At 38.6% G+C, this 288,358-nt stretch overlaps 12 protein-coding genes, 3 long non-coding RNA genes, 1 other non-coding gene and 1 pseudogene across 23 annotated transcripts in view; 8 read left to right on the top strand and 9 right to left on the bottom strand.

Annotated features, from left to right (window-relative positions):
* LOC110173578 (uncharacterized) overlaps positions 1-556 on the bottom strand; it is a 2,154-nt gene extending 1,598 nt beyond the window's left edge. The window contains exon 1 of the long non-coding RNA XR_008631743.1: positions 500-556. This is a non-coding gene — a long non-coding RNA (uncharacterized LOC110173578). The remainder of the gene's footprint in view (positions 1-499) is intronic.
* The window catches only part of LOC110173573 (glutamate dehydrogenase, mitochondrial-like), a 34,799-nt gene extending 9,547 nt beyond the window's left edge, over positions 1-25,252 (top strand). The window contains exons 5-8 of one of the 2 annotated variants that reach the window (XR_008631742.1): positions 1,053-1,144; positions 1,311-1,363; positions 1,682-1,833; positions 2,035-2,631. Coding sequence is in view for 1 of the 2 variants with exons in the window: in XM_055150215.1 (XP_055006190.1) it covers positions 20,129-20,220; positions 20,367-20,429; positions 24,509-24,646 (293 nt within the window). In the remaining variant the exon portion in view is untranslated. Of the gene's footprint in view, positions 1-1,052; positions 1,145-1,310; positions 1,364-1,681; positions 1,834-2,034; positions 2,632-20,128; positions 20,221-20,366; positions 20,430-24,508 lie in introns of those variants that run through there. The other variant, XM_055150215.1, reaches the window with a different exon arrangement.
* Positions 25,253-32,539: 7,287 nt separating this feature from the next.
* On the bottom strand, positions 32,540-58,007 carry sncgb (synuclein, gamma b (breast cancer-specific protein 1)). Its single transcript, XM_055150386.1, has 6 exons — positions 57,783-58,007; positions 46,178-46,219; positions 43,902-44,029; positions 42,060-42,077; positions 35,511-35,552; positions 32,540-32,671 (listed from the first exon to the last, which is right to left on the bottom strand). Exons 1-6 carry the CDS (start codon positions 57,901-57,903, stop codon positions 32,663-32,665), a joined length of 360 nt encoding a protein of 119 aa, XP_055006361.1. The 5' UTR covers positions 57,904-58,007; the 3' UTR covers positions 32,540-32,662.
* LOC110164407 (uncharacterized) lies at positions 33,484-33,889 on the bottom strand. Its single transcript, XR_002318900.2, has 3 exons — positions 33,744-33,889; positions 33,610-33,676; positions 33,484-33,534 (listed from the first exon to the last, which is right to left on the bottom strand). It is a non-coding gene; the product is annotated as an uncharacterized LOC110164407 (long non-coding RNA).
* A 14,430-nt stretch (positions 58,008-72,437) lies between the features above and the next one.
* On the top strand, positions 72,438-85,179 carry LOC110164418 (catechol O-methyltransferase domain-containing protein 1-like). Of its 2 annotated transcripts, none has more exons than XM_020929453.2 (7): positions 72,438-72,596; positions 74,873-74,994; positions 77,742-77,847; positions 79,153-79,271; positions 80,542-80,596; positions 81,301-81,434; positions 83,334-85,179. In XM_020929453.2, the coding sequence occupies exons 2-7, from the start codon at positions 74,890-74,892 to the stop codon at positions 83,478-83,480; spliced, it is 666 nt and encodes a 221-aa protein (XP_020785112.1). In that variant the 5' UTR covers positions 72,438-72,596; positions 74,873-74,889; the 3' UTR covers positions 83,481-85,179. The 2 variants fall into 2 exon arrangements, with proteins under 2 accessions (XP_020785112.1, XP_020785108.1); XM_020929449.2 differs by lacking the exon at positions 72,438-72,596 and adding an exon at positions 72,909-73,064.
* Positions 85,180-86,054: 875 nt separating this feature from the next.
* Positions 86,055-99,233, bottom strand: LOC110164408 (voltage-dependent anion-selective channel protein 2-like). The gene is made up of 9 exons (XM_020929439.2): positions 99,108-99,233; positions 97,474-97,545; positions 97,146-97,195; positions 96,194-96,346; positions 95,911-95,963; positions 94,562-94,789; positions 90,405-90,555; positions 89,495-89,552; positions 86,055-88,345 (listed from the first exon to the last, which is right to left on the bottom strand). Exons 2-9 carry the CDS (start codon positions 97,538-97,540, stop codon positions 88,254-88,256), a joined length of 852 nt encoding a protein of 283 aa, XP_020785098.1. The 5' UTR covers positions 97,541-97,545; positions 99,108-99,233; the 3' UTR covers positions 86,055-88,253.
* Positions 92,018-92,154, bottom strand: LOC129407956 (small nucleolar RNA SNORA8). The gene has a single exon (XR_008631791.1). It is a non-coding gene; the product is annotated as a small nucleolar RNA SNORA8 (small nucleolar RNA).
* A 1,384-nt stretch (positions 99,234-100,617) lies between the features above and the next one.
* LOC110164416 (sphingomyelin synthase-related protein 1) lies at positions 100,618-117,645 on the bottom strand. 3 transcript variants are annotated; one of them, XR_008631753.1, is made up of 8 exons: positions 116,783-117,402; positions 114,922-115,211; positions 113,368-113,644; positions 112,185-112,280; positions 110,679-110,796; positions 106,396-106,546; positions 104,835-105,098; positions 103,936-104,066 (listed from the first exon to the last, which is right to left on the bottom strand). XR_008631753.1 is itself a non-coding variant. In XM_055150352.1 (7 exons), the coding sequence occupies exons 2-7, from the start codon at positions 115,199-115,201 to the stop codon at positions 103,762-103,764; spliced, it is 1,227 nt and encodes a 408-aa protein (XP_055006327.1). In that variant the 5' UTR covers positions 115,202-115,211; positions 117,471-117,645; the 3' UTR covers positions 100,618-103,761. The 3 variants fall into 3 exon arrangements, 2 of the variants coding, with proteins under 2 accessions (XP_055006327.1, XP_020785106.2); XM_055150352.1 differs by lacking the exons at positions 104,835-105,098; positions 116,783-117,402 and adding an exon at positions 117,471-117,645 and having other exon boundaries at positions 100,618-104,066; XM_020929447.2 differs by lacking the exon at positions 104,835-105,098 and having other exon boundaries at positions 100,618-104,066; positions 116,783-117,385.
* A 1,757-nt stretch (positions 117,646-119,402) lies between these two features.
* LOC110164413 (dual specificity protein phosphatase 13-like) lies at positions 119,403-121,012 on the top strand. Its single transcript, XM_020929443.2, has 3 exons — positions 119,403-119,535; positions 119,958-120,175; positions 120,779-121,012. Exons 1-3 carry the CDS (start codon positions 119,411-119,413, stop codon positions 120,970-120,972), a joined length of 537 nt encoding a protein of 178 aa, XP_020785102.2. The 5' UTR covers positions 119,403-119,410; the 3' UTR covers positions 120,973-121,012.
* A 2,026-nt stretch (positions 121,013-123,038) lies between these two features.
* On the top strand, positions 123,039-128,537 carry LOC110164419 (dual specificity protein phosphatase 13-like). Its single transcript, XM_020929454.2, has 3 exons — positions 123,039-123,205; positions 125,716-125,933; positions 128,067-128,537. Exons 1-3 carry the CDS (start codon positions 123,081-123,083, stop codon positions 128,285-128,287), a joined length of 564 nt encoding a protein of 187 aa, XP_020785113.1. The 5' UTR covers positions 123,039-123,080; the 3' UTR covers positions 128,288-128,537.
* Positions 127,492-127,609, bottom strand: LOC129407947 (5S ribosomal RNA; annotated as a pseudogene).
* A 3,690-nt stretch (positions 128,538-132,227) lies between the features above and the next one.
* Positions 132,228-137,305, top strand: LOC110164411 (dual specificity protein phosphatase 13-like). Its single transcript, XM_020929442.2, has 4 exons — positions 132,228-132,292; positions 133,532-133,721; positions 134,847-135,067; positions 136,794-137,305. Exons 2-4 carry the CDS (start codon positions 133,561-133,563, stop codon positions 137,009-137,011), a joined length of 600 nt encoding a protein of 199 aa, XP_020785101.1. The 5' UTR covers positions 132,228-132,292; positions 133,532-133,560; the 3' UTR covers positions 137,012-137,305.
* A 597-nt stretch (positions 137,306-137,902) lies between these two features.
* On the top strand, positions 137,903-141,925 carry LOC110164410 (dual specificity phosphatase 29-like). The gene is made up of 3 exons (XM_020929441.2): positions 137,903-138,184; positions 139,600-139,817; positions 141,717-141,925. The coding sequence occupies exons 1-3, from the start codon at positions 138,057-138,059 to the stop codon at positions 141,923-141,925; spliced, it is 555 nt and encodes a 184-aa protein (XP_020785100.2). The 5' UTR covers positions 137,903-138,056.
* Positions 141,926-148,554: 6,629 nt separating this feature from the next.
* LOC110164409 (dual specificity phosphatase 29-like) lies at positions 148,555-151,996 on the top strand. Its single transcript, XM_055150582.1, has 3 exons — positions 148,555-148,718; positions 150,040-150,263; positions 151,711-151,996. Exons 1-3 carry the CDS (start codon positions 148,555-148,557, stop codon positions 151,923-151,925), a joined length of 603 nt encoding a protein of 200 aa, XP_055006557.1. The 3' UTR covers positions 151,926-151,996.
* A 1,239-nt stretch (positions 151,997-153,235) lies between these two features.
* kat6b (K(lysine) acetyltransferase 6B) lies at positions 153,236-249,144 on the bottom strand. Of its 3 annotated transcripts, none has more exons than XM_055150580.1 (17): positions 248,830-249,144; positions 245,165-246,015; positions 206,343-206,451; positions 201,324-201,439; positions 196,679-196,760; positions 193,532-193,661; positions 190,984-191,894; positions 180,723-180,838; positions 179,427-179,536; positions 178,491-178,632; positions 176,437-176,598; positions 174,912-175,005; positions 168,883-169,114; positions 166,930-167,101; positions 164,529-164,798; positions 160,562-160,862; positions 153,236-159,477 (listed from the first exon to the last, which is right to left on the bottom strand). In XM_055150580.1, exons 2-17 carry the CDS (start codon positions 245,798-245,800, stop codon positions 156,602-156,604), a joined length of 6,459 nt encoding a protein of 2,152 aa, XP_055006555.1. In that variant the 5' UTR covers positions 245,801-246,015; positions 248,830-249,144; the 3' UTR covers positions 153,236-156,601. The 3 variants fall into 3 exon arrangements, with proteins under 3 accessions (XP_055006555.1, XP_055006556.1, XP_020785097.2); XM_055150581.1 differs by lacking the exon at positions 248,830-249,144 and adding an exon at positions 247,823-247,870; XM_020929438.2 differs by lacking the exon at positions 248,830-249,144 and adding an exon at positions 247,646-247,793.
* On the top strand, positions 247,184-268,060 carry LOC129407928 (uncharacterized). The gene is made up of 4 exons (XR_008631781.1): positions 247,184-247,319; positions 267,591-267,652; positions 267,777-267,827; positions 267,960-268,060. It is a non-coding gene; the product is annotated as an uncharacterized LOC129407928 (long non-coding RNA).
* A 7,944-nt stretch (positions 268,061-276,004) lies between these two features.
* LOC110160421 (adenosine kinase-like) overlaps positions 276,005-288,358 on the bottom strand; it is a 416,586-nt gene continuing 404,232 nt past the window's right edge. For both annotated transcript variants that reach the window (XM_055150301.1, XM_055150302.1), the window contains exons 10-11: positions 280,037-280,123; positions 276,005-278,921 (exon numbers count right to left, since the gene is read on the bottom strand). In XM_055150301.1, the coding sequence (XP_055006276.1) occupies positions 278,797-278,921; positions 280,037-280,123 (212 nt within the window). In that variant the 3' untranslated portion in view covers positions 276,005-278,796. The remainder of the gene's footprint in view (positions 278,922-280,036; positions 280,124-288,358) is intronic.

Genomic DNA, 288,358 nt, shown 5'->3' with positions numbered 1-288,358 from the left:
CCCAACCTGTTCTAAGCTGTTCTTCTAAACTCCTTTATTTCCTAAAATATTGATTTTACTGTTGTGCTTTTTGAGTATAATTTCTTAAAAAAATACATTGGTATCCTTCAATTAATCCTGAACACAGCAGCAAGAGACTTGAACACAACTATCACTCCAGTATTTGCCACCCAACCTACCAATGCATTACTGTTTTTAGATTTTAAAATTTCTTAAACCTACAAAGTACTGTCCTATCCTCACTGTCCCCAAAACCCATCTGGCAACATTCTCAGTCTGTCTCAGTTATTCAATCATTCATATTTGGTGGTTGTAAGATACAATCCCTCCAACCACCACATCATGGGAAATGTGTTTATTACAATTATTACTTATTATTCATTATTATTATTGCTATTTTGGTTTAGTTCAAATATGCACTGTAAATAAGAAATCCTCCTTTGAAATAATGCAGCCCCACTGACTGGAGACATAGTTGATAGTGCAGACTCATACTCACAGGTTGTGGCAGGTGCAGTGATGATCTTGTTCTGAGGAGGTTGAGCTGTAGAAGTTTGTGGCTGAATCAAACTCTCCTTCTTTTATATCGTGACTGAGCTGCAGCAGCATAATCGAAATCCAATCACAAACTGCCCTCATCATGAAATATGAGCTGCATCTTTTTTTTTGGCACTATGGTAACATTTTAAGGTGTGACTGATGTAGATGATGGTCTTTCTGTCTGGCAAAATAGTTTGTAATTCATCTGTATGAACTGTGTCTAATATTTGACTCTTAAAACTCACACAGTTTTAGCCCCTCCCAAAAAGGGTCTATGTGAAAATGTATGTGAAAATGATAAAATGTAGATCTCTGACTTGTATTAAATAATGTATATTTATGTAAAAAAAAAAAAAAATCTAATTTCTTTACCCATTTTATTTATTTGGTCATTATAATTTGTGTAATTTAAGTGGCTGGTTGCTTTGCTATTTTGAAATTTAAAAAAAGATGAAACAAACTCGTCATCTGCACAGTTTAATATCATTTACTGTGTCTTTTCTTCTGTCCAGTGTCTGTGCAGGAGAGTTTAGAGCAGAAGTTTGGGAAACAAGGAGGACCCATCCCCATCGTGCCCACCGCTGACTTCCAGGCTCGAGTCGCTGTAAGTGCACAAAGTTCAATCACACTTTTATAAGTTCAACTGAAGGAACTGGAAAGTAAGTGCATCAATATGAATGTGCAGGAAAGAACTGGTTAAGAGACAAAGCTGTTTAATTGATCAGGCTTGTTTCAATAATTGATCTTTCCTTGTTTTTTTTTTTCGTCAGAGAAGGACATTGTTCACTCAGGCTTGGCCTACACAATGGAGAGATCTGCTCGGGTTAGTATTTTATAATAATAGTTTCACTAATTAATATATCAACACATTTCAGTGCAAACATTTGAAGTTGTTGGGGAAGTACACAAACAAACACAATATTCAAATTCACAAATGTTAAATGAGTTAATGTGTCTCTTTTTTTAATTTTAATCTTCATGATTATTTATGTTTTCATTTGTTTTATTATGATTTTAATGTATTTCTTATTCTGTAAAGCACTTTGAATTACTTTGTGTACGAATTGTGCTATACAAATAAACTTGCCTTGCCTTATTTCCATGTTTTTACATTTGCGTCATTTGTTTTTCTTCTGTCCAGTGTCTGTGCAGGAGAGTTTAGAGCGGAAGTTTGGGAAACAAGGAGGACCCAACAAATTCCACAAATGGAATTAAAGTGTAACTGCCTAAAGTGAATCCTCCACCTGCTTGTGCTGTGGCAGAACTCTCCATCAGGAAAAATGCCTTTTAAATGTAAATGTATTTCATTTACATTTAAATATAATTCATTTAGTCTCGTCTTGTCTGGGGCCAGGACTCCTTTTGAAATAAGAATCCAAATCTCTGTGGAACTTGATTAAATAAAGAACAAATAAAATGTAACAGTTGAGTGAAAATGGTCGCTTCTTTGACTCGATCTGGAGACATGACTGTTTTCCTTTTTATCCTTTTTAGCAAATCATGCGCACGGCCAGTAAGTACAACCTGGGCCTGGACCTGAGGACGGCTGCCTACGTCAACGCCATCGAGAAGGTCTTTAAAGTGTACAACGAGGCTGGACTCACCTTCACATAGACCTGATCCGTCAGAACACGCCGTTTACCGCCACATCGTTCTGCTCATATCCTGTTGAAGTTTAGTCTCGGGCTGCGTCTCTTCAGTGTCCTCGGTCATAGTTGATTTTGAACATGCGTCCTGTTTCCTGTACACATGTGTCCACTGTTCTACAGATGCCTTATATCAGGACTGCTCTGACAGGGAGACAGACACTTTAACTACATTTCATTAAAGGGATTTATTAGATTTATTAGAAAACAAATTGTAATGATTAAAATAATTGTTGTTCTGTCCGTAGCAAAGGTCCAGATTTAGTTCAGTTCAGACTTGAGCTGTTTGATTCATTTATGTGACAGATCCTCCACTGAGACGAGATGGTTCTGCAGCAGGTTTTTCTTTGTAACCGTCCATTTCCTTCACAAAGTTGTTTATCAATAAATGACTGTATTTTTATTTTCATTGTTTTTCAAAACCAATAAAATATTAATAATATCACTTAGAGTCAGTGGTCACTGTTAACAGACAAGTGGACATTTTAAAGTTTTAAATCTGAACATGCTACTATCATTTTTCCATAATGTAAAACATATTATAGACTATTTACTATTTAACTAAGCCAGAGTTGAGTAAAAGTGTAAACGTGTTTTTTTTTTTTTTTTTCAGAAATGATCTCGGTGTGTGTGATTACTCTTACATAATAGTATTACGATCTATGAAGTAACTATGTTGAGGAAAAATCTTTTCACTTTTTAAACTTCTTTTTGTAAATGCAATACGTAGCTTCACTAAGGAATGTTATTGAGAATACTTTTAAACCACCTGTCATTGCAAATCATTGTTCCTATGCAGGTTACTATGTAAAATGTAACACAGCTCTGTGTTTGAATGAGCCCAAACAAAACATACCTACAAAGATATAATCTGATAACCTTATAATAAGCATTGTACTACTGTCAAACTTTCCAACTTACTAAACCAGCCTTAGCCTCTCTACAAACATAAGCTACAGGTCAGTCGAGTTGACTGAACTTCAAACACTATTAAACCACAGTTTCGTCCATTTAAATTTTAAGTTATTTTATTGGCTGCTATAGTTTTAGGTGATTATATATTTATTGCATAGATATTTAGGCTCCTTCCTGATATTGTGATATTGTGATATAGTTTGTTTAAGAATGTCCAAATTAAGGCCCTGGTTTATTTGTCTGTCCTCGTTCTTCTTTCAGATTGAGGTGAAACTGAAGTAAGTAGTAGGTCTATAGGTCACATTACTTACAATAAAAGAACTAATTTGGCAGCCGTGGATTAAAACTGGTTTGAACTCCTGTGTGTGGGGTTGGGGTTTTTAGTGTTTGTTAGAGAGATGGTTAATTATCAAACAAACAAACAAACAAAAAAAGAAACAAAACTAAAGTAAAAATACAGCTAATTAGGCCTACACATTTTATTTCAGTTACAAGAAGATTATCTTTATATCATTCGTATACTTCATATATGCATGTTAAGCTGCAATATATAAAGTTTTATGCATTTTGTTTTTGACCAGGATCATAAATATTACTGTTGGGCCTTTGTCAGTTAAGCCTTTGTTAGCTCCTCATAGACAAATCATGATAAATACAAACACTAGTTAAATTTGATTAAGATGCACAGTCCCCCTTTTAAAAGTGATGTAAACACAGAAGATTTGATCTGATTTTCAGAAATGATCTGGGTGCGTGTGATTAACCCTGAACAAGTCATTGTTCATAAGTATTCATGAACAGGTCTGTTTGTCTTGGTCAAAAGTCCAGCTCTCATCTGTGGAGCATATTTGTGTGATTTAAATCCACTCACCTTTAGTTGGAATGCACATATTAATGTGAAGGCAATGAGGTACAAATGGATATAGATGGACTATAATGAATTTAACTTTGGGAAAAATAAAGTATTATCTGTCTATCTTGCTTTAATCAGCCAGGTTATGGAATTATTAAAGGGGCCAATAAGACAAAATGTCTTCAGGTTAAGTTGATATGTTTTACTTTGACTTAACGTGATTATTTTAGTCTGATTATACTTTGAATTATTATCTCTTGAGTAGTTTATCATTTTCAGTTGTTTCTCTGGCCACCCGTGTCCACTTATTCATTTTGTACAAAAAGTCGAAACCTTGGTAGATTTGAACAAAACTATTTATTTTGTCGGCACAGTTTATAAAATCAGGGAATCTGCTTTGAACTTAAATGTGTGTTTTTGTTCTGTATTTTGGATGTGCCTGATTCAAAGTCATCCTGCTCTTTTATGTTGTTATCAGACTGGGTGGATTTATCAAACTCCAACCAGTTCTCATCAAGACATAGAATTTGACATGATCCTTTTTTGGTGACAGTGAAGTAAGGTGTGACTATTATATCTACCAACTGTCTAGACCACAGGTGTCAAACATATGGCCCGGGGGCCAGATCCGGCCCTCCAAGACCTTTAATGTGGCCCTTAATTATATTGTCTTATAAAATATTGGTAATTTTCTGCAGTGCTGAGCATAACAGCGTCTCCAGTGTCTCTGTACGTGGCCCCTACCACCAGAGCAGCACAAATGAAGACTTGTCTCTTTCCAAACGCTCTTAAAGGACGATCGTTTTGACGGTTGACCGTGACACCCTCATCAGCAAAATGTCCAAAAAGTGGAGCCGAGTGCAGGATTTGGCCCCCAGACCAAAATGAGTTTGACACCCCTGGTCTAGACACTTAAAACATAAAAAACATGTTAAAACATGTCTTAAAAATGGTTTGTAAAACACAAGTCCACACAGTATATTTACTGTATTGGGTTTCCAATGGGCATTGGATTGAAAACTTTTATGAGCTCAAAGGGATGATATACTATGAATGAAAACTCTTATGGTTAGCATGAATTTTGTTTTGTTTGTTTTGTAGGAGAAATACATCAGACATTCAGTCTGATTCTGATGGTTATTTTTCAGAAATGACCTTGGTGCGTGCGATTAACCCTGAACAAATATGTATTCACACATCTGTGGGACATATGTTCTTGTAATTTAAGTCTATTCTCCTTTGATTGGAAAGCACATTGAAAAGTGTAAGCTGGGGTGAAGGAATGAGGTAAAACCAGTGTGTCCATTGACTGGAAAAGGTTCTGCTTTAAACTTTCCATTTCAGTGTGATGTGGACTTTATTATAACATGTGACAGGCTTACATTAAAACATCATTCACTAGCTAGGACCACACCAACAATGACATAGTGCGAAGAAGTTTATTGATAATGTACGAAGCGAGGCAGAGATGGCTGGGTTGAGACTATGGGTGGGGGCTCCGTCTCAATCTACAATTGGCCCAGCCGGAACGGGACCCCCAAAAGGTTAAAAGAAAGCAAGATTGGATGGGCTGGACAGAGAACGTTGAGGTCATAACGAACGTAGATGAGACAGGCGCTGGAGGCCCGGTGACCGAGGATCTGAGTTTTGGTTGAATGTGCCCACGCTGACGCGGAAAGAGTGGATGGAAAATGAATGCGGAGATATGCCGGAGAGCATGGAACTTATTGGAAATGTCACTGAACCAGAACCTGGGACCATCTGCCCGTATCTGTGAGGACGAGCGGATCGATGGAAGAGGAATCGGGGGCGTGACTTGAGCGAGATATTTTACGAAAGGTTCGCAGGGACGTATCGGTGAGTTAAGGCGAAGAGGTGGATAGGGAAGGCGTTTCTCAACTGGTCTGTTATACTCCTGCGGAGAGTGATGAGCGAAGACCATAGAATGTAAGGCCAGATCGGAAGCCTGGGGTGGACGAACGGGTCAAAAAGGATTGACGATAAGAGTGAATTCGGAACGGGAATCAGAAGGCCGAAGGAGGCCTCCTTCTTACGCCAGAAACAGGTTTGTTTACAGCCGGTGCGCTGCACATGACTTGTAAACAACTAACTACAGTGTTGGTTAGGCAAGGCGGAGAAGTGAGGAGCGGAGGGAGGGGGTGCGCAGACATTCCGTGCCCGGAGAAGTGAGAAGCAGGGAGAAGAGCGGAACGGGCAACGGGGACAGGAGCAGGAAAGGGTGCAGAGAAGAGTGCGCGGAGATTCCGTGCGAATGAACTAGCTACAACACGCAGCAGCAAGCGGGCTCTTTCTTTGCCTTGAAAATTACGTTTTCAGATATAGGATATCACATTCGTGTCCTGAAAAATGTTTGTCTAGCTCTTGGAACGTTTCATAAGTACGTTTTCATAATAAGCAGAAGTGACCTGTCCAGGAGTAATTTGGCGACCAGTGCGTCAGTCTTTAGACCCTGCGTCTGCTTCAGTCGCGCCATCGCTGGAATGAATCTACAAGAATCACCTTAGTTTGCTTTTCCCCTTGTCTTCTTCTTTCAGCGACCTCTAAAACGGACTTTCTTTTGCGGTTAACTGCTCCTGGATTCTTGTCGCCATTGCAACAAACTTTGTGCTAACTGCGAGGAAGATATAGGACAAAAAAGCTGCTAAGAACTGTTGTGTTGGTGGAGTAAAGCGTCTGTGCGTCTTGCGTCTGTGCGTCTTGCGTCTGTGCGTCTTGCGTCTGTGGACTGCGTGACAGGCGTACGTAAACCACGTAATGGCAGCGCGCAGGCAAGTCAGTTACACTAGAAACGTAGGGAGATTGATTGACAGCCTGTCAGCTAACAGATAACGAGGCAGTGTCGTTATCTATTAGCAAATGTTTAGCCCCACCATGTCCAGAGTTGATGAATTTTTAGTCTCTTTTTTTGGTCATCATAATTACAAGGCTACTGCAATGGAGTTTAAGTAACCTGGAATATGAGCAGCGGCTGACAAACTGATTTTGAGCAGATACTAGGTGAGCTTTGGAGGAACTGAGAGATCACGGAGGAGCGAGACCTTCCCCCGTTAATGATGTGGGCTGCGGTGTCGCTGTCGGAATGGATAAGAATGCACCTACTAGACCACTCGTAACCCCAAAAGAATGGCTGTGATAACAATGGAGTATGATTTGAACAAGGTGTAAGAGCTGTCGGCTGGTCTGAGACAGTGGAGCTTGGAGGGGACATGGAAGCGTACCGCTTTCCGGATAAAACCCTCTGAAACCAACTAAAGGAGCTGCGACGGTGAAAAGCTGGATATCTTCGGAAAAGATGCGAAATCAAGATTTCATTCAAGGAGTCTAGGCAATGCTTCCGTAGGCAATGCTTCATAGGCGTCTCCTCTGCCTGAAATGACGCGCTGTACAACTCCAGCGCAGTAACAGATTGTTGTCCAGATGCAGCTGCGATTCAGTTTCGAATTATTTTACCAACAATGGCCAATACTGAGAACGTAATACACGAAGATCAGAGCAAGGACCAATGTGCGAACGTGTGGCTCCAGAGTGAGTAAAAATTGGGGGTGCTTACCCTGTTTCAGCTTGTTCTGTCTCCAAATGACTCTACAAACTGGACGGTTGAGCATTACCCCTGCTCACGGGGAACTTTTATTCAACAGTTACCTTGTCAACACAGTACGCACCTTTCTCACAGTGTGCAACACTTTTAATCAGTCCCGGTGGGAACTAAAGAAAATATAAGCAATTCCTATTGCTACATCCCTTTTCTTTTAAATAATGAAAACATTCTTTGTAAATAGTTCAACAAAATAAATGTGTTCTTCACCTTGTATTGCATATCTCAATGTAGTTTATTTTTTCTGAACTGTTTATGTAAATTATAGTGCTAAACAGACATTCAATTAAAGTTCTCAGTGCATTAACTTTTTTTTTTTCTTCAATATTGCACATTTTGTTACTGAACAGTGTAACCAATATGGCTTTAGCTTATTCTTTAACACAAGTTATTTTTACAACTTAGTATTCCATTCACCTTTTTCTTTTCTTTTTTTTTTTTCTAATGTTAAGTACACACAAAGTCATTTAGGTGTTTTGGACGCTGTTCCACATGTCCCGATCTGGTCGTAGTTTGTGGGCTCTCAGCGTTTTGGGACACTGGGTCGAGCCTGATCTCAGTTTGGGATTGTTCTGGCATGTCCGATTTCATGTCCAAAGCCTTTCTCAGATGGCGGCGATTCCTTCTGAGAATACTGCCTGTGTCAAGATCGACAGCATATGATCTATTACCAAGTGGAGTGCTCACTGTAGCCTTTCTCCATAAGGTGTTCAGTTCAAAAGGCTGCACCCGCACAACATCACCGGATTTCAACGAGTCCATGTCTTTGGCTGTTTGGTTGTAGTATTTTGATTGTCTCTGTTGGTTCTTTATGAGTCCTGACCTGTTGTCAGTCACCTTTGGGTCCAGTAGGCTGTCTCTGATGGGTAGAAGTGTTCGTGTCCTCCTGCTTAAGAGTCTTTGTGCAGGGCTAGTGTCCAAACCTTGTGTTGGTGTGTTACGATGATCCAGAATGGCTAGATACAGGTCCTGTCCAGACAGTTTTGTCTTCCTCATCAGTCATTTGGCAGTTTTTACAGCTGATTCTGCCTTGCCATTACTTTGTGGATAGCCAGGTGAGGAAGTTTTGTGCTTGAATTCCCATTTATGACTGAAATTTGCAAACTCCTCTGAGCTGAATTGCGGTCCGTTGTCTGAGAAGACGACGTCTGGAATCCCTTGACGAGAAAAGTGAGCTTTCAGTTTTCTGATGACTGTATTTGACTTTGTATCTGCCAAGTAATCCACCTCCCAAAAATTAGAGTAGTAATCTACTGTCAGAAGGTACTCTTTGTTGTCAAATGTGAACAAGTCTGTTCCGACTTTAGCCCACGGTCTGGCAGTGATCTCATGTGGCTGTGGTGTCTCTTTTTGTTGTTTTGTGTCCACAGATCAACATGTGTCACATTTAGCAACATGTTTCTTGATATGGTCATTCATACCGTGCCAATAAACGCAGTCTCTAGCCCTCCTGAGGCATCCCTCTGTCCCCAGGTGAGAAGAGTGAATCCGCTGCGTGATGTCCTTTTGGAGTCTGGGATCACAACTCTGTCACCCCTGAAAACCAGTCCATTTTGGGTGCTCAGCTCGTACTGCAGAGAATAAAAGTTTGTTATTTCAACAGGTACATCTTTTTATCCTTTGGCCACCCATGTTGTATAGTTTTGATAAAAATTTGCAGCTTTGGGTTTGACCCTGTAGCTGTGTGTATATTGTCCATTCTTTCAGTTGAGATTGGCACATAATCGACCATGTTGACACACTCGGTCTCCAACTCAGTCTGACTTTTGTTGGCATTTTGCAGGTAAGATCTACTCAAAGTATCGGCGAGTAGCATGTCACGTCCAGGGACATACGTAATGTTCAAATCATATTTTTGTAATCTCAGTAGCATGCGTTGTAGTCTCTTAGGAGCATTTATCAGAGGCTTTTTGATGATAGTCTCTAGAGGCTTGTGGTCTGACTGAACTCTGACAGGTCTGCCGTAGGTGTACTGGTGAAATTTCTCCATGCTGAAAACTATAGCCAGACATTCTTTTTCAATTTGTGCAAAGCCTCTCTCTGTTGTAGTCAAAGCACGACTTGCATATGCCACTGGTTTGCCTCCTTGTGTTAGTGCTGCTCCTAGTCCTGTTTCACTTGCATCGCACTGTAATGTCAACTCTTGTTCTGGGCTGTAGTATTTCAATTGTGGCACTTGTGTTATTTTGTGTTTGATTCTTTGAAATGCTTTTCCTTGTACATCTGTCCATTCCCAGAGGCTCTCTTTGTGTGTGAGTTGCCTTAGTATCTCACAATCATCTGACAGGTGCTCGTAAAACTTGGACAAATAGTTCACTAGTCCCACCAGTCTCTGAACACCTTTCACATTTGTGGGTGCCGGCATTTCAGTGACAGCGCGCACTTTCTCTGGGTCAACCTTGAGTCCCTCTGCTGTGAGCAAATGACCAATGTATGGTACTTCCTGTTTCCTGAGTCTGAGTTTGTCTGCATTAAGCTTAATGTTTCTCTTTCTGCATCTTTCGAGAAAAAGTCTCAAGTTTTTGTCATGATCTCTGATTGCATCCTGTTTTGTGTCACCTTCTCCTGTGATCAGGATGTCATCTGCAATGATGTAGGTGCCTGGCAAGTTCTCTAGTGCCTGAGTTAGCTTCCTTTGAAAAACCTCCGGTGCTGGGCTGATGCCCATTGGCATTCTTAGCCACCGAAATCGACCAAAGGGAGTTGCGAAAGTTGTCAGATAGGTTGACTTTTCATCTAGCTTCACATGCCAGAAGCCATGCTTCACATCACATACCGTGAAAACTTGAGCCATTTCCAGATCAGGTAGAATGTCGTCTATTGTCGGAAGTGGAAAGTGGCTTCTCTTTAAAGCTTTGTTGAGTGGTCTTCGGTCGTCCATTGGGTTTCTGTACCAACACCATGCCACTGATTCATTCGGTGCTTTTTTCCACAGGTGCTATTATCTTTCTGCCCACAAGACTTTTGAGTTCCTCTTTAAGTGGTTTCATCATTGACACTGGCACTCTGCGCTTTGGAAGTTTGACGGGCTGCACAGTATTGTCAATTTCCAGCTTATGTTCCCCTTGCAAGCAGCCGTCTCCTTTAAACACGTCCTGAAACTCCGTCTTTATTTCTTCCAACTGCCAGGTGTCTCCATTGACAATGTCTTCTGTCACAATACTGTCTAGTGCATAAATGTTGTATTGGACCTCAGTGAGTTTCATTGCTTCACTTGCGCTGCGCCCTAGAAGTGGCGTTTTACAGTCTTCTCCAACAACTTGGAACTCAACTCTGTACTTTTTCTGATTTCTTGGATTTGTCATCTTAACTTTGCACTTGCCTAATGGACACATTTTTGACTTGTTGTACATTACCAGTACCTTGTCTGTGTGCTCCAATTTCACATCCGGATTGAGCAGGTTGATGGGTATGATGTTGCAGGTAGCACCACAGTCAATCTGGAAGTTCACAATATTTTCATTGATCATCATCCCAGCAAACAGTCGTTCAGTTTTACCTTTTTGTTTCTCGTCAATCTGGTTCACTTCTGCTGCTGATGAAGTTACTGCTGTGACTGTCATTATGTCCTCACATGAATCTGAATCAGTCTCTGTTATGGTGTGAACTAGGGATGGGCATGATTAATCGATTAATCGATAATTGATCATTATGAATTTCATCGATTACGTTAATTTTAATCGACAAACCGAATGCAGGTTGCTGTGCGTAGCGTGACCAAACAGGGGTCCGTACATGTAGCTCTCTGCACTCAGAAGGAGCGAGACACAAACAGTCGGTCAGTCTGTAGCGTACCGAAGCACAAATGCGTATTGAACGATGATTTGTACAAGAAATTCCACGCTTTCCGTTGCGTTCGGGACAAGTGTGAGTCCATGTGCACAGTGTACAAAGCAGCACATATGTTTCGGTGTCCAGTGGGAAAAAGCTTTACCAGGTGAGAGCTGCGCAATGTCAATGACGAGTCCCAACCTCCCTCCCCCCGTACGGTGTCCTGGTTTTGACAAACGCAAATATGGTCACACTAACCTGTATTCCACTGAATAATGTCTTTTAATCCAACAGACGTTGACCGCATCAGCGACACAAGAGCTGTAGTTTTATCTTCGCTTAGTTTATGCAAATTAGTGATGCGGTTTTAAATTTAGTTTCTGTGAGAGTTGCGCAAAACTGCATTAAACACATTATAATGTCAAACGGGCTGATGTGGCTCTAGAGTCGTTACTGTTTATATGTCATAAAGTTGAATTTATTTATGCAGATTAGTAGTGCAGATAGTAATAATAATGATGATCATTTTAATATAAAAACTTGAATGATTAATCGATAATCGATCGTTAATTCTTCCGACGATCGATTAAGAAAATTTCATCGAATGCCCATCCCTAAATTCGACCAACGGAAATTATCAAAAAAGGGGAGGGGGCGAGGGGGGAAAACATGTGCAGAGGACAGTACATGCTGCCTCTGTCCTGTTCAGTACAGGGAATTTCCAATTTGTTTAAAAAGGAAATAAAGAGATCAACAATCACACAGTACAACAAGTGCAGGAGCTGCTTCCTCTGAGCAGTGTTTTGTTTAGTTGTAAATTAAGTCACATTGCAATTTTCAGGTGTATGAAATGATCTGTTATGTGGTAGGAAGGACTGCATGTCAGTAACAGCTCTCCAGTCATGGCATTAATTTAATATTTGTTATTAACCCAGAACGATCTCTCTTTGTGTTTCTTATACAGATTAATATCAGCCTGGTCCCCACGGCCTCTGTTGCATCTCAAGACCCGCCAAATATGATTGTGCAATTACATTTGCTTTTGTTTTCAGTGATGCATGTGAACCAAAGGAGCTCATTGGTCACCTAAGATTTACAAATAAAGTCTAATTTGGTTTAGTTTAGTGCTTTGCTTATTGATTCTGCAGAAATTCACAATGCAGATGTTTTTCAGTCCTCTGTGATATTTTTTTTCTTTTATTTTTTTCCAATACAGAGTGACCATGTGTGTCCCTGATTGGCCCAATTGAAAACAGGGAGATTCAGTGGTGGCCAGACTCACATTTTTGTGAAGTATTACAAGTAAGTAAGTGTGTATTCTGGATCCCAGGAAAGATATTACTTGGGTTTTGATTGTCTATTGTTACTTGATACCGATGTTCAAACAAAATGGTTCCAGTAGTCTGTACTAAAAATTTGTTTTTTATTAGTAACAACAGGAGCTGTAAAAACTATAGCTAGCCAGTACTAATACCACTACTTATACTAATAGTGATCAGTAAATTACATTTTTATTCATAATTCCAATTGGACCATTTTCCAAAACACAGGTATCAATATCAGTGTTGTTACCTGGGTACGCATATACCTACACGTCTCACTGTTGTAGTATTAGATAAGATAATCCACTCTCAGCACAAGAGTGAAGTTAAAGTGGTCATTTACACTGGGTGCTGCCTCAACAAACAAAAGCTCTATTCTCCTCTTATCTTGATGTACCTGAACACACCTCAGCGTCGTGACAGGTAGAAGTTTAACCTAGTCATTAAGCTTATATATAGGCCTCTATACGCTATGGGTTTTACTGGGAAAATAGTTTAGCCTACATATTTTAGCAGCATAAACCAGCGCAACATACCATAACATTTACTGCCTCATGTGCAACGCCCTGCAATAAATGAGGCCTACTGCAAACACACAGCCCATTAAGTATTATTGTTAATACTGTAATGGCAACATCATCAAAGCACCAAATGATTCACAACTTATGGAGTTTACACTTGAGACATTAGGATTAGAAACATAAGGGATAAATAATGGTGAAATTAAATTAAACAAAACTTGTGTGATTGATTTGAAGGGTAATGTGTTGTTACCATAACCACATGAGACACCAGAGTCTTGTAACTCATAAATAAACCTCTCATTTTGTTTTATTTTTCCAACATATTTTGTTTAATAATTGCACAATATTGCAGGGTGGGCAATAGTCAAAAGTATCAAAAATCAGATACTAATTGATACTAACTTGTATAGAAACTAGATACTCATTGAGCAGGTATCGATAAAAAGGAAAAAAGTCTAAAAAAGGACTGAAATGTACCTTTTTTTGAACAGCTTTAGAATGAACTTGAGCCATATCAGAACAAGTATAGGACAACATAGACTGGTATACATCCATAGACCACTAGGGAACCTACTTGGACAGCTGAGGAATTACACAGATATAACACCACATGGTAATATAAAAGAAAGTACTATTATTCAAACCTGAAAAATTACATTCTATTATTTAAAGAAAGAGTGTTTTTTTTTTTATTATTATTGTGGTATCAGAATCAGTATTAAGTCTTGTGTCTATTCCTTAGTATCGAAATCAAGGTTGAAATTTTAGTATTGGGACAACACTGGGCAATGTGGATGAAATGTCCAAACATAAGTAAGGCTTAAAAATACTACACTAGCTATGGTAACATTATATCACTGTTAAACTACTATTGTGATTGCTATAATAATGACTGCAGCCAATCCTGTTATCCATAAACCTAGGTCTTGAACAATAATTTGGATTATTTGAGCTCTAATCCACTGCTGACACCTGTGCACATTTTACAGATTGCATTGGCCCTCATCTGTGATCACATTACACAGGAGCCCGGCCGATGGACCACAACTGCCCCTCGGCCCCTGCCTCTCTGTGGGAAGCTATGTGTGCATCTCTGACCCGGGATTTCCCATAAGGCCGTGCATGTGTTCAACGGGTAAGCATCCCGGGGTGGGGAAAACAGTTGTTGAGATTCATTGGATTTAAATTTGTAACATATGGTGACAGAAATTGAATCGCTTTAGCATCAAAGTTGGGTAGATACAAAATACAATAAAGAATGTATAGCCTACTCTTTGAGCATGTAGTGCAGTGGTTGTTACACTTTTGGTATCAAGTAACCTCGCTTTAAAGGTCTTATATTATCTAAAACTGACTCTTGTGAGCTTTAAGGCATGTTCGAATGTTGTTGCCTTAAAAACATAACTGGTTTTGTGTTTTGTTTCATTCACACATGTTTGAAGAATCCTGCAATAATAGTCTGTCTCCAAAACTCTAAATGCTCTGTTCCACCCTGTGGTTGTCATGAAGCAGTAGTTTTCAAGTTAACAGCTACCTTTCACCTTTACTTCCATAGAGAGGGGCAATTCCAGGGCTGAAATTATCAAAATTATTCTAGAGAAGGTGTGTGGAGTTTTAAAATACAGTGGAGTACTTCCTGTGTTACTCCATGATATCAAAAAGTGAAATAGAGCTTTTTCAATTTGAGAGAAGAACTGTAGGGTTTATATATTTATTTAAACATATGTGAATGAAACAAACCACAACTCCAGGTATGTTTTGGTCAAGAAAACCACATTATGGGCCCTTTAAGCTTCATTTCACACTTTGAGTACGCCCTAACTCTGGTCATATATAGGAAAATACATTTGGTAACTTGGAAATGATTACTACTCTCTACAATTATCATTTCTTGTTGTAATGATATGGAAATATCATGGATATGAAAATGGATATGAAAATCAGACTGATGTAGCCTTTGTGGTAAATAAACAAACCACTGATGCAAAACATAACAGTTATGGAAAAGTATTTGAATTATTTCTTTCTGTACCTGTTACAGCCTGCAAATGTCAAGATAAAAATAGATTTCTATAGTAAACAGCTTGCACAACAAAATAGTTTTCGTCAAATAGTAAAATGGGTTTAAATATAACTGACCGGATAGATAACCTATATTGAATTCCAGGTTTAATAGAATTTGCTGTATCACTTATCCATCCAATATCTGGGTTTATTTCCTCCTCCAGGTTGCTAGCTGCCAAATGTCTGCCTTTTTGCTTTCAACTCCTCCCTGGAAGATTCCCCTTCACAAAAAAAAAAACAAATGCTACTCTGGTTATGTGAAATCACCTCAAGGTTGCAGTAGGTGTGAGAGTGAGGTATGGTTTAACAAATGTTAGCTCATCAAAGAGAAAAATACCATCCATCCATTTTCGTCCGCTTATCCGGGGCCGGGTCGCGGGGGCAGCAGCCTAAGCAGGGACTCCCAGACTTCCTTCACCCCAGACACGTCCTCCAGCTCCTCCGGGGGGACCCCGAGGTGTTCCCAGGCCAGCAGAGAGACATAGTCCCTCCAGCGTGTCCTGGGTCTTCCCCGGGGCCTCCTCCCGGCGGGACATGCCCGGAACACCTCCCGAGGGAGGCGCCCAGGAGGCATCCGGAACAGATGCCCGAGCCACCTCAACTGGCTCCTCACCCTACTCTAAGGGAGCGCCCAGCCACCCTGCGGAGGAAACTCATTTCGAGCGCTTGTATCCGCAATCTCGTCCTTTCGGTCACTACCCAGAGCTCATGACTATAGGTGAGAGTAGGAACGAAGACTAACCGGTAAATCGAGAGCTTCGCCTTTCGACTCAGCTCCCTCTTCACCACAACGGTCCGATACAGCGACCGCATCACTGCCGAAGCTGCACCGATCCGCTTGTCAATCTCACGTTCCGTCCTTCCCTCACTCGTGAACAAGACCCCGAGATACTTGAACTCCTCCACTTGAGGCAAAGACTCCCCACCCACCCGGAGAGGGCAAGCCACCTTTTTCCGGTCGAGAACCATGGCCTCAGACTTAGAAGAGCTGATCTTCATCCCAGCCGCTTCACACTCGGCTGCAAACCGCCCCAGTGCACATTGTAGGTCCTGGTTCGATGAAGCCAACAGAACAACATCGTCCGCAAACAGCAGAGATGAAATCCTGTGGTCCCCAAACCGGACCCCCTCCGGCCCCTGACTGCGCCTAGAAATTCTGTCCATAAATACAATGAACAGAACCGGTGACAAAGGGCAGCCCTGGCGGAGTCCAACATGCACCGGGAACAGGTCTGACTTACTGCCGGCAATGCGAACACAGCTCCTGCTCTGGTCATACAGGGACCGGACAGCCCTTAGCAAAGGGCCCCGGACCCCATACTCCTAGAGCACCCCCCACAGGACACCACGAGGGACACGGTCAAATGCCTTTTCCAGATCCAAAAAGCACATGTGGACTGGTTGGGCAAACTCCCATGAACCCTCGAGCACCCGATGGAGAGTGTAGAACTGGTCCAGTGTTCCACGGCCAGGACGAAAACCACACTGCTCTTCCTGGATCTGAGGTTCGACTATCGGCCGAATTCTCCTCTCCAGTACCCTGGCATAGACCTTACCGGGGAGGCTGAGGAGTGTGATCCCCCTATAGTTGGAACACACCCTCCGGTCCCCCTTCTTATACAGAGGGACCACCACCCCGGTTTGCCAGTCCAGAGGTACTGTCCCCGACTGCCACGCGATGTTGAAGAGGCGTGTCAGCCAAGACAGCCCCACAACATCCAGAGACTTAAGGTACTCAGGACGGATCTCATCCAACCCCGGAGCCTTGCCACCAAGGAGCTTGCCAACCACCTCAGTGACTTCAGCCAGGGTGATGGATGAGTCCGCCTCCGAGTCCCCAGCCTCGGCCTCCTCCTCGGAAGATGTGACGGTGGGATTGAGGAGATCATCAAAGTATTCCTTCCACCGCCGGACAACGTCCCCAGTCGAGGTCAGCAGCTCTCCCCCCGCACTGTAAACAGTGTTGGTGAAGAACTGCTTTCCCCTCCTGAGGCGCCGGACGGTTTGCCAGAATCTCTTTGAGGTCGTCCGATAGTCCTTCTCCATGGCCTCCCCGAACTCCTCCCAGCTCCGAGTTTTTGCCTCCGCGACCGCACGGGCTGCTGCACGCTTGGCCCGCCGGTACCCGTCAGCTGCCTCAGGAGTCCCCCGAGCCAGCAAGGCCCGATAGGACTCCTTCTTCAGCTTGACAGCATCCCTTACTTCCGGTGTCCACCACCGGGTTCTGGGGTTGCCGCCGCGACAGGCACCACAGACCTTACGCCCACAGCTCCGAGCAGCTGCATCGACAATAAAGGCCGAGAATGAAGCCCACTCGGACTCCATATCTCCGGCTTCCCCCGGAATCCGGGAGGACTTCTCCCGGATTCCGGGGGAGGCCGGAGATATGGTATGATATGGATAAGGTGCGAGTTGAAAGTCCCTCTGACAGAGGGCTCCGCCAGACGTTCCCAACAGACCCTCACTACACGCTTGGGTCTGCCAGGTCTTTCCGGCTATTGTACATCTCATTATTATTATCAAATTCTCACACATGCTGTTGTCTAGGTAACCAGGTTATATCACAGACGGCATTGTTGTAAAATTAAAAAGATTTTGTCATTTTAATAAAAAACAAAACAAAAAAAACCAAAAACTTTGTAGTCATGTCATCTGACCTCCGGCCGCGTGTCTTGGACACTCGGGTGAAGAGAGGGGCTGAGCTGTCAACTGATCACCACCTGGTTGTGAGTTGGGTTCTTGTATTCAAGTACACCTCCAGACTCCAGTTAACCCTTATATTGTGTTAGGGTCAAAATTGAACCGTTTTCAAGTTTAGGTATGTAAAAACTGCCATTTGCTTTTTTGTACCGGAATGAGGCTTCATCTAATCCTCAGACACAACTATTTTAACGCAACAAAATCAATTTTCACCATTTTAGTAAATTGTAAAGTAAAAAAAAAAAAAAAAAGTGACATCTGTGGTGTTACGGGTCAAAAATGACCCGGCAGAGAATAGTGGCTGTTTTATGCATCACTTACAAGCTGTAGGCTGCTCTGTGGATCAAATATGGCTCAGTGTGTCCCACAACACACACACACACACACACACACACACAAAGGTCGTCTTCACCCACGTGAACTCTTCTCTTTCTTGCAGCACATTGATACATTTTGAATCTAAAATAAACATTGTCATATATAAACAGGGTTTTAGTGAGATATTATCAGCTGTATTCTGTTGCAGCATCAGTTAACATGAGCAGGTTCACTGTTTATGAGGCGCTGGATCAGATTTTTGGTCATGACAGTGATTCTGAAGACAGAGAGGAAAGTGAAGCTGAGGAAGATGTATCTGAGGATGAGGATGAGGGCACAGACTGAATAAAAGAAGTGGACTAAGTGAGTGTGACGTCACCCACAGCGTTTGGCGCTGCTCAAATGAAGCTCACGGTTACAGGAGCGAATCTAGAGCCAGGTTATATGTTATGAATAGGATTTTTTGGACGGATAAAACAGCCAAAAAAAAAAAAATCAGGATCATGTGTCGCAGGTTAATACGTATATTTTAAGACCAAAATGACGAGGTTCACAGCAGCAGGTACAGAGAGAAGGACGACAAGATCCTAACATAAGTCAATTGGAGCCAGAGTCAGAAGGAGCCGGAAGAGCCTCCTGGAGAACTTTCTATTTGGAACGCGGTGGCTACTACAGCGTTAGTAGTTATGTCCATTCATATATACGTCTGTGGATGAGGATGAGGTTCAGTATGACTCTGAACAAGAGCACACATGTGGTGAGGAGAACCCAGATGTCACAAAGACTGAAAGAGACGTCTTCAAGTCAAGAAAAAGTGACAGTTCATGGTCACCAAGCCTCTTGACACCCAATATAATTATACTTATATAAATTTGATTTATATTATATGTATTATATATAAAATTATTATGATTATAGTATAATTATATAATATAATTACAAATTTTATCACTATAGGAAATATAATTAGTGAATTTAAGCAGTTTTTGTAATAAAAAACGAGTGGTATATTTTAAGATAAAAGGTCTGTGCAGCCAAAAATAAATAAATAAATAAAAATGTTTCCATGGACATGAACACATACTAAGTTAGTTATGAGGGGAAAAACAATATTGGATGATATGCAGTGTTTTTAAGTATTTTCAGGCTGAGTTAAATCACGGGTAGCTTTCTAACACAATACAAGGGTTAACATGTTTTTGTTTTAAATAGTTTTTTTGTTTTTTTTTAATCCCAAAGGCACTACAGAAATGGACTAATCAACAAATAATCACTGATGATTACTAAAAATAATATGCAGTTACAGCCCTAATCTAACAGAATATTTTGTCTAATCTTGATTTGCTTTTAATTTTAATCTTTTATCAAGTGCAAGATACTCACCAAGAGTGGAGTTGTGGCTGTGCTGTGCAAGTAGCTGAGAAGTCAAAAGTTGGTGTCTGAGTTGAAGTTGCTCCTCTATTTATTTAGTTTCTGCACATCTGCTCCATGAAACGCACCAATCACAGGCAGTTTGAAATGATGACACAAATACAGTGTGAGCTGCTCCTTTCTTAGGAATGTGGTGCCATCTATACAGGTATTTTCTGCTACTCTTTGGTCATTTATGTGTGATTTTTTTCTCAAACTCTATTTAAACAGATGCTAAATTACACATGAAAAGGAGAATACATATTTTTATTTTATTACATTATTACATTATTTTATGGTATTTTATATTTTATATGGGTTTACTTAACATTAGGGATGGGACTAGATCTCGTGCCAGGAGAGGATGGGGCTCACATGTTGAAAATGATCTCATGACATTTTTATTTCCATGTTTTTACATTTGTGTCATTCGTTTTTCTTCTGTCCAGTGTCTGTGCAGGAGAGTTTAGAGCGGAAGTTTGGGAAACAAGGAGGACCCATCCCCATCGTGCCCACCGCTGACTTCCAGGCTCGAGTCGCTGTAAGTGCACAAAGTTCAATCACACTTTTATAAGTTACACTGAAGGAACTGGAAAGTAAGTGCATCAATATGAATGTGCAGGAAAGAACTGATCAAGAGACAAAGCTGTTTAATTGATCTTTACTTGTTTTTTTTTTTTTTTTTAGGGTGCGTCAGAGAAGGACATTGTTCACTCAGGCTTGGCCTACACAATGGAGAGATCTGCTCGGGTTAGTATTTTATAATAATAGTTTCACTAATTAATATATCAACACATTTCAGTGCAAACATTTGAAGTTGTTGGGGAAGTACACAAACAAACACAATATTCAAATTCCACAAATGGACAGAAAAAATGTACAGTGCCCCTTTTAAAAGTGATACAAACGCAGCAGTTTGGCAGGTTTGATGATTTCACATTTAAATATAATTTATATCGTCTTGTCTTGTCTTGTCTTGAAATAAGAATCCAGATCTCTGTGGATCTTCATTAAATAAAGAACAAATAAAATGTAAATTTATGGTTTCAAATATTTGGACTTAGGCAGGCAGGTTAATTATTTGTTTTTTAGATATTTTTGTGCATGTTTAAGTTATGAAAAAGTAAAAATCTCCATGCTTGCTAAACTTTGACTAGAACCTGGTGAAAGTGAAGGAATGCAGTTAAATAATAAAAATATAAAACAATAAGAGTTGAATAATTAAACCATACAGAAGCAGTTAAACGTATTGGTGACATGTCCATAATGTCCACATGAGGGCGCCAGAGCATTTTGTTTCCATCCGTATATATACATATATAGATATATTAATATATACATATATATACCACAGACTGTATAAATTAAGTGGATTAAAGTGAGTGTGACGTCACCCACAGAGTTCAGTGTCGCTCAAATGAGGCTCGTGATGCTCATGGTTACAGGAGTGAAACTGGAGACAGGCTCTATATTATGAATGAGATTTTTTTGAAAGACAAAATTGTGAAAAAAAACCCACCAGGATCATATAGAGCGAGTTAGTATGAACATTTTAAGACTAAAATGGGAGCCACGATCAGCAGGAGCTGTAAGTATGAACTTCTTATTTGGAACGTGGAGGCTGTTTACATATAGATAGAGAGATAGATACACACACACACACACATATAAACAATTCACTAGCAAGGATCACCCCACAACAGTGGAATACGATAACGATATTTATTGACTGTGGATGATGTGGTGGCTGTGGGGAGATTCAGGGTGGGGGTATAATCTCCAATCCAAAATAGTCACCCATCTGAATCAGAACCCCCCTCCTTGAAGATGCCGTCTTTGGACTGAGGATGGACGAAAAACGCCGGTGGGAAAGAGGGGGTCGAGGGAGCTGGCACGGTGTTGTCGGGATGACTGTATAAATGGGGCTTCTGGATAATTGAAGGTGTGTTTGAGATAACATGTGTTTGGCTGGAGAGGAGATTGAGGCGTGCACACACACACACACACACACACACACACACACACACACACACACACACACACACACACCCCTACACACACAGACACACACACACACACACACACACACCCCTACACACACACACACACACACACACACACACACACACACACACACACACACACACACACACACACACACACACACACACACACACACACACCTACACACACACACACACACACACACACACACACACACACACACACACACACACACACACACACACACACACACACACACACACACACACACACACCACTGCCCTGTCCATATTTGTATAGATGTCCAACAGATTTTTTTCACATTGAGATCTGATGTGTTTTTAAAGTGTTCCTTTAATTTTTTTTATATATATAGATATATATAAATAAAAATTTAATGACTACTTAGACCACAACAAACACGGTTACAACAGACTTTATTTTAATAAAAATCTATTGTTATAGTTTTTGTTTTGACAGAAGTTGAGAATCACTGGTCATTTGTCTTCTTTCTCCTTCTTTTCTTCTTCCTTCTTCTCCTTTTCTTTCACCTCCTCCTCATTTTTTGCCTCCTCCTTCTCCTTGTCATCTGTAACTTTCATTTTCTGAAGTTTCTTCTCAACATCTTTCTGAGTTGCAGCTGATTTCATTTTCTCAAATTTGTCAGAAAACGATTTTAGGAAGCTTGATCCCAGAATCAAAAACTTCCCACTGGGGAACACCATGATGGTTCCATTGTCATGCCCAATGATTATTTTTTGCTGACCCAGTGGGCCGTTTTCTTCTTCCAATTGAGCCTCGGGGTAATTCTCCAGTATTGTATCTATCCAGGCCTCAGGCATTTCTGTATAAAAACCCATTCTCGGGTGTTTATTACTTTTTGTTTCATATTCAAAAAGGCAGTCTGGATTCTCCATCAGCTGTCTATCTTTGGCTTTCTCATAAGAGTAGTCAGATGCGACTTTTGAAAAATCAAACTATAAAAAGGGAGAAAAATTAGTGGTTGCTATTTTTTGTATTGTAGAATTATGAAGTTTATGCCTTACCTTCCTTGGATGTGGTGGAGGTGGTGGTGGAGGTGCTTGGGCCATGGCACTACATAAAATAAATGTAATTTATATGTTATATGTTAATATGTAAATTTATACTCTACATGCTCATCTGTAGTAACTTTGGAACTATTAATAGTGTCAATAGATTCTAACATATGCTGGTGTCTCGATAACCAGGTTATATCACAAAGATGTCCAAGTGAATGATGTATATTGTCATTTGAATTTAAAAGAAAGAAAGAAAGAAATTAAAAAACCTCCTGTATTCAAGTACGCCTCCAGACTCCAGTTGACATGTTTTTTTTTGTTTGTTTTTTAAATCCCTAAGGCACTACGGAAATAATCAACTAATCAAAGAAATGATCGCTGACAGTTACTAAAATAAGTAACTGGAGTTACAGCCCTAATCTAACAGAATATTTTGTCTAATCTTGATTTGCTTTTAATTTTAATCTTTTATCAAGTGCAAGATACTCACCAAGAGTGAAGCTGTGGCTGTGCTGTGCAAGTAGCTGAGAAGTCAAAAGTTGGTGTCTGAGTTGAAGTTGCTCCTCTATTTATTTAGTTTCTGAACATCTGCTCCATGAAACGCACCAATCACAGGCAGTTTGAAATGATGAAACACATGCAGTGTGAGCTGTTCCTTTCTTAGGAATGTGGTGCCATCTATACAGGTATTTTCTGTTACTCTTCAGTCATTTATGTGATTGAAACTGGTGTGAAGTTTTCTCAAACTCTATTTATACTGATGCTAAAATTACACATGAAAAAGAGAAAATTGCATCATTCATGTCCTGAATTTCCATTTCCATGTTTTTACATTTGTGGAAATTGTATCTTGTGCCGTCCTTACTAAGTAAATGTTTACAGTCAGTTGTAATTGTTTTCCTTCCTTTTTGAATGACCTCACATTTTAGATAAAAGAGAACGGAATAAAATAATGTGATTATGTTCAGAGCAACTTGACAACCTACATACTGAAAACAAATATAAAAATAAGAATTAACTTTAAATAATTCGTTTTTCTTCTGTTCAGTGTCTGTGCAGGAGAGTTTAGAGCGGAAGTTTAGGAAACAAGGAGGACCCATCCCCATCGTGCCCACCGCTGACTTCCAGGCTCGAGTCGCTGTACGTGCACAAAGTTCAATCACACTTTTATAAGTTCAACTGAAGGAACTAAAAAGTAAGTGCATCAATATGAATGTGCAGGAAAGAACTGGTTTCAATAATTGATTTTTCCTTGTTTTGTTTTTTTTTGTCAGAGAAGGACATTGTTCACTCAGGCTTGGCCTACACAATGGAGAGATCTGCTCGGGTTAGTATTTTATAATAATAGTTTCACTAATTAATATATCAACACATTTCAGTGCAAACATTTGAAGTTGTTGGGGAAGTACACAAACAAACACAATATTCAAATTCCACAAATGCAATTAAAGTGTAACATCCTAAAGTGTAACACGTGACTACTCGTTGGGGGATTCCTCCACCTGCTTGTGCTGTGGCAGAACCCTCCATCAGAAAAAATGTAGAGTGCCCCTTTTAAAAGATTATATAAAAACAGCAGTTTAGCAGGTTTGGTGATTTCACATTTAAATGTAATTCATTAAGTCTCGTCTTGTCTGGGGCCAGGACTCCTTTTGAAATAAGAATCCAAATCTCTGTGGAACTTTATTAAATAAAGAACAAATAAAATGTAACAGTTGAGTGAAAATGGTTCGCTTCTTTGACTCGATCTGGAGACATGACTGTTTTCCTTTTTATTCCTTTTAGCAAATCATGCGCACGGCCAGTAAGTACAACCTGGGCCTGGACCTGAGGACGGCTGCCTACGTCAACGCCATCGAGAAGGTCTTTAAAGGAAGTATTTTGTTGAAATTGGAAACTGTGTCTCAGATCACATGGCCCTGACCTGTGGGGTGCCTCAGGGGTCAATCCTGGGCCCCCTGTTGTTCAATCTCTACATGCTGCCATTAGGCCAGTTAATAAGCAGCAATAATGTGTCCTACCACAATTATGCAGATGACACTCAGATCTACGTCTCTCTGGCAGCAGGAGACTATGGACCAGTGGACTCACTTGGTCACTGCATCCAACAGATCAGTGTGTGGATGCAAAACAACTTTCTCCAGCTAAACTCTGACAAGACTGAAGTCATAGTGTTTGGTCCACAGAAACAAAGGGACAGTGTCAGCAGTCACCTCCAGTCTCTCTCTCTAAAACCTTCAAATCAGGCAAGAAATTTAGGGGTAATAATGGACTCAGACTTGAACTTTAACAGCCACATCAAATCAATAACATCTGCAGCCTTTTACCATCTAAAAAACATAGCAAAAATCAAAGGTTTACTGTCTAAAGCAGACTTGGAGAAACTTATCCATGCGTTTGTCTCCAGTAGGTTAGATACTGTAATGTTCTGCTCACTGGTCTCTCCAAACGAGCTGTGAGACGCTGCAGAACATCCAGAACGCTGCAGCTCGGGTCCTTACTCGAACTAGGAAGTACGAGCACATAAGTCCTGTGCTCAGGTCTCTGCACTGGCTTCCTGTGCCTCAGAGAATAGACTTTAAAACAGCTCTGCTTGAGTACAAGTCTCTCCATGGCCGAGCACCAAAGTACATCTGTGACATGTTAGTGTCATATGAACCATCTCGCACTCTGAGGACCTCAGGGACCGGCCTCCTGCTGGTGCCCAGAGTCACGACTAAACAAGGGGAGTCAGAGTTTCAGGTTCAATGCAGCTAAAACCTGGAACAGTCTTCCTGAACATGTGAGACAGACTCTTCTGTGACGCTGTTTAAATCCAGACTCAAAACATTTCTGTTTAACTGTGCATATAACTGAAAGGTTTTCATTCCGCACTCTTCTCTCCAATTTATGTCTCTCTTTTTTAATTTTAATCTTCATGATTATTTATGTTTTGATTTGTTTTTTATTATGATTTTAATGTATTTCTTATTCTGTAAAGCACTTTGAATTACTTTGTGTACGAATTGTGCTATACAAATAAACTTGCCTTGCCTTGCCTAAAGTGTACAATGAGGCTGCACTCACCTTCACATAGACCTGATCTGTCAGAACACGCCATTTGTAACCGTCCATTTCCTTCACAAAGTTGTTTATCAATAAATGACTGTATTTTTATTTTCATTGTTTTTCAAAACCAATAAAATATTAATATCTCTTTGAGTCAGTGGTCACTGTTATCAGACAAGTGGAAATTTTAAAGTTTTATATCTGAACATGCTCCTATCATTTTTCCATAATGTAAAACATATTAGACTATTACTATTTAACTAAGCCAGAGTTGAGTAAAACTGTAAAAGAGTTTTTCTGATTTTCAGAAATGACCTCAGTGCGTGTGATTAACCCTGAACAAGTCTTTGTTCATATGTATTCATGAACAGGTCTGTTTGTCTTTCCAAGAGTCCAATCTCATATTTTCTTAATTTAAGTCCACTCCCTTTTGATAGGAAAGCACATTGAAAGATGTAAGATTTTATGATGGGGTGTAGGCTTAAAGTGTTCATTGACTGGAAAAGGTCCTGCTATTTGAGTGTTATATGGGCTATACAACATTTGATAGACCTAATTTTACAATCCTCTTTAAAATTTCATTTAAAATTCATTTGCACTTCTATATCTACTCTTACATAATAGTATCACGATCTATGAAGTAACTATGTTCAGGAAAAATCTTTTCACTGTTTAAACTTCTTTTTGTAAATGCAATACGTAGCTTCACTAAGGAATGTTATTGAGAATACTTTTAAACCACCTGTCATTAGGCAATACAAACATTTATAGTCTACAGAGCTTATGCAATTTTCTTACTCCTTAATACAGTCCTTTGTTGAATGAGCCCAAACAAAACATACCTACAAAGATATAACCTCAAAACAAGCATTGTACTACTGTCAAACTTTCTATCTTACTAAACCAGCCTTAGCCTCTCTACAAACATAAGCTACAGGTCAGTCAAGGTGAGTGAACTTCAAACACTATTAAATCACAATTTTGTCCATTTAAGTTTTAAGATATTTTATTGGTTATTATAGTTTTATGTGATTACATATTTATTGCATAGATATTTAAACTCCTTCCTGATATTGTGATATAGTTTGAGAATGTCCAAATTAGGGCCTTGGACTCAAATGTTTCCCCTCTGGAACTTTTATTTATCTGTCCTCATTCTTCATTCAGGGTCACATTACTTGAACTAAAATAACAAATTTGGCAGCAATGGATTAAAACTGGTTTGAACTACTGTGTGCGGGGTTGGGGTTAGCATACGTTAGCGTGTCTGTTTTATATATATATCTATATATATATAGATAGATATATATAGATAGATAGATAGATAGATAGATAGATAGATAGATAGATAGATAGATAGATAGATAGATAGATAGATAGATAGATAGATAAATAAAAAAAATATGTGTTTCTCACCTTCCACAGTGGTTGGTCTCTCTCACCCTCATTCAGCTCGGGTCCTCTACCAGAGGCCTGGGAGCTTGAGAGTTCTGCGCAGTATCTTTGCTGTCCCCAGTACTGCACTTTTCTGAACTGAGATGTCCATTGCTCTTTCCAGTATCTGTTGTAGCCACTCTTCCAGTTTGGGCGTTACAGCCCCAAGTGCTCCGATCCGGCACCACTGATGCCTTTACTTTCCAGACTCTCTCCAGCTCCTCCTAAAGCCCCTGGTATTTCTCTAGTGTCTCGTGTTCCTTGTCCTTGATGTACTCAAGGAGCTTGGATGTTTCATCCTGGACAGTGGTTCGCACACTCAATAGTCCTCGGCCTCCTTCCTTCCGGCTTGCATACAGTCTCAGGATGCTGGATTTGGGATGGAACCCTCCATGCATGGTCAGGAGCTTTCATGTATTAACATCTGTGGTCTGTATCTCCTCCTTTGCCCAGCTTACAATTCCTGCAGGGTATCTGATCACTGGCAGGGTGTAGCTGTTGATTGCCTGCACCTTGTTCTTGCCATTGAACTGGCTTCTTAGGACTTGTCTCACTCTTTGCAGGTATTTGGCCGTAGCTGCTTTCCTTGTTGCCTCTTCGAGGTTGCCATTTGCTTGTGGGACACCAAGGTACTTGTAACTGTCCTCAACATCTGCTATTGTTCCTTCTGGGAGTGTGACCCCTTCTGCATGGACTACCTTCCCTCTCTTTGTCACCATCCTGCTACATTTCTCAAGCCCGAATGACATCCCAATGTGTGTGTCCCATCACACACACACGCACGTACACACACGCCTACACACTTTATTTTAGTTACAAAAAGATTATCCTTATATCATTCATATACTTCATATATGCATGTTAATCTGCAATATAGATTGCATTTTGTTTTTGACCAGGATCATAAATATTACTGTTGGGCCTTTGTCTGTTAAGCCTTTGTTAGCTCCTCATAGACAAATCATGCTAAATACAAACACTAGTTAAATTTGATTAAGCTGCACAGTCCCCCTTTTAAAAGTGATGTAAACACAGAAGTTTTGATCTGATTTTCAGAAATGATCTGGGTGCGTGTGATTAACCCTGAACAAGTCATTGTTCATATGTATTCATGAACAGGTCTGTTTGTCTTGGCCAACAGCCCAGTCTCATCTGTGGGACATATTTAATTTCACTCCCCTTTAAATGAAACGCACATTGAAAGGTGTAAGATTTTATGATGTGGTGTAGGGTATAACCAGTGTGTCCATTTACTGGAAAAGGTCCTGCTCATATTGTGACTGGTGGGACAGAACATTGTCCACCTCATTATTAAAACGCTGAGGTAACCTGGCTGCTATAGGGACATATCTGAAAATAAAAATACATATGTCAACTATCTCAGTGAGAAAAGTAAAAAGATCATGTATCTTTACATTCAGTTGCTCAAAAATCTTTTACAGCACCTTTAATTCACAATACAAGGTATTATCCCACTGGTCACAACTGTTACTGTTATCACTTTTGCCTATTATAACCTGTTACTATTTAACTATGAGCAAAAGTTAAGAAAAGTGTGAAAGAGTTTCTATCTGAACAAATATGTGTTAATACACATATTTAATACACACATCTTGGTCAAAAGTCCAGCTCTCATCTGTGGAGCATATTTGTGTGATTTAAAGGTTGTATGGAGGATTTTTTTTTTGTTTCAAGTTGTCAATGATAGCATTATAGAGATGCAGTAGCCTTGTAATTATGATGACCAAAAAAAAGAGAATAAAAATTCATCAACTCTGGACGTGGTGGGGCTAAACATTTGCCAATAGATAACGACACTGCCTCGTTATCTGTTAGCTGACAGGCTGTCAATCAATCTCCCTACGTTTCTAGCGTAACTGACTTGCCTGCGCGCCGCCGGTACGTGGTTTACGTACGCCTGTCACGCAGTCCACAGACACAAGACGCACAGACGCCGTTTACTCCACCAACGCAACAGTTCTTAGCGGCTTCTTTTGACCTATATCTTCCTCGCAGTTCGCACAAAGTTTGTTGCAGTGGCAGACAAGAATCCAGGAGCAGTTAGCCGCAAAAGAAAGTAGTTTTTGAGGTCGCTGAAAGAAGAAGACAAGGGGAAAAGCAGCAAAGCCAAACTAAGGTGATTCTTATAGATTCATTCCAGCGATGGCGCAACTGAAGCAGACGCAGGGTCTAAAGACTGACGCATTGGTCGCCAAATTACTCCTGGACAGGTCACTTCTGCTTATTATGAAAACGTACTTTATTTCCAAGAGCTAGTCAAACGTTTTTCAGGACACGAAAGCGATATCCTATGTCTGAAAACGTAATTTTCAAGGCAAAGAAAGAGTCCGCTTGCTGCTGCGTGTTGTAGCTAGTTCATTCGCACTGAATCTCCGCGCACCTTCTCTGCACCCCTTTCCTGCTCCTGTCCCCGCTGCCCGTTCCGCTCTTCCCCCTGCTCCTCACTTCTCCGGGCACGGAATCTCCGCGCACCGCTCCCCTCTCCTCTCTCCTCTCCTCTCTCCCTGCTCCACTCTTCTCCCTGCTCCTCACTTCTCGTCCGCGAACGAAATGTCCGCGCACCCGCTCCCCCCGCTCCTCACTTCTCCGCCTTGCCTAACCAACACTGTAGTTAGTTGTTTACAAGTCATGTGCAGCGCACCGGCTGTAGACAAACCTGTTTCTGGCGTAAAGAGGAGGCGGGAGGAGGGGTTTCTACGTAGGAGCTGTAGGGGAGGGGGGGTGGTTTCACGCATGCGCAACATTTGAAAAAGGACAAACAGTCGCTGGATTTCTCGTTCCTTGGAAAATCCTCTATACAACCTTTAAGTCCCGTCGCCTTTGGTTGGAATGCACATATTAATGTGAAGGCAATGAGGTACAAATGGATATAGATGGACTATAATGAATTTCATTCAGGAAAAAATAAAGTATTATCTGTCTATCTTGCTTTAATCAGCCAGGTTATGGAATTATTAAAGGGGCCAATAAGACAAAATGTCTTCAGGTTCTTTTACTTTGACTTTGATTATTTTAGTCTGATTATACTTTGAATTATTATCTCTTGAGTAGTTTATCATTTTCAGTTGTTTCTCTGGCCACCCGTGTCCACTTATTCATTTTGTACAAAAAGTCGAAACCTTGGTGGATTTGAACAAAACAATTTATTTTGTCCGGCACAGTTTATAAAATCAGGGAATCTGCTTTGAACTTAAATGTGTGTTTTTGTTCTGTATTTTGGGTGTGCGGTGTGTTTTTGTGTTAGAATAAGTTAAGTGTAGTGTGTACGTGATAAGGCAACATGCAGGCTTTACTTTCCATTGGCTTCAAAGTAAAACTGAGATGCTTCACAAGCTAACATCACCGTAAATATTAGGCCTATCTCCACTTGTCTAGACTAAATCAAGAATTGAATGGATTTGACCATTTTTCTTTCTCAATCATCCAAAATGATTTGCATTTGCACTTCTATATCTACTCTTACATAATAGTATTACGATCTATGAAGAAACTATGTTGAGGAAAAATCTTTTCACTTCTTTTTGTAAATGCAATACGTAGGTTCTCTAAGGAATGTTATTGAGAATACTTTTAAACCACCTGCCATTAGGCAAATCATTGTTCCTATGCAGGTTGCTATGTAACATGTAACACAGCTCTGTGTTTGAATGAGCCCAAACAAAACATACCTACAAAGATATAATCTGATAACCTTATAATAAGCATTGTACTACTGTCAAAACATTCCAACTTACTAAACCAGCCTTAGCCTCTCTACAAACATAAGCTACAGGTCAGTCGAGTTGACTGAACTTCAACCACTATTAAACCACAGTTTCGTCCATTAAGTTTAAAGTTATTTTATTGGCTGTTATAGTTTTAGGTGATTATATATTTATTGCATAGATATTTAGGCTCCTTCCTGATATTGTGATATGTGATATAGTTTGTTTAAGAATGTCCAAATTAAGGCCCTGAACCCAAATGCTCTGGAACTTTTTTTATTTGTCTGTCTTCTTTCAAAGTGAGGTGAAACTGAAGTACGTCGTAGGTCTATAGGTCACATTACTTGAATTAAAATAACTAATTTGGCAGCTGTGGAGTAAAACTGGTTTGAACTCCTGTGTGTGAGGTTGGGGTTTTTAGTGTTTGTTACAAGAAGCTAGTCAACATTTATAAAATCTGCACCATTCTGGTTTTACTCGATGGATATCACTTAGACTATTGGACAGAGATGGTTAATTATCAAAAAAAAAAAAAAAAAAAAAAAAAAAAAAAAAGTAAACTAAAAATACAGCTAACTAGGCCTACACATTTTATTTCAGTTACAAGATTATCTTTATATCATTCATATACTTCAAATATGCATGTTAATCTTTAATATATATAGTTTAATGCATTTTGTTTTTGGCAAGGATCATAAATATTACTGTTGGGCCTTTGTCAGTTAAGCCTTTGTTAGCTCCTCATAGACAAATCATGCTAAATACAAACACTAGTTAAATTTGATTAAGATGTTAGCATGTTAGCATATAGGCTAATCGTACATTGCTTTTAATATAGTTAGCTTTGTTATTCTGAATTAATATTTTTATTCAGAGGCATTAATATGAATTTTAGTCGCTTGATTATAAAAAGCATACAGAATTATCCTTCCCTTTAGCAGGGGGTTAGAGCTAGTAAATGCTACGCTAACGAGGCTATAGTCTGTGATGCTAACTGTACTATGTGGCTACTAATGCTATAAGATTTACTACTTACTTTACTACACATGCAGTTATCAGATATAATTCCTGTAGGCCTTAACATTCTTGCGATAAGTTTCTTTATGTCTACTTTAAGTTATAGGCTACATGCTTGCTAAACATTACTGGGCCCATATAATTAGTAGCGTAATTTTCTTCGCAAGTTATCATTAATTAGGCTAATTTGTGTTTTTCTGAATACAGTATCATTCTTAGTAGTTTTGTATAGTATTTTTATCACGCTCATTTAAATTAGATGTGAAATGTTTGCCTTAAGCCCTCAAATTTCCATCGAAGGGCCTGATTACGGGTATACAATTTTTGGTACAGAGATAAAGCTTCACAATACTTAACAATTGGCCTATTCTCAATCAAATTCCTTGTTATGGTAGCAAGTGAAGCATCTCAAAAGGTTCAGCGTGGTGGCGAATTACAACGGGATTACAACACAGTGACACGGGGAGAAAGCTACAAGCAAGAAAACTCGAGGACGTTTAAAGGCAAGAAAAATACATTGCTGCTAGTTGCGGCTGCTTCTGCTGGGCTTGTGACGATGTAATGTGGAGGTATTTAGAGGCAGAGGAGCGACCAAGAAAAGTCTGTTTTTTTGGAGATTTGGTTCCATAAAGTCACAAAAAATATGCTGAACATCTGGAGTCTGGTACAGCAAGGCAAGGGCACGGGCGAGGAGGGGGGTCCTGAGGTGGGTGGGCTAATATCCCTGTGGAGAAGAGCAGAGTGGCAATGGAATAAGTTAGCAAGGTTTCTAAAGATAAGTAGAAGAAACAAGTAAACATAAAAAAATATTCCTACTGACCATGTTTTCGCCATTTGAGTGATACCAACTCACCTTTATAAAGATCACCCTTTGTCCTGTCAATCATTATTTAAACTGTTTCTCCTTATGACCTCTTGTATAATCACGAATTTTGGACTTCCGGTCATCGCGCAATGCATACTGGGAAGGATTTTCCGAAAAAGTGAGCATCAAATCGCCATGTTTGATTTCCCAGTGGGATGCGTCTAATGACAAAGCCGATCTTTTCAAGTCTTTCGAACCATATCACTTTTGTTTCTGGTTCTGATATTGTCGTATTTTAGGTTTGGGATTCGGACATTGTAATAGTGTGATTGTTGGATCCTAACAGTGGAAAACAGCTCGAGAAATGGGCTTTGGATGTTTGTGTAGCAGAGCAGCATATTTGTACATGTACTTCAAGGTAGTTAAGTTGCCAACAACGCCACCTGGTAATGCCAGGACACAGTGTTTTTCCCCACCCACTATAGACACACAGGTTTGTTGACTGAATATGGCGTGAGACTTGAATATACTTTACATTGAATTTATTATCCATTTTTGCAAAGGGTTAATAACAAATATCCTCCACCAGTCCTGTGCGTTCATTGGGTCGCATGGCCTCGTTGCTTGGAGTTACCTTAGGACCATTATCACAGTCAATATTGCGCCTCGCAGTAGCTCTTCCCCCAAGACGAAGACTTCAGAGAGCGAGTCCTTTCACCAAGGGCCACGACCACGGAGAAAGAAAAGAGAAAGAAAAGGGGAGGCTTCCCGCCAGCAGGAGCCTAAATATAACATGTTACATTTAACGTACAATACACACGACAAAGAGGAACACAAAATAAACCATAGCAACATACCGTGTAGAATTCACCGCGGCACGCCACCCAAACACGCAGAGGACCGCCCAGCGCCGAGACACAAAAGCTAAAAACACAACCTGCGTTAACCTCACACGGCGTTACTGAGCCAGCAAGACGATTTCCCCACTTACCCCCACGATGCCCGCACACTCTCCGCAATTACTGCGCTGAACACCTTGCAACAGTAAACTTAGTGCGCCTAAACGTGGTCCACTCGGGGCCTCGCGTCTTGCGGCCATGACAGCTTGGCTCCGCCAGCGTGCAACGTCAGCGGTCGGCGTTCAGGATGGAGGGGCGAGCGTAGCGCATAGTGCCCCTTTTATAGGCGGGTTTGTGACCCATAAACCCGATACTATCACATTTGCAAACACCATAACTGCAAAAATTATTCAGATCTGTGTGACTACAAACCTCCATTCAAACTGTTTCCCTTCCCAACGGAATTGAAAAATAGTGAAAGGTGAAGGCGATGGGCAGTTCTGATCCAAAGGAAGGACAAAAAAGGAAACCTTTGGCTGCTTAAGAAATCATCCCGAGTTTGCAGCGAACATTTTGGATGTGGAGAGCCATGAATGTGCGATCCCGTTTGTTAAACAAGAGGTACAGAAGACAAACAGGCTGAGCTGGCACTTTCTTGTTCAACTGGATTTACAGCAACATGGTGCTTTTCGCTTTGGCGATGACTTTTTATATTTGTAACCAAGGTTGAGTGAGGGATCAGAATTTTGCTTTGAGGGCACTCCACATACAAAATGTTCGCTGCAAACTCAGGATGATTTCTTAGGCAGCCAAAGGGTTCCTTTTTTGTCCTTCCTGTGGATCAGTACTGCCCATCGCCTTCGCCTTTCACTATTCTTCAATTCCACTGGGGAGGGAAACAGTTTGAACAGAGGTTTGCAGTCACACACATCTGATTCCCTTTTGCAATGGAGTTTGCAAACTTCTGAAGCCCATTTCTCGAGCCGTTTTCCGCTGTTGGGACATCCAACAACCACACTATTACAATGTTTGAATCCCATAACTAAAATATGACAATATCAGAACCAGAAACAAAAGTGATATGGTTCAAAAGACTTGAAAAGATCGGCTTTGACAATAGACAAATCCCACTGGGAACTCAAACATGGAGGTTTGATGCTCACTTTTTCAGAAAATCCTTCCCAGTATTCATTGCGTGATGACCGGAAGTCTGAAATTCGTGATGCATGTATTGCTGAGATATTTTTGTATTGCTATATTTCTATGTTTTATTTTTACTTATATAATTATACTTTATTTGACACCAGTCTCTTACTATTTTTGCTACTTATTCTGAATTTGTTATTATAATTTATATTTTTGCTCTTTCTTATTATAATATATTGTGACTTTGGCTCAAAACAAATCCAGAAAGACACCTCTCTGTATTTTTTGTGTATTTTTTATACAGTGGGATATCAGTCAGGTCACCACATTCAGATTTGTTTATTTCCTTGACTTATGTGAAACAAAGGAGCTCATTGGTCGCTGATCATTTTGAACAAAATCAAATTAATCTCACCTCAGATTAACAGACTTTTCAGTCTTTTCTTTGGTACTGGTCAATCGGGGGATAGGTTAATGCTTAAAGTATCGACATCGGTATTGGAAATGAAATCATGCATCTATAGTATTGTGTATTCTGGATTCGAGGCAGCTCTTTATTCTAGGTTTGGAAGTGATAGAATGTTTTATAGCAATTGCCTTTTTCAGGTGGTATCGCTCAAAATCATTCTTCAAATAACCTAATACATACAGACAATTAAAACAATAAAAATACAAAACTTATATCCATTTATATCATTGCAGTCGCACCATGTTTGTCCAAGTATAATACTGACGGTTGCAATTAAATGTGTATGTATTTTTTGTCGTCTTACCTCTCCTCCTTGACCTCCCTGTTCCATTCCACCATATTCTCCCTGTAAAATAGACAAAAACAATATATGGTAAAACACAGATTACACAGACCATTTGTGCTTAAATTGGTTAATACTGTCAAATGCTGTTATAGGCTTCAGGCACCAAACATCATGCAGAGGGGGGAGAGTAGCGAAAAGGTTATTTCTAGTTATTTATTTATTAAACAGTAAATACAGACAAATTAATGAAAGTAACTTGTTATAGAGAAAATCATCTCCATTTGGGGTCTTGACACTGTTAATGGTAAAGTGGAGATGGCGAGGCTGAGGAGGTGGTTGTTTCTGCTGCTGCGGTGGAGATGAGAGGAGTTGGGGCTCTTTGCTGTAATGGCTGGATGAAGGAGGGGAGAGAGAATGCATCGATATGAACAACTTGAAAGCTGATGGGTTGAGAGGCAACGGTGTCTTCGTGTTTAAATGTCCACACACTATTGGTACTTTGTAGACTTGCAGCTGAAGCCCTGGGGGTGATGCTAACTGTAGGCTCTGCTCTGTCTGAGGCTTTATTAGACTTTAATCTGATCTTGAGCGCGGCACGGGACACATTTTGAAAGCTCATTGCGGGCGCGGGTGGTAGCGGGTCTGCACAATGCCGGAGTGGACAGGTGAGATGATAAACTGCAGCAAACTAAATATGAGTGTAAATCAAAATGTACAAATGATTAATGTTTGCCTATTATACGTAATTTGTGCTGGATATTGTACTTGGCATTAATAAAAACATTTTAAGCAGCGTAAACTTGTGGATATGGTCTAATCTCGCGCACATTTTAGACAATTCCTTCCACTTCTCTGAGGTTTGATAGAGCTCAAGAAAGCAAACGTCCCCATCTTGTGGGATTTGCAGGCAGGAGTGGAACAAAATATCACAAATCGCATCAGCCGGTTTCACTTTGTAGAAACATCTCACCTTGCAGCATTCGTTCGCTCGATGGTAGGTGGGTACTTTTTTTATTTAACCAATCCCTGCTATTTGGTTGTGACATATGTAACGGGCCTAACTGGTATATTAATCTTTTCCCAAATCCCGTAGGAAGAAGGGCAATAACGTCTTTCCCCTTGATAAAATTCACTAAACATTCTCTTTATTCCGGCTTTAAATCCTTGATCTCGGGAATGGTTGACAACACAAAATGTATGTCTCTTCGCTGATTAGCAGGTGCCTGGACTCGCACTTCCAGGTTTTTTGCGAAATAGTTTTTTGTGTATAGGTGAGTTTCATTGTCGACAAAAGCGCGCGTTGCATGCTGGGAATTATTTTGGTCGGCGGCAAGAAACACTAATTCAACATGATGGACGGAGCAAGAAAGCACATAAAGGGTATTGATCCCGGTTATTTATCCACTCTAACGGCAGAGGACCGAAGACAATTTGACCAGAAATTGGTCATAAGCATCGATGGAGCCAAATCACCCTTTTCAACCCCTACAAAAGGTGAACGAAACCAAATTTCTGGTCGGAATCACCAACTACCTGGCTAAATATTCACTTCGGCGATATCCACAATGACTTGGTGGAAACTCCTGGGCCATTCACAGCAGAAAAGATGAAAACCTCCAAGAGTCTCGATGCGTTGTTGAACTTGTTGGAGTCCACGGTTTGCTAGGATCTTCTACGTTTGCTCTGCAGATGTTTGAAAGCCGTTTAATTCGCCGTTAGCGGTTCTTTTCACTCAGAATACGAAAAAGACATCTTCCTTCTTCCGTGCTTCTATTTGTGCATCCGATAATGCTGCAGGAATTTACCATTATCGGGGATAAATATGCGAGGTTACGCACTGTGTTTGACCGCTATCGTGTTTCTTGCCTCCTACCAAAATATTTCCCAGCATGCAACGCGGGCTTTTAATAACAATGACGTCAGCTGAAACTCGCCTATTCTGATTCTTGACCTAGTCGCTGGAGAGAAATTAAATTAAGAGGAGGCACTAGTCACAAACTAGCATTAGCTAAAAGGTTTTAATTTTTGGCTGAAAATCAAACACTGCTCAACACAGACAGGATGACCATGAACACTCGTATTGATCATAGGCTCTAGAAAAGGTGTTGTTTGAATCAATTTTGTATTTTTTCTTGAGTTTTCAGAGAATCCCAAGTTTGTGTTTGTTAATGCGCGTACTGTGTTTCCGTGGTAACTGATGAACATTTCGGCATATACATACAAGTAGAACACCCCCAGCATGATGTCGCTGCAAAGTATCAATATTGTGACAGCCCACTATTTAATTGTGAGACTTTTGACGATACGATATCACAGTATTCTGATTATTGTCCCTTATAGACACTACCTAGCTAATAAAAGGTGCACTATGTAACTTTTCTGGGTACAGCTTTTCCTTAAATATTTCACAGATTGGCATTAAATGTATCCATATTGCATTTATTCAATTACAGGTATTTTAAATGCTCAAAATACCTTGAAAAACATGCATTCTTACTGTGAGCAGGGACGCTTCTCCAGAGACCTGACCTGTAACCTGATGGTGTCAGATTAGAAGTTTAATGCCATACTGTGGAACGTACCAAGCAAAGCACTAACATCTCCTCAGAGACAAACAGGCAGCAGACCACTTCTTGAAAAGTTACATAATGCACCTTCAAGTGTTGTTTCATGTTTCTGGCAATATGATTTATTTAGAAAAGAGTTATGTCTTCAGTACGATCGATTATTCCCATATATATAATATTTTATTGTGAAAGGCCCAATCTAAATGTGTTCTAGTGCACTGTTCTTAAAAGACCTTTTTCACAATGGTCGAAAGTGCGACGTCACTCCTGGTTAATGCTTTTCTATGGCAAAATATCTGTGGAAATGTCTCGTGTATTTTCCACCAGCTTCATAAATCTGCTAGCCTGATTCATCAGCCAGTTTCACTTTGTGGAAACCGTCTGACCTCGCAGCATTAGGATTTGTTCACTCGATGGTAGGCCAGTACTTTTTTTATTTAACCAATCACTGCTTTTTGGTCATGACCTATGTCATGTGCTGCTAACGGGACTAACTGGTATATTAAGATTTTCCCAAATCCTGTAGGAAGAACGGCAATAACGTCTTTCCCCTTGATAAAATTCACCAAACATTCTCTTTGTTCCAGATATAAAATCCTCGATCTCGGGAATCATTGACAACACAGAATCTATAGCTCTGCCCGAACTCGCACTTCCGGGGTTCTTGCAAACCGTCTCGTGCAGACATGTCAAACTGAGGTCCAGGGACCAAATTTTGCCTGCGATATAATTATATTTATTTATATGTATTAAAGCTGCCCGCCAGCTACAAACAGGCTATAGAGACATTATTTATTTAAAATGTTGTTTTTATTTTATATTCTGCTTGTTCTGGATTCAATGTTTAAGCAAAACTATTATTAAACATTTATTTTAATAAGAAGAAGATTTAACATTACATATCTTAAAAGAAGAGAAAACATGGAGACGTTGTTGACATTTTTCAATAAATATTTAGTTTGGCCCACAACTTAGTACCAGTTTTTAATTTTGGCCTCTGTGAATTTGAGTTTGACACCCCTGGTTTAGTGTATTCTGATTCCTGACCTAGTCGCTGGAGAGAAATTAAATTGAGCAGAGGCAGTAGGTGACGCCAGCCTGGCTACAAATCTGCCCCATCACCAAATCTTCATCCAACAAGGTCGATAAAGAACATATTCTGCCCATGAAGAATTTATGCACAACTATCAAGGTAAGAAAGACGAAAACGTAAAGGCAAACAACGACGCATTAGTGAACTACTCCTGAGAAACACTAACATTATGGTCATGAATAAAACATAAGTAATAAGTAATTCATTAATTAAGTGACTTGTTAACTCAAACTGATGATAGAAAACAAGTTAAAAATCAATTTCATGATGTAAATATTAGATTTGTGCAGTTCGAACACTACAGATGTTCACAGATTACATGTCGAGCATTTAAACTGCACAAATCTCTCTGTCTATGCGAATATCTACATCATGAAATCAATTTTTTTATTTTAATTGTAGAATCAGTCTGAGTTAACAAGTTACTTATGTTTTATTCATGACCATAATGTTTTGCTCAGGAGTAGTTCACTAATGCGTCGTCGTTGTTTGCCTTTACGTTTTGGTCTTTCTTCCCTTATATTTGTGGATAAATTCTTCATGTTTTTCCTTTGTGGACCTTGTTGGAAGATGATTTGTTGATGGGGCAGATTTATGAAGCTGGTGGAAAATAGACGAGACATTTCCACAGATATTTTGCCATAGAAAAGCATTAACCGGAAGTGACGTTTACCCTACATCGCGACACTTACGGCTATTGTGAAAAAGCTCTAATAACTTACCTGATTAAATAAAAATGAACGCAGTGGTGTATTTCAAAATGAATTCAGATCATGCTGTCAGTTTGGCTACGGCAGTACCAGCTCTTACAGATTAGTCGCGTCGTTCACTGGAGCTTCACGGCATCAAACATTTAGATAGCGTGTTAGCGTGTTAGCATGTTTATTGTGCATTGGCCTACTTTAGCTTTAGCATCGTTAGCTTTAGCCCTCAAGACATATGTTCACTGGCACATGCTGTGAGTAACCTACTACATGTTCAACCTTAAAGCAAATATTAAACTTCTGTATCATTATTTTAAAATGTTAGTAGTTTTAGTAAAATGTGATTCACTTTAAATTTGAATAAAACTTTTGTGGTTAAACCTATGACTAATAATTTTTTTTTTTCTTATAAATGTATAACTCTGGACATATTTACATGTTACAAAACATATATTGTATTACTTTTTAAAATCAAGTCAGTGGTTCTCAACTCGGGGGTGGTGAGATCATTTCAGGGGTTGATCATGTGGGGAATTAAACTGAAAACTAGGCTCAGTAACTTTCTGAAGATGGCTCACCTACCGTATTTCCCGGGCTATTAGGCGCTCTGGATTATGTCGTTAAAGGGTCTATCTGCGAACTTTTTTCACAAATAAACCGCACTGGACTTTAAACGGAACACAACAGGTGGATGGGTCAGTGGGACTTTGTTTGTGGCGTTCACGGTGACTCTGGGCTTTGTTCAGTTGTGGCGTGTAGGGAGGGTGCTGTCTGGGACCGCTGGATTGTCGGCGTGTCCGCAGTGACTCAGTTGTTCAGTTGTGTCTAGAAGTGGCACATTGCGCTCGCTTTTTCGGTGATGATGTGCATGTTAACGCACTCAATTACATCTCCAGGGAGCCAGGGAGGGAAGCTGAAAACTCTCCACCAGAAAATGTACATAGTGCGCCTTTACACTGTCATTATAATTTACCTTTTAGGACATTTTAACTCTACTACAGTCCTGTACAGTGTAATTTAATGTATTTTTTTCTTTGCAGGTATGAAGCTTGTGCTGTCAGCTTTGGTCAATGGCAAAAACATCAACAATTTTCGGTTCGTTCCTCCGTTCCGTTCCTCGTCAGTGTGGAGTGATGAGTGTGTCTGTGGGTGTTTTTCGCTGTGCGGTCACTGTCTGCTCCGTGTGTGTTTGCGTGCGCTGTGGGTGGTGCAGCTTTGTAGTTTACTGAAGTCATGCTGGGACACCTGAGTGGATTCGTGCATAGGACGCTCTGGATTGCAGGGTGCGCGGTCATTTTTGGATGGGGTTAGAGGCTTAAGAGTGCGTCTAATAGCCCGGAAAATATGGTACATGACTCCATCAAAATAGAAAGTTAAAACCATACATTTGTACCTGTAATCTGTACATTTTCCATTGAGAAAAATATGTTTTTTTGCTACACGGTGAGAGATTTTAGCCAAATTAACAACATTCCCATGTAAACAATCAGGAAAAGGCCCTCCTCCAGGCCAAATAAGAGTCAGGTTTGTGGAGATGCGAGCCCTCTCAGAGCAATAAACAATCAAAATGAAAAAAACATGCTTTCTTCGCTAAAAATCACATCTTTAAATAAGGCATTTGACACACCTAAAATGCCACTTAAAGGTAGCTGCTTCTTCTTCTCTCAAACTGTGTTCCACCTTGTGATGTCATGTGGTAATTCAGGAAGTGCTCCACTGAGTTTTTAAACTCCATACACCTTCACTAGAATCATTTGGTTGATTTCAGACCTGTAATTGTCAATATTTACTGAAGAAAAGGTAAAAGCCGCTGTTAACTTGGAAACTACCACTGCATGACATCACAAGGTGGAACAGAGCATTTTGAGCTTTGAAGATGTACAGACTAATAATATAGGATTACTCAAACATGTGTGAATGAAACAAAACACAACTCCAGGTGTGTATTTGACAAGATAACAACATTATAGCATGGTTTAAATGTAATATCTTTAATCTACATTATTATTTTGTGTGTGTTTGTGTGTGTTTGGGAGTCACTATTGGAAAAGGTTGAGAACCACTGATGTAAAATACGAATAAACCTTTCTAAAAGTCTACACTTATCACATGCAGGCTAACCAAGTGTCATCCAAACTTTACAAAATAGAATGATGCTTTATAATCTTATTGTCTAAAGCCCATGCAAAACTCCCACAGACACCTCGTATACTGGCTCCTCCTATCAGGACAAAATGAGACACAAGAAAATGAAAAAGATGAGATTCACAACAGGAAACGATCTGCAAAACATATAAATTCAATTCATAATATTGTACACTGTGTTGAGTTTTGTTGTTATTGATTCATTGATCCATTTTTTACTTTTATAGATGTTAGATTATAGATTATTATTGTGCTGAATTTTGTTGTTTCACATCTTTAAAAAAAACCTTTATAGATGTTAGTTAGATTATTATTAGGAAATGGTCTGGAGAACAAATAATTTCACTTAATAATATTAGTTTTAATAGATTCATAGATGTTAGATTATAGATTATAGATTAAAATTAGGAAATGATCTGCAAAACATATCATTTCAATTCATAATATTGTACGTTTTGTTGAATTTTGTTGTTGTTTCATGTCTTTTTTACTTTTATAGGTGTTAGAGTATAGTTTATTATGAAGAAATGATCTGCAAAACAAATAATTTCACTTAATAATATTTGTTTAATAGATTAATAGATGTTATATTATAGATTATATCTTATTCTTAAGAAATGGTCTGCAAAACAAATAATTTCAATTCTTAATACTGTATGTTGTGTTGAGTTTTGTTGTTGTTTCATGTCTTTTATTTTTTGCTTTTATAGATATTAGATTATAGATTATTATTAGGAAATGGTCTGCAAAACATGTTTCCGTGCATAGTATTGTACGTTTTGTTGAGTTTTGTTGTTGTTGATTCATGTTTTTTTTTTTTTTTTTTACTTTTATAGATGTTAGATTATAGATTATTATGAGGAAATGGTCTGCAAAACAAATCATTTCAATTCATAGTATGGTAATTTTTGGTATGTTTTTGTTGTTGTTTTACTGTCTTTTCTAACAAATTTCTTTAATTAAGATAAGTTAGATCTACAAATTAAAAAACTAGTGAACACAACTCTCAAGTCAGTATAGTAATTTCAGTTTATTTATCTAATTTTGTACAAATTAAGAGAAAATTTCAGACCAACTGGAAATACTTAATATTTATATCATCATTATATCTAATTAATAAGTAATGTAGCTGGATTTTCAATAGACTAAACTGGCTTTTACAGTTTGAGTTACAGAGCTTGAGAACGAACGTCAAAGACTTTAAAGGTGCACTGAGAAACCTTTCTGGTGGATGGTCCGCTACTTGTCTCCATGGAGATGTTATTGCTTTGCCTGGAATGTTCCACAGTATGACATTAAACATTTCCATCTAACATTTATTCCATTGCGCAAAAAAAAAATTAAAATACAATTCCTTCTGTGAACAGGGGCGCCTCTCCACAGATCTGAACGGTGGAAGATTCTAGACAAAGCATTGACATTTCCGTGGAGACATCAGGCGGCGGACCCTCCACTAGAAATGTTACACAGTGCACCTTTAAATGACAGGCCAGAAATGACTTTAGAGATGAATTGACCAAAAAAAGCTGCTGGGTTGTTAATTTATTCACGACATTACTTATGAGTTTTGAGTATTTTTGAGTTTTGAGGACTGTTGACGACTGATATTTTGTATTAAATTGCTAATTGCTATGGTAACGGTCCTAACTTTTCATCATTCTGAAACCCATGGGTAGTGTCAGTATGGAAAACTTCTGAATGTACGCTAAGTTTAGTATTTTAACATTTCTCTATAGCTATATTATGAGTTTAAATCCTGAGTCACAGCCGTCCCGGGGCAGACTGACAGGACTGTGGCTGCCGTTCTGCAATATTTGTTGACTGATTTACCGAATACAGTAAATTATCGGCTCATTAGCAGTTTGATTGATGAATACATGATTTAAAGTGGTACCCGAACCTGGTTGATGAATCCGGCTGACGCGGCGACGTTCTCGACTCCCTCCACCGTTGCCTGGGAAACCTCGTTGGCCCCGGCAACCGTTGTGTCTGCGACGATGTTGGCCTGGTCCACAGTCTTGTTAGCCACTGCACCCCAAGATCAGACGAGAGTAGTGGATTAAAATGATGTTAAAAGGTCATAAATTATCTATCGTTTAGGCTTTAAAGGTCTTATATTATGCAAATTAGGCCAAACTGTTCCAGAAAGTGCACCTCCATGTTTTTACAGACGTTCACTAAACTCATTTTTAACAGATAATCCTGCGTCCTGTCAATCATCTCATCATTCCTGCTGAGATTTTATATTTTATTACTTATTTTTCTATTTTATTTTGACTTGTACATTTATATTTATATAATAATGTCTTATTTGACACCTGTCTCTTGCTTGTCTTTTTTGCTACTTATTTAGAATTTATCATTACCATTTATATGATGAGCTACTGCAGTGTTTCCCAAAAAAAAATTTCTGGGGACCCATATTTTAAAAGTCACAAAGAGGATATTTTATTGATGACTGAGTGATCGTGTCTCTCTGAACAATCAGTATTACTCAAGTTTTAAACAATGAAAAACAGTCACTGAAACAGCAATAAAAAGGATCCAAAAGTCGACGATTTGGACTTTAAATGTAGCTCATTTCTTTTTCTTTTCAGCATCAATTGAATCAGCAATACTGGAACAAAATTAAACTTATAACACAACGGACTCCAGGCACTCCAAAGAAGTAAAAATCGCATGAGGAAAAATATAGTTAAAAGGCCTTTATTTAAATGGACAAACCCAACATGTTTCAGCCAAACTGGTCTTCATCAGGGCTCAGTTTGGTCAAAACATGCTGGATTTGACCATCTAAATAAAGGCCTTTTAACTATATTTTTTCCTTGTGTGATTTTTACTTCTTTCAAGTGCCTGGAGTCCGTTGTGTTTTAAGTTTTGATCCTTTTTCCAAGAGCACCCTCTACCTGCTCCCACTGACTGGAACACCTGCAGCATACAAACACATTTTTGTTTTTTCAGTAAAAATTAAACTTACATTACTACATTAAACTTACAGACCTACATGCAGATCGTGACACGGGGACCCTAAAAAAATCTCTTACGACCCACCTGAGAGTCATGATGAAGTCTTTGGGAAACAGTGAGCTACTGTGTCCAAATAATTTCCCTTGTGGATCAATAAAGTTTGTCTAAGTCTAATTTGCTTAAAGTGAAACTAAACACTGAATCAACTTTGTTTGCTACTAAACGGTGTATGTGCTCCCTCTAGTCGCCACTGCAATTTCAAGTGCTACATGACATCACACAGCACTGCCATGAATACAGTCAGGTGTTTCTGATTTTAAACACCTGGATGAAGGGGCGGAGTTTAAAGTGTGGATACCTGTTTCGACCAATCACACTGTTCCTTATACCCCCCTCTCCTTTCAGCTCCCCTTTAAAGGGCCCATCTCATGCAAAATCAACTTTTCAGAGCTTTCTACCTTCTAAGAGTGATGTGTGGGCCTTGCATATGTCGCCGAAGTGTTTTTTAGATTGATTAAGTGTTTTTTTAACAAATTGCAGCATATTTCTGCCACCTTCCCACGTAACAACGAACTAAAGCTGCTACAACGATGACACGGCAGCTACACCTATGACGTGTTTGCCCACCAGTGTACACGATATAATAAGTTTATCTAATAGTGTTTATTAATACTTTACCAATCAGTAATGTTCAGCTGATGTCAACACTGTGCTTGTGCTTCGTGCACCTCAAAGTCCTCGTCCGATTCCGAGTCCAACACATGCGGCTGAACGCGCTGTATCACCATGATGAATAAAAGTTTATTCCTACCACTATCAGGGTGCACGTCTGTCTCCCCCTCCCTCCCTGAGATGGCGGAGGAAGGGTGGCTCACTCAGAGCCTACGTCACGTTTGAACGGCGGAGCCTGTGCTTTCTCAGGACGGGCGGGGGGATGAGCGATAGTCATTCATTCATAGTTCCTGGTCTGTGACTGTCTCCAAGAAATCTGTAAAATTTCATAACTATTGTGTAATGGATGTTCCAAAACCCAAATTGTGCTTGTTTATGTGCAGAAGATACCATGTGAAAAGAGTTATTTTGCATGAGATGGGCCCTTCGATCCTCCACATACTGTCCTAAAGTTTTTATTATAGCTTCAGGATAAGTTTTTATATTTATTAGCCATATTTAGCCAATATAAAAAGTGTAGTTATTGTATATTTTTACCTGTGTTTACTGATGCAGTCACTCCCTCCTTTGTCTTGTTGCCTGTGAGACAGAAAGCACAATTGTGAAAAATAAAATATACATACATATATATATACATGCTTAAAGATGCACTGTGTAACTTTTCTGATAAAGGGTATGTGTTTGTCTTCATAGAAGTTTTATATCTTTATTGCATTTTGGAGACAGGTGGACATCAGAAAAGTTACACAGTGCACCTTTAATATTGGCTTACAGACTTTAGAGAAGTTTGGGGACATTGCACTTTCAATCAATTATGCAGTTAATTCAGTAAAAAAAAAAAAAACTGTTTTAGTATAATAAACCAGTGCCAGCATTTCTATTTCAGAGCTATTTCTTTATTATTTAATGATGATTTTCTTTAATTACAGATGCAATTTTATTTCCGCTTCAGATCCTCATTGAATTAAGACTTGCCCCATTTTAGACCTGCTTTAGTCCGGTTTTGATCTCAGTCTGGTACTTGGAAAAGCTAAATATTAACAATGGGACAAGATCTCACAAGACAAAATTGACACAAGACGATGGAAAATGATCTGGTGAGATTTTTTCCTCATATTTTTACATTTGCTTTGGATAAAAAGGGGGTTAACTTTGCAGAGTAAGTCTTGAGAAGCTGTAATTCCAAAAAAAAAAAAAACAATGACACCAAACTTATAAAATAAAACAAACCAAACATCGTGAAGTCAAAATTGTGAATTAAAAATGACAGAATCTTGTCTTGTCTCGTTCTCGTGAGCCGAATCTTGTGTCATGTCTCGTCTTGTAGAAACTGTGTCTCGTCTCACTACGATTTGGTGTGAAAAGTTTCAGGACTGTTGCATTATGAGTGATTATTATGTAATACGGTGAAAGTGGTTTAGAGCAGATTTCTGATGATGCCTGAGTTATATAAGTGCAAAAGTGGGGCAGCTCCAGGATCTCAAATAATCACAACTTGTTTTCCTCCTTTCCACCAGCAGGGGGTGCAGTCTGTCAAAATATCAGTGTGGCTATCAGGGTCTGAGAGAGGTTGAGATGTCACAAAAGAACCGGAACATTACACCCACATATACCTGCCTCATCAGTACAATAACCGACAGAAAATACAACAATTACTTCATTAGAAAAGTTCTAACAGAAGAAATGTTCCCTGGTTTGCAAAATAAAAATGATATACATTATACATTTGATAAAAAAGCCATAACAAAACTGAGAACAAGGTACTTGGCCTTTTCTGTCGCTCCTAAAGTAAAGGAAACACATTACAAAATCATGAATAACATATACCCATCCAAAGAATTACTTCAATTGTGCTTTAAAATTCAAGAGAACATTTGTATATTTTTGTGAAAAGGAGATTGAAAGCACCGATCATCTTTTTGTTGATCATGTTATAATTTTTGGTCTACTACTACAAAATAAAAAAGAAGAACTCTGTGTAAACTTAATATTATGTCTTGCCAAATTTTACATCCACAAATGTAAAATTCAGAAATGTCTCCCTAACTTTACTTGTTTTAAAAAATGAACTCAAATTATATATAAATCTCTGAAATATATGAATGGACCTAAACCTCAAAAAGTGTACTCCTATGTTTGTGAAATTCCCCTGGACTTTATGAACTCAGGCTGAATGAACTCTATTCCCCTTATTATTATCCTTTTCTCTTCCTAAATGCACTTTTTTTTTTTTAAATATTGTTTTATTACTATTGTGTTGTATTGTTACTGTATAATATGTTGTGTTTATGTTACCTCATCCCAACATGTAACTGCTGACGACCAGTGTTGCCATAGTTACTTTGAAATAGTACGAATACTTCTTTAAAAAGTAAGTTAGTTAAGTTACTGACTACTTGCTTTTAAAAGTAACTAAGTTAGATTACAAGTTACTTTATTGGTTACTATGAGCAGCTAATAAAGTAACCCCACCCCCTTCTTGAATACACTTTGTCGCCAACACAGAGTGAACAACGAACCTTTATGTTGCCATCCTCAGCTGAAATAAAATCGAAATAATGTTTGTATTTCCAGCTGCAAAAGTCGTACCTCTCTCCCTCCATTGTTTACATCTGACTCATGATGGAGCGGAGACGACGTAACATCATGGGAAATGTGTCACCAGAGACGATTTATACGATCTTTGGAGTCACATAACCCACGTCGCCAAAAAATTAAAATAAATAAATTACCTACGTCGCCCTGAAACGCAAAAATACTGTAGTAACGCAAAGTGTATTAGACAAGTAACTTAAATCTGACTACTGGTTTGGGAAAAGCACTGCGTTAGACGACTCGTTACTGGAAAAAGTTAGTCAGACTCACAAAAGACCCAACAATATCTATTTTGACAAGCTAAAGTTCCAAACTGAATGCACGTCTTTGCTAAATACGAGGAGAAGTTACAGGTAAGATCTGTGGAGAGGCAACTCTGCTTGGCAACAACAAAATTTAATTGAATAAAAGAAGGACAGAGTAGAGCACCTTCACGTTACATTTACACACATTTAGGTACATTTATTTATTTATTATTATATTTTCTAGGTTATTTTAGTTTTATTTTATTTTATTTTTTATTTTTCACAGCGTAGTCCCCCTTCCCCCTCTAGTCTACGATGCATGAAACGTCCACTACGAACAAAATGTAACTAGAAAGTAAGGATCATTTCAGGCAATCACTTTCAAGGGCTACGGAACATTAACTTCAGCAACACCGCAGGATAACAATAAGGACACCATTATTATATGTGCCTGGAGGTGGTAGCGTCATAAAAAAAATAGAATATATGCTGTTCTAGAGATATGTAAAAGTAAAATATTGATTGTTTTGTATGAGTCGAGTTGAGTGAAAATACAAAGAACAGAAATGTAGAGAGTAATCTTTCAAACAATGGTGCAAAGTCTTATTTCTACATGTTTTTTCATTATTTATTCATGTTTTCTGCAATAACGGGACGTGGTTAAGTCCTGAGTTAGTCCGGGGTTAGTCCTGGATTAGTCTGGAGTTAGTCCTGGTATAGTCCTGGTTTTGTCTGAGGTTAGTCCTGGTTTAAGCCTGGTTTAGTCCTGATATAGTCCTGGTTTTGTCTGGGGTTAGTCCTGGTTTAGTTTGGAGTTAGTCCTGAGAAAGTCCTGGTTTACTTCGGGGTTAGTCCTGGTTTAGTTCTGGGTTTGTTCTGAGAAAGTCCTGATTTACTCCGGGGTTAGTCCTGGTTGATTTGCCCTGGTCTATTTGGTTTAGTTTAAATTTTGTCCTAGTTTAGTCCTGGTTTAGTCCTACTTTAGTCCTGGTTAAGTTCAAATTTAGCCCTGATATTGTCCAGAATTAGTTCTGGTTGATTTGCCCTGTTCTACTTAGTCCTGGTTTTGTTCAAATTTGTCCTGGTTTATACCTGGTTTAGACTTGGTTTGGACCCATTTTAGACCCAGTTTAGTCCTAGTTAATGTCAAATTTAGTCCTGGTTTAGTCCTGAGTTAGTCCCGAGATAGTCCTGAGATAGTCCTGATTTAGTCCAGGGTTAGTCCTGGTTGATTTGCCCTGGTCTATTTAGACCTGGTTTACTCCTGAGTTAGTCCTGAATTAGTCCTGGTTTAGTCCAGGTTTAGTCCAAAGTTAGAGCTGATTTAGACCTAGTTTAGTTCTGATTTGCACTGGTATCATTTTGTCCCCTGTTCTGGAGGTAAAATTATTAAGTTTAGGCTCTATAATTAAAACTATTATTTATAAATACTGTATAAAATGAGCAGAAACTGAAATTTATGTCAAGTTTTAAAAGAAGCATTCTGTCTTCAGAGTTTGTATTGCAAACAACTCCAGGAATGTCAACATTTGAGAGAAGACTGAAACATGAACTGAAAAACTAATACAAGAATCCAGTGTATTTACCATGTGTTTAGTGTAATCCTCCAAACATGGGTGTAGTGATCGTTCTATACTTTTAGGGTTAATTTTATGTTCCATTCATGTTTTGTGCTATACTTAAACTTCAACCAAGACATTTATAATTACATTTTGGTACATTCCTGCATTGTTAAAGGTCCTATATTGCACACAATTATAAGCTTTAAATCGTATTATAATGTTGTTACCTCCTCAAAAACAGACCTGGAGTTGTGTTTTGTTTCATTCACACATGTTTAAGTAATCCTTCATTATTAGCATCTACCTTTTACCTTTAGATTGGCAATTCCAGGTCTGAAATGATAAAAATGATTCTATAAGCAGAGGCGGCGCTACCGTTAGGCAACAGTAGGCAGTAGTGTAGGGCCCCCGAACCTGGAGGGGCCCCCAAACAATTGCCCTCAGGCCGAGACCTCAGAGCAATTTGACTTTTTCTCATTATGACTTTAAATGAGAGTAGTTTACTTTTAAACAAGAAAACAGCTCAAGAACACACATCAAAATAGTATCCGGCTGTCAAATCTGTTTTAACTGTCAAAGCATCCTCTCTTTCACATTAGAATGGACTCGTCAGCTTGACCTTGATTTTAACATAATCATAGTATAATCAAAATCATATGTAATGGATCTAAACATAAATGTAATTGTGCTAGCAAAAAAATAAAACTACTTTCAGCTCTGGTTTTCTAGTGGACGACCAGACTAATAAGACGAGTTTCCAGTCCACCATAATTCAAATAAAGATGTGTGTGCCTCATAAACAATGGGAAAAATCAGACAATAAATGTATATATATATATATATTAAAAAAAAGTAGTATAGTGAGAGCCCCAAACTCAAGTTCACCTAGGGCCCCCAAATTCCTAACACCGCCACTGTTCTATAGTGAAGGTGTATTGAGTTTAAAAACACAGTGGAGCTCTTCCTGTATTACCGCGTGACATCACAAGGTGGAGCAGAGTTAGTTTTTTTTTTAGTTTGACAGAAGAACTCAGTATGCAGGGTTTGTGTGTGAGAAATGTGTGTGAACAAAACAAAACACGACTCCCGGTGTGTTTTTGACGAGGAAATATTATGACATAAATCAGAAAATATCGTAATATAGACCCTTTGAAATCGTCGCTGTAAATTGACATACATACTAATTTTTGTCAGTATTGCTTAGGTCTATATAGACTTATTGCAACGCCACGGGGGGAAAATACCTGCTTAAAAGCTCCTGTAGCAGATGGAGCTGTTCTGGCGCAGCTTGTCCCACTAAAGACATTAGTGAAATTAATGTAGGCAACTGCGCAAGACTGCAGTGTAGTCATTTTCAGTCCAGGGTCATTCATGCTCATCTTACAGGATGAAAATAAGTGAAAATACAACCACGCTTCGCCTTTCGGACAATTTAATATTTAATGTTGCGTGAATTATCCAAAACACGCTAGCCTAGTTGTACTATTTTTATCCTCGGTGCTCTCCCCGGCCCCCGCCCCACATGTGTCCTGCACCAGTCTGCAGCATTATCATGGAAATGTCCCGAGCGTGAAGAAAAACCCGTTTAAATCCACAGTTATTTGATCACTTACGCACACAAAAACGTTACACTCTTAAAATTGTAACGACTGATCATCAAATCTTAATGTTTAAAGACGCACTGTGTGACTTTTCTGATCGAGACATGGAATTAAACGTGTCTATCTTAGGTGTTATATTGAAAAACACATATTCTCTCCTCAGATCTGACCCGTAACTTGCCCTTTTTGGCATGTCCTGCTTGTTGCCATGGAGATAGGGAAGGTTAATGCCATACTGTCGAACGTTCCGGGCAAATCAATAGCATCTCCATGGAGACAGGAAGCAGAAAAGTTACATATTGCACCTTTTTAAATATGTAATAGTGTTACACAAAACTACAAAAAATTAAATAAATATAAAAAAATAAAATGAATAATAAAATTAATATAAAATAATAATAATAATAATAATAATAATAATAATAATAATATAATAATAATAATAATAATAATAATACAACTATTAAAAAACTTTTTTTTTTTTTTTTTTTTTTTTTTTAAGCATGTATATTATAATAATTACATTAAACCTTTGTTGGGATGGGGCAATTTTTATTTATTTATTTTTTTTTTTTATTTGTTTCATCAAAGTCAAATAAAATAAAATAAAATCAAGTCAGGCATAAATACGTTACACACTAAAGCTATTTCTATTTTTTATTTTTTTTTCCTAATCCTTAACATTTGCACAGCGCCATCTAGAGGCACCAACCTGTCTTATTGCTTTGTCTGGAATGTTTCACAGTATGGCATTAAACCTTTTTATCTTAACAGAGACCAAACCAGACCAAATTACATGTCAGATCTGCGGAGAGGCGAATGTCTCAGAATGTCTGTTTTTCTAGGTATTTTTGAGCTATAAAACCAGCTGTAATTTAATAAATGTAAGGTGGAGCTGTTTAATGTCACACTGTGGAACATTCCAGACAGAGCAATGACATCTCCATAGAAACAGGTGATGGACCCCCAATCGAAAAGTTACACAGTGCACCTTTAAGCACCGATCTTGCACCCATTGCCTGTAAACTGTAAACCAAACCAGCGCGCTCCTAAATCTAAAATCTATATTGTAAAATGGAAGTTTGTCGATTTAAAAACAGTAAATTATTTTACTTTATACTTCCCAAGCAATTAAATATTATACATAATTAATTATACATTGTCAACGTGCACCATCATCCTTGAACCGTCCTAAACCCAGATACTGACGAATCCGAGAGCAGGACTCATATTTCTAAACGGGACAATTCTTTTCAGTGTGTTTATGATTTTTTATTTTATTTTCTATAATAAAGAGTAAAGTTTTTATTTTAATTGGTTCTTTTAGTATAAAGTTTATGGCCTGCACCTGTTTTGCACCATCACTGTACAACTGTCCCAGACCAGGATGCACCCGACAGTCGGACAGCACCGGGTTTTGATAGACAAGCAATGTTTTTAGTCCTGGTTTAGGTTTATGTTAGTCCTGGTTTAGTCCCGGTTTAGTCCTGGTTTAGTCCTAATTTAGCCCTGGTTAAATCCTGGTTTAGTCTGGAGTTGGTCCTGGTTCAGTCCTGGTTTAGTCCTGGTTTAATTTGGGTTTAATCCTGGTTTAGTCCTGGTTTGGTTCTGCTTTAGTTTTAGTCCTGGTTTAGACCTGATTTAGTGCTGGTTTAGTCCTGGTTTAGACCTGGTTCAGTTCTGGTTTAGTCCTGGGTTAGTCCTGGTTCAGTTCTGGTTTAGTCCTGGTTTATTCCTGGTTTAGACCTGGATTAGTCCTGGTTTAGTTCCTAGTTCAGTCCTGGTTCAGTTCTGGTTTAGTTCTGGTTTAGTCCTGGGTTAGTCCTGGTTTAGTCCTGGTTTAGACCTGGTTTAGTGCTGGTTTAGTCTTGGGTTAGTCGTGATTTAGTTCTGCCTTAGTTTTAGTCCTAGTTTAGTCCTGGTTTACTCTCGTTTAGTCTGGAGTTAGTCCTGGTTTAGTCCCGGGTAAATCCTAGTTTAACTTTAGTTTAGTCCTAATTTGCATTGGTCTGTTTAGTCCTGGTTTAGTCAAGATTTAGTCCTGGTTTCATTCTGGTTTAGTCCTGATTTGCCCTGGTATAATACTTTCCTGGTTTAGGTTTATTTTAGTCGTAGTTTAGTCCTGGTTTAGTCCTGGTTTAGTCCTTAGTCTGTAGATTTGGTTTTAGTCCGTAGTCAGTTCTTATTTAGTCCTGATTTGCTCTTTATAATTGTATCCCTGTTTAGTCCTGGTTTAGTCCTACATTTTAGTTCTTTTCATCCTGGTTTAGTCCTGTTTTGACCTGATTTAGTCCCAGTTTAGACCCTGTGCCAGAAATTTCGAAATGCACCAATAGTCCAGCCTGCACCAGATACGCTTCACTGCCCCAACTGCCCCGAACCAGGATACACCCAAATCCCATTCCAGCCTCGCGCCGCATCCACAAACGGGACTTTTCTCTTTCCTCTACAGCTATTTATGGATTCTGCTTTTCAATAATAAATCAGTCTGAAATGCGCCAATGTCTGCACCAGCTTTGCACCACACAACTGCCCCAATGCACAACTGCCCCGACGAACAACTGCCCCAACGTCAAATGAGGCAACGGAGATGTCATTATGGATTTTTTCAGGTTATATAATCAGAAAATATTTAAAATTATTCCTCAACTTTCAAATGTTTATCCCAAATTTTGCATCATCATCCTCCATAAACCAAATCGAAAGTTGTATTTTAAAATGTCTACTTATAGTTTTCACTTCAGATTTGCTTAATATTAAACAATTTTCGATATTTGTTCATAATTTTGGATCAAATTTGTCCAAAAATTTTAAATACATATTCGAAAATGGGTCTAAAAGGAGACAATTTGTTAAGATTTTTGTTTTTCCTCAAGTTACTAATGGTAAAATATTAGAAATTATTCCCAAATTTACGAATGTTTATCCCAAATTTTGCATCATCATCCTCCATAAAATGTCCCAAACGAGGATACACCCAAATCGAATGTTATATTTTAAAATGTCTACTTATAGTTTTCACTTCAAATTTGCTTAATATTAAACAATTTTTGATCTATCTATTTAAACTGTCACATTTAAAAATACATATCCAAAAATGGGTCTAAAAGGAGAAAATTTGTTAAAATTTTAATTTTTCCTCAAGTTACTAAAGGTAAAATATTAGAAATTATTCCAAAACTTCCAAATGTTTATCCCAAATTTTGCATCATCATCCTCAATAGACTGTCCCAAACAAGGATACACCCAAGTCAAATGTAATACGTCAAAATATCTGCCTATACTTTTTACTTCAAATTTGCTTAAAATTGATCAATTTTCAAAATGTTTTCATAATTTTGGATCAAATTTGCAAAAAAATTAAACATACATATTCGAAAATGGGACTAAAAGGAGAAAATTTGTTAAGATTTTTGTTTTTCCTCAAATTACTAATGGTAAAATATTAGAAATTATTCCAAAACTATCAAATATTTATCCCAAATTCTGCATCATCATCCTCCATAAACTGTCCCAAACGACGATACACCCAAATCAAATGTTATATAGTCAAATTTTTATCTATTTCAAAATGTCTGTCTATGTCAAATTTGCTTAATATCGTAACACTGTTGCCAAGAAGAGTTTTGGATCAAATTTACATTATTTGAATACCCAAAACTGGGTCTAATTTGTTAAGATTTTCATTTTTCCTCAAGTTACTAATGGTAAAATGTTAGAAATTATTCCAAAACTAGCAAATGTTTATCCCAAATTTTCGGAATGATTGATTTTTTTGTTATTTTAATTTTAATTTTTTTTTTGGAGATTCTAGTTGCGATGAACAATGTAAAATAATTGCCTTTATTTATCTGTTGAATACTGCATAATAAAGCATAAAAGCAATTGACTACATGATAATGCAATTTATCATTTACGGAAAACATCCAAATAAACTTATCATCATTTCATTTCACAAATTTTGCACCATCATCATCATCCTCCTCCATCAACTGTCCCAAACTAGGATACACCCAAATGTAATGTTTGATAGTAAAATTTTTATCTATTTCAAAATATCTGTCTTGATTTGCTCAATATTAAACAATTTTCAATATTTATTCATAATTTTGGATCAAATTTGAAAAATAAATAAATAAATAAAAATACATATCCAAAAATGGAACTAAAGGGGGAACATTTTTTTAAATTTTCATTTTTTCTCAAGTTACTAATGGTAAAATATTAGAAATTATATCAAAACAAGCAAATGTTTATCTCAAATTTTGCTTCATCATCCTCCATAAACTGTCCCAAACTAAGATACAACCAAGTCAAATGTAATATTTCAAAATATCTGCCAATAGATTTTACTTCAAACTTGCTTAAAATTAATAAACTTTCAATATTTGTTCATAACACTATTGCTAAGAAGAGTCTTAGATCAAATTTGCTCTATTTGAACTGTCACATAAAAAAAAAAAAAAAAAACATTATCCGAAAATGGAACTAAAAGGAGATAATTTGTTAAGATTTTCATTTTTTCTCAAGTTACAAATGGTAAAATATTAGAAATTATTCCTAAACTTCCGAATGTTTATCTCAAATTTTGCATCATCATCCTCCATAAACTGTTACAAACTAATACACCCAAATATAACTGAACTTCCTCTTATTTCTATATGACGTAAGTCTTTTAATTGTCTTTGTGTACAACTACTTTAAAATTATCAAAGCGATTATCCATTTTAGATGATTATTTGTACAGATATAAGACAAGAAAAGGGCTGCACCAAACTGCATGATGTGAATTGTCCCGTCACGATTTACATAAACTTACTTCACTGTGTCTGTGACGACTACAGGAAAATTAAACAAACAAATATTAATGTTTTTAATGATTTATATGAGATTTATTTTCTTATTACAATTACAAATTTTGGCAATTTTGAGTTTTGAGACCTACCTACAAAATTAGCCCTGGTTTGGACCTGGTTTAGTCCTGGTTTATTCCTGGTTTGGACTTGGTTTAGATCAGGTTTAGACCACTTTTAGAGCTGGTTTGGGCCTGATTTAGATCTAGTTTAGTGCTGGTTTAGATCAGGTTTAGACCTGGGTAGTCCTTGTTTAGAGCGGGGTAGTCCTGACATAGATCGGGTTTAGACCGGATTTAGTCCTGGTTTATATCTCGTTTAGACCTGGTTCAGTCTTTGGTAGATCAGGAGTAGACCCAGTTTAGATTGAGTTTAGACCTAACTGGTTTAGTCCTGCTTTAGACCCTATTTAGTCCTGCTTTAGACCTGGTTTAGTCCTGTTTTAGTCCTGCTTTAGACCTGGTTTAATCCTACTTTTGTCCTGCTTTAGTCTTGTTTTAGACTTGATTTAGTCCTGCTTTAGACCCTATTTAGTCCTGCTTTAGTCCTGCTTTGGTCCCGATTTAGTCCTCGATTTAGTCCTGCATTAGTCCTGCTTTAGTCCTGCCTTAGTTCTGGTTTAGTCCTGCATTAGTCCTGCTTTAGTCCTGCTTTAGACCTGATTTAGTCCTGCATTAGTTCTGGTTTAGTCCTGCATTAGTCCTGCTTTAGACCCGATTTAGTCCCGATTTAGTCCTGCTTTAGTCCTGCCTTAGTTCCGGTTTAGTCCTGCTTTAGTCCTGCTTTAGACTTGATTTAGTCCTGCATTAGTACTGCATCAGTCCTGCATTAGTCCTGCTCTAGTCCTACTGTAGTCCTGCTCTAGTCCTACTTTAGTCCTGCTTTAGTCCTGCCTTAGTTCTGGTTTAGTCCTGCATTAGTCCTGCTTTGGACCTGATTTAGTCCTGCATTAGTACTGCATTTCTAGTCCTGCTTTAGTCCTGCTTTAGACCTGATTGACACCTGCTTTACTCCTAATTTAGACCTGATTTAGCTCTAGTTTAATCCTGGTTTAGTCCTGGTTTAGACTTATTTCACACAGGCTTGTATTAGTCCTGGTTTAGATCTGGTTTGGTTCCACTTTAGTCCTGTTTTAGTCCTGGTTTAGCTCTAGTTTAACCATTTTATCCCTGGTTTAGACTTATTTCCCACACAGACTTGTATTCGTCCTGGTCCAGATGTGGTTTAGTTCCACTTTAGACCGGTTTTAGTCCTGGTCCAGACCTGGTTTGAGTTTTCAGACCTACCTACATACATGACTCCCTCTTTAGTTTTAGCTGCAGCCTCCTCCATCCCTGCTTTGGTCTTCTCCGCAGCAGCTACCACTCCCTCCTTGGCCATCGAAAAACCCTTCATGAACACGTCCATCGTCGGAGAGCGAGAAAAAAGTCAAATCTGAAATCTGAAAAACTCAGAATTTGTTTGTCAATTTGAGTTTTTGAGTTTTTTTTTGGTTTTTTTGCTTGTGGTGTTCTGCGTCCTGCTGCGAGCTCAGATGTGATGCGCTGAACGGAGAGGAGGAAATACAGAGCGCACGGAGGAGGGAGGGATGAGAGAGAGAGAAGAGAAGAGAAGAGGAGGAGGGGGGGATGAAATGAAGCAGAGGGAGGGAGAGAGGATAGAGGGAAGAGGAGGGAGAGAGAGGATACAGAGAAGAGGAGGGAGAGAGAGGATAGAGGGAAGAGGAGGGAGAGAGAGGATACAGAGAAGAGGAGAGGAGAGAGAGGGAGAGAAGAGGAGGGAGAAAGAGAGAAGGGGGTTTGAAGCATAGGGAGAGAGAGAGGATAGAGAGAAGAGGAGGAGAGAGAGGATACAGAGAAGAGGAGGGAGAGAGAGAGAAGGGGGTTTGAAGCAGAGGGAGAGAGAGAGGATAGACAGAAGAGGAGGAAGGAAGGAGAGAGGAGAGAGAAGAGAGAGAAGAGGTGGAAGGAGAGAGGAGAGAGAGAAGAAGAGGAAAGAGAGAGAGGAGAGAGAGAGAAAAGGAGAGAGAGAGGAGGGAGAAGAGGAGGATAAGAGGAGAGAGAGGGAGAGAAGCAGAGGAGGGGTGAAGTGGAGGGAGGGCGAGAGGATAGAGAGAAGACAGAGAGAAGAGGAGGAAGGAGAGAGAAGAGTTGAAATAGAGGATAGAGAGAAGAGGAAAGAGAGGATAGAGAGAAGAGGAGGAGAGAGAGAGAAGAGGAGAGAGACAGAGGAGAGAAGAGAAGAGGAGGAAGGAGAGAGGATAGAGAGAAGAGGAGGAGGGAGGGAGGATAGAGAGAAGAGGAGAGAGAGAGGATAGAAAGAAGAGGAGGAAGGAGAAAGGATAGAGAGAAGAGGATAGAGAGAGGAGAGAGAGAAGCAGAGAGATAGAGGAGAGAAGAGAAGGAAGGAGAGAGGATAGAGAGAAGAGGAGGAGGGAGGATAGAGAGAAGAGGAGGATGAGAAAGAGGATAGAGAGGAGGAGAGATAGAGAAGAGGAGAGAGAAGAGGAGAGAGAGAGAAGAGAGAGAGAAGAGGAGGAAGGAGAGAGGAGAGAGAGAAGAGGAGGAAGGAGAGAGAGAGGAGAGAGAGAAGAAGAGAGAGAAGAGGAGAGAGAGAGAGGATAGAGAGAAGAAGAGGAGAGAGGACGAGAGAAGAGGTGGAGAGAGAAAGGACAGAGAGAAGAAGTGGAAAGAGAGAGGAGAGAGAGAAGAGGAGGAGAAGGAGAGAGAGAAGAGGAGGGGGTTTGAAACAGAGGGAGAGAGAGAGAAGACAGGGAAAGAGAGAATATAAACAGAACTTGAAGGAGAGAGAGAAAAGGGAAGAGAAGAGAGGGAAAGGACGGGGATAGACAGAAGAGGGGGGATAGTGAGAGATAAAAAAGAGAGAGAAGGGCATAGAAGAGAAGATAAGAGAGGGAAAGAGAGAGAGGATGGACAGAAAAAGAGGGAGAGAGAGAGAAAGAAGAGACCAAAGAGGGGAGGGAGAGAGAGATAGAGGATAGACAGAAGAGGAGGGGGAGAGAGTGAAAGAAGGAAAGAGAGAAAGGATGGACAGAAGATGAGGAAGCAAGGAAGGAGGGGCGAGAAAGATGAGAGAGAACGAGAAAGAGAGAGAGAGGAGGAAGCGAAAAAAGAAGAGAGGGAAGAAAAGAGGGGAGAGAGGCATGACGAAAGATGAACAGAGAGAAGGGAAAGAAGAAAGAGAGAGAAAGTGATAGAGGCTTTGAAGCAGAGAGAGAGAGAAAGAAAGGACGAAGAGGAGAGTGAGGGAGAGAGGAAGGACAGATGAGACAGAGGAGGGGTGGAAGGAAAGAGGGATAAACAGAGCAGGTGAAAGGAGAGAGAGAAAGAAGGGGAGAAGAGGAGAGAGAGAGTGGAATAGAAAAAGGAGAGAGAGAGAAAAATGAGGGAGGGGGAAGTGGAGAGAAAGAGAGGGATGAGGAGAGATGGAGAATGAAAGGGGGATGAGAGGAAGAGGAGAGGAGAGAGGGATGGAGGGAGGAGGGGTGGAGCAGGACGGGGGGAGGGACTGACGCTGCAGCACTTTTGCGAGTCATACTGCTGCAGCCTCCTCCTCCTCCTCCTCCGTCAGAGCCCAGACCTGGACTAGATCCGGTTTAGACCTGGTCCAGACCTGTTTAATCCTGATTCAGAACTGGTTTAGTCCCGATTTGATCTTAGTCCTGCTCAGTCCTGGTTTAGTCCATATTTAGACTTGATTTAGTCCTGGTAAAGTCCCGATTCTGTCCTGATTTTGTGATTTTGATCTAGTTTAGACCTGGTTTAGACCTGGTTTAGTCCTGGTTTAGTCCTGGTTTAGTCCTGGTTTAGTCCTGGTTTAGATCTGGTTTAGTCCTGATTTAGACCTTTTCTAATCCTGGTTTGGACATACACATGGTTTAGTCCTGTTAAATCCTGGTTTAGTCCTGGTTTAGTCCTGATTTACACCCTTTTTCATATATCTGGTTTAGTTCTGATTTAGGCCTGTTTGGTCCTGGTTTAGTCCTGGTTTAGTCCTGAATTAAATCTGCTGGACAAAGACCAGGTTTAGACTTGTATTTGTCCTGGTTAGACTGGGTTTAGACTGGGTTTAGTCCTGGTTTAGTCCAGCTTTGGTCCAATCTAGACCTGGGATATTTTTTAATTATATCCTTTTAACACTGGTTTGACCTTGCTAGACCTGGTTTAGTCCTGGTTTAGATCAGGTTTGTTCCTGGTTTAGTCCTGATTTAGACCTTTTCTAATCCTGGTTTGGACATATACCTGATTTAGTTCTGATTTAGTCCTAGTTTAGTCCTGGTTTAGTCCTGGTTTAGTTCTTCTGGATAAAGACCAGGTTTAGACTTGTATTTGTCCTGGTCAGATTGGGTTTAGTCCTGGTTTAGTCCAGTTTAGTTCTGGGATATTCTTGAATTATACACTTTAAACACTGGTTTGACCTTGCTAGACCTGGTTTAGTCCTGGTTTAGTCCTTATTTAGACCTTTTCTAATCCTGGTTTGGACATATACATGGTTTAGTTCTGATTTAGTTCTGATTTAGTCCTGGTTAGACTCGGTTTAGCCCTGGTGTAGTCCTACTTCAGTCCTGGTTTAGTCATATTTAGTGTTTAGTCTTGATTTAGATCTAAAGACCAGGTTTAGACTTGTATTTGTATTTGTCCTGGTCAGACTGGCTTTAGTCCTGGTTTAGTCCAGCTTTGGTCCAGTTTAGTTCTGGGATATTCTTGAATTATACTCTTTTAACGCTGGTTTGACCTTGCTAGACCTGGTTTAGTCCTGGTTTAAATCAGGTTTGCTCCTGGTTTAGTCCTGATTTAGACCTTTCTAATCCCGGTTTGGACATACACCTGCTTTAGTTCTGATTTAGTCCTAGTTTAGTCCTGGTTTAGTCCTGCTTGGTCCTAGTTTAATGTTGATTTAGATCTAAAGACCAGGTTTAGAATTGTATTTGTATTTGTCCTGGTCAGACTGGCTTTAGTTCTGGTTTAGTCCAGGTTAAATTCAATCTAGACCTGGGATATTTCTGAATTATACTCTTTTAACTTGGTTTGGCCTTGCTAGATCTGGTTTAGTCCTGGTTTAGATCGGGTTTAGTCCTGATTTAGACATTTTATAATCTGGGTTTGGACATATACCTGGTTTAGTTCTAATTTAGTCCTGGTTTAGTCCTGTTTGGTCCTGGTTTAGTCATGATTTAGACCTTTTTAATCCTGATTTGGACATATACCTGGTTTAGTTCTGATTTAGTCAAAGTTTAGTCCTGATTTAGTTCTGATTTAGTCCTGGTTTAGTTCTGGTTTAGTCCTGGTTTAGTCCTAGTTTAGACCCTTTCTAATCCTGGTTTTTCATGTCATGTTGCTGGGTTTTCTTATAATTCTCCGTTAAAACATTAGAAAATTAATTATTGTGAATTCTACTTTCGCTCCTGGCCCTTGTATATATAAAAACGATTCACTGCAGTCCGGGTTTAGTCCAGGTTTAGTCCGGGTTTAGTCCTTAATTCCACTTGGATCCTCGGGCTGTTATTGAATTTTAATCTGTCCATCACCTCTGCCGACTCAGCAGACTCAGCTTCTGTTTTACCACCGTTTGGACAAATCACAACAGCACAAAAGCCATTTAATCACTGCAAACTCACAAAGATACACTCATTTTCATTTCAAATATTTCCAGTTTTCTGCAAAAAGATTCAAGATATTTCTAATTGAAATCAAACCAGGAGAGAGGGAAGGGCGTCTGGAGTAAAAATAATTAAATAAAAATAAAATAATTACTAGTATATGTCAGTGTTTCTTAAAATGTGGCGACAATACTGCAGTTCGTCAGCTAAAAGTCTCTGTTTAGACCTGCTTTAGAGCTCACTTAGTCCTGGTTTAGTCTTGGCTGGTTTAGTCCTGGTTTAGAACTGTAAACATTCTTAATTAGACCTGGTTTAGTCCTCATTTAATCCTACTTTAGACCTACTTCAGACCTGGTTTAGTCTTGGTCTGATTTAGAACTGCATACATTCTTCATTAGTCCTATGTTAGTCCTACTTTAGACCTGGTTTAGTCCTAGTTTAGTCCTACATTAGATCTACTTTAGACCTGGTCCAGTCCTAGTTTAGTCCCACGTTAGTCCTACTTTGGACCTGGTTTAGTCTTGGTCTGGTTTAGAACTGTATACATTCTTAACTAGACCTGGTTTAGTCCTAGTTTAGTCCTAGTTTAGACCTGGTTTAGTCCTATTTTAGTCCTAGTTTAGACCTGGTTCAGTCCTAGTTTAGTCCTAGTTTAGTCCTATGTTAGTCCTACTATAGACCTGGTTTAGTCTTGGTCTGGTTTAGAACTGCATACATTCTTAATTAGACCTGGTTTAGTCCTAGTTTAGTCTTACATTAGACCTGCTTTAGTCCTGGTTTAGTCTTGGTCTGGTTTAAAAATGCGTACATTATTAATTAGACCTGGTTTAGTTCTAGTTTTTTAGTTCCTACGTTAGACCTACTTTAGACCTGGTTTAAGTCCTAGTTTAGACCTATTTTCGTCCTTGTTTAGTCTTGGTCTGGTTTAGTCCAGGTTTAGAACTGCATATATTCTTAATTAGACCTGGTTTAGTCCTACTTTAGACCTGGTTTAGTCTTGATCAAGTTCTTGTTTTGCCCTGGTTTAAATCCAAAGTTGATCATTTTGTTTGTTTGTTTTGTTGTTGTTTTTGTTTGGTTTAGTCCTGGTTTAGTTCTAGTCTAGACCTGATTTAGAACAGTGACCTAATGTAGTTTAAAGTGTTTTTATCTGAAATTTGAAACGGTAAAACTCAAATGAATCTGAAGCGCATTCGTGTAATTGAATCTCTTTTATAAAGCAGAGTAGACGGGACGTACTGAGGTGTTCCCGGTTGCCACGGAAACGGTGATGTTACGTAATAATCTCCTGTTTTTATGAGATTTGGAGAGATTTTGCATTGGTGTCTTTAATCTGTAATCCCACGCACGTCGCTGCAGAGAGAGGCTTTTCACCGAGATAAGACACAACGTGAATAAATGAATGTTTTTATTTTAAACAAGTAAAAAAACAATCTATGAAATGAGAGAATTTAGGACTAGAATCTTTAGGACTAAACCAGAACTAAACCAGGACCAAACACAGACCTACACATGGACTAAACCAAGACTCAACCAGGATTTACCTACGACTACAGGACCAAAAACCAGGACTAAACCCAGATCTCGGACTAAACTCGGGTGTTTTATTGCTTGAAAATGCCTTACTCTGAGTCTGTATCTTGGTCTTTATGTTTCCATGGAGACAGATCATTTTAATGCTCACTGTGGAACATTTTAGGCACAGCAATGCATCCCCACGGAGACGAGCGCAGATAAAAAAAAGTTATAATAATGCAGTTACAAGCGAGAGGGAGATAATAATAAAAGAGAGAGGAAGAGAAGAGAAGAGAGACAGAGAGAGAGAGAGAGAGGCGAGAGAGAGAGAGAGAGAGAGAGAGAGAGAGAGAGAGAGAGAGAGAGAGAGAGAGAGTAGAGAGAGAGAGAGAGAGAGAGAGAGAGAGAGAGAGAGAGAGAGAGAGAGAGACAGAGAGAAGAGAGAGAGAGAGACAGAGAGAGAGAGAGAGAGAGAGAGAGAGAGAGAGAGCAAGCGAGAGAGAGAGAGAGACAGAGAGAGAGAGTCGAGAGAGAAGAGAGAGAAAAGAGAGAGCGAGAGAGACAGATGGAGACAGAGAAAAGAGAGAGAGAAAGAGAGAGAGAAGAGAGAGAGCGAGAGAGAGAAGAGAGAGAGTGAGAGAGCGAGAGAGAGACAGAGAGAGGGAGAGAGAGAGAGAAGAGAGAGAGAGAAGAGAGAGCGCAAAAGAAAGCGAGAGAGAGACAGAGAGAAGAGACAGAGCAAGAGAGAGAGAGAGAGAGAGAAGAGAAAGAGAGAGACAGAAGAGAGAGACAGAGACAGAGAGAGAAGAGAGAGAGAGAGACAGAGAGAAGAGAGAGAGAGAGAGAGAGAGGGACAGAGAGAAGACAAAGAGAGAGACAGAGAGAGAGAGAGCAAGCGAGAGAGTCAGAGAGAAGAGAGAGAGAGAGAGAGAGAGACAGAGAGAGAGAGAGAGAGAGAGAGAGAGAGAGAGAGAGACAGAGAGAAAGTGAGAGAGAGAGACAGATGGAGACAGAGAAAAGAGAGAGAGAGAGAGAGAGAGAGAGAGAGAGAGAGAGAGAGAGAGAGAGAGAGAGAGAGAGAGAGCGAGAGAGACAGAGAGAGACGGAGAGAAGAGAGAGAGAGACGGAGAGAAGAGAGAGAGCGAGAGAGAGACAGAGAGAAAGTGAGAGAGACAGATGGAGACAGAGAAAAGAGAGAGAGAGAGAGAGAGAGAAGAGAGAGAAGTGAGAGAGCGAGAGAGACAGAGAGAAGAGAGAAAGAGACAGAAGAGGGAGAGAGGGGGGAGAGCGAGATAAGAGACTGACGAGGAGGAGAGAGAGGAGAGACAGAGAGAAGAGAGAGAGAGGATAGACAGAAGAGGAGGGAGAAAGAGAGAGAGAGGGAAAGGATGGGAGAGAAGAGATCAAAGGAGGAGGAGAGAGAGAGAGAAAGGATGGCTAGAAGAGGAGGAAAGAAGGCTGGATGAATGGAAGGAAGAGGGGGAGAGAAAGAAGAGAGAGAAAAGAGAAAGAGAGAGTGGAGGAAGACAAAAAAGAAGAAAGAGAGAGACAAGACTAGAGGCTTGGAGAAAGAGGAACAGAGAGAAGGAAAGAGGAGAGAGAAAGTTACAGATAGAGGGTTTGAAACAGAGAGAGAGAAAGAGAAAGGAAAGGAGGGAGAGAGAGAGAGTGAAAGAAAGGATGAGGAGTGAGAGTGAGAGGCAGAGACACAAACACAATTATAATCAGTTCATTCATTAATATAATTTTATCAGCGTATTCGTCGTATTCGTCGCTTGACAAAATCCTGAGGTTTAACACGGACATTAAACCCTCCTCACCCCCCACGCCTTTCCCTTTAAGACTTTTCGGCCATCATTTCTGTCGGCGCAAGTGCTTCGTCATCCCACCCCCTCCCCTTTAACAGCGGCACATGCAGCATCAGCACCAGCACCTGCATCTGCGTGACAATGAGACGCCCACCGCTGCGTACACGACATCCGACCCCCGGCGACAAAAATAAACGCGTCAGTCCGGGCGTATGTCGTTTCCATATTGACAAAAGCGGCGGTTTGCGTTTGTGCAAGGCTCAGAAATACATTATAATACGATCCTGCCGCAAAATAGTGGGGTTTTTCTATTGCGTAACACCGCCCTCTTCTGGTGAGGACGGGAATAGCAGCATGACGCAGCACAATGATTTTGAAACAGTGGAAGAAGCTGCCAATTTTTACCTAATAAATTCACAATTGCCACTTGAAAAACTAATAATTATTTGTTTGTTGGTTACGATGAAATAAAAATAAAACTGAGGCTGTATGAAATAGTGTTGTCATGATATTAAAACTTCAGACTTTTCTAAACTACATACAGATTCTGGCTCAATCCTCAATAAAGATTGGTTTAGTCCTAGTTTAGTCCTACTTTAGACCTGGTTTAGTCCTAGATTACTCCTACTTTAGTCCTGGTTTAGTCTTGGTCTGGTTTAGTCCTGGTTTAGAACTATGTACATTCTTAATTAGACCTGGTTTAGTTTGGTCTGGTTTAGTCCTGGTTTAGAACTATGTACATTCTTAATTAGACCTGGTTTAGTTTTGGTCTGGTTTAGTCCTGGTTTAGAACTGCATACATTCTTAATTAGACCTGGTTTAGTCCTAGATTACCCCTACTTTAGTCCTGGTTTAGTCTTGGTCTGGTTTAGTCCTGGTTTAGAACTGCGTACCTTCTTAATTAGATCTGGTTTAGTCCTAGTTTAGTTCTACGTTAGACCTACTTTAGACCTGGTTTAGTCTTTTTTTAGAACTGTGTACATTCTTAATTAGACCTGGCTTAGTCCTACTTTAGTCCTACTTTAGGCCTGGTTTAGTCTTGGTCTGGTTTAGTCCTGGTTTAGAATTTTTAATTAGACCTGGTTTAGTCCTAGTTCAGTCCTACTTTAGACCTGGTTTAGTCTTGGTTTGGTTTAGTTCTGGTTTAGAACTGTGTACATTCTTAATAGACCTGGTTTAGTCCTAGTTTAGTCCAACTTTAGACCTGCTTTAGTCCTATTTTAGTCCTACTTTAGACCAGATTTAGTCTTGATCAAATTCTTGTTTTGACCTGGTTTAAATCCAAAATTGATAATTCTGTTAAGTCCTGGTTTAGTCCTGGTTTAGTTCTAGTTTAGTCTTGGTTTAGACCTGCTTTAGAACAATGGCCTAATGTAGTTTAAAATGTTTTTACCTGAAATTGAAACGGTAAAACACAAATTAATCTGGAGCACATTCATGTAATCTGTTTTATAAAACAGAGTAGACGGGACGTATTGAGGTGTTCCCGGTTGCCACGGAAACGGTGATGTTACGTAATAATCTCCTGTTTTTATTTAACAGAATTTAATTGTATACAGAAAATATCAATAATTACGTGATGTTATACTAGTTTGATGAAGCTATAATTTAAAGGTCCAGTATTGCACAAAATGGATTCTTGTGAGCTTTAAGTCAGGTCAGATCTGTGGAGAGGCGACCCCGCTCACAATCAGAATGTCTGTTTTTCTCTGTATTTTTGTGCTATAAAACCACTTGTGATCGAATAAATGTAAAGCAGAGCTGGTTTGTTTGGTAAACAGTAGTGACCCAGCAGTTATTGAGTTGTTCCGCAGCTCTTTTACTTTTTTACATTGTTCTTCTTGTTAATCTCTGGATGTTTTGTAGGTCTGATCACAAACCATCTAGATTTTGAGTATGTTATAGTTTCAGATACACACCAGGGGTCTATAATCACTGTTTTGGCAAGAAATTTCCAAAGTCATGATCCACAAATATTGAACTTTATCATTATTTGTTTGGGATTAGCTCCAAAAACTTTCCATATTCATCTTCTGGTTTTATTTTCAAACCAAAAACCTACTTGAATAATGAGACCTACCACAGGAATCTGAAGCTATTGTGAAAACGTAATATCCGCTTTTGTTTATTTGAGCGTACATGGTGACACAAGACGCTGAACTCTGACCTTTTTTTTTTTTTTTTTTTACAAAGGCTCAGTAGTTAAAAGGTACTAACCATAAACTCGTCTAACCAAATCTGCAATCTCACACTTAAACAGCAAATTCTACCATAGAATTCTACCATACCATCTGTCCTCCAGCTCAGTGTAAATTGTTTTGGTGCTCATGTAATTCTATTTATAATAAAGAATTACTAGCTTTTCTTCTCCCATTTTTGTTCTTTGTGCAAGTTTATTTCAATTTGCACGGCTCTGTCAAGTCTGTTGAATTATAACCATGAGGTGTTTCTCTTTATCTTACAGGTTATGTAACAGAACATTTTCATAGTGTGTATTTAAGTCACTAATTATTTAGCCTATGTGTTTCAATTGTCAAAGAAAAAGACAACTCACGGCCAGTGTTGGGAAGGTTACTTTTAAAATGTAATCCCCTATAGATTACAGATCCCAAAATGTAGTTTGTAATGTAATCCATTAAATTACTTAGAGTAATGGAATCTGAATACTTTGGATTACTTGATATTGTCATGCTTTTAAAAACTACATGAACCACATCCTCCAAATTCATGTTTGTTTGCTTCAAATTATCTGTTGAGCCCAAGTTCTCCATGAATAGGTTTGCTGTAGAGAAGCAAAGACGAGGAAATCTTCACATAAGAAGTTTTGTCAGATAAAAGACAATAAAAAACCCAGTGTTTCCTTAACCATATTAAAAATATTATTGATAGAGAAATTATTTCTAAATGAGATCACTGCTGCTTTAAATTATGTCCACCCTACTGTTAGTGTCATATTGTTTATTAAAAAAATCACTGTCAGTACAAACATAAAGGCGCTAGCCCAGTAAAAATCTGTAATATTTGATGTTTTTTACTCAAAATGATGCAGAATCAGATTATTAACAACGATTATTAACGACCTCGTCCACTGTGTGACTGACGCCACCAACATTAACAAGACGTTTATGTAACTCTTATTGTGTTCGCTCTGTGTGGGTTTCCGTCAATGAGTGGAATTACCGTAATAAAATAATTTTTAAAAATGTGATATAGCCCAAAATGTGAAAACAGGAAAATACCACCATGTAATCCATTTATTTCAACAAAGTAACTGTAATCCAATTACCACTCACTGAAACAGTAACTGTAACTGAATACAGTTACTCATAATTTGTACTCTGATTATGTAACGCCGGTACTTGTAATCTGTTACTCCCCAACACTGCTCACGGCCAGTTGCACAAGAGGAGATGCAGACTCCACTGAAAAGAAAAGGTTAACCACTCTGCCACAGTCCAACATAAATCAGTCTTTGTGCTGATCTCCATTTCACCTGTAAAGACAGCACATTCAACAGGATTCTGAGTCTATAGATAAATACATTTGCCAGCCAAAATTTGAACACACTTTGTTTTTCTTTATTTTTCAGGATGATTTATATGTAGATTCTTACTGAAGGCATCAAAACTGTGAATGAACATTGGCCCAGACCTGCTACTACATATTTCAAGTGCTCTGATGACACCGCTGTTCTTGTGACAATAACTCCATAACTGCTTTCCACCAATCTGCAGACGTGGGACCGAGTCATCGTTTTGCAAGTAAGTCTCAAGTAAATCTCAAGATTTGACCTCAAGCCCGAGTCAAGTCCCAAGTCAAATACAAACAAATCCAAGTCGAGTCTCGGATCACTGGCCCATAAGTCCAAGTCAAGTCCAAGTCGTCTGTTTTGAGCTTCATTTCAAGTTTTTAAACCAAAGTACCAAATACATCTTAGATTTTTGCAGTTTATATGAATTTTAAGATAAATTGTAATTATAAAGTCATAGTATATTTACATGTGAGTATTTACAGAGTATATTAGAGTTGTAGAAATTTAATTTTTTTTGTTTTTAAATGTCTTGACAAGATCTTGTGAGTGAATCATTAGTCAGAACAGAAAGAATTCAGATTTAAAAGTGTTTCTCAAGTCTTCTCAAGTCACAGGCCTCAAGTCCGAGTCAAGTGTCAAATCACTGACCTTCAAGTCTAAGTCGAGTCCCAAGTCTTAGTCCATTTTATCGAGTCAAGCATTAGTTTAGAACTGTCACTTGTTTTTTTTGTTTTGTTTTTCTTTGTTAAATTTGTGGTGTTACCTGCCTAGGGACTACAGATGGAAATGATAATTCTTGCTATAATCTGTCATATTTACACTACAGTGTTGTAGATGTTCATTAATATGCACTGTCCCTATTAAATAAATAAATAAATACATACATACATACATACATAAATAAGTCTCCAGTCCTAAAAGTAGTGACTCAAGTCTGACTCGAGTCCAAGTCATGACTTGCAAATCCCCACCTCTGCCAGTCTGTCACCCAGTTCACCAAGTGCTGCTTCAGAAACTGGAGCAGAACATTCTCCTCCTCACTCACACATCCCAGACCTGACAACGACCATCAGTCACAACAAACAAGAAAGTTTCAATCACTTCAAATATCTTCGGACTCACACTAGACAATAAACTTGCCTCATGTCAGTGACGTCCATAAACATCCACATCCCTCTCTGTTCCCCCACACCTTCTGTTATTTTTGTACACCAGTATCCTCCAGCCCATCCTTCTCTACTGCTCCTTGTTACTTCAATATCCTCTCTGTCACCAACAGGAACAAACTCACAAAATTATCACTTTGCCCGTCACTGACCTCTCCTGCCTCAACAACAGAGCCGTCACACGCATGGCCCAGACAGTCAGCAGGCCGTCAGACCACCCACTCTGCTGCCCTCAGGCTGCAGATACAGAACTGTGAGGTGGAAACTGGCACGCTGCAGTAAAAGCTTTGTCCCTTATGCCTCACTGCCCTTAATAGCAAAGAGTAATTTGGAGACTGACCAGCAGGTGTGTGTTCCTGTCCTGAGTCCATTTTTCTTTATTGTATTTATATTTGACAGTGTCTGTGAAAAAGAATTTCCCCCCAGAGACAATAAAGGTCTATCTATCTATACTCAAAACAGCCACCCTTTGCTTTGATCACTGCATTGCACTTTTGGCATTTCTTGACCCCAACAGAGTACAGATGTAAAGTGAAAACCATTTCAGGAGACTTCATCACAAACGCCACTGAGAGAAGACCAAACACCTGCACTGATGACAAAATAAAGTCATTGTTGGAGTTAGCAATTTGGGGGCCTTAGGTGAACTTAGCCCTTTTTTTTTTTTTTTAAATATATATAATTATTGTCTGTTTTTCCCCATTATGGTTCCCAATTATGGTGGATTGGAAACTTGTCTTATTAGTTTGGTCACCTAAAACCAGAGCTGAAAGTAGTTTTATTTTTTTGCTAGTTCAATTAAATTTTTTACATCTATTACTTATGATTATTATTACTTTTCTTATGATTATTGCTTAAATGTAAACTACTCTTATTTATTGTCATATTGAGAGAAAATCAAATTGCTCTGAGGTCGTTAGTGTCACTGAGGGCAATTGGTTGGGGGCCCCTCCAGGTTTGGGGGCCCTAGCCAGTCGTCTACTTTTCAATTCAATTCAAGTTTATTTATATAGCACATTTAAAACAACTTCAGTTGACCAAAGTGCTTCACATACAAGTCAACAGCAACAGCATAGAAGAAACAGTTACATATACATATATACAGAAAACATGTTAAAACTACAATAAAAAACACCAAGATAACCTGACTAGCTCGTACTAAATGCCAGGGAGAAGAGGTGAGTTTTCAGTCTCGTCTTAAACTGCGCTACAGACTGAGAGGATCTGACAGAAAGAGTAGAGCAATTCCATAGTCTGGGCGCTGCCACAGAAAAAGCTCTATCACCTCTTGTCTTGAGCCGAGTTTTGGGCACGACCAACAGGAGCTGGTCGGCTGATCTCAGGGCTCTGGGCGGAGTACAGGGCTGCAGTAACTCCCTCAAGTAGACTGGACCCATGGAGTGCAAACATTTGAAAACAATAACATTTTAAATTGCACCCGATATAAGACAGGGAGCCAGTGCAGGTCACACAGAAGAGGTGTGATGTGTCACATTTTTTTGTATTTGTCAGCAGACGAGCTGCAGCGTTCTGGACGTGTTGCATGCGTTGCAGGGAGCCCTGGTCTAACCCTACATATAAAGAATTACAATAGTCCAGGCGTGATGTCATGAAAGCATGGATCGCTTTTTCGAACTCTGCCCGTGGGAAGTAGGGCTTTACTTTAGCGAGGAGCCTTAACTGAAAGAAGCTGGACTTAATCACAGCGCTAATATGCTTGTCCAGTTTGAACATGGAGTCCACAATCACTCCAAGATTCTTCACTGCAGGAAGACAATAGGAGGACAAGGGACCAATCACACTGTCCTGCCCAAGCAGTGGATTAATTTGCCCAAACACCACAATCTCTGTTTTTTTATGATTTAGATTCAGGAAGTTTGCGCTCAGCCAGGTTTGTACGTCCCTGAGACAGAGCTGCAGAGCTTTAATAGTGCTTTGGCTGTCAGTTGCAGTCACTGGCAGATAAATTTGAATATCATCTGCAAAGCATTAAAAAGTGACATTGTGCTTTCTAAAAACATCACCCAGGGGGAGCATATACACTATATACACTTTTGCCAAATGGTAGCACGCCGCCTTTGAATAAAGAGTAGATATTTTGAGAAGTCTGAATATAAATTATAAAAACACTATTTAGTTGAGTTATTTAACTTTTAATTGCATACATCTTGCATCATCTATTTCATCTCTGCAGTGTGTATCTAAAATTGTTGAAAGTGAAGAGATAAAGAAACTGGTCCGCAATAGTGACTCAGCAACTTTGGCGTTTTTGTTCAGTGTAAAAGCTTATTTAATTCTGCAGGGCTCTGTCATGTGTTTCTGGACGTATCATGGGCTGTGTATGAAGTCACGTGACCAACATATCTGCGCATATTAAAGCTGATGTTGCTATCTCCTGCCTCCAGTCTCCCAGATTCCTTCAAAATCCCCTCAAATTTTCACTTCGCATCTTTAAGCAGGTAAACTTTACCATTTTTTTCATACCAATACCCGACTTTTCATTCAGATAACCGCGGCGGCATCACGCTTCTTCTGCTTTTGTTGTTGTTACCAGCCATTTTTAGCCTGCTTTATTTTGCTACATCTACACGTTGAATTAGCTTCAAACATCGTACGCATATTCTTTGAACACACACAAAGCGATTTCACGTGTTTTACCTGCATTTTGCCAAGGTTATAAACTAGTGAGCCCCGTTAAGGTTTATTACACTGTTAGAAAAGGCGGAAAAGGCGCTGCACGTGATTAGCGGCATTACGGTAAAAACCCGGAAGCGCAACAAAAACCCGGCTCAAGTAGCGCGTTGTACACTTTTTTTTTTCTTATAAAACTACTTTTCCGTTCGTGATGGCGCTTCAGGCTATTTCCAGAGAAGCTGTCGCGGGTTGTGTTTCGTTAGGAGTCGTGTTTGTGGCCGGGTATTATTTGGGTAAGTAAAATTGAGGTGTTTTAAGTCGGCAGGTGAAGTCTCGTGATAAGCTTCTAATGCCAAGGTGACCAGGATTATAAGATTAGTTTAAAATTAAAATATAGTTTGAAATATAAAAAAATTAATTAAAAAATACACAGGCAAAAAATATACCCGGGTCAAAAAGAATAATTGTTGTTTGATAAAATTTAGAAAATATTTATCATACAGTTATCATGTAATAGAAAGTGGTTACGCAAATAAAAGGCCTACATTATGATTGTAGTATTGATTCATTCATAAACATAAAAGTACCTATATTTAATCAGTGTTTTTTGAGGCAATAAGTGACTATTGTTCACCCAGAAAATTGTACTAAATAAAATAATTCAGTATAAACCTATGCCTATACACGTACATAAAAATAACATTATTATTTACATTATTTGTAATAGAGACTAGCACGTGCTACTGTAATACAGTTTTAAAGCTTTTAGTCAAAGGTTTTAGTTTGGATTTGTGTTTAAAACTAGAGCAAACCCCCCCATTATATACCCTATAGAGAGGATGGTTGACCTACTTTGACTAATCCTGTTTCCCATGTGGAGATTTGTAGACGTTTAATGGATATTGTCATAATTATGTCAAGTTTAATGTCATAATTATGTTTCATTTATGTCTCAGAGCAACTCAAAACTTCAGACGCATTTTTTCTTAAAGTCTGTTGTGTCAAATTGTCTAACTAGTGTCTGTACTAATAATTAACCAAAGACCATATTTCTTACACAAAAGTCCTGTCTAGGTCCTCTCTATGGTCTCGATGTAGATATTTTGTCCAACGTATTTACTCTTTTTACTGTTGACTTACCTGTTACTTATCGCATTAGTGCAAAGTTAAAGTTTGCTGTGAGGATCTAATCAGGTTTTCTGACTTTCTAAATAATCCCAGGCAATGGAAACCGTTCTTCAATCTTTGCCTTTCCATATACGTCATTAATTACTTAAGTTAATAATTACTACCTTTATGACAATACAAGGAGCGAAAGTGTAATTTATATTTAACTAATTTATTGTCCAGCTTCATTGTAGACTTTGGTTAGAAAGAAATTAATTAGTGTGAATTCTAGTTTTACACCTAACCACAAAACGCCCAGCTGTGTCCTGATAATGAAACAAATGGATTATATTTTTACAATCCATCTGAAATTTACTAGAAAAATGCTTAATAAATGTCTTGATTGAGATTCAGGTGTCACAGAAAATGAAAAGTTTTGGAAAACCATACTGCATGTTAATTTAAAGATTCTATATTACTGAAAATTTACTCTTGTGAGCTTTAAGTCGTGTTATTATGTCGTTACGTCATCAAAAACAAACCTGGAGTTGTGTTTTGTTTCATTCACACATGTTTAAGTAATCATTTATTATTAGTCTGTCTACATCTCCAAAGCTCAAAATGCTCTGCTCCACTTTGTGATGTCATGTAGTGGTAGTTTTCAAGTTAACAGCTCCTTTTACATTTTGTTCAGTAGAGATTGGATATCAGCATCAGCCCTGGAATAGTGGAGCACGTCATGTATCACCACATGACATCACAAGGTGGAACAGAGTGTTTTCCGTTTGACAGAAGAGCTCAGCTTAAATATGCAGGATTTGTGTGTTTGAACATGTGTGAATGAAACAAAACACAACTCCAACAACATTATAACGTAGATCAGAAATTAGCGTAATATTGGAGCTTTAAATGCAGCTATTTCAATATTCTCTTGTTGACGGTATATTCCCCACTTCTCACTAAAAATAATAAAAATGACTTCACTGTTTTTTAGGCAGAAGAAAGCCGACCATGAGTATCTCCAAAAGTCACTGTGGAGGTCAGACTGATCCTCTGATGCAGTATTTACTCAAACACTCACTGAGGGAACACCCGGTCCTGAAGAAACTACGAGAGGTGAGTGCACTAAGCCAGGACTAAACCAGGTCTAAACCAGTATGAAATGAGGACTGAAACAAGAACAGGACTGAAACAGGACTAAACCAGAATGAAACCAGGACTGAACCAGGAGTCAAACAGGACTCAAACGAGACTGAAACAAGACTAAACCAAGTCTAAACCAGGACTGAACCAGGACTAAACCAGGCCTAAACCAGGACTCAAACAAGACTGAACCAGGACTAAACTAGGGCTGAACCATTAATAACCTAGGACTTAATCATGATTCAGGACTGAACCAGGACTGAACCAGGACTGAACCAGGACTGAAACAGGACTGAACCATTAATAACCTTGGACTTAATCATGATTCAACCAGGACTAAACCAGGACTAAACTAGGACTGAAACAGGACTAAACCAGGCCTAAACCAGGACTCAAACAAGACTGAACCAGGACTAAACTAGGGCTGAACCATTAATAACCTAGGACTTAATCATGATTCAACTAGAACTAAACCAGGACTGAAACAGGATTAAACCAGGACTAAACCAGAACTGAACCATTAATAACCTAGGGTTTTATTATAATTCAGGACTAAACCAGGACTAACCTTGGAGTTAACCATGATTCAACCAAGACTAAACCAGGATTGAACGAAAACTTGACCAGAATTTAACAAGGACTAAACCAGGACTCAAGCTAGACTAAACTGGGACTGAACCAGCTCTAAACCAGGAACCAGGACTAAGTCAGACTAATTTAGGACTAAACTGGAACTACAAAAAGAGAGAGACAAGGATAGAACAAATGCAAACCCAGGACTAAAGCAGAATGAATGTAGGACTGAAGCAGGACTAAAGCAGGACTAAAACAGGACTAAAACAGCAAGACTCTCTAAGGGAGCGTTAAATGGTGAAACCAGGTCCCATGAGGTCATACTAAATGCATTATTTTTCATTATAAATAGTTTAAAGAAATGGGCTAAATTTAATGAAAAGCACTTTACATCATTGAACTGACTGAAAACTTTCTCTAAACTCATTTAAGACCATGTAAAATTTCTGAGAACAAAACCAGATCAATCATGTATCAAATCCAAACCAGGAACAAATGAGGACTGGACCAAGACTAGACCAGGACTGTGCTTTAGTGATCTCACTGTTTTAAACTATAAGGTTCTAATTAAAGAAATTCTTGATATTTGAAGAACAAACATGTATAAATTCAAGATGTTCTGTTGTTGTCTGTGTAAATCCTTTATAATCAGACTAATTCAAATGCAGCTTAACTTGCCTTCACACATTGTCAGGACTAAACCAGGACCAAACCAAGTCTGCATCTGGTCTAAACTGCTCTCAAGACTTGGACCAAACAGGAGCCTGAATGCATTTTAAAACACAATCTACCATAAAATTGACTTATTTTGGTAAAGGCCTTCAGCACTTGTAAACTGTTAACAGTGGACAAAACCAGGACCAAACCAGGACTAAACCAGGACTAAAACCAGGACTGAACCATTAATAACCTCGGACTTAATCATCATTCAACCAGGACTGAACCAGGCCTAAACCAGGTCTGAACCAGGACTAAACCAGGACTAAATCAGGACTAAACCAGGTCTGAAACAGGACTAAACCAGAACTAACCCAGGACTAAACCAGGCCTAAACCAGGTCTGAAACAGGACTAAATCAGAACTAAACCAGGACTAAACCAGGCCAAAACCAGGCCTAAACCAGGTCTGAAACAGGACTAAACCAGAACTAAACCAGGACTAAACCAGGCCAAAACCAGGTCTGAAACAGGACTAAACCAGAACTAAACCAGGACTAAACCAGGCCTAAACCAGGTCTGAAACAGGACTAAACCAGAACTAAACCAAGACTAAACCAGGCCAAAACCAGGCCTAAACCAGGTCTGAAACAGGACTAAACCAGAACTAAACCAGGACTAAACCAGGCCAAAACCAGGCCAAAACCAGGCCTAAACCAGGTCTGAAACAGGACTAAACCAGAACTAAACCAGAACTAAACCAGAACTAAACCAGGCCAAAACCAGGTCTGAAACAGGACTAAACCAGAACTAAACCAGGACTAAACCAGGCCTAAACCAGGTCTGAAACAGGACTAAACCAGAACTAAACCAGGACTAAACCAGGCCAAAACCAGGCCTAAACCAGGTCTGAAACAGGACTAAACCAGAACTAAACCAGGACTAAACCAGGCCAAAACCAGGCCAAAACCAGGCCTAAACCAGGTCTGAAACAGGACTAAACCAGAACTAAACCAGAACTAAACCAGGACTGAATCATTAATAACCTTGGACTCAATCATGATTCAACCAGGACCAAACCAAAACTTAACCAGAATTTAACAAGGACTAAGCTAGACTAAACTGGGACTGAACCACACTTCACACATTGTCAGGACTAAACCAGGACCAAAACAAGTCTACATCTGGTCTAAACTGCACTCAAACTCGGACCAAACATGATCTTAAAACAAAATCTCCCCAAAAAACTAACTTATTGGGTAATGGTCTTCAGCACTTGTAAACTTTTCTCAGTGGACAAAACCAGGACTAAAACCAGGACTTAACCAGGATTTAACCAAGTCTAAACCAGGACTAAAATTTTGATTTCAGATTTGAGCTGAACAAAATCCAAACTGAACAGGGACTAAAATGGGACTAGACCAGGACTGAACTGGGACCAAGGGTAAAACCAAGATTAAGCCGTTACTTTGCGTTTTGTTTGTTTTTCAGAGGACGATGGAGCACAGTTTGAACGTCATGATGGTGGCTTGTGAACAGTCCCAGTTTATGGTGAATCTGGCCAAACTCATCAAAGCAAAGAAAGTGGTAGAAGTCGGTGAGAAGAAGCACTCTTTAGTACAGATGGTTAGAATAGTTTGGGATTGGGAGATGTCAGGTATTTAGTTTAATTTAAAGGTCCTATATTACGCAAAAACTTGACTCTCGTGAGCTTTAAACCGTGTTATAATATTGTTACTTTGTCAAAAACATACCTGGAGGTGTGTTTTGTTTCATTCACACATTCACACAACTCTTTTTATGCTCTGTTCCACCTTGTGATGTCATGTTTTCAAGGTAATACCTACCTTAATTACTCTTAATTCTGTAGAGATTGGCAATCTAGGGCTGAAATTATCCAAATAATGAGGATGTATTGAGTTTAAAAACACACCAGAGCACTTTCCGTATTATTTTTTTTTACCACGACATCATGAAGTGGAACAGTGTGTTTTCTGTTTGAGAGAAGAACTCAGTCTAAATATGCAGGGTTTGTGTGTTAAACATGTGAGAATTAAACAAAACACAACTCCAGGTCTGTTTGTGATGAAGAAACAACATTTTAACATAGATAACAGAAAATGGTGTAATATGGGCTCTTTAAAATGATTTGGGAGATTTTATATTTGATGGTGCTGAAAACAAGCCAGGCTGGCGCCACCTAGTGCCTCCGCTCAATTTTATTTCTCTCCAGCGACTAGGTCAGGAATCAAAATACACTAGACGGTCTGCAAGGACCCTGAAAGCGTGAGTCCAGGCACCTGCCAATCAGCGAAGAGCCATACATTCTGTGTTGGCAACGATTCCCGAGATCAAGAATTTAAAGCCGGAACAAAGAGAATGTTTGGTGAATTTTTTCAAGGGGAAAGACGTTATTGCCCTTCTTCCTACAGGATTTGGAAAAACGACCAAATAGCAGCGAATGGATAAATAAAAAAGTACCTGCCTACTGTCGAGTGAACGAATCCTAATGCTGCGAGGTCAGACGGTTTCTATGAAGTGAAATTGGCTGATGAATCAGGCTAGCTGGAAAACAGGACTTGGAAAATATTGTTTACTTCAGATTTGAACAAGATATTTCACTTAATATTTTTTTATTTATTTAAATTCTAATTGCAAGTCATTTTTATATATATATATAGAGAGAGAGATCCATATCTAATCCTTTGTCAGTTAAAGCATGAGGTTTGGAGCTGAGTTTAGACTGTGGAGTGTGAAATTTAACTTTTATGTCCTTCTATTGTACTTCTTGCTAATCTTGTCTAACCTCCAGCACTCCCTGAATATCTTGCAGAAAAAAATAGAGTATTATCGGCTCTTTACCCAGGACAGATGAATGGACTGTTCTCATGTGTTTGTTTAGGAGTGTACACAGGATATAACACTTTGAACATGGCGCTGGCGTTACCGGACGACGGAGTGATCGTGGCCTGTGACATCAGTGAAGAATACACCAACGTTGGAAAACCTTTCTGGAAAGAGGTACCACTTTTTTAATACATTTTTTTATAATATGCTCGAGACATGATTTAGATATGGTTTTGACCTCGTACATTCACACTTGTCCTGGTTTAGGTTTAGGTTGGTGCACGGTTTTGTGGGTTATTTAAAGGCTCATATTACGCTATTTTCTGATCTAGGTTATAATGTTGTTTCCTGATCAAAAACATGCCTGGAGTTGTGTTTTGTTTCATTCACACTCATTTAACACACAAATCCTGCATGTTTAGGTTGAATTCTTTTGTTAAACTGAAAAAACCTCTGCTCCACCTTGTGATGTCATGTGGTAATACAGGAAGTTCTCCAGTGTGTTTTTAAACTCCATATACCTTCACTAGAATCCATCCATCCATTTTCTTCCGCTTTTCCGGGGCTGGGTCTAAGCAGGGACTCCCAGACTTCTTTCACCTCAGACGTGTCCTGGGTTTTCCTTCCTTTTCCTTCCGGTGGGACATGCCCAGAAATCCTCTTTACGTGGAGGAGCAGCGCCTCTACTCCGAGCTCGTCCCGTGTGACTGAGCTCCTCACCCTGTCTCTAAGGGAGCATTTCAAGCGCTTGTATCCGCAGTCTCGTCCTTTCGGTCATTACCCAGAGCTCATGACCATAGGTGAGGATAAGAACGAAGATTGACCGGTAAATCGAGAGCTTTGTCTTTCGGCTCAGCTCCCTCTTCACCACAACGGTCCGATACAGCGACCGCATCACTGCCGACACTTCACCCATCCAAATGTCAATCTCACACTCCGTCCTCCCCTCACCCGTGAACAAGACCCAGGGACTCCTCACTCACCCGGACAGACCAAGCCACCTTTTTCCGATCGAGAACCATGGCCTCAGACTTAGAAGAGCTGATCCTCATCCCAGCCGCTTCACTAGAATCATTTGGATAATTTCAGCCCTGGAATTGCCAAACTCTTCAGAATCAAAGGTAAAAGGTAGCTATAAATTTCAAGGTCGAACAGAGAATATTGATCTTTGGAGATGTAGACTGACTAATGATAAAGCATTAGTCAAACGTGTGAATGAAACAAAACACAACTCCAGGTTTGTTTTTGAGGAGGTAACAACATTATAACATGACTTAAACGTCACAGGAGTTAATTTTGTGTAATATAGGACCTGGTAAGGTTTTGTAGTTTGTAATTGAAAAATATTCAAATGTGCCAAAGTTTCAGAAATACAACTCTGTATATCACTGGTTTATACTTTTTATTAATAATGTATTTTGATTAATTGATTAATTTTTTACAGGCTGGAGTTGAACAGAAGATTGACCTGCGCTTACAGCCTGCTCTGAAGACTTTAGGTACCGTAATATATAAATTTAATCCTAATTTTATTCTGCTTTGGAACTGATTTAGGTCTAATTACATCCTGGTTCATGTGTGGCTTTTTTGTCCATAATCAGTTCTTAGTTGGTCCTGTTCTAGTCCTGGTTTAGTCCTCATCTAGTCCCAGTTTATACGATTTTTATATGTCCTTGTTTGGACTGGGTCTGATCTTGGTTTAGTCCCAGTTTAGTCTTGTTTTATTCTTTGTTTTAGTCTTTATTTTAGTCTTAGTCTAATCCCAGCCTAGTCTTGATGTAGTCCTGGTTTAGTCCCGGTTTAGTCTTTGTTTTAGTCTTAGTCTAGCCCTGGTCAAGTCTTTGTTTTAGTCTTTGCTTTAGTCTTAGTCTAGCCCTGGTCAACTCTTGGTTTAGTCTTGGTTTAGTCTCGGTTTAGTCTCGGTTTAGTCTCGGTTTAGTCTTGGTTTAGTCTTGGTTTAGTCTTGGTTTAGTCTTGGTTTAGTCATGGTTTAGTCATGGTTTAGTCTTTGTTTAGCCCTGGTCATGTCTTGGTTTAGTCTTAGTTTTAGTCTTAGTCTAGCCCTGGTCTAATCTTTTTCTCCTGCTGCAATTCTAAACTAAATATTATATCTTTTCAGTGGTACTCAAAACGGCGCCTACAAACAGCTCATTTATTATTTTGTTGGTCTTGTCTAACTGCATTGTTTACTCCGTATTTCCAGACGATCTTCTCGCTGCTGGAGAGGGTGAGACTTTTGACTTTATTTTCATCGACGCAGATAAAACCGGCTACGACAACTACTACGAGCGATCTCTGCAGCTGCTCAGGAAAGGAGGGGTCATCGCCATTGACAACGTGAGTTTACTGAAATAAAAAAACATTGTACTAAAACTAAAATCTAACTGATTTACAGGTCCTGTATTACGCTAAATTGATTCTTGTGAGCGTGAAGCCATAATGTTACCTCCGCAGAAACAGACCTGGAGTTGTGTTTTGTTTCATTCACACATGTTTGAGTGAACCTTTATTATTAGTCTGTCTACATCTCCAAAGCTGATGTCATGTAGTGGTAGTTACGGAAGCCGAGAGGGGTCACAACAAACGCAAACGCCGCAACAAATACAAATGCGACAACACAAACGCAAATGCCGCAACACATTAAAAAGCCACAACACATTAAAAAGCCACAACGGAAGTGACCGCGGGACTATTTTCCGACGCACCGATCAAGCGGCAAGTGAAGAAGAAGAAGAAGAACTACAACGTGAAACCAATAATGATAAAACAATAAATTACTTTTACTTACGTTTCCAACTTCTCCGTTCCTTTACTTTTTACGTTGTAGTTCTTCTTCTTCACTTGCAGCTTGATCGGTCCGTCGGAAAATAGAGTCCCGCGGTCACTTCCGTTGTGGCTTTTTGATGTGTTGCAGCTTTTTAATGTGTTGCAGCATTTGCGTTTGTGTTGTGGTGTTTGTATTTGTTGCGGCGTTTGCATTAAAATCGAGTCCCGCGGTCATTTCCGTTGTGGCTTTTTTTGGTGCGTTGTGGCTTTTTGATGTGTTGTGGCATTTGCGTTTGTGTTGTGGCGTTTGCATTAAAATAGAGTCCCGCGGTCATTTCCGTTGTGGCTTTTTGTTGCGGCGTTTGCGTTTGTTGTGACCCCTCGTGGCTTCCGTAGGTAGTTTTCAAGTTAACAGCTACCTTTTATCTGCAAAACTTTAGGGGGCAGGGGTGCTACTTGGGTGTACAGAGATTGTGCAGAATTGTCCTTTTGGTGCTCTTCAGTGTAGGGACCAGTCTCAAATACAAAGATGAAAAAACTGAGGCACTCAAAAAGTACAGAATAATTAAAAGCCTTTAAAACCACAGGGAAGATAAAGTTGAAATCACGCCAACACGTTTTGGCCCTTCAGCCTTCATCAGGACAAACTTGAGATGGATATCACAGTGCAGATTTAAAGTAATAAGATGTATGTCACATGTTCACAGTCCCCTGGTGCATGATGGGACATGTAGGCTGAACAGATTTTAGTTACAAGCTATTTAAGATAAGATATAATACAAGATACAAGATATAAATAGTACAATTCCCAACAACCAGTACATAGAAAAATATATAGCATAAAAATATACATAGATATATATATTTTTGATGAGGAAACAACATTTTAACAGAGTAGAAAATAGAGTAATTTGAGCCCTTTAATGTAATTTAGCCATCTTGAATCTGAAAATAACAGGACAAAGAGGACACACAATAGGAGACATCAATTGTACTAGTTGTCCTATTCTTAGACCCAACTAGACCTGGTTTAGTCTCAGTAAAGACCTGGTAAAATATATAATCAAGATTCAGTTCACAATGCACATTCTGAACACGTCCAAGAGACAAACATTTGCGGCAAGACTGAAATATGAGCTGCTAAACTAATACAAGAATCCTATGAATTTCAAAACATAGCAAAAGGGATATTTTATTCACCAAGGACTTTCACCTTTTCACTGAGCTGGGAAAATCTGCCTTTTCCTACACAGCACCATGGTCTTGGTATAATCTTAAATCAGAATCTGTGGAGTCAGTTATTGTAATAAGTTTAAGAAAATTGTAAAAATGCAAGCCAAATGGTTTTATAATGTGACAATTTGTCATTTCTGCTACTTTGTTGGCTGCTACCTTTGCCAGGTCTCTCTCAATCTGAGCTCCTGGTTGAATAAATAAAATTAAAATCTTCTTATTCGTCTTGCATTTCAGGTTTTGTGGGGAGGAAGCGTCTTGAATCCCAAAGATGACGACACCATAGCCATCGACAAACTCAACAAGAAGCTTTTACGTGACACCAGGATCAGCCTGAGCATGCTGCCAGTGGGAGATGGAGTAACGCTGGCTATAAAACTATAACAACTTAGGAAAAGTAATATTACAACCATCTACACTCATAGGCCTGTCACAATAACAAATATTCAAGCGCAGACTATAGACCCTTTAAAATCCTGTGGCATCACAATGTTCAAAATTCTGAAATGGAGGCAACACTTGTGAATTTTCAAGGTAATTCCTTACTTACTTTGCTTTTCTGTTAAGAAGGATGGAAAAATACAACTCCCTAACCTCAAAATTGTATTCGAGCTTCACAAAAAGTATAATTTATAATAATGAAATGTGTAATTTATCTGTAGATGAAACTGTAGTGAGCTCAACTTTTCTTTAAGGATTTGTTCAGTGAAACTTAAAACCAAAGAATCTGGACTTTTCCTTGATAAAAAAAAAATACTTTGAGTCTATCATAATCTCTTCTTAAATAAATAATATAAAACACAACTGTACATGTTTTAAAAATAGGCTCTGATGTCTCTCACATGTATCCGAGTGGTTTTCGTTTGCCAAATTTCCCTTAAGTTTTTCATATTTTGTGATTTTCGGAAGTTAATCCCAGTTTTCCCATTGAAATCCCATTATGTTCCAATTTCAACTTTTGCCTCCAGCTGCCTCCATTTAGGAATTTAGACTTTTTTTTTTGAAGGATCTGTAGAATATATCACCAAAAAAATATCAGAAAATATCACTATAAGCAATAAAACTGAAACTAGTGAAAGATACTGGGTGCATTTACATGGCCAGTAAAAATCCAGGATCAGTAATGAGTCATAAATTCAATTTTTTTTTCCACGTATTTGAGCATAATTATAATGGTGTTATGATCAGGAAGTGCGTATTAGCATGCTAGTCACCGTTAGCATTACCAGGATGGCAAAACTCTGCTCTGGTCTGGTCTACAAATTGTGAAAAGCGCTTTAAAAAAATCACGTAAAAGAAAAAGTTTCCCTTATCAGTACAGTAATTATCGTGACAGGCCTAAATTCAATACATTTTTAGGATTTAATTAATTGCTTTATTTCATTTTTTTTATATTTTTCTAATCACAGACTTGCATATACGGCATTAATGGAACTCAACAGTGCCCCCTGGTTCCAGAAGTAAATTTCTGATTCATTTTTCTGATAGACTTTCTGAAAAAAAATGTAAAGTTTGAAAGCTTGCTCAGGGCTGATCAGCTGAGCAGTGGTAATCAATAACCAAAAGAAATATGCTTTTATTTAAAATCTGTTTCTAAAATTTTATAAGCAGCTAATTTATTAAAACATTTCACTGAATTTTGCTTTTTGGACTTAAAACAGTGTTATGGAGATGAGCCTCTGCAAAGCCTTTGTACTCTTAATGTAATAAATTAGTTTTTTCATTATTATTTTTTTACTTATTTGAAATTTTTGAAAATCTACAGGAAAAATTATGGAAAATTTACTTCCCATATTGGAGCAGGAGGTCACTGTTGAGCTCTGTTTTTGCCAAAGAAACTACTAAAATAATCATTAGTAATTGTGTATTTTCCATATTTTTACATAGCATTTTCCACTTCTGAAAATAGTGAAATTGTGTTAAGATAAATTTAAATGTTAATTGTTTTTAGTGTCATTTCAAAATTCTTCACTGCCTGTATTACTCCAATAACGGAGTTTGTTAAATTAATTTGACATTGTAATGAATAACTTGTCAAACAAAACAAAAAATAAACAATGCATTTTGCAATAACTTTATACAAGTAATGGCTTCCATTTTCTTACAGTATAAAACTTTGTTTTCCAAAGACTGGGTCCAGATTTTTATTTTTATTTTTTTGGGTCGCCTTGTCACGATCTGGATGTAGGTTGAAATGTTAAGACATGTTTTGTATCATTTCTTATTTTATTGACTATTTTGTGCCAATATTGCTGGTTCAATTGAATGTTGAAAAGAAAAAGAAAAGGGCAACATTTAAAGTCTAAATAGGCGACTTATGGATCCTTTCATTGCTGGTTTAATGACTGTTTTTCATTGTTTAAAACTTGAGTAATTCTAATTGTTCAGAGAGACACGATCATTCAGTCAACAATAAAATATCGTCATTAAAGTTCAATAATGGTTAAATCCACCTTTATTTTGCGATTTAGGAATAATGTCCATTGACTTGGGTCGTGAAGGTTAGTGACTTTTAAAATATGGGTCCCCAGAAAAAAAGTTTGGGAAACACTGGTATAAAACACTGGTCCAATGGCATGTTATTTTGTATTACGATATAGATTTTTGTCATTGTAAAAAGTTCAGTTGAAGAGACAAAAAGAAACTTAACTTTGTCTTATTAAATATCAAACAATATTAGATAATTCCTTTTAAGAATTACCATAGTTCCAAACAATTTTACATTATTTAAAATATTTAGAAAGAGAATCAAAGAATCAGATTTCAGAAAATGTTTGTACAGATCTAAACTACAGGGTTAATAGTTTGTTTTTTCTTTGTAAAGGAAATTGAATTACAGCCTTTGCCATTTACTAATTTGATTCAGTGGCGATTAATCTCGTTGCCCTGCTTCCTGTGATAATTAGCGGTCCACGATCAATTACGAATCGAATAAAAGGTAATGAGCTTTTCTACAGGTTTGTGGTGAAATTCAAATGTTTATTGCAAAGTTAGCACACACTCAAATCAGATGTAGTTTTGTCCAGATTCACAGTCCTCATAATCGTGATTGTTCATGAAGATTAGCACAAAAAAAAGAAAGAAAAAAACAGCAGTTGAAGGTGTAAATAGCTGGAATAAGTCACAAAAATGGTCAAAAATAAACTCATCTACAGTAAATATCAGGGGACGAACACTGGGACAATAAGTCGATCTTATAGGAGCACTGTGTAACTTTTTGGTTGGGAGTCCGTCACCTGCTCGTTTCTATGGATACGTCACTGCTCTGTCTGAAATGTTCCACAGTATGACATTAAAACAGCTCTACCTAGTTTTATAGCTCCAAAAATACCTAGAAAAACAGGGATTCTGACTGTGAGCGCCGTCCACAGATCTGACCTGTAACTGCGGTCTGCAAGAAGATAGAAAGGCTTAATGCCATACTGCGAAACATTCCAGACAAAGCAACAACATCTCCACAGAGAAAAGCAAAGTTAAGTTACAGAACGCAGCTTTAAATGTGCACTGTGTAACTTTTCTGGTAGAGATGTTATTGCTTTATCTCCAGTGTTCCAAAGAATGGCATTAAACTTTTCAATCTTCATAAAAAACGAGGAGGAGACGCCACCAGGTCGGTTTACGGGTGAGATCTGTGAAGAGGTGACCCCACTTACAGTTAAGCCGGGTGTAAACTGTGGGATTTTTGAGCCGATATTTCACTCGTGCAACAGTTGTCTTAATCGTGTGTTGTGCTTCGTGTCGTAAAAATGGAGTAACGAGAACCGATTAACACCTCACGACCAGCTTCCGATCGGCATTCGTAGGTCACAAAAATATCAAACCCGAAATCCAGTCGCCTCTCGTGAGGGTTTTCGAGAACATGAACTTTTAAACCCTGTGATTTGGTCGTACAGTTTGAGCTGGGGCCGAGTGAAACCATCGAAAATATCGCGCTGTGTATGTCCAGGACAAGAATGCACGTTTTTAAAAGGTATTTTCAAGCAATAAAAACACCCAATATTGAATAAATGCATCTTATACAAGTTTAATATCATATTGTGGAACATTACAGGTGCAGCATCTCCATGGTAGCAGCACCTCCAACCTGAAACTGTACGCAGTGTACCTTTAAACTCATGCTTTCTGAAATTGTTAGTTTGAAACATTCACACTGAGAAGATAAGACTAGATTATGAGATATATTTGGTTAAAAATTGTAATCCCTTTAAACGTGACAAAGCAATAGATCAGTTATAACATTTCATTATAAGAGTTTACCTTATCCAGGTAGGGCATCTGATTTAAAACGCATTTATAATCATTATTTAGTCTCCACCCCTGATGTTTACGGTTACAGTGAGTTTTCCGTTTACACAATATAATCGCCTCATCTCTGTGGGAGCATTTTTAACACGCGTTTTTTACAATTTATTCATTGATTTGGGATAAAAATGTGCAAAGAAAGTAAAAGATTAAGTAATTTCTAGATGTGCAAAAAGGTGGGTTACATTCTAGGTCATCACGCAGTCAGCAACTCAAGTAACTCTGGTTTAAATAAGCCTGGGTTAAATAAAAGAAGAGGATAGATAAAGATACATAAACTGACTTAAGATGGAAAAGTCAGTGACCGCAAGTGCTTGAGAACTGGGCATGTAGTTTAATAATCATACTTGTTTTAATTTAAACAGCTAAGGAAATGATAGAGAAAACTACAAAATGTCTAAATACATATGTTTTGTTTTGGTTTTTTGGTTGAAAATATGAAAATCTCCACAAATGTCCAATACAACTAGTGTTAATTACAATGTATGAAATTCAGTTATTCCCTTTTATTCAAAACACATTCTTTTGTTAAAATTATTTAGTGAACTTTGAGAAATCTGAAAAACTAGGATATCATTTGATAAAATTACTACATTTTGATAATAATTTGGAGCTCAAGTGTACGATAGACTTGCATACTTTGTTAAAACGTATTTTAAATAGCAGCTCTGTTCTTAAATTATCTCGAATCTATTTGGAAATCTCCTCAAATTGGTCAAATAAGCCCGTCTCACACGCAAATAAGTCTAGAAATATTTTAAATGCAGATAACTTCAGTCATTAGGTGAGAGTTTGATAAATTGTAGTTCTCTCTGTACATTTCCGTAGCTGTGGATAATTTGTTTTGAATCTTCCTCATGCCTCCAGTTCTAGACCCAGGCCGAGTTTGTGACCTCCAGCGTTGATGTTTTTGCCATCGACCAGAGCTGAAAGCACCAGCTTCATACCTGCAAATAAAAAAACACATTAAATCACATTGTACAGGACAGGAAAATGTCCTAAAAGGTAAATTATGACTGTGTAAAGGCGCACTATGTAACTTTTCTGGTGGACAGGTTTCTGCTTCACTCCATGGAGATGTAATTCATGGGTGATAACGCAGTTGCCATAGCAATAAACAACTGACAAAACAAAATATTATATCTTTTGAAATGAAAAAAAGCTGAAAATGGTACTGACAACAGGAAGCTGAAATACATGAATTGCAATACTTAGATCACGGGTGTCAAACATAGGGCCCAGGGGCTCCGAGACCTACTAAAATATTTAAATTATACTTTCTATTAAAATATTGGTAATTTTCTGTGCCGCTTAGCATAGCAGCGTCTCCAGCGCTTCTGTGCGTAGCCGCCTCCCAGTCATAAATGAAGACTCTCTTTCCAAAAGCTCTTAAAGGACGATTATTTTGACTGTTGACCGTGACACCCTCATCAGCAAAATGTCCAAAATAAGAAAAGTGGAGCCGAGTGCAGGATTTTCCAAAAAAAATACCTATTATATTATACCTATTTGCATACAAGTTCATGTTAAAACATTGTGTTAAAATTGCATTTTTCTTAAAGTTTCAGGTTGTTCATAATATTATAATAAGAAAGAGTTCATCAATTAAAAAAGATTTCTGTAATAGATTTACATTTCTCTGCACAAATATTTGAACTTATTGCTGTTTTTGGGGTATATATGCCATGAGTTTTTTGATTCAGCCCCTTTGGGATAAAAGTAGGTTGGATACTGCCCACCAGACCAAAATGAGTTTGACACCCCTGACCTAGATTGTTCTACCATATGGCAAAAAGTGAAGGTGAATTTAAAAAAATAAAAAAATAAATAAAAAAAGACTTTATTTAAATGTAAAAATACCACCTAGTAACATCATGCAGTGGGACAAAACATTTGAACTCAGAATCACTTTTGTGAATAAAATCAAACACAAACTTCTATCTTTGAAAGTGCATATAGGGCCTTAAACAGAGGAGGGCTGAGTGAAAATATTTTAGTGTGTGTTGAATCATGTAATAAAATGACTTCGCCATTAATAAAGATTTTAACATTCAACATTGGGTGTAATTCATATAAAAAAAAATCCTGAAACTCACCAGGCCTCAGATTCTGGCTGTAGCCGATTCCTACCAGACTGGCATTGTTCACTTTGGCCTAAAAAAAGCAAAAAAATTAGGAGAGGAAATCAGTATTACATTTTAAAACCAACCCCACATGCAAAATAGAAAAATGTGAATTTGCATCATGTATTATTTGCAAGATATCTTCAAACAACACATTTGATAGTAAGAAAAAACACTGATGAAAAAAAACAAAAGAAACTTGCAGTGTAATCTCCTAAATGTAGGCCAAATGTAGGGTATCATTAAGAAGTTTACGATACAATGCATAGGCCCCGATACGATAAGTTTTTCAATTCAATAGGATTTGATGATATATTTCAAACTGATTTGATACGGTTTAGTGTAAAATAAAAGGCTAAATCAAGGCTGTGATTCTACAAGTTTGTGCAAAGTTAATATGAAAAACACCCACTTTACTCATCAAAACATGGAAAATGCCAACACGACTGTATCTCTTACACAAAATAATTTAGTAAAATATCCCTAAAAATACTCTTGGCAATATATCAATACAGTAACAATATCGTGGGCTGCTGTATCATCAAATTAAACGAGACAATATACCGATATTTCAATATTTTTACGCATCTCCTAGTCAAATGTGAAATTTACTTAAAAAATGATCTGATCTGAATAACTCCAACAGGGCATGCCGTGTGTTCTTGTGGCTTTAACTGGTTTTGAGCGTGCTTTGCGATATTTTAAAGCATTTTACATTATGTCTACATGTGGAAAACATGCTTTGGAAACTACAACAGTCAATTTTTGCTTGATGCCCTCAAACCGACAGCAGAGGACGCTCTTTTGTCACCACTGTCCACGTCAGCTGTAAAAACACCGTAGCTTTTATAGTTTGTACAGATAACACAGGGGCGGGTCTCACAGATATAGATGCGTCTGGGTCGAGTTGGTATTTGGCTGCGATTCCGAAGCAGGTCCCGTTGCTCCCGGCGCTCCAGGCCAAGTCCACCGCCGTCTCCAGCTTATCGTTCACCTTTTGGTAAATGGATCCACCAAACTCGCTGCCGTCTTTACTGTAAAATATGTGTTTAACAAGGATGAGTCAAAAGTATTACCAAAATGTTCCACAGTGACCACGTCAGTTTCAGTTTCAGCCACTTTCAGTCTCTTTAATACAGAAACCTAAAGGTGGGCCACCCATTGTCTAAAATAACCTGGACTATACAATGAAATAACTCTGACTTTTATGATAATACAACGACAACTACTTATTTTACATAGTTTATTATCTTGAAATTATACAGAAATATCTTCAAATTGATCAAATAAACCCGTCTCATATGCAAATAAGTCCAGAATTGTTTTAAATCTACATTATTTCTGTAGGTGTGGAAATTTGTTTTGTTTTCAATCTTCCTCATGCCTCCAGTTTTAGACTAAGGCTGTGTTTGTGACGTCCATTTTATAAAAACAGGCAGTCACTAACATTTATACTAGGGTTGGGCGTTATCCAAATTTTGATACCGTTAAACCTTCTCAGGATTTTACCGCGGTATACCGTATTACCAACATGTTTTAATATGACTTTGGTAAGATACAAAGCCGAACTGCTGTACAGTCTGTGCATATGACCTGCAGATTTATAATCAGTGAAAAGTTTCACATGAACCGTCTCCAACACGATACACACACACAACAGACTCACCATCAGCAGCACATTCTCTGTCACAGAAAGAACACTCATATTCCACTGAGTCGTGTCCTTTAGTCTGACAGAAGCTGAACCACATCAGCGCACAAGGAAAGAGCTGTTTTTATCGATGCTTTCAGTTTATGCAAATTAGCCACGCAGTTTTAAGTTTTGTTTCTGTAAATCGTAAAGAAATATGGCCTGAAGCCAAAATGCTGCCAAATTGCAGAAGTACTAGAATTTTTTGGGTACCAGCTCTCTTGTCGGTCTCCCTTATGAGCGTCATGTGACAATGAAACAAAACTAATCGAACGTCATCTCCCCACGCAGTTAAAAGAAACATTATAAACACTATTAGTTTTAATGATAGTATTAAACTGAAAATACAACCACACATTCATTTGTGCTGAGCAAACAAATGTAGGTAGCAATTATAATATTAAATGAGGTCCTTATGTGCTGCAGATTTTTTAAATGACGGTAATGAAATTATACTTTTTGATAACGCAGGATACTGTAACACTGTATTACCGCCCAACCCTAACTTATTCTCCATAAACTGAATGAACTGATATTATTCAAATAAAAATACCACCATTATTTTAACAAAATCAATGGAAAACACTGCAGAACCCAAATTAATTTGCACAAAATCATGAGGGAGTAAGGGAATATGGTAAGCTTAAATTTCGTACACTGTAACAAGCAGCAGCAGTTGCATTTGAAAGAAATATTTATATATGTATGAAACTAAAAAATTTTGTAGACCCAAACTCGCTGCCATCTTCACTGAAAAATATATTGCAAGAACTTGAGAAAATTGAAATCTATTTAAATGCAATGGAAACTGTCTGAACACATTAACCAGGACTCCACACACCACAGCACAGAGACCAACGATGCCTAATGTTCAATTTCTTTAGCACTGACTTTTGAACAAACCAGCAGATGGCGCTGTTGGCTGCAGATACCACACAGTGCTTTTGATCCAATCTTTAAAACATGATGTGTATTTATGATTATGTATTTATTTCATATAGTATAAAAAGACATCAACAGTGTCACAAGATCAAACATACAAGAAATTAATGAAAAGAAGCAGAAAGAAGAGTAATCTTACGTTATCTGCCCCCTTTTCCCTTTTCCAGACAAAACATTAACACAGATTGTTACTAATTATGATCATCTTGTCATAAATTGATCCACCAAACTCAATGACAACTTTAACGCAAAATTGTAAAAAATAAACCAGATCAGTGGAGCCGATTAGTAAGTAGGCAGCACCCTGCATATTTAAGCTGACTTCTCTCTCACACAGAAAACACCCTGTTCCTGTTGTGATGTCATGTGGTACAGGAAGTGCTCCACTGTGTTTTTAAACTTCATAAACCTTTGCTATAATCATATGGATGATTTCAGCCCTGGAAATGCCAATCTCTACTGAACTAAAAGGTAAAATGTAGCTCTTAACTTGAAAAACACACCTTCATGACATCACAGGGTGGAACAGAGCATTTTGACCTTTGAGATGTAGATAAACTAATAATAAAGGGTTACTTGAACATGTGTGAATGAAGCGAAACAAGATTAAAAGCTCACAATAGTCAATTTTGTGTAATATAGGACCTTTAGTCAAATTGAGAAGGTCTACATTCATACCTGAGTCAGTAAAAACGTGATTTAGGGCAGAGCTCAGATTTGTTCACATCATCTAAAACTGTAGCAGAGTTTAACCATTATTGTTACATGTTCATATTGTTATTTTATAGTAAGACTGGAATAAATGGCCCTCAGCACTAATATAAATAGAATACAGGATTTGTAGACAATCTCAGAACATAGTATAGTGGGCAAAAATAAGAACAGGGACATTTTTAGGCTCGTACACAGCTTTAAAACTGCTTTTTTTGCATCGGTGTGAAAGCACAGTCAATAATAATGCTGCTAAAAGCTCTTGCTCCTGGGTTTACGGATCAATAAAATACTTTATTATTAGATACAGACAGCGCACAGGACTCTGATTTTGCAACAATAGTTTTTTACAATACAGACGGGGAGGAATTACATGCATTTATTAACAAGAATTAATTTGTTGAGTGGCCCAGTTTTAACATAAAAGTATTGAATCATTATATAACCATCTCTGTATAGTAAGATTATCATAGGTTTAATTACAATTTGATTTAAAAAACGGGGGAAAATTAAGTGACAAATTTTAAGATCATATCCTGTACAGGGGTATGATTTTGAAGAATAAATAAATAAATAGTAACTTTTCTGACAAATACAGTGCAATTGTGTCTAGATTTGCAGTTTATATTTAAAAAGTAGGATTCTGTTTCAGGGTGAACATTGAAAACACCTGAAGGAGCATTAAGACCTGACTGAAATCTGAACTGAAAAACTAATACGAGAATCCCATGCATTTCAGAACATGTTTGTAGAGGCTTAAACTACAGATACAAGATATTTAAATACAAAGTTTGGATATTTTGCTCTTTGCGTAGGTCAGTATTATCTAAATAAATCCAGCCTTTACAATTTGCTAATTTTGTCAACTTAAATTTAGATTTTGATTTGACTGCAATGTATTTTGTAGCCCCAATATACTGTTTTAGATTTTTTATTTTATTTTTTTTGAGTGAAAAGGGGAGAGATATATGGTTATAAATCCGTGTATCATTCCTTCATTCGTTCTTCAAAATAAAACCAAAAATAAGAAAACGAAACAACAATTTTTCTCATTATTTGTCTCCAAAACCAAAATGAAAAAACAGATGATTTCTTTTTTCAGTTTTCGATTTTGTGGTTAAATGAATAATGAAAAAAAACAGATAACGGCCGTTTCCCATTTCCGTGACTTAAACTGCGATGCTGCTCTAAAACAGGACAGAACCAGGTCTAAAACAGGACAGAACCAGGACAGAACCAGGACAGAACCAGGACAGAACCAGGACAGAACCAGGACTGAACCAGGACTGAACCAGGACTGAACCAGGACTGAACCAGGACAGAACCAGGACAGAACCAGGACTGAACCAGGACTGAACCAGGACTGAACCAGGACTGAACCAGGACTGGCCCGGAGGTGCACAAATGTAGACTGTCGGGTGATCAGGACTGAGACCGGGACCAGACCGGGATTTTGGTTTGGGAGACAAATAATGAAGAAAATAGTAGTTTTTTTGTTTTCTTATTTTTGTTTTTATTTTGAAAATCAAATGAACGAATAATACGCCGATTATTATACTTAACTATAATACTTACTATGACTGCTCCTTTTCATTCACTTTGACGTATGAAACATTATTATTCTATATCCATCTTAAATTAATGAAACAAAACTTTAATGAGAAAATAAATAAATAGAAATATAATATGAAACTTACACGTTGGTATGGAGCTGGAAGTCCCCGGTCCTGTATCCCACGGCGATGTTGCTGTGGGTCACTTTGGATTTGGCCGAGTCGATGGTCATCTGGTACCCGGCGAGCCAGCCCTCGTACCCGGCCACGCCCCCTCCCTGGATGGTGGGTCCCGCGAAGTCCAGGTCCACGTCAATACCCACGTTTAGGAACTCACGCTTGTACGCTCCCCGCACCTTACCACTCTTCTTACTGCAGATTCAGAAACACCAGTTACATCAGTACTGTTTAAAAGGTGCACTGTGTAACTGAGTAACCCTCCACCAGAAAAGTTACACAATGTACCTTTAACTCCTGTTATCACCAATATTACTACACCAGCTCAAGGAGAACTATTACTCCTACTTAAACCAGTAATCCGAATGAATATACAGTTAGTAAAGTAAAATAAACTGTCAATGATCGAGAGGTCTACAGCCATAGTCATAAAGCGTGTGGTTTGAAGCTCTTTTCAGGCTTTTTGGGTCTAAAGGTGGGTCTAAAGGTGGGTCTAAAGGTGGGTCTAAAGGTGGGTCTAAAGGTGGGTCTAAAGGTGGGTCTAAAGGTGTGTCTATGTTAGACCTATGTTAGACCTATGTTAGACCTATGTTAGACCTATGTTAGACCTATGTTAGACCTATGTTAGACCCATCTAAGACCCATCTAAGACCCATCTAAGACCCATCTAAGACCCATCTAAGACCCATCTAAGTCCCATCTAAGTCCCATCTAAGACCTATCTTAGCTCTTTTCAGGCTTTGTGGGTCTAAGATAGATCTAAGATAGGTCTAAGATAGGTCTAAGCTGGGTCTGAGCTGGGTCTGAGCTGGGTCTGAGTCTGAGCTGAGTCTAAGGTGGGTCTAAGATAGACCTATCGTGGGTCTAAGATAAGGTCTAAGATAAAGTCTGAGCTGAGTCTAAGGTGGGTCCAAGATAGACCTATCGTGGGTCTAAGATAAGGTCTAAGATAAGGTCTAAGATAAGGTCTAAGATAAGGTCTAAGATAAGGTCTAAGATAAGGTCTAAGATAAGGTCTAAGATAAGGTCTAAGATAAGGTCTAAGATAAGGTCTGAGCTGAGTCTAAGGTGGGTCTATGGTTGGTGTAAGGTGGGTTTAAAATGGGTCTAAGCTAGGTCTAAGATGGGTCTAAGGTGGGTCTAAATTGGAACTTGTCTTTATTTAAAATCATACATTTGATATTGGAAGCCATTTTTATTTCTTTTAATAAGAAAAAATAAGATTTGGTGAAAATTGTGATAAATTAATCCAATGGGGAAAAACAAGACACTTTTTGTACAAATAAAGCAGATTATAATAAAAAGCGTACACATACCCAGTGTTTGGACAAAAAGTAGTTTCAAAGTTGAGTTTCAGGCCTTTAGTAATCTGGAATGAAGAACATGTCATGGTTACATCTCAAGAAAAGTCCTCAAAATGGCACCTATAAACAGGAAGCTAAAGACATTACTACAAAATCTGCAAAGTGCATTAAATAGTAACGGTAAATCAGATACAAATCATAATTTCTGAGTTTGAACATGATCTCTAAAAATAAAAATTTAACTTAACGAAAACATTAGAAAAATATGAAATCATTTTGTGATTTGTGTGTGTACCTTGTCTTCGATGCAGACTTCAGTCCCCAGTGTGTTTTCTGTGGTCCATTTCTCAGTAAAAGTCAAACCGTATTCCGACCATTTGTACTTTGTCTCCAGAGCTCCAGTCACTTTACTGGTGTCGGTGTTGGACGATCCAGTGGTTTTGAACTCCTACAGGAAGATAATTTAAATATTTGAAGCATGAAAGATGATAAAGTATTGAGAAGAAAGGCTGAATCATTAGAAAGGAAGGGACGAGATACAATTTCTATAAGACAAGACTGGATCTATGAAAACGAGACAAGACATGATTTTGACATTTTTTTCTATAAATGAATTGTGCAATCAAGTTTTTAATTTTCTTCTCACAATTTTTTTTTAAATCTTACTTTATTTAATATTTTTGCTGTAGTGCTGCTTTTTGTGAGTACAGCTTCTCAAAAAATGTATATCGTCAAAGGAAAAAAATCTCACAAGATTTTTTCAGTATGTGCACAATCTTGTGGCAATTTTGTTTTGCAAGATCTTATGGTTTGAGATCTTGTCACTTCCCAAATCATTAAAGAAATATATTTTGTTTCCAATAGATAGTGCAGTTTACAATCAGCTTTGTAATTTCCCATTTCAAACAGTTTAAACAAGTTTTACATGATAGACCAGGTACACATACCTGAATAATTGCAATCATTGAACTAATAATTTGATTTGATTGCATTTAACCATACTCCCACATTGAGAAGCCACATATCAGTAATAAAAGTATTTTGCTTTTTCACTCAGACTATCACTGTAACAACGCAAACTGGTACAAATAAATAATCCTCCTTAATTTTTTAAAGATTTTAATTAACTAGTGTTGTGACTAAAGCAGGAATATGAAGGCCAAAGCACTGCAGTGGTTTCACACAAAGCTTTACCAAGTCAAGGAATAGGTACAAATAAATCTTTAATTCTTGATGACGTAACTTACCACACCATTTGTAGATTTTGTTTTCACGTCAAGTTTGATCAGACCAAATCCTACAGACATAAAACGACTGATTAAAACAAGCTACAGAAACAACAAATTACAAAACACAATGACCACTGACAGTTAATGTGACTTTAAAAAGACAAAAATTAATATTTCTATTGTATTTAACCGAACTATTTTTAAAGGTCCAATAATGTCAACGGAAATCAGTGGGAAAAGTACCACCTCCTCTACAGACTCTACATTAGCGACACTGTTTTGAATACAGAACTGAAGTGTTTATAGTTAATATAGTCACATATGTCATTGGAAAATCGGCAGTTACCGTATCCTTTGTTGAAAATGTCTTTAGCGGATTTTCCCAGATCTGCGAAGGCGGGAGGAATTGCCATGACGCCTGTAGATGAAAATAATAATGTTAAAAGGTTTGGTTGAGGGTCTGTCACCTGCTTGTTTCTATGGATACATCATTGCTCTGCTTGGAATGTTCCGCAGTGTGACATTAACTAGCTCTACTTCACATTTAACCAGTTACAGGTGGTTTTATAGCTCAAAAATACCCAAAAGACCAACTTGTTCTACGGATATATGTCATTGCTTTGCCTGGAATGTTTTACAGTATGACATTAAGCAAATATACCTTACTTTTATTCAATTACAGCTCAAATATACCTAGAAAAACAGGCATTCTGACTGTGAGCTGGGTCGCCTCTCCATAGATCTGACCTGTAACTTGGTCTGATTTGGTCTCGATGAAGATAGAAAGGTTTAATGCCATACTGTGAAACATTTCAGAGTAGGCAATAACAACAGAAAAGTTATACAATTATACAAATCACCTTTAATTAGAGTTCAAAATAAAAAAAACAAACAGGAAAACACTCATTTAAATATAAAGCTCCTTCTGATTGGAACAATCTTTCTTCATCGATTTGTACATTAACTTCAGTCCCTTCATTTAAAAATGCTCTTGTTCAGTATTTACAGAACCCATGTAATTGTTTGTGATCATTTTGTTGAATTTTTGTTGTTCATCTTGTTGTGATTATCTTTGAACTCTGGTTTTGTTTTTTCTTCAAACTTGTTTTATTATATGTAAAACTGTCAAGTGTGTGTGAGTGTGTGTGTGTGTGTGTGAGTGTGAGTGAGTGTGTGAGTGAGTGTGTGAGTGAGTGAGTGAGTGAGTGTGAGTGAGTGAGTGAGTGAGTGAGTGAGTGAGTGAGTGAGTGAGTGAGTGAGTGTGAGTGAGTTGTGCTGATTTTGTTGTTTTCATGCTTTTTTTTTTTTTTTTTTTTATGTATTTATCCTACTGTCTGCCCTACTGTATCTGTTTTTTGTTGTTGTGAGGACTTCCACGAAAACGAGATGGCAAGACATCTCAAGAGGCTTATCCTCCAAATAAATAAATAAATAAATAAATTCTAAATTGAAATAACATCAAAATGACAAAAATAAACCACACATTTTTACATCTTGGAAGATAAATCGCAACTTTTAATTAATTATTTTGAAAGTGAAACTGTTACTAAGCTATTACAAAGTCAAAACGTGATCATTATAATTGAATTCTTTAAGTTATTGTGTTTCAAAGTGGCTTTAGTTTGTTATCACCTTGGCCAGATTCTGACAAACGAGGCAAAGGTGCGTGACCAGGCGACAATAATCCTTTATAAGTTGGTTAATCCTGCAATTATAATGAAACTGCTAACAAACAAATAACAGAACCAGCTCTCTAAATCAAAATGAGTGACTAAACTGTTTAAATTTTTGGAGAAATGTCATAAAAAAGGTACATTTACGTAACTCGTGCGGTATAGTAAAGTGAACCTGACCGTAGAGGGGGCGTATATGTCACGCACACAGAAGCTAGCTTTGTCTTTTAGCATCTCACCTTCAAAAATCAAACCCAAAAAGCAAAATGATCTGAAACTACCTGATTGGAAATGTTGGTTCACTTACCGTTTATAGTCGTAAATGTGTCTAAAAACGCTAAATTAAACAAAGAGAGAGTAAATTGTGCAAGCCGGTGTAGGACGATATGAAGGAGAGCTGACCTCGCACCGCAGGACCCCAGATACAGCTGTCCCACACGCGCCTGTCTAAAATGGCTGCCAAGGAATGCAAAAGCAAAATAAAAGTTGTTTTCTACATTTAACATATTGCATACCTATTCTAAACATATTATCTTTAGACATTTAAAGTCTATAATTATTCATTTGCGTACTGTTAAAAGCTTGAAGCAAAGTATTTGCTAATTAATATAACATTATAGAATAAAATAATAAAAAACACCCAAATTACACCAAACTTGAATCACAAACCACAGCTTTTTTTTTTTTTTTCATTCATACTATTTAGAGCAGTGTTTCGCCAGTGTTTTTCTGGGGACCCATATTTTAAAAGTCCGAAACCTTCACGACCCAAGTCAATAGACATTATTCATAAATCACAAAATAAAAATAGAACTGGCCATTATTGATGAGGATATTTTATTGTTGATTGAGTGATTGTGTCTCTCTGAACAATTAGTATTACTCAAGTTTTAAATAATGAAAAACAGTCATTGAAGCAGCAATAAAAGGATCCATAAGTCGCCTATTTGGACATAAAATGTAGAAAGTTTCTTTTTCTTTTCAGCATTCAATTGAACCAGCAATATTGGAACAAAATAGTCGATGAGATAATTAAAAAAAAATTGAAATTATACAAAATGTGTCTTAATATTTCAACATGTGTCAGAACTGTATATTGCAGACCTACATGCAGATCATGACAAGGCGAAACACTGATTTAGAGTACAGGAAAAAAAAAAAAATCCTTACATTCTTTATTCTCATTTTGCTTATTTTGACACGATCATAAACGATAAACTTCTGTGACTTCTTTATCATTACTATTAGTTTGTACGACCATAATACAGTACAATACAAAAAAGAAAAGGCTACAATTATATTTAGTATGCATAGTTTGTAATTTATTTTGCTATATGTAAATATTTGTAAAGTTTTGTCATCAATGTACATAAGCAACCACACATTTTTTTTTATTTTTGAAACTATGTAACGAACAGGGAGAGGTTAATTTTTTTATTTTATTTCTTCCCAATTCTTTTCGAGAAATGTGCTTTTCTGTTGTTTACAATGTACATGTTGTATGTGTATGATTATGGTTTCTCTCTTGGCACAAATTTTAAATAAAAACCAACAAATTCAAAATTAAATTAAATTTAAAAGCATAAATAAATAAATAAATAAAATAAAAATGAGCAATTTAGAAAATCATGACAAAATTATCATCTTCATTAACCACTATAACAAACATATAATTGTATTTGTTAAATTAAAATCGCTATTTAAACACGCTCCTTAAAGTGCCAGTACGTTTTGCAGATGGCTAGATTTTCAATGTCTGGCAAGTTCTGATAGTAAAGGTATGTGGCCATTCAAGAAGGAGTGAGGCAATAAACAAATACAAGCGATTTCAGTTTTTTATTGAATTTTCGAAATGGGAAAATGACATGAAATGAGCACTACTGCACTGCACCAGTCAAAGTATAATACAGTTCGAAAGCTATGAAAACAATTATAATTTCACTTATTTGAAATCTCAAATGAAAATTATGAAAACAAATTTATCACCCAGAGCAACTGTAAACATTATTTTTTTCATGTGCATGTTGCTTAAACTTGGCAATATATATAAAAACTATCAATGCTTACAAAAAAAGAATAAATTAATACAAACATACATAGAAATTTAAGGAACTTGGCCACTACTCATGTTTTTAATGATATTTACACTGCCTCGTAGCATATAAAACACTAGACATCTACCAAAAAACTGAAATAGTTTAGACACAAACGCAATAATTACACTCAAAGAATTATTGGCAAGTTTTCATGTATGAGACAAATATTTACATAATTTGGCTCACAACTTTTGAAATGCTATGGTTACCATGACAACAATTCACAGTTTTAAACAAGGAAATCATTACTATTTCTTCACATGAATCAAATATAACATCATGACCAATCTGATATTACACCAGGACTTAACCAGTACTAAACCAGGTCCAAACCAGGTCTAAACCAGGTCTAAACCAGGTCAAAAACTAGGACTACAGTTTGACCAGTCAGTTTTGTCAAAGCGCGTGGTTCTGGCTGGTCAGATAAGGTCTAAACCGGGACTAAACCAGCTCAAAAACCAGGACTAAATCAAGTTTAAACCAGATCGAAAAATAGGACTAAACCAGAGTTAAACCAGTTTGAAATCAGGTATAAACCAGGTCAAAAGTACATCTGACAGATCGGGAACATCCGAAAAGAGCTGCTCTAAACCAGGTCGAAATCAGGTCGAAAACTAGGACTACACCAGGTCTAAACAAGGTCTAAAGAAGGTCTAAACCAGATCCAAACTTGCTTGACCAGCCAGTTTTGTCAAAGCGTGTAGTTCTGGCTGGTCAGATAAGGTCTAAACCAGGACTAGACCAGCTCGAAAACCAGGACTAAATCAAGTTTAAACCAGATCAAAAAACAGGACTAAACCAGAGTTACACCAGTTCGAAATCAGGTCTAAACCAGGTCTAAAGCACATCTGATAAATCTGGAACATCTGAAAAGAGCTGTTCTAAACCAGGTAGAAACCAGGTCCAAACCCGGTCCAAACCAGGATTAAATCAGGTCTAAAACACATCTGAACACCCCAAAAGAGCTGTACTAAACTAAATCAGGTCTAAACTAGGTCTAAACTAGGTGTAAACCAGGTCCAAACCAGGACTACATCACATCATAATGTTATGGTTGATTGGTGTATTATCTGTGGGATGAAAAAGGGTGCATTATGGCTATTTCTGTTTTGTCAAATCAAAACAAAAGGCAGTATACACTATAATTGGTCACTTTTTAAGAAGTTTTGTACATCAGTGGGCTAAAACAGAGATTAAAGATGAACTCTGTAACTTTAATAGTGGTGCCGTGTCACTTGCTCGTCACCATGGAGATGTTATTGTTTGCCTGGAATATTACACAGTACTTTTATAGCTCAAAACCACCTCAAAAAACATCTAAAGCAAGTTCATCTCTCCACAGATCTGACCCGTAACTCGGCCTAGTGGCGTCACCTGCTGCTAGTTATGTTGATTTAACGCTAGCGATAAATCTCCATGGTGACAAGCAGGTCCGCCAGAAAAGTTACGTAATGCACCTTTAACATAAACCTTTAATAATACATTTTTCTACATGTTTTTCATATTATGTTTTCCATTCACATTGAAGAACTTGTCCCAGAAAGGCTACCGTAGGCGATTAAAGGACTTACGTGGATATACTCATTGTAATCTTACTACAAAATGTTAACAAACAACATTTTTAAATAATTGCTTCCTCTATATTTTTTTGACAAGGCTAGCAATAATAAGTCTAGGTCTATAGAAGTATCAGTCTGGGCACCATTTTATTGTCATTGCGGGATAGGACTAATGCCTTGGCGGTGGTCTACTCACTTCGTTATTGTCTCTTAAAGTGATTTATGAAGTCCTGCAGTTATTTTAATGCACATAAAATATAATAATAGTAATAGTTGTTTGCAGACGGCGTAAATGTTATGGCTCTAGATCTGGGATTGCTTCGTATTCCCATGGCAACTTGAGAGAAATCGGTATTGACAAATGAACGGCTTAGAATATTTAAGAGGTTTAAAATGGTCTTTATAAACTGAAATAAATAAATAAAAACATGCAAAAAAATGTCAGGAATACTCAAATTAAAGTGTTCATAGTACAAAAACATATCTAAACGTAGGGGGTCTGTCACAGTTGAGACATCTCTCATCTACATTATATTAAACAAAGTCAGTTTAAACCTCTTACATATTCCTAGTGCTTAAGATTTTAAGATGCGCTGCAAAAAAGACCATCTTAAATAAGCAAATAGCATGAATTAAGAGTATTTACCTGTATTGATTTGAGTCAAATTTTTTTACGAAACTAAAATTATCAATGGTTCAATGTCTATTTTGATTAAAAAAAGAAAATAATCGTATTTTTACTTCAAAAGCGAAATAAATCAATCTTACTCCACTTTATCAGTAAAAAGGGAGTGATTACTTTATACTAAATAAGTAAAAATAACTTAAACTTAACTTAAATTAGTAAGTAAAAAAAAAAGGATTCATAATTCTTAATTCAAGCCATTTAGCTCATTTAAAGGTGCACGGTGTAACTTATTGCTTTGCTTTGAATGTTCCACAGTATGGCATTAAACTTTTCCACCTATCTCTATCTCCATGGAGACAAGCTGGTGGCAAAGTTACAAGTCAAAACCGTGGAGTGGCGAGCAAGGTCACAGTAAGAAATGCTTTTTTTTTTTTTTTTTTTTGTGATTTAAACAGCTGTAATTGAATAAATACGAGCTAGATTCAGTTAATGCCATACTGAGGAACATTCCAGGTAAAGCTTTGACATCTCCATGGAGGCTCGTCACCAGAAAAGTTACACAGCACACCTTTAAGACAGTCGTTTTCCCAGTGTAACAGTAATGACCAGTGCACATGTAAATTCAGTCAGTATTTTCAGTCCATTACACTTAGTGCCTGTAATAAAACCCCCGTCGTTTTACCCGATGAGCCTGCGCATTGCGGTGGGTCTGGAGAAGGGCCAGCAGTACTCGTTTGGCACCGGCCCGTTGACGTTGCACTCGAAAAAGGAGAACATGGGGAACCAGATGCGGGCGCGGCGGCTCTGCTGGTACGCCCGAGTGTTGGCGAGCGTGTGGTAGTACAGGAAGAGTCTGGTGGTGATGTAGAACGCGATGAAGACGTCGATGGAGTAGTGCTCGTGAGCCGCCAAAATGAAGAAGATCCCGAACAGGTTCAGGACCCAGGACAGAGTGTGCAGGAAGTGCCAGTTTCGAGGGGTGTCTGAAAGAGAATTAGAAAGTAAAAAGTGATTTGCTCATTTTACTATGTACCCGACTCACAACAAATCAAACGTGACGCGCAGAGAAGCCGAAATTCTGGTGGTCATGTGATTTAAACTTGTGTCAAAAACAACCAAAAGCGTGTGAGTCCAGCTTATCAAGACAACATGGAGAAAGCTTTGTTTTTTTTTTTTTGTTTTTTTTTTAAGTCCCTAAACGAGCCATTCCCATACTTGAAGATCACACAGGTCAACTCTAATAATATTTTACACTACATGTTAAAGTATATGGAATGTTTTAGATTAAATTTAGGTGTTAAAACAGTACATCCCCATGGGTTTAATACCAATCTAAAGAAAGATAAACTATCTAACTAACTAATGATAACAATACACATTATTTATTTATGTAGTGCTTTTCTAAAAACTCAAAGACGCTGTACAAAGAGAAAAATTTAAAAAGTACACATTTTAAAACGAGGTAATGGGACAAAACAGAATAGAATTGTCTCATAATTGCAGCTACTACAAGTTACTAATTAAAGCTATTCAAATTGCAAACTTGAGGTAGCTTGCACAATAGGGATGCAACAATATCCAAAACTCTAGATGCAATATTTTCACGATATACATCTCATGGTAGGGGTGGGCGATATATCGATATTTTAAATATATCGAGATAGTTTTTAAACTCGATATGAATTCTGACATATCGTATATATCGATATAATGCTTATATTCAATTTGATTTTGCCGCTTCGCTTGTTTACCTTCTCTGTCGTCGCCTCCGCCTCCCTGACTTTGTTCGCTCGTGTCTCCTTCACTCGTCACTATCGCCCTGAACGCCGAAAGTTGGTGCCAGTGAAAAGCTTCAAGCACCACGAACCTTTTCCACCATTTACAGACAAGACCACCAGCAGCACATCCTCGTATTCCACCGAGTCGCGTCCTTTAGCCCGAAAGAAGCTAAACGAGCTGAGCTGCACGAGAAGTGCGCTGTTTATGCAAATGAGCCATGCGCTTAAGTTTCGTTTCTGTAAAATATAAACACACGTGCGCAAAACTGCATTAAACACATTATTATCGCAAACGGGCTGATGTGGCTCTAGAGTCGTTATGTTTTATATATTGTAAAGTTTAGCAATGTAAAGTTTATTTATGCAGAATATTTTAATTAATAATTTGCTGCATTGTCACTTGTACAATAGTGTTTGGAAACGTTGGATTTGATCTGCAGTGGATTGTGGGATTAAACCTCATAGCTCCTCACTGCTGGATAATAACATGGATCTATTGAAATAAGGAACATCCTGAGCTTTTTCTGCTAAATGAGCTCATGGTTCTGGTTCTGGTTTGGATAACAGAGTTAATGCAAAGATGAGCTTGTGTTGAGTTGTTTTGTTTATGAATGAAAAGAAGGAAATATGTATTATTTCTTTTATTTTACAGTTAAATTATTATTTTTTGTAATCCTAAATGTTCCTATATGAACTGCCTACCTCTTACACTTCAATAAAAATAAAAAAAGACCTTGTGGAATTGGCAGATTTGTTTTTGCAGTTTTAGGGGGTTATTTTTTCTTGAACATATATCGAGATATATATCGTATATCGAGATATAGCAAAATATATCGAGATATATTTTTTGACCCATATCGCCCAGCCATATCTCATGGTACAGTATTTATTGTGATATTTTGTGGAGGCTAACAAAATTGTGCTACATTTCTCTTTTAAAATGCCTTGACAGTCATAATCCAAATAATTAAGATTTAAAAGTGCTAATAACAGTTATTCATCATGTTAAGGTGGCGTTTAGACCGAGTATGTAGTTCCCTCTGCAGTGATTGGTGCGTCATAACTCTTGGGATGGGACAGGATCTCTTGCAAGAGAAAACCTTTGGCTTGGACAAAAGAGTTATGAGCTGGTGAGTTAGGCAATTTGAGAAGCTGTAGTTTCAGAAAGCAGTACTACAATGATCACAGAAGTATTACATAAAATAAATGAAGCCAACATTGTGAAATAGATTGCACTACTACTACTTTATTACAAATGACACCAAAATCTCATCTTGTCTCGTTCCTGTAGACCCAATGTCATGGCGTGTCTCGTCTTGTGGAAACTGTCTCGTCACACCACTAAAAACTATCAATTTAATAAACTATAATTATAATTTAACTATAATTTAATTAATTTTGATATATTATGATGGCCCATGATATTATTGCAAGACTTTTGACGAAACAATATCACGATATTTCGGTTATTGCTCCATCCCTATTGGAAATATTCTTATTGTCTTAAATATCCTCCACTTGCTCCTTGACTTACACTCAGTGACAAAGAAGTTTAACATGGTGATGACCACAGTGTGTCCGCTGAACATGTAGTCTCCACAGGTGTGTACTCCCGTCAGCGTCATCCCAAAGCCGCTCCAGATCGCCACCGCCCTCTGCAGCTTCGCCCACATGTCCCCGTACATCTGAACACAACAGGAAGGGACAGCTCAGAAGAGGGGAGGCACAAAACAAATGTGTTTCCTGTTGCCTCTTAAAGCTGCATTGTGTAACTTTTCCGGCGAAGGGTTCGTCAGATGCTTCTCTTCGTGGAAATGTTACTTTTCTGTCTGAAATGTTTCACAGTTTGATATTAAACTTTCTATCATCATGAAGAACAAACCAAACCAAGTTACAGGTCAGATCTGTGGAGAGACGACCCTGCTCACAGTCAGAATGCCTGTTTTTCTAGGTATTTTTGAGCTATAAAAACACCTGAAATTTAATAAAAGTTTGTATGTCTGTGTTTTTGAGTGCACTAGTGAGAGAGTTAAGTGTATGTGTGCTCTTATTGTCATGTTTATAAATTATGTGCCTGGGGAAGAAAAAAAAAATGCCTTTAAAATTATGTGCAATGTGTCAATGAAAGGGGGCCTAGCGTTGTGTTTATGTTGCACTACCATACTACTTTTGTTTAATTTAGCCAAATTTGTGTTAGTGTGTGTGGTCGGGGGGAAATGGGGGCCCTTTTTTTTTTGTTGTTGTTGTTGTTGTTGTTTTGTTTTGTTTTGTATTTGTTGTGGGTGTTGCTTTATGTTTTTGTCTTTTGTTTTATGCTGATTATTGTAATTGTTAAATGTAGATCGTTGTATTTTTTAAATGTTATATTCTGTTCTCCTTAAAAAAATATATATATAATTAAATGATGTGCCTTATGTGACTTTGGCTGAGCAGGGGGCTAAAGATGGAAATTATTACAATTTATTATAATTAAATTATTATATTTACAAGTACATGTTTTTTTTTTCTTTTGCATTATCTTGACTTTTAATATGCATCGTTCCTTTAATAAATAATCACTAATCTAATAACAATAATTTAATAATAATAAACATTTCCCTTATGGATCAATTAATTTTGTCTAAGTCTAATTCTAAGTAAATACAAAAGCAGAAAATACAAATTCTTGGTCGACTAGTCCAGATTAGACGACTAAAAAAAGGGGGCATGGCAAAAGATCTCAAAACTATAACTATAACTCTGTCTGTGTATCTGACCCAAACTGCACTAACAAGATCACACCAGCAGGGGGAGTTTATACAAAACAACTATTTATGCAGAAAAAAACGAACTAAGAAATTACGTGTTTATATAAAGACATCTGAAACTTGTGAATCATGAGTTTAATCTGACATATACATATAAATATAAAAAAATACTTCAGCTAACTCACTCACTTCTGCTTTCTTTGTAGTCTTATATAAATCCTCATTATCTAAATAAAATGAATAGTCCAGTGGTCAATCAATTAAACAAATAAAGCTCTGTGTGAGTCAGTTAGAGTTTTTAAAAGTTTGTGTTGTGTTGTTGTGTTGCTCATATGTGGGAGAAGGAAGCACGAGGTAGGAACTATTTCACTATCCAGCCTTTAATTAAGTACAACAGGCTTTCATTAACGTCCAGTAGAGAAGTTAACGTTACAAGACTCAGACTGGGGCACTGTGGGCTGGCTGGCTGTCTTAAAGGTGCACTGTGCAACTTTTCTAATGGAGGTTCAGTCCTGGAGATGTCATTGCTTTGTCCAGAATATTCCACAGTATAACATTAAACAGCTCTACCTTACATTTATTAAATTACAGGTGGTTTTATAGCTCAAAAATACCTAGAAAAACAGGTATTCTGACTGTGAACGAGGTTGCCTCTCCACAAATGTGACCTAGGTGTGCAAAAATATTGAAATATCGATATATCGTATCGTTTAATGTGATGATACAGGAACGATATCGTGGGCTGCTGGATCGATATATCGCCATGAGTATATTTTGGTATATTTAACTCAGTTATTTTGTTACAGTGGTACAGTTTTGTTGCTTGTTTAGTGGAAGGAAACTCGACACACTTGACTTTATCAGTGTTTTGATGATTAAAATGTTTGTGTTTGATATGAACTTTGCACAAGAAGTGGTTTAACAAAGACTTTTAGTATCACAGCCATGATTTAGCCTTTATTTTTATTGAACTGTAACGATTTGAAATATATCGTATTGAAAGTGCACTGTATCGAGGTATGTATCGTATCGTGGCCTATGTATCGAGGTATGTATCATATTGCCAAATTCTTAATGATATTCTACCTGTAACTTGGTCTGGTTTGGTCTCCATGAAGGTAGAAAGGTTTAATGCCATACTGTGGAACATTCCAAAGTGATAACAGCTCAATGGAGAACAGTATTTGATAGATCCACTGCCAGAAAAGTTACACAATGCACCTTTAAACATTTCAATTTAGCAGTTATTCATAGCTATGGTTCTATTGTTCAAAAATACAATAATTCCTTCTGTGAATAGGGGCGCCTCTCCACAGATCTGAACTGTAAAGTCGCGTAGTGCTGTAACCTGCTTATCTAGGTTTAAATCATACTGTGGAACATTCTAGACAAAGCAATAACATTACCATGGAGACAAGCAACTGGCAGACCTTCCACTAGAAATGTTTAAGTAGTGCACCTTTAAAGTAACTAATAAACACCCAAGAAGATTATACCAGTGTGGACGTCTTAAAACAGTTAAACATGTTTCACTGTTTTATCAGGATTATGCTTCTGAAAGGAAAGGCTTGTGTTGAGAGAAATACAAGATTCTGTGATTAAACTCCTTCTCTCCGCCGACCTATATCCAAGAGCGTTAATTAAGTAACTGGCCAATATCCTTTTGGGTGCGGTCTGCCGGAAATAGTTAGAAGTCGTCTTAATGAAAAAAGAAAAAGTCTATTCCACCTTCAAAAATAACTGATCTTGCTTCGTTTCAGAAGCTAAGCAGACTTGGGCCTTGTTAATACTGGGATGGGAGACTGCAAAGAATACCGTGATTAAATTGTACAGAATCCAGTCAGGATTCAAAGAGAAAAATGTAAAAGGGACAGTCTGGAATTTTGGACGTAGGACCTCATTTCCTAGTGAGCCAGAGTGTTGGAGACGTGTGGAGACACTTTTTTAAAACTAAAAACAGTCTGTACCACTCCACAAAGCACCCAAAAGCAAATCTATTATTCCGAATAATTTTAGAAGTAAAACTAACCTTGCATTTGAAGGATTTATGTCTGAGCAGCAGCAGTGAGTTGTACTTCTTGATAGAAAGCTTGGCAGTGGCGAACTGATATGTGAGAAAATAGTCCCTCAACATGCGACAATTCATGCAATGCAAGGTTAGTTTTATTTCAAACATTCTATCGACACAGACATTTACATCGACAGTCTGGTGTAATAATAGATTTGCTTCAGGTGTTTTGCGGAGTGGGTAAGACTGTTTTTAGTGGCAGGATAACTATGGTCATTGACATGCACTAGCCTAGCACCAGCGACCTCTGCAAATACAAGGACTGGATGGAATATTTAAAAAAGTGTCTCCACACGTCTCCAACACTCTGGCTCACTAGGAAATGAGGTTCTATGTCCAAAACTCTAGACCGTCCCTTTAACTCCACATAGACCTTCTTACTGTGGAGTGACAATGGAAGAGAAAACTATACCTTTAAATTGTGAACAGATAAAAAAGTAATCCATTGTCTGCATCAGGGTTGTCAAAGGATCAAAAGTCAGATACTAATCCATACTACAAATAATATCGAAACTAGATATTCATTTGAGCAGGTATTGATACTAAAAAAGTCACATTCACAGGACAGAAATGAACCTTTCCTGAATAGTTTTAGAAAAATATTGAGCATTTATAAGAGCACATAGACTAGAATACGCCCATGAACCACTATGAAACCTACCTGGACCACTGAGGGATTACACAGATATAAGACCATATGGTGATTTAAAAGAAAATACTAATGATTTAAAGTCAAAAATCACATTATATTGTCTAAAGAAAGAGCGTTTTTTTTATTATCATTGTGGTATTGAGAACGAAGTCTATTTCTCAGTATCGAAATTGAGCTTGAAATTTTATGACAACACTAGTCTAGAATGCATTAACAAAGCTCATATTTTTCCAGCTTTACTGTTTACACTGCGTATTAGTTCATTTGCCCAGTGAGCATAAAGGCGACATGGTCAGATGGAGGCCGGTCATTTGATGTGTGAAGTTTTCCGTAATACTAGACGGCGTTACCTTGCTGGAGCACTGCAGGTGTTGTCCGGGGACGGAGAGGGACGTGACAAACATGGTGACACAGCGCAGCATAAAGACGGTCCCCATCAGACTGCACAGGCGACGCAGCAAAATGGACCTGAGGCAACAACAACAACAAATGTGTAACCGTGGGCAATGCTGGGAAAAGTTAAAGGTCATATATTATGCAAAATTGACTCTTGTGAGCTTGAAGCCATGTTATAATGTTGTTACTGCACCACAAACAGACCTGGAGTTGTGTTTCGTTTCATTCACACATGTTTAATAGTTTATTACTCTGCTTATTTTTAGTCTGTTACATCTCCAATGGTCAAAATCCTCTGTGTAGCTCTTCCTGCAGGGTTGTATGTTAAACATGTGTGAATGAAACAAACTCCAGGTCTGTTTGTGATGACATACCAATATTAAAATCGCATAATATGGGCCCTTGAATGTAATAATTATGGTAAGATTTTCAACTGTTTAAATTAAGTGGTTATTTACGAGTTTAATCAACAGTGAATTTGAACGTATTTTATATATAGAGTTCGACTGATATGGATTTTTTGCGGCCGATATGATACCGATAAAGCAGGAGTTGGAGCTGCCGATAGCCAATATAAAAGCCGATATATTAAGTGATGTAAAAATTCACTATAAATCTTCAAATGATTATAAAGCCTAGGTCTGGCACTACTGGATTTTAAAATGGGTTTATTTAGGCGACATTTATTGTTATTCTGCCTCTTTACTGTCACATTTAAAGACAGTAGGTCGGCCTAATGCTATTTTTGCATCACATTCTAGCCTATAAACAAAGTAAATAAACTACCACTATCAGCCTTTAGCAGTTAATGCATGTGTGCTGTGGTAATTAATTATATGCGTAAATACTGGTCATTCACACCTCTATTCACACCTCATTTACATATCAATGCAGGTCCAAAAACATGTATATAGCCACTACTACAGCTTCAAAAATCTTCACAAATAAGTGTCCTTTCAATCCTGACTCAAAAAGATTGTAGCAGCTGTGTGTGTAAACAAGCACACGAGTGACGTGACTCTGGAGGTGAGTTCAGGGGCAGCACAGCGTCAAAGACACAGACAAATTACTCCGCAGGTAAATATTAATGTGGCGCTACGAATTAGAACATTTATCTGTCTGTAAATTGGATTAAATGTACATAACATAGAGAGTCTAAGCTTTATAACGAGGTATAACATGCTCACGTGGACTATCGGCGCAGATCAACAAGATTTAGGCCGATAGTCGATATGTCTCCAAGTGCCCATATAGGCTGATAATATCGGCCAACTGATATATCAGTCGGGTCACATTTTATATAACACATTTTAACATTTTAAACTAATTATGTTCAATATTTTGTTGTATCCTTTTAAAAATGGTAACTCGTAAACAAAACTCTATGCCATGCCAAATACCTCAGCAAAGTGTTTTTGTCTTGCATGTGTCAATAACAAGAAATGTTCAGTATTTCTCACCTGTGTTTGTGAAGCAGTAGCACCAGCACCCAGATGTTACAGAGAATGACCCCACAGGCTTCAGCCATCGCAAAGGCCCATGGGATACGAGGCACACTGAAGACAGAAAACAACACACACATTTACACAATTCCTCTAATTAAAAAGCCTTAAGATGGTCACAATTTTATTATCAGTTACAAAACAGCCAAACTACAAATTAGGTCTTAAACGAATCGATTAGAGCGATTATTCCTTCAATTAATCACTTAGTTGTTTAGATAGAGAAAGGCCTGTGAATGAGATTTTCCTAAACTGTACCAAGATAATGAAGTTGCTTTTCAGATGTCCTGGTGGAAAATATTTACAAAGTTTTCATTATCAAAACAACATTTACATATTTCCCGTGTCATTTGTTTATAATCCCTGCTCTGTCATAAAAGTCATCTTCTCTTCTCTCGACCCATGATATATTTTGTAACAGTTATTGGATGACTGGAAGAGTTGACAACTATTTCAATGACCAATTAGTTGCAATTAATCACCTCATCAAATATTGTTTTTAAATTTACATCAAACTATTTTAATTAAGGGAAGTCTTACAAATTAAGTATATGTGTCAATAAAAAAATGTGATCACAAAATATATATTCTTGCCTTTTTTGATTTAATTACGGCATTGTGATGTCTTTTGTGAACCTGTTTTCCTAGCAAATGGCATCTGTAATGGTCTTTTTAATAATAAAATCAATAATAATGATCAAATAATTATTATTAATACCAAATGATTATAGTTAAGTAGTGACAATGATTCAGATTGCACACAGGGCTGTCATGACAACTACATCACTTCATTGTTCAATATATGAAAGCTGGAATAATATACATTTTGGGGCTCAGTATTTATCATGGTTACAATTTCTTGCCATTTTTATGTTATAAAGTAAGATTTTAGCTGTAGAGGGTACATAAATTAACTAAAATAACTTCTATGGCTAATTATTGCTTCATTTTACCATTTATAGGTTGCAGCTCAGGCCTTTTAATGATACTGTATATTTAAAATTTACTGGGATTGTCCTGCTTTGTGTCCCTGGCATGAAGAAGTTTCAATATTATCGTTTTATTTCTCTGTAGCTATATATCGTGCTTAAAAAATCCTCATCATGACAGGCCTAAGTGCACAGCCCGAGCAGAAACGCACCTATCGAGGAAGATGTCTGGCAGTGGGGGGTAGGTGCGCATGTCAGGGACCCTCTCGTGAACGATCACCATGACGAAGGAGGTGAAGCCGAACACAAACACCACGTAGATGGAGCTGAGCGCGGTCTTCCAGCACTCCGGGTCCAGCCTGCGGGGGGCGCTCTTGTACTTCCCGTTGGTGTATTGATTCGTGTTGTACTCCTCTCCGACCGGCGCCGTGTCCGTGCTGTCACAGTCCCTCACCCCGTCTCCGTTACACAGCCACTCCAAACCAGGACCTGTGGACAAAGGGGCATTCATTATGATCACTGTATCCATTTATATTGGACTTCTGTCATGTTTAAGTGAAAATTATGAAGTGATGCTTCTGTGGGATTGGATGAAAATTAGAAGATATGAAAACCACACTTCACAAATTAAAGGGAGCTGTATGGAGTATGAAAGCTTTCAGAAATATTCATATGCAGAGGATAGAAATCTGTGCATATTTGGCTGTAGTTGAGTTAAATATTCGTAAACTCTCGAATGAATCCAGTTGTACATAAAATGTCTTGTGTGTATTTTTTCCCTCAGAATACAAATTGAAAAGTTACAGCAAGAATTACAGTCATTAAATGGAAATTTACGATTACGCTTTCTTCAGTAATCAGGACTAAAACAAGACTAAACCAGGTCTAAACCAGGATTAAATCAGGACTAAACCAGTACTGAGTGTTTGAATGGGCCCTGGAGGTGCGGTGATCAGGACTGAGACCGGGACCAGACCAGGACTGAGACCGGGACCAGACCAGGACTGAGACCGGGACCAGACCAGGACTGAGACCGGGACCAGACCAGGACTGAGACCGGTTTAGTCCACTTTTAATCCTGGTTCAGTCCTGGTTCAGTCTGTATGCGGTACAAAAGTCTGGCATCACAGTTTAAGTCACGGAAACAGGAAACGGCCATTATCCGTTTTTTTCATTATTCATTTCAACATAAAATCAAAAACTGAAAAAACTAATTGTTATCCTTTTTTTTTTTCATTTTGGCTTTGGAGACAATTAATGAAGAAAATTGTTGTTTTTTTCGTTTTCTTATTTTTGGGTTTATATTGAAAAATGAATGAACAAATGATACACGGATTGAGGGTCACGTCCAACTTTTCTTCCCAAAAACGAGACTCAAAAGCTGTGGTGACCCTGGGGTGACCCTGGGGTGACCCTGGGATGCCCGGGCCTTTTCTGTGGTTGGCCCCAAACTTTGGAACACTCTCCTCCCTGACATTAAGAGTTCCCCTTCAGTCGATTCTTTTAAGTCTCATTTAAAAACACACTTTTACTCACTGGCTTTTAACACGGTGTAAAAATTGTGTGATCCTCTGTCTTTTATTGATTTAATTTGCTGTTTTTCTATTTTTTTTATGTTTTTTATTGGCTTGCTTATTTATTTTATGCTTTATTTTATTTAATGTGTTAATTTATATTGTGCCTACTCTGTGCAGCACTTTGGAGACTTTGTGTTAATAAAATGTGCTATACAAATAAAGTTGTATTGGATGTTTAAAGTGCCGTACCTGTGGGAGAGTGTCCGTCAAAGGGCAGCCCCAGCTCCTCTAGAACATCCAGGTTTTGCTTCTGTAGTTTTCGGATGGAGACCATGAGGCGTTTAATGTCGCCCAGAACTTTGAGCTCCAGCGGGGGGGAGCGCAGGTCATACTCGCTCAGGGCCAAGAGGCTGGTCCCGTCCAGTCTGTGCCGGTTACACAGGAGGTCCACGTAGTCGCAGAAGCCTTCGTCCTTCAGCCATTTGGCCACGTGTTTGGTGGTCCAGCGCCGCACACTCAGCTGCGTCATAGTATCACGCCTAAAACACAGAGATACACAATGAAATATAATAAATAAATGCATATAACAACAGTTTTAAAAAGGCACATATTACACTGTTTTCTGATCTGTTATAATGTTGTTTCCTCGTCAAAAACATACCTGCAGTTTTGTTTTATTTCATTCACTCACTTTTTCTCTCAAACAGAAAACATTAGTCACATAGTTCCACCTTGTGACGTCATATGATAAGACAGGAAACATTTCCTGTGTCATTTCTTTGTAATTCCTGCTCTGTTCGTGTCATGAAACCTTGACATGCTTTGTAATCTATGTATAAACCAGTTAACGATTATTCGATTACTGGAATTACTGGACTATTTATAGATTGGATGAGTTAATCTACAAAATCATTAAAACAGAATTAGATTTATTGTATGGTACGGATGTAACGATATCCAAATCTCACGGTACAATATTTATTGCAATATTTTGGAGAGGCTGATATAATTGTAGATAGAACAGTTTTTACCTCCGCCAAGGAGGTTATGTTTTTGCCGGCGTTTGTCTGTTTGTCTGTTAGCAACATAACTCAAAAAGTTATGGACCGATTTTGATGAAATTTTCAGGATTTGTTGGAAATGTGAAAAGGAAGAACTGATTTCATTTTGGGGGTGATCCGGAAGAAATCCTGGATTCTGGATCACTTTGAAATTTTTGTTAACATTGTGGTAAATGGGGCCAAAAATTTTGTTTCTCAATATCTCGGTTAATTATTGACCAAACCCCATGAAATTTGACTCAGGGATGGACAATGGGATCCTCTTTCATATTCCAAAGGCTGATCCGGATCTGATCCAGAAGACTGATTTTATCGCAATTTATAAAAAATGGGGGTAGTCCTTGGCGGAGGTCTGCGCTCTCTGAGTGCTTTTCTAGTTTGCTTTTAAAATACCTTGACAAGATTTTGGTGTGAATTATTTCCATCATAATCCCAAGAATTCAAGTGAAAAACATATTTCTTCATGTTGTCTGCACTGAAATTAATCACGGGATATGGAGTTCCAGATGTTTATAAGCTGTTACTACTATAAAGCCATGTATTTAAACAAAGAAACTTGTAATTCAATATAATGTGACAGCCCACGATATTATTGTGAGACTTTTGACGATACGATATCACAACATTTCAGTTATTTTTACATCCCTATTGTATGGTTGTCTCTTTAAATATCATTTTGTTTTAAATTAATTGAAAAATAATTGTTTTCACCACAAATATAAGTTATAGCACAGCTCAAACAAACAGAAACAGCAACAAAGAGGATTAAACAAGACATAAGAACAAGGCAAAACTTTGGCAATTTAATATAACCACTCTATTCTAAGCGAAGGCTATTTTGGTTGCCTCTTTTGGTTATGTCCCATGCCCTGACTCCTCTAGAACACACCCAACCCATTAGATTAATAGAAATTCAAGTATACAGTACACAATCCAAACTGACAACAAAACAAATGTACAGTACAAAATCTGTGTATTCATATCAATCGATTATACCATTATTTCTATATGACATACATGTAAAGTTAACATATGAGTAAACCTGTTACCTTCTGCTTCTTCTTGTAGCTTTCATAGGGCAAATTTCTCCCTCTCTCTGTTCTGTACTTACAAAAACCATAGGACCTTAAGGAGAAGTGAACACTGACATTTCCAAACTTGCACTACATCAGCAAACACAAAAACGCCTCTCTTGCAAAACAAATGACCATTCCCCCTTTGTTCTTTCTTCAAACACATCTGAAACTCTCTGTTGTGTCCGATATAGCACGCAGATGTAAATAATGAGGCAAGAAGCACTGACTAGATTTGCAAATATTAAAATCCACCACTCCCCAGTGAATTATATGACGACTTTCACATGTCCTACACAACTGCACTTCACATGTGGGTCAAAATGAAATGAAAATTGTCACTCAAAGGTTAACAAAAAAGATGTAATTTTGAGAATCTCTGAAATAAGAAACTGCAGGTGGATTTGTGTATTAGATGGATCTCTGCACCTGAAAAAACATTTATGTGAGACAAATTAAGGCATGATGCTGAGACAATATTGTTCTGACTTCTATAGCTACATCTAACAAATAATTTTAGCAAACAATCGCAAATAAAAACAATTTTAAAAAGCTACAAACATTTCCAAAACAAGAGGCTTTTTGACAAGGCTTCACTCACTCTGTTAGCATTAGCCACTAGCTAGCTTTTCTACCATCAAGTTTGATAAAAACAAACACGTACCAGGATTGAAATGAAGCACGGAGAGATAAGAAATGGGGTGATAAGTTAGCTAGCTTCGTGGCATGACGGGACAGTGTGTGGTGATTGCGTTTGGTGTAAAAATAGCGGCTCCTCGTATGAAATCATTTCGCTCAGGCTGCAGGCTAGTTAGCATTAGCATCTCTGCTGTCACCAAACACAGTGCGGTAATGTCTGGACAACAGGCGCACCGAAAAATGTAGCGGGGGAACAGGGACCTCTAGCGGTGGGGTCCTGTTCTACAAGAAGTTTATTTCCCTCAAAAAATCACTTTCCTTTTCATTTTAATACACGCATAGAACAAACAAATAAATAAAATGATAAAATATTATTGTAAAAGATTATAGGCTGAGTTGTCACTTTAACATTTTGAATATGAGACACAAAAGTCACAACATAATCTGTGAACAGTGTTCTCTAGTGGTGGGATGCAGTACTACAAAAAGCCTAAGAAAAAATATTAACTTTTGCTCTTTACAAAAGTAAAGAATAAACAAACAAATTTATTTAAAAAGTACAAAAATTACTTATAGGCTCTTGTCATGCTAAAAGTTTGAATATGAGCAATTTGACCCTAAACTGATGAAAGTTAGTTTACTGTGGTGTCATAAAATGTTGTTGCAAATATTCATTCTTAATAATCACAATAATTTTGACCTAAATCTTTGGTTCAAATGACTATCAATCAATCAATCAAATTTTTATAAAGCGCTTTTCATACAAAAATGTAACACAAAGTGCTTTACAGTGATTAAAAACAATTCCACATTTCCTTCCACCCACCCACCAACCCAACCCCATAGTTGCCCGATTCCACACAACCAAACAACCCAGACACACACACACACACTCACACACACACTAACATGCTAAAATACATAAAACTACCTACAGTAAAATGTGAGGCTGAATACAGGCAAACCAGTTGAGAAAGCACCATCAGAGGAGCCGTCTACACCAGGAGCAGAGAGACGTCCACCGCCACCAGGAACCGTCACAGGGTCCAGGGGAGAGACGAAGCCCAGGCACATGAGGCCCAAGCACCAACCCTCCACCAGGAGCCCACATGACAGACCCAGCAGCCACAGCCGACATCTGCTCCTGATGCAGAGGGCTCCAACAGAGGAAACACTGGAAATCCTAAAAATATGCCTAAAATGAATAAATATAATAAAATGTGTCCAATAGAAACAAGTAAAAGTATAAGATTTCATTCAAAAGCTAAGCTAAAAGGGAGCTTCTTGAGCCTGCTCTTAAAAACATGAACATTCTCTGCAACCCTGAGCTCCTCCGGCAGGCAGCTCCATAGACTAGGCCTATATTTACTGTTTATGTGATGAGTGAGGGTGCGTTGGCCAGGGAGGCATGAAGAATGTCAGCTGCTGGACAACCTTGGCCTTGTTCACATACACACCAAAAAATCTGAGCATAATCAGATTTCTGGACTTTTAAGAAGCATAAGTGACATTCAAACTGCAAACAACTGTAGTGTGAGTGATCAGAGGGATCATAAGTAGAAAGAAATTAAATGGTTTTGCTGTTTACATGTCACTTTAATAATCTTAAAACTCAGAAAATATGATATTAATCAGATTTTGAGTGCGTGTGTAACATGTGAGTACAGAAGAGTAGCTTATTATCACTAAAGGGAATGAAGTTGTCCAATTTTAAGATAATTCTAATAGGGCTGCGTGATATAACAAAATATATATAGACAATGGAAGTGACTTTCCATTTTAATTATTTGATATAATACTACAGGTTTGGGCTCGGGCAATGACTAAAAATATATCTATATTGTTTTGTCCTTTTAATTTGGAAGGCAGTTGTCGGTAATTTTAGAGCAGTGTATTCTTGTCAGTACCACCATGTAGGTAGTAAAGGCTCACCCAAAGCCACAGGTCCACACTCACAGTTGGCACATGGAAAACAGCAGAGCTCGCCCCGACACTCCCTCTGTTAAAGAGCTCGTGAAGATTCTGTACGGAGGGAAACGATGTGGGAGCCATGTGAATGAAGTCTGGCCCAATCTGTTCCTTAGTGACCTGTAAGTCTGGTGTCATTTGTAACATCATTTTTATGTATTGAAGCTGCACTATGTAACTTTTCTGGAGGGTCTGCTGCTACCTGCTTGTCAAGATGGTATTGCTTTGCCTGGAATGTTCCACACTTTGGCATTAAACTTATCTATCTCCATGGACACATAGAGGAAGAGCTACCAGGCCAAGTTACAAGTCAGATTTATGGAGAAACAATAAAAAAGCATGGTATTCTAGATATTTTTGTAGCAATAAAACACACTGACATGAGTAAAGAAGTAAAAGTTTAATGCCATACTGAGGAAAAGTTACAAAGTGCACCTTTAATGAGACAATTTATATTTTAATGGCCATTCTAAAAGGATGACTAAAGCAGTACTAAAGCCCATTTTTGTGTCTGAACCACTAAATCAGTAATTTTTTTATATAGGACGTTTGCCAATGACCGCTACAGCGTTTGGAAGTTGGGAATTACGCATGTTTTGAACGCAGCACACGGACGGGCCCATAGTGAGGGCGGTCCGGACTTCTACGGCCCCTCGGTGGTGTATTATGGAATCCCCGCTGACGACTCGCCGACCTTTAACCTCTCCAAATACTTCAGCGCTTCAGACAAGTTTATTCACAATGCGCTGGAAGTAGAGGAAGGTGAGTAAAGTAAAACTGCATCATTCAGCGAGCACAGTTTAAAGCAGTGTTTCCCAAAGACTAGATCACAACCCTCAGGGGGGTCGCAAGAGATTTTTTTTTTTTTTTGGGTCGCCTTGTCAGGATCTGTAGGGTAACTGTAACCCTCTTTAACATGTTTTTACTAAGCCTCTAATGCAGAAAATAATTAGTTTTTCTTTTTTCTGTTTTTTTTTTCTTTTTTTTGAGGAATCTGTGTAAATGTTGCAAAATTGTAACAACAGGCTTTAGTGGTTACAAATATTACAACTTCACATCTAATAAAAGCCAACTTTGTATTAGTTATTACTCACTGAATAAATTGAAAACATGTTTTAAAATGAATTAATTTAATTGGAAAAAAAAATGTATTTGCTAAATCATGACTAAATCATGACTACATCATGACTAAACTAGGACTAAACCAGGAATAAATCATGACTAAACCATTGTAAAACCAGGACTAAATCATGACTAAACCAGGACTAAACCAGGACTAAACCAGGACTAAACCAGGACTAAACCAGGACTAAGCCAGGACTAAACCAGAACTGAACCAGGACTAACCCTCTCCTCTCTCCTGAGGTCGTGTGTTGGTGCACTGTGCTGTTGGCGTGAGCAGATCGGCCACACTCGTCCTGTCTTTCCTCATGCAGCACCACCGGCTCCCCCTGGTGGACGCTATTCTCAAAGTGAAGGAGCACAGGTGGATTTTCCCAAACACGGGCTTCCTGAAACAGCTCCGAGCTCTGGACATCAAACTACACACTCAGACATGATAGACTTTTTTACCAATAATTTTATAAATACTTAACTTGATTATTTTATTGTTGGTATCATTGTTGTTGTTTTTTTTTTTTGATAGAAAACTTTTATCAAGCACTTCTGATACATTGGGTTTGACAAATAAACACAGAAGTAGTACTGACTCCAGAGGAGGTAGAGGCATAAATGATTAGTTTGAGCGGGTTGTTTACTAGTGTGAGATATAAAGCCAGAACAAAGAGAATGTTTGGTGAATTTTATCAAGGGGAAAGACGTTATTGCCCTTCTTTCTACAGGATTTGGGGAAAGCTTAATATACCAGTTAGCCCGGTTAGCGGTGCATTACATACATCATGACCAAATAGCAGTGATTGGTTAAATGATAAAAAGTACCTGCCTACCACTGAGCAACCAAATTCTAATGCTGCGAGGTCAGACGGTTTCCACAAAGTGAAACCTGCTGATGAATCAGGCTAACGCAACACTGCTAAATCCACCAATTAAGGGGCCCATCTCATGCAAAATAACTCTTTTCACATTGTATCTTCTGCACATAAACAAGCACAATTTGGGTTTTGGAACATCCATTGCACAATAGTTCTGAAATCTTACTGATTTTTTGGAGACAGTCACAGACCAGGAACTATGAAAGACCGACTATTGCTCATCCCCCCGCCCGCCCTGAGAAAGCACAGGCTCCGCCCTCCAAACGTGACGTAGGCTCTGAGTGAGCCACCCTTCCTCCACCCATCTCAGGGAGGGAGGGGGAGACAGACGTGCACCCTGATAGTGGTAGGAATAAACTTTTATTCATCATGGTGATACAGCGCGTTCAGCTGCATGTGTTGGATCTGGAATTGGACAAGAACTTTGAGGTGCACGAAGCTCAAGCACAGTGTCGACATCAGCTGAACATTACTGATTGGTAAAGTATTAATAAACACTAGTAGATAAACTTATTATATTGTGTACACTGGTGGAGGCGGGGTGGAGGTGGTGGAGCGGGGAGAGAGTGGCGGGTGTGAAGTGTTTTCTGCTACGTCAAACGCGTCATAGGTGTAGCTGCCGTGTCATCGTTGTAGCAGTTTTAGTTCGTTGTCACGTGGAAGGGTGGCACAAATACGCTGCAATTTGTTAAAAAAACAACAAATCAATCTAAAAACCACTTTGTGATGTATGCATCACTCTTAGAAGGTAGAAAACTCTGAAAAGTTGATTTAGCATGAGATGGGCCCTTTAAGAAAGTAAAATTGGAGAACTACGCAAGTACAGAGCGACGTCTCTACTGTACACAGGATAAGAAGTGGATCACTAAAAGGTGCACTCTGTAACTTTTTAGATGGGAGTCTGCTTGTTTCTGTGGATATATCATTGCTCTGCCTGGAATGTTCCACAGTATGACATTAAACTTCTGTCTTCTGTATATGTGTGTGTGTTTTTTAGTTTAGTATAGTTGTCAGTATCTGTTTGTGTTCTTATTGCCTTTTAATTGAACTGTTACTCACAATTTTCTGTATAATTCTTATTGTTGTAGTTTTAGGGTGACCATGTTTACCATTTGTCCAGGGACTACAGATGAAAAATATCCTCTCTGGCTCTAGCTAATTCTGGTATATTTACAGAAATGCTGATTAATGCACACTGCCCCTGATAAATAATCCAAAAAAAAAAAATAAACAGTTCTACTTAATAGTTATTCAGTTACAGGTGGTTTTATAGCTCAAAAATACAGACAAAAACAGACATTCTGACTGTGAATGGGGTCGCCTGTCCTCAGATCTGATTCGTAACTTGGCCTGGTTTGGTCTCCATGAAGATAGAAAGGTTTAATACCATAGTGTGAAACATTCTAGACAAAGCCATAACATCTCCACGGACCCTCCACCAGGAAAGTTACACAATGCCCCTTTAAACGTACTTAATATTCCATACATTTGAAGCGTCTCCTGTAAGCAGCGTAGTGTTTTTGTAAGACTAACCCTAATGTCCCGGTCTAAATCTGGGCTCGTGCCTTGTGTCAGTGGACCACCTGTTCACAGACATCACCCCACCTCAGACAGACTCGGTCGGACTCGCTTGGACCTGAACTCTGTCCAAATACTGGAGCTCACCGCCGTCCAAAATGTCCCACAGAAGAAAGAGGAAAGAATATCTGACTGTGAAAGACCTGCAGAAAATGCTGGACTCCTGCAAACTACATCTGGGGCAAATCGACGAAGTTTGGCCCAATATCTACATAGGAAATCTGTAAGTACTGAAGTTTATGAAGAAACGCAAAGAAAGCAAGCGCAGTTTTCAGTATTTGGTGAATATATTTTGGAAGATTTAAATTGTAAAAAAGCAAAAGATGTATTGTTGTCAAATTGTGGAGCTGTTACTTACAAGTATTTAGTCCTACTTACTGTTACTAATAATGATGTTAATGAAGAGATAAAAGTTATAATGTTTGGTTCAGTATTTAGAACAACATTATCCAAGATTTAGTCTTATTTTAGACCTGGTTTAGTCCTTATTTAGGCCTGACCAGTCCAGGTTTAGATCCGGTGGTACCACGATCTGAGTGTGAGAAGTCTGAGAACCGCTGAGCTTTATATACCGCTGTTACTACGGCATCTGCTTCGTTCATTCATTCATTCATTCATAAATCGATCACATAGAAAGAAGTACAGGTGTATTAAATCACAAAGCTGGTCTATCAACTTTACTTTTGTTTAGAGTAATTAAATTCTTTCTCGTGTCCCTGCTTCAGTGAGGTGAAAAGGTTTGCGTGTTGATGATGTAAATGGAGGGATTCCCGTTAAGAATTCCTACTTTCCTGTATCTTCCAGCTTTTCTTAACCAATTTGTCCATATTGTCCACATACACTACTGGTCAAAAGTTTTAGAACACCATAATTTTTCCAGTTATTTATTGCAATTCAAGTCGTGCAAGTCCAATGAAGAGTTTGAAATGGTACAAAGGTAAGAACTGAACAGACAGAGGTTTAAAAAAAAAGATAAAAGATACAAAACACAAGTCCAAGCTCTGCCTAAAACTACCTCAGGAGAAAAGAACAAGATGGTAAAACTTGAAAACATGGAGTGTCCAGCACAGTGTCCAGACTTAAATTCCATCAAGCTGGTTTTGGATGAACTGGACAGAAGAGTGAAAGTCAAGAAATCTACAAGAGCCACACATTTATGGGAACTTCTGCAACAGACTTGGGAAGAACTTTCTGAAGAATATTTGATTTCTATTGTAAAAAGAACGAGCCACGAGTGTGTTCAGCTGTTATATCTGCCAAAGGTGGACACTTTCATGAATCAAAAGTTTAAAATACATTTTGGTCAACAGTAAACAGTAAAAAAATGGAAAAAATGTGGTCTAAAACTTTTGACCAGTCATGTATTACACCAAACCTGGCACAGGCACTTGAACCCATAACACCACTCCACCACGACTATTATGTTTCTAATTTAAAAATGACTGAATAAACTAATAATTTCACTCAAATATGGTTAAATTACATTTTACCATAACCACATATTGAAATATATTTGAAGCAAGACCAGTGTCAAGATAGAGTCAATAAGATTAATGCATTTTCACAGCTCTTACTGAACAACTGTACATTTAAAAAGGTTTGGAACACCAATTTTAAGTATAATTACTTATATTTTCAGTACAAAATACTGCCTATCATCATTTGGGCCACTTCAGCAGGATGCCTGCGGGCCAAGAAAAACATTTACAAAACACAACACTACTCAGCTGCTACTTTTAAGTTTTATAGTCATTATTTCGGCTTCTTGTTCATAGGTGTAACTTTGAGGACTTTTCCCAGAGGTGGAACTTGCAAGTCGTGACTTGGGTCACTATTTTTAGGACTTGAGACTTGACTTGATAAAATGGACTAAGACTTGGGACTCAACTTGGACTTGAAGGTCAATGGCTTGGAACCTGACTCAGACTTGAGGCCTGTGACTTAAGAAGACACGATGCTTCTCCTAAAAAATTATATGTTTTTAGAAAATACTTTTCTTTTTATGGTTGACATGTGTAGTGCTTATATGTCTTATATGTTACATGTTCTAATTTGTTCCTTTACAGGAACAAACTAGAACATGTCCCTCCCACTTCTCTGTTTGTTTCTTTGGATGTAACTGAAGTACTGTGATGTGGTATCCTCAAAAGTACTACAGTAATATACAGTACAATACAGTAAAAAGGGAACTACATAGAGCATGATCCTTCAATTTCAGTGCAGACTCACAAAATAACTTTTTTTTAAGCACTTTTAAATCTTAATTCTTTCTATTCTGGCCGTAATGATTCACACTAAGATCTTGTCAAGACATTTAAAAAGGAAAATTTTGCATTTCTTAACTCTATAAATACTCATATATAAATATACCATGACTTTTTAAGTACAATTTAGTTTAAAATTCATATAAAGTGCAAAAATCTAAGATATATTTGGTGCTTTGGTTTAAAGACTTGAAATGACTTGAAGCTCAAAGCAGACGACTTGGACTTGACTTGGACTTTTGGGTCAGTGACTCGAGACTTGACTTGGACTTGCCTGAATTTGACTTGGGACTTGGCTCGGACAAAGACTTGAGACTTGCAAAACAACGGCTTGGTCCCACCTCTGACTTTACCCCATTCAAACGACGAGATCTTTTGTTTTGTATTGTTAGTAACTATGGCAACAGGGTTCGTTTAATTTAATATGTAACTGTAATATTCTAACGTGAGGGTCGTGTTGTGTTGCCAGCGCAGTAGCTCAGAATAAGACGGCTCTGGTGCGGTTGGGCATCACTCACGTCCTGAACGCCGCTCACTCGAAGCAGGGCAGCATCGGCGACCAGCGTTTCTACGGCAACGACTTTGTTTACCTCGGGATTCCGGCGGAGGACTCCACCTACTTCGACCTGGACCAGTACTTCAGACCTGCAGCAGACTTCATCCACAGAGCCATCAAGTCTCCAGATGGTGAGATGAACTAGGACTGAACCAGGACTGAACCAGGAATAAACCAGAACTCAAACCAGGAATAATCCAGGACTAAAACAAAACTAAACCAGAACTAAATCAGGAGTAAAACAGGACTAAAGTAGGACTAAACCAAGACTGAACCAGGACTAAACCAGGACTAAACCAGAACTAAACAAGCAATAATCCAGGACTAAACCAGGAATAAACCAAAATTTTACCCAGGTTTAACCAGGACTATACCAGAACTAAACCAGGAATAATCCGGAACTAAACCAGAACTCAACCAGGACTAAACCAGGACTAAAGTGTGTGTGTGTGTTACATAAGGATGAGTTGTTATACAGTTGTAGGGAGTATTATCTGTTACATAAGGGTGAGTTGTAGGGAGTATTATCTGTTAGATAAGGGTGAGTTGTAGGGAGTATTATCTGTTACATAAGGGTGAGTTGTAGGGAGTATTATCTGTTACATAAGGGTGAGTTGTAGGGAGTATTATCTGTTACATAAGGGTGAGTTGTAGGGAGTATTATCTGTTACATAAGGGTGAGTTGTAGGGAGTATTATCTGTTACATAAGGGTGAGTTGTAGGGAGTATTATCTGTTACATAAGGGTGAGTTGTAGGGAGTATTATCTGTTACATAAGGGTGAGTTGTAGGGAGTATTATCTGTTACATAAGGGTATTATCTGAGTTGTAGGGAGTATTATCTGTTACATAATGGTGAGTTGTAGGGAGTATTATCTGTTACATAAGGGTGAGTTGTAGGGAGTATTATCTGAGTTGTAGGGAGTATGGTCTGAATGTCGTCCTGTATCTTCTGTTCTGAAATGTACAGCGAGCAGAGCGCAGAAGAATTATGGGAACTATTTTTAGCCTGGAGTCAGTCAAGTATGATATTAAAAAGACTAATCCTCTGCAGAGATGGCCCTGGTGAACTGCATTGTGGGAATCCAGGCTTTTGTAACTCAGAGTGAGCTGAAATAGACGATCACTTTCCCGGTTTGGTCGTAGATAATTTTGAAAACAATGTTGGTACAAACAACTACAGTAAAGGTAAAACATTAGAGATGTAACAATATCCAAATGTCATGGTAAGATATTTATTGCTATACTTTGTGGAGACTTCTTCCTCTTAAAATGATTGGACAAGACTTAATTCAAAGAACTAAGATTTAAAAGTGCTTAGAACTGTTGTTTCTTCATGCAATTTGCACCAAAATTGAGCAAAGGATCATGGTTGATGTAGTTCCCTCTGTTTTTTTTTGCTATTACTGCACAATAACAATGTATTTAAGCAAATAAACTTGTGATTCGATATATTGTGATGGTCCATGATATTACTGAGAGACTTTTGATGATACAGTATCATGATATTTTAGTTATTGTTACATCCCTATAAAACATAATTTCAAAAGTGTAAGTAAGTATTTTATTTATGTAGCGCGTGTCACAAAGACGCTTATTCATTCACTTCATACTCGGTGAAGGCAAGATACTATTGTACTAGGCACTATGGGTGAAGTGTCTTGCCTAAGGACACAACGGCAATTTTGTGACACTGTGGCACCTGATTTTCCAAGTGGTCTCCCATCCAAGTTCTAATCAGGTCCGGCCTTGCTTAGCTTCTGAGATCTGACGGGATCAGGCTTTAACAAGTCGGTATGGCCACAGGTGTATTGAATAGGCTTTACTGGTGGAGGTGAAGAGGAGGATGGAGACAATGAGGAGGCTAAAGGTTTGGCTGCTGCAGTAAATCACAGAATGAAGGAGGGAGAGAGAGTGTATTTATGTGATTGGTTGAGAGGCAAAGGAAACAGGTTCTGATTGGTTGACAGTTATAGACAAGGTACAAAATTATTAAGGAGGGTGTCAACTTTTTAACATTGCTCCCTCACCCAAAACATTTAAATATGTTGTTTTTCTGGAATTTTCAAAACAATAAAAAGTAAGGTCATGATCTAAATATGATGTGTTAGTAATTAATACCCTATAGAAGTCTAAAATACCTTCTCTTTAAATTAGAAAACACATTTTACCATGGATATTTTCTTCCGTATAATTCATAGTTTATATTAGGTAAGAAGTCATAAATGTACTGAATCACAAATAGTTGTTTTTCTTATTTTTCAGGGAAGATTTTGGTACATTGCATAATGGGAATGAGCCGCTCCTCCTCTCTGGTCTTGGCCTACCTCATGATCTACGAGCACATGTCGCTGAAACAGGCACTGCACTGCGTCGTCCAGAAGAGGGCGATCTACCCCAACAGAAACTTCCTGGCTCTGCTCCTGGACCTGGACCTGCAGCTCATGAAGAAGAGGAAAAAGAGGAGGATGTGTGCCATTCTTTGACCAACTGGGATCAAACCAGGGCGGCGTCCCATTTCTGTTCAGTAAATGTTGTCTCCTTGAATCCTTGTTTCCTCAGTTCATCACACTTGGAATTAGTCAGTATCACTTCTCTCTGGATTTTTCTTCTGCTGTGGGGGGATTTACAATTTAAAAAGGAACTGAGTCAAGCATGAAGTGAACAGAAATGGGATGCAGCCTAGAAGGGGTGCATCAAACTTTTCAAAACCTTAACTCCTTGATTTCTGTTTTTAGCCACTTACAATAGACCTTTTTTGCAATGTCCGGAAGAGACGCGATGTAGGGTAAACATCACTTACGTTAATGCTTTTCTACGACAAAATATCTCTGGAAATGCCTTGTGAATTTTCCAACAGCTTCATTAATCTGCCCCCAGCACCAAATTTTCATCCAACATTCATCCAAGAGGAATTTATTCAAAACTATCAAGGTAACAAAGACGAAAACTTAAAGGCGAACAAAGACAAGAATTAGTGAACTACTCCTGAGCAAAACTAACATTATGGTCATGAATAAAACATAAGTAACTTGTTAACTCAGACTGATTCTACAATTAAAATTAAAAATCGATTTCATGATGTAGATCAGGCATGTCCAAACTATGGCTCGTGGGCCAAATGCGGCCCTGAGACAAATTTTTCTTGGCGCTCAGGCTTCCAGATGAATTGGCCCAAATTACCTTGCCAATTAAAAATTAACTTTCTACTGCAAGTTTTTTTTTTTTTGAAAATCTACCTTGATAAAGCAAATATTTAATATTTATTGTGTGGTTTTAAGAATTTTAGCATGAATAAAGACTGATGGCTCATTCTAACGTGTTAAACATGCACATATTTCAATTATTCACTGTATTGAGCACCAGTCTACAGCGCTGGATCGGCCCTCTACTTCATCTGTGTTTAGATATGTGGCCCTTAATTAAAAAAAAGTTTGGACACTCCTGATGTAGATATTAGTGTAGTCAGAGAGATTTGTGCAGTTTAAATGCGAGACATGTAATCTGTGAACATCTGTAGCGTTCGAACTGCACAAATCTCTCTGTCTATGTGAATATCTACATCATGAAATCGATTTTTGATTTTAATTGTAGAATCAGTCTGAGTTAACAAGTTACTTATGTTTTATTCATGACCATAATGTTTTGCTCAGGAGTAGTTCACTAATGCGTCGTCGTTGTTTGCTTTAAGTTTTCGTCTTTCTTACCTTGATAGTTTTGGATAAATTCTTCATGGATGAATGTTTATCCTTTGTCGACCTTGTTGGATGAAGATTTGTTGATGGGGCAGATTTATGAAGCTGGTGGAAAATACTCGAGACATTTCCACAGATATTTTGTCATAGAAAACGTAAGTGACGTTTACCCAACATCACGGCACTTCCGGCTGTTGTGAAAAAGGTCTATAGACAGAATGATACCTGTAAGAATTACCATCTCTCTCTCTCTGTCTCCATGGAGATTTCATTATTTTGCCTGGAATGTTCCACAATATGACATTAAAACATCTCTATTTTCAATTACACAAGCAGGAGTTCCCACAAAGGCCAAGCTGCATTTCAGATCTGTGGAGAGGCGAAAGTTTTATTCAACACCTGTAACTGAATGAATACAAGATAGATAAGTTTAATGCCATACTGTGGAACATTGCAGGCAAAGCAATAACATCTCCATGGAAACAAGCAGGTGGCATAAACATATATAGTGCACCTTTAAGGAGACAAGTTTTGACACTGATGAAGCACCCCTTTAAAAGCTTGACAAGTTTCTCTAACGGGCCGATCACGATCACACCAAATGTGTATTGCCCAAGGACACAACAACAGAGCTGGAATTTAACCTCCAACCTTCCACTTAGATATCAGTGTCCTTGGGCAAGACACTTCAAGTACTACTACAATCAGATTTTATTATTGTGTTGTATTTTTTGTATTTATGTACAGTTCATAACGTCTCACTTTACTCAACAAATCTATGGACCAAATGTAATCTTTATTTATAACAGATTTAGCATCATAAAGAAAAAAAAATCTTATTTATTCAATTTTGATTTAAAATGATTTTGTCCACCGTTGTTTTATGTACTGTAAATAAACTCACTTACACAGCAGGTTTTTTTTGTATTCTCTGATTATAAAAATTGAACCTAAACCTATAGTGTTAAGTACTGAACTGGATTATTTGCAAACTGTTAAATCATAATTATACTGGTGTATCCTTATTTCAATTTGCAGATTTCAGGAATCCACTCTTATTATTATTGTTATTTCTCCAGTCCTTTGTTTTTCTGGCATGTAATTGCTTTAATTGACTTCATTCATCAGTTTGCTGCAGGGATTCTTAGCTTCTTACAAAATATTTCACCTCTTAATGAACCAGTAGATACAGGACTAGTGCCCTCTGCTGGTGTGCATGAGAACTAAGGCTTTGAGGTATTTCCTAGACACACTCATTACTCCTGGCGCCACCTAATGTTTCCGCTCAATTTCATTTCTCTCCAGCGACTTTGTCAGGAATCGGAATAAACTAGACAGTTTGCAAAAATCCCGGAAGTGCGAGTTCGGGCACCAGCCAATCAGCAAAGTGTTATACATTCTGTGTTGGCAACGATTCCCGAGATCGAGGATTTAAAGACAGAACAAAGAAAATGTTATTAAGACGTTATTACCCTTCTTCCTACGGGAATTGGGAAAATCTTAATATATCCATTAGCCCTGTTAGCGGCGCATTACGTACGTCACGACCAAACAGCAGCGATTGGTTAAATTTTAAAAAGTACTACTGTCGAGGGAATGAATTCTAATGCTGCGAAGTCAGATGGTTTCCACGAAGTTAAACCGGCTGACGAATCAGGCTAGGGATTCTTAGCTTCTTACAAAATACTTCACCTCTTAATAACCAGGAGATATAGGAATAGCTCCCTCTGCTGGTGTGCATGAGAACTAAGGCTTTGAGGTATTTCCTAGACACACTCATTCCTAAGATAAGATGGTAGAAGTAGTTAAAAACAAACAAACAAACAAACAGAAAAATACAATACAGGCCAATCTTATATAATTGTGTTTGTACATAGAGTTGTGTCACACGATGATATAATAACAAAGAGCAAAAAAAGGTTATTAAAAATGTAAATAATTTAAATAGCAAAAGCACATGTTGAATAATGCACAAATATGCAGATTTGTATAGGTACAAATAAAATAAAATATAAAGTATATGCTATACACAAGAGACGGTGGGGTAAAAACAAACTGAATATAGAGAGTTATGAAAGAGTTAATTAGTGCATTTAGGTGGAACTTTTCTGGTTGAGGGTCCGTCAAATGCTTGTTTCCATGGAGGTGTTATTGCCTTGTCTGGGATGTTTCACAGTATGGTGCTAAACGCTACTTTACAAGTCAGATCCGTGGAGAGGCGCCCATATTCACAGATGGAATTATTGTTTTTTTTGAGCAATAGAAACACCTGTAATGAATAAATGATAGATGAAAGTGTTTAAAGGCGCATTGTGTAACTTTTCTGGAGGAGGCTCTACCAAATGGAGACCAACCCAGACCAAGTTACAGGTCAGATCTGTGGAGAGGCGACCCCACTCACAGTCAGAATGCTGTTTTGTAGGTATTTTTGAGCTATAAATCCAGTTGTAATTGAATAAATGTAAAGAAGAGCTGTTTAATGTCATACTGTGGAACATTCCCGACAAAGCAACGACATATCCATAGAAAAAGGCAGGTGACGAACCCCCAAACGAAAACTTACACAAACAGGGTTATCTTATGTGAGTATTAAACCCGATTCATTAGTTCATTTGTGCTCTCTTGCTCTTCTTCTGTGTCACCTCTGAGCGGTGACAAACTCAGATGATGATGTCAGCTGCGGTATGTTCAGGCTCAATTTCAAAAGTTAAAAAAAGCGTTTGTGGAGTGAATCTCGAAGAGCACACGGACAGCGGCCTACGAGATCTACAGGACAGACCACTTTCTACCGCCAATGTAAGCTTTTTTATATGTCCGTAAAAAACAAATGTGTATTCTGTGTGTAAGAAACTATAGCTGGTTTTCACGGTATCAACATTAAACCGGCAATGTTATTCAGGGTTTTTTTTTTTCAATGGATAGGTCAACGCTTGTGGGACAGCGTAGCTTTAAACTAATCTTATATTTATTCAGCTGTTGGTGTTTCTCCGCTAAAAGAAAGGCCTTGAAAAACATGCATTCTTACCGTGAGTGGGCTCGCCTCTCCACTGATCTGACCTCTAACTTGACTCGTAGCGTCACTGCCTTGTTTCTGTGTACAAGGATAAGTGTGGAACATCAAGCAAAGCCACAACATCTCCGCGGAAACAAGCAGGCGATAAACAGACAGACGTTCCTCCAGAAAAGCTACAGAGTGCAGCTTTAACACAACAGAAATAGCAAAAATGTTAAAAGAAGTAAACTGGACAAAATGACAATAAAGTCTACCTTAAAAGAAGAAAAATTTTTGCGTGTTTACAAATAGGAGTGTGCAAAAATATCGAAATATTGTATTTATATTTATTTATTATTGTATTTATTGCATTTACTAAATTATTTTGTTACAGCGCTACAGTTTTTGTTGCTTGTTTAGTGGAAGGAAATTTGACATTTTCACAGTTTTGATGATAAAAATGTTTGTGTTTCATATGAACTTTGCACAAGAAGTGGTTTAACAAAGACTTTTAATATCACAGACATGATTTAGCCTTTACTTTTTATTGAACCGCATCGAATCGATTTGAAATATATCGTATCGAACAAAACACGCACTGTACCAAAAGAGGTATCATATCGTGACCTATGTATCGAGATATGTATCGTATCATAGCCTATGTATCAAGATATGTATCGTATCAAACCAAAAGTGCACTGTATCGGATATGTATCGTATTGTGGCCTATGTATTGAGATATGTATCGTATCTTAGCCTATTTATCGAAGTATGTATTGTATCGTGGCCTATGTATCGAGGTATGTATCGTATCGTAGCCTATGTATCAAGATATGTATCGTATCGTAGCCTATGTATCGAAGTATGTATCGTATTGTGGCCTATGTATCAAGATATGTATCGTATCGTAGCCTATTTATCGAAGTATGTATCGTATCGTGGCCTATGTTTCGAGGTATGAAGCGTATCAGCAACTTCTTAATGACACCCGACCCTATTTACAAATTAACCACATTATAATATTGTTTTCTATATTGTTACAGATTTCGATAAGTGAACAGAGGACAGAGACATGCCTCGTGGTCTGGGCAGTGGGAGCTCCTGTGATGGGACCAGCGGGGGGCGCTATGAGACCCCCTCCGCCTCAGAACTACAGAGGCTCATGTGGACCAAAAAGGGCGGCAGCAACAACCACATGGACGAAGTGTACCCCAGGATTTACATCGGAGATATGTGAGAGAAAATTATAATTGTTAAGACCAAAGCAAGCAGCAGTTTCATAATAATATAATAAAGTATTTTTAGGTCAATATAAAATTATGAAAAAAATAAGTGAAAGGAATCAAGAAAAGATTACAACAACAACAACAATTAAACAACAATTAACGGTGCTGTAGCTGAACTTCTTGAACAGTTTTTCCTCACTTAAATTATACATTTAGAGCTAGGAGTGTGCAAAAATATTAAAATATCAATATATATCGTATTGTTTGATGTGATGATACAGTATCGATATCGTGGATTGCTGTATTGATATATCGCCAAGAGTATTTTTTGGTATATTTTACTCAATTATTTTGTTACAGCTACAGTTTCGTTGTTTGTTTAGTGGAAGGAAACTTGTTTATGCGACACATTTGGCTTTTTTACTGTTTTGAGGGTTAAAATTGGTGAGTTTCATATTCACTTTGCACAAGAAGTGGTTTAAGAAAGACTTTTAGTATCACAGCCATGATTTAGCCTTTATTTTTTATTAAACCATTTTGAATCACTTTTAAATACATCGTATTGAATCCTATCAAATCGTAAGCTCACTGTATCGTATCTGCAACTTCTGAATGATTCTGAATGAACTTATTCACCGCAATTTTTAAGTTTTTAAGGACTTTTCACAACTTTCAGAGACCAGAGTAGAGTTTTCCTGTCACAGTGAAGCTAACAACAACTAGCTTGTTAATTGCGCACTTCCTGCTTGTCCAACAATACATTGTTTTTCTAATTATGACAGTTTTGCCATGGAGGTAAACCCATAAATCTATATCCATGGGTAAAACTAACATCAACTAGCGTGCTAACGTGTACTTCCTGATTATCCGACAATTTATTTATTTATTTATTTTAGATGACAGGCTTATTTTGACCTTAAGAACCGCTGTCAAAAACTGATACTAGGCCTTTAAAACCATTAATAATTACAGCTGCCACTGAACATCTTGGTTATAAAATGTGAAATTGCCCGCAAAATGTTACATATACATCTTTAAATTATTGCAGTCTTTGTAATTTACAACAGCAACCAATTTTTTTATACAATTTTGCAGCCTTAACTTGAACTTTAACCTTCTTGTTTGTATCCAGGTACGCAGCTAAGGACAAGAAAGGGCTGCAGTCTCACCTCATCACTCACGTCCTGAACGCGGCGGATGGTAAATACAACGTAAACACAGGAGCCAGTTTCTACAGAGACACACGGATCACGTATTTCGGAGTGGAGGCTTTTGACATGGCCAGCTTCGACATCAGCCCCTTCTTCTACCCGGCCGCCAACTTCATCAAGAACGCTCTCAGCTCCCCCACAGGTCTGTCTGCTTTTAGTCATGGGTTTTAACTTCATGTTTATAGGAGACATTTTGAGGACTTTTCAGACTTTTTACAAACTGTTTAAAGGATATCTCTAAGGTCTTGTGAGCTTTAAGCCAAGTTATACTGTTGTTAGCTCATCAAAAACAGACCTGGAGTTGTGTTTTGTTTCATTCACGCATGTTTGAGTAACCTCTTATTATCAGTTTGTCTACATCTCCAGAGCTCAAAATGTTCTGTTGCACCTTGTGATGTCATGAAGCGGTAGTTTTCAAGTTAACAGCTAGAATTTACTTTAAGTTCAGTAAAGATTGGCAATTCCAGGGCTGAAATTATCCAAATGATCCTAGTGAAGGTGTATGGAGTTTAAAAACACAGTCGAGCACTTCCTGTATTACCACATGACATCACAAGGTGGACCAGTGTGTTTTCTGCTTGAGAGAATAACTAATTTTAAATATACAGGATTTTTGTGTTAAATGTGTAAATAAAACAAAACACAACAGGGTGTTTGTGATGAAGAAACAACATTATAACATAGATCAGAAAATAGTGTAATATGAGCCATTTAAATTGGAAAACGCTATGGCGATGGCTGTAATTTGTCCCATACAGACCGGGTAAATACAGTACAAATATTTTAAGACCAAAATGATGACAGTTTTTCGATGTAAAGTCAACTGGAGTCAATGGGGCCAGACCCACCGCCATGCTCACTTCCTATTGCGGCAAGCGGGTTCACTATGTCCACTTATATATACAGTCTATGGTCTGATTGAAGGAAAGAAGGCGACCATCTCAGTAGTTTCTGTGTTAGTTATTATGCCTCTGTGTGTAATGCTACATGGGACTTGCCCTGCTTCATTTGACAGTGTGATATGTTAAACAGGGCCAGTGCAAGCAGCAGTAATCCCATACGGAAATACAGGCAATTATTCAACCTCCTCTCCTACAAACCAGGCCAAGATAAGAAAAACACGGATTACAGCGTCAGAAATATTATGCTGAACTTCACAGACACTCAGAAGTCATGCAGGTTTAATCCCCGAACAAGCAACAAATGAGACGTTTTTAGGAGAAATGTTAAAACTGTGTAAAATGAACCTTTGGGGGTAAATGATGCTTTGAAAGGATTTTAAAGAAAGTGACCTGGCATGAGGAATAAAGGCACACAAAATAATGGGTACTTGAGTAACTATTATGCTATACTACAAACACTACGAGTGCTACTTCTGCTTTTATCAGCTCCAGCTCCTTATTTAAAGGAGGGAGGTCTGCTGCCACGGAGAGGCTTGAATGTTCCTCTGTCTGGTTTTAAACATATAAGATGTATTTGATTACAGGTGTTTACATTGGTCAAAATGGCACTTTGTAACTTTTGGTGAGGATTTCTGCTATAAATTACAAAGTTTTAAGTTAACCTTTTGCAGCGAGATGGATTCCGGTGATATTTGTGAGTTTACAAACTCACAAGAATTCACTGTATGGTTAGTCGGGCAGTTGGATCAATCACGTCGCAGCTTTGAGTTTTATGCAGAAGCCAAAGGCAAAGTGCCCAAATGAACCAGAACAATGTTCCAGATTGATCATATGTAGAATTAAATTCAGAGTGACACACAAATTAATCTGGGGTGATCATGTTACCTTTAAGCATTTTCCATTGAAGACAAATGTCCCTCTGAGCTCTGTGTCCACGGTCCATCCCTGTGCTTCCTGTATTTGCAGGTAAAGTGCTGGTGCACTGTGCGATGGGCCTGAGCCGCTCCTCCTCTCTGGTTCTGGGGTATCTGATGATCCACGAGGGCCTGACTCTGGTGCAGGCGCTGAAGGCCGTCAGTGAAAACAGAAACGTCTCTCCCAACAACGGCTTCCTGGAGCAGCTCCGAGCGCTGGACTCCAAACTGAACTGTGGAGGAGTGCCCAGGCAGAACGGTCACAGCTGAAGTTACTGCTGCTGGAGACATTTCAGGAGAAATGATACGTTTGAGCTTTTGAACATATGTGATGACATTGTTCAAAAACATACCTGGAGTTTCATTTTGCTTGATTCCTGTTTACACTCTGTGAAGAGTGAGCAAAGAATTAGCTTTACCATTCCAATGTAAATGAACATTGACACTGGTCAGAATATTGTAAAATTAGTATTCATTTGCATTTTTTGCTAAATCTCTTTCTGGAAACTTGTAAATGTAAATGTTTTTGTTTTTGAATGCATTTATCAGATTGCTACATTTACATGCCACCATTAAAATGTCAAATTAAACTGCTTTTGTAATTGTTTTGCTGCCCTCTACTGGTGTCCACACTTTATTCATTTTTTGCATTGTTGATGACCAAAAAAGAAAAAGGTAAATACATTAAAAATAAAGTCTCTTTCTCATTGACATTCCAATCATTTAAGGTCAGACACTGCAGGTCAATAATGTTTTCATATTAAAATATAAGTATGTGCAAAAATATCCAAAGATACAAGTATTGCCAGTATGTAAATCTGAATATTGGTAGCACCAGGTAAGTAAGTAACTTCTCTTACACTGATACACACAGTTCAGAGGACAAAAGCTTGGTGGAGGGATAATATTAGCTGAGCAGATCAGTCTTAGAGCCTGGCTTCTGTCACTGAGAATAAAAATGTCTTGGTCACATGATCCGCTCTGGCATCTTCAGCTGTTTCTCTGCTGCATGAGAAACAAAATGGCCACCGCATGCTTGGACAGCCAACACAAGTGCAGGAAGATTTGATTTAATTTGACACACTTAAAGACTCTTTTTTTATTTATGGTTATTACATTATTTTTTGTTGGTCATAGATTTTTAAACAGGTGAAACTCTTATCCATTTATTCTGCACTTTGGACCAGCATTGGAGATTTTTTATTTTCTTTTTTATAACAAGCTTCATCCTTGCAATTCCAGCTAGATTTGAAACTGTGAAACTATATTTTTGTCCGGCAAGTTAGTCCAAAAGCTACTAAGGCATTTTTTGGGTATGGGAGGAGAGGGGGAGGAGCCATATGAAGCCCCGCCCCTCAGCGCTCTCCTGGACGTCCTACTGAAGAACAGACACAACACTGGACCCGTGAACCTGGTCTGGCCCGGACTCTACCTCAGCAACGCGTAAGAGAAGACCGATTTACAGCTTTATCATTGGCCAAACTTTAAAGGCACACTATGTAACTTTTATAGAGGGTCCACCACCTGCTTGTCTCCATGGAGATGTGTCATGTTATTACTTTGAATTACTATATCCTGCATAAAATGGCATTCTTACTGTTGCAACGATCTGACTTGAAACTTGGCAAAGTGGCATCACCTGCTTGTCACCATAAAGAACAAGTTTAATGCCATATTGTGGAACATTCCAGGCAAAGAAATTACATCTCTAGTATAATAGTTACATAGTACACTGCAAAGAAGAGAAAAAGAAAAGTTGAGATGACTTGATTTCAATATTTTTTAGATTATTTTCAAATTTTTCTTCTTTATATGCCAATATTACATTAGTGTTTTAGTCCAGAGTGCACTAATCGAGACCAAGACCAGTCCAAGACCAGGACAAGACCAGGACAAGACCAGGACAAGACCAGGACAAGACCAGGACAAGACCAGGACAAGACCAGTCCAAGACCAGGACAAGACCAGGACAAGACCAAGACAAGACCAAGACAAGACCAAGACAAGACCAGGACAAGACCAGGACAAGACCAGGACAAGACCAAGACAAGACCAGGACAAGACCAAGACCAGACAAGACCAAGACAAGACCAAGACAAGACCAAGACAAGACCAAGACAAGACAAGACCAAGACCTCTGTGATTCAAGACCAAGACAAGACCAAGTCTTTTAAAGGTCGAGACCAAGACAAGACCAAGACCACAGCCCATCGAGACCAAATGAAGACCATCTTTGACATTATTCTGGCAGATATATATAAATATTTTTTTTAATAAATCTACCTCCATTTAATCTGATTAATGTTCATTTAAGATTAATATAGGCCAAGCAAACTATACTGCATTTAAACACTTCGTGGAGTTTGTGCCTCTTCACATTTACCGGCTGTAGTGGAATATGATTGCACTTGTCGAGTGTTAGACCTCGAGTCCGAGACAAGACCAAGACCAAGCACCATCAACACCGAAACAAGACCAAGTCCAAACAAGCTCAAGTCCGAGATGAGACCAAGGCTGTAAAAAAGCCCAGTCTTGAGTAATACAACACCATATTAAATATTGTAGAACAAATAAGATCCTTGTCAGTAAACTGAACTAGTTCAAACTATGAAGATTCAACATTTCCATCCAAAAGATATTCACTTTTTACAGAAGTTGTGAACATAAGTCTTATAAGTTGACAATTTTTCAAAAGGCTGCACCTTATGGAACTGAGATAAAATGCAGATAATTGCACATTTGCAGAGATGAAACTGGAATTAAACTGGATGTAAATGAAGCATCAATATTTCTTTTCAAAACAGTAGAAAAGAACTGTAGTATTTTGGTATAACTCCACTGTACCTGTGTGTTTGTAGGTCTGCGGCTCAAGACAAAGTTCTCCTCCAGGATTTGGGAGTGACCCACATCGTGAACGCTGCACACGGCACGCAGCGCATCGACACTGGGCCTGGTTACTACGGCGACACAGGTGTGGCGTACCTGGGCGTGGAGGCGGACGACAGCAAAGACTGCGACATCAGCATATTTTTCTGCGAGACGGCGGAATTCATTGACTCTGCACTAACACAAAATGGTGAGAAAGATACAGGGACAGTATGATCAGAGTGAACATTGTGAAGGCGTATGAACTTTAAAAACACAAAAGAGACAGGATTTTCACCTGACAACATCCCGCAGTTGGACCATAGGTGGAGTTTGTGATGGTCAGGGGTGGCACTGCCCCACCTAGTGGCTGAAATATGTCACAACATTGAGTCTATAATATGGCCAATACAAATATTTAGTTTTAAAAAATGTATTAATATTTTAAATATGTCAATAAAACTAAAAGATTGTATGAAATAAATATGAATCCTAGTCTGAACCAGGACTAAACCAGGACTAAACCAGGACTAAAACAGGACTAAAACAGGACTAAAACAGGACTAAACCAACCAGGACTAAAACAGGACTGAACCAGCCAGGTCTAAACCAGGTCTAAACCAGGACTAAAAACAGGACTGAACCAGGTCTAAACCAGGTCTAAACTAGGACTAAAACAGGACTGAACCAGGTCTAAACCAGGACTAAAACAGGATTGAACCAGTCAGGTCTAAACCAGGCCTAAACCGGGTCTAAACCAGGACTAAAACAGGACTAAAACAGGCCTGAACCAGGTCTAAACCAGGTCTAAACCAGAATTAAATGAGGACTAAACCAGGACTAATCTTGTACTTGAGAGAGAGAGGGAGAACCTTGATCCCGTGGAGCAGGGTGTTTGCAAAGCGCGATGGGCGACGGCTGCGCTGAGCCCCGTGGGTCACGGAACTCTGCACCGGTCCTTTCTCTCACACTCCCCCGACGGTTTAAGCGGGGCGCACCTCCGAGCCCGTCCTGACACTCAGTCCTGATTCAGTTCTGGTTTAGTCCTGTTTTAGTCCTGGTTCAGTCCTGGTTCAGTCCCGGTGGTGTACCCCAGCGTACCACACCCACTACACCCTGATCATGTGTGATGTGCTGTGTAGTTTGGCTTTACATGATGTGCCATTTATTTATGAGCTTTTATGTGTAATCACATTATAACTATTCTGTGTAATGTCACAGAATAATTATAATGTACAGCAGTGTGGACAGTAAAGTGATCACTTCATTGTACAGGGCAAGGCGTTTCCTTACTGTGCACATGACAATACACACTTTAAATCTTGAATCTAGTGTGTATGTTAAAATGTTTGCCCCCCATAGCACAAAAGTCAAACTCCACCTAACGTAAAAGTAGATTGTTTGGATCAGAGTTCAGACTGATGGGGGAAAAAAATGTGTTAATTAAATTCCACTGACTAAAAGTGCCATTGATATAATTAACAATGAGGTTTCATGCACTCTCAAAATCTGATTCACAGATTTTTGGGGTTATAAAACTATTTTAAATGAAACATAAACAGCTTGTAGATTGCAGCTTGTATGAAGAAATATGTTTTTTACTTGAATTCTTGGGATTATGACGGAACTAATTCACACCAAAATCTTATCAAGGTTTTTTAAAGCAAAAAAAGTGTCCTATCTACAATTATATTCTTCTCTTCTTCAAAATATCACAATAAATATCATACCATGAGATGCATATTGTGATAATATCATACCGAGATTTGGATATTTGTTCCATACCTACTGTTTATTTTTTGGCCAGCCTAGTTTTGGATGTGAAAACATTCAAATAATTAATAATAATGAGTAAAAAAGAAACAGCTTAGCCCAAGGACTGTATGACACTTATGAAAAACGATGAAGCTGTATTTTTATTTCAGTTCAGCATCTCTTGGTTTGGTTTTGAGGTGATGTTTTTTTCTGTTAATGACTTGCTTTGCCCACAAACATTTTTAAGTGTGTTTTACCGTCTCATCGGGGGGAAGAGGTGGGCCCAGGTTTCGCGTGGTGTCGTGTTCGGAGGTGTGCGTTGTAAAGATCAGATGTCCCCTGTTGTATGTCACAGGTGTGGTCCTGGTTCACTGTGCGCGTGGGGTCAGTCGCTCCGCTGCTCTGGTCCTGTCCTTCCTCATGATCAAACGTGGACTCTCTCTGATGGAGGCGCTGCACACGGTCCGAAAACACAGGAACATCCTCCCAAACGCGGGGTTTCTCAACCAGCTACGCCAACTGGACACTTCACTGCACCAACACAGGACTGAAGGATCAGAATAACACAATTTAAAAACTCAGAAGGAGTGAGAGCATCAGACAAAAAAAACAAAAAACAAACAGCACATGTTTATAAGAAAGGTTAAAATGGGATAAGAAGCTGCGTATAAGTTTTATGAATTATTTACAAAAAAAAAAAACACAGAGTCTGGGCAGGTCCAAAATAAGTGAGAGGTGGTTTTTTCATTTTTCAGTTCATAAAATGTACAGTTTGTGTCCATTGCCCTTCTGAGATGATTCTTTAGTGCACAGGTGTCAAACATGCGGCCCGGGGGCCAGATCCGGCCCTCCAAGACCTTTAATCTGGCCCTTGGCTGATTTTCTACTAAAATATTTTAATTCTATTTTGTATTAAAATCTTGTTAATTTTCTGTGGTGTTTATCACAGCAGCGTCTCCAGCGTCCCTGTACGTGGCCCCTCCCACCAGAGCAGCACAAATGAAGACTTGTCTCTTTCCAAACGCTCTTAAAGGACGATCGTTTTGACTGTTGACCGTGACACCCTCATCAGAAAAATGTCCAACATGAGAAAAGTGGAGCTGAGTGCAGGATTTTACAACAAAAATGTACTTATTCCTATTTCTACAAGTTAATTTTAAACAAGTTCATGTTCAAACTTTGTGTTGAAATTGTATTTTTCTTAAAGTTTCAGGTTGTTCATAATATTATAATATGTTGTAAAAGAAAGAGTTCATCAATTAAAAAAGATTTCTGTAGTAGATTTGTGTTTCTCTGCACAAATATTTGAACTTATTGTTATTTTTGGGGTTTATATGACATGAGTTTTCTGATCCGGCCCCTTTGGGATTAAAGTGGGTTGGATACGGCCCCCGGACCAAAATGAGTTTGACACCTCTGCTTTAGTGGATAACAGTGATGTGGAAGTTTGTAGCAGATTTCCCTTTGCTTATTGATTGATGAGATATATGTCCAAACATTTTTCCATGGAATATTGTCAATAGTCCGGCTGCTGACAGTGCACGAGTAGGGCTCTGTTTGGGAGGTGCACTTGTGGTGATAGTCGCTCTTTTTCTGCGGCGATTCATTATAGGGCAAGTTTAATTAAAGATGAAGCCAAGTAAGTTCCTTTTGATGTGTTTTTCAAAGTTTGCTGCACAGCGTTTTCACTCACGCTGCTCAAGCCGACATCTTCGGGTGCTGTAACTGTTCTGCCGCTTCCCCAGTTTAGACTCCTGATTCCACTAATGACATCACTCTGTTGCAGCCAATGAAACAGCGGCAGGAGTAACCCTGTCGTCATATCACTGAATACATCTCAGAACGTCTAAGAAACAAACTGTGAATTAAAACACGTTTAATTAATACTATTGAGTCTGGAAATATATTGAAATAAATTAATATTTTTGCTTATTAAAATAAAATGTCAAATATTGGTAGGGATTATTTTGTCTTCCCCATATATTGGTTGTGACATGTCCCCACTGTCCCTAAGCAAACTTATGCCCTTGATCTAAAGCCAACAAATAGTGAAGATGACCTTGCTTATAGTCAGTGTTGGGGAGTAACAGATTACAAGTACTGGAGTTATGTAATCAGAGTACAAATTATGAGTAACTGTATTCAGTTACAGTTACTGTTTCAGTGAGTTTGTTGAAATAAATGGATTACACAGTGGTATTTTCCTGTTTTCATATTTTGGGCTAAACCAGGACTAAACCAGGACTAAACCAGGACTAAACCAGGATAAACCAGGACTAAACCCAGGACTAAACCAGGACTAAACCCAGGATTAAACCAGGATTAAACCAGGATAAACCAGGACTAAACCAGGACTAAACCCAGGACTAAACCAAACTAAACCCAGGATTAAACCAGGACTAAACCAGGACTAAACCCAGGACTAAACCAGAACTAAACCCAGGACTAAACCAGGACTAAAACCAGGATTAAACCAGGACTAAACCAGGATTAAAACCAGGAGTAAAACCAGGACTAAAACCAGGTCTAAAACCAGGACTAAAACCAGGACTAAACCGGGACTAAACCAGGACAAAACCAGTACTAAAACCAGGATTAAACCAGGACTAAACCAGGATTAAAGTCAGGTCTAAAACCAGGACTAAAATCAGGACTAAACCAGGACTAAAACCAGAAGTAAACCAGGACTAAACCAAGACAAAAAAACAGGACTAAACCAAGAACCAGGATTAAACCAGGACTAAACCAGGATTAAAACCAGAACTAAAACCAGGACTAAACCAGGATTAAAATCAGGATTAAAATCAGGACTAAACCAAGAACCAGGATTAAACCAGGACTAAACCAGGATTAAAACCAGGACTAAAACCAGGACTAAACCAGGATTAAACCAGGACTAAACCAGGATTAAAACCAGGACTAAAACCAGGACTAAACCAGGATTAAACCAGGACTAAACCAGGATTAAAACCAGGACTAAAACCAGGACTAAAACCAGGTCTAAAACCAGGACTAAAACCAGGATTAAACCAGGACTAAACCAGGATTAAAGTCAGGTCTAAAACCAGGACTAAAACCAGAAGTAAACCAGGACTAAACCAAGACAAAAAAACAGGACTAAACCAAGACTAAACCAGGACTAAATCCAGGACTAAAACCAGGACAATATCAAGTAATCCAAAGTATTCAGATTACGTTACTCACTTTAAGTCATTTAATGGATTCTGTTACAAACTACATTTTGGTGTATGTAATCTGTAATCTGTAGGGGAATACATTTTTAAAGTAAACCTTCCCAACACTGACTATAGTATAAAAACTTGATTGTGACAGAATAAAAAAGCTGTCAAAAAAGTCTGAGGCTCTTTGTTGGAAATATTATAAAAGTCCTTTATTGGTTAAAATGGAACATCAATTTTAACTTGTGTAATATTGTTTTGTTTTCTTGTTTACTTGCTCAAATACACAGGACAGACTTTCTTACTGGGACAATAGCTTCAGCTCTGTTTGTGATGAGGGAACAACATTGTAACATGAGAAATAGCGTAATACGGGCCATTTAAACATGCATTTTTTTTTAGATGTCAAAGAGCTCAAAGCACGATTTAAAAAAAAAAAAAGAGGACAAAATAGGACATTATGATTATTAAATACAAATTCAATTCCCACTTGACACAGGCAGCCGCAGCTTTAAATAAAGATGTATAGGATGTCACGTATGTGTTTCTTATCTGTCTGAGTGATGGAGATGAGATGAGAGACAGACAGGGAGAGGAACGGGGGGTTTTGAGGATGTGAAAATGCAGTGTGAGCAGTTTCCTCATATACACTCGATTACAGCTCCCAGCAGCAGCAGCAGCAGCAGCCTCCAGCGCACACCCGAGCCATGTGTGAAAACCTGTCTGACAGATACGTTTTACCTGTGAAGCTGCAGAGGATGTGACAAAAATAGGTCGCAAAAGGCGCTGTCGAAATAATCCCGTGTTATTTCTTCGCCTAGAATGTTCCACAGTATGGCATTAAACTTAGCACATCTGTCTAATGCGTGTTTTTCAAGGGATTTTTGAGCGATAAATACAACGGTGATGAAGTTTAAAGGTCCTATATTACGCAAAATTGACTCTTGTGAGCTTTAAGATGTGTTATGATGTTCTTTGCTCATCAAAAAAAAAAAAAAAAACAGACCTGGAGTAAATGGTGTAATGCAGGAAGTTTAATGCCGTAATGTCGAACATTTCAGGCAGAGCAATAATTTCTCCATGGAGTCAAAAGGAGAATGTTTAAATCTTCATGTTCTACAGTTTACCCGAGTTTGACTTTTAGAGGAGACAGGAGAGAGAGAGAGAGAGAGAGAGAGAGAGAGAGGAAAGAGGGGAGGGGAGAGGGAAGAGAGGAGAGAGAAAGAGGGAGAGGAGAAGGGGAGGGAGGAAGAAGGGAGGGGGAGAAGAAGAGAGAGGAGAGAGAGAGGGAATGAGAGGGGAAAAAGAAGAGAAGGAGAGAGAAAGAGAGAGAGGAGAGAGAAGAGATGAGAGAGGAGAGAGAAAGAGGGAGAGGAGAGAGATGAAAGAGGGGGAAGAGGGAAGAGAGAGGAGAGAGAAAGAGGGAGAGGAGAGAGGGAAGGGAGAGAGAAAGGGAGGGGGGAGAGGAGAGGGAGAGGAGAGGGAGGGAGAGAAAGGGAAAAGAGAGGAGAAAGAGAGAGAGGGAAGAGAGAAGAGAAAAAAGAGACAAGATGGGGGAGAGGATAGAGAGGAGAGGGGGAGAGAGAGAGAAGAGATGGAGTGGAGAGAGAGTGAGGAGAGAGAGGAGAGTGAAAGAGGGAGAGAAGAGAGAGTGAGGAGAGAGAGGAGAGAGAAAGAGGGAAAGGGGAGAGAGGGCGAGATAAAGGAGAGAGAGGAGAGAGGGGAAGAGGGGGAGAGAGAGAGAGAGAGAAGAGAAAGAGGAGAGAGAGAGAGAGAGAGAGAGAGAGAGAGAGAGGGAGAGGGAGAGAGAGGAGAGAGAGGAGAGAGAGAGAGTAGAGAGAGGGATGAGGGAAGACAGAGGTGAAAAGACGGAGAGAGAGAGAGAAAGAGGAGAGGGGGAGAGAGAGAAGAGATGGAAAGGAGACAGCGCAAGGACAGAAGCGGAGAGGGAAGAGAGAGAAGAGAAAGAGGAGAAGAGAGAAGAGAAAAAGAGAGATAGGAGAGGGGGACAGGAGAGAGAAGAGAGGGAGAGAAAGAGGGAGAGAGCAGAGAGGGAGAGGAGAGAGAGAGAGGGGGGGAGTGGAGCGAGGACAGAGGAGGGGGGAGAGGGTAACCTAAAAATATCTCCTGCTTTTCACGTCTCACACGAGCTCTGCGATATTCCAGCCCCGGATACGACCACAACAGCTACAGGCCGTGTCCTGAAATCAAAAATCCTCCTCCACCGCAAAAACAAACCTTCAACTGAAAATGAAGAGACGTGATCCGAGGGTGAGTCCCGCATCTGACAACACAACAAATCATTAAAAACTACTGAATAAAATAAACCAAAAGTGAGATACGAATACAGATCAAGCTCATTCTAACTCTTCAATAACTATAAAACTACCGAGGAAATGTCTAAATGTGCCTCAGTTTCTCTACCCTCACCAGCACTTGATATTGAAGGGTATTTTTTGAGGTATTTTTTGTCTTTTTGTGTCCAATTTGTGTATTATCTTTAGTATTACCTGCTCAAATTACTACCTATTTAATTTGTAGAGTTAGTTTGGATTAATGTCTGCATAATTCAAACAGCAGATACCACAGAACTTTATGTGAAAATAGAAACTACACAGATATAATATGTGATAAAGATGTATTATTACCGGATTTGAATCATAGGATGTGTTAAAGGTGCACTGTGGGTCCGCCATTTGTTTGTCTTTATGGAGATAGATAAGTTTAATTACCCAGACTGGTGCCACTTAGTGCCTCCGCTCAATTTCATTTCTCTTCAGCAACTAGGTCAGGAATCAGAATACTCTAGATGGTTTACAAAAACCCCGGAAGTTGTAGACCAAGGACTGGCCAATCAGTGAAGAGCTGTGAAGTCATGACGTCAAACTCAAGTGTCTGTCTGGGTCCATTTTGTGGATCAGCACAACAGTAAATAAAGCGGTCGAGATGGATGTAGACGAAGACAGACATTCTGTGTTGGCAACGATTCCCGAGATCGAGGATTTAAACCCGGAACAAAGAGAATATTTGGTGAATTTTATCAAGGGGAAAGACGTTATTGCCCTTCTTCCTACGGAATTACATTACATTATATACGTCACGACCAAATAGCAGCAATTTAAATTAAAAAAGTACCCTGCCTACCGTCAAGCAAACGAATCCTAATGCTGTGAGATCAGACGGTTTCCACAAAGATGAATGATGAATCAGGATAAAATTTAATGCCATATTGTGAAACATCTTGATGAAGACAAATACTATATGTGACACCTCCAGGCCAATTTACAGGTCAGATCTGTGGAGAGGCAAGCTCACTCAGAGCAGAAACGCATGCTTTTCAAAGGTATTTATAGATCAAATCAAACTTGGAGCGAAAACTGAGACTAAACCAGGACTAGATCAGAACCGAACCGAAGTTTACATCATAGTTAAACTGGACTAGTGTGAATGAAATCCTTTAGAGATCTGTGGAGAGGCAAGCTCACTCTCAGCACAAACACATGCTTTTCAAGGTATTTTGGGCGGCAGTAGCTCAGTTGTCGTTGTTCGTCCACTGATCTGAAGGTTGACGAATCCCACTCTCGACATCAACATCAAGGGTTGAGCGGTTACAATCCAGATGAATGCTGTTGTTGTGTCCTTGGGCAAGACACTTAACCCACCTCGCCCCAGGGTCTGCATACACTGGTGTGTGAATGTGTGACTGGTTCATTGTTGTAAAGCACTCTGAGTGACTTTAAGGTGGAAAAGTGCTATTAAAAAAATGACCATTTACCGTCTGTGAACAATCAAAACACCTGTAATTGAGTTAACGTAGGAGATAGATGACTTTAATGCCATACTGTGGAACATTCTTGGCAAAGCTGTAACATCATGAGACAAATAGCTGGCGACCCTACACCAGAAAAGTTACACATTGCAACTTTAACAGCAGTAAGGTGTCTGAACTTGCACGTTTATTTGGGGTTTTTTCTCTTTCAGGTAACACTTTCACTGTAGCGTTGTGGTGATAAAATGTCTTGTAAAAAGTCAAAGTTTGGTTTGAAGTCGCCCCCAGTGGAGGAAGAGGAGGAATATGTCACTCCAGGAGGATACGAGCTGGAGAAGATCTTAAACCGCGGCTCTGTGGCCTACACCCACGTCAATGAAGTTTGGGACAATGTTTATATAGGAGACGAGTGAGTACGCAGGCAAATATAGAGACGAATATTACAAGAAAATAATACAAATCTATAATACAAAAATATCTTAAAAGGTGCATTGGTCCCTCACTTGCATGTCTTCTGGGAAATGTTATTGCCTTGTCTAGAAGGTTCCACTGTAAAGATTAAACCATCTATTTAAAGGAGACAACTATGGGCTACATTATAGGTCAGATCTGTGGAGAGTTATCCCTATTTACAGAGAGAATTATTGTATTCTGAGCAATAGAAACACCTGTAATGGATAAATGCTACAAAATGGATGTGTTTAAAGTTTTGGAGACGTGTGGAGACACTTTTTTAAATATTCCATCCAGTCCTTGTATTTGCAGAGGTCGCTGGTGCTAGGCTAGTGCATCTCAATGGCCATAGTTAGCCTGCCATTAAAAACAGTCTTACCCACTCCACAAAACACTCGAAGCAAATCTATTATTACACCAGACTGTCAATGTAAATGTCTGTGTTGATAGAATCATGTTTGAAATAAAACTAACCTTGCATTTGAAGGATTTAATGTCTGAGCTTGGCAGTGGCGGACTGATATGTGAGAAAATAGTCCCTCAACATGTGACGATTCATGCGATGCAAGTCAAGTTTTATTTCAAACATTATTCTATCAACACAGACATTTACATTGACAGTCTGGTGTAATAATAGATTTGTTTCAGGTGTTTTGTGGAGTGGGTAAGACTGTTTTTAGTGTCAGAATAACTATGACCATTGACATGCACTAGTCTAGCACTAGTGACGTCTGCAAATACAAGGACTGGATGGAATATTTTAAAAAGTGTCTCCACACGTCTCCAACACTCTGACTCACTAGAAAATGATGCCTTATGTCCAAAATTCCGAACTGTCTCTTTAATGTTCTACCATGAATCATTCCAGACAAAGTAATAACATCTCCATGGAGACAAACAGGTGACAGTCGCTTCGCCAGAAAAGTTGTACCTTTAAATTATTGAGTGAAACTATTTCTAAAATGTTTTAAAATAGCAAAATAATGGTGGTTGCTAAGAAGTTGTAGATTATAAAAGTGTATTTTTCATTTAAAACATACAATAAATAAAGAAAAAATTATTATAAGCAAATAATTTCCATGGAAGTTTATTTATAAAACTGATTTAATTGCTGAATATTATAAAATTTGCACATGTTCAATAGGTAAATGGTTCAGTTCCCACTACAAATGCATGCTGTCATTGTGCCCTTGAGCAGGACACTATTGCCTTACAGAAAAACATTGTAATATGCTATAAAACTATTAGTAATTCATCACAGATACTTGTATTTTCAGGGAGACTGCGAGGGACAAGTACAAGCTGAAGGAGCTCGGGATCACTCACATTCTGAACGCGGCCGAGGGGACGTGGAACAACGTGGACACGGGAGCCGGTTACTATAGCGACATGGACATTGTTTATTATGGTGTGGTCGCCGAGGACACCACGACCTTTGACCTGAGCCAGTACTTCCACTCGGCGGCCAGCTTCATCGACAAAACTCTGAGCGATCCGCAAAGTAAGAAGACGCACGATCTCATAGACCGAATCAAACTTGGGATGAAACTGAGACTAAACCAGGACTAGACCAGAACCGAACCAAGTTTACATCAGAATTAAACTGGACTAAAGTGTGACTGAAGCTCTTTAGAGTTGAATCATCTACTCATATTATTGTATTTATTTATTTTCAACATCAGTATGTATATGGCCATCAGATGTTTGATTTTAATTTTGTTTTTTAAATTATATTTATTCATTTATTTATTTATGAGACAGTGACAGTGCACAATATACATTAACCTTAACAGGAGAGATGCATTTTCAAATGTGTACATTCAGGTAAGGCAGATTTTAAATGTGAGAAAGAATGTTTATTTGTTTGATAGGCTTTTTTAAAATTGTACTTATCTAAAACATTAAATACATTTGTTATTTTATTGTTACAACACTGTAATTTTCTCAATTATAACTCCAGAATGAACTGACTTAGGGTTACGTTGGAGATCTGTAGACCTCGGGATTTTTGTCCAATAAGGGAACAACAAAGAGCCTCCCATTTATCTTATTTATCTTATTTCTTTTTGTGAAAAATTCCTCAGGTGTTCAGGTAGAATTCATGGCAAAAGAGAAATTCAATTTGTCAACTGGAGAAATGTTTTGCCGTTCATCCAAGCTGCTCCTTCAGTTCTGGTCAGACGCTGGTGGACACTTCCTTATATCTGTCTGCAGGGAGGAGCTAACTACACTGAAACTACTCTGGAACTAACACATCTACTTGTTTACAGTTTCTGTTTGTTAGCTTGGCCTGTTGAACTTGCACAGAGTGTAGGGTCATATTAACAAAACCATTCAGAGCCATAATGGAGCTTTCACACCTCTGGACCTGACGTGACCACAGCTATTGTTCTCTTCTTTGTTTTGATTTAGGTTTGAGGAGATAGATGATGTCTGAGGCCTCCATTTCTGTTTAGAGAAGGATTATTTCTTAACAAAGACAGCTTCTTAAACTCCCCATTCAAACAAATTCTTTTCTCTGGCTCAGATTTGTACCTCACTGTCCTCAAAAGAGTGGCCCGTGGCTTTTAGGTGGAGATGTACAACAGACTGAGGTCCACACAGACGAGAGAGCTGCAGTGGACCTCAGAGTAGTTATTTAACTCCTCCCTTCAGACAAATATAAGGAAGTGTCCACCAGTGTTTGACCAGAACTGAAGAAGCAGCGTGGATGAGCGGCGAAACATCTTCAACCAATAAACTTTCCTCCAGTTGACAAATTGAACTTCTCTTTTGCCACGCGTCTTTTTCTCTTTACATAGTTTATTTAGATATTTGATAAATGATGAATTCCACTATGTTCAAACAAGAATCAATAGATGCTGTACCTGAAGGCAATTATTTTGAATTTCCAATCATGAATATTATCTTCAAATCCGTAATTCCCATGATCTCATTTTTATGTCCAGATAAGCTGCTGGTGCACTGTGTGATGGGCAGGAGCAGATCGGCCACTCTCTTTCTGGCTTACCTCATGATCTGCAGACACATGACGGTGGTGGACGCCATAGAGACGGTGAAAAAACGCAGACGCATCATTCCCAACTGGGGCTTCCTCAAACAGCTGAGAGAACTGGACATGCAGCTACAGGAGACGAGGCTGGAGCAAAGTGAAAAACCATGACAAACCACTGAACAAGGGACTGAATGTTAGTGTGTGTAATATAGTAGAGGTACAATTAGGGTTAAGCGATTTGCAAGAAACTTAAACGTTGAGCCGGATCGCAATTTCAACTATGTAAACTTAGTAAACCATCTTGAAGAGGTAACAAAAGTAATCTGCTTCTTCCTTGGTTAAATTCCACCTGTCACTTAAAATATTGCTGAGATCGATGGGAAAAAGTGACTTTGTTTGAGGATGCTGATATTTCTAGTGTGTTATTACTTTGCCTGGAATGTTGTACAGTGTGGCATTAAACTTAATCTCCACAGAGACAAGCAGGGCCAAATTACAGGTCAGATCTGTGGAGAGTAGACCCCAATCATGTGGGTTTCTCAAGGTATTTTTGAGCAATAAAACACCTGTAATTGAATGAAAGAAATTGAATGTCTGATTTTGTAGCATTAGGATTCATTTGCTCGATGGTAGGCGGGTACTTTTTTTTATTTAACCCATCACTGCTATTTGGTCGTGATGTATGTAATGCGCCGCTAACGGGACTAACTGGTATATTAAGCTTTTCCCAAATCCCGTAGGAAGAAGGACAATAACGTCTTTCCCCTTGATAAAATTCACCAAACTTTCTATTTGTTCTGGCTTTAAATCCTCGATCTTGAAAATTGTTGCCAACACAGAATGCACGGCTCTTCGCTGATTGGCTGGTGGTCGAACTCTCACTTCCGGGGTTTTTGCAAACCGTCTAGTCCAGACATGTCAAACTCAGGCCCGGGGTCCAAATTTGGCCCATGATATAATTATATTTGGCCCGCGAGATCATATCAAACTTGTATAAGAGCTGAGATAGGCTATAGAAACATTATTTATTTAAAATTTGTATTATACTTGTTCTGGATTCAATGTTTAAGTAAAACTATTATTAAACATTTATTTTAATAAGAAAATGTTTAACATTACATATCTCAAAAGAAGAGAAAATATGCAGATGTTGTTGAAATGTTTTAATAAATATTTAGTTTGACCCACGACTTAGTCCAAGTTTTTAATTTTGACCCTGTGTGAATTTGAGTTTGACACCCCTGGTCTAGTGTATTCTGATTCCTGACCTATTCGCTGGAGAGAAATGAAATTGAGCGGAGGAGTGGAACATTTCCAGGCAAAATCATAACATCTTCATGGAGACAAGCGCCGTAAAGTTTTGAGAAATGACAGTCTGGCGTAAACATTTTGAATTCTTCTGCGGTCTATTTGTGTCTCGTGTCGGATTTGTGCATGTTCGACTCTCAACACTGTATTCAAAGAAGAGGAATCAGGTACATGGTCAATCATAATTTATTCTTATGCTAAAATGTACAGCATTTATGTGACTGACAAAAGGAGAAAAGTCATAAATACAAGTCCATTCTGCGTGTGCACAAACCCAGGTTGTTCCGGCCTCCTGTCCTCCGCTCTCTGTACAGTACAAAGGCTACAAAAGAGCAGGATTCTTATTAGAAACAGAAACACAGGGACAAGCTGCGTTTTACATGCAAATCCGTTAGCTTAATTTGGTCTATTCACAGGCCTCTACTCTTCGGTAAAATATAAACATTTTATAAAGATAGAAAACAAATCTACAGATGGAATGAAAACGTAGCTTTGAAGGCATTATGTAAAATATCGACTTTGGGCTAAATATTATATACTTTTAAATTCTGCCACACGTTTTTAAGAGTACAAACACTGCGATATGCTTTTGACATATTTATTTAACAGGAAGCTGCCTCTGTTACAAAAAGACTTCAGTTTTATACACATAGCGATAAAACTTCTCCAACTGAACAAAACAGGACTAAGTTTACATTTTATACATTATTAGAATTAACAAAATATAGTTTAATCTTTCATCCCCGTGATAGGGAAAACCTAATAAAGGCCAGATACTCTTTAAAATGGCTTGCTATTAGCACAACACTTGTACAGTACTACTCAATGCACTGCCACTAACATAGACCGAAGCATGCTAGTCGTCACTTTACAAAATAGGTACAATAATTTAAATATACAAAGGCAATGAGTATAGTACAAACTGTCAGACAGAGGACACGGGGCACACAGCCATTGGACCAGGCACATTTCATGGCTTCTTCATAGGCTGCTACTGAACCCCCTATGGCTATGTCCACACTAATGAACTTTAACATTTACAAAAATAAACTTTTCTTCTTTTTTTTTTTTTCATTTTGATTTGAAAAATTCTGGGTTTTCATATTGCACTTTGATCACATGATTGCAGATTAAAGTGATTGATAAAGCTCACTACTGTGACGATGTGTATATGTGTGAGTGTGTGTGTGTGTGTTGGCAATTTCCACCCGACGTTGGATGAATGAAAAAGAAACAATGAGAATACTTAATTTCAGACTACACTTCATTCATTAGTAATTACTATGCAATAACGAGCTTAAGCAACTGTAATAACGTGAATTATTACGAAGGGAGATTTGAGTAGGCCTATTTAATGATGATTTTTAGGGACAGGTGCAATAGAAAAACAGTTTGGGTGAATGAAAAAGAATTAAAAAAAAAACTTAATTTCATACTACACTTCATACGTTGTTGTGTTCAGTGTAATTACTATGCAATAACCAACTGTAATAACGTGAATTATTACAAAGGGAGATTTGTGTAGGCTTATTTAATAATTTGAAGTGAAATAAAAAATAAAAATAAAACTTGGGGATGAATGAAAAAGAAACAAAGAGAATACTTAATTTCATACTACACTTCATTCACTAGTAATTACTATGCAATAACGAGCTTAACCAACTGTAATAACATGTGAATTATTACAAAGTGGGATTTGTGTAGGCCTATTTAATAATTTCAAGTGAAAAAAAAAAAAAACAAAAAACTTGAGGATGAATGAAAAGAATCAAAAAGAATACTTGATTTCATTCTACACTTCATACATTACTGTTTTCACTGTAATTACTATGTAATAACAAGCTTAACCGACTGTAATAACATGTGAATTATTACGAAGGGAGATTTGTGTAGGCCTATTTAATGATGATTTCTAGGGTCACGTGCAATAGAAGAACAGTTTGGGTGAACGAAAAAGAATAAAAAAATATTTAATTTGATACTACACTTCATACATTGTTGTGTTCGGTGTAATTACTATTTAACAACCAACTGTAATAACATGAATTATTGTTTAGTGGAATCTGTGTCGGCCTATTTAATGATTTTAAGTGAAATACATTTTTTTTTTTTTTTAAACTTGGGGATGAATGAAAATAATCAAAAAGAATACTTAATTTCATTCTACACTTGATACATTGTTGTTTTCAATGTAATTACTATGTTATAACTATATTAACCAACTGTAATAACATGTGTAGGCCAACTTAATGATGATTTCTGGAGACAGGTGAATCAGAAAAAATCTAAGAGAATACATATTTTGATACTACACTTTCACTGTTGTGTAATTAATATGTAACGACCTAATTAACCAATTGCAGTAACACACTTATTAATAATAAATATTGAATTTAATTGAATTATTACACAGTGGGACTTGTATAGGCCTACTTAGTGATGATTTAGAGAGGCAGGTGCAATAGAAAAACATATTGGATGAATGAAAAAGAATAAAAGAATACTTAATTTCATTCTATACTTCATACATTGTTGTGTTCAATGTAACTACTATGTAACAACCATCTTAACTAACTGTAATAACAAGTGCATTATTATTACAAAGTGGGATTTGTTTACTGCGGTTTCTAGGGACAAGTATAAAAGAAAAACTACATATTGGATGAAAAGAATCTAAAAATACTTCAATTCATACTTCATGTTATGGTCAATATAACTACTATGTAACAACAACCAATTGTAATAATATTTTTGAAGTTTTAATCGCTATTGTAATAATATTTTTGAAGTTTTAATCACTATTGTAAGAATATTTTTTGTCAGATTTGTGTACTGCATGATGACTTCCGCATACATGTATAATAAGGGGCTGTCACAGAGTAGTTAAATTAAATAAACATCTTATTTTAATGTGTAAAGCGATTGTAAAAATAGAAATTGATACAAATCCCTCACTTCCTAATGTGGCGCCTATGAGCAAGACGCCATTTTTGTGAGAGTTTTGCCATAAAATGTGCATCTCCACGTGGGGAAAGGGCAATTTTTAAATAAAAAAAAATATGTATGAATCAATACAGTCTCTCAGTACAAAGATATGTTTTCCTTCATTCTTTGATTAAGAACGATTAGCATGGGCTGCCTAATGTGGTGGTTAGGCAAAAACTACAACACTGCAGACATAACCGCGATAGTTACAATATAAAGCTATGGTCTAACTAACACTATTGGTTACATTCCTTTAATTTCCTTTAACCATCAGAATTGTACATCAGGATTGTAGAATAGTAATAAACAACATTAGTGTGGACATACCCTAAAACACTAACGCTATTTAAATAGATTCTCGTCGTAATGAAGTAAGGCTTCCCATCTGCGCAACAAAAATATCTTCAATATTAGATTCAAAGTTTAACTCTGATGAACATTTTTGCATCTTTCCAAGTGCTGCTGGTTTTAGGTAACAAAAAGACACAGAGAAAGAAACAAGGCCAAATTAGTGCATTTCATAAAGTCATCGGACCTCCACGCGCCCAATGTTACCGCCGCATAAACCCCGCCCCTTTCAACTGCGGCTTGGACATCCCGGTGTTCACGTACGTGTGTCCCGCGGGGGAGTACACGATGTTGCCGTGGGGCGGGGCTTGCATGGGTTGCTGGGCGTACGGTTGAGTTCCCATCATGCCCATCTGCATAGAGTACTGGGGCGACTGGTTCATGTATCCGTGGTTACCGTGATAACCGCTGTTCATGGTGGGGTGGCTCATGCCGTAGCCGTTTAGCGAGGGCATGTTCATGGAGTTGTAGGCGGGCGCGGTGGGCATCAGACTGACCCTCGGCACGGTGCGTGGGGCGTACATCTGCTGCTGGTGGGCGTGGAGAGACTTGGAGCGTGACGCCGTGTGGTTCTTGGAGGCCATCTGTGATTGGACGCGCTGCGATTGGAGGTTCCGCTGGAGCATCATGTGGGAGGGGGCGGCGAGGGAGGGGGGAGGAGGCGTCATGGCGGTCTGCGGGGCGGGGACTCGGTGCGGCGTCTGGGGTAGGTTCGGCGTGTTGGCGTAGGACGTGATGGGGTGCGAGGGGGTGTGGCTAAAAGGGTCCATGAACGAGTTGGTGAACTGCTGGAGCTTTGCCAGGCTTAGTCCCGATGGTTGGGTATAGTGCGGCCCGTATTCACCCTGCGGGTTTAAGCGTTCATACAGGAAGTTGGGGCTTGATTCTGGCAGTTCGGGCAACGGGACGCCCGGGTTGAAGCTGGGGGCCAGGGTACATTGGGGTACTCCGTGCTGTTGCCCGTGGAGACCGTGCTGGGGCAGTTGATTGTGGTGCAGGCTGTGATTGTGGCTCATTTGGTTGTGATTGTGGGCGGAGTTATGCGTGTGGGAGGAGCTATGGATATGAGGCTGGCTGTGGGCGGGGTTATGTTGACTGTGGGCGGAGTTATGTTGCGAGTGGGCGGAGTTGTGTTGTGAGTGGGTGGAGTTGTGACGCCCGTGTGACGTATGGTGCGGAGTGTGGTTATGGGACAAGGGCTGATTGTGCACAGCGTGTTGGGGGTGAGGTGCATTATGGGGGTGAGGCGGGTGAGGTGCATTGTGGGAGTGTGTTGCATTATGGGAGTGCGTATGTGGAGGGTGAGGTACATTAAGGGAGTGTGAATGTGCGGGGTGTGGTGGATTATGGGAGTGCGGTGCATTATGGGAGTGCGAGTGCGAAGGGTGAGGTGCATTGTGGGAGTGCGAATGAGGAGGGTGAGGTGCATTGTGGGAGTGTGGCGGGTGAGGTGCATTGTGGGAGTGGGGCTGATTGTGCGGCTGGTTCAGATTGTGAGGCCCATGTTGGTGCTGATTGTGGCTGATTTGATTGTGCTGATTGTGTTGCCCGTGGCGCCCGTTGCTGGGAGACCGCTCAACCACACAGCCCTGGGGGGACTTGACGTTGCAGTGCTGAGGCGAGCTCAGGCTTTGGGCCATCAGGGTGCACCCGGGCACCATGGGCGGGCCCACGGCACAACTGCCCTGGGACAGAGCGCTGCCGTAGCCCAGAGACGAGTCGTAGCTGCTGGGGTTCTCGTAGGGCTCCGTGGTGCTCTCGATGCTGCCCAGGTCACTGAAGCCGCTGTCCACCACCTGCTGCCCGTGGTCGGACACCGAGGGCACGTCCATCACCGGGCTGGTCTCCAGGTTGTTGTGTAGCACCATGGCGCCGTGCTCGGGGCTGATCTGGGTGTAGCCGCTCTCCAGCAGGGACACTGCGGGACTGTTGACGGAGCGCACCGATTGGCTGGGGTGTGAGGGGGCGGAGGAGAGGGGGCTGCTGTGGTCGGACTGGGGGCAGTCCTCTGGCACAGGGGCAGGGCTGGGGGGCACGGGGGCATACGGCTGCACTGGGGGGCAAGGCTCCACAGGCTCCACACACTCCTGGAACACAGCGTCCTGTGTGAGAGACTGCACCGCCTGCACCGTCTCAGAGTCCAGCTCCGCGCACACGGGCTCCTCTCTGGGGGCGGGGCTTATAGGCTTCTGTGGAGGTGCAGAGGGGGGCTGCTCCTGACAGGGACTGGGGTGGTCCTGACAGGGGCGGTCTTGACTGGTTTGGTCTTGACAGGGACTGGGGAGGTCCTGACAGGGGAGGTCCTGACAGGGACTGGGGGCAGCCTCTTCCTCTGAAGCGTTCCCAGAATCCACTGCAGCCTCTGGGACCGGGCCCTGCTCTGGTTCTGTTAAAGCCTGAGCCTCGACTGCCGCCTCAGACCGCTCCTCACACTCATCTGTCGCCATGGACACCTGCAGCCCCGCTTCCTCGCACTCATTTGGACCTGAATACTCTGTGGTGCATTCAGGGGCGTCAGGCACATCCGGCTCTGGCTCCTCTTTCGTTGCCTCTGGCTCCGCTGACGTCTGCTCCTCTTCCTCCTCTTCCTCTCCCTGCCCCTCCGCCTGGCTGGGCTCCTCCTCTTCCTCTCCGTCGCGGGCGGTCTCAGCTCTGGGCTCTTCGTGGTCGGGGTGTTTGGGGGAGTCGGGCTCACTGTCCTGGGGCTCTGGGGGGGCTTCGGGGGAGGAGCGGTAGGGGGCGGGAGAGCAGACCGGAGAGTCCTCTGCAGAGCTGGACTTGTGGGACTCTGGCTGATTGGGGCTGTGAGGTTGGGACTGAGGCTCTGTTACATCAGGACTGTCTGGCCCCGGCTCCGCTCGGCTACCCTCGTCGCCGCTGGCAACGCCCCGCTCCGCCTCCTCCGTGTGGTGCTCCGCCTCCAGGGGGGTCTCGGGGGGCGTGTACAGGTTCAGTTTGAAGCCCATCTTTCTCTCGTTCTTGGTTCTCCATTTGGGCGGGCCGCGCTTCACACCTTTGGGCCAGCCTTTCTTCCGTTTCAGTGGACGAGTAGTGGGTCTTTTGCAGAGGAAATCTGCTCCTGTAAAAGAGAGAACACAGTTTTATGGTCAGGGGGGTACAGAGGAAAAACATCATATTAATCTCCCTTAAATGTCTTCAATCAGTTCCTTGTTCCTTGCGTTATTCGTATCCATAGGTAAATTTGTTTTGCAGATTTGAGGCAGGTCCCACAGTTCACATTTCATTCATTCATCCATCCACATAAAGTGTTACAGTGCTCCAGTGCAGAATGGTTTTGTTCCATAAACAATTAGTTAAATTCATCCATCACACTTGGCTAAAATCACAATTAATATTACATATATAAAAAACACACAATTTTTCCAAGACAAATGTACTAAAATCGATCGATAAATGGATTACAATTTATTCATAAGTCTGATAGCAGCCGGAACAAAGCTCCTTTTAAAACGATTCATTCTAGATCTTGGGACTAAAAGCCTCTGACCAGAGGAAGCACCATAATTCAGATTAATAATATGTTATTAACAACACATTTCCTACTCATGGATTTCAGCTTCTTGGTAGGAGTAACATTTTGAGGACCATTTTTATTATAATAGTTAATTGCTAGGGATGTAACAATAACCAAAATATTGTGATATTGTATCGTCAAAAGTTTCAATAATGTCGTGGTCTGTCACAATATATCGAATCACAAGTTTATTTGCTTAAATGCATGGTTTTATAGTAGCAACAGCTTATGAAAACTGGGAACTACATATCCCATGATTCATTTCAGCGCAGACAACATGAAGAAATATGTTTTTTATTTGAATTCTGATTATGACGGAAATAATTCACACCAAAATCTTTTATTTCAAAAGCAGAAACGTGTCCTATCTACAATTATATCAGCCTCTTCAAAATATCACGTGAGATTTGGATATCGTTACATCTCGCTCAATTGCTATGGCAACTGTATTCTGAAACCCATGGATAAGTTTTTTGCTTCCTATTATTTATATTAGTAATCTAACTTATCAAGCCTCTATTTCTAAAGTCCATTCATGTTTTAAATTGGGCCACTCAAACTTTATTTTATTGTAAAAATGTCCTGTAATGTTAAATATTTAACATACTACAGACACATCAGGACATACCTTCGCTCCAGAGTTCACGATTGTCTTTCTGAATGTTTTTCTCGAGTCGTGGTCTTCCTCTCCTCCTCTTCATCGGCGTGATATGCCTCTTCTCCCTCCCCTCCTCCTCCTCATCCTCCTCTTCCTCGTCGTCCATCTCTCCGACCCGGGACGTTCTCTCCAGGTGGGGCATGGGCCTCTCGTCGTCCGAGTGATCAAAGGGCTCGTTTAGCACCTCCGTCGTCTCGGAGATGGTTTCCGTGGTGACACTGCTGTTTACTCTCTTCCTCTTTCGACCTCGCTTCTTCAACACCACAGACCTCTGCAAAAACGACGAGAAAACGCAAAATACAAGTTAGTGATATGGTGTAATTAATTATAGCTTTGTCTGGAATGTTCCACAGTTTAAGCAGGTTGTGCCACCAGGGCAAGTTACAAATCAGATCTGTGGAAAAGTGTCTCAACCCGAAGTAAGAATGTATGCAATATATTTTATAGCAATGAACACACCTACGTCTGAATAAATGCAAGCTCAATGAAATATCTCCATGGAAACAAGCTAATTGCACTACTTCTATTACTACTATTCCTATTAATATTACTACTACTACTACTACTACCACTAGTGCTAGTGCTACTCCTACTATTATTATTACTATTACTATTACTACAACGACGACGACAACTACGATTACTACTACTACTACTACTACTACAACCACTAGTGCTAGTGCTAGTGCTACTACTACTACTACTACTACTACTACTACTACTACTACTACTACTACTACTACTAGTGCTAGTGCTAGTGCTACTACTACTACTACTGTTGCTGCTGCTGTTACTACTGCTACTCCAACTACTGCTACTGCTACTATTACTATTACTACTACTACTGCGGCTGCTTCTGCTTCTGCTGCTACTACTACTACTACTACTACTACTACTACTACTACTACTACTACTACGACTAATGTTAGTACTAGTGCTACTACTATTATTACTATTACTACTGCTACTACTACTACTACTTCAGCTGCTTCTGCTACTACTACTACCCCTACTACTACAACAACCATTAGTGCTAGTGTTAGTTACTACTCTTACTATTACTCAAACAAGCTAATTGCACATATACTATGTGTAGTCAGACAAATATTATCTTTATTTCGCTACCTTTTTATTCTTATCAACATGTAAAATGGAAACTTGAGTTATCACTGTAAAATATATAGTCTAAAATACCTTCACTGTTTGTATGTAACAGCTTGTCCCTAGAAATCAGCGATCTGAGCCAAATTGATATGAAGCTCAGTGTTTTTATCTTCATGTCCACAAGAGGGCAGCAGTGTCCCACTCAAAGAGACCAGTAAATTAACCATGACGCTGACAATGGTACAAGGTTTAAACAGAGGCCCTAAAACACATCTATTATCCACAGCTGCGAGCTCTACACCGCTTCCACCCAATCCATGAATATTTATCAAAGTTCCCACCGCACACGAACGCAACACAGACGCTAATGAAGGGAAACAAATAATGATAAACACTCAGCTGTGCTTTGAGCCCAGAGAAAACCAAACAAGAGAGACAGACATGAAGCAGGAGTCGATAATGATCTGCTCAATTAAAGGGCCCACCATTCTAAAAGTAATACTACTGCTGCTACTGTTACTACTGCTACTACTACTGCTACTGCTACTACTGCTACTACTGTTACTACTGCTACTACTACTGCTGTTACTACTGCCACTCCTACTACTACTACAACCACTAGTGCTAGTGCTATTACTACTACAACTCCTACTGCTACTGTTACTACTGCTACTTCTACTACTACTCCTACTGCTACTACTACTGCTACTACTCCTACTACTTCTACTATGACTACAACCACTAGTGCTACTACTACTACTACTGCTATTACTACTACTACTGTTACTGCTACTGTTACTACTACTGTTACTGCTACTGTTACTGCTACTGTTACTACTACTCCTCCTACTCCTACTGCTTCTACTACTACTACAACCACTAGGGTTAGTACTAGTAGTACTACTAGTACTACTACTACTGCTGCTGCTGCTAGTCCTACTACAACAATTGATATTACTACTGCTTCTTGTGCTACTATTACTACACCTACTACACCTACTATTACTACTACTACACCTACCACTACTCCTACTATTACTACTACTACTACTTCTGCTACTACTACAACTACTACTATAGCAACTACTACTGCTACTACTACTACTACTACTAAAGGCAGAAGACAGTTGGGGACAAAGGCGTCTGTTGTCCGGGGCCCCAGGGTTTTAGGGGCCCAGATTTGGACTCTCTTCCTATTCATTTATATCAGAGGGGCCCATGTGAGGCTTCGTCTTGTCGAAAGGCTTTTATCAATATAAATATATGATTGTTGTCAGTTGAAAGGATTTAAAAACATGAGATTAATATTGTCGATTTGTGGAACCAATCCCAAACAAATAAAATAATGATAAGGGTCAACGTTTGTAGATTTCTATTGTGTATTTCTTTTAAAAACATTAACTCTCCCATAAAGTTATATAAGCCCCATGCCCTCCATCTGAAATTATGACATGATCAAATCGTAGAAACCTAAACCTAATCTATAAAAGGTGAATTCCGTGTATGTGCCACTCAGCTGCTTCCTGTTACAGTCCTGTTCTGGGAAGTGCAATAGTATGTCTTTTCTTGGAGGCAGTTTTTCAATAGGGACTTGCTCGGGACTTCAATACAGTCAGTGCAGTAGCCTTTTTCACGGTTATCTATTCAGAGACGAGTAGAGCAAAGACAGGACCACTGCTGGACAATTAACTTACCAAGAAAGTACTTCCAGTTACTCCAAAATACATTAAAAGTGCATTGTGTAATTTTTCTGGTGGAGGGTTCGCCAAATGCTTTTCTTCGTGGAAATGTTATTGCTTTGTCTGGAATGTTTCACAGTATGGTATTATTAAACCTTTCTATCTTTACAGAGACCAAACCAGAGCGAGTTACAGGTCAGATCTGCGGAGAGGCGACCCCGCTCACAGTCAGAATGTTGTTTTTCGAGATGTTTTTGAGCTATAAAACCACCTGTAATTGAATAAATGTAAGGTAAAACAAGAGCAATCCATAGAAACAAGCAGGCAGAGGTGGGACTAAGTCGATGTTTTGCAAGTCTCAAGTAAGTCTCAAGTCTTTGACCTCAACTTCAAGTCGAGTCTCAAGTCACTGGTTCGTAAGACCAGGTCAAGTCCAAGTCTTCTGGCTTTGAACTTCGAGTCATTTGAAGTCTTTAAACCAAAAAAAGTATCAAATATAGCTTAGATTTTTGCAGTTTATATGACTTTTAAACTAAATTGTACTTAAAAGTGGTGGTTTATTTATATACGAGTATTTATATTGTTGTACAAATGCAAATTTTTCCTTTTTAAATGTCTTGACAAGATCTTAGTGTGAATATTTACCGTCAGAAAAAAAAGAATTCACATTTAATAGTGCTTAACAAGTTATTTTGTCATGTTAGGATCATCTTCTAAGTAGTTCCCTCTGTTTTACTGTATTGTACTGTATATTACTGTAGTACTTTTGAGGATACCACATTGCAGTACTTAATTTTACATCCAAAGTAACAGAAGTGGGAGGGACATGTTCCTGTTTGTTCCTGTAAAATTAAGCACTGCATGTATCTTTTTTTAGAAGCATCAAGTCTTTTCAAGTCACAGAGCTCAAGTCCAAGTCGAGTCCCAAGTCTTAGTCCATTTTATCAAGTCAAGTCTCAAGTCCTAAAAATAGTGACTCAAGTCTGACTCGAGTCCAAGTCACGAATTGCAAGTCCCCATATCTGCAAGCAGGTAATGGACCCTCACCAAAAAGTTACACAGTGCACCTTTAAACTAAACTAAACCAGTTCTAAACCAGATCAAAACATGACTTATTTTGACAACAAAACAAGCGTAACTCTTAATGAATTCACCTTTCTTTTGGTGGAAAGCATGACGTGGGCTTTGGTGAGGACGGGCGGCGAGCTGTCTGAATCGTCGTCGTCATCGTCAGCTTCCTCGTCGTCGTGGCTACGCTCCTCAACTTCCTGGATGCGGCGGCTCCATGACGACATAGCGCGGCGCTCGTAGGTTCGGTACGGGACCTTGCAGTGGACTTTGGTGAGGGTGGGGCGGCCGCTGTGGGAGGGGGAGAAGAGGTCGTCTTTGTCCCAGCGATTGGACTGATCCTTCAGCCTCTCCATCTGAAATCACACAAATAATATATCAGGATATTCCCACGTTTGACTACCCCAAATTTAAGACCTTTTTAAGACCAATTAGATGAAAATAAAGACCAACATCACGCCCATTACGCAGGCGAAAAACACCAGATCCAATTCTAATAATGACCAACCAAACTACTATATCTAGAATCTAAGAGCCATTGTGGATTAAACCTGCACTTCCCCACGATCCATCCAGCGTCTTCCTCCACTCTACTGATTGTTTACTTATTGCCACCGGTGCCAGAAACCAAAGTATTGTTTGCGCAGACTCCAAATTAGATTTTCATTCACGTTACACGATCTCATGTTGTTTTTTTCCTGCCTTCATTTAACATCGCACTGCAGCCAGGTTAAGTAAACAACAAAATAGGCTAATGAAATTCAAGACCTTTGTGAAAAAAATAAGATTTGGACAACAGAATTTAAGACTTTTTAAGGCCTTAATTTAGGACCTTAAGACCTTTTTAAGACTTGTAAATAATTTTAAGACCCTGTAAATATAAATAAAATATATATACACTTAAAACTGGGTGATATAACAAAAAAAAATACAATTTATTTGTGTGGTATGTCTTATTAAAAACTAATAAAAATGGCTTGAACATGAATATTAATTTTGGTGAATATAAACAATAGAGACATTTAATACATTATCATTTTGCACTTAAAAAAAATATCACTGAAGATTAGAAATAACTCAATTCTGTTCATTGCCCAGCCTTAAAATACCTATGGATTGTTCAAATTCAAGATTTAACAATAAAAATGACTTTTAAAAATCAAAATTATGTAGAAATTTCTTAGTTTTGGCAGCTCTTAACTGCATGCAAAAAACAAAAACTAAAATTATTTACAAATCTTCATATTTATGTATAAGTTTGTGTTAAGATGTTTATTTTTTACAATATCACATATGCCTCAAAGTTTCATGTTTGAGAAATAGTTGTTTATTCATAGTTTATAAAGATGTGTATTTATTTGTTCAATTAATTTACGAGTGTAAACAAAATAATAAAAATATATATGATACAGTGTGCCAGATTATATAAAAATGCTCTTTATAACGAGCAGTAGCAGCGGTAGTAAAAAGTTAGAAAATACAAATCACTTTGCATAAACTACTTTTTACTTATAATATCTCAACTTTCTTTTTTTTTTTTTTTTTTTTAGTTCCACAGATCGTACGCCTATAAAAACACAATAATTCCACTTTTACCACATGAATACGACATTTACACATCGTTTTATGAGAACAGTAATGAGGTGACAGTAAAATGTTCACTGCTAATTTGCCATGAGTCAGGGCTTTTCAAAGGACAGCTGAAGTCACCAAACCCCATTGAGAAATACACTCGTTTTAGCTCAGAGGACAGACTGTACCGGGGCTATTACTGTTTATGCATGCAATTGTGTCACTTTGAAGCTCGAGATGAAAGTTAGAAAGATGTTTTAAGACAAATGCAAAAAGAGAAAACCAGAGATGAGTTCAATTAGACAAGAATTAATAAGCTCAGGCTGAAATTGTGTCAGTATCACATATTATTATATCAGTTTTGAGGTTAGATTTGCGATTTAAGTTTTAACTATTTAATTTCTGGACAGATAATTTGAGAGAAAACAGAAATTTTTTATTGCAAAAATACAAAAATCACATGTTTGCAGAAGTCTAAACTACACGACTAGCAGGTTTTATATGGAAATATGTGGAAAAGCAGACTAGAATATTTCTCTCTCTCTCTTAAGTCCAAGATTAGTCCTGGTTTAGTCCTGGTTTAGTCCTGTCCTGCCTGTATGTAATTACTACCTGCCCGCATACCCGCCCGTAAAATTCCAGGACGTTAAAACCCGTAACCAGTAACCGACAGTGCAGCACTCAAGTTTCAAGTACTTGGTGACATTGCTCAAGACTGCCCCATTTACAGCCAGGTGTTTTTGATTACAAACACCTGCAGGGGGCGGAGTTTGAAGTATGGATACCTGGTAGAACAATCACACTGTTCCTTAAACCCCCAGACTCCGCCCCTGCTCCAGGTACGAAAGATGTTTCTGGGTGGAGTTTAGGTGTTTAGTTCCACTTTAATATCTTCTACAGCTAAGGGCAGCCTACCTCCATCTCCTCTTCTTCTTCCTCCTCTTCCTCGTCGGATGTGGTGGGTGCGTTGTGGTTTTTCGGCGGGGTCCATCGTAAGGCGCCGGGGTCCACCTCGTACGGTCTGGGCCGCTCCCTCAGACGCTCCATGTGCCTCTGGATCACGCCCTCTCTACGAACCAGAACGATTCTGCAGGGGGAAAAAAAAGTGGTTTTAAGCAAGACAGTAGTATTAGTAGTAGTAGTAGTAGTAGTAGTATGAATATTAGTAGTAGTAGTAGTAATTTAGTTTAGATCACTGTCAAAGGTCATAATAATTGCATGATAGTAACTTGAGTACCGTATTTTTTTGGACAAGTAAGTTACACTTTTTTTCATGGTTTGGGTGTTTCCTTGCGACTTCTACTCCAGTGCAACTTATATATTAAAATAAAATATATTAAAATTTTCAAACTGACAGCCATAAGAGGCTCTAGGCTTGTGTATCAGTATCTACTACTCCTGTACCACTGTCACTTCACCCCCTACTGTGTATGTCTGCTGCAGAAAGAGCCGCTGTCCTGCTGCAAGTAGTGAAATATGCAGCCGAAAACAGTAATCGAGCAGCAGAAAGAAAGTTTGGAGTGAGTGAGAAACTTGTGAGGGACTGGCGTAAAGCAGGGATGGAGAACACAGCTTCACGGTGACCGGGAGGGTGCGCCATGCAACTTTCCTGGAAGTCACTGGATGGATGGACAAAGCCTGGACTTCAGTGACACTGAAACCATCCTGTCGGGATTCAGAAAGGCCGGAATAATTCTAACTGGAACTGATTCTGAGTCTGACAACAGCTACACAGAAGAGGAAGCTGTGCTCTGTTTACCTCTGGATGTCACGGAGTTGCTCAGAAGTGACACAGTGGATGAAGAATTTAATGGATTTAGTGATTTGAAGTGAGATGGAGCGTTTGGTAAACTTGTTCTGTTCTGTTGTTTATGTTATAGTTTAATCTGAAGAACTGTTCATATGTGACGTTTACAGTCTGTTGTTCTCTGTTCTATTGTTACTAGAACTTGACTTTCAACAAGAAATGTTGGTTCCTGGTTTCTGATTTTATAAAATAAATTTCCCCCAAAAAATGCAACTTATGTATGTTTTTTACTTCTTCATTACACATTTTTTGACTGGTGCTACTTATACTCCAGAGAGATTTATAGTCCAAAAAATACGGTAGTTTTAGTATCACAGGAGTAATTAGCATGAATAGTATAAGTAAAAATATATCACATTTGCAGTTGTTGTAGTTGCAGTAGTAGCAGAAGTATTTTTTTATTACAGCAGTTGTAGTTGCAGTAGTAGCAGTGGCTCTGCAGTTGTAATGTGTAACAGTACAGAGCACAGGTGGGCTGCCAGGTGTACACAGACACATGAGTCCTTGGGGGGCTTAACCTGACTTACTTCTGTCAATATTGGGCCGTGTTAAATGGATATGATGTTAAAAATACACAGTGTCCTGGATAAGTCACAGAGCCCGAGTGGAGGAGGCGGGCTGACCTGCCACACCTGTCAATCATCTGCGGCGACTCAAGCAGAACTAAATCAGGACTAAAAAAGGACTAAACCAGGAGTAAATCAGGTTTGTATCAGAGCTGAAGAGGTCTGAGATAGTTTCAAAGCACAAGTAGATTTAGGTGTAATCGTCACTACTCAAGCACGTGGAAACCTAACCTGGCTCATGTCAGACTGGTATGTGCTCTACACATGATCAATCTGGCTCTCGTTGAAAGCGATCAGGATTTATTGAGGCGAGTAGTCCTAGCAGGAGCTTGTGGGTGGGATTTTGCCAAGATGGATTCCCATGAGCTTGTGAACTCACAGATATTGTAAGAATCCATGTTGCTACACAAGGTTAGTCTAAACCAGAACAGAACTGGATCTAAACCAGGTCTGAACCACTGAACCAGGTCTACCCCAGCCCCTCTCCACACTCACCTCCCGTCCCTGGTGTCGATCATGCCCAGCTGCTGCAGGGTGGCGGCGACGTCGTGTGGGCACATGCCCGTGGCTCTGCTGATGCCCCTCACACTGATGTGTTTGTGGCGATGCTTCGAGAGGTGCTCCAGAATCACACTTTTCCAAAACGCAGAGTACGACAGGCGGCCCAGGTCTGACAGAGGCTTCTCAGGAGAACCAGCCTGGCCCTCACGCCGGGTGAGCAGGTAACCTACAAAATAAAAACAGTTTAGTTACAACACTGGTCACGAACAAAAACCTGACTGATCCAAAAGACTGAAATATGAAATACAATAAAATACTAATACAAGAAGCATTTGAGAACATGTTAGTAAATGTTAAACTACACAGTGAGCAGATTGGGTCACTACAACATGTGATTTTGCTTCAGGTTTGATTAATCTGGCAGCTCCAACACTAATTCAAAACAACACAACAGGTTTTGAACTGTGCTGTAAAAAAAGATATACAGCTGCAATCAAATTTAAATTACTACAGTAAGCAAATTGAAAATTATTTGATTATTATGAGCAAAGAAATTATTTGAGTAACATAATTTTTACAGACAATAGAACATTATTATTATGTTTATTTTAGGCAGTACAAACATGTTCTGAAACTCCTAGATGATACAGAATTCTACTAATAAAACAAAAATCTAAAATTTTGCCACAACTGTAATGTTTATGAGACCTGATAGACCAGATAACTACTACTATTAGAATTTAACTATTAAAACGTAGTTTTAAAAACAAGATATAATTTTTTAAAGTTTTATTTTCATGCTTTGAACAGTGGATAGTGGCGCGCTAAGGAAAGTTACATGATCTCGACCATTAGAGTCTGTTTGTTTATTTATTTAGCTTTTTTACATTATTAAGTTGAATTGAGGATAACTATATGAGGGGCTTTTAAAGTCATTTTTATTATGTTTATTTCCCAGTTGATCGTTCATGAGTACAGTTTTTGCTTATGTTAAATCCTTAAAACCCAGGGGGAGGGGCTAAGGCGGGACTCAAGTCATTTGTTCTGTGTTTTTGGCCTGACTCTAAGTGCTATCACTGTAAATATTATTGTAAATACTTCTTTTTTTTTTTGGACTCTACTTCATCATTTCCACTGTAAATGCTGCACTCTGCACATTGGGCTGTGGTGTAAATAAAAACGCACTTAAGTGAAGTTTTTTCGACACAGACAAACTAAACAGACATCAACAAAACAAATAAGAAGAGACAAAAATAATAATAATATTCCAAAAATACAACTAAAGAATGGAGTAATTATGACCAAAAAATGAGACAAAACAAGATAATGATAAATAAAAAAGAGGAGTGAGAGAGAATAACACTTTTCAGAATCAATAGCCGCGTAAATGAGGATCTAGTTTCAAGAGCAGTTTTAGTATTACTAGTATTTTTTCGTGTCGGGGATCGTAGTTAATAGAAAAATTGACTTCACTACTCACCAGGGGCCGTACTTAGCCGAGATCACAAACAAGGCAAGAAAAAAAAACACCAAAATCTAATGTGTGTAATTCATTTTCACGAGCTGCTTTGTCAAGGGTCATCCATTACGAGACTGTGTGAAATTAATTAATGGTTTTTAATGTGCACCCGCAAAAACTGATGTGCCCAAACAAGCAAGTCTAATCACCAAACACGGCACGCTAATGTTACAGTAATCACCGCATATTCATTTAACGGAGGAGAGGAGCAGTCGCCGTTGACAACACTTAACGCTGAATATTCAAATAAATTAATTGGGGAAAAGTCATAATTCATTTTGTCGTTTTACAAGTGAGTTAGTATTAATAAAAGGGAAACAAAGGAGCAGAGACGCGAGCTTTGAAAAATGATCTGAAAGAGGGTTTTTCATAAGTCCTTCTCTCGACTGCGGACTAATACTGCAGTTCAGAAGTATTAGAAGGACTTAAAGAGGGAATATGAATAATTATGAGTGAAAACAATATAAAGAGAGAGTGGTTAAAGTGGGCTAAAATATCTGACAAAATGAAATAAAAAATAAATACAAATAACTAGGGATGTAACCAGGCTGATATCATTGTAAATGGGATGCTTTTTTTTGCTTTTAAATGCCCTGATAAGATTTTGGTGTGAATTATTTACGTCATAATCCCAAGAATTCAAGTCAAAAACATATTTCTTCATGTTGTCTGCGCTGAAATGAATCATGGGATATGTAGTTTCCAATGTTTATAAGTGACTGCAGCTGGAACTTGTGATTCGATATATTGTGACAGCCCACGATATTATTTTGAGACTTTTGACGATACGATATCACGATATTTCAATTAATATTTGGTTATATTTCGTTTATAATAGTCTGAATAATACATTTTGTAGTAATTTTTACAAAAGTTAATGTCAGAACAACATTACTTCAACTTGTGGTCCTAAATTTTTTGTCTTGTAATAAAGTTTTGTTCTATACTGTGCTCTGTCTGCATCTAATTGTAAAGCTTTTTTTATCATCCGTGAACCAGGAAGTAAGATTGGTGTGCAGTTAGCATGCTAGTTGTTGTTACAATTATTACTACTATGGACTAATGCTGCATTTCAGAAGTATTAGCAGTACTTAAAGAAAAAAAAGACTTTGTTCAGAATTGTTCAGTGAAAAAAAAAATATATATATATATAACAGACATGTCAAACTCAGGCTTGGGGACCAAATTTGGCCTGAGACATAATTATATTTGGCCCACGAGATCATATTAGATATGTATTAAATCTGGCCCGCCGGCTACAGACAGACTATAGAGACATTATTTATTTAAAATGTTGTTTGTATTTTATATTTAGCTTGTTCTGGATTCAATGTTTAAGCAAAACTATTATTCAGAATTTATTTTAATAAGATGTCAAAATAAGAAATAAGAAAGGGTTTAACATTACATATCTCAAAAGAAGAGAAAACACGCAGATGTTGTTGAAATTTTTCAATAAATATTTAGTTTGGCCAACGACTTAGTCCCAGTTTTTAATTTTGGCCTCTGTGAATTTGAGTTTGACACTCCTGATATAGAGGATGGTTAAAGCTGGCTGCAATATTTGAACAAATAAAATGACAAATATTCCCATATATAAATAGCATAATAATAAGTTTTATTATATTCTGAATAAATACATTTTGTAGTTATTTCCTACAAAAGATAATATGTAAAATTATCAGATTTTTTTTCATGTAATACAGTAAAAATTGTCTTGTCGTTGGGTCAAAGTGAGACTGTTGAATACTGTTTGCATCTAATTATAAAGTTTTTTTAATCATCCACAAACTAGGAAGTAAGACTTGTGTGCTGTTAGAGTGCTTGTTGTTGTTGTTAGCGTTGCCATGGAAGCAAAACTCTGCTCTGGTATCTCCAAGTTGTGAAAAGCACTTATAAACTCAATAATTAGGAGGCAAGAGTTGCGTTAGGAAAGTGAGGAATAATTCTGGGCAAACAAAACGCAAACAAAACGACTAGATCTGTTTTTCACCAAAGAAAAATTCTGAGTATTCAGCTGAAAAACTGAATTTTCTTCGGGATTAATAAAGTATATCTGTCCATCTTAAAGGTGTGTAACTTTTCTGGTGGATTGTTTGTCTCTATGGAGATTTAGTTTTTTTCTGGAATGGCATTTATTTCATTTACTCAATTACTGACCAACAACTTGCATTCTTACTGTGACTGGGCTCGCCTCTCCGCTGATCTGACTGATGTAACTTGGCCCTTTGGCGTCACCTTGTGTTTTCATAGACTTAAATAAGTGTAATGCCACACTGTGGAACATTCAGGACAATATCCCCACGGAGGGAAGCACGTGTCGGATCCTCCACCAGAGAAAAAAGTTACACAGTGCGACTTTAAGACTCAGACTCAGGTGCGGCGCAAACGTAGTTATTAGTGAAAAACGGTAAAACGACTCGCAGATATCGGGATCGGCTCGGGGGGGAAAAAAAACAACAAAAACATATTGAATCATCGTCACTAAACAAAGTCCTCAAGCTACAAAAGTGCATTTCCAATAGAGACTTGAGGAGCTCAGCTGTGTTCAATCGGCCTAATCCTCCTCTTTGTTATCAGCCACTCTCAATATCTCCACCCGCCCGAGCAGCCCCCAAAGTGAAGAGGAAATCAAACGCTCCATTACCAAACGCCCTTCCTCTCCTTTTGCTCTCTCTCACTCCCTCTCTCTCATTCTCTCCCCTCGCCTCTCTCTCCCTCTTTTTTCTCTCCCATTCTCTCTCTCTACTCCCTCTCCTTCATATCTTTCTTTTCCCTCTCTTCCCTCTCTCTCCCATTCTCTCTCTCCTCCATCTCTCTCTCTCCCTCTCTCTCCCTCTCCTCTCCTCCCTCCTCTCTCTCCCACTCTCTCTCATCTCCATCTCCTCTCTCTCTCTCTCTCTCTCTCTCCTCTCTCTCTCTCTCCTCTCCTCTCTCTCCCTCTCTCTCCTCCTCTCCTTCTCTCCTCCATCTCCTCTCTCTCCTCCCTCTCCTCTCCCTCTCTCTCTCTCCCTCCCTCTCTCTCTTCCCACTCTCTCTCTCTCTCTCCTCTCTCTCCTCCTCTCCTCTCTCCTCCCACTCCTCTCTCTCCTTCTCTTCCCTCTCTCTCTCCTTCTCTACTCACTCACTTCTCTCTCTCTACTCCCTCTCCTCCATCTCTCTCTCTTCCCTCTCTCTCCTCCACCGCTCTCTCTACTCTCTCCTTCTCTTTCTCTCTCTCTCTCTCTCTGTCCTCCCTCTCTCTCTACTCCCTCTCCTCCATTTCTCTCTCTTCTTTTTCCCTGTCCTCCTTCTCTCTTTCCTCCTTCTCTGTCTACTCTCTCCTCCTTCTCTCTCTCTCTCTCTCCTCTTTCTCCTCCCTCTCTCTCTACTCTCTCTCCTTCTCTTCCCTCTCTTCCATTTCTGTCTCCTTCTCTTCTCTTCCCTCTCCTCTCTTTCTCTCCTTCCCCTCTCTTGCTACTCCATCTCCTCCATCTTTCTCTCTCTTCCGTCTCTCTCACTCTCTCTCCTCCCTCTCTCTCTCCTCCCTCTCTTTCTCTTCCCTCTCCTTATTCTCCCCCTCCCTCTCCTCTGTCCCTCTCTTGCTCTCCCCTTTCTCTCCCGTTATCTCTCTCCTCCATCTCCTCTCTCTCTCCTACTCCCTCTCTCTTTCTCTTCCCTCTCCTCCATTTCTCTCTCTTCCTCTTCCCGCTCCTCCATCTTCCCTCTCTCTCTACTCCCTCTCTTCCCTCCACCTCTCTCTCTTTCTCCTCCCTCTCTCTCCTTCTCTTTCTCTCTCTCTCCTCCCACTCCTCCATTTCTCTCTCCTTCTCTTCCATCTCCTCTCTCTCCACTCCCTCTCCTTCATCTCTCTCCCTTTCTTCTCTCTCCCTCTACCTCTCCATCTCCTCTCTACCCCCTCTCTCTTCCCTCTCCTCTCTTTCTCTCTTCCCTCTCATCTCTACTCCATCTCTCCTTCTCCTCTTTCTCTCTCTCCTTCATTGTCCCTGAACTCTTCACAATAATAAAACTGCTCCAATGACAAAAATGCCTGAACGGAGAAAGAGGGAAAAAGAAACTCAACACCTGAAACTCACTGTAGTATTTTCTTTTCCCAAGACGCCTCCTACACCGGGCGCATTTATTTATTTTTTTTACTTTATTAAAAACAGAAAAACAAAACTAGTTCCCTCATTTGCGTTACACATTCAAAGTATTCTAATTATTCACCAAAATTTAGTTTATAAAAGCGTTTCATAACTCTCTTTTAAAGCCGAGTTTTGCCTAAACAGTAAAGTTAACAACAACTAGCATGCTAACACACACTTCCTGATTATCGGACAATAAAATGCTTAGATGGTGCCAGTACACAGCAGACTTATTTAACCTCAGGAGCTGTTTATAATTATATATCCGCCCTGGAGCAAGATTTTTTTTGGCTCAAATACGTGGGAAAATTGGGTGTGGGGTCTTTAAAGGTGTAGTCGATTCAAGAGGGGCATTAAAGCCACATTACGGAACTTACTGAAGTCGATGAGGAAGCGTCCGAAGCCCTTGCGCTGGTGCTGAGGCAGGATCATGATGCACGACACGTTGTATTTCTGCTGACAGAGCTTCTCCTGAGGGACACGGACACAAGGAGAGTCAAGAGCTGAACACGTCAGAACTACAACTGCCACCTGCCAACTGCCTCCACCTGCCGCCACCTGCCACTACTGTCCTCCACCTGCCTCCACCTGCCGCCACCTGTCACACTGTCCTCCACTGCCCACCTGCCACACTGTCCTCACTGCCACCCTCCACCTGTCACTACTGTCCTCCACCTGCCTCCACCTGTCACTACTGTCCTCCACCTGCCGCCACCTGTCACTACTGTCCTCCACCTGCCTCCACTGTCACCTGTCCTCCCACCTGCCGCCACCTGTCACTACTGTCCTCCTCACCTGCCTCCACCTGTCACTACTGTCCTCCACCTGCCTCCACCTGTCACTAACCTGTCTTCCACCTGCCGCCACCTGTCACTACTGTGCTCCACCTGCCTCTATTGTCCTCCTACACCTGTCTCTACTGTCCTCCACCTGCCTCTACTGTCCTGCACCTGCCTCTACTGTCCTGCACCTGCCTCTACTGTCTTCTCACCTGCCTCTACTGTCCTCCACCTGCCTCTACTGTCCCACCTGCCTCTACTGTCCTCCACCTGCCTCTACTGTCTCCACCTGCCTCTTCTACTGTCCTCCACGTAGCTCTACTATCCTCCATCTGCCTCTAGTGTCCTCTACCTGCCTCTACTGTCCTCCACCTCCCTCCACCTGCCTCCACCATCTTCTACCTGCCTCAACTGTCCTCCACGTGGCTCCACTGTCCTCCACCATCCTCCACCTGCCTCCACCTGCCTCCACCTGCCTCCACCTGCCTCCACTGTCCTCCAACTGCCTCTACTGTCCTCAACCTGTGTCTACCTGCCTCCACCTTTGCTACGGCCACTCACGTGCACTCTCATAGACATGTGCACGCTCACAGGCTCGTGCACGCCCATAGTGATGGTATGTAACTTTCTTGGTGCACATCACCATTGGAAATAGAAAGTTAAAACCATACTTCAGAACATTCTGCATTTATGCTAGACTGTAAAATATTATAGCCAAAGGAACAAAATTTCTATGGAAACAAGCAGAATTTCTGTTTGGCCCAGAGGATGCCCTCCTCCTGGCCAAACAAGAGTCAGTGCAATTAAAAACGTTCATAATGAATAAACATGCTTTTTTTTTTGGCAAAAGTGACATAATATGGCTTCAGTCTGAAATGTATAATGTTGTTAAAATGCAGCTTTAGTACAGTGAGTTTGAGGGTTTGGTCAGTCATAAAAATAATCAAATTCGACATCTGTGAATTTCTCTTTTGGATGTTTCATAGTAATGGCAAAAGTACAATGTAATCAACAGGAAAATCTGCCTCTTGCCCAGTGTCTGTGAGCATGACATCATCCCATTTCTAGGATCTGAAACCCCAATACTCAGGTCTAATGTAACATAATGTCATGTAGAAGTTACCTTGGAGAAGTATCCGACCAGATGACAGCCTTTCTGGTCGTTCTGGGTGAGGATGTAGAAGAGAAAAGGCTCCACGTCGTAATACAGCGTTTTGTGATCCAAGAACAGTTTGGCCAAAAGGCAGAGGTTTTGGCAGAACAGTTTACTGACATTTCCATCAACCTAAAAAACAGGGGAGAGGAACAGTGTTTGAAACCAGATCTGGAAAAACAGGAGATCACTGCTCAAAAGGCCAATTTGATTTCTTCAGTACAAATTTGACTTTTATTTTAGTTGAATCCGGCACATGCATATGCTATTTAAAGGTACAGTATGTAACCTTCTGGACGTGGCAGGGGCCTGATTCCATGAAGATAAAAAGTTAAAACTATTCTTTGGCTCATTCTCAAGTTTTATGGCATACTGTGGAATATTTTAGCTTGATTCATCAGACGGTTTCACTTTGTTTCACTTCGTAGAAACTGTCTGACCTCACAGTGTTAGAATTCGTTCGCTCGACTGTAGGCGGGTACTTTTTATCATTTGGTCGTGACGTATGTAATGTGCCACTAGCGGGGCTAACTGGTATATTAAGCTTTTCCCAATTCCTATAGGAAGAAGGGCAATAACGTCTTTCACCTAGAGGAAATTCACCAAACATTCTCTTTATTCTGGTTTTAAATCCTCGATCTCCCACTCAAAGTATGTCTTTTATTTTAGTCTATTTTTGGCTAAAGTTTCATAGTGTTGCTTGAAATATTTACTTTGGTATTTTGGTAACTAAATTGTTGAAAATGTTGTTCCTTTGGTTGTAATATTCCACAGTATGTCATAAAACACTAGCCTGATTCATCAGCCGGTTTCACTTCATAGAAATCCTTCATAGGATTCATTCGCTTGACGGTAGGCGGCTACTTTTTTTATTTAACCAATCGCTGCTATTTGGTCGTGACTTATGTAATGCGCCGCTAACGGGGCTAACTGGTATATTAAGCTTTTCCCAAATCCCGTAGGAAGAAGGGCAATAACGTCTTTCCCCTTGATAAAATTCACCAAACATTCTCTTTGTTCCGGCTTTAAATCCTCGATCTCGGGAATCGTTGACAACACTGGATGTACGGCTCTTCCGAGGTTCTTGCAAACAGTCTATTGTATTTTCATTCCTGACCTAGTTGCTGAAGAGAAATTAAACTGAGTGGAGGTACTAGGTGGCGCCAGCCTGGCTAGAATATTATAGCCAAAGAAACAACATTTCCAACATTTCCTCCTGGCCAAATAGTGTCAGGTTTATGGAGATGCAAGCCCACTCAGAGTATGGCTTTAATTTTAGTTTATTTTTAGCTAAAGTTTCATTGTGTAGCTTTAAATATTTGGTCTTTACTGTTTTGGTAACTGAAATGTTGAAAATGTTGTTCCTTTGGTTGTAATATTCCACAGTATGTCATAAAACACATCTATCTCGAGGAAGAACGTTTGAAATATTCTTTAAATGTTAAGTTTAAATGGAATAACATACCATTTCCACAAAGTTACATAGTGTTGCTTTCACTATAATATTAGAATCTAATGAGTAGAGTTAAGTCAAGACAGAAACAGCTATAAAAACTATTGAAATAACAAAAAAACACAACTATTCACTAATAAACACATGCTTTTTTCAACATTACCTTTTATTTTGTGCGATCATAAACGATTAACTTTTGCGCCTTCGTTAAAGTTAGTATTAGTTTGCACGACCATAAACGAAAACAAAATATCCTTACTTTAAAAAAAAAAATTATTCTCATTGTGGTTTATTTTGTCCAATCATAAACGATAAACTTTTGTGGTTTTGTTAACATTATTATCAGTTCGTACGACCATAAACGAAAAACAAAATATCCCTACATTTGAAAATAACAACTATTTGGGACAATTTGGGCTAAACGGGACAGAACCAGAATTAAACTAGTGCTTTACACGCGGTACCAACAGTTCCAAATTAGACTAAACCAAGAGAAAAGTCCAAAAATATACATGAAAACCTGAATATATTTTGATTGAACCCCCCTGTCTTTGCTTCAGCGTGTGCCCACCTCAAACACAGAGAGGTCATCCTTGCGGTAGATCTCGTTGGCAGGAGGGTGGAACCAGCCGCACTTCTTCGCGTGCCTCTGGAGGATGTTTTTGCTTCTCATGTACTTCAGACAAAACTCGCACAGATAAAGCTTTTGTAGTCTGGAAATGAGACAAAAACAAGAGAAAGGAGCTATTTTTAATCAAGGACTTTTTAAACATAAAACAGTTTTGATAAATAAACAATCTTTGAATCTTAGTTAACTCATTTCTTGTCCTCTACGTTTATAATAAATCTTGTCTTTGATCATCCTCCATATATTCACTACGACTCCTCTACATGTCCACTTCAATATGGAAACTTTAAAGATGCACTGTGTAACTTTTCTCCACTAAAAAAGTTGCACAATGCGCCGTCAAATGCTTGAGTCAGAATGCCTGTTTTTCTAGGTATTCTTGAGCTATAAAACCAAATTGAATAAAAAAGAATCACCTTTGAACAGAAAATATATTATACTTTTTACTTAGAAACGTAGAATCTAAGTAAATATAAATACATAATAATTTTATAATTTCTTATAAATAAATAAATGCTAAAATACTGATCTAAAACTGCTTAATAATTAGAAAAAAAACCCAAACTTTTTTCAAAACTGCAGACCTCCATAACAGCTGCTGATTTTAAAACCTACGTCTTATTTTTGAGTCTTATTTTTGAGTCTTATTTTTTCAATTATTCCAAGTGGATAGAGATAGGGGGCAAGTGAAAACGGGAATTTTCTCGCATGAAGGACAATGCAGGATTGTTCAAACACACATGAATGAATGAATCAATAAATAAATATGGCTAATTTAAACCCAAAACATCTAGCACGAGCTGTCTGATATCTCTAATCTAAACAGAAAGAACAGAAAACATACTTAATAATAATATTTGAACTTGGTAGTTTGTTTACCTTGAATATTCAGGAGGATAAGGCGATGAATACCACGTCTGGATCTCGTATTTTCCAAATTCGATGACGGAGGGAAATCGCACCGAGTCGCTGTTCAGAGCACCGGTTCTCTGTCAAACAAAATATTAACAAGGTGATTTAGTTCATTTAGTTATTTAAACCTTATGTGTCAGAACAACAGCAGAAGAAGAGTAACACAGTTTGAGAAACACTGACTATTTTTTATGTCTAATTAACACTGTTGGGCAAGTTACTTCAAAACTGTAATGTGTGATTTATGATTTGTTTCTGTCATTTCAAAGTAAGTTGTTAAATTAGAATATGACTGTGTTTAAAATGTAAAACATTACACGACTACTGCAGCACTTTAAGTTACTCTCAACAAAATAACTGTGTGAAGATGCTGAAATTTTGCGCCGTATATGGACTGAACCAGGACTAACCCAGGACTGAACCAGGACTAACCCAGGACTAAACCAGGACTAAACCAGGACTGAACCAGGACTGAACCAGGACTAACCCAGGACTGAACCAGGACTAACCCAGGACTGAACCAGGACTAACCCAGGACTAAACCAGGACTCAACTGGGTCTAAACCAGAACTGAACCAGAACTAAACCAGGACTGAACCAGGACTAAAGTGGGCCTAACCCAGGACTAAACCCAGGACTAAACCAGGTCTAAGCCAGGACTGAACCAGGATTAAACTAGGACTCAACCAGGACTAAAATAGGACTGAACCAGGACTAACCCAGGAATGAACCAGGACTAAACCAGGACTGAACCAGGACTGAACCAGGACTAAACCAGGTTTAACCAGGTTTAACCAGGTCTAAGTCAGAACTGAACCAGGACTAAACCAGGTCTAAACAAGGAGTAAACAAGAAGTAAACCAGGTCTAAACCAGATCTAAACCAGATCTAAACTAGGACTAAACCAGGACTAATCTTGGACTAGGAATCTAGGACCGCCCCTGAAAGAACCCCGAGCCCGTGGAGCAGGGTGTTCGCAAAGAGCGATCGAGAGTGGAGTTTTCCGTCAGTCCTTTGCGGTCACCCGACGGTCTACGCGGGTGCACCTCCGGGCCCGACATTCAGAACCGTAACAATGACATTTGTAAGTGAAATATAAAAAAAAAAAAAATTCATATCTGGCGAATTTTATATCTGACACAGCAAAAACAGTCTGGTATGAAAACAAACAAAACCATTGTTTGAAAAAAATTATCTATTAAACTAAATGATCGTAAGACCAGATGAACCGCATTTGACTGTTTATATTTGATGATTCCTCACCTGTGCTGCGAGCTCTTGTACTCTGTTAAAAGTCTCGATGTCCTCTTCGCTGACGTGCTCTCTGGACATGGCGGCCATCTGAGTCTCCTTCTTCACCCTCAGCTCCCCGTTCAGTCCTGTTCAACCACAACAGCACAACATCATAATATAACACAGCAACAACATGTATGACAATTCTGTGTGTTTATTAGTAAGGGCGGGCAATACTCACAGAAAATGTGTCTCTATATACATTTTTAAATTAAGATTATGCTTGGTAGTAAAGATGTTATTTTTATTATTAATCAAAAATGTGTCGAAATGTCCATGTGTGAACTGTAATGGTTTAAGTGAGCACAATATAGATAAAGCTTTTGTCGTCTGGAAATGAGACAAAAACAAGAGAAAGGAGCTATTTTTATCAAGGACTTTTCAAACATAAAACAATTTTAATAAATAAACAGTCTTTGAATCTTAGTGAACTAATTTCTAATCCAGTTTTTGAACATCTTCCATAAATTCACTATAATTCCTCTACATATCCACTTAAATATTGAAACTTTAAACTTTTTCTCCTCGCTTTTCTCCACAGCGATGTTATTGCTTTGTCTGGAATGTTTCACAGTATGGCATTAAACCTTTCTATCTCCATGGAGACCAAACCGGACCAAGTTACAGCCCAAATCTGTGGAGAGGCGACACTACCCACAGTCAGAATGTCTGTGTTTCTAGGTATTTTTGAGCTATAAAACTACTTGTATCCTACATTAGAGGTGTTTAAAGTCATAATGTGGAACATTCCAGGCAGAGCAATGACGTATCCATAGAAACAAGCAGGTAATTATAATGAAAAATGTACCAAAATGTGCATGTGTTAAGCGCAATGGTGTATTAATAAGATATAAGTAAGCTCAATGTGAAGGTGGGTAATATTCACACAAATTTATATAAAAATAATTACTGGATTATTCTAATAAAGATAATCTGATTATATTTTTGCAAACTATCAAATAAATGCTAAAATGTGTCTGTAATTGTCTTGGTTTAGGTTCAAGTATTGCACAAAAATACACAATGTACAAAGGTATTAAATATTAAAGGAATTATCTATGAATTTTCGCTAAGTCTGTTTCATTATACTTTTTAATCAGCTCTTTTTTCATTTTTTATAAGATAATTAAAATATAGTGTTTATCTTCCAAACAGCAATTTCAATATTATCTAACGGGCTTTGCATATTACTCACCTCAACCACAAAACTGAATTAAAGGGCTCATATTATGCTGTTTTCTAAGATATAATGTTGTTTCTTCAGCACAAACAGACCTGGAGTTGTGTTTTGTTTCATTCACGCATGTTTAACACTCAAACCCTGCGAATTTAGGCTGAGTTCTTCTCTCAGATGAAAAACAGTCTGTTCCACCTTGTGATGTCATGTGGTAAAACAAACAAGTGATCTGTACACCTTCACTAGAATCATTTGGAAGCCCTGGAATTGCCGAGCCTGATTCATCTTCGTGGAAATTGTCTGACCTCATTCACTCGACGGTAGGCAGATACTTTTTTTTTAATTTAACCAGTCGCTGCTATTTGGCTCGTGTCTAGGGATGGGCATTCGATTAAATTTTCTTAATCGATCGTCGGGAGAATTAACGATTGATTATCGATTAATCATTAACGTTTTTATATTAAAATGATCATCATTATTATTACTATCTGCACTACTAATCTGCATAAATAAATTCAACTTTACGACATATAAACATAACGACTCTAGAGCCACATCAATCCGTTTGACATTATAATGTGTTTAATTCAGTTTTGCGCAACTCTCACAGAAACGAAACTTAAAACCACATGGCTAATTTGCATAAACTAAGCGAAGAAAAAAAAAACAGCTCTTGTGCGCTGATGCGGCACGACTCAGTGGAATACAGGTTAGTGTGACCAGATTTGTGTTTGTCAAAACCAGGACACCGTACGGGGGGAGGGAGGTGGGGACTCGTCATCGACATTGAGCTGCTCTCACCTGGCAAATCTTTTTCCCTCTGGACACTGAAACATATGTGCTGCTTTGTACACTGTGCACATGGCCTCACACTTGTCCCGACCGGAAGGGAAAGCGTGGAATTTCTTGTACAAGTCATTATTAAATACACATTTGCGCTTCGTCACATTGCAGACTGACCGACTGTTTGTGTCTCGCTCCTTCTGAGTGCAGAGAGCTACATGTACGGACCCCTGTTTGGTCACTCAACACACAGCAACCTACATTCGGTTTGTCAATTAAAATGAACGTAATCGATGAAATTCTTAATGATCAATTATCGATTAATCGACTAATCATGCCCAACCCTAGTCGTGACATATGTAACGCACCGCTAACGGGGCTGTAAAGGAAATTTAAATATTGTATGATTATTTTATCTTTTAGACACAACATGTGGTCTTGTAAATGAAACTCACTGAGGTGGGAAAAACCCTTCAATGTAAATGCTTCTGTTCCCTCTTGTTTGCTAATCTTATCTGGAAGCAGGCTGATCAGGAAGTGATCAAGGCAGGTGAACATGGATGCAAATCAGATCAAGCAGTTGGGTTTCTGTCTCTCCTATTGTTTTAACTCCACATGTGACATCCTGCTCGGGAAGGTCAATAGAAACACATCTGGCCACACCTCAGTCGGAGTCTTCACCTTCTCACATTGAAATGTACGTCCTCTGGTCATCTCCGCCTATATAAACTTGGTGCTTGTATCATTCGGGGTCTGACGTCGAGGGGACATGCTGCTTGTTGTTCTGTCGGATCTATTTCTTGCAAGAAATAAACTCTGCGTCTTTGCTTCAACATTCATCAGTGTCTACAAACTGAGTCTTTTTCCACAACAGGGGCTAACTGGTATTTTCCCAAATCCCATAGGAAAAAGGGCAATAACATCTTTCCCCTTGATAAAATTCACCAAACATTCTCTTCTCGGGAATTGTTGACAACACAGAATATATGGCTCTTCTCTGATTGGCTGGTGCCCGGAATCGCACTTCTGGGGTTTTTGCGAACCGTCTAGTCTATTCTGATTCCTGACTTAGTCGCTGGAGAGAAATTAAATTGAGCGGAGGCACTAGGTGGCACCAGTCTGGCTAGGACTTACTTGAAAATTACCCCTTAATGACATCACAAGGTGGAACAGAGCATTTTGATAGACTTTTGCTAAGGACTAAGGCTGTGCAATTAATCAAATTTTGATCACGATTTCGATTTGTGTGTCAAATTATAATCTCATATAATCGAGTTGAAACGATTCAATCTTAACAAAGTTTATTTTTTGATAAATCTACTTATTTATATAAAATGTATTTTATTTTTTTTAAATATAGAGATTGTAGAACAGTTGGATATAGTTTATTTTGGATACATTTATGTTTTTCTATGCCTTATTTCATGTCCAAAGTATATTTTATTCATTTTATGTTTTATTTTATGTTTTATACATTGCAAAACTGCTCTAAGGTACATATTTGTAACCTATATTTATTTTCTGTTTGAAAGTTATGCGTAAATTATCAATCAATCAATCAAACTTTATTTATAGAGCACTTTTCATACAAAAATGCAACAGAAAGCGCAATAACTAAGTGTTTTGTTTGTTTGTTTTTTTGAGAGAGAAATGCTGTATAAATTTGAAGAATCGTAATTTCAATATTGACCAAAATAATCGTGATAATGATTTTTTCCATAATCAAGCAGCCCTATTTTAGACCAAGGTTTAGTTCATTTTCATAGCTGGCGAATTTTATATCTGACACAGCAACAACTGTGTGGCCTTAATGACATCACAAGGTGGAACAGAGCATTTTGAGCTTGGGAGATGTAGACGGACTAATAATAAACTCAAAATCAAACATGTGTGAATGAAACAAAACGCATCTCCCGGTTTGTTTTTATGAGGAAACAACATTAAAACATGGATTAAAGCTCACAAGAGTCAATTTTGTGTAATATAGGACCTGCTTTTTTGCTGATAAAACAAATTATCATAACATCCACAATATTCCAGTTTTCTACATACTCACTTTTACTATTATAATTTCAATATTTTGTATATAGACCATTCTGTGTATTGCCCACCTCTATTCAATAACATTATGAATTCACTCCACACAATGCAAAGAGAGTAAGAGGCAACATCTCAGCGGACTTTGGTAATGTCTCCTCTTTGCGTGTTTATGTGAAAATCCCAATCGTAATGAACAGAGACTAAAGTGGTCTAATTGTGTAACTGTTTTGAAGCTCTTAGTCATCCAGAGAGACGGTTTTCAGAAGCAGAGGCAGAGCTACAGAAGCAGGAAGTGAAAGATCTCAGAGCAGCAGGCAGTAATTTAAGTACACACATTCATGCCTGGTCTATTTTCAGCCGGGGTGAGAGAAAAACTAAAGCACAATCTGTCATCGACTTGAGTACTTTTAGTTCAAGATGGAATTACTTGGAGCATTGTGTAGTTATTTGTCCACTATTACAGTACTACAAGCCCTATAGCTATTACAAAGTACTACTAATACTGCAATTAAAACTGTTCACTATGGTAAAAAATTGATGCTACTGTTTAGAGTTGTCAAAATAAATCAGCAGTGTTGGGAAGGTTACTTTTAAAATGTATTCCCCTACATATTACAGTTTACATACCCCAAAATGTAGTTTGTAACATAATCCATGAAGTTACTTAAAGTGAGTAATGTAATCTGAATACTTTGGATTACTTGATATTGTCATGCTTTTTAAAACTACATGAATGTAGCAACCACATCCTGAAAATTCTTGTTTGTTCTCTTCAAATTGTCTGTTGAGCCCAAGTCTCCATGAATAAGCAACTGTTTGCTGTAGAGAAGCAAAGACCAGGAAATCTTAACATAAGATTTTTTTGTTTTGTCTGCTAAAAGAGAATAAAAAGCCCAGTCTTGACTTAAGCATATACAAAATATTATTGATAAAGAAATTATTTCTACATGAGATCACTGCTGCCTTAAATTATGTCAACCTACTGTTAGGTGTCATATTTTTTAGACCTGGTTTAGTCCTGATTTAGTCCTAGTTTTAGCCCTAGTTTAGTCTTAGTTTTGTCCTGCTTTAGTCCTGCTTTTAGACCTGGTTTAAGTCCTGATTTAGTCCTAGTTTTAGCCCTAGTTTAGTCTTAATTTTGTCCTGCTTTAGTCCTGCTTTTAGTCCTGGTTTAGTCCTGGTTTAGTCCTGGTTTTAGTCCTGGTTTTAGTCCTGGTTTTAGTCCTAGTTTAGTCCTGGTTTTAGCCCTGGTTTTAGTCCTGGTTTAGCCCAAAATGTGAAAACAGGAAAATACGTGTAATCCATTAATTTCAACAAAGTAACTGTAATCCGATTATTACTCACTGAAACAGTAACTGTAACCGGATACAGTTACTCATAATTTGTACTCTGATTACGTAACTCTGGTACATGTAATCTGTTACTCCCCAACACTGTAAATCAGATACTAATTGATATTAAAACTGAGTAAAGTCAGTAGAAAAATCACATAATTGGACCTTTCCTGAACAGATTTGATTTTTGTCAGAGTTAGTACAAGACCATATGTTAACAAAAAAAGTTATTTTGGGTTGAAAATGTCTGTTCTTGCTTTTAAAATTATCATTATCACTGAGAAAAGAAACAGAAGAAAGAAATTACTGCTAATATTTCAGTGAGAACTATAGTTTAACTGTGCTTCTACACTTCTGCCAGAGGTGGGACCAAGTTTGTTGTTTTCCAAGTCTCAAGTAAGTCCCAAGGCCGAGTCAAGTCCCAAGTCAAATACAGGCAAGTCCAAGTCGAGTCTCGAGTCACTGCCCCATAAGTCCAAGTCAAGTCCAAGTGCTTTGAGCGTCAAGTCATTTCAAGTCTTTAAGTCTTAAGTACCAAATATTGCTTTGGTTTTTGTAATTTTATGATTTTTAAACTATAAATACTCATATATAAATTTACTATGATTTTTAAGTACAATTTAGAGTATGTAACTGTTGTAGAAATTTGTTTTTTTTTGTGTTGTTGTTTTTAAATGTCTTGACAAGATCTTCGGGTGAATCATTACGGTCAGAACAGACAGAATTTAGATTTAAAAGTGCTTCTCAAGTCTTCTCAAGTCACTGGCCTCAAGTCCGAGTCAAGTCCAAAGTCACTGACCTTCAAGTCCAAGTCGAGTCCCAAGTCTTAGTCCATTTTTATCAAGTCAAGTCTCAAGTCCTAAAAATAGTGACTCAATTCTAGCTCAAGTCCAAGTCACGACTCGCAAGTCCCCACCTCTGTCTTCTACTGACTGTACAGGCTCTACTACAACTTTTACTACTATTTCTAAACTGCTACTGTCATAACTTTAATTAATTTGTAGAAATATAGCCTTATTATAGAGCCCTGATATATTAGGGTTCAATAATCACTGCATAAAGCCACATTTTAATACTTTAATGCAATAGTGGCATTCACAAAATAGATTACACTGCTCTAAAAACAGGGTTGTGGGTGTCTAAAAATATTTTCGATGTAGATTATCTTTCCTTATTATAGTGTAATTATGCAGAGCAGTAAAAAGTATAGCTAATAAATACAGAAAAACCTTCCTAAACAATTCAGTAAACAATCACACTGCATCTATAGTCAGTGCTGGGAAGGTGACTTTAAAAATGTATTCCCCTACAGATTACAGATTACATACACCAGAAGGTAGTTTGTAACGTAATCCATTAAAGTTACTTAAAGTGAGCAAGGTAATCTGAATACTTTGGATTACTTGATATTGTCCTGGTTTTAGTCCTGGATTTAGTCTTGGTTTAGTCCTGTTTTTTTGTCTTGGTTTAGTCCTGGTTTTAGTTTTTAGTCCTGTTTTAGTCCTGGTTTTAGTCCTGTTTTAGTCCTGGTTTTAGTCCTGGTTTTAGTCCTGGTTTTAGTCCTGGTTTTAGACCTGGTTTTTAGACCTGGTTTTAGACCTGGTTTTAGACCTGGTTTTAGACCTGATTTTAGTCCTGGATTTTAGTCCTGATTTTAGTCCTGATTTTAGTCCTGGTTTTAGTTTATTTTAGTCCTGAAGGTTTAGTCCTGGTTTAGTCCTGGTTTAGTCCTGGTTTAGTCCTGGTTTAGTCCTGGTTTAGTCCTGGTTTAGCCCAAAATATGAAAACAGGAAAATATCGCTGTGTAATCCATTTATTTCAACAAAGTAACTGTAATCCGATTACCACTCACTGAAACAGTAACTGTAACTGAATACAGTTACTCATAATTTGTACTCTGATTACGTAACTCCGGTACATGTAATCTGTTACTCCCCAACACTGTCTATAGCGCACTATTACATGTTACTATGTTATACACTAAAGCAACTGCCCCAAAAACTATTACTTTTAAACTTTGTATATAGTAATTTTACGTGTATTTATATGAAACGGCCTAGTATCCTTTTATTTCCACCTCATATTGTGTCTGAGACTCGTCTGAAGCTGCTGTTGTGTCTTTATGTGGCTGGAGTCGACGGGTGGAGACAGTGGCTGAGTCTTCGGTGCAGTGGGAGTGTTGTGGAGTGTCGTGGAGTGTCGTGGAGTGTCGTGGAGTGTCGTGGAGTGTCGTGGAGTGTCGTGGAGTGTCGTGGAGTGTCGTGGAGTGTCGTGGAGTGATGTGGAGTGTCGTGGAGTGTCGTGGAGTGTCGTGGAGTGTCGTGGAGTGTCGTGGAGTGGATGTGGAGTGATGTGGAGTGTCGTGGAAGTGTCGTGGAGTGTCGTGGAGTGTCGTGGAGTGATGTGGAGTGATGTGGAGTGTCGTGGAGTGTCGTGGAGTGTCGTGGAGTGTCGTGGAGTGATGTGGAGTGTCGTGGAGTGTCGTGGAGTGTCGTGGAGTGTCGTGGAGTGTCGTGGAGTGTCGTGGAGTGATGTGGAGTGTTGTGGAGTGTCGTGGAGTGTCGTGGAGTGTCGTGGAGTGTCGTGGAGTGTCGTGGAGTGTCGTGGAGTGTGTGGAGTGTCGTGGAGTGTCGTGGAGTGTCGTGGAGTGTCGTGGAGTGTCGTGGAGTGTCGTGGAGTGTTGTGGAGTGTCGTGGAGTGTTGTGGAGTGATGAAGCGTTGAGGAGAGGGGACAGAGGGGGAGGGGAGGGTGGAGAATGCTGTCCCACCCACAAGCAGGGTCAAAGGTCAAGGAGAGGGCAAGGGGAGGGGCCAAAGACAGGAACCAAGTGGACCCAGGAACCACAGAGGCCAGTCAAGGTCACTAGATATATACATTACATAATATTGATATTTGATCGTACAACGTTTGAACCAATACTTTTGTCACATATATTACATTATACCAACTATTACTACTACTACTACTACTACTACTACCAGCTACCTACTACTACCACTACCATTAACTACCTATTACTATTACTACACTACTACCAGCTACCTACTTCTACTAACTACCTACTACTACCACCACCACTACTACTACAACTACTACTACTACTACTACTACTACCTACTACTACTACTACTACTACTACTACTACTAACTACCTACTACTACTACTACTACTACTACTACTACTACTACCAGCTACCTACTACAACTACTACTACACTACTACTACCTACCTTCCTACCTATTACTACTACAACTACCAGCTACCTACTACTACTACTACTACTACTACTATTACTACCTACTTATTACTACTACAACTACCAGCTACCTACTACTACTACTACTACTACTACTACTACTACTACACTACTACTACTACTACTACTACTACTTACTACCTACTTATTACTACTACAACTACCAGCTACTACTACTACTACTACTATTACGACTAACTACCTATTACTACTACAACTACCAGCTACCTACTACTACTACTACTACTACTACTACTATTACTACTACCTACTTATTACTACTACAACTACCAGCTACTACTACTACTACTACTACTACTACTACTACTACTACTACTACTACTACTACTACTACTACTACTACTACTACTACTACTACCAGCTACCTACTACTACTACTACTACTACTGCCTAGATTGTTTAACTTACTACATTACCTCTTAATACATCTTAATACTCTCAATTTGTTTTTACCAGGGTTTAGAACATTATAAACCTGGATAAATGTTGTTTTTTAATTACAAATTTCATTGTTTTAATTATCTCTATAAATTGACAATTGCATAATTTTAAATGACTAAGAAATAGAGTTTTTAAGTCATTTTGGTTTAGAAAGATGCACTACCAAAAGCATCACTATAGCAACAAATTAAAGCTACAATTTGACAACCTCACATACGCTAATCACTATCTGTTACACAGTTTATAATGTCGTCCTGGGTCCAGAGTATTTCCCGTCTTTTGGAGCCACATGAGGAGGTTAGAGGGGCCATGCAGAGGGACAGAAGCCATCGAGCGGCGAAGGAATGCCAAAGCTACGTGAAAAGATCGCAGCCAAAAAGTCCAAACGCAACGAAACTGGGTTAGGAAACTAAATGAAGGATTAGTATAAACTGGGTTAGCTCTAGTCTACGAAGAAATCAACCAAAACAAAAGAAAAAGAAGCTTAAGAGGGCAGGCCTGTCACGATAATTACTACACCGACTTATGGATCAATAAATGAAGCTTTGTTTGGTATACATATTTAGTTAGGAAACTTAAAAGACTTAGAAAATGAAATTGAATCAGTTAGATATCTATGAGTTACTGTGCAAGTAAGTACTTAAAGGTGCATTACGTAACTTTTCTTGGGGCTGTTTTTGCCCATGAAGATGTTATTGTTTGTCTGCAAGGTCCCACAGTATGGCATTAAACTTATCTACCCTGCATTTTTTTTTAAATTACGTTTTTATTGGTCAAAAATACTCCAAAAAATCCTACATTCTTATTGGGAGTGGGCTTGCCTCTACGCAGATCTGACCTGTAACTTGAGCCTGGTGGTGTCCCCTGCTTGTTTCCATGGAGACAGACAAGTTAAATGCCATTCTATGAACATTCCAAGCAAAGCAATAACATCTCCACGGAGACAAGCAGACAAGAAAAGTGACGTAGTGCACCTTTATGTCTTTAATTCTTATTCCAGTTAAAGTTATATCAATATTTTACATTTAGAAAAGTGTTTACTGGTTTATTTTTTATTGTCAATGGCGTGAAATATCTTAAATAATATTGTTTAAAGTTATATTTTCAATTAATGTGTTATCGTGACAGGCCTATAAGAGGGTATAAGGACTCGCGGTGCAGGTAACTCCTTGCTTACCATGGTTATTCTCTGCTTTATCTTGTCCGTCTTTCAAGTCTGCCTTTCCTGGAGACAGCGCCCCCTTGTGTGGGCTCACCCTATAGCGCAGCCTGCCTAGAGTCCTGTGCTTTTTTAGGAAGGGGTTACGCTTGAAATGACTGACCATCTTAAATCCTCTGGGACATCCTGGCAGCCTGCTCTTGCTGTTGCTATTGCTATTGCTGTTACTGTTACTACAATCGGTCTTGGGGGGGCGCTGTGTCCCCGCTTTGGACTCGACTTGGGTTTTATGACGTCTGGGCGGAGCGTAGCAAGGAAGCCTCTTTTTCCGTGACTGTCCCTGAGTGGTAAATATGTGAGAGAGTCCGTCGAATAGGCCTTTAACGTGGCTGTTAGTGCACAAGCTAGTTAGGGAGGGCACGCTAGACTGACTGGAAGAACTCTGGGGGGAGTTAGCCGAAGTGGAGCTGTTTGAGACTTGCACGTTTGGGCTAAGACCTGGCAGCGAGGGGGGCGGGGCTGGAAGAAGAGCTGGCGGGGTAGTTTGGGTCGAATCTGGGGTCGGGGTGGCCGTTTCTGCGGACAGTTTTGGGGGCTGGTCGAGAGACACAGCTCGCGTGCGGCGTCCAATGGGGGAGGGGGTAAAAAATTTGGAAAGCCCGTCGATTAGCCCTTTGGTTTTCTTGTTTACGGTGAGTGCGGCTGAGGTGGAGGTGAGGGGGGGAGGGGTGGAGGAAGAGGAGGAGGAGGAGGAGGAGGAGGAGGAAGAGGAGGAGGTGATTTCGACTGCACAACGAGGCCCCCTGGTGTCCGTCACAGATGCAGCATGACCAGATGGATTTGTGGAACAGACGGAAATCTTTTGAGCCCTACCAGGTGCCCCCCGGCCCGCCAGTGCTGCCGAGCTGCTGCCACCGCCACTCACACACCTGCCACAACAGACACAAGACGAAGTTAGAAGAAGTTAGAGGAGAAGAGAGGGACACACAAGTTTAAGTACATCTCAAACTACGAAACTTATACTGGTACAACACATACAGACATATTTAAAGCCTTTCCTTATTTTAACAGAGCTAACAGTGCTAACAGAGCAATGGTCATGTGACCAGACCAGTCAGTCCCTATTTACCTGGAACAGTCCCAGTTTTGAGCCTTGTGTTTTCTGTCCCAGCAGATTTATTCAAACCCATTGATTTGCCCAAGTTTTACTACTACTACTACTACTACCATCTACTACCTACTACCTACTGCCTACTACTACTACCAGCTACTACTACTACTACTACTACTACTACTACACTACTACTACTACTACTACTACTACTACTACTACTACTACTACACTACTACTACTACTACTACTACTACTACTACTACTACTACTACTACTACTTACTACTACTACCTACTACTACTACTTTACTACTACTACTACTACTACTACTACTACTACTACTACTACAACTACTACTACTACTACCTACTACTACAGCTACACTACTACCTACTACTACTACTACTACTACTACTACACTACTACTACTACTACCTACTACTACAACTTCACACTACCTACTACTACAACTACAACTACTACTACTACACACTACGTACTACTACAACTACACTACTACTACTACTACTACTACAACTACAACTACTACTACTACTACTACTAACTACACTACTACTACTACTACAACTACAACTACTACTACTACTACACACTACGTACTACTACAGCTACAACTACCACTACTACTACTACTACTACTACTACTACTACAACTACTACTACTACTACTACTACAACTTCACACTACCTACTACGACAACTACAACTACCACTACTACTACCTACTACTACTACTACAACTACTACTACTACCTACTACTACAACTTCACACTACCTACTACTACAACTACAACTACTACTACTACACACTACGTACTACTACAACTACAACTACTACTACTACTACACTACCTACTACTACAACTTCACACTACCTACTACTACTACTACACACTACGTACTACTACAACTACAACTACTACTACTACACACTGCCTACTACTACAACTTCACACTACCTACTACAACAGCTACTACTACAACTTCACACTACCTACTACAACTTCACACTACCTACTACTACAACTTCAACTACAACTTCACACTACCTACTACTACAACTACTACTACTATTTTTACCACTACCTACTACTGCATACTACTACTACTTCCTCTGCTAATCAACTATTACTACTATAATACCTACTACTATTATTGCTACCAGCTACTTACTACTACCTACTACTACTACTACTATTACTACCACCTACTGCTACTACTTCTACCACTACTACTACTACTATTACCACTACTACTACTACTACTACCACCTGCTACCTAATACCTACTACCTACTACTACTATTATCTATGTTAATAATTTTACTCTTCCTTCCTCTGGAAATGCTACTTTATTTTGTTTTTCATGATTAACTTTAATCCATAATAATGACAGTAATAATGAAAGAGTGACGTGTTTGCGTGACTCACATTCTCTGTTTGAGTTTGTTCCGGGGCCGTCCGATGGGCTTTGCGTATCGTCTCTTGATCTGATGAGCTTTCTGCTGGAGCAGCTTCTTCCCGTTCTCTTTGGGCCTGCACACCTGGCACATCCAAGTACCTGGAGGACGTCCAAAAACACAGGGCACAGTCAAGAACAGGACACGAAGAGGAGGGGGGAAGGGAGAAGAGAGAGAGAGAGGGGAAAGAGTGGGGGGAGTACAGAGGGTGAGAGGAAGAGGAGTGAGATAGAGAGAGAGGAAGAGAAAATAGAGGGAGAGAAAGATAAGGAGAAGAGAGGGTGGGAAATGGGCAAGAGCAGGGGACAGAGTGGGAAAGCAAGAGAGAGAAAGAGAGAGAAGGAGGAAAGATGAGGAGGAGAAAGAGTTGGAAAATGGGTGAGAGCAGGGAACAGGGGGAGGGAAAGAGAGAGAGGAGAGAGAAAGAAAGGGGAAAGAGTGGAAGAGTAGAGGGGGGGAGTGTATGAGGAGAGAGAGAGACAGAGAGAGAGGTAGACAGAATAGAGAGGGAGAGAGAGGGAAAGAAAGATAAGGAGGAGGAAGGGTGGGAAATGGGCAAGAAAAGGGGGCCCGAGTGGGAAAGAGAGAGACAGTGGGAAAAGACAGATAAAACAGGGTGAGAGAGAGAAGGCGGAGAGAGAGAAAGCATGAGAAGGGAAGGAGAGAGAGAAAAAAGAAAGATAAGGAGGAGACAGGGTGGGAACTGGGCAAGAGCAGGGGACAGAGGCGAAAAGAGAGAGAGAAAACAGATGAAACAGGGTGAGATAGAAAAGGTGGAGAGAGAGAAAGCAAGAGAAGAGAGAGAGAGGGGGAGGTAAAGAGAGAGAGAAGGAAAAAGAGAGCGGGAATAGTGGTAGAAAGGGAAGATAGAGGAAGAGAGAAAGAGAACAAGAGGGGAAAGAATGGGGGAGTGCAGAAGGGGATTGTATGAGGAAAGAGAGAGAGAGACAGAGAGAGTGGTAGACAGAACAGAGAGAGAGAGAGAGAGAGAGAAAGAACGATATGGAGGAAAGAGGGTGGGACATGGGCAAGAGCAGGGGGCAGAGAGGAAAAGAAAGAGATAGAGAGAGAGAAGACGGAGAGAGAGAAAGCAAGAGAAGGGAGAGAGAGGGGGAGTTAAAGAGAGAGAGAAGGAAAAAAGAGAGGGAAAAGTGGTAGAATGCGAGGAAAGAGGGAGTGAGAAAGGAAACGAGATAGGAAGGAGGATGGTACGACAGAATTAGACAGGGTGGAAAGTGAGCGTAGAGAAGCAGCGAAAGAGCAGAGGAAGATGAAAGAGGGCGGGCTGAAGAGAGAGAGGAAGAAAGAGGGATAGAGAGAGTGAGAGAGTGAGAGAGAGGAGGCCCGTGTACATTCATTTGATACATCCCCCTTTAACTGTGGCACTGACCGCTCCACAATGACAATCAATTACGCCGCACAAAGTGAAAATCCATAAGAAAAACATGGGCTCGATGGACTTGTGTAGCGAAAGCAATGTGACTTTTATGAGTGTGTGTGTGCGAGTGTGTGTGTGTGTGTGTGTGTGAGCAGAGTAAACCCCCGAGTAAAGCTCCAGTGTGTAATCTACAGACAGTGAACCCCACAGGGACACAGCAGCATCAGATACACGGGGAAAGCTCCTATAATAAGCCTCAATAGATTTTACTGACAGCTACAAATGGGGGTTGGATTGGAATCAGCGAGAGAGAGAGAGAGAGAGAGAGAGAGAGAGAGAGAGAGGGAGAGAGAGAGAGAGAGAGAGAGAGAGGGGGAGGGAGGGGAGAGAGAGAGAGGGGGGGGGGGGGGGGGGGGGGGGGGGGGGGGGGGGAGAGAGAGAGAGGGGGGAGGGGGGGGGGGGGGGGGGGGTAATTGCAGCGATGGAAATGATACTCTGAACATGAATTTAGTTACAGAAAACTGATATAATATATTTTGTGACATATTTAATTAGGTCCATGGTCCAGAGTATGGCATTGGTTACTACTACTACTACTACTACTACTACTACCACCTACTACCTACCTACTACTACTACTACTACTACCTACCACACTACTACTACTACTATTACTACCACTACTACCTACTACAACTAGTACTACTACCAGCTGCCTACTACCACTACTATTACTACCTACCTACTACTACTACTACTACTACTACTACTACTACTACTACTACCACCAGCTACCCACTACTACCAGTACTACTACTACTACTATTACTAGAACTACTACTACTAACTACCTGCTACTACTACTACTACTACCACCACCACCACTACTACTACACTACTACTACTTACTACTACTACTACTACTACTACTACTACTACTACTACTACTACTACTACTACTACTACTACTACTACTACTAGTACCACCACCTACTACCTACTACTACCTACTGCCTACTATTACTACCACCACCTACTACCTACTACTACTATTTCCTAGTACTACTACTTCTACTTCCACTACCTGCTATTACTACCACCACATACCACCTATAACTACTACTACTACTACTACAACTACCTACTGCCTACTACTACTACCACCACCTAATACTTACTACTACTTACCTAGTACTACTACTACTACTACTACTACTGCTACCACCACCACCTACTACTACTACTACCTACTACCTACAACTACTACTACTACCACCACCTATTACTTTCTGTCTACTACTACACTACTACTACTACTACTACTACTACTACTACTCAAACCAATTTTCATATATATTCCACTGAGTCGTGTTCTTTAGTTTGACAGATCACTTATAGTTTATGCAAATTAGCCATGTGATTTTAAAAATAAAAAAGTCTCAAGCGTCGTCCGTTTGTTTCACTTAATGCACCTTATAATCCAGTGCACCTTATAGTCCGAAAAATACGGTCCATAACACATTTAGGAAGATATATATGATAGGATATTTTAAGGAAATAGCTCTTTTCAGTTATCTGCAGATACTTAAAGAATCGATATTGGAAGTAAATGTAATCTAATCACCACCACTTAAAGAATACTGTACCGGAATAGTTCCTAAAATGATTCTCTACATCCTGTTCCTCACAAATAACATTTTTTTTTTCACAGTATTTTGTTTGGATGACAGGGGCGCTCACCTTTTGGCATTCGAGAAAGAGGAGGGTCGCAGCACTCCATGTGGAACCCTCGGTCACACGAATCACAGAAAAGCATCTCGTCCTGAAATGATCAAAACAAACATCAACATAAGATAATAGAAATATAATGTACATAATAAAATGTCACTGTAGCTCAAAATAGTTCAAAGTTTACACAAAATGCAGTGAAAATATGCACTTATGTACGTTCCAGCAGACATGATAACATTAAACTTATATCAACTGTGAATTAAAACCCAAATTGTTTAACTTTGCAGAGCAAGACTGTTAGAATGTGCAGTTGTTTTTTACACATTAGTTATTTATAGTGTTTGTGGGATGGGGTCTTTCACATTTTATTCATAGAGTTTGATTCTTGTAACTAAATAATGTTGATTCTTATGACACTGACAGTAAATATTGAATCTTTGTCTTGAATCTATTAAACAACAGAGTATTAAAGGGCTTCAGCTTGTATTGATCAGCAGTGTGGACTCACTAAGAAGACACAAATAGTGTTGTTAAACTCGATTTTGATACTAACCAATACTACAATGATGATAAAAAACACTCTTTCTTTAGACAATAGAATGTGATTTTCAACATTAAATCATAGTACTTTCTTTTATATCACCATGTGGTCTTAGGTAGGTTAGGTTAGGTAGGTTCCATAGTGGTCCATGGGCATATTCTAGTCTATGTACTCTTATAAATGCTCAGTATTATTCTAAAACTATTCAGGAAAGGTTAATTTCTGCCCTGTGAATGTGATTTTTCTAGGATTGATACCTGCTCAACTGAGTGTCTTGATTTGATACTAGTTTTAGTATCAGTTAGTATCTGATTTTTGATATTTTGGACAACCCTAGTAGCTACACCATGTGCAGTTTTTAAATTCAGGTAGAGGATCAGAGTCTACCTCTATGGAGGTTTTATTGCTTTGTCTGGGATGTTTCACAGTATGGTATTAAAGGGACAGTCCTGAATTTTGGACGTAGGACCTCATTTCCTAGTGAGCCAAAGTGAGACATGTGGAGACACTTTTTTAAATATTCCATCCAGTCCTTGTATTTGCTGAGGTCGCTGGTGCTAGGTTAGTGCATGTCAATGGCCATAGTTATCCTGCCACTAAAAACAGTCTTACCCACTCCACAAAACACCCAAAACAAAACTATTATTACGCCAGACTGTTAATATAAATGTCTGTGTTGATAAAATAATGTTTGAAATAAAACTAACCTTGCACCGCATGAATCGTCGCATTTTGAGGGACTATTTTCTCATATATCAGTCCGCCGCTGCCAAACTTTCTATCAGGAAGTACAACTCGCTGCTGCTGCTCAGACATAAATCCTTCAAATGCAAGGTTGGTTTTACTTCTAAAATGATTCTATCAACACAGACATTTACAAGGACAGTCTGGTGTAATAATAGATTTGCTTCGGGTGTTTTGTGGAGTGGGTAAGACTGTTTTTAGTTCCAGGATAACTATGACCATTGACATGCACTAGCCTAGCACCAGCGACCTCTGCAAATACAAGGACTGGATGGAATATTTAAAAAAGTGTCTCCACACGTCTCCAACACTCTGGCTCACTAGGAAATGAGGTCCTACGCCCAAAATTCTGGACTTCGAGGCATTTTTGAGCCATAAAACCACCTGTAATTGAATAAATGTGAAGTAGAGCTGTTTAATGTCACACTGTGGGACATTCCAGGCAGAGTAGTTAGGCTGAAGGACTCCCATTCAAAAAGTTACACAGTGCACCTTTAAGTCTTTATCCACGCTTTATTGAGGCAGTGAGTAGTGTCTTTATTAGTGTTACCAATGAACTTGTTAGAGGCTTTATAGCAGTGTGTTTCTGACCTGTTTAAATGGGGTTCTGTGGGCAGCCCTTAAGCCTACATATTCAAACAGGCGAGTGGGAGCTGAGTCTCTGATGTACCGCAAGCTGAAAACTGTGCCTGAAAGCTCTATTTTACACAGAGAGTTTTATGTGAAGAAGGAACGCCGTCTAAACCCCACGGGCCACAAGTCTTTAGAAAAGTAAACCCCATTGTTCACTGGAGAGGAGTTAGAAACCAAAACTATTATGAAGTCTACAGAGGCTGATCTACCTCTTAGGCTGCAAAATCAAAACTTAGGCTGCAGCTATTGATTATTATAGAAGTCGACTAGACAAAGTATGATTTCTATAGTTAACTGACACTTTTTAAATACATTATCAATGAAATTAAGGCTGAAATATGGTGACCGAAGCCTTCTAAATAGAGAAAATTTGCAAAAAAGAAAAAAAATCTGAAAGTTTTTTTGTTTGTTTTATTTAATAATGTCACTGTTATTGTTATTAAAAGGTGTTTTCATGTGTTTTAGGGATGCAGCGATACCAGTACCCAGAGGTGGGGGCTTGCAAGTCGTGACCTGGACTCGAATCAGACTTGAGTCACTATTTTTAGGACTTGAGACGTGACTTGATAAAATGGGCTAAGACTTGGGACTCGACTTTGGCTTGGACTTGAAGGTCAGTGACTTGGGATTTGACTCAGATTTGTGTTCTGTGACTTGAGAAGACCTGAGAAGCGCTTCTAAATCTGAATTCTTTCTTTTCTCACTGTAATAATTCACACTTAGATCTTGTCAAGACATTTAAAACGGAAAAGTTTGCATTTCTACAACTCTTATTTACTCTATAAATACTCATATATAAATATACTATGACTTTATAAATACAATTTATCTTAAAATTCATATATATTACAAAAACCTAACCTATATATGGTACTTTGGTTTAAAGACTTGAAATGACTTGAAGCTCAAAGCAGAAGACTTGGACTTGACTGGGACTTATGGGTCACTGACTCGAGACTCGACTTGGACTTGCCTGTATTTGACTTGGGACTTGACTTGGACTTGAGGTAAAAGACTTGAGACTTACTTGAGACCTGCAAAACAATGACTTGGTCCCACCTCTGTCAGTATCGATACTGGTATTGAACAGTGATTATTAGAGCCGGGAAAATTTGCTGGATCAGTTATTGTTCTATGATATCCTTTCTGCCACAGGCTTGTAAAGATAATTACTAACGATGTAACGATATCCAAATCTCTCAGCACGATATTATCACGATATGCATCTCACGGTACGATATTTACTGCGATATTTTAAAGAGGCTGATATAATTGTAGATAAGAAACCTTTTTGCTTTAAAAATACCTTGACAAGATTTTGGTGTGAATTATTTACGCCATAAGAATTCAAGTACAAAACATATTTCTTCATGTTGTCTGCACTGAAATGAATCATGGGATACGTAGTTCCAGTGTTTATAAGCTGTTGCTACTGTAAAACTATGTATTTAAGCAAAGGAACTTGTAATTCGATATATTGTGACAGTTCACGATATTATTTTGAGACTTTTGACGACAAGATATCACGATATTTTGGTTACTGTTACATCCCTAGTAATTATTATATCGACTAATCATTCAAAATAAAAGCTGGAACAATATTATATTATATGTACTTTTTATTTGCAATAATGGAAATGTTTGGTTATTTTCTGGCTATACAATAAAATTTAAACCATAAAAGGTTGTGTTAACTTCTGTGACTCATTACAGACACAAAAAAGTACAAAAGTGTTTCATTCTGCTGTTTATTTTTTGCAGCTCATTATTTTCTAACAATAGTGTACATTTAGAATAGATTTTGTGGTTTAAATCTGCTCTTGGGTTATTGTGCCAGTGGCATAAATAAGCTTCAACATTTTCGTGTAGTGTCTATATTTAATTCAGCAGTGTTTGTTATTGTGACGGGCCCATTCAGTCGACCGATTTTGGCCTAGAACATCTGATAACGTTTGAACTTTTATTCATACAAAGCTGTTCGGCAATTACTTCCTAAATAAATAACACAATTGCATCAATTTTGTAGTAAGTGAACTGTGTTTTGATGGAAATAAAGTCCTTTTTCAAGTCAAAGTATCGATATCAACGAAAAACCTGGATGGTGCGTTCCTTTTCCAAAAAAGTCCAAATAACAACTGAGATGATCAAAATATGACTATGATTTTTTTTTTTATAGTCGACTTGTCACGTTTAGTTAATATTTGCAGTCCAAATTGTTCAATCTGGCATTCCCCCCATGATTTCCACCAATATTTCATACTAGGGATGGTACAAGATCTCGTGAGACAAAATTGCCACAAGATCGTGCAAACCGTGAGAAAAATTATCTTGTGAGATTTTTTTTACCATGTGTTTGTGTTGGACAATATTTTGGTTTGACAAAAAAAGATAATGTGTTGGTGAGTTACATCACTTACAGTTCCAAAAAGCAGCACTAAAATGGAAACAAAAATACAAAATCAAATAAATAAAAAGTGTAAGGCCAAAATTGGAAACTGAATCGTGAAATGTATATATTAGAAATTATGTTAAAATCTTGTCTTGTCTCATTCTCGTCTTGTTGAAATTGTGTCTTGTCCCTTCCCTATTTTCTACAATTTTTTTTCTGTTGCTTCCTATATGTGTGTAAAGCGTCTTTGAGTGTCCAAATAAGCGCTATATGAGTCTGAGGTATAACTATTATTATTATTATTCAAACCAAAACCATCGGTGAAAAGATTAAACCATGAGACTCACCGCGTTTTTGCCCTGGATTCGACACAAGCTGCACGTTTTGCACTCGATGCACTGCCACCGGAGCCTCTTCACGTTACAAGTCAAATCTGGAGAGAACTTCAGACATGACGGGTGTCCTAAAGAGGAAGAAAGCAGCTGTTAGCAAAACAGGTCTATGACAATACAATTAAATGAACAGACCGACTAACTGGGAACAAAATGGCTGTGAAGTTGATAGAATCTGTGTGTCATTCGTTCATTTGTTTTTCAAAATAAAAACAAAAATAAGAAAACGAAAAAACAACTGTTTTCTTCATTATTTGTCTCCAAAACCAAAATGAAGAAACGGATAATGATTTGTTTTTTCAGTTTTTGATTTTTGGTTTAAATGAATAATGGAATCAGGACTAAAACAGGACTAAAACAGGACTGAACCGAGACTAAAACAGGACTGAACCGGGACTGAACCGAGACTAAAACAGGACTGAACCGTGAATAAACCGGGACTGAACCGGGACTGAACCGGGACTGAACCGAGACTAAAACAGGACTGAACCGGGACTGAATAAACGGACTGAACAACCGGGACTGAACCGGGACTGAACCGGGACTGAACCGGGACTGAACCGGGACTGAACCAGGACTGAACCGAGACTGAACCGAGACTAAAACAGGACTGAACCGTGAATAAACCGTGAATAAACCGTGAATAAACCGGGACTGAACCAGTCTCAGTCCCAGTCTCAGTCCTGGTTCAGTCCCAGTCCGGTCCCGGTCTCAGTCAAGGTCTCGGTCCTGGTCTCTGTCCCAGTCTGAGTTCCAGTCTCAGTCCTGGTCCTGGTCCTGGTCCCAGTCCTCGTCTGGTCCTGTTCTCAGTCCTGGTCTCAGTCTCGGTCTGGTCCTGGCCTCAGTCCTGATCATGTCCTGGTTTAGATCTGGTTTAGACCTGGTTTAGTCCTGTTTTGGTCCTGTTTTGGTCCTGTTTTAGTCTTGTTTTAGTCCTGGTTCAGTCTACATGCGGAGCAAAAGTCCAGCAGTCATGGAAAAAGGAAATGGCCATTATTGTTTTTTCATTTTAGTTTTGGAGACAAATAATGAAGAAAATAGTTGTTTTTTCATTTTCTTATTTTTGGTTTTATTTTGAAAACTGAATTAACAAACGATACACAGATTTAATAGAATTTTAAGAGAGATTCAGTCGGTGAACACCTTGGTTTTTTTTAATCTATAGATCTGTAAACGCTTGTGGTTATCAGAGCTGATACAGAAACTTTAGCTGGATCAGATTCCATAATATTTGGGTTTCTTCTTGATTTTAAGCATTTTGTGAGGTAATTTTCCTATTCAAAAGATACAATATAATGATTTCAAGTGCGTTTTTGCCATTTACCGAGAACTGTTTCCATGCCTAATCCTTCAAATCAGGGAGGAATCCTTCTGCCTAAAACCCATGGATCAGTTCGGCTGATTTCCTGCTTGGGCCTTTACTTTGATGTAATATTTCTATTTAGCGACTGATGTAGGCTTAGAGAGTCTCATAATGTTTAAACTTTTATTCAGAACTGTTCAGTAGTTACTCGCAGGATAAATAACAGTTCAATACTAATGTTGGATTCACTTTTTAATATGTCTTCTGTGTTTTGCGGGGAATAAAACACTATTATCACATTGGTAATTGTTAAAATACAGTGTGTAACTTTCTACATGATTTCACAGAATAATTAAAACTATAATTCAGAACATTGTCCGTGGACATAGACACTGTGGAATATTATAACCAAAGGAACAACACTGCCATGGAAACAAGCAAGTATTTAGACAGATAAAAACATCTAAATGAAAAAAGTTATATTTTAGTGTATATTTTGACAAAAAAGTTACATATTAGTGGTGTAACAATATCAAGTCGATATGATATTGTCACAGTATGAACCTCACGGTACGATATTTAATGCGATATTGTGGGAAAGCTCACGATGTTACAATATTATACATAATAATAAAACTGACTAATTATAAAATGCTTGGACCATCATTTGGTAAAACCTTTTTTGTCATATTCATATCAGTGACATTTTGAACACCTTGAAAAGAGGTTGAAGTTGAAGTGCAAAATTCAAGTAACAACTAGGGCTGGGTATCGGTGAGAAGTTGCCGTTATGATACATATCTCGATACAGTGCAGTTTCAGTTCGATACGATATATTTCAAATCAATTCGATACAGTTCCATAAAAACAAAGGCTAAATCATGGCTGTGATATTAAAAGTCTTTGTTAAATCACTTGTTGTGCAAAGTTCATATGAAACACAAACATTTTAATCATCAAAACAGTGAAAATGTCAAATTCGTCGCATAAACAAGTTTCCTTCCTCTAAACAAACAAGAAAACTCTAGCTGTAACAAAATAATTTAGTAAAAATAAACATAAAAATACTCTTGGTGATATATCGATACAGATGTGCCCGATATTGATACTGTAATAAAACTCTGGGTCGCTCTTCAGAGGTAAGTGAGTGCCGTCTGACTGCTGAAGGCTCTGTACGGCATCAGTCTTTGTCTGGCTGTAGACAGTAGGGCTGAGTATCATTAAGAAGTTACCGATATGATACACATCTCGATACATAAGCTATGATATAATACATATCTCGATACAGTGTACTTTTAATTTGATATGATTTAATACGATATATGTCAAATAGATCGAAAAATAATTGCTAAAACATGGCTGTGATATGAAACACGCCCATTTTAATATTCAAAACTGTAAAAATGCCAAATTTGTCGAGTTTCCTTCCAAAATAATTTAGTAAAATACCCCAAAAATGCTATGGAGCAACATATCGATACAGCAGCCCATGATACCAAAACTGTATCATCACATTAAACAATACGATATATCGATATTTCTGCACACCCCTAGCAGACAGCAGGGAACACTGTTTGACTACTGTATTTTTTGGACTATAAGACGCACTTAAAATCCTTTAGTTTTCTCAGAAATCAACAGTGCGCCTTATAATCCGGCGCACCTTATGTATTAATTCTGGTTGCCTAAAGACTAGGGGTGTAACAATAACCTAAATATTGTGATATCGTATCGTCAAAGTTCTCACAATAATATCGTGGACCATCACAATATATCGAATTACAAGTCTCTTTGCTTAAATTAAGAGTTATGGTGCAGCAGTAGCTAAAGAAATACAAAGAGAACTACATAGACCATGATCCTTTGCTCCATTTCAGTGCAGACTACAAGAAGAAATAACAGTTCTAAGCACTTTTAAGTCTTAGTTCTTTGGATTTGAAGTCTTGTCAAGGCAATTTTAGAGGAAAAAGTAGTGTAATCACAGTTTTAGCTGTTTAGCCTCCACAAAATATTGCAATAAATCATGAAAATATATCGTACTGAAAGATTTGGATATTGTTACATCCTTAATCGTGAGCTTTCCCACGATATCGCAGGTTCATGCCGTGACAATATCGTATCGTGAGACTTGGATATCGTTACAACCGCTACTAAAGACACACAGTTTAATATCGTGACGAGACCAGGACGATATCGTGGCAATTTTACTACGACAAAATTGTTTAATGTCTGCTTTTGGCAAATACCTAAAACCCAAAGTATCATTATCAGTATTGAAATTGAAAAAAATCCCGTGAACTCATCATAGCTTCTTGAACGACAATATAACATAATATTTCCTAACACCATCTGAAATATGCGGTGTCCTGAACTCGACTTGTGTCCACACATCTTCCTGAGTCTCGGCGCAGAATGATCAAACATGTGAGCGGCTAATTGCAGATAATTTGATGCTAATGAGGCAGAAACAGCAGCTCCATGTTTGAGAGTCGTCACCCAAAGGACCCCGTGTGTAAAACAGCTGCGTGCCACCCACCGCTAATGAAAACCAGCGCCACGGCAACGCTTTAGTCAAATATGAGCAGAAAAATGTCACCCGAACAAATCATCAAGGAATTTTAAACACTGAATAAACTGTCGCGTTAAAAGTTACACACGCGTCGCTTTCAAATAGATACTAAACCGGGGTTAAAGCAGTGATTAAAACAGGACTAAACCAGGACTAAACTAAACCAGGAATGAACCAGGACTAAACCAAGACTAAACCATGGACTAAACCAGGACTAAACCATGGACTAAATCAGGAGTAAACCAGGACTAAACCAGGACTAAACCAGGACTAAACCAGGACTAAACCAGGACTAAACCATGGACTAAACCAGGAGTAAACCAGGAGTAAACCAGGACTAAACCAGGACTAAACCATGGACTAAACCAGGAGTAAACCAGGAGTAAACCAGGACTAAACAGGACTAAACCATGGACTAAACCAGGACTAAACCAGGACTAAACCAGGACTAAACCATGGACTAAACCAGGACTAAACCAGGACTAAACCATGGACTAAACCGGCACTATACCTGAGCAAGCCCAGGGTTGAATCAAGGACTAAAAACCACTGAACCAGGACTTAAACCAGGGCAAAACCAGGACTAGACCAGGACTAAACCAGGACTAGACCAGGACTAGACCAGGACTAAACCAGGACTAAACCATGGACTAAAACTAATGACTAAACCAGGACTAAATCAGGACTAAACTAGGACTAGAAGAAGACCAAACCAAGTCTACATCAGGAGGACTAAACTAGGTATAAACTAAGTATAAAGCAGGACTAAAACAAGACAAAACCAGGATTAAAACCAAAACCACCATTAAAACCAGGAGAACTAAACCAGTACCAAACCAGAACAAAATCAGGACTAAACCAAGACTAAATAAGTACTAAATCAGGTTACAATAGGACAAAAAGCAGTAAACAATCTCCATACAGTTAATCCAGAGTTTACAGTTTAGAGCTACAGTTTGGCAATGAAAGTGAATTAAAATAAGCCTCAGTAATGTTTGTTTATATTACAGTACTTTCTGATCTCTGTTAACACAATTCCAGGTCCATTTTTTTTGTAATATAGGACCTTTAAACTTCATAAACAGAAGAGTTATTGACTGACCGCTGCTGCCACAGTCTGCACAGGACAGCAGCTCCTCGGGCCTCTTGTCCCGATTCGACTCCTTCGTCCCCAAACAGAAGCTGCATATTGGGATGGGGTCCACTCGCATCTGCACAGAAACAAAGAAAGATAAAATATATTAACACACAATTACACATTTATAGAGATATCCAAATCTCTCGGTACGATAGGACACTTTTTCACTTTTAAAATACCTTGAGAAGATTTTCATGTGAATTATTTCCGTCATAATCCAAAGAATTCAAGTAAAAACATATTTATTCATGTTGTCTGCGCTGAAATGAATCATGGGATATGTAGTTCCCAATGTTTCTTAGCTTCTGGTTCTACAAAAAAATGCGTTTAAGCAAAGGAACTTCGAATTCCCAAGATATTATTAAGAGATTTTGACGACACGATATCACAATATTTAGATTATTGTTACATCCCTGGACATTTACGAGTTAAAGCTGCGCTATGTAACTTTTTGTAGGGGGTCTGTGTGTTATTTCTGGCTTGGAATGTTCCGCAGTATTGCATTAAAACATCAATATTGCGTTCATTCAATTACAGGTGTTTTTAATTGCTCAAAAAATGTCTAGAAAAAACATGCATTTTCACTGTGAGTAGTAGTGATCTGATCTGTAATTTGGCCTGGTTGTGTCACTTTCTGGTCATTTTGGAAATTTACAAGTTTAATGCTGTACTGTGGAACATTCCAGGCAAAGTAATAACATCTTTATGACACCACGGAGATGTTATTGCTTTGCCTGGAATGCTCCGAAGTATGGCCTTCAACTTATCAATCTTCAGATCTATGGCAAGATAAACACGCTGCATGGATAGAGAAGTTAATGCTATACTGTGGAACATTCCTGGAAGACCAATAACATCTCCTTAGAAACAAGCAGGTAGCAGGACTCCTCGCCAGAAAAGTTACACAGTGCACCCTTAAGACTCAAAGTACTTTTTGTTGTTTTGGACACGGTATCTGTTCTTACTGGTCATAAACAAATCAGAAATAGCATAAGTTTCAGTTCCCCGTTTCTACATATAAGTTGCCCCGGCAGCTCAAAATCATGGGTAAAATACAAACAAACTGAATAATTTCCTTATATGGACAACAATATACTCTTAAAGATGCACTGTGTAACTTTTCTGATGGAGTATATGTCATATGTTTATCTGTGGAATGGCATTTAAGTCTGTTTCCATGGAGACAAGCATGTGAACAAAGCAAGGGCTGAAAATCAAGGACTAAAAACCGCTGAATCCAGACTTAAACCAGGACTAAATCAGGGCTAGACCAGGACAAAACCAGGACAAAACCAGGACTAAAACCAGGACTAAACCAGGACTAGACCAGGACTAGACCAGGACTAGACCAGGACTAGACCAGGGCAAAACAAGGTAGAAACCAGGAGGACAAAACCAGGACAAAACCAGGACTAAACCAGGACTAAACCAGGGCTAAACCAGGGCTAGACCAGGACTAGACCAGGGCAAAACAAGGTAGAAACCAGGAGGACAAAACCAGGACCAAACCAGGACAAAACCAGAACTAGACCAGGGCCAAACCAGGACAAAACCAGAACAAAACCAGGACTAGACCAGGGCAAAACAAGGTAGAAACCAGGAGGACAAAACCAGGACAAAACCAGGACTAAACCAGGACTAAACCAGGACTAGACCAGGGCAAAACAAGGTAGAAATCAGGAGGACAAAACCAGGACCAAACCAGGACAAAAACAGGACTAAACCAGGACTAGACCAGGGCTAGACCAGGGCTAGACCAAGACAAAACCAGGACTAAACCAGGACTAAACCAGGACTAAACCAGGACTAGACCAGGGCAAAACAAGGTAGAAAGCAGGAGGACAAAACCAGGACCAAACCAGAACAAAACCAGGACTAAATCAAGTTACATTAGGACAAAAATCAGTCTCCAAAAAGCCATCTCCATAAAGTTAATCCAGACTTACAGTTTAGAGCTAGAGTTTGTCAATGAAACTGAATTAAAATAAGCCTTAGAAATGTTCGTTAAGAGATCCATATTACGCTATTTTCTGATCTATGTGGCAGGGAACCAGTTGGACAGTCCCCAAGCTGGAAAGTCCCCGTGAACTGTGCCCTTTATGAAACTAAGTTAATTCATCTATATACAACAAAAAACATTATATATATTGTACACACGCAAGTTACAGCAGATCTCAACACATTTGTTCCTACATACAAAAAAAAAAAATTCAAAAATGATGTGGTCTCAACTGTGCCACAACTATTCCAGGATTTTATCTTACATATTTAAGTGAAATACATAGTTAAGACCTTCCTAAAAGTGTTTATGAATGATTTTGGAACAAATTCTGTAGCTTTCGAAGTTTCTTGTGTTGCGCTGCTTACAAATTATGTTCATGGCAGGTAAGGAAATAATTCATATTTCTTCCCAAATCAACAGTTACAATGTTATAGGACATGGGGAACAAGAAAAAATGATTTAAAATATGATTTCATAGTAAATTTCTACGAGCAAATGAGGATTATATTGATATTACAGACTGAAAAAATGTGTATCGCTTCAGGAAGATCGATAAAATGACATAAACAAGGTCTCACTACATTCACATTTCATTTTATTATGTTACAGAAGCTGATTTTCTAACTCAATGCATAACAGAGCATGACGCAGCCGACTAAAAACCTGAGAGAACGTCCCCCCTCTCCCGGGCACAGCAGTTACCCGTGTGCCGCCCAAGAGAAATGGGCGCCTGGAGGGATGAGGGGGACATTCCAGCAAAGAGAATGGGACACTCGAGCTGGGACTTTCAAGCCAGGGGGACGTTCGAGCCGATAATCATGTGGCACCACTCAATCAAGTTACATGTTAGATCTGTGCCGAGCCCTTTCACACACAGAATGCATGTTTTTTTCTGTATTTTTGCTCAATAAAACACTCTGTAATTAAATAAATGCCATTGTGGAATACTCAGACAAAGCAATCCCGTCTCCAGTTTCGCCCTGCACCTTTAACTTTAATGAAGACAACCTCATCTATCTGTGTGGTCTTATTGTTATGGCTGATCTCTGTTCAAACATATATATAAAAAGGTCTACTCTTTCAAATCCAATAGATGTGAATGGGTAAGTGATCTTAGCTAATCACACTTTAATCCAATTCTTCCAGCGGGGTCCACATCTGAGAGGATTAAGCAGCGTGTAATCAAAGCAACCCTGTGTTAATAATGAAAAGCTCAGAGGATGTTCATGGAAGGAAACACAAGATCAGGGATAACAAGATTTCAACAAAGACAGACGACAAATAAAGAGGTACAGAGAGACTACTGCAGTACTTTTAACTGCAAATGTAAGTATTTCTACCACTACAACTTCAATAATATCACATTGCATTATGATGAATGTTTTAAGTATTATAGCCAGTGATGTTTTGGTTTTTTGGGGTTTTTTTTTTAATAAACAAAAACTTTCAGTACAAACATATTTGATGTTTGTTTTGTTTTTATTCAAAATGATGTAGAATCATATTATTAACATTAACGCCATTTATAATCACCTACAACACATGAACCAGGACTAAAACAGGACTAAACCAGGACTAAAACAGGACTAAACCAGGACTAAAACAGGACTGATCCAGGTCTAAACCAGGACTAAACCAGGCCTAAATGAAGACTGAACCAGGATTAAACCATGACTGAATCAGGACTAAACCAAAACTGAGCCAGAACTGAACCAGGACTAAACCAAAACTGAGCCAGGATTGAACCAGGACTAAATCAGGACTACACCAATCCTAAATCAGTACTAAATCTGGTCTAAACCAGGACTGAACCAGGACTAAACCACGCCTAAATCAGGACTAAACCAGGAGTACACCAGGTCTAAACCAGTACAAAACCAGGACTACATCAGCCTAAACCAGTACTAAATCTGGTCTAAACCAGGATTAAACCAAACCTGAACCAGGACTAAACCAGGTCTAAACCAGGACTAAACCAAAACTGAACCAGGACTACACCAAGACTAAACCATTCAAAACTCTCATTCAGTGTTTTTTTTTCTGCATTTTTACACTTTCTACATTTTATATAAACACATACAACATCACACATATATAAGTAGCATATATGGAATTATGTAGTGAAAAAACAGCTAAATAATTCTACTAAATATGTTTGAACAAAGCAAACGGTGGCTACTTTCAGGATTTGAATATAAAGTGTAAAAAAAATCATAGAGTTATATATTTGAGATCTTGAAAGTACTTACGATAAAGGAAAAAAAACACTGAACGAAAGGGTGAGTCCAAACTTTTTAGATGGAACAATTATTTGGGGGTTTTAAATTTATCAGCGGGACTTTTTCTTTGTACTAATGGGGATTTTACGATTCTTTGATTAGATTTGAGCTGTGGATGGTTGAATCCATCACATCTATGACTCATTACAGATACAAACAGACTACTTGTATTAGTGTTTCATTCTGTGCTTTATTTATTCATTTATTGCAGTTCGTGTTTTTTTTGTTTTTTTTTCCTTTTTTTATATTACACATTTGGAATCATTTCTTGGGGATAATTTTGATTTATAGTCATTTTGTCAGTGGTAAACTTCAATATTTGTAAATGTAAAAAGCCAAATAAAGAAAGACTCAATGGAACCGGTAATTTCTAAAGACTTTCAAATTGTATGTAAATTAATAATAATACGCCAATCTTGTAGTGTTGGAGATACAAAAATATAATAAATAAATCAAATGATAGCTCCTTGCAAGACACACACTGCATTATTCACTCACTCCATACTACGTGATGGTAAGCTACTATTTTGACTATAGCCGCAGCCGTCCTGGGGCAGACTGATGGAAGCGAGGCTGCCAATCTGCACCATCGGCCCCACTGACCACGTTCAACATGTTCAAAAACTGCTAATGTGACAAATACTGACACCTAGTGGGAGGAAAGAGTAAGATTGGTCTAATTTTGACATTTACCAGACTTCTCCAAGTTAAAAAATAAATATATATATAGTTTTATCAAAATTGTATCAGTGTTTACAGTTAACATGCATTGTAAAAAGAAATATACTACTACTACTACATTATTTTACAGGATAATTGCACATGGTTTTAACTATTTTATCTTTAATCTGCAATTGTTTCACTGTCTTATGTCTATATTTTGTGTTTCATGTTATAGTTGATGTGAGAGTGTTTTCTGTTTTCTGAAGGTGTTCTCAATTGACTTACCTGGTAAAATATTGAATAAAAAAATAAAAAAATAAATACTACATACGAGAATTAGTGGCTCATTTTATGTTAATTTAGCTATGGTATGTATTAAGGATGTGCAATTAATTGAATTTTGATTTGATTTGTGTGTCAAACGATCTCCAAATTCAACTTAATTTGGGATTTTTATTATATAAATAAGTATATTCAATTAATATTTTAAATATAGAGATTGTAAAACAGTTGGATATTTAGTATATTTTGTATACATTTATGTTTTTTATGCCTTATTTCATGTTCACAGTATTATTTTATAGATCGCAAACCTGCTCTAAGGTTCATATTTGTAGCCTATATTTATTTTCAATCTGAAAGTTTTGCATAAATTATCAGTAAAAAAGTGTTGTTTTGAGATAGAAATGCTGACTGAATGCATTGTGTAACTAAAAGATAATCTTTTGAATAATCATGATAATAATTTTTTCCACAATCGAGCAGCCCTACTTTGCATGCTTCCTCTAGTTTCCACTATATAAACATTATGTAACATCTGAGAAATAATTTGACTGTTTGCTTCTTATTTTTATTCACGCTCGTGTAGTCACGCTAAAAATAAGTTGTGTCTGACTCAATAAAAAAGTACCTTTGAGATTAGGATCAGCTTCTCAGAACAACATAACCTAAAGTTGTGGTTTCACAAGATGACACACAAGCTTCATTATTTTACGGAAACTCAGATGGAAAAACACGCAGTGGCGAGAACTATCAACAGTCTAAAAATAACTGCAATAGCACGTATTTTTATCCTCTCAGATGTTATCACGATGTGCAGTTGTGAAGTTGTAAGGTGCATGTTTGTGTAACGGTTTCAACGCCAAAATACAATCAGTTATGAGTTGGTTTTTAACACAGTGGTTTCCAAGTAAAGGGTTATGACTCAAAAGTTGGTCTTATGTTTACAGTTTAAAGGTCCTATATGGCACCAAATGGATTCTTGTGAGTTTAAGTCATGTCATAATGTTACCACATCAAAAACAGACCTAGAGTTGTGTTTTGCTTCATTCACATGGTTGAGTAATCCTTTAATATTAGTCTGTCTACATCTCCAAAGCTCAAAATGCTTTGTTCCACCTTGTGATGTCATGAAGAGGTGGATTTCAACAGCTACATTTTACCTTTAGTTTGGTAGAGTTGGCAATTCCAGGGCTGAAATTATCCAAATGATTCTAATCTAATACTGGCTTGAGCGTCCCCCTGGCTCGAAAGTCCAAACTCTCATTCTCTTGGCTTGAACGTCCCCCTCCTCGTTCCAGGCGCCCCCTTCTCTTGGGTGGCACACGGGTGCCTGCTGTGCCGGTCTTTAGTTTGTGATGTATTGAGTTACAAAATCAGCTTCTATATTGTAATAAAATTAAATGTGAATGTAGCGAGACCAAATGTCGGGCCTTGTTTATGTGATTTTATCGATTTTCCCAAAGCGGCACACATTTTTTGAGTATGAAATATCAATATAATCCTCCTTTACGCGCAGAAGTTTACAAAGAAATCAAATTTTAAATATTCTTTTCTTGTTCCTCATGTCCTATAGCATCTGTAACTGTTGATTTGGGAAGAAATATTAATTATTTCCTTACCTGCCATGAACATAATTTGTAAGCAGCACAACACAAGAAAGTTAGAAAGCTACAGAATTTGTTCAAAAATCATTCAGAATCACTTTTAGGAAGGTCTTAACTATGTCTTTCATTGAAACATGTAAAACAAAATCCTGAAATAGTTGCGGCACATTTATTTATTGAGAACACAGGAGTTTCTGAGGCAGTGTGCTTCACTGGTGAACTATTCCAAAGGAGTAATTTGAGACACTGTATTTACTCTATTCGTGTGTGTTTGAGACCACATCATTTATTTTATAATTTTTTATTTATATGATTAACAATCTTTCATAGAGGGGGGGACTTTCCAGCTTGAGGACTTCCCAGCCAGGGTATGTATGGAGTTTCAAAACACCTCGCTGCACTTCCTGTACAACCACGTGACATCACAAGGTGGAACAGAGCGTTTTCAGTTTGAGAGAAGAACTCAGCCTAAATATGCAGGCTTCGTGGGTTAAACATGTGAGAATTAAACACAAAAAAAACCACAACTCCAGGTCTGTTTGTGATGACGAAACAACATTATAACACACACTAAAAAACAGTGTAGTATGGGTCCTTTAAAGATACACTATGTAACTTTTCTTCGGGATTCTTCGGGATTGGAAACTTGTCTTATTAGTTAGGTCGCCTACAAGACAACCAGAGCTGAAAGTAGTTTTATTTTTTGCTTTTTTATTTTTCTTTTATTTACTTCCATTACATATGATTATTATTTATTTATTTTTTATTTTATTTTTTTTTTAGTTATTTATTTATTTTTTTAGTTAGTTAGTTAGTTAGTTTTATTATTGTTTAAATGTAAAATACTCTCATTTAATGTCATATTGAGAGGAAATCAAATTGCTCTGAGGCCTCAACCATTAGTGGCACTGAGGGCAAATGGTTGGGGGCCCCTCCATCTTTGGGGGCCCCCAGCAGCTGCCTACTTTTGCCTAATAGTAGCACCACCTCTGTCTTATATGAAGCTTTTTTTTTTTCCCTTACGCGCCAAAGCCCCAGATGAATAATTAGGTTAGTAAAATAACAAAATAATACATTTTAAGTAGAAAAGGATGTCAGTATTAAAATTAAATTAAATAAACAATTAAATTTGTTACATTTAAAAAGATAGTATGGATGGAGCTAACACCAATCATAATTCCAATATCATCCATCATGATGATTTACTGTAAACATCGTCAGCTGCCAATTTAAGGGAAATCGCCCAACCCGACCGCTGACAAACAAAAAAAAATAAGGAAGTCAATAGTGAAAATGAGATGCTGAGATGTAAACATAAAGGTTCATGATGAGTTTAAAAAGCTCCTCCTCTTCTCATCAACTGGAGCTTTGAAAAGACTCAAGGGACACACATAATTAGTCCTGTTTTTTTGTTTTGTTTTTGTTTTTTTCCTGACGTACTTTGGCAGCGTGACCTCCCTCCAATTTAAACCTGCAAACAGAACACGACAAGTCCGGGCTCGTCTCCGCGACACGGGAGGGCATCTGGGACACTCGCGCTGTTTGCAAGCACAGTCCGCTAAACGTGGGATTATAAACGACTGTCATGGGTTAAATATAAAGTCCTATCGCGAGCAATATCAGCATTTTTATTGCACTTAAAACATAAAAAACACAAACAAACAAAAAAAAAAACATGAAATATAAAAAGCTAAATATGCATATCAACCAAAAACTTCACCAGGACTCAACCAAGACTATAAATGTGACTAATCTTGAACAAAAAAAAGACTGAATATGTGGTGCAGCATGATTTTAGTGGAAAAAAAAAAATTCAAATTGCATTTTAAGTTAAAAAGTACGATTCTGTTCAGAGTGCACATTGTAAACAACTCCAGGAGGTCCTATATTACGCAAAATTGACTGTGTGAGCTTTAATTCATGCTGTAATGTTGTTGTTTTTTCTTTTTTTTTCATTCACACATGTTTGAATAACCCTTTATTATTCGTCTGTCTACATCTCCAAAGCTCAGAATGCTCTGTTCCACCTTGTGATGTCATGAAGTAGAAGTTTTCAAGTTAACAGCACCTTAAAGATTGATTCCACGTCTGAATTAATCAATTATCCAGATGATTCTAGTGAAGGTGTGTGGAGTTTAAAAACACAGTGGAGCACTTCCTGTATTACCACATGACATCACAAGGTGGAAGAGTGTTTTCTGTTTGAGAGAAGAACTGTGTGAATGAAACAAAACACAGCACCAGGTCTGTTTTTGATAAGAAAAGAACATTACTATAACATTTGGAAGAAGTCTGAAATATGAACTAATACAAAAGTCCGACACATTTCAGAACTTTAAAACCGAAATAGGATCAGTCTGGACTAAACCAGGACTACACGGGGACCAGATAGGAGCCAAACCGGCAGTAAAAATGCATTCAAAGTACAATCTATTATTTATGGCTTCTTCACATTAGCATAGTTCATATACAAATAAAGTCCAGTCAAATCACCTGTCCAAGTGTAAAGAGCACAGTGTGTCCTGGAAATGACCTCAGAGTTTAGGCCATTAGGCAAAACAAGAGGATGGTGTGAGAGCAACTGGATTAAACAGGACTAAACCAGGATTTAACCAGGACTAAACCAGGGCTACACCAAGACTAAAACAGAACTAAACCCAGATTAAAAAAAGATCGAAGGGTCCAAGCAAGCACTAAACCAGGACTGTATAAGGACTAAACTAGGACTAAATCAGGTCCAAACCAGGACTAAATCAGTATTAAAACTGAACTAGTTTAAAACAACAAACAAAAACAGGACTGGGAAAAAAGGACTAGACCAAAACATGGACTAAAGAAGGACTAAACCAAGATAAAAACAATTAAAACAGCTCCAAATTATCTAAACATGCTCTAAACTATAGCAGGTCTAAACCAGGTCTAAACCAGGACTAAAACAGGACTAGACCAGGACTAAACCAGGATTTAACCAGGACTAAAACAGGACTAAACCAGGGCTACACCAAGACTAAAACAGAACTAAACCCAGATTAAAAAAAGATCGAAGGGTCTAAGCAAGCACTAAACCAGGACTGTATAAGGACTAAACTAGGACTAAATCAGGTCCAAACCAGGACTAAATCAGTATTAAAACTGAACTAGTTTAAAACAACAAACAAAAACAGGACTGGGAAAAAAGGACTAGACCAAAACATGGACTAAAGAAGGACTAAACCAAGATAAAAAACCGAATTAAAACAGCTCCAAACTATCTAAGCAAGCTCTAAACTATAGCAGGTCTAAACCAGGTCTAAACCAGGACTAAAACAGGACTAGACCAGGACTAAACCAGAACTTAAAGAGGACTAGACCAGGACTAAAGCAGAACTAAACCCAGAATAAAATAGACTGAAACTACAGGTCTAAGCAAGCACTAAACCAGGACTGAAGGACTTAACTAGGGCTAAATCAAGTACAAACCAGAACTAAACCAGGATTAAAACAGAACCAAACTACAGATCTAAGCAAGCACTAAACCAGGACTGTATAAGGACAAAACTAAAACTAAACTAGGACTAAATCAGGTCCAAACCAGAACTAAACCACCATTAAAACTGAACTAAACTACAGGTCTCTAAAGTATGTCTGAACAAAAACAGGACAAGGGAAAAAAGGACTAGACCAAAACATAGACTAAAGAAGAACTAAACTAAGATAAAATAGTTTCAAACTATCTAAGCAAGCTCTAAACTATAGCAGGACTAGACCAGGACTAAATCAGGACATAAACCAGGACTAAACCAGAACTAAAACAGGACTAGACTAGGACTAAAGCAGAACTAAACCCAGAAAAAAATTGATTGAAACTACAGGTCTAAGCAAGCACTAAACCAGGACTGTATAAGGACTAAACTAGGACTAAATCAGGTCCAAACCAGAAGTAAACCAGGACTAAAACAGAACCAAACTACAGGTCTAAGCAAGCACTAAACCAGAACTAAACAAAAACAGGACTGGGTAAAAAGGACTAGACCAAAACATGGACTAAAGAAGGACTAACCCAAGATAAAAACAATTAAAACAGATCCAAATTATCTAAACAAGCTCTAAACTATAGCAGGACTAAACCAGGACTAAATCAGGACATAAACAGGATTTTGGCAAAAAAGATCCAAACAAGAACGGAACCAAGACTAGACTAGAACATAACCTAAAACTACAAGACAAAACAAGAACAAAACTTGGGCAACAGCAGTTCTCAAGCAGGACTACAACCAAGATTTGAGTTCCCACACCACACCAGGACTAAACTCTGACAAAGATAATACAAGGATAACTCAAAATAACAAATAAAATTCAATCTGATTATCTGTGATTAAAACCAAGACTTGAACAGGCCACAGAAAGGACTAGACCCAAACGAAATGAATAATCCGCCACATTTAAATCAAGAATGTGTTGGAACAAATTCAAATCACGCTCAATCAGTATTTGCACTGAACAAATTCAAAGCAGGAACTAAACCAGATTCCAAACCAGGTCTTAACCAGGATTAAACCAGGACTAAACCAGGATTAACATCACCAAATGAACATATATGGAACATTATAAAGCGTACAAGTAATAGCCCTTGAGTAATTCCAGTGTTTTGGTGTGAGACTAAACAAAATGTCCAGCAAAGATCAGATCTGAGTTAGTGTTGAAGAGACGTTTTAGACTCATGTCCTGTTCACAGACATTTACACTCGGTGGGACGGGGCCGTGTCCTCGTTTAGCCCTGAGTTACGACTTCCTGGTCCGAGCTTAACGTCTGTTTGATCTGCCTCATGAGAGTAAACATATTCAGAGGTGATTTAAAGCTCCTGTGTGTGGTCTGTTGGGAACATGCAGAGGCTAATGTGCAATGTTTTAAGTTATGTTTAAAGTTGATGTTATGGAACTTTCATACCGTGGAACTTTTATACTTTATCTCTAGGAAGATTTTGCGTGTAAAGTTGCTGGTAAATTTGCCTCTCCACATATGTGACTTTGCTTTGGGATGTCACCTGCTTCATGGAGATAAATAACGTCAGTGTCATACCAAAACATTCCCAGCAAAGTAACAATAAATAACGTACCACGCATCTGCAAGCAGGTTGTGGACAAAGATCGAACTCAGCTGGAAAAGTCATCTGGCTGGAAAAGTCCCCCTCAATTGTACCCTTTATGAAATTTTGTTAGTTAATATATATACATATGAATAAAAATGTTGGAGTGAGTGCCATGACTATTTAAGGATTTTATCTTACCGTATTTTCCGCACTATAGGGCGCACTTAAAAGCCTTTACTTCAATCAAAAAACAACTGCGCGCCTTATAATACAGAGCGCCTTATATATGAATTTATTCGGGTGTCTTAGTACGACTTTAGTAAACTACAAAGCCGCACCACTTGTAGCGCACGTAAACACGCAGTGAAAAATACTTGTAGCCACATTTATTATTCCATGTGGATGAGGAATTGAATAGAGGAATGAATTGAAAAAGTGAGTGTAATGTGTTATTTTTAGTTATAACTGAATAGTTGGGTTATTGCGAATACTCTAACAATTTTGCGATCTCAGACAGTATTTTTTTTTTTTTAAGCGTTACAATTGAAAAAAAGTTGAGAGATATTGCGATCGCGTTAAATAAAGTTTGACTGACTTATCTAACTGTTGTGTTTTGTTTAATGCGCCTTATAGTCTGGTGAGGTTTATATGTAAAAACTGTTCAAATATAGACCATTCAATGACAGTGCACTTTATAATCCAGAGCGCCTTATAGTGCAGAAAATACGGTACATATTTAAGTGAAATGCATAGTTAAGACCTTCCAAAAAGTGATTATGAATGATTTTTTGAATAAATTCTGTAGCTTTCTAACTTTCTTGTGTTGCGCTGCTTACAAATTATGTTCATGGCAGGTGAGGAAATAATTTATATTTCTTCCCAAATCAACAGTTACAGATGCTCTAGGTCTAGGACATGAGGAACAAGAAAAAAATATTTAAAATTCGGTTTCAAAATAAACTTCTGCGAGCAAATGAGGATTATATTGATATTTCATACTAAAGAAATGGGTGCTGCTTTGGGAAGATCGGTAAAATGACATAAAACAAAGCCCGATATTTGGTCTCGGCACATTCACATTTCATTTTATTATGATATAGAAGTTGATTTTGTCTATACAACACACACTAAAGGCCAGCGAGAACATCCCCCCTCTCCTGGACACAGCAGGAATAGGACACTCGAGCCAAAGGGACGTTCAAGCTGGTATTCACAAGGATCTATAAGAAAAGGTCACACAGTGCACCTTTAAAGGGCTATTTTCTGATCTATATTTTGTTTCATTCACACATGTTTAACACTGAAGTAATGAAGTAATTTCCCTAGTGGATCAATAAAGTTTGTCAAAATCTAAGTCCTTCTCTCAAACGGAAAACACTCACCACCTTGTGATGTCATGGGGTGATACAGGAAGTGCTCCACTGTATTTTTAAGCTCCATAAACCTTCACAAGAATCATCTGGATAATTTCAGTCCTTGAATTGCCGATCTCTACTGAACTAAAATAAAATAAGCTGTTGACTTTAAAACTACCACTACATGACATCACAAGGTACGGCTGTGCAATTAATTGAATTTTTAATCGCAATTTGGATTTGTGTGTCAAACGATCTCCAAACCCATATAATCGAGTCAAAACGATAAAGCTAAAGTTTATTTCATGATATTGAGATTGTAGAAGAGCTGGATATATAGTTTATTTTGGATACTTTTATGTTTTTCTATGCATTATTTCATGTCCAAAGTAAGTTTTAATCATTTTATGTTTTATAACCTGAGATCTTGCTCCTTCCTACTTCAATTTAAAACCCTCCTAAAAACACATTTTTTCAAGATGACCCATGAGCTCTACTTTAGACTATTATCTTTGTGTATCAAGTGACTCTTTTATGTAATACTTTATATTTGTGTTATTGTTTCAATGTGTTGTGTTTCATGTAAAGCACTTTGCCGCAACTTGTTACGGTTGTTTTCAAATGTGCTATGTAAATAAAATGACTTGACTTGATTTATACATCGCAAAACTGGTCCAAGGTTCATATTTGTAGCCTTTATTTATTTTCAATTGGGAAGTTTTGCGTAAATTATCAATAACAAAGTGTTTTATTGAGAGAGAAATGCTGAATAAATGCATCGTGTAACTAAAAAATAATCGTGACTTCAATATCGGTCAAAATAATCATGATAATGTGTTTTCCATAATCGAGCAGCTCTATCAAGGTGAAGTATTTTGAGCTTTGGAGATGTAAACACGACTTCAGGTTTGTTTTCCAGGAGGTCACAACATTATAACATGGCTTGAAGCTCACAAGAGTCAATTTTGTGCAATATAGGACCATAAACGCTGACTTTATTGCGACATATCCAAGAGGAGCTCACAAACTCATTCTCAAGTCTTGCCGTTTTAATATCAAACCCGCCTGCTTTTGAAACCACGTACTTACCCACTCACCACTGCATTATTTTCAAATGCAATTCTATCACCCAGTCCCGTCTTTTTCTCACACGTCCCCCCTGACTTCTGTAAAACGAACCTTCATCATTGATTCACTCATGGCTGTGATTAAGAAGCCCAAAAGGAGTGAAACTGAGGAACAAACAGCTCTGATGAAGCCTGCGTACTTGGGGAAGGGCTAAATTAAGGATATTACAGGAAATTATGAAGCTTGAAAGGAGCAGGCTGTCCTCTGAGGGGGTGGGGCCACATTAGCTCCAGCTACAGACACAGCTCAAGTGGTTGCATAACACCAGAGAAAAGACAAAAAAAAAATATCTCTCCTTTTCTTTCTATCCGTCTTTGTTCCTTCCTGGGTCTTTAGAGGCTCCTGAGATTGAGCTAAAACTGAGAATTTATAACATCAAGGAACCAGAGGAAAGGTTTTATTGATGTGTCAAAACAAGCGAGACGTGGAAAAGGATTGTCTTATGTAACCATGACATAATCTAGACGAAAAAGGTCATACAACGAATAAATTTGCTAAACTTTTCAGGTGTGGTGCCTGCTATGGCTGCTGGTTTCCATGACGACAGAATGTTCCACAATACACTAGTAAAGGTATCGACGTTTGTGTTTGAATTTTGTTGATACAGGTGTTTAAATAGCTCAGAAATCACTTCAAAAACATGTATTCGCGTCTGTAACTTGGCTTAGTCGCGTCACTTTTTGGTCTCCATGGAGATTAACAGCAATGTTTAATGCCATACTGTGGAATATTCTAATATGAAATGAACAGGGTCTCCAAGAAGTCAAGAAAGTGCCGTATCTTTACCAAAAAGTTACACAGAGCACCTTTAACATGCATCTGCAGACCAAGTTACAAGTCAGATCTGTGGAGAGGAGACCACATTCAAGGTACTTTTGAGCTTAAAAACACCTGGTACATAGGGATGTAACAATAACCAAAATATCGTGATATCGTATCGTCAAAATTCTCGCAATAATATCGTGGGCTGTCACAATATGTCGAATTACAAGTTTCTTCGCTTAAATTCATTCATTCATCTTAAAAGCAGACAGAACTACATAGACCATGATCCTTTGCTCTGTTTTAGTCCAATCTAGTTGATAAAACAGCTGTTGTTAAGAACTTTTCAATCTTAATTATTTGGATTATGAAAGAAAATCTGTGTATCATTCATTTATTTGTTTTTCAAAATAAAACCAAAAATAAGAAAATGAAAAAACAACTATTTTCTTCATTATTTGTCTCCAAAACCAAAAAAAAAAAAAAAAAAAGGATAACGATTCTTTTTTGTTTTTGTTTTTGTGTTTAAATTAATAATGGAAAAAAACAGATAACAACCGTTTCCCGTTTCTGTGACTTAAACTGCGATGTCGGACTCTTGCCCTGCATAAGGACTGAACCAGGACTGAACCAGGTCTGGGACCAAACCAGAACAAGACCAGGACTTAGACCGGGACCAGACCAGATCTGAGTCCGGGACTGAGACCGGGAACAGGACCAGAACCGAGATCGGGACTGAGACCGGGACTGAGGTTGGGACCAGACCAGGACCAGACCGTGATTGAGACCAGGACTAGACCAGGACTGAAAAGAGTTTAGTTGTAGTTTATTCTGGGTTTAGTCCTGTTTTAGTCCTGATTCAGTCCTGGTTCAGTCCGTATGCAGCGCAAAACGGGAAATGACCGTTATCCATTTTTCGTTTAAACACAAAATCGAAAAATGAAAAAACAATCCATTATTTGTTTTTTCACTTTGGTTTTGGAGACAAATAATGAAAATAGTTGTTTTTTCATTTTCTTATTTTTGGATTTACATTGAAAAACGAATTAACAAATGATACATGGATTACAGAAAAGCAGCATATTTACAATTTTGTATTGCGAGATGCATATCGTGAAAATATCTTATCGAGACATTTGGATATCGTTGCACCCATACATACTGGTATACTAAATATGTCCAATGCCGCACTGTGGAACATTCCAAGCGAGAAATGGAGACAAGCAGGTGACGGACTCCCTGCCATGAAAGTTACACATTTGACCTTTAATTTTTGTCCTCGTGTTGCTGTAGGTTTTCCACATTTTGACATTAAAAATCGTGTACAGGACCTTTAAGACGCTTTGGATATGATCTTGAGATGAAACTGAAAATTCAACTATTACATTTTGACCGTTAAATTAAATCCTTATTGATCCCCAGTGAAAATATTGCGTTACATTATCGCAGTGCAGCCACCAGGGGGTAGTGTAGGTGTTTTTGGCATGTTCCCACAGAGCACTATCAGATCCACCATCTAAATTTATCACCACTAATCTCACAAGTGGGGGAAAGGCAATTTGACACTATAAACAGGCCCTGAACATAGTATTAACCAGTGTCCCCTATGACTCATGGATTAAGTATGCATTTCTCCTCTTAAAATAGAAGTGGTCAAGTTCTCTTCAGCATGAAAATCGGGTCAAACATTATGACTACCTGCTAAATATTCATCTCAACGCTTCATCCTATAAAAAACAAAAAAAACGGCAGTGTAAGATAGAAATGTATTATCGTGGTTGGACAACTTTTGACAGATACAAACCACTGCGAACTACGGATGCCTACGAGAGTTCCCGTTTTGGAAAGGTATCATATATTCTCTAAAAATAGAAATTTGAAACACTAAGATTTAATATTTGGGCATTCGTACTCACTCAGTCCATCGGTTTCTAAATGTATGCAGAAAATATCTTGGTTGAAGTTCAAATATTGTACAAAAAATTATATGTCAACTGCGTTTATTTGAAAAATGACACTGCAAGAGTCTTTATTTCTATTTTTAGTAGGGATGTAACAATATCCAAATCTCTCGGTATGATATTATCACGATATGCATATTTATTGCAATGTTACTATTTACTCCTTCAGGACATATTATTTTCCAAAATGATGTAGGATTTTGTGCATATGGAATAAAAATTGTATAAGTAATGTTTTTCAGTCTATAGTTTTCTACTTGTATTTATAATAATGATGTAACGATATCCAAATCTCTCAGTACGGTATTTTCACGATATGCATCTCACGGTACGATATTTATTACGATATTTTGAAGAGGCTGATATAATTGTAGATGGGACACTTTTTTGCTTTTAAAATACCTTGACACAATTTTGGTGTGAATTATTTACGTCATAATCCCAAGAATTCAAGTCAAAAACATATCTCTTCATGTTGATTGCACTGAAATGAATCATGGGATATGTAGTTCCCGATGTTTATAAGCTGTTGCTTCTATAAAACTATGCATTTAAGCAAAGGAACTTGTAAATTCGATATATTGTGATGGTCCATGATATTATTGTGAGACTTTAGATGACACAAAATCACGATATTTCAGTTATTGTTACATCCTGTTATTATAGAACAGACATGTCAAACTCAGGCCTGTGTGCCAAATTTGGCCCACGATATAATTATATTTGGCCCGTTAGATCATTACTTATTTAAAAATGTTGTTGTTATTATTTTATATTATGCTTGTTCTGGATTCAATGTAATGTAATGTAATATGTAATGTTAAACCTTTTCTTATCTCGAAAGAAGAGAAAACATGCAGATGTTGTTGACATTTTTCAATAAATATTTAGTTTGACCCACGACTTAGTCCCAGTTTTTAATTTTGGCCCTCTGTGAATTTGAGTTTGACACCCGTTACAGAAGATAAACTTAATATTCTAACTCTTTAATACCTTAAAATGTTAAATTAAAAAGAAAAATTACGAAACATTTTACAATATACCTCTAATTTCCTACCTCAAATTTAATATAAAGATGAACCAAGTTACTTTTCTGGTGGGGGCTTGCCTAAAATTTCTATAGCAAGGCAATAAATAATGTTTCCATGGAGACAAGCAAGAGGCAAGATCAGGTCTGTGGAGAGGCAAGCAGCAAGAAGAATGCATTTGTTTCAACAGATTCTTTTTTCAGCCCAAGGTTTATTTTGTTTCCATACGTAACAGTTTCGGTCATAAACCGCAATCGACTAAGAATAATGCATGTTTCGTTTTTAGCAATAGAAACATCTGCAAAAAAAAAAAAAAAGAAAAAGAAAAAGCTAGATATGTTTAATGCATCACTATGGAACCTTGCAAGCAGAGACATCCAGCAAAGTTATGTAATGCGTCTTTAAAACGTCAAACTGCAGTGGATTTAGCTGCGCCCTGTCCTTTTGGAGCCACTATCTCTGCACATCTCGGTCTTTTCTTTCAGCTCGGGCCCCGCCGCAGTTAAAGGTGCAGTATCACTTCCTGATTATTCACTGTGAAACTGGAGTGAGGTGACAGATCTGAGAGGACACTGTACTGCGACTGCTGCACTCACTTTCAAACCAATAACTCTGCAAAGAAATTCAAAATGTACCGTGTAAAATAGAGACAGAACGATACATGGGTGTGCCGATATTTGCCATGTTTAGCATATAGGCTATTGGTTATAAATATCTAGAAGACACCAATATTTTGTTTGGCCCAACTAGCAAATATATAAATATGCATGAAAAATATCTGTATAAAGCTTCATTTGAACATTTAAGTCCAAAAAGGGTCCTGCAAAAATGATATCCAATTCTCTCTATACGATATTTTCATGATATGCATCTCACAGTACGATATTTATTGCGAACAAAATTGTGAATTTGCAGCTTTTCTCTCATCATAATCCAAACAATTAAGATTTAAAAGTGCTTAAAAAACACTATTTCAGCATTTAGATTGGACTGAAATAGCACAAAGGATCATGGTCTATGTAGTTCCGTCCAAAACAGTGAATTTAAGCAAATAAACTTGATATATTGTGATGGTACACGATACTTTTGTAAGACTTTGACGATACGATATCATGAAATTTCGGTTATTGTGACATCGATAGTTTGTACTAAATCTGACTTTGATCATTTGGGGAAATTATCTAAATCGGCTCTATATATCGACCCAAAAATAAATACCGGCCATGAAAAAATGCTAATTTTTCTAGGATTTATTACATTACAGTTGTTTATACTGCTAAAAACAAAAACTAAACATGCATTCTTCTTACTGTAAGCAGGCTTGCCTCTCCACAGACCTGACCTGAGATGTGGCCTGATGACCAATGTCAACCAACATCTTACCTATAATATCAAATAAGTTTTCTATGGGGTTCAGAATTATGAAAATATATATATGATGATTATTATATTTTTTTTTATTATTTGTATTTTATTTGTTTATTTGTTTATTATTATTTGTTTTTTATTAATATTATTATTTTTTTTATATATATTTATTTTTTAAGTATTGTGATTGGGTTTACATTTGCGATTTAGGTTTTAATAATAGAATTTGGGTCAAAGTTCACATTTTAAACGAGTCTGGAAGAATTGACAAAAGATTAGAATATGAGCTAATCACATTTCATAACACATTTGTATAGCTCTAAACTATAGTTAGCAGTTTTTATGCAGAAAAGAGGATATTTTGTTGTTTGTGCAGGAAACTGTGGTGTTTTAAAAATTGCAGCATTTGCGATTTGCTAATTGCGGCTATTCAAAGTTTCGATTTTATTCCGATCCACCTTGCAAGTCCTAAAATGTACAATAAAAACAACAAATATCACATCAATTACAGTATCCATGGTTTTTAGAATTAGGGTTTTCATAATAACTACTAAAATTTCAAACTGGATTTCAAAAATAAGGAACAGACAGATTCCACTATGATAATAAAAAAAAAAACACTCAAATACTAATCCAGAAATTCAAAAAAGGTTCATTTCTGTGACTTTTTTCTGTTTTTTCTTTTAGTATGGATATCTGTTTTTTCATATTTTTTTGCTAAACCCTGTCCAAAACAACGAAAATTTTGCAAAGTTGCCAAATATTATAAGAACTACAAAAAAGAAAGCTAACTAGTGTAACATTTTTTTGCAGTTTGAGCATAAATATATGACTCTAAACAGCCCGGTTCGCACAGACTTGTATTTAAAATGCCAAGAAATGCTACACAGTGCCCAGGGCTAATGTACAGCCTGTGTACACTGTGGCCTTTATGAGCTCACAAACCAGTGGTACTTAGCACAATAGAGCGCGCGGAAGTCAACTCCCACTTTAAGAAAACACAGAAAGGCCAAGTTTTATATCATTTATTTTCTTTGTATCAATGTTTTCACTCAAACGTTTCGAGATTGGACAATAGTGGCAGCGGGCCCAGACTTCTGAAATGGATGATTAAAAAAATAACAAGGAAAAGTGCAAACAAAAAAAAACAAAAAAAAAACTAAACGTCCTTCCTTCTCTGTCAATTGGTACTCTGCAGTGACGTCATGTCAGGGGTGGACTACATGTATGTGTATTTTCAAAATGTTTACCAGTAACTATGGTGATGTAATCCACACATCAGTAAACTGTTTTGACTGTCAAAACTGTTTTCAGACTGTCTTACAACAAAAAAATATATATATGTTGATTAGGGATGTAGCGATATCCAAATCTCTCTGTACGATATATCACGATACGCATCTCACGGTACGATATTTATTGCGATATTTTTTGGAGAAGCTGATCTAATTGTAAATAGGACACTTTTTTACTTTTAAAATACCCTGACAAGACTTTGAGGTGAATTATTTCTGTCATAATCCCAAGAGTTCAAGTAAAAACATATGACTTCATGTTGTCTGCGCTGAAATGAATCATGGGATATGTAGTTCCCGATGTTTAGAAGCTGTTGCTACTATAAAACAATGCGTTTAAGCAAAGCTAGGTATTATTGTGAGACTTTTGACGATACGATATCAAGATGTTTCGGTTATTGTTACATCCCTAATGTTTATTGAACACATTTTAAGGTGTTTGACTGTCAACAAAAATGCTTCCCATGATTCATTTCAGTGCAGACAACATGAAGCAATATGTTTATACTTGAATTCTTGGGATTATGACGGATATAATTCACATCAAACTCGCGTCAAGGTATTTTAAAAGCAAAAAAAGTGTCCCATCTACAATTAAAATCAGCCTCTTCAAAATATCACAAGAAATATCGTACCGTGAGATGCATATCGTGATAAATATTGTACCGTGAGATGCATATCGTGATAAATATCGTACCGTGAGCTGCATATCATGAAAATACCGTACCCGTGAGATGCATATTGTGAAAATATCGTACCATGAAATGCATATCGTGAAAATATTGTACCATGAGAGATGCATATCATAATAAATATCGCACAGTGAGATGCATAGCGTGAAAATATCGTACCGTGGGATGCATATCGTGATAATATTGTACTGTGAGATGCATATCATGAAAAATATCGTAATGTGAGATGCATAGCGTGAAAATATCATGATAATATCGTACCGTCAGATTTGGATATCGTTACATCCCTAGTACTAAACCTTTCTATCTACTCACAGCCAGAATGTTTGTTTTTTGAGGTATTTTTGAGCTGTGAAACCACCTGTAACTGAATAAATGTAAAGTAAAGCTGTTTAAAGTCACACTGTGGAACATTCATAACAAAAACATATACTTCTCTTTTTGTTCGTGTTATATTGTTATTGAAAAACTGCTGTGTTTTGCCGTGCACACCGGGCTTTAAATGTGGCAGAAAAGTGAAGAGACTCGAGAGAAGGACAGAACTGCAGTGAGCCTGTGCAGTTTTATTTCCTCTTTTTAAAGGTCACTGTTTAATCTCGCCAAAACCAAACCCTAACCGCAAACATGTCACCTCCTTATTTTCTCACAGCGCAGCGAACAAAGTAACAAAAACAAAATGATACCGAACTACACCAGACTATGACTAGATCAGGATTAAACCTGGATTAAACCAGGACTAAACAATGAACAAACAAAGAAACTAAACCAGGACTATACTAAACTAGGACAAGAAAAGGACTGAAACAGGATTAAACCACGGTTATGATAAGACCAAGACTAGACCAGGACTACACCAAGACTAGATGAAAAAACACACAAAGACTAGAGCTAGACTAGACCGAGACTAGACCAAAACTTGACCATGACTAGACCAAAACTAGACCAAGACTAGACCAAAACTAGACCAAGACTAGACCAAAACTAGACCAAGACTAGACCAAAACTAGACCAAGACTAGACCAAGACTAGACCAAGACTAGACCAAGACTAGACCAAAGACTAGACCAAGACTAGACCAAGACTAGACCAAGACTAGACCAAAACTAGACCAAGACTAGACCAAGACTAGACCAAAACTAGACCAAGACTAGACCAAAACTAGACAAAGACTAGCGCTAGACTAGACCAAGACTAGCCCAGAACTAAACCAAGACTAGACAAGGATTACACCAAGACTAGACCAAAATTAGACAAAGACAAGAGCTGGACTAGACCAAGGCTAGACCAAAACTAAACCAAGACTAGACCAGGACTACACCAAGACTAGACCAAAACTAGACAAAGACTAGAGCTACACGAGACCAAGACTAGAGCTAGACTAGACCAAGACTAGACCAAGAGAAGACCAAAAGACTAGACTAAGACTAGATGAAACAAAAGACTAGACCAAACTAGACCAAGACTAGACCAAAGACTAGACTAAGACTAGAAGAAACAGAACAGGACTAAACCAAAACTAGACCAAGAGTAAACCAAGACTAGACCAAAAGTAAATCAAAAGTAAACCAAGACTAGATCACAACTAAACCATGACTAAACCAAGACTAGACCAAGACTAGACCTAGACTAGACAGAACAGAACAGGACTAAATCAAAACTAGACCAAAACTAGACCAAGACTAGACCTAGACTAGACAAAACAGAACAGGACTAAATCAAGACTAGACCAAGACTAGACCAAACAGAAAAGAACTAAACCATGACTAGACCAAAACTGGACAAAGACTAGACCATGATTAGACCAAGACTAGACCAAGACTCAACTAAGACTAGACTAAGACTAGACCAAAACTAGACCAAGATTAGACCAAGACTAGACCAAAACTAAACCAAAACTAGACAAAGACTAGACCAAGACTAGACCAAAACTAAACCAAAACTAGACCAAGACTAGACCAAGACTAGACTAGTCCAAAAAAGAGGATTAAACCAGTTATTAAATCAGGCCTAGACCAGGACTAAAATGGTGCTAAACCAGGACAAAAAAAACAGGACTAAACCATGACTAAACAGAAATAAAGCCGGACATTCCAAACAATTTCCCTTGTGGATCAATAAAGCTTGTATAAGTCTAGCCCAGGACTAAATATTAACTAAACCAAGACTAAAAACCGGACTAAACCAGTTACTAAATCAGGAGTAGACCAGAACTAAAGCAGGATTGAATCAGGACTAAAGCATGGACCAAAAAATGAACTAAACCAGGACTAACAACGGGACAAAAACGGTGCTAAACCAGTTACTAAACCAGAACATATCGGCTTCTTATTTCTCAGAGCACATGAAGAAAAAAAACAAAACAAAACAAAACAAACCGCGCACGAGTACGTTTTGTCCTTGTAAATTAGCAGTAACATTTCTTCTTGTGTTGGCGAAAAGCTGCTGCGCTCACAAGACAGAACCGTCACATCCTTTAAGGTCGTTAGGGTCGAGTTACATAACGATGGGAGCCAGAGCACAGGGCCCACCACACACTGTCAGCATGACTCTGTGATTATCCACGCTTATATCCAGAGAACAGAGGCCGATGGATCACACAGACGCTCCACACTCGAGTACAGAGGGGGGCTCAAGATGTGGGGCGAGAACCGTTATGGGTCTGTCACAGTAAGACATTTTGGTAGACTAGACCAAGACTAAATCAAGACTAAATCAAGACTAAAGCAAGAAAAAGAAACAAGATTAGACCAAGATTAAACCAAAACTACACTAGACTAACCTAAAACTAGACCAAAACTAAACCAAGAGTAAATCAAGACTTGATTACGACTAAACCAAGAGTAGACCAAGATTAAACCAAGACTAGACTAGACTAAACTAAAACTAGACCAAAACTAAACCAAGACCAAGACTAAACCAAGAGTAGATCAAGACTAAATCAAGAGTAGACAAAGATTAAACCAAGCCTAGACTAGACTAAACTAAAACTAAACCAAAACTAGACCAAGACCAAGACTAAGACTAAACCAAGAGTAAACCAAGACTAAACCAAGACTAGACCAAGAAAAAAAACAAGACTAGACTAGACTAAACTAATACTAGACCAAGACTATACCAAGACCAAGACTAAACTAAGAGTAGACCAATATTAAACCAAGATTAGACTATACTAAATCAAAACTAGACCAAGACCAAGACTAAACCAAGAGTAGACCAAGATTAAACCAAGACTAGACTAGACTAAACCAAAACTAGACCAAAACTAGACCAAGACCAAGACTAAACCAAGAGTAGACCAAGATTAGACTACTAAACCAAAACTAGACCAAGACCAAGACTAAACCAAGAGTAGACTAGACTAAACCAAAACTACACCAAAACTACACCAAGACCAAGACTAAACCAAGAGCAGACCAAGATTAAACCAAGATTAGACTATACTAAACCAAACCTAGACCAAGACTAAGACTAAACCAAGAGTAGACCTAGATTAAACCAAGACTAGACTATACTAAACCAAAACTAGACCAAGACCAAGACTAAGACTAAACCAAGAGTAAACCAAGACAAAACCAAGACTAGACCAAGGCTAAATCAAGACTAGATCAAGACTAAACCAAGAGGTAGACCAAGAAAATAACAAGACTAGACTAGACTAAACTAACCTAAAACTAGACCAAATCTATACCAAGAGTAGACCAAGACTTGATAAAGACTAAACCAAGAGTAGACCAAGACAAAACCAAGACTAGATCAAGAATAAACCAAGAATAGATCAAGAAAAAAAAACAAGATTAGACCTAAGAAAAAACAAAACTAGATAAGATTAAACCAAAATTAGACCAAAACAAAACTAAGACAAAACCAAGAGTAGATCAAGACTAAAGCAAGAGTAGACCAAGAAAAAACAAAAACAAGATTAGACCAAGAGTAAACCAAGACTAGATCAAATTAAACCAAGACTAGACTAGACTAGACTAAACCAAAACTAGACCAAGTCTAAACCAAAGCTAGGCCAAGAGTAGACCAAAACTATACCAAGACTAGACCAAAATTAGGCCAAGATGAGACCAAAACTAGGCCAAGACGAGACCAAAACTAGGCCAAGAGCAGACCAAGACTAAACCAAGAGTAGACCAAGACAAAACCAAGAGTAGACCAAGACAAAACCAAGAGTAGCCCAAGACTAGACCAAGACTAGACCGAAAGTAAACCAAGACTAGAGCAAGACTAGATCAGACTACGCCAAGACTAGACCAAGACGAGACCAAGACTAGACCAAGACTAGATCAGACCAAACTAAGGCAAGACTAATCCAAGACCAGACTGAGATCAGACCAGACTAAACCAAAACTAGACATAAACTACAAGACTAAAGCAAGAATAGATCAAACTAGACCAAGACTAGACCAAGACTGAACCAAGAATAGATCAAACTAGACCAAGACTAGACCAATACTAGACCCAAACTGGACTAGACCAAGGTTAGACCAGGACTAGACCAAGACTAGATTAGACTAGACCAAAACTAGATCAGATTAAACCAACACTACAACAAAACTAGACCAAGACTAAAGCCAAGACTAGATCAGGTCTAGAAGCTCTATGAAACACTTTAGTACTTAGTTTTAATCTCTAATGAGTCATAGAAGTGATTCAATCAAACTTAAAATAACCACAAATTTCCCAGAAGAGCAAAGAAGAAGTAAATACTGATCCTAAAAATACAGTTCCAGCTTACATATATTGGACACGTTAAGTCAATATTGAAATTACTAAGAAACTTGACACTTAAAGGGATAGTTCAGGTTTTTTGACATGAATCTGTATGGCCTCCTCGTCAGCAGTGTGGCGCATCCACACTGACTTTACCTCCGAAAGCGTCCGGTGAGCTGAGATCCTGGCCGGTTTTGGTGATGAGGAAAGTAGTTCGGCAAGTTGGCTGGGGACAGTCTAATAAAGCGTTTTTCTTCTCAAAACAATATGTGTTAAAAAGAGTGATACATTTGCACCACAAAACCTCCGTCCTCTAAAAAGTCAGACCTCATAATCGCTTGGCGCTATTTTCTCTCCGTTTGTATCCCTGCGCGTGGCCGCCAGGTGACAGCCGCGCCTGTTTCACTTTGTTAACTGCTCGGAATGTTCGCGACAACATGTCTGACTATGACACCGATGATGAAGAAACTGATTTTAGCACAGAGCCAATGGGATATCGTTTTGAACCCGAATATACCAATGCCGAAATTCCCCAGAGAGAGTTAGAAGAAATTAGGCAGAGAGAGAGAAGAGGCGAACATTCCGAGCAGTTAACAAAGTGAAACAGGCGCGGCTGTCACCTGGCGGCCACGCGCAGTGATACGAACGGAGAGAAAATAGCGCCAAGCGATTATGAGGTCTGACTTTTTAGAGGACGGAGGTTTTGTGGTGCAAATGTATCACTCTTTTTAACACATATTGTTTTGAGAAGAAAAACGCTTTATTAGACTGTCCCCAGCCAACTTGCCGAACTACTTTCCTCATCACCAAAACCGGCCAGGATCTCGGCTCACCGGACGCTTTCGGAGGTAAAGTCAGTGTGGATGCACCACACTGCTGACGAGGAGGCCATACAGATTCATGTCAAAAAACCTGAACTATCCCTTTAATACTGATTCAGATACTATGATAATATTAAAAAACACTCTTTTTTAAACAGTATAATGTGATTTAATTCAATATATTATTAGTTTTGTTTGCACAGCTTCAACCAAAAAGTGAAAAAAGAAAATTCTAGCAACTTCTATATCTGTTTTTACATTTGTTTTGCTTTGTTGCTCCCAGCACAGTTTCACAAAGTCTCTCTGAAAATGGCTAAAAACAGAAGCATCAATGGGTAGATTTTCTGACAGCGAGCTCTGAAACTAAATTATTTATGCAGCCCAAATAGAGGCATCTTTTCTTATTGTTTTTCAGATCGGATTTGGTCTAAAATCTCTGCTCATCAGTGCGTGGAAAATGTCTTGCGAAACTTTGAGAAAACCTTTTTAGAAAATCACATTTGACATCCACGCTAAAGCTACAATTACATGCTTGTTTCTCGCAATTCCCAGAAGTCCTCTCTCTCTCTCTCTCTACAGCTCTCTGTCTCTCTCTCTCTCTCTCTTTTCCCCTCAGTCTCCTTCTTCTCTGTCTGTCTCTTCTCTCTCTCCTTCTCTTTCCCTTCCTCCCCGTCTCTTTTCCTCTCTACCTTTCTCTCTCTCCCTCACTCTGTCTGTCTTCCTTCCCCTCTCTCCCTCTATCCCTATCTCTCTTTCGCTCTCCCTTTCTCCCCTGTCTGTCTCTCTTCCTCTCTCCCCCTTTTCTCCCTCTCTATCCCTATCCCTTTCTCTCCCTCTGTCTGTCTCTCTTCCTCTCTCCCCCTCTTTTTCCCTTTTCTCCCCCTCTCTATTCCTATCCCTCTTCCTCTCCACTTTTCTCTCTCTCTCTCTCTCTCTCTCCCTGTTTGTCTCCCTTCCCTCTCTCTATCCCCATCTCTCTTCCTCTCTACCTTTCTCTCTCTCCCTCCCTCTGTCTGTCTCTCTTCCTCTTTCTCCCTTTTCTCCCTCTCTCTATCCCTATCCCCTTCTCTCTACATTTCTCTCTCCCTCCCTCCCGCTGTCTGTCTCTCTCTCTCTTCCTCCCTCTCTCCTTTTTCTCCCCCTCCCTATTCCTATCCCTTCCTCTTTCTCCCTCTCTCTTTCTCTCTACCCCCTCTTCCTCTTTCTCCCTTTCTCTATCCCTATCTCTCTTCCTATCTACATTTCTCTCCCTCCCGCTGTCTGTCTCTCTCTTCCTCCCTCTCTCCCTTTTCTCCCTTTCTCTATCCCTATCTCTCTTCCTATCTACAATTTTCTCTCTCCCTCCCTCTGTCTGTGTCTCTTCCTCCCTCTCTTCCTTTTATTCCTATCCCTTTCTCTCTCACCCTCTCTCTCTGTCTGTCTCTATTCCTCTTTCTCCCTCTCTTTCCGTTTTCTCCCTCTCTCTATCCCTATCTCTCTTCCTATCTACATTATCTCTCTCCCTTCTTGTCTGTCTCTCTTCCAACTTCTTTCTTTTCTCCCTCTCTCTATCCCTATCCCTTTCTCTCCCTCAACCTCTCCCTCTCTGTCTGTCTCTTCTTTTTCTCCCTCTCTCTATCCCTATCCCTTTCTCTCTCTCACCCTCTCTCTCTCCCCCTCTCTTTCCCTTTTCTCCCTTTCTCTATCCTTATCTCTCTTCCTATCTACATTTCTCTCTCACCCTCTCTCTCTCTCCCTCTCTTTCCCTTTTCTCCCTTTCTCTATCCTTATCTCTCTTCCTATCTACATTTCTCGCTCTCTCCCTCCCTCTGTTTGTCTCTCTTCCTCTTTCTCCCTCTCTCTATCCCTATCTCTCTTCCTCTCAACCACCCCTTCCCTCCCTCCCTTTCTCCGTCTGTCTTCTTTTCTTCTCTCTCCCCCTTTTCTCTCTCGCTCTATCCCTGTCTCTCTTGCGCTCTACCTTTCTCTCTCTCCCCGCTCTGTCCGTCTCTCTTCCTCCTCAGTCTCCCTCTCTTTTCCTCTCTGTCCCTCCATCTCTCTCTCTCTATCCCTGTCTGTCTCTCTTTCCCTCTGTCTCTCTCTCCCTCTATCCCTGTCTCTCTTTCTCTATCCCTGTCTCTCCTTTCTCTATCCCTGTCTCTCTTTCTCTTTCCCTCTCTCTCCCTCCGTCTTCCTCTCCCTTTCTCTCTCCCTCTGTCTCTTTCTCTCTCCATATATATCCCTGTCTCTCTTCCTCTCTTTCCCTCTGTCTCTCTCTCCCTCCGTCTCTCTCTCTCTCTCTATCCCTGTCTCTCTTGCGCTCTACCTTTCTCTCTCTCCCCGCTCTGTCCGTCTCTCTTCCTCCTCAGTCTCCCTCTCTTTTCCTCTCTGTCCCTCCATCTCTCTCTCTCTCTCTCTCTATCCCTGTCTGTCTCTCTTTCCCTCTGTCTCTCTCTCCCTCCATCTCTCTCCCTCTATCCCTGTCTCTCCTTCTCTATCCCTGTCTCTTTCCCTCCCTCTCTTTCCATCTCTCTCCCTCCGTCTTCCTCTCCCTTTCTCTCTCCCTCTGTCTCTTTCTCTCTCCATATATATCCCTGTCTCTCTTCCTCTCTTTCCCTCTGTCTCTCTCTCCCTCCGTCTCTCTCTCTCTCTCTATCCCTGTCTCTCTTGCGCTCTACCTTTCTCTCTCTCCCCGCTCTGTCCGTCTCTCTTCCTCCTCAGTCTCCCTCTCTTTTCCTCTCTGTCTCTCCATCTCTCTCTCTCTCTCTCTATCCCTGTCTCTCTTTCTCTATCCCTGTCTCTCTTTCTCTTTCCCTCCCTCTCTTTCCATCTCTCTCCCTCCGTCTTCCTCTCCCTTTCTCTCTCCCTCTGTCTCTTTCTCTCTCCATATATATCCCTGTCTCTCTCCCTCTCTCCCCCTCAGTCTCCCTCACTCTCACGGTCTTTTCCTCTCTCTGTCCCTCTCTCTATCCCTGTCTGTCTCTCTCTCCCTCTCTCTCTATCCCCGTCTCTCTTCCTCTCTTTCCCTCTGTCTCTCTCTCTCTCTATCCCTGTCTCCCTTTCGCTCTCCCTCTGTCTCTTTCTCTCTCCATATATACCCCCGTCTCTCTTCCTCTCTTTCCCTCTCTCTCTCTCTCTCTCTCCGTCTCTTTCCTTCCGTCTCTCTCTCTCTCCTTGTCTGATTGTTCTGCGTTCGTCGGACATGTGGTAATAATATTGTATAACTTAAACTATTTGAACTATGACATTTTTGTTCAACTAAAATATGTAAACGACTTCCCCGCAGAACAGAACATCAGATTAGTGCTGCTGCCACGACACGAAAACCTGACTCTGATAAACCAAACAAAACAAAACACAACGCACAATAAAACAGAAATATCAACACAAACTAATCTCCATTCTCAAACACCACCTTTGTAGACTTAAACAATTTCTGATAAACATCCAACCCGGAGCAAAGTAATTCAGGAAACGTCTAAAAGTTAACAATTATTACTCTATTAAATTAGAAAATATTGTGCATAAGACACGTTTTATCACTTATTTTACTAAAACAATGTCACAAAAAAATCTTAAATATATGATACATCTCTTTTACAGATTTTGGACGTTTTTTTAGGCTTAAAAATTTCCTTTCTGCTTCAAACTAGAAAATTACGTAATTGTTACCTAGCAACCATCTTGTACACTTGGTCCTAAACTCCTCATGGACAAGAAAAAAAAATTTAAACACCTTCATTTTGTTTAAAAGTTAAAAAAATAAATAAGTTAACAAAATAAATAAGTAAACAAAATAAACAAAATAAATAAGTTAACAAAATAAATAAACTAAGTAAACAAAATAAATAAGTTAACAAAATAAATAAGTTGTTTAAAAGTTAAAATCATGTTTAAAAGTATAAGAAAGTGTGTTTTTTGTGTATCAATGGCATCAAAATGGGACTCTCTAAAATAGAACTCAACATAATTTTCATTTTTTTGACTAATTGTTCGTTTGTTTTTTGTTTTTTGTTGTTTTTTTTTTTTATTGGTGTTAAACTATAATTTATATTTACAACAAGTTTTATCCCATCAACTTAAGTAAAAACCCATCATACGCACTATAATGAAGTCATAGTCGCTTTTCTAATCTAGTTCAGCCGTTTAAAAACAGAAGTGTCACGAAATAAAACTAAAAAAAAACCACACGGGGTTTTCCCTTTCAAAATATGAAATTTCTTGTTTTAAAATCGTCGTTATTTTCCATCATTCTGAAACCTTGGTTCATTTTGACAGTTATAACGTGCAGTAATTGCTTGAAATAATTGATTTTAATAACGAGCCAAAAGAATCATGAGTATTTTTTATTTTTTTTTTACCAGAATCGAGCATATCTGGGTGTCAAATGTTTTATTATACAACTTTAATCCAAAAACAAGATAGAGTTGTCAAAATAAAAGATACTAGATATTAATTTGAGCAGGTATCGATATTAAAAAAGTCGCTCTCACTCTTCAATTTAACGTTGAAAATCGTCTAAAGAGATTTTTTTTTGTTATAATCATGGTATCGGAATCAGAATCGCGTGTCAAATCATTTCCTTGGTATCGAAATCAGGTTAGAAATTTTAGTATGGTCGTGACAAGACCAACACGGGCAGATCTGTGGTCTATAATGTGTGTGTTTTGTCTCTTAACCACAGCTATTGATGTAAACAGGCTAAATGCGTCTTCTGGGAAACGGCTAATCTGATGGATGTAATACAAAGACACTAAACACTATCTCCACTCTGCTCTGTGGATGCCGTTCTCCGTCTTTTGTCCTGCCTTATTTTGATGTTTAGAGAGATTTGACGTAAATAATGTTGTTTTGAACTTGTACAAACTTGCGTTGAAGAGGGAAAAAGCATTACAAAGCCATACAGGTAGCCATAGCGACCGCCACAATCCAAAACAGTGATTTATAGATAGGTTTAAGAAAGGCGCATTGTTATACTAGTGTTGTCATGACGATACTAAAAGCTTGATTTCGATGCTAAGGGATAGACTCGATACTCGATACCAATCCGATACCACAGTGATAACAAAAACACTTTATTTAAACAACAGAATGTGATTTTCAACCCTATATGACTTCACAAATTTGACAAATTTGAACAATCGAAACGGTCGGATCTCAGTAATTGCCATGGCTTTCTAAAGATCTCAATCATTTTGCGTTGGTAAGCTATTTTAAACGAATTTGAAGCCTATTTAAAAAGGTACACTACGCAACTTTTCTGGTGGCACCTCCAAGCCAAGATGAGAGGTAAGCAGAGCCCTTACCAGAAAAGTTCCATAGTGCACCTTTAAGAAGTGTAATTAATTTAAAACCGTCTATAAATTGTTGAAAGTGTATTAAAAGTTAGGGATGTAACAACAACCGAAATATCGTGATATCGTATCGTATATATCGAATTACAAGTCTCTTTGCTTAAATTAAGAGTTAAGGTGCAGCAATAGACAGAGGGAACTACATAGACCATGATCCTTTGCTCCATTTCAGTGCAGACTACAAGAAGAAATAACAGTTCTAAGCACTTTTAAGTCTTGTCAAGGCATTTTAAGAGGAAAAAGTAGCATTTTAACAGTTTTGTTTGCAGCCTCCACAAAATATCGCAACAAATATCGTACCGTTAGATGTATATTGTGAAAATATCTTACAGAGAGATTTGGATATCGTTACGTCCCTAATCCTGAGCGTGAACTTTCCCACGATATCGCAATAAATATCGTACCGTGACTTTCATACCGTGACGATATCGTATCATGAGACCTGGATATCGTTATACTCTTATTAAACACGTTGTTTTATAGTAGCAAAAGCTTATAAAAATTGGAAACTACATATCCCATGATTCATTTCAGTGCAAACAACTTGAAAAAAAAAAGTTTTTTACTTGAATTCTTGGGATTATCACGAAAATAATTCACACCAAAATCGTGTCAAGGTATTTTAAACGCAAAAAAGTGTCCTATCTACAATTATATCAGCCTAAATCTAAAATATCGCAATAAATATCGTACCGTGAGATGCATATCGTGTTAATATCGTACAGAGAGATTTGAATATCGTTACATCAGTACAAACCAAAAAACATTACTTATACCATAACGTTTAACTACCGTTTTTTTTTTATTCCATACGCACAAAGTCCCATATCATTTTGTAAAATAATATGTCCCGAAGGCGTAAATAATAAAAATAAATACGTAGAATAAATAAACCAGCGATATCATCAATTATAAACGCTTACAAGGGGAAAAACAGGTTGCAACAGCAGACAGCCTTCATGCGTAATCAACCCCTCCCTTGAACAAATAGTCTAATGAAAAAAAACCTTCTATTTATAATTATGCTTAGTCATCAAGTCCGACGATTTTCCATATGCAAACACGTGTAATGGATAAATCAGTATAACACAATTACTCCACCACGGCTACACTGCTATTGTAAATATTATTGCATGCACACAAACCGTTTTCCATTACACAATTAGCGCCAACAGGAAAACTACGAGTAATGCGCTTATTTTTAGTCCGTCTTGTTTTGCCACTTCTTAATTTTGAAGTTCATTTGAAGAGACCGTGAATTTTTTTTTCTGCCACGCTTCACAAAAGGATCAGTTGTAAAGCTTGAAAAAAAAAAAAAAAAATGAGACAAGGGGGGAATTCTGAGCCTAAATCTTGAAATTAAAAAAAAAAATTCTCAAAGTTGAATGGTTTCCTTGTTTTGTTTTGCCTGTCAGTCAGCTGGTGTTACGAAGCCGGAGGACAGCCTGTCACAATAACAAATTCTGAAGCATGATATATTGCTTTAGACAAATACTGTGATAAACAATAATACTGAAACTACTTTATGACACTGACACACAGCAGGATCGTCCCAGTACACAGATTTTTAAATATACAGCATCGTTAAAAGGCCTGAACTGCAAGAAATAAACACTAGACTGAACCTATAATTACCCAAAGTTAAGTTATTCGACTCTCTACAGCTCAAATCTGAACTTAAAACCAAAAAATGGCAACAATCCCCCAACTATTTGAAAAGAAATTGTACACATGATAAATACAGAGCTCCAAAATCCATGTATCATTCGTTCATTCGTTTTTCAAAATAAAAACAAAAATAAGAAACGAAAAAAAAACAACTATTTTCTTCATTATTTGTCTCCAAAATCAAAATGAAAAGAACGGAAAATGATGATTTGTTTTTTTAGTTTTCGATTTGTGTTTTGTGTTTTCCCATTTCTGTGACTTAAACTGCGATGCCGGACTTTTGCAGTGCATACAGACTGAATCAGGACTAAACCAGGACTAAAACAGGTCTAAAACAAGTCTAAACCAGGTCTAAACCGGTCTCAGTCCTGGTCCTGGCCCTGATCTCAGTGCTGGTCCTGGCCCTGATCTCAGTCCTGGTCCTGATCTCAGTGCTGGTCCTGGCCCTGATCTCAGTGCTGGTCCTGGCCCTGATCTCAGCCCTGGTCCTGGCCCTGATCTCAGCCCTGGTCTGGTCCTGATCCTGATCCTGGTCTCAGTCCTGATCCTGCTCCCAGTCCTGATCCCATCTCAATCCTGGTCCGGGTCTGGTCCCAGTCTCAGTCCTAAACCAGGACTAAACCAGGACAAAACCAGGACTAAACCAGGACTAAACCAGGACAGAGCCCGGACTAAACCAGAACTGAACCAGGACTAAACCAGGACTAAACCAGGATTGAACCAGCACTGAACCAGGACTGAACCAGGACTAAACCAGGACTAAACCAGGACTAAACCAGGACTAAACCAGGACTAAACCAGGACTAAACCAGGAGTGTCGGAAACGGGAAACGGCCATTATCCGTTTTTTCCATTATTTATTTAAACACAAAATCGAAAACTGAAAAAACAAATCATTATCTGTTTTATCATTTTGGTTTTGGAAACAAATAATGAAGAAAATTGTTTTGTTTTTTTTTGTTTTTTTTTCGTTTTCTTATTTTTGGTTTTATTTTGAAAAACAAATGAACGAATGATACACAGATTCTCCAAAATACTGAACATTAAATCTGTTTCTGTCAATCATCATATCATCTTTGCACTGTTTTCCTTACGACCTCTTGTATATAACTGTATTTATGTTACTATATTTCTGTTTCTTACTTACTTGTACATATACATTTATATAATTATGTCTTATTTGACACCAGTTTTATATTGTTTACTGTTTTTTATTGTAATATAATGTCATGTGTGAGCGACTGTGTCCAAGTAATTTCCCTTGTGGATTAGTAAAGTCTGTCTAAGTCTAAACCTAAGTCGAATTAATGATATAGTAATTATTGTGACAGCCCAATTTGTCACCAGTTCAATGAGTCTAAAATAACAAAGTTGGGTAGATATTTACTCCATACAACTGTACAACTACTCATATCGAATAATAAAACTCTGTCATTTCAAATTCATCTTTGTGCCCTTTTCTGTAACCCCAACACCTCTTGAGTACAAGTAACACTGTATATATAACCAAAAAATTGTGATATCGTATCGTCAAAAGTCTCACAATAATATCATGGACCATCAAAATATATCGAATTACAAGTTTATTTGCTTAAATTCACTGTTATGGTGCAGCAACAGCTAAAAATCTGAGGGAACTACATAGACCATGATCCTTTGCGCAGTTTCAGACCAATGTAAATGCTCAAATAACGTTATTAAGCACTTTTAAATCTTAATTACTTGGATTTTGACGAGAGAAAAGTAGTATATTCACAATTTTAAAATGCACATCGTGAAAATATCGTATCGAGAGAATTGGATATCGATATTTTGTCAATTTTGCTACTTAAATTACGTCGAATCTGAATCTTATTTCCGTTTATATTTTGCTTTTTGATATTATATTGCAATGTTTGAGCTATTGTGTCCAAGTACGTACCCTTTTGTCTGAATCTCAGTGTTGATACTTCGTGCTGGGGGTGTTCTACATGTACCTCTATGATGCTAAACACTGCCAAAAAAGTTTCAAAAGTGTCTGAAAACTGAACAAAATAACCCATACGTAGAAAAACTGGATGCAAACAACACAATTTCAGGAGTCCGTGATCAGTCATGTTTGGGAGTTTGATTTTCATCGTGACTAACTCAAAAACTGACTAATGCTGGAGAACTTGTGACTGTAATTTTAAAGTCAGAGAAACTTGTTTAACAGCACGTATCAGCTCACCTGTTGCTCACCGGCTAAGTCAGTCCTTTATGGTCAGATTATGTTAAAAAAGAGCTCAGATTAAAGTCAAATAAAGCCCCAGACAGAGCAGAGCCTACAATTAGCATCACACCCCCAGAGACTGTTAATGACATCAGCTGCAAAGTATCTATAAGGTGTGAGTAGTGCGGTTTATTTATTTTTATTATGTGCGATAAATGTAATGAAGAAAAAACGGTCTGAGTAATTTAGTGTATCTAACTTGGCCAGCACAACAAACATCTCAGTATCTCCAATAATTTAAGACATTCAATTTAAGATGGGGTTTACGTCATTGATCTCCATGGGGAAATTTGTCCTCTGCATTTGATACTTCATACTTAAATGCCACTGGGACAACCTGTGAGAAGCACCTCCAGATCTTGGTCTTGGTCAGGACTACCTTCGCTGGAGGATTCAGCCGGTTTCACTCTGTGGAAACCGTCTGACCTCGCAGCGTTAGGATTCGTTCGCTCGATGTTAGGCAGGTACTATTTTTGTTTAACCAATCGCTGCTGTTTGGTCGTGACGTTTGTAATGCGCCAAATCCCGTAGGAAGAAGGGCAATAACGTCTTTCTCCTTGATAAAATTCACCAAACATTCTCTTTATTCCAGCTTTTAATCCTCGATCTCGGGAATCGTTTTGATTTGATTTGATTTGGAACCCCATTAGTTGATGTCCGTGACGCCAGCTACTCTTCCTGGGGTCGACATATAACTAGGGCTGGGTATCATTAAGAAGTTGCCGATACGATACATACCTCGATACACAGGCCACGATACAATACATATCTCGACACAGTGCACTTTCGATTCGATATGATATTTCAAATCGATTCGATACAGTTCAATAAAAAATAAAGGCTAAATCATGGCTGTGATACTAAAAGTCTTTGTTAAACCACTTCTTGCGCAACGTTCATATGAAACACAAACATTTTAATCTTCAAAACAGTGTCAAAATGTCAAATGTGTTGCATAAATGAGTTTCCTTTCACTCCACATGCAACAAAACTGTAGCGCTGTAACAAAATAATTTAGTAAAACACACGTAAAAATACTCTTGGTGATATATCGATACAGTAGCCCACGATATCGATACTGTATCATCACATTAAATGATACGATATATCGATATTCCGATATTTTTGCACACCCCTATATATAACACACAACAACAAATAAGACACTTACAAACAAAACAGTTACACAAAGATTAAAATCTTTAAAAAATACTTTCTAATAGAATTCATTACTGCTTACTTGTTGCGAAGGGCTAAAAAATAGTTCTTCACTTCTTTTTTTAAACCTTAATTTGTTATTGGCTGCTGTAATCTGAAGAGGAAGTGAGTTGCATTCAACCATGGCTCTGTACATCACTGTACCTTGACCCGATTTTGTTTAAAGTTTGCGGGACAGTGAAGAGAGAAGAAAGAATCGTTGCCAACACAGAACGTATGGCTCTTGGCTGATTGGCTGGTGCACAAACTCATACTTCCGGGGTTTTTGTAAACTGTCTAGTGTATTCTGATTCCTGACCTAGTCGATGGAGAGAAATTAAATTGAGCAGAGGCACAAGGTAGAGGAGGATTCTGCCTATTCTGCGTGTTTTGGGTTGACGGAGAAACTGCTGTACTTGAGAAGAACATGCACTAACTCATTAAACATTTGGATTCCAGTGTAATGATATTCATAATGTAATGTAATGATTAATTTGATTGTAATTATTGTAAATTATTGTAATAATGTAATGTATTGAATGTAATCCATAATGTAATGTAATGTAATGATTCCATGTAACGATATCCAAATCTCTCGGTAGGATATTATCACGATATGCATCTCACGGTACGATATTTATTGTGATATTTTGAAGAGGCTGATACTTCTTTTTTGCTTTTGAAATACCTTGACAAGATTTCGGTGTGAATTATTTCCGTCACAATCCCAAGAATTCAAGTCAAAACCATATTTCTTCATGTGGTCTGCACTGAAATGAATCATGGGATATGTAGTTCCCGATGTTTATAAGCTGCTGAGACTATAAAACCATGCATTTAAGCAAAGAAACTTGTGATTCGATATATTGTGACAGCCCATGATATTATTGCGAGACTTTGGACGATACAATATCACGATATTTCGGTTATTGTTACATCCTTAGATTACATCTGAACTCAAGATGCATTAAATAAGGTTGCAAACATGTATATAAATCAAAACAAGTCACAGGACACAGAGACCGTAAACAACAGCTTCTTGTAAGTAAAAAAAACAAACAAAAGAACCACTATGTTGACCAAGTAGGCCAGTCAACACTGATGAAGCCCTATTTTGTAACTTTTAACACATCAACATTACGGACAAACTGTAACTTATTCTCGTTATCATGTTTCTGAAATCTTTTACATCGAAGGAAGTGGGAAAATTGACCAATAAAAACAGAAGGACTTGTAAAAAATGGCTTTATACGGTAAATTACAACACCGCACTAATATTATTTAACGCAAATTATTTAAAAAGTGCTCGTACCTGGTCACGTTCATGTGGGAGGAGCGTCACCGTCGTCAGCAGCAGCGTAGAGCTCCCCGGACCCCTGGCGTGCCCCCTGCCTTGCTCCACGCCGCCCCCTTGTGGACTGAGCTTGTATCGCGGGCCATTTTTCAACAGCCTGCCGTTGCTCACCGAACGCTTCGCCGCTAAACGCAACCTCTGCCCGAAAGCGGGATTAGAGGCAACTTTGGCCAAATCTCTCTGGTTTCTCAGATACCTCTCGATATTTTTCAGAGAAGACCCGTGCGTATCATCCAAGCCTTCGATTGCTCGCTTTAGTATTTTATTCCAATCAACATGACGCAGATCTTGGGAATCCCATTTAAATTCCTTGGTCGGAACGGGGGTGGCGACTGGCGTTTGCGCGGTCGCCCCAACTCTTCCAGGGTTTCCGGGGTCTTTGTAGGAAGTGCTCCCCTTATTGGTGACTTTGAGAATTGAACCATCGTGAACGCTTAATCCCAATTGCTCGAGAACGATCTTCTTGTCTAGTCCGTGCGAAGTGCCAACCGCGTGGCATATCCTCTCCTCCGACGGTCTTTGCTTCTGGCGTTTGATTTTCTGTATTGCTTCGAGAATCCACTCCGTGTACAGAGGGTTAGCGAGTTTTACCATGGTTACACGATTGCAAATAATAATAATAATATGTAATCCATACAGCTAGAGAACAAGGAATATATCCACATCCTTCGGAAAGGTCAAAAAGTTAGGTTCCAAAGTGACATCCGCGCATTGAACTCAATCCGAGGTTTTGTTTTAACTGTTGGCACTGGTAAAATCCACTACAGTCGCTGGAGGGCGCTGTTGAGAGACGAAATCCAATATCAAATCTGCAGAGAGATAGAGTGAAAGTTAGATAATATATTTTACATATTTAAGCTCGTTGTGGTTTATTTATTCATGTATTTATTTAATATAGCTATAGGAATTACGCAGGATAAACAGAAGATTTTTTTTTTGAAGATTTTTTTAAATTTTATAGTAATCATATTTTAGGTTTTGGCTTTTCGTGTAATTTTTTTAAAAAGTTTAAATTTTTTTTCCTTAAAGAAAAAGTAATTAATAGCTTCTATGTTCTTTATTAAATTTTTTTATCTATTAATTAATGTATTTTTAGTCAAGATGTGTATTTGTGATTCAGCATAAAATGCATTTACACCTGAACTGTGTTTGACTGTGACGTCAAATCCGAGTCTAGACACTAAACATTGCAACACAGGCTATTGCCTTTGCAGAGGTCATCTAAGGATCTCGGTGTTTTCATTTTCCACTTCAATTTTTACTCACCAATGTTACTCAAATCCCCTTGTAACTGTTGCAATGTAGAACTACTGTCCAATGTGGGTGACATTTTCAAACTCGGAAACAGTCAAACCCAGAAGTGTGTGGACAAAGGGTTGAGTGCATAACTTCCTGGTTCGCTGGGGTCAAATCTAGGTCATGAGCTCTATGCAATAACATGTAATAATAAACAATATTATTCCGCAATATCAGTGAGGAAATAGGCTCACTCAATCATAAGAAACAAAAAAAACTACACAGTAAATGATATGAACTAGGACTTGAAAAAGGATATCTATAAAACCTATGTCAAGTTTTACCACTAATACTACCAAAAATAACAGTATGAGTGTTAAAAAAGTGGTTAGTGAGTATAGTATTTGTTACACGTCGCTTTATAAACTTGTACCTCTAAATAAATAGAAATAAAAATACAAATACCAACATCTTTCTCTAATTCCATGACAAATTGAAGTATTTCCTGCACCTTTAATTGACTAATTGCTCATATTGTACAGTGCACATACTTTGTAATAGGTACCAAGCTTTGATAGACAACATAGCAATGCATTTCTCAGTAGTCTAGGAATGCCAGTGTCCCATGGCCCACTTTTACGCACGCATTTTCCTCCATAGAAATCTCAGCGTAGGTGGAGCAAAGGGGTGAAGTTACTTTTTAAGATGTGCTAAAACACGAAAACCAGATGGATATAAACAGATGCGGGAGCTGTCATGTCTGCAGAAGAAATTAAAGCCACTTAATCTCGCACAGAGCAAACCCAGATGCACATTTCGGAGGAGTTGAGACGCGTGGAAACTTCTAGACTACCCAGACGCGGCGAAGTGACAGCGTGTGCGTACATTATTTATCTTATAGGGAACGAGCTGTCAAGTCTGAAGTTGTTTAACGCTGAAATATCGCGTGTCATCCTTGCGTACGCGCTCCACGAAACGAGCTAAATGCTAACTTGAAGGATGCTGGCGATAAGTTTGGCCCAGTGCGCACTTTTGACAGCCCGGGTCCCCTGCTTTTTACGCGTTACGGTGACATACCCGAGCGCAGGGGACTCGCTTCCCAGCCAAATTGTGACGCTTGCACTTTCTGACAGCGATCGCTAAAAGGCAACGAAATGTCCGTGACCATAAAGGGTAAAAACCTGTTATAACTACAGAACTAACCCGGAGTTGAGTCCCTCCGCGTCGCCTCCTCGCTTCCTTCCGCCGATAAATGACAGTGGTGCCAGCAGGAGCGTTACTGATGTCACCTAAATAGTCGCCATTTTGTTTCAATGTTGCAGTTTACATGAATCCGACATGACGCTTATTACAATCCAATGGAGTGTCATTAAAGCTTACCTACGCTAATGCGCCCTCCCCAGCAACGTCAATATTGGCTGCGAAGACAAGATCCGATTCCTGGTTTGATAAAGCGTGTGTCAATCTTTATGTGTGAGCGCACCCTAAGAGGCGCGCCATTGGCTGTATTATCCGTCACTTCACTCAATTGAACCTCCCCTTAAGGTGGCGACGGAGATGAATTGACACCGCTTAGCTCGGGGAGTACGGGAGCACGTCGACTCTCCACCGCCTAACCGCTTCCAGATCGCTTTATTACCGTGTTAAAACGAGAAAAAAACAAACGCGAATTAGCTCGGAATTAATTACACTGGCTAATTTATGACCCCATTAGCGGATCGTTTAGCGCCGATCCACCTTAATCCATATTCCTCCTTGAAACAGTTGGTTACACTTGAAAGTGATTTAGATCATTTTAGACTTTAATTGGCTGTTTGTTAAATCTATCATCTGTTTGCATAAAATCTGCAAAGGCTCCGCGCCGACTTAAAGTGAAACCGTTTTTTATAAATTACGTGCCGTGTTTCTGCACATCCACGCGACGTTTTTTAAAAAAGCAAGCTCGTGAAGGAAAAAAAAAAACACCTTATTTCCCCACCTCGTCTATTCTTGTCTTATAAAAACGCACCCGTTGTACGTGAAGAGATTAAGACACATTAGGGATGAAAAGTGGGTTGTGTGTTTACCAGCGAGCGATATTAACGTCATGTACCGCGCGCAACGATGGCATGACCTCTTTATCACCGTTAACTATCAAATATCTTCAATGACGGCGGGGGAACAGCGAGCCCCTTGAGGCGAAGAAAACGCGATTCAGGGGGGAATACAAGTTTGCTCCTGAAATTCTCACAAAACGGCACACGGAGGCACAGACTCTTTGCGTAACGCGCGACGCTTTCCCGTAGGATAGATGAACCTTTTTCAGCGTTTTATACCCATGTTTAGCGACGGGTGCAGGCGACGTACGCGGCTCGAAAAGACAGTAAAAATATGCACTCGTAGTTTACCTTCTTCAAGTTTGCCCACATCGGATTGCGCTCTTCATAATAATGGTCGATGGAGGGAGAAGGAGCGTCACCGCGTAGATTGAAACGTTTCCCAGGGCTTTTTTGCTGCACGTTGTATCCAAATAATGATAATCCCGCAGGTCTGCACGCATGGAGAGACACAGAGGAGCCGATAACTACTAATTGAAAGGTTAATCTACATAGCAGCCAGTGACTAAGTGGTACCCTCCCCCTTTCCTTTCCTTCTCGCTCACTGTAGACATGTACTTGAGTGTAGCGCAATGGACCGTCGCCTCTTCCCTGTCAATTTCACTTTTACTCCCTCCTCCTCCGTCAACATGCCCAGTAGTCGCTCGCTCGGTCGGTCGGTCGCTGCCTGGTGGTGGATAGAAGCAGTTTTTTTTTTCCTCCCTTCTCCTTCTTCTTCTTCTTCTTCTTCTTCTCCCTTCTGGCATTATGGTACACGCGCAGCGGGACTTAGTTTTGGAGGCTAACAGCTCCCATAGTTTCACACATATTTGGCCGTTGTTTGTGGCGCAACAAAATCACCATTGGTTTCATTTGGGGCACTGTGGTTTGGCCAGTGAAACAAATTAGGCAGAGTCCATGAAGTCGTGTTGCAGTGCAGACATAAAAACGCAAATAACTACGATTTTTAAGAAGGATAATCTTAAAATGTGCACGTTCAAGGCTGATTCTGAATAGTCTTAATCAGCATGCACATAAAAGAAACACGTTATGAGCCTACTTTCATTCAAAAAGATAATTTGATTTTGATTTATTATCGCTTTTTACTCCTCCAAAGCAAATAACTAGAATTTTACGATTAATTTTTACATAAAACAAACGAGGCTGATTCAAAATATCCTTTCAGTGAAGTCAAACCTGAACATAAAGACAAAAATTAAAATGTTATGAGTCTACATTCATTCAAAAAGCACATAATGACTTTAATTATGCTTAAACCTACCTATAATATATATATATGTTTTTTCTATTTTATTGCACATCCAAAGCAAATAACTAGAATTTTAATGGCTAATCTTAAAATTCAGTGAACAAGGTTGATTCAAAATATCATTTCAGTGAAGTCAAACTGGAACATACAGACAAAAATTAAGTCTACATTCATTCAAAAAGCACATAATGACTTTAATTATGCTTAAACGTACCTATAATATATATTTTTTTGTTCCATTTTATTGCTTTGTTGCTCATCCAAAGCAAATAAGTAGAATTTTAATGGCTAATCTTAAAATTCAATGAACAAAGCTCTTTCAAAATATCGTTTCAGTGAAGTCAAACTGGAACATACAGACAAAAATAAAAATGTTATGAGTCTACATTCATTCAAAAAGATAATTTGATTTTGATTTATTATCGCTTCTTACTCCTCCAAAGCAAATAACTAGAATTTTACGGCTAATCTTAAAATTCAATGAACATAAAACAAACAAGGCTGATTCAAAATATCGTTTCAGTGAAGTCAAACTGGAACATAGAGACAAAAATTAAAATGTTATGAGTCTACATTCATTCACAAAGCACATAATGACTTTAATTATGCTTAAACTTACCTATAATATATATATTTTTGATCCATTTTATTGCTTTGTTGCACATCCAAAGCAAATAACTAGAATTTTAATGGATAATCTTAAAATTCAATGAACAACGCTGATTCAAAATATCGTTTCAATGAAGTCAAACTTGAACATACAGACAAAAATAAAAATATTATGAGTCTACATTCATTCAAAAAGCACATAATGACTTTAATTATGCTTAAACCTACCTTTGTTGCTCATCCAAAGCATTTCAAGAAGGCTGATCTTAAAATGTTTAGTTTCAAAACAAATAAAGTAGTAACATAGTCATAACAGTGTAAAAATATTGTGAGCCCATATTAATTCAAAAAATAAATACAGATTTTTAATTATGCAAACATATTATACCATCTTTATCCATTTTATTGTTTTAGATCCAGCGCAAACAGCATAATTAGTCTAATCAAATTAAACTGTTTACATAAAATCAACATAAATATGCAAATGAAGACATCTGAATAAAAGCGTTTCATTTCAACAGATTCTACATTATTTTCCAAAGCAGTAGCTGTAATGTTTATTTATACTGTATGTCAAAGTAATGTGAAGTTTTGGATTAAAGTTATGTATGATTTTATACAACGCACAATGCAAAAACAATATAACCCAGATGAGCCATAACATTATGACCACCCAAATAGATTTCATATTAACAATTTAAAGTAGATCTAAACAAATAATATAAGTAAATAAAAGACAAAAATGACATAAATAATATAAATAAAGGACATATCATTGTTTATTACTTCACTTTCTCCTTCTTCGTTAGACCATGCAGTTTCAAAACACCATCGTCAAATCCTATACACTAAAATGTTTATGTTTTCCCCTTTTTATCTGCTTATACGCTGACGATAAAATACTTATGACATGGTGGTGCAGTGGTTAAGACTCGCCTCACAGCCACAAGGTCCTGGGTTTGAGCTGATAGACGAAGTCGGCGAGTTTTAGCGTTGTTTTTATACGTCTCCTGCTTTGGTTTCATCACCTGCAAAAACCTACAGGTCAAGTTGTATATAAGCAGGGCCGGGCCTGGTTAGTTTTTGGATGGGACACACTGGGAAAATCAGGTGGCACAGTGGGGCGTCAGTCGCAAAAACTGTCGTTGTGTCCTTAGGCAAGACACTTCACCCACATTGCCTAGTATGAAAGTGGTGTGTGTGAGTGATGGTGGTGGTCGGAGGGATTGGTGGCGCCGATTGGCATGGCAGCCGCGCCTTCAGTCAGTGTGCCCCAGGGCAGCTGTGGCTACAATAGTATCTTACCACCACCGGGTGTGGAGAAAAAGAATAATGAATCTATAAAAATGCTTTGTAAAGTGTCTTTGTGACATATGTCTGTGAAAACGCTATTTAAATAAAGACTTACTTACTTCATTACGTTGGCCCAGGACTAACCTGTATAATCTACTCTACACAACCTTCTGCACAAATTAGCTAATTAGCACAACTTGTAAATATATAATGAAACATTAGTGACTTATTTTAGTACTTAAAAGGTGGACTGTGTAACTTTTCTGGTGGAGTGTCTGTCACCTGCTTGTTTCTATGGATATAATGTTCCACAGTGTGACAGTAAACAGCTCCACCTTACATTTAATCAATTACAGGTGGTTTTAGAGCTCAAAAATACGTAGAAAAACACATTCTGACTGTGAGCGGGGTCGCCTCTCCACAGATCTGACCTGTAACTTGGTCTGGTTTGGTTTCCATGACGATAGAAAGGCTTAATAATACCGTACTGTGAAACATTCCAGACAAATAATAACATTTCCACTTGAGAAAAGCATTTGATGGACCCTCCACTAGAAAAGTTACGCAATGCACCTTTAATAGCCATGTAAAAAATGATAAAGTGCAATAAATAGTGCAAAATCTCACCCCATACACCAAATAACATATACTTTATTTTATTTACCTTTATATTGTTGACTAAATAAAGAAAAGCCATTATTTTATACTCAAAAAGTTATTGTTTACATTTATATTTATGTTTATTAAAGGTCCTAATACACACAATTTACTCTTGTGAGCTTTAAGTCATGTTATAATGTTGTTACCTCCTCAAAAACAGACCTGGAGTTGTGTTTTGTTTGAGCGATTTGTCATTTTTAGGCTGTATCTCCAAAGCTCAAAATGCTCTGGTCCACCTTGTGATGTCATGGACGTAGGTTTCAAGTTAACCGCTACCTTTCAGTTTTTGTTCAGAACAGATTGGCAATTCCAGGACTGAAATCATCCAAAAGATTTTTAGTGAAGGCATTATAGCAGGCCTGTCCAAAGTATGGCCCATGGACCAAATGCGGCCCTCAGACAATTTTTTCTGGGCCCTCAGGCTTCCAGGTGAATTGGCCCAAATAAAAATTAACGTTTACTGCAAGTTTTTTGGTAAATCTACCTTGACAAAACTAATGTCTAATATTTAGTGTGTGGTTTTGAGGATTTTAGAGTGAGCCATCAGTGTTAAACATGCACATATTTCAATTATTCACTGTATTCAGCACCAGTCTACGGCGCTGGATCGGCCCTCTGCTTCATCTGCGTTTAGATATGTGGCCCTTGATGAAAAAAGTTTGGACACCCCTGCATTATAGAGTTTAAAAACACAGTGGAGCACTTTGTATTGCCACATGACATCACAAGGTGAAGCAGAGCGTTGCCTGTTTGAGAGATTTGCCTAAATACGCAGGGTTAAACCTGTGAGAATGAAACAAAACACAACTCCGGGTTTGTTTTTGATGAAGAAACAGTATAACATAGGTCAGAGAATAGCCTAAAATGTTCCCTTTAATACATTTATATTTATTTGATGTATTAGTCTCTATAACGTTACTTACGCTGACACTAAAACTGCAATTTTCCTCCATAATTTCCACCCAAAAAGACAACATTTAAACTGCGCTTATACGGATTAGCCTCGGATAGATATTTTTAAGCTCTTACTTTTATTCCCGTTGATTCCCCGTGGACATTTCAAGTCAGTATCAGCGAGATTCATTTTGACATATTAATAAAATAGGACAGGTTTCTTTGCATTGGCTCAGATCACCCTGGGCTCTACAGGACATTATACACCAACTCATAATCTGCTAATTAACTTGCTGGAGGAAGCGCATAGTTGTTAGCGGTGTAATGTCTATCACGGAGACTGCCGATCTGAAGTCTTTAGCTGCTTTGGAAACCTCATTTTTCATGCACTAACTCAGATGTAATTAGAGAGATAATTGGGGGAGATTACAAACATGGTTCTCTATGTGGGAAAGACAAAATGGAAGAATTAGACATACTATTCTTAACATTTAAATCAGAGCAAATTCCTGCCTGATTGCGCCATAATGATTTTCCAATTAGCGATCAATCATTGCATTAAGAGCATGATTTTAACAACAACTGATCAATAATGCATGAAACTGTGATTACTTGGCTCATTTGCACATATTATGGAGATACAGACGCCAAATGTAAAACAGAATATTGCTTTTATTGTTTTCATGCTTTGAAGATTGATTGCGAATTCAGCTTAAAGCAACACGGTGTAACTTTTCTAGTGGAGGGTCCGTAGAGATTGGGTCATTGTTTTGTCTAAAATGTTTTACAGTGTGGGTTTAAACTTTTCTATTTTCAACGGGAACAAGCAGACGATGCCAAATGCCACCGAGACAAGTTACAGGTCAGATATATGAAGAGGTGAGCTCTTTCACAGGAAGAATACATGTGTTTCCGAAGTAGTTTTGAGTAATAAAACAACCTGGAATTGACTAAAACACACAAGTTCAATGCTATACTGCGGAACATTCCAGGCAAAACAGTCATATCTCAATCGAGTAACGTATACAAAGAAGTGTATGCTAAAACTGAGCTGTTTTTTTTCTCCATTTATCTTACTTTATAGGTAAATCTTGTCACGTTATTTTAGAAAGAACACAATTAGAGCTGATTTAAGACATGCCGAGTGTTTTGTAAAGAAAAGTGAGATTAAAGTGTCCAGTCACACCTAGTAAGTAAGTCAGTCCCCATTTATATAGCGCTTTTCACAGACATTTTTTGTCGCAAAGATGCTTTACAGAGCTTTACATTCAGCATATATTATTCATTCACTCTATACCTGGTGATGGTAAACTCCACCACCATCACTCACACACACACACCACTTTCATAGGCAATGTGGGTGAAGTGTCTTGCCACTAACACCAGTGCCCTGGACAGGTTCATTGATTGATTGTATTTAACTGACCTTGACTAGGGGCAGCAGTAGCTCAGTTGGTAAAGCATTTGCCCACTGATCTAAAGGTTGGTGGTTCGATTCCAGCTTTCGACATAAAACATCACAGGTTGACTGGTCAGATCCACTATCCCACAGGTTGGCTGGTGTGATTCCAGCTCCCACAGATGAATGCTGCCGTTGTGTCCTTGGGCAAGACACTTAACCCACCTTGCCCACAGTGTCTGTGTACACTGGTGTGTGTGAATGTGGTGAGTGATTCCTTGTTGTAAAGTGCTTTGAGTGCCTTGAAGGTGAAAAAGTGCTATAGAAAAATGTGACCATTTACTATCAACTGTTCTTGGAGACCTGTAGCATGTTTTGGAAACCCATCCAGACACGGGGAGAAACATGCAAACTCCACACAGAAAGGCCCGGGGATCGAACCCGGAACGTTCTTGCTGTGAGGCATGAGTGCTAGCCACTTAGCCACTGTGCTTGTCATTGCTTATTATCTGGAATATTTCACAGTACGGCATTAAACTTTTCTATCTTTATGGAGACCAAACCAGACCAAGTTACAAGTCAGATCTGTGGAGAGGCGACCCCGCTCACAGTCAGAATGTTTGTTTTTCTAGGTATTTTTGAGCTGTAAAACCACCTGTAATTGAGTAAATGTAAGGCAGAGTTGTTAAAAGTCATACTGTGGAACATTCCAGGCAGAGCAATGACATCTCCATAGAAACAAGAAGGTTATGGACCCCAACCAAAAAGTTACACAAAGTAGACATGGAGTCAGTGATTAGCTATGACCATTTCAATCTATAAGTAAAGAAGAAAGCCAACCTCCACCAACACCAGAAAAGTTCCATAGTGTACCTTTAATGCTTTACGGTCTTCTGCATTTGACCCGTATTTCAATAGATGTGACCTGTAAAGAGCAGTGGGTGAGCAGTATCTACAGGTCCTTGAACAAGTCTTGACCCAGGATCTTGTTCAGGATTCAGGAGCACTCAACTGGAAGATCTTTTTAAGTTTCTAGGTTTGAAAATGGACTACCCTGAGAAAAAACAAAAACAAAACTAAACCCAGAACTTAAAATTGGACAGTTTCTAGTAAAAAACTGTCCTGCAAGTAAATCGCTTCCTCAGAACTAAACCAGAACTAAACCAAGACCAAACCAGGACTATCAAAATATCTATATGATCATAAAGTTTCTGGTTTTATTTCTAAATTGGCTCAAAACTCAGGCCTTAAATTTTGACATTTTCTTGTAAAATAGTAAATTTTCCTGCCAGTAAACCACTTTCACAAAATCAGATTCTAAAGCTATAAACATTTGTATCTCCTAAATGTCTTGTTAAAAAACTGCTATATAAAAATCTACAACATTTTGAATCATTGTGTCATAATTTGGACATTTTAAATCGTAATATTGATCTAGAATGACTGAATAAGAGAAACAAATCCACTGACTTCCACAATGACGTCGCTGTAAACATCATCACAACAAAGAGCTGTGTGGCTGTCGACGCCTCCTGTGGATAACTGCACATCACACTAACAAGCAGAAAAAAAGAAAAAAAAACATTTAAAACTATGAAAACAAGCAAAACTGCCAGAAGAATTAGAGAAGAATGGTTCACTTAAGGTCCTATATTACGCAAATTTGCCTCTTGTGAGCTTTTAAAGATGTTTTAATGCTGTTACCTCATCGAAAACAAACCCGGAGTTGTGTTTTGTTTGGTTCACACAAGTAATCCTGCATTATTAAGTTACTAATCCTCAAAATGCTCTGTTCCACCTTATGAACAGCTACATTTTACTTTTAGTTCAATAGAGTTTGGCAATTTCTAGGGGTGTGAGGATATCCGAGTCTCACGGTACGATATTTATTGTGATATCGTGGGAAAGTGCACAATATGATGGGGAGGTTCATGATTAGGGATGTAACAATATCCAAATCTCTCGGTAAGATATTTTCACGATATACATCTCATAGTACGATATTTATTGCAATATTTTGTGGACGCTTTCCTCTTAAAATGCCTTGACAAGACTTAAAAGTGCTTAGAACTGTTATTTCTTCTTGTAGTCTGCACGTAAATGGCACAATGGATCATGGTCTATGTACCGTATTTTCCGCACTATTAGGCGCTCTGGATTATAAGGCGAACTGTCATTAAATGGTCTATTTCTGAACTTTTTTCACAAATAAACAGCACCGGACTTTAAAGGAAACACAACAGTTGGATGGGTCAGTGGGACTTTGTTTGTGGCGTTCACGGTGACTCTGGGCTTTGTTCAGTTGTGGCGTGTAGGGAGGGTGCTGTCTGGGACCAACGGATTGTCGGCGTGTTCGCAGTGACTCAGTTGTTCAGTTGTGTCTAGAAGTGGCACATCGCACTCGCTTTTTCAGTTAGTTCCTTCGTTCCGTTCCTCGTCCGTGTGGAGTGATGAGTGTGTCTGTGGCTGTGTTTCGCTGTGCGGTCGCTGTCTGCTCCGTGTGCGTTTGCGTGCGCTGCAGGTGTTGCGGCTTTGTAGTTTACTGAAGTCGTGCTGGGACACCCGAGTGGATTCATGTATAGGGCGCTTTGGATTGTGGGGCGCGTGGTCGTTTTTTGATGCGGTTGGAGGCTTAAGAGTGCGGAAAATACGATTGTTCCCTCTGTCTTTTTTAGCTTTTGCTGCACCATAACTCTTAATTTAAGCAAAGAGACTTGTAATTCGATACATTGTGATGGTCCACGATATTATTGTGAGAACTTTGGACGATACGATACCACGATATTTGGGTTATTGTTACATCTAGCAAGTTCCATATCTGAAATTAATCCAAATGATTCTAGTGAAGGTATTCGGAGTTAAAAAACCCAGTGGAGCACTTCCTGTATCACCACATGACATCACAAGGTGGAACAGAGTGTTTTCCAAGAAGAATTCTGTTTAAATTTGTGTTAAAAATGTATGAATGAAACAAAACACAACTCCAGGTACAGTATGTTTGCGATGAAGAAACAACATTCAGAATCAGGGGCTTTTTAAAGGTACGCTACGTAACTTTTCTCCCACCTGCTTGTCTCCACGGAGATGCTGATGCTTCGTCAGGATTGTTTCACAAGCCAGGTCAAGTTACGGGTCAAATCTGCGGAGACTACTTGAAAAACGCAAGGTATTTTTGAACAATAAAAACACCTGTTATGAAATATTATAGATAAATCAATAGATAAGAAAGTGATAGACTCTCTGCTAGAAAAGTTACACTGTGCAGCTTTAAGTGGTTACAAAACAGTTCCAATTTAAGTGGTTAGGATGTGGTTTAGTCATGATTTATTGCAGACTGGGTTTGGTCCTGTTGTTGTCGTGGTTACGGTCTGATTTATCACACATAATTGCAGTGTTATAAGCTCCAGAATTAATAACAAAACAAAAAAATACCCAGATTAAGATTTCACAATAAAAGCCTACGCCGTCTCGTCATACCATGCAGTCAATTACAAGTGCAGCTCTTGCCCAGTTAGTTCAAGGATCATTTGAATTGGAGCCACTGCCTGCAATCTGCCCATCCCCATCCCCCGCCTTCCCTCTCCCCCAGACGACTCCCCCCCAAAACTCTGCCAACTTCACCCATCCCTGCGTCCCATCTGTCTGAGCCTCCAAAAACACTACAAGAAGAATGGGCCAACATCAATCTAAAACAATGAGAGAGCTAATGTTATAGTATCCACATTTGCTACCATAATAAAATAATCAGACATGTGCTGCGATGCGGGTTTAATACAGATGCCCTTCCAGACACAAAGCTCCTCGAACACAAGAGCGCAGCAATGGCAAAGTAAACATATACGTCTAGCTTTTCTTTTTATTCTCGGGGTTAAAATAAATTGAGTGTCCAGCGTGAGATAAGTGTGGAATAGCTTTGGTCCACTGCCAACTGTTTAAAATGAACTACCGTATTTTTCGGACTATAAGATGCACTTAAAATCCTTTAATTTTCTCAAAAATCGACAGTGCGCCTTATCTATTAATTCTGGTTGTGCTCACTGACCTCGAACTGATTTTATGTGGTACACAGCACTCGAAAATATGTCAAAATGTTTTAGTATGACTTTGGTAAACTACGAAGTCGCACTGCTTGATGGATGGTTGGAGCATTACGGCAACTGTGGTTAGGAACATCACGGAGTCTGACAGAACACATCAGGAGAACAAGAAACAAGTTGTTTTTTTCAGCTCTTATAGTTTATGCAAATGAGCCATGTGATTTTAAGTTTAATTTCTGTAAAACGTAAACAAATGTGTGCAATGTATTACTCATTGAGTATTACTTATTACTCAATGTATATTTGAGTCGTCCTTGTAGGAAATAAAAAAACAAACTTATATTATCCACCCATATTCACATTCGTAATACACATTCTGGCGCCACCTAGTGCCTCCGCTCAATTTCATTTCTCTCCAGTGACTAGATCAGGGACCGGAATACACTAGACCAGGGGTGTCCAAACTTTTTTCATCAAGGGCCACATACCTAAACACAGACAAAGCAGAGGGCTGATCGAAGGCCGTAGACTAGTGCTCAGTATAGTGACTAATTGAAATATGTTCATGTTTAACGCCTTAGCATAAATAAAGACGGATGGCTCATTCTAAGATCCTTAAAACTGCACACTAAATAATAAATATTAGCTTTATCAAGGTAGATGATCAAAAAACTTGCCATAAAAAGTGAATTTTTAATTGATGCAAGGTAATTTGGGCCAATTCACAGAGAGTCTCAGGTCCAAGAAAAATTTGTCTGAGGGCCGCATTTGGCCCACGGGCCATAGTTTGGACATACCGGCACTCGACAGTTTGCAAAAAACCCAGAAGTGTAAGTTCGGGCACCAGCCAATCAGTGAAGAGCTGTACATTCTGTGTTGGCAAGGATTCCCGAGATCGAGGATTTAAAGCCGGAACAAAGAGAATGTTTGGTGAATTTTATCAAAGGGAAAGACGTTATTGTCCTTCTTCCTACAGGATTTGGGAAAAGCTTAATATACCAGTTAGTCCCGTTAGCGGCGCATTACATACGTCATGACCAAATAGCAGCGATTGGTTCAACATTCACCAAGACAGGGAGGCAACGGCGGGTGAATTACACCACGATCTGCCATTGGATCGTGGACGTCTGGGCTAAGGGATCAGTCTCAAGTGTCGTCCGTTTGTTTTGCTTAATGCGTCTTATAATCTGGTGCAATTAATGTATGAAAATAGACGAGAGAATTCAACATTATTGATATTGCGCCTTATAGTCTGAAAAATATGGTCATTTTTTTAAGAGTAGAAATGATTGGATCGCGCTTTTACACATGCAACGTTTTGATTGGGTTTGCGTCATCTGCTTGTTTCTGTGGATGTGTCACTGCTCTGTCTGGAATGTTTCACCGTTCAATTACAGGTGGTTTCATAACTCAGAAATACCTAAAAAAAACAAAAACAAAAGCATTCTGACTGTGAGCGGGGGTCGCCTCTCCACCGATCTGACCTGTAACTTGGTCCGGTTCGGTCTCCATGAAGATAGAAAGGTTTAATACCGTACTGTGAAACATTCTAAACGACGCAATAACATCTCCTTGCAGAAAAACATTTGACGGACCCTCCACCTGAAAAGTTACACAATACACCTTTAAACGTATTTGCTTTTTAATTATAGATTAGACCAATACTGTTTCTTTAATGGAGCATGAAGAAACTATTCATTGTCATCATTTCAATTCAAGAAGAAAGATGGTTTTTAAAATAGCTATGGGTGTGTTTACCCCGAAACCTGGATTATACGCAGACTAAACCAGGATTAAACCAGGATTAGACCAGGGCCAAACCAGGTCTACATCAGGAATAACCAGTGTGAGTGCTGCCTACAAAAGGAAAAAAAAAGAAATTCAGTTTATTTCACAATATTTAATAATATTTGTCGTAATGTGGGAAAAAAAGCAGAACAATGTGGAGAAGGCAAGAAAGATTGGAGCTGTAATTACAACCTTTTTCTATCTATATTGAAATTTAAAAACTGATTTCTACAAAGTTCCTGATTTTATTTTGCAATTGGAACAAAACCCGGGACTTAAAATTGGACAGTTTCTAGTAAAAAACTGTCCTGCCAGTAAAGCACTTTGTCAAAATCAAATGCTGAAACTAAACATTTGTATCTCATAATGTCTACCCAGATTAAACCAGGACTAAACCAGGACTAAACCAGGACTAAACCAGGACTAAACCAAGACTAAACCAGGACTAAACCAGGACTAAACCAGGACTAAACAGGACTAAACCAGGACTAAACCAGGACTAAACCAGGACTAAACCAGGACTAAACCAAGACTAAACCAGGACTAAACCAGGGACTAAACCAGGACTAAACCAGACTAAACCAGGACTAAACCAGGACTAAACCAGGACTAAACCAGGACTAAACCAGGACTAAACCAGGACTAAACCAGGACTAAACCAGGACTAAACCAGGACTAAACCAGGGACTAAACCAGGACTACTAAACCAGGACTAAACCAGGACTAAACCAGGACTAAACCAGGACTAAACCAGGACTAAACCAAGACTAAACCAGGACTAAACCAGGACTAAAACCAGGACTAAACCAGGACTAAACCAGGGCGAAACCAGGACTAAAACCAGGACTAAACCAGGACTAAACCAAGATTAAACCAGGACTAAACCAAGACAAAAAAAACAGGACTAAACCAGGACCAAAACCAAACAAGACTAAACCAAGACTAAACCAGGACTAAACCAGGACTAAACCAAGGACTAAACCAGGACAAAACCAACACTAAACCAAGGACTAAACCAAGACTAAACCAGGACTAAACCAGGACTAAACCAAGACTAAACCAGGACAAAACCAACACTAAACCAAGACTAAACCAGGACTAAACCAGGACTAAACCAAGACTAAACCAGGACTAACCCAGGATGAAGCCAGGACTAAACCAAGATTAAACCAGGACTAAACCAAGACAAAAAAACAGGACTAAACCAAGACTAAACCAGGACTAACCCAGGATGAAACCAGGACTAAACCAAGATTAAACCAGGACTAAACCAAGACAAAAAAACAGGACTAAACCAGGACTAAAACCAACACTAAACCAGGACGAAACCAACACTAAACCAAGACTAAACCAGGACTAAACCAAGACTAAACCAGGATGAAACCAGGACTAAACCAAGATTAAAGCAGGACTAAACCAAGACAAAAAAACAGGACTAAACCAGGACTAAAACCAACACTAAACCAGGACGAAACCAACACTAAACCAAGACTAAACCAGGACTAAACCAGGACTAAACCAAGACTAAACCAGGACGAAACCAACACTAAACCAAGACTAAACCAGGACTAAACCAAGACTAAACCAGGATGAAGCCAGGACTAAACCAAGACTAAACCAGGATGAAGCCAGGATTAAACCAAGACTAAACCAGGACAAAACCAGCTATCAGCTAAAGTTTTTGGTTTTATTTCTCAATTGAAACAAAACTCAGGCTTTAAAATTTGACATTTTCTTGTAAAAAAGTAAATTTTCCTGCCAGTAAACCACTTTCACTAAATCAAATTCTAAAGCTTTAAACATTTGTATCTCTTAAATGTCTTGTTAAAAAACTGCTATATAAAAATTTCACTTTGAATCATTGTGTCATAATTTGGACATTTTAAATTGTAATATTGATTTAGAACGACTGAATAAGAGAAACAAATCCTCTGACTTCCTCAATAACGTCGCTGTAAACGTCATCACAACAAAGAGCTGTGCAGTTGTCGACGCCTCCTATGGACAATTGCACATCACACTAATGAGCAGAGGTTTTTATTTTTGTTTTGTTTTGTTTCATTTGTAGAAAAATGGTCACGCATCGCTGCTGAATCCGACAAGTATCACAAATTAAGAAAATAAAATTGGAGAAGTACAGCGCAGTGGTGTTGAAAATGGGGGTTGACTGGCCAAATAGTGTCTTGAGAATAAGTGATTAAAGCGACAGTCTGGAATTTTGGACATAGGGCCTCATTTCCTCGCGAGTCAGAGTGTTGGAGACGTGTGGAGACACTTTTTTAAAATATTCCATCCAGTCCTTGTATTTGCAGAGGTCACTGGTGCTAGACTAGTGCATGTCAATGATCATAGTTATCCTGCCGCTAAAAACAGTCTTACCCACTCCACAAAACACCTGAAGAAAATCTATTATTACACCAGACTGTTGATATGAATGTCTGTGTTGATAGAAAAATTTTAGAAGTAAAATCAACCTTGTATTTGGTGGATTTATGTCTGAGCAGCAGCAGCGAGTTGTACTTCTGTTACGACCCCATGCCTTCAGTTTTAATTTGTTTTGTGTGCTTTAAATGATTTTGCTGGTTGTCCTGGATCCTGCTCGTGATTGGTGGAGCACTTTTACACCTGGCACCTGTAGGCCTTCGTCCATTTTGTGTTTGTGTGTGTCTAGTTCTGTAGTTTATTTCTGTTTTGTGCCTTTGTTAATTTGGTCACTCGATTCTGTTTGTGGGTTCATGTGCTTTACTTTGAGGCACTTGTGTTTTAGTTTTGTGTGTGTCCCTCAGTTTAACACTCGTTTTTGTGTAAGCCTGTGTGACCCGTTTTGTGGCGCCAAACCCGTTGTATGTTAATCCTGTGTTTTGTTTCTTAGTTTAGGTCATTTTTTTGTATATACTTTAGTCTGTTTTGTTAATTTACCTTTTACATCCCTGTTGATTAAACATTATTCAATTTATTCCATTATCCAGCTTGGATTTTTAGTTTCTTCCCTGACCCCACCAAGCTGAATTTGGCAGCGGCGGACTGATATATGAGAAAATAGTCCCTCAACATGTGACGATTCATGCGATGCAAGGTTAGTTTTATGTCAAACATTATTCTGTCAACACAGACATTTACATGGACAGTCTGGCATAATAACAGATTTGTTTCAGGTGTTTTGTGGAGTGGGTAAGACTGTTTTTAGTGGCAGGATAACTATGGCCATTGACATGCACTAGCCTAGCCCCAGCGACCTCTGCAAATACAAGGACTGGATGGAATATTTTAAAAAGTGTCTCCACACATCTCCAACACTCTGGCTCACTAGGAAATTAGGTCCTATGTCCAAAATTCCAGATTGACCCTTTAAAATGCAAAATATTGTTGAGAATAATGAGTGTTACAAACAGTTCCCCTTTTGTGTTTTGGCTGACCTCTGCTTAAAGCACCTATAACAGGTTAGACTACTCATTTGATGAAAACATATTTAAGATTTGTGTCTCGTTTTTCCAATTTGGCTATTTTTAGGTTTAAAACACTCTTCTAATGTACACAGAAATTATTATCTGACAAAAACTAATCCAAAGACAACAGAAAACACCTTTATTTTGTTGAAATAATGTTTTAAGTTTCGGAAAAAAAAGATTTTCTTATGTGTAAATTGTGTCAAACTTTTCTATAGGAGTCTCCCAAGTGTGATGTCAGTATTTTTCAATATTCTCTACTTCATGCAGTTTTCAAAGTATGTTTCAACTTGTCTTCGCAAATTTCTTCTTAACTGGTGTAAAACTATAATTTATATTTACAGTGATTAAAATTAAATTAAGTCAAAATTTTAAGCAATCATAAAAATGTGTCATATGCACTTATTATGTACACTGTAGGCTATTTTCTGGCAATTTCCGACTCAAACTCTCTTCACTTATTGTATTCAGTTATTTTAATAGATCCATGGGTGTAATAATAGATTTGTTTCAGGTGTTTTGTGGAGTGGGTAAGACTGTTTTTAGTGGCAGGAATAACTATGACCATTGACATGCACTAGTCTAGCACCAGTGACCTCTGCAAATACAAGGACTGGATGGAATATTTAAAAAAGTGTCTCCACACGTCTCCAACACTCTGGCTCACTAGGAAATGAGGTCCTATGTCCTACAAATGAGTCGAAATGCAACTTGAAATGGTAAAAAGAAACAAATATTACGTAAATAAAAGGTCTGAAACGTTGATTTTGGGGATTATGTCGCTTTAAAACTTCGGTATGCGTGGATGTCTTGAGTAAAAGTTGAAGTGTGAAGTGTCCTTATAGCTGCAGGCCTTGTTACTTAATCATGTGACAGTCTTTTTTGTGTTTGTATTTTGCCATCTGTCATCTCAGAGAAACGAATGAACCAGCTGCCTCTGATCCAGCCAGGGCCATTCAGAGCGCATCTGCGGCGGCTAGAAAGACGGGAGCGGAGAGACAGAGAGAAAGAGAGAGGGAGAGAGGGAGAGAGGAGAGAGAGAGGGAGGGAGGGGGAGGAGAGAAGAGCAGAGAGAGAAAAGGAAAAAAGAGGCTGAGAGTGAGATGGGAGACAGGGAAGAGAGGGGGAGCAGAGATAAAGAAAAAAGGGTTAGGGTTAGAGAGTGAAAACGAACTAGGGGGAGGGCAGAGGGAGAGAGAGAAAGAGAAAGAGGGGAAAAGAGATTGAAAACAAGAAGACAAGAAAGAAAAAGAAAGAGAGAGGGGGGGAAGAGGGGACTGACAGAGAGAGGATGGGGATAGAGAGAAAGAGAGAAAGGGAGAGCGGGGGTAAAGTAAAATATTGGAAATAACAAGTCGAGAAAGAAAAAGAAAGAGAGAGGGGAGAGAGAAGGGGGTGATAGAGAGAGGAGGGGGATAGAGAGAAAGGGAGAGATGGAGGTGTAGAGAGGGAAAAAGTGAGAGAGAGGGGGTTTGTGGGGAATGGAGAGATGGCGAACAAGAGGGAGAGAGAGAAAGAGAGAGAGGGAGAGCAAGGTCAAGAGACTGGAATCAAGTAGATGCTAAAGAGAAAGAAAGAAAGAAAGAAAGAAAGAGGGGGGGACTGATAGAGAGAGGAGGGGAATAGAGAGAAAGGGAGCGATGGAGGTGAAGAGATGGAGGTGGGGGAAATTGAGAGAGAGAGACTGCAAACAAGAGGGAGAGAGAGAAAGAGAGAGAGAGCGGTGGAAAGAGATTGGAAACAAGTAGATGAGAAAGAAAGAAAGAAAGAAAGAGGGGGAGAAGATGAGAAAGAGTAAGAAAGAGAGAAGGGGAGATGAGTAGAGAGAAAGGGATGTGCAGAGAGGGAAAGAGTGAGAGAGAGAGGGGCTGTGGGGAAAGGAGAAAGAGATTGCGAACAAGAGGGAGAGAGAGAAAGAGTGAGAGAGTGGGGGCAAGAGATTGGAAACAATAAGTCGAGAAAGAGAAAGAAAGAGGGAGAGAGAGGAGGAGAGGAGGGACTGATAGGGAGAGGAGGGGAATAGAGAGAAAGGGAAAGATGAAGGTGTAGAGAGGGGGTGTCGGGAATGGAGAGAAAGAGAGAGAGGGAGAGCGGGGGAAAAGAGATTGGAAACAACGATTTGAGAAAGAGAAAGAAATAGAGAGAGGGGGAAAGGGGGTACTGATAAAGAGAGAAGGGGAATAGAGAGAAAGGGAGAGATGGAGGTGTAGAGAGAATGGGGAATGAGAGAGAGAGATGGCGAACAAGAGGGAGAGAGAGAAAGAGAGAGAGGGAGAGCGTGGGAAAGAGACTGGAAACAAGAAGACGAGAAAGAAAAAGAACGAGAGAGAGGGAGAAGAGGAGTAGAGAGAAAGGGAGAGATGGAAGAGGAGAGAGGATGGTGTGGGGAATAGAGAGAGAGAAAGATTGAGAACAAGAGGGAGAGAGAGAAAGAGAGAGAGTGTGGGAAAGAGATTGGAAACAAGAAGACGAAAAGAGAGAAAGGGAGCGATGGAGGTGAAGAGATGGAGGTGGGGGAAATGGAGAGAGAGAGACTGCAAACAAGAGGGAGAGAGAGAAAGAGAGAGAGCGGTGGAAAGAGATTGGAAACAAGTAGATGAGAAAGAAAGAAAGAAAGAGAGAGGGGAGAAGATGAGAAAGAGTAAGAAAGAGAGAGGGAAGAGGAGTAGAGAGAAAGAGAGAGATGGAGGTGCAGAGAGGGAAAGAGTGAGAGAGACGGAGGTGTGGGGAATGGAGAGAGAGAAAGAAAGTGAGTAGTAGTGATAAAGTGAAGAGAAGGAGGAGAGAAGAGGAGGAGATGGAAGGAGAGAGATAGGGAAAAGGAGAGAGAGGAGGTGAGAGACTAAGTGAGGAAGAAAAAAGAGAGAGAGAACAACATTTTAAGAGTCAATTTTGCGTAATATAGAAGCTTTAAAGTAAATTTGAAGAATAACCAATGTGTGAAGTGATGTGTCTTGCCCGAGGAAACAAGGTCAGGCTGGAAATCACATTGTCAGCTTTGTCTGTCAAAAACACATAAATATAGCAATCAAAAAGTAAAAAAGCAGAAGAGGTTTTGGAAGTAAACACAACTTTCCGGGACAAAAACGACCCCCTCGGCAGCTGACCAGTGCCTCTTTGTGAACACATTGTTTTCTCTGTAAAACACTGGTGAGAGCGGACGGCTTTTGAGAGGGGGAGAAGAGCGAGAGAGCGAGGGAAAGAGGGAAAGAGGGAGGGAGGGGGGAGGGGCGTGTCTGCTCCCCGTGCTCTCCGGCTCCCCGTGCACAGCTGGACTCCAGGGATCAGGCTAATTTTCAGACCCCTCTAATGATCGCAGTGTGGAGGAGCAAAACCCGCTAATCCCCCGAACGCTGGAAATGGATCGTCCCACCACACAGGCTCCCGTACACTGCAAAAAAAAAAGGGTCTCTATATAACAATAAAGTCATATTACGTAACTTTTCTCATCACATCCTGTTATTGCTTTGTCTGGAATGTTACACAGTGTGACATTGAGCTTGTCTGTTGCCAAGGAAACAAGCAGATGACAGACCAGGTGAGTCAGAGGTCAGGTGTTTTTTAGTTTCTGTTAAAAAAAAAAAGTGTCTCTATATAAAGAATAAAGTCATATTACGTAATTTTTCTCATAGTCTCTGATCTTGTCCTGTTATTGCTTTGCTTGGAATGTTTCACAGTGTGGCATTGAGCTTATCTGTCGCCCTGGAGACGAGCAGATGACAGGTCAAGTGAGTCAGAGGTCAGATGTTTTTTTAGTTTCTGTAAAAAAGTGTATAAAGAATAAGGAATTAAGTCATATTACGTAACTTTTCTCATAGTTTCTCATCTTGTCCTGTTATTGCTTTGTCTGGAAAGTTTCACAGTGTGGCATTAAGCTTATCTGTCGCCATGGAGACGAGCAGATGACAGACCAGGTGAGTCAGAGGTCAGATGTTTTTCATTTTCTGTAAAAAAAAAAAAAGTGTCTGTATATAAAGAATGAAGTCATATTATGTCACTTTTCACTCGTCTTGTCCTGTTATTGCTTTGCCTGGAATGTTACACAGTGTGGCATTGAATCTATCGCCATGGAGACAAGCTGATGACAGGCGAAGTGGGTCAGAGGTCAGATCTATGGAGAGGCGATCCCACTCGCAGAAAGAATGCGTGTTTTTAAGTTTCTGTAAAAAAAAAAAAAAGTGTGTCTCTATATAAAGAATAAAGTCATATTACGTCACTTTTCTGGTGGTCTCTCATTTTGTCCTGTTATTGCTTTGCCTGGAAAGGTTCACAGTGTGGCATTGAATCTATCGCCATGGAGACAAACAGTCCAAGTGAGAAGTCAGATCTATGGAGAGGCAGAAAGAATTCACCTGTTACCATGTTTTTCAAGGTAATTTTTTAAATTACATAATAATAATATACACTAGACAGATTAAATTGCATGCTGTGGAACATTCTAGGCAATCCCCATGGTGACAAGAAAGCGAAATTAACTATAAAAAAATATTCAAAAAGTTAGTCATTTTTCATTTTTACAGTGCAGGAACCAGGGACTCAGTGGGAGGGAGGAGGCAGGTTGTAGCCACCACTCCTCCCCCCTCCTATGCTCCCTCTTTTCTCCTCCTCCTCTTCTCTCGCCTTCTCTCCTCCCTCCTCCCTCTCTCCCGAATTCTCCGTGGGCTGTGGCCGAATGTCCACACTATTAGGGCACTATCTTGGGGGTCATGCCAGTTTTAGGGGCGTCCGAACATGGATCTATAATAAAAACTCTGTCCCGACTAGTGGCCGCTCCAGGTACTGCAGCTCCCACGAGCTTGGGCCAAGAAAGAATTCTCCTGTAGAGCGCAATGGATTTTTGGGGAATTCTAACTGCCCGTGTTCGGCTGAAAGGGCATCAACAACTTTCACAAAGGTCAGATTTTGTAGGGATTTGTTTTTATTTTTCACAACATTAACTTTTTTAAATTTTGCAGTCCCCAAAGTGCCTAAAAGTTTTGTAAGACTGAGCCTAGCCCCTCTCTAAGCCTGCACTAGCCCCACTCTAGCAGCTCTCGCTCTGATTAATCCAAACGCTCTATGCCGTACACATTACAGACATCACACAGGTGGGAGGAGATTGCCCCTATTGAGGAAGTCAATGCGAAAACGAAAATTTTTTTTGGGCCCATGCACCAGTGAGCGAGTCAGGCTGGTGCCACCTAGTTTTCATTTCTCTCCAGCGTCTCGGTCAAGAATCAGAATAGAGTAGACGGTTTGCAAGAACCCTGGAAGTTGTCAAACTCAAGTGCCTGTCTGGGTCCCTTTTATGGTACAGCACAACAGTAAACAAAGCACTGAGATGGATGTAGATGAAGACAAACATTCTGTGTTGGCAACGATTCCCAAGATCGAGGATTTAAAAGCAGAACAAAGAGAATGTTTGGTTGAATTTTATCAAGGGGAAAGACATTATTGTCCTTCTTCCTAGGGGATTTGGTGCATTACATACATCAGGACCAAATAGCAGTGATTGGTTAAATAAAAAAAGTACCCGTCTACTGTCGAGTGAACAAATCCTAGTGCTGCGAGGTCAGACGGCTTCCACCAAGTGAAACCGTCTGAATCAGGCAGCTAGTGAGCAAAGGACACTGAGAACAATATGACGCCATCTTGGATTCATCTTCCAGATTTTATTATAGTGTAGGTGATAGTAATGCACTCAAAATTTCCCACAATGCTCCTTGAAAAGTAGTGTGCATCAGTGGTCACTATGTAAACCGATCAATATAGACGACAATGACTGGGAGAGTCGGGAAAACAATGGCGTTCAGCGACAGGTGTTTAACTGGACACAACACGAGTGAATGAAGCAGATAAAAGCGCTGGTTTATGGCTCTGTAGATTCGGATCATGAATAAAACCATCTTAAATAAAGTGTTATGGTGTTAGTGCTTAACTTAGCTCCAACTGTTAAAAGAGCAACAATTTCCACGTTTCAGACAAAAGGCAAATAATCCAGGCTGTTTACGTGAAATCCAGCGAGACAAAAACTCGTATGATTATTATATTATTACAGAACTTTATTTACTACACAACTTTTTTTTTACCCAGACTCCAGAGTCACATGACCCCAAAGTCGTGAGCTGTGTGTCCAAAACGCTCTGTGAATGAGTGCACTGTAGAGGGCGCTAATGAGTGCAAGACTATGTAGTGAATGAGGGGTTAGGGGACTATAGGGTGGACATTTGGACACACCCTCCCTCTCTTCTCCCTCTCCCCACCTCCTCCCCCTCCCCCCTCAAACCCCCGTCTCTGTCCCTCTACGGGGCGCAGCAGTGTCCAAAAGTGATTAGCCTGATGAAGCCATGAGCTAATTAAATAACGAGAGGAGACACAAAACAGGACCTCGTCTAAATTTGACTTTAGCTTTAATTAGCAGCTAACGCTAATCAACTGCATGTTACAGTTTTTCTGTTATTACATTGTTTGTTGGGACCTGAGGTAAATATTTATTACACTTTATATAAGTCAAGTGGCAGTTTGTGCATAAAAGTAAAAAAAAAAAAAGTTGACAATTATATGTAGGACAAAAAAATTGCAATAGAAACAATTGATAAATATATTGTTTTTAAAGTTTGTTTTTAAGTTTTTAAAGTTTATTTCTGCAGACAGAGAAGAGACCTTGAACTGTGTCAGTTTTTGTTTCATGTAGATAACCTCAGTAATATTTGTAGCATCCATCCCATCTCAACACTTTATTAATGTGGTGACAGTACTATGAATACTTTTACTTTAAATAATAAACTTTAGTAAACAAGACAGACAGTTATAAACCTAATCCTTGAGGATCTAATAAGTTTTGTTTGTGCCTCCACTTAGCAGGAATATTAAAGTTACTTTAATTTACTTTAGAACCCACTAAGAATAAATTAATCTGAATAAACTTTGCTTCTTTATCTCGATGTAACTCAATGCAACATTTGAGAATATGAACCAAAATAATATATAATGCACACACAAACAGGAATTTAGTAAATTAAAAGGTTTAAAATAAATGAAATGACAGCAGTGTTCAATACACTTAAATAAAATAATTAACCACTTGTTAATTTATAACCTCTGAATAATTTTCCCATTCAGTCCTGCTGTTGCTCAAGTGCGTCAGGGCCTTAAAAACATAAGAAGAGACGCTTCACTTGGTAAGCGAGCCAAAATAAAAACACGTGCACAGCTTTCAATAGTACTCATGAAACCGTGGGTTGAGTCAGTGGGCAGGTGACAAGACTGGGCCAGTCTGTGTACATGAGCTTGTTCAAATAACATGCTTTTATTTTAGTCTATTATTTTGGCTAAAAAGTTAAAAAGTGTGGCTTTAAAGGTGCATTGTGTAACTTTTCTGGAAGGGATCCATCAAATGCTTTTGTCCATGAAGATGTTATTGCTTTGGAATGTTTCACAGTATGGCATTAAACCTTTCTGTCTTCCTGGAGACCAAATCAGACCAAGTTTGAGCTGTAAAAACACTTGCAATGTAATACAAGTCAGGTAGATCTGTTTAATGCCATATTGTGGAACATTCCAGGCAGAGCAATGACATCTCCATAGAAACAAGCAGGTGACGGACTCCCAACCAAAAAGTTAAATGGTGCATCTTTAACTTTATGTACACAAAAATTAGTATCGAAACTAGATACTCATACAAAGAACAAAAAAATAACATAAGTGGGTCAAATTTGTTCAGTTTCATTTTGTATTTGTAAGTAGATATGGTAAAATATATTAGTGTATGTTGAAATTACAGAACTGACTTAAAAGGAGCTTGTAAAATGATCAAAATCTGTCTCGAAATTGAAGTTTGAAGTTTCAGTATCGTGACAGCACTATGTCAACATTTGTAGCGGTTCAGAGGGGAGCAGGTCTGTTTTCATGTTTGAAGAGGAGATCTCACACACAGAGATGGTTATCAAAGTGTGAAAATGTGAAGCGTAACCCTGAACACAAACACTTGACAGAAGAGCGGTGCTGATGGTCTCCTGGCTCTCGTCCAGACATCCAGATAAACTATGAGATAAACAACAAAAACTATTAAGTCCTCACTCAGTCTGCTCCCAGCTATGTGGTCTGTGGTTTTCTACACTAGATATATATCTGACTTGTTGAGTACTGAGAATCTGTAAAACGTGTCACAGTAAAGCTTAAAATAATTAGTGGTATTGAATTTCCATAATAGGCGCCGTTTTGAGAACCTTTTTTTTTTTTCTATGACAGTAGTCCAGCTTTTCATCACTCTGTAAACTTTTCCTTTAGAAAAATAAATGAATTCGGATTTCGGGACTCAAAGGGTCAGTCCGGACTTTTGGACATAGGACCTCATTTCCTAGTGAGCCAGAGAGGTATGAAGACATTTTTTAAAATATTCCATCCAGTCCTTGTATTTGCAGAGATCACTGGTGCTAGACTAGTGCATGTCAATGGCCATAGTTATCCTGACACTAAAAACAGTCTTACCCACTCCACAAAACACCTGAAGCAAAACAATTATTACACCAGACTGTCAATGTAAATGTCTGTGTTGATAGAATAATGTTTGAAATAAAACTAACCTTGCATCACATGAATTGTTGAGGGACTATTTTCTCATATATCAGTCCGCCACTGCCAAGCTTTCTACCAGGAAGTACAATTCACTGCTGCTGCTCAGACATAAATTCTTCAAATGCAAGGTTAGTTTTACTTCCAAAATTATTCTATCAACACACACATTCACATCGACATTCTCGTGTAATAATAGTTTTGTTTCAGGTGTTTTGTGGAGTGGGTAAGACTGTTTTTAGTGGCAGGATAACTATGGCCATTGACATGCACTAGTCTAGCACCAGTGACCTCTACAAATACAAGGACTGGATGGAATATTTAAAAAAGTGTCTCCACACGTCTCCAACACTCTGGCTCACTAGGAAATGAGGTCCTATGTCCAAAATTCCGAACTATCCCTTTAAGCTGTACAGAATATTAAGCAGCCTCAAAAACATGGTAAATGTTAACTTAATTTAGCTCTATAGTACCAGAATACTTTTGAATTCAACTTTTGTATTAAGCATCTTAAAATCTCCATTTGTTTAACTTTGGTTGAGGTTTCAATAGTGAAATGGGCAACATCATGGCCAAACCAGTTTGTCAGAGGCTGATCTCATCAGATCTCAGAAGCTAAGGAGGGTCGTGGCCTGGTTAGGACTTGGATGGTAAGTTCCAGGTGCGACAGTGGGAAAAACCAGTGGCAAAAATAGTTGTTGTGTCCTTAGTAGGGGTGTAACGATATCCAAGTCTCACGATACGATATTGTCACGGTATGAACCTCACAGTACGATATATTTATTGCAATGTCATGGGAAAACTCACGATATGGTGGGGAGATGTAACAATATCCAAATCTCTCTGTACGATATGTTCATGATTTACATCTCACGGTACGATATTTGTTGCGATACTTTGTGGATTTTTCCTCTTAAAATGCCTTGACAAGACTTACTCCAAAGAACTAAGGCTTAAAAGTGCTTAGAACTGTTATTTCTTCATGTAGTCGACACTGAAATGAAGCAAAGGATCATGGTAGCTATTGCTGCACCATAACTCTTCATTTAAGCAAAAAGACTTGTAATTCGATATATTGTGATGGTCCACGATATTATTGTGAGAACTTTGACGATATTTCGGTTATTGTTACATCCCTAGTCCTTACGCAAAGCACTTCACTCACAACGAGATGGGTCTCAGTTTGTATTGAATGAATAATGCTCTGTAAAACACTTTGGGCGTCTTGAACAGCGGTTTATAAATCAAATTACTGAATGAATTAACCGTATTTGTTTTGATTCAGACGGACCGTGGGTGTCCCTGAGTCAATCACGCCCATCAGAACTCTAGAAGGTTTACTTTCACATTTTCATAAAGTACTGGAGTGTGTATTCTGGATCCCAGGAAACCAAGATTTTTGGTTTTCACTAATATTTTACTCAACTAAATTAAATTGGCTACATGTGGATATGGCTAATGATTTTGGCAGCTTCATGTTCTGAACAATTAAGGATATTATCTATTCATAAAACACCAAATGCCAAAAAAATGAGAGAAAAAATCTTGCCGTTTTAATAGCCCAGGTTGATTTTTGGATATAATTTCCAGAGACTTTCAATAACAAAAATGAAATACATGTTTATTGGCGAAACGTGCGAACAATAAAAGAGTGGACAGAAGTGGAGTGTTTATTTGTGGGTTTGGAGCGATGCTGGACACAGATGGACATGAGGGGACGGATTAGACGAAAAAGACAAGTTTGGACATTTGAGGTTTTTTCTTGGCTCCAAATGTAAAGCTTAATAACATGATATAACGCCAGCCAATTAAATAAGATATAACAAAATTCTGTCCAAGAAAGTAAAAGGAAATTTGATAGTAAAAACATCGCTTCTAATGAAATCAGGCTTTTAAGGCTTAAGAAGTTTGGCAAAAAGAGGAAAAAAAACAACATAATCCAAGGTTAGTATTTGATAGATGACATTCAAAGCTTTTTATTTTCAGAAATGTATTTATTTTTGACAAATTATTGAAGGTTGATAGAAGATTAAGACTTGAATACTGTACAGTACAGAGTAAGAGTTTCACTGAGGTGTGAAATATAAAGGGAATTTAAAAAGTACAGAAATTTGGCATAGTTTATTCATGGGCCAATTAAAAAAATATGGAAAATAAAATATAACTACTACTAAAAAATGGGGAAATCATATGGTCCTTGCTGTTAACATAGCATTTTAAAGGTGCACTGTGTAACTTTTCTGATGGAGGGTCCGCTACATGCTTGTCTCCATGGAGATGTCATTGCTTTGCCACAGTTTGATATTATGATTATTTATTTTGTATGTGTTCAGTTACATATGGTTTTATTACTCAAAAACACTTGAAAAACATACATTCTTACTGCGAGGAGTCACCTTTCCACAGATCTGAACTGTAACTTGTCTCCATGGAGCTAAATGAATTAAACTTAGACTTGGACAAACTTTATTGATCCACATGGGAAATTACTTAAAATAATGCTATAGTGTGGAACATTCTGGGGCAAAGCACAGGGTTCCCACTCTTATTCACTTTCCATGACTTTTTCATGACCTAAAGTGAATTTTCCATGACTTTACAGCACTTACATGCGTAGAATTGATCAGACTTTTAGGGCTAAATATGAAATGTTAACTCTTTCCACTCACCTTATGGTTTGGTATTAGAGTTTTTAACATTCAAAATCCTGTCAGTGCATTTATTGTCGTCTCTTTTAAACAAAAGGCGCAGACGTTCAGAGATAATCATAATAGTCTAATGAGAACTTAACAGAACACTCTAGTTGTGTGAAATAGATACAAAAATTCCATCACTTTTCCAAAACTTTCATCAAATTTACAACATTCATGACTTTAATTTAATTGTTCGTTTTTTTTCTTTTTCTTTTTGGATATTATAGTTGTGATGAGCAATGTAAAATAATTGTCTTTAAGTATCTGTTGATTATTGCATATGTAATTTATCATTTACTGTATGATAATGCAATTTATTACTTATGGAAACATCTGAATAAACTTATTCTCATCACTTTTCCAGGCCTTGAAAATGACATTTTCTCTTTCAGCAATAACATCTTCATGGAGGCAAGCAGATGACTGACCCTGCACCTAAAAAGTTACATAGAGCACCTTTAAACCCAATGATCTATGTATCTATTGAAACGTCAAAATTCATGGACTTGAATTGCATGAGTGCCTTGGCCGTGGTCCATCTCTGCTTTACAGTTGTTTCTAATTTATACATTTCTTCCTTCATACCTTGTTTTGAGTATTGTTTTAAAAGTATAAACATTAATTTAAGTAGATCACTGTTTACAGGCATATACATAAACAGGAGTAATTGTTATAAGCAGTGACGGGAAGAATAACTGAACATTAATTATGTTACTGAATACCTACAGTAAAATGTATTTTGTATTGCATTCTGATACATGGTCCAGTCAGAGTAATGTACTCTGAATATTTGAAATACTTTTACATCAAGTTTGTGTTTTAAATTATAAAGTAAAGACGCAACATAGCATTAAAACAGCTTTATATTTGTTTCACTGTTTGTTATACATTTCTTTTCACTAATTAGAGCAGGAAAAATCACACATGGACTCAAAACGAGACAAGTTTTTCAGATTTTTCTCACTAGCTATGTGCAGTTTGGAGCTGATATTTTGACATCAAATACTGCAATATGTTTCTTAGATTTTAGTAAAGTGACTATATTCTGAATAACAAGAAATGAAAGAGTAACTGGACCTGAATAGTTACTTAAAGGTGCAAAGGTGTGTAACTTTTCTGGTGGAGGGTCCGTTATTTACTCTGCTTTGTCCAGAACGCTCCACAGTGTTGCTTTAAATGTAACAATCTCCATGGACACCCCACCAAAAATGATACCACCAAGCCAAGTTACATGTCAGATCTGTGGAGAGGCGACCCTGCTTGTGTTTTTTAAGCAATAAACACACCGGTAATTGAATAAATGCAAAATAAATCAGTTTAACACTACTATGGAACATTTTTAAGTGTTAAAATCTCCATGGAAATAAATCAAATGACAGACCCTCCACCAGAAAAGTTACACAATGCACCTTTAAAATGAGTATATATAGTACGTGTGTTCAGTTATTTCCTAGCACTGGTTAGCATTTAGCAAAATACTGGAAATTATCTTTAGTGATTAAAAAGGCCACAAAGGGGAAAAAAAAATAAAATTACTTATTCACTAATAGCAGGGCTTAGATAAATTGGCTTTAATATCATATAATAACTATAATTTGGAAATATATGTGACACCAATTGCCCTAAACACTTTTTACTAACTAGCTAACAGGCTAACAAGCTAACTAGCGCTCTATAATCTAATTGCTAGAGGTACAGTGTATAAATATGTTTCTTTAATATTTATTTTTCTTTAATATATATATTACATTGATTAATCATGTTATTACTGAGGCAGAGATAAAGGCTTTCTTTGTTTATAATTCGCTACAGCACCTAGCCTGTTGTGCTAACCTGTTTTTGTATATTGGTAAAGCACTTACAGAGTCATCTTAGCATTTAGCAAAGGAGATAGCACAATTGTATAGACATCCCTTATATTTCTTTATAGTTAGGCCTGTCACAATAATTACCATAGACTAATCGAAATAATAATAATATATGAAAGTTGGAAGTATATTTTAGGGGTCAATATTTATCTTGGATACTATTTTTGAGTAATTTTTTTGGATATATGATATGATTTGAGCCATAGAAGGTTGAATTAAACTGTCTAAACTGTTTTATTTTACTTTTATTGTATTTATTTAACAATATTGTACATTTAGAATAGTTTTTGTGGTTTAAATCTCTTGGGTTATTGTGTCAGCGGTAAAGATGTAATGATATCCAAATCTTTCAATACGATATTTTCACGGTACAATGTTTTGTGGAGGCTAAAAAAACTGTTAATATGGGACTTTTTCCTCTTAAAATGCCTTGACAAGACTTAATCCAAAGAACTACGATTTCAAAGTGCTTAGAACTGTGATTTGTTCATGTAGTCTGCACTGAAACAGAGCAAAGGATCATGGTCTATGTAGTTCCTTCTGTTTTTTGTTTGTTTTTTTTAGCTATTTCTGCACCATAACTCTTAATTTAAGCAAAGAGTCTTGTAATTTGATATATTGTCATGGTTCACGATATTACTGTGAGTAGGGTGACCAGATTTTCAAAACCAAAAACTGGGACACTTTCGGCTTGTGGTGGTTGGTAATAATAAAATTGTGAAATGAGTGCGTAATTAAGAAAAATTGTTCTACACTTGGCCCCATCATGACAAACATGAGTCAGTATAGTCACATTTTCTTTGTGTTTTAATCATTTTTAATCAGCTTTTCTGCATTTTAATGAACTAAATGACAATTTATGCATCTTTTTACAGTTGGCAGGGATCAGATTGGTCAAAAATAGGGACATCTGGGACATAAAACTGGGACTAATCACTAGTTTTGGATAAATTTGCTGGGACAGGGGACACAAGTCTCAAAACTTGGACTGTCCCGGGTAAATAGAGACGTCTAGTTGTGAGAATTTTGATGATACGATATCACGATATTTCGGTTCTTGTTACATCCCTAATCAGTGGTATAAATTAGTTTCAATATTATCGTTTATCGTGTATAGTTTCTTCAGCAATATATTAAACTTCAAAAAGTATTTTTGTGACAGACCTAGCTATTGTTCAAATATCGTCCGAATCACTCAAAACAAAATGGTGAAATGTAAAATTGTGCGTTTGCTGCGGACTGTAAACTATTAAAAGTTTGGATGTGTGTATGGCTTATTCAGTGCTTATATTATTTGCTTATAAATAACAGTGTTAGATCATTTTAGCCCAATTTCTGGCTGTTAAAGGTACATTGTGTAACTTTTTTGGTGGAGCGGCCATCAAATGTTTCATGGAGATGTTATTGTTTTGTTTTGGAATGTTTCACAGTGTGGCATTAAACCTTTGTATCGTCATGGAGACCAAACCAGCCCAAGTTACAGGTCAGATCTGTGAAGAGGCAGTAATAATGCCAGGTTTACTCTGTATTTTTGAGCACCTGTAACTGAACTGTTGTTTAATGTCATACTGTGGAACATTCCAGAGCAGTGACATCTCCATAGAAACAAGCAGGTGATGGACTCCCCAACCAAAAAGTTACTCAGTGCACCTTTAACGCATTTACTCGATCTGTTAAAACACTTGGAGTTTCCTGGCTTTAGCATTAGTTCACTGAAAATACAAAATAAAGAACATTTGACCGTGAGAGTTTTTTGGGGTGTAAGGGGATCATTGATAGTTGGGTTTTTCGGGGAAGGTGCAGCCGACTCTTCTGATGATGACGTTGGCTGCGTAGTGCCCAGCGCGAATGCATTCCTCCAGAGACTGCTCCTGAACCTGTGCAGACAGGAATCCTGCAGAAACAACAAAGAACAGAAAGAAATGATGTTTAAATTTCCTATATTACACAAAATTGACTCTTATGAGGGTTAAAAGATCCCTATGACACTATTCTCTGTGAACTCCATAAACCTTCACTAGAATCATTTGTATAATTTTAGCCCTGGAATTGTCAATTTGTATTAAACTAAAAATAAAAAGAGCTGTCAACTTGAAAACTACAGCTTCATGACATCACATGGTGGAACAGAGCATTCTGAGCTTTGGAGATTTAGAAAAATGATTAATACACGATTGCTCAAACATCTACGAATGAAACAAAACACAACTTTAGGTCTATTTTTGATGAGGCAACAACATTATAACATGGGTTAAAGCTCTCAAGACTTCATTCTGTGTAATATGGGACCTTCTAGTAGTTAGTAAGCCGGAATCATTCTTAAAGGGACAGTCCGGAACTTTGAACATAGGGCCTCATTTCCTAGTGAGCCAGAGTGTTAGAGACGTGTGGAGACACTTTTTTAAATATTCCATCCAGTCCTTGTATTTGCAGAGGTCTCTGGTGCTAGACTAGTGCATGTCAGTGGTCATAGTTATCCTGCCACTAAAATAGTCTTACCCACTCCACAAAACACCTGAAGCAAATCTATTATTACACCAGACTGTCGATGTAAATGTCTGTGTTGATAGAATAATATCTGAACTAAAACTAACCATGTTGAGGGACTATTTTCTCATATATCAGTCCGCCACTGCCAAGCTTTCTATCAGGAAGTACAACTCACTGCTGCAGCTCAGACATAAATCCTTCAAATGCAAGGTTGGTTTTACTTCTACAATTATTCTATCAACACAGACATTTACATGGACAGTCTGGTGTAATAATAGATTTGCTTCAGGTGTTTTGTAGAGTGGGTAAGACTGTTTTTAGTGGCAGGATAACTATGGCCATTGACATGCACTAGTCTAGCACCAGAGACCTCTAATAAGTCCAAAATTCCGGACTGTCCCTTTAATTAATAAAATTATGTGTAAACTTAAACCAACACAGTACTGCTGCTGCTGCTCGTGGTGGTATTATCAGCAGTATAAAACACAGATTTAATTTAAACATTTTGTTGTAAATTACCTCCAACGAAAGCATCTCCAGCTCCGTTTGTGTCCACGATGTCGTTTTGGTCGATGTCCAGAACTGGGAAATTGATGGCTTTGTCTCCTGTGAACAGAGGAAAGATGCAAATTTAATAGGTTACTGCTATACTGTGGGACAATCTAAAAAAAACCAATAACATCTATATGGAGACAGCCACCAGAAAAGCTACACAGTGCAGCTTTAAAATGTGTAATTCATTTTTTAAAATGATTTTCTTTGGTCTATACCGCGTCCTGTGTGTTTGAAACTGTTCTAATACGTCCTAATTAAAAGTGTAGGAACCTGTGTTCACTGCTCTCGGTGTAATTGTGCTTTGAAGACATCAGTGACGTGCTAATGACATGTCACAGCAGCAGACAGCTCTTTTAATCAGTGCAGTTTCCACAGCAGTGAGCCCAGAGTTACAGACACGTGTTCAAATACTGTCCATCAGGTCCACTAAACAACACCAAATCACACTATGGAAATAATTGCCCCGGAGTTCAAAGTCAAACCAGAGCCAAATGACCTGGATTTATGATATGCAAAGCTGTGGGGTATAAGTGTTCAAAGAAAGGCTAAAATATGTGAAATATATGAAGTAATTGCATGGGAATATTGACTACTACTACTGCTACTGCTACTACACTCTACACTTTTTGTTTTTTGAGCTCAGTTCATATCGTGGGATTTTAACCAACTAAAAAGTGCAGCATGTGCAGTTCAAAGGACAAAACTAAGGGACCGTTGGATTTGGTGAAATTAACCGTTTGTTTTTCCCGTATCCATGGAGCTAAGGAGCTTGCTATGGACATTTCAGATGCTACAGGCTTTTTGCTAGCCTGATTCATCAGCCGGTTTCACTTTGTGGAAACCGTCTGACCTCATAGCATGAGGATTTGTTCGCTCAACAGCAGGTGGGTTTTTTTTTATTTAACCAATCGCTGCTGTTTGGTAGTGACGTATGTAATGCACCAAATCCCGTAGGAAGAAAGGCAATAACATCTTTAACCTTGATAAAATTCACCAAACATTCTCTTTGTTCCGGCTTTAAATCCTCGATCTCGGGAATCGTTGCCAACACAGAATGTCTTCATCTACATCCATCTCGACCGCTTTGTTTACTGTTCTGCTGTACCACAAAATGGACCCAGACAGGCGCTTGAGTTTGACGTCATGGCTTCACAGATCTTCACTGATTGGCCGGTGCGTGATCTACAACTTCCAGGGTTCTTGCAAACCATCTAGTGTATTTCCGATTCCTGACCTAGTCACTGGAGAGAAATAAAATTGAGCCTGGCTAGCTTTTTTCACCATGTGTGGCAACAAATGTGGTAGAAGACCTTCCAGAAGAAATACTTTGAGTGAATTAGCACAAGGGACTACTGGATTGTGTGAAATTAACTGTTTGTTTTTCCCCAAATAAGATGCTACAGGCTTTTTACACCATATGTGGCAGAAGACCTTCCGTCGGAAATACACAGAGTCCTTCCAGAAGAAATCATCATCTGCATTTGTTCTTCAGATAGATCAAATTTTTTCTCTGGGGCCAAATTTTGGCTCCTGACTGTGAAGGGGGGTGGGGTCAGGTTCCTCTATACTTTGAAAACCGCCGCACTTTTCTTTACATATCAGACAAACTGCACGCTCCTTACACTGAACAAAAAAATAATCGGTCGTCCACTGTTCTTTGAAAACTCTGCGCTCTCTGTCAACTTTTTATACTTTAACACTCGCCATTTTGCTGTCCTTTAGTGCACTACAGAACTTTGCGTGTGCATCGACTGTCACTGTTTGATCTCGAGTTTGTCAGATGACGAAAATTTGGCAACAAATGTTAATACCCATCCATCCATTTTTGTCCGCTTATCCGGGGCCGGGTCGCGGGGGCAGCAGCCTAAGCAGGGACTCCCAGACTTCCCTCACCCCAGACACGTCCTCCAGCTCCTCCGGGGGGACCCCGAGGCGTTCCCAGGCCAGCCGAGAAACACAGTCCCTCCAGCGTGTCCTGGGTCTTCCCCGGGGCCTCCTCCCGGTGGGACATGCCCAGAACACCTCCCGAGGGAGGCGCCCAGGAGCATCCGGAACAGATGCCCGAACCACCTCAACTGGCTCCTCTCGACGTGGACAAATGTTAATACGTACTAATAATTTAAATATAAATATAATCAAGGTGAAACTAAAGAGTGGCAGTAGCACTTTTATTACAGATGTTCAATATTACAACCTAAAATTGTAAGACGCATTATGTTTTTCAAAAAGTTTAAAGACAAAAGTACAGCTACTTTTCTCGACTACAATTCTATTTCTTGCGGTTGGTGGGTAAAAAAAAAAAAAGGTTGAACATTTGGTTGTTGACGTCTATTGCTGTTACTGCTACTGTTACTACTACCCCTACTATTACCACTACTGCAAACGCTCCTACCACTACCACCCACGTACAATTATCAGCAGTTCTTCAAAGGGATTAAAGGCACTCTGTAAAGACCACATTAAATCAGGAGCTTATGTCTGAAGCAGTGGGAAACAAGCGGAGATGTTACTTCAAAGTATGAGGGTCCTGGATCACAGAGGTGTGGGAGGACACTACACGGACCCGAGGATGAAAGCAGAGCCCAGGAGGGGGGGGGGTCCAACCAGAGCTTTACTAATGACATACATAAACTACAGCATGGATAAACCCCGAGACCGCACAGACACTAAAACAGGTTTAAAGATGCACTATGTAACGTTTCTTCTTGTCTCCATGGTGACGTTATTGCTCATGCCAATGTTCAACAATATGACAAGAACATAAACTCTAAGGATAAGCCAGAGACCACACAGAGACCAAACCAGGACTATAAAGGTGCACTGTTGGGCAAGTTACTCCAAAACTGTGATGTGTTATTTATGACTTGTTACTGTCATTTCAAAGTAATTTGTTACATTATTTACAATATTACTGTGTTTAAAATGTAAAACATTACACGACTTTTACAGCACTTTAAGATACTCTGAACAAAATAACTGTTGCTGATCGTCAAATAACAATCAGCGAGTGAAGATGTTGAACTTTTACGCCGTATATGAACTAAACCAGGACTAAACCAGGACTGAACCAGGACTAAACCAGGACTGAACCAGGACTAAACCAGGAGGACTGAACCAGGACTAAACCAGGACTGAACCAGGACTAAACCAGGAGGACTGAACTAGGACTAAACCAGGACTGAACCAGGACTAAACCAGGACTGAACCAGGACTAAACCAGGACTGAACCAAGGACTGAACCTAGGACTGAAACAGGACTAAACCAGGACTAAACCAGAACTGAACCAGGACTGAACCAGGACTGAACCAAGGACTGAACCTAGGACTGAAACAGGACTAAACCAGAACTCAACCAGGACTGAACCAGGTTTAAACCAGAACTGAACCAGGACTGAAACCAGGACTGAACCAGGACTGAACCAAGGACTGAACCTAGGACTGAAACAGGACTAAACCAGGACTAAACCAGGACTGAACCAGGACTGAATGTCAGGACGGGCCTGGAGGTGAGCCCACATAGACCGTTGGGTGACCACAGGTGAAAGGACCAGTGCAGAGCTCCAAGCCCCACGGGGCTAAGAGCAGCTGTTGCTCGGGGTTTTCCCTCTCGTCTCTCAAGTCCAAGATTAGTCCTGGCTTAGTCCTGGTTCAGTCCAGGTTCAGTTTGGGGTTTAGCCCTGGTTTAGACCTGGTTCAGTCCTGGTTTACTCCGGGGTTAGTTTTGTTTTAGTCCTGGTTTAGTCCTGTTTTAGTCTTGGTTTAGTCCTGTTTTAGTCCTGGTTCACTTCTGGTTTAGTCCTGGTTCGATCCTGATTTAGACCTGGTTTAGTCCTGGTTTAGTTCTGTTTTAGTCCTGTTTTAGTCCTGGTTCAGTCCTGGTTTAGATCTGGTTCAGTTCTGGTTCAGTCCTGGTTCCAGCATCATTTTGAGTAAAAAAAACATCAAATATTACAGATTTTTACTGGGCCGGTGCCTTTATGTTTGTTTGGGGCGAGTTCATCACATCAATGACGTCACGAATCTCGTACCCCCACTTAAAAAAATCCCCACTACACCACAAAATATTATCCTATATATTATCCTATATATTATTATTATCCTATATATATCTACAGAAATATAGTAAAGTAAAAATGTATATATGAAGTTGTCTAGCTGTAAAATGTACAAAAGTAAATTACACCTAAATCCAACTTAAATCAAAATCACATGGAGAAGAGGATCTGCTAATTAATGACTTTCTATGTTTAATTAAAAGCACAGACAGAGACAGACTCCTTCAGTTAAAACAGATGAAAATGTGTTAATAAAACAGTACAGTCTGGAGGACATGTACAGTTTGTGGCTGTGAACCAAAAGCTGTTAGAGCTTTTGTTCGCTCATCGCATATTTGGTTACAATTCTGAATGGAGAAAAAACAAGTCATAATTTGGCAAACGCAAAATACATCTTATGAAATATAATAGAAGCTGATAAACAATTAATAAAAATACTCTAATGAGACGTGTTTTTCACCTCTCAGAGCTAAGTCACACCCCCTTCAGAGCGCTAATGAAACTGCAGCACGTCGCATCAGGTTTGTCAAGTTGTTGTGTACAGTTTTGGATCGTGGTTTGGTATATTTATGAAGAATTGTTGCGTTGGAGCTGTTTAAGTCCTTGTTTAGACCTGGTTTAGTCCTGGTTCAGTCCTTTTTTAGTCCTTTTTTAGTCCTGATTTAGTCCCGGTTCAGTTCTGGTTTAGTCCTGCTTTAGTCCTGGTTTAGACCTGGTTCAGTCCTGTTTTAGTCCTGGTTCAGTCCTGGTTCAGTCCAGGTTCAGTCCTTTTTTAGTCCTGTTTTAATCCTGGTTCAGTCCTGGTTTAGTCCTGCTTTAGTCCTTCTTTAGTCCTAGTTTAGTCCTGGTTCAGTTCTGGTCCAGTCCTGGTTTAGTTCTGGTTTAATCCTGGTTTAGTCCTCCTGTTTTAGTCCTGGTTTAGTCCTGGTTCAGTTCTGGTTCAGTCCTGGTTTAGTTCTGGTTTAATCCTGGTTTATTCCTGTTTTAGTTCTGGTTTAGTCCTGGTTTAGTCCTGGTTCAGTTCTGGTTTAGTCCTGTTTTAGTCCTGTTTTAGTCCTGGTTTAGTCCTGGTTCAGTTCTGGTTCAGTCCTGGTTTAGTTCTGGTTTAATCCTGGTTTAGTCCTCCTGGTTTAGTCCTGGTTCAGTTCTGGTTCAGTCCTGGTTTAGTTCTGGTTTAATCCTGGTTTAGTCCTCCTGGTTTAGTCCTGGTTTAGCCCTGGTTTAATCCTGGTTTAGTCCTGTTTTAGTCCTGTTTTAGTCCTGGTTTAGTCCTGGTTCAATCCTGGCTCAGTCCTGAATAGTGTCTGTGAGATCTCTAAATTACTCAAACATGCACAGATGACATTTAAAACCTCTCGATTTTTCATAACAACAGCACATACCACATTTTAATTTCTTTGTAATTCTACTCAGATGTGCTCTTTGTGAACTCAAAGATAAGATGATAAACAAACACACGTCACATTTTTTTACACAGAATCTCAGAGTATTCAAATTACTACACAAATACATTTACAAAGTCTTTATTTTGAGTGGCAATTTAAGAGAACAAATTCCAAAGATCCTAATAAGATGGTGGAAAAATAAATATAATTTCTTTTAAATGATCAAGTCATCAATGTTTTAAATGGCTCATATTTCACTATTGTCTGATCTACTGTGTGTTATAATGTTTCCTCATCACAAACAGACTTGGAGTTGTGTTTTGTTTCATTCACACATGTTTAACACACAAATTTTACAGAATTTAGGCTCAGTTCTTCTCTCAAACACCCTGTTCCACCTTATGATGTCATGTGGTACAGGAAGTGCTGCACTCCTTAGACTTAGCTAGGGCTGAACGCTTTTAAGAAAAACATTAATTGGGATTTTTCTGGCAGATATTGCGATTTCAATTTCATCCACAATTTTTTTCAAATCAAGTTTCAGTGCACATGAACATTTGCAAACATCACGGAAACTTACATCATACCAGAGTCCTGCACCGATGATTTGACGCTGGACTGTTTGTGCACATTTGTTTATGTTTTACAGCAAAATAAACTTAAAACCACATGACTAATTTGCATAAACTAGCGGTGGAAAAAACAGCTTCGCTCCTTGTCCTGATGCGGTTCAGCTTCTGTCGGACTAAAGGACACGACTCAGTGGAATATGAGTGTTCTTTCTGTGACAGAGGATGTGCTGCTGATGGTGAGTCTGTTCTGTGCTTGTGTCACGTTGGAGATGGTTCATGTTAAACTTTACACAAATGCCAGGTTTAAGTCCTTGCCTCCTTGTGTTGTGGTGGTGGATTACTTTGTGGTGCATAGACCCATAAATCAAAAATGACGGCGACAAGGTGACGGGGGCAGTGTTTGTTGAGTCGACGTAGGACTAAACTTCGCCCTTAAAATTGGGCTTTAGGAGCACTGCAAAAAACGCAGCTTTGACGCTCCCAAAATCGTGTTGTCTGAGATCGTGATTTTCGGTCCCAAACGATAGATCGTTCAGTCCTAGACTTAGACAAACTTTATTGATTCACAAGGGAACTTATTTGGACACAGTAGCTCTCACAATATAATATAATAACAAAGAGAAAAAAATATATATAACAACTACTTTCTTCATTATTTGTCTCCAAAACCAAAATGAAAAAACAGATAACAGCCTTTTGACTTAAACTGTGACGCCAGACTTTTATGCTGCACACGGACTGAATCAGGACTAAACCAGGTCCGTGACCAGACCGGGACTAAGACCGGGACTGAGACTGGAACTGAAAACAGTTTAGTCCTGGTTCAGTCAGTTTTGCGGTGCAAAAGTCCGGCATCACAGTTTAAGTCACATAAACGGGAAACGGCTGTTATCAGTTTTTTCCATTATTCATTTAAACACAAAATCGAAAACTGAAAAAAAACGAATCGTTATCTGTTTTTTTTTTCATTTTGGTTTTTGAGACAAATAATAAAGAAAATTGTTGTTTTTTCATTTTCTTCTTTTTGCTTTTATATTGAAAAACGAATGAACGAATGATACACGAATTGACCTTTGATAGAAACATTTGGACGATTTCAGTCCTAAAATTTCCACTTTCAACTGAACTAAAGATAAAAGATATCTGTTAGCTAAAAAAAAAAAAACTACCATTACATCACAAGGTTGAACAGAGCATTTTGAGCTTTGGAGATGCAGACAGACTAATAATAAAAGATTTTTCAGACATGTGTAAATGAAACAAAACACAACTCCAGGTCTGTTTTTTGGATGACACTTAAGTTTAGGGACCACATATTAATCGTTAACTAAGTGCCAATTGATATGCCAATTAGCTGTTAATTAGATATTAGTTGGTATTTATCAAACACTTATTAATGCTTATTAAGATGTCAGTGTATGTACAGAAACATCTACTGTAATCCCCACTGCTGTAATGGGAAGAAAATAGATCATGGCTTAACAAAATACAGCCTTAAACAAAAATACATTGAAAGTACTTTATAAATACAAACAAACATGTAATTATTATGCACTTTACTATTAACTAGCTATTAATATTTGGTCTTTAATCTGAAGTGTTATCCTTTTTTGATGACGTAACAACATTACAACCATACATCTATATCCATTTATGGTATTATAGGACCTTTAAACTAATATAAACGTACTAAAAAGGTCCTAAAAGTTCACTACGACTAACATTAATAGCAAAATCACTGTATTTTGCTTATAAATTTCAGCACATTGCCTCTTTACCTGCAGGTGTCAAAAACAGTGGACAGCTTGTGCCTCCGCGATCCAAATTTACCAGGTTACATCCCTCACGGAGCGATGACAGCTGCGCGCGTTGGAAATAGAAGGAGCTAACCGCCTATAAACTCTGAGCTCTCAGGGTTAGCAATGCCACCTTCTCAAAACACATCACATCTGTCACCACCACCCGAGTTTGTGCAGGGAGGAGAAAGTTCAGCCTGCTATTCCAGTTATTATAGAGTTTGATTGACACGTTAACTTGGGTTATACACTCCGAAAATCCCCCCGCGTCTCAAACAAAGAGCTCATTGGTGAATATCTGTCATGGAAATGCTAATAAAGTGGAGAAATGCAGCCAGAAGCTCCGTAGATGTTGTTTTTATTGGATGTGCGTTGTAACTCAGCTAGACTCATAACATAAGTCAACCTAATATTGTTTTCAATCAATAAATTTCACGTCTTCTGTCCTCGTGTGACATTAAAAGTGCGTTTTGTATGT

The sequence above is a fragment of the Boleophthalmus pectinirostris genome, unplaced genomic scaffold, assembly GCF_026225935.1.
Source record: "Boleophthalmus pectinirostris isolate CB_2022bp ecotype Guang Dong unplaced genomic scaffold, ASM2622593v1 HiC_scaffold_14, whole genome shotgun sequence".
Classification (NCBI taxonomy): Eukaryota; Metazoa; Chordata; class Actinopteri; order Gobiiformes; family Gobiidae; genus Boleophthalmus; species Boleophthalmus pectinirostris.
Note: the sequence above shows the minus strand (reverse complement) of the source record. Positions and strands in the feature narration are given on the sequence as shown.

Bases quoted from the DNA above. Each gene is read 5' to 3' on its own strand.
- sncgb (XM_055150386.1), bottom strand. From the start codon at position 57,903: ATGGACGTGTTCATGAAGGGTTTTTCGATGGCCAAGGAGGGAGTGGTA. The intron at 46,220-57,782 runs GTAGGTCTGAAA...TCTGTCTCACAG, and splicing joins AGAGGGAGTCATGTATGTAG to GCAACAAGACAAAGGAGGGA. The intron at 44,030-46,177 runs GTAAAAATATAC...CTTGGGGTGCAG, and splicing joins GACTGCATCAGTAAACACAG to TGGCTAACAAGACTGTGGAC.
- LOC110164418 (XM_020929449.2), top strand. From the start codon at position 72,983: ATGGCGCTTCAGGCTATTTCCAGAGAAGCTGTCGCGGGTTGTGTTTCG. The intron at 77,848-79,152 runs GTGAGAAGAAGC...GTGTTTGTTTAG, and splicing joins AAAGAAAGTGGTAGAAGTCG to GAGTGTACACAGGATATAAC. The intron at 79,272-80,541 runs GTACCACTTTTT...AATTTTTTACAG, and splicing joins GAAAACCTTTCTGGAAAGAG to GCTGGAGTTGAACAGAAGAT.
- LOC110164408 (XM_020929439.2), bottom strand. From the start codon at position 97,540: ATGGCAATTCCTCCCGCCTTCGCAGATCTGGGAAAATCCGCTAAAGAC. The intron at 95,964-96,193 runs GTACACACACAA...TCTTCATTCCAG, and splicing joins AAGTCTGCATCGAAGACAAG to ATTACTAAAGGCCTGAAACT. The intron at 90,556-94,561 runs GTAAGTTTCATA...CATATTTTACAG, and splicing joins TTCCAGCTCCATACCAACGT to TAAAGACGGCAGCGAGTTTG.
- LOC110164416 (XM_020929447.2), bottom strand. From the start codon at position 116,853: ATGGTTTTTGTAAGTACAGAACAGAGAGAGGGAGAAATTTGCCCTATG. The intron at 113,645-114,921 runs GTACGGCACTTT...CTTTGTCCACAG, and splicing joins TGACGGACACTCTCCCACAG to GTCCTGGTTTGGAGTGGCTG. The intron at 112,281-113,367 runs GTGCGTTTCTGC...TTCTGTCTTCAG, and splicing joins CCAGACATCTTCCTCGATAG to TGTGCCTCGTATCCCATGGG.
- LOC110164413 (XM_020929443.2), top strand. From the start codon at position 119,411: ATGGAAAACAGCAGAGCTCGCCCCGACACTCCCTCTGTTAAAGAGCTC. The intron at 119,536-119,957 runs GTAAGTCTGGTG...TTTTTTATATAG, and splicing joins AATCTGTTCCTTAGTGACCT to GACGTTTGCCAATGACCGCT. The intron at 120,176-120,778 runs GTGAGTAAAGTA...CTCTCTCCTGAG, and splicing joins TGCGCTGGAAGTAGAGGAAG to GTCGTGTGTTGGTGCACTGT.
- LOC110164419 (XM_020929454.2), top strand. From the start codon at position 123,081: ATGTCCCACAGAAGAAAGAGGAAAGAATATCTGACTGTGAAAGACCTG. The intron at 123,206-125,715 runs GTAAGTACTGAA...TTGTGTTGCCAG, and splicing joins AATATCTACATAGGAAATCT to CGCAGTAGCTCAGAATAAGA. The intron at 125,934-128,066 runs GTGAGATGAACT...CTTATTTTTCAG, and splicing joins AGCCATCAAGTCTCCAGATG to GGAAGATTTTGGTACATTGC.
- LOC110164411 (XM_020929442.2), top strand. From the start codon at position 133,561: ATGCCTCGTGGTCTGGGCAGTGGGAGCTCCTGTGATGGGACCAGCGGG. The intron at 133,722-134,846 runs GTGAGAGAAAAT...GTTTGTATCCAG, and splicing joins AGGATTTACATCGGAGATAT to GTACGCAGCTAAGGACAAGA. The intron at 135,068-136,793 runs GTCTGTCTGCTT...CTGTATTTGCAG, and splicing joins CGCTCTCAGCTCCCCCACAG to GTAAAGTGCTGGTGCACTGT.
- LOC110164410 (XM_020929441.2), top strand. From the start codon at position 138,057: ATGGGAGGAGAGGGGGAGGAGCCATATGAAGCCCCGCCCCTCAGCGCT. The intron at 138,185-139,599 runs GTAAGAGAAGAC...GTGTGTTTGTAG, and splicing joins GGACTCTACCTCAGCAACGC to GTCTGCGGCTCAAGACAAAG. The intron at 139,818-141,716 runs GTGAGAAAGATA...TGTATGTCACAG, and splicing joins CTCTGCACTAACACAAAATG to GTGTGGTCCTGGTTCACTGT.
- LOC110164409 (XM_055150582.1), top strand. From the start codon at position 148,555: ATGTCTTGTAAAAAGTCAAAGTTTGGTTTGAAGTCGCCCCCAGTGGAG. The intron at 148,719-150,039 runs GTGAGTACGCAG...TTGTATTTTCAG, and splicing joins AATGTTTATATAGGAGACGA to GGAGACTGCGAGGGACAAGT. The intron at 150,264-151,710 runs GTAAGAAGACGC...TTTTATGTCCAG, and splicing joins AACTCTGAGCGATCCGCAAA to ATAAGCTGCTGGTGCACTGT.
- kat6b (XM_055150580.1), bottom strand. From the start codon at position 245,800: ATGGTAAAACTCGCTAACCCTCTGTACACGGAGTGGATTCTCGAAGCA. The intron at 201,440-206,342 runs GTCAGTCAATAA...CTTCCTCTTTAG, and splicing joins TGCAGACTGTGGCAGCAGCG to GACACCCGTCATGTCTGAAG. The intron at 178,633-179,426 runs GTAAACAAACTA...TCTCATTTCCAG, and splicing joins TATCCTCCTGAATATTCAAG to ACTACAAAAGCTTTATCTGT.